The sequence below is a fragment of the Gallinula chloropus genome, assembly GCF_964237585.1.
Source record: "Gallinula chloropus genome assembly, chromosome: 5".
Classification (NCBI taxonomy): Eukaryota; Metazoa; Chordata; class Aves; order Gruiformes; family Rallidae; genus Gallinula; species Gallinula chloropus.
The window spans coordinates 37420043-37640872 of NC_140090.1; the positions used below are offsets into that span (position 1 = coordinate 37420043).

The 220830-nt window shown below is 41.9% G+C and overlaps 4 protein-coding genes across 5 annotated transcripts; 2 read left to right on the plus strand and 2 right to left on the minus strand.

The window, feature by feature from the left end:
• Positions 1-17150: 17150 nt before the first annotated feature.
• Positions 17151-36334, minus strand: FRZB (frizzled related protein; the record flags this gene model as incomplete). The annotated part of the gene is made up of 6 exons (XM_084265381.1): positions 17151-18253; positions 20239-20302; positions 20541-20745; positions 22761-22826; positions 27729-27776; positions 35881-36334. 6 exons carry the CDS (start codon positions 36332-36334, stop codon positions 18143-18145), a joined length of 948 nt encoding a protein of 315 aa, XP_084121507.1. The 3' UTR covers positions 17151-18142.
• Positions 36335-48365: 12031 nt separating this feature from the next.
• NCKAP1 (NCK associated protein 1) lies at positions 48366-106067 on the minus strand (the record flags this gene model as incomplete). 2 transcript variants are annotated; one of them, XM_084264303.1, is made up of 32 exons in its annotated part: positions 48366-49443; positions 49981-50070; positions 52296-52405; positions 56132-56248; positions 56815-56908; positions 60794-60874; positions 61316-61398; positions 62119-62212; positions 65951-66048; positions 66426-66556; positions 66905-67123; positions 69661-69792; positions 70574-70713; positions 71019-71138; positions 72829-72961; positions 73414-73559; positions 74325-74383; positions 74787-74868; positions 76340-76472; positions 77510-77616; positions 77805-77901; positions 78390-78446; positions 79060-79216; positions 79720-79768; positions 80509-80646; positions 82065-82155; positions 82252-82394; positions 83412-83468; positions 83661-83753; positions 93846-93956; positions 95048-95065; positions 105960-106067. In XM_084264303.1, 32 exons carry the CDS (start codon positions 106065-106067, stop codon positions 49327-49329), a joined length of 3405 nt encoding a protein of 1134 aa, XP_084120429.1. In that variant the 3' UTR covers positions 48366-49326. The 2 variants fall into 2 exon arrangements, with proteins under 2 accessions (XP_084120429.1, XP_084120428.1); XM_084264302.1 differs by lacking the exon at positions 95048-95065.
• A 12627-nt stretch (positions 106068-118694) lies between these two features.
• DUSP19 (dual specificity phosphatase 19) lies at positions 118695-124400 on the plus strand. The gene is made up of 4 exons (XM_084264515.1): positions 118695-118951; positions 119179-119225; positions 120217-120369; positions 123746-124400. Exons 1-4 carry the CDS (start codon positions 118729-118731, stop codon positions 123965-123967), a joined length of 645 nt encoding a protein of 214 aa, XP_084120641.1. The 5' UTR covers positions 118695-118728; the 3' UTR covers positions 123968-124400.
• A 1545-nt stretch (positions 124401-125945) lies between these two features.
• NUP35 (nucleoporin 35) lies at positions 125946-134376 on the plus strand. The gene is made up of 9 exons (XM_084264514.1): positions 125946-126020; positions 126906-127076; positions 128325-128452; positions 130096-130156; positions 130763-130904; positions 131090-131159; positions 131248-131376; positions 133240-133407; positions 133762-134376. Exons 1-9 carry the CDS (start codon positions 125987-125989, stop codon positions 133837-133839), a joined length of 981 nt encoding a protein of 326 aa, XP_084120640.1. The 5' UTR covers positions 125946-125986; the 3' UTR covers positions 133840-134376.
• Positions 134377-220830: the final 86454 nt, after the last annotated feature.

Below are 220830 nucleotides of genomic sequence, written 5' to 3' on the forward strand. Positions count from 1 at the left end.
GGAAAAAGGGGAAAAAAAGGGGGGGAAAAGGGAAAAAAAAGGGGGAAAAGGGGGGAAAAAGGGGAAAAGGGGGGAAAAAGGGGAAAAAGGGGGGGAAAAGGGGAAAAAGGGGGGGGAAAAGGGGAAAAAGGGGGGGGAAAGGGGAAAAAGGGGGGGGGAAAGGGGAAAAAGGGGGGGGGAAAGGGGAAAAAGGGGGGGGAAGGGGAAAAAGGGGGGGGAAAGGGGGGAAAAGGGGAAAAAGGGGGGGAAAAGGGGAAAAAGGGGGGGGAAAGGGGAAAAAGGGGGGGGGAAAGGGGAAAAAGGGGGGGAAAAAGGGGAAAAAGGGGGGAAAAAGGGGAAAAAGGGGGGGAAAAGGGGAAAAAGGGGGGGAAAAAGGGGGGAAAAAGGGGAAAAAGGGGGGGAAAAAGGGGAAAAAGGGGGGGAAAAGGGGGAAAAAGGGGGGGAAAAGGGGGAAAAAGGGGGGGAAAAGGGGGAAAAAGGGGGGGAAAAGGGGGAAAAAGGGGGGGAAAAGGGGGAAAAAGGGGGGGAAAAGGGGGAAAAAGGGGGGGAAAAGGGGGAAAAAGGGGGGGAAAAGGGGGAAAAAGGGGGGGAAAAGGGGGAAAAAGGGGGGGAAAAAGGGGAAAAAGGGGGGGAAAAAGGGGAAAAAGGGGGGGAAAAAGGGGAAAAAGGGGGGGAAAAAGGGGAAAAAGGGGGGGAAAAAGGGGAAAAAGGGGGGGAAAAAGGGGAAAAAGGGGGGGAAAAAGGGGAAAAAGGGGGGAAAAAGGGGAAAAAGGGGGGAAAAAGGGGAAAAAGGGGGGGAAAAAGGGGAAAAAGGGGGGGAAAAAGGGGAAAAAGGGGGGGAAAAAGGGGAAAAAGGGGGGGAAAAAGGGGAAAAAGGGGGGGAAAAAGGGGAAAAAGGGGGGAAAATGGGGGGAAAAAAGGGGAAAAAGGGGGGGAAAAAGGGGAAAAAGGGGAAAAAGGGGAAAAAGGGGAAAAAGGGGAAAAAGGGAAAAGGGGAAAAAGGGGAAAAAGGGGAAAAAGGGGAAAAAGGGAAGGGAAAAAGAAAAAAGAAAAAGAAAAAGAAAAAAGAAAAAAGAAGGAAAGGGGGGTAAAGGGGGGAAAAGGGGAGGGAAGGGGGGAAGGGGGGGGGAAGGGGGGGGGAAGGGGAAGAAAAATTTGCTTCCAAATTCGGGCCTTTAATTTGTAGTGTAACCCACAGTCAGTCATCCCCTTGTTATCTAAAGGGCAGAACTTTTAATGAGGTCATTTGGGAATGCATAGTTAGCATTTTTAATCTGTATGTCAAAAAGTAGGTTTGTTTTCTTAACAAATGCTCTCTCATCAACCTGATGTGCTACAGCCACAAAGGCCAGTCTGTTTTCAAAACCACTTTGAGTCCCAGAGAGTGTCTACACAAGCTACATCAAGGCCCTAATAATTTTTCAAAATATAATTAAAAGAAACAAGATAGACAGCATCCCCTAAGCCTTTGTAAAATGTGATGCACTTCTGGTTTATGCGCTTCTTTCTCCTCTGTGGAGATTACAGCACAGAATGGATAGTTTATATGCACTCTTAACCATCAGGCTACTCAACTTGTTTAAAAAGTTGCATTTTATTATGTATTCTGCTGATGAATTTTGAGTAGGTAACATTTGATCAAAATTAGAGACCTTACATTGCCCACTCACTTTCACTAGATAACAAACAGTGCCCATCAGTTCCCATAATAAATATTCACAGTAATTAACCAATTTCAATACTATCTACCCTGCTAATCCACTTTGACTCAGGTTTTCTCTGCAAACAGAGAAGAACATACTATTGTTTGACAGAACCCATGGCTCAAGACCAGATCTTTGCTACAATTATTTTACACTGCCCTGAATTTTTTTGAGGTTGAAGCTTAAAACCACCTGCAATGCTGGGAAACACATCAGTCAGGCATAGCCCTCCCCAGCCTCCTTGACATTAACTTTCCTCACCAGTTTCACTGGGCAGCCAAATTCATCATTGCCCTCTGTGTCATACCTACCTGTCTCTTAGAAAGCATCCAGTTTTCATCAATTCACTCTAACCTAGTGATTGTCTTTCCATCTTGCACCTTAAAACTCATTGCTCCTCTTACAGCAAGACTACACAACCAGGAAATCACTGCATTAAAGTCTTCGTGAGTATATTCTACCATCCACAAACTGCTGTGTGAAAACCTCCAGCATAAGCCTCTATCACCAGCAGATTGCTACTAGAAAAATTTGCATTATCCCTGAGATTCCCACTCAAAACCTGTTTGGAAACAAAGACACACTGTCCCAAAACCATACAAAACACCCCAGTGTTCGGTGCTAACTTAAAACTAAGGGCACTGTGATTTTATGGGCATGTGTTAACGCAGAACCAGGTTTGAAAGTTCCTAAGCCTGTGCCTTAGAGTTCTGCATAGCATTCCTTGAAAAAAATAGTCAATGTTTGCACTGGAGAAGTACAGGTAGAGAAGCTTCTTTTTAAAGGGATGGAAGGAAACTGCTCTTCAGTGGTCTGAAGTTGAGGATAATTGGGGAGATCTGTATCTCCTAGGAAACATCTCCTAGCTCCAACCAGAACTTCTGCTTTATCAACTTGCAGACCCCTACCCTAAGCAAAGATCTGGCCCTGAGGAGGCAGAGGTACCATTTACTATGTGTGAATCCAGCCACAGACACAAAAATAAGCATTGTCGTGAAGTGGCGGCAAGGATCTTCAAGTCACCCCTTAAGGCTGCCTGGCTCCAGTGCTCATCCACAAACCATGCAACCCCAAGCACAGGTCTCACCTCAGAAGATGAGAGTTCCAGAAATAAACCTTTAAAAGACCAACAAAATAATACTGAGGAAGTTACGTAACCATACCTGCTTCCTTCTTACAAGGCTAGAACTAGCATTTATTGCTGGGTAACTTTCAGGAACAACATTTCCAAGGACAATAAAACATTTACTGTCCCTCCAACTGAGGATTCTCACCTACTGATGTAGGCTACTAAAGCACACGGTCCAGACACACACTGAAGAGCAAACAGAATCTAACCAGCATATCCCATTCCAGGGTAAGATGAGACAATACATTACATATTACTGCAGTAGGCAAGCCCCAACCATGCCATACCAGCTACATTTTACCCACCTCCTTTAATTACTCCTTTTCTTTCCCTGACTACTAGGAGCAGCAATGGGCCACAGCTGGCAGCATTTAATGTCCCACTGCTCCCAGCAGCTGCAGCTCTGGCTTCACTTGAGGCACAGCTTTAATTAGCTGTGATACTTTGGGTGTAATTACAGCTTGAAGTAATTTTCCTCTCTTTTTTTTTTTTTTTTTTAGAAAAAAAGACTTATTGACAGTCATATTCTTTGTCTCAGTGTAAAAGAGGATGTGAATATTAAAATGCCAGATTTAAAAGGGTAGATGGGTAACCTAAAAAAAAGCCTATGTTTCAGGAAGGTTCCTATTTTTGATATCTAGGTTTTACGAGAAATTTTATCGCAAGGGAGTTGGCGCGAAGAGTTTGCAGGTTACTGATGAGACGGATCAGTTCTGCTGCTTATCCTTGCGCCAGCGCTGTGCAGGCAAACATCCCCAGTAAGGTCACTGGGGCTTGCCAGGCTACAAATCTAGCACAGGAGTTTTCTGTATCTTCCTGTTTTACAGGCTCGCACAACAGTGGAATGCACAGCACCGACTGTTTGAACTGGTGGGCAGAGCATCGCTTTGTGAAGCCTCTGCACTTGTAATTGTTAAGACAGCCTGAAAATATTGAAAAATAGCATTGGAGTGGCTCCGTTATCATCATGGACCTATGGGAAGCGCTTCCCACGTTGAATAATCCTTCCCAGCTATTGAAATCCAGCAGCTTGCTCTGGAGCCGGTAATTTAAAGCGCGCTCAAGGTATTACAGCTTCCCTTGCGGCAGAGCCGACTGTGACCGACTTCTCCGAGGGCACAACCTTCTGCGACTAAATATATCGGTGTGCAGGAAAATCCACCGCCTTGTTACTGCTCCTGCTTTTGTGTAGGGAGCACAAAACGCTGCTGCCCACACCGAGGTTAAAGGCCTGGTGTGTGGCACAGATATCTGAAGGTCTTGTGGCAATGCCCTTAGCTTCTGTCCATGAGGTTACCTCCTAAAATCAGATTGTGGCCAAACCCCTCATTTCATTAGCAGAAACATCCCAGCAAACTGGTGTCTTGGTGTTTGAAATACTTGTGAGCTTGAAAAAAAAATTTTATCTTTTTTAGGCGAGCTGTTAATTAACAAAGAGCACTCGACACTGAGGCTCCTAAACCATCACCTGGGAAGCCACTGCCTGGAATAGTTATTTCCATGCTGCCAGTCCAGCCCATTTTCCAACTCCTAATGTTCTGCCCTGTGATTCTGTGAAATGCAGGCACTTCTATTGCTGATGCACTGGCATTAATATCTAACAATACTACGAACTTCAGCTTCTATTTTTCACTTTGGGTGCCCTTTAAAGTGATATTACTGACTCTTGAACCAGCACCACCTCCTTTTGACGCTAATAGCTTTGTTATGATAGCTATTTCTTATCACGCCACCTCATTGCAACAGAAACAAATCAAAGATCCCATTTCTGACCTGATAAATCCAGTCTTCACCGGAGTTTACACTTCATCAGATTTACAGTTCTAAATCCCATATTGGAATTGTGCTCAGCTCCCATCGCAATTTAAAGTGGCATTGAGCTAATATTTAATAACTTTTCTACTGAAAACAGAAACTTTTCACTTGCAAACCCATACATATATAAACACTGCATGTATATAGCTTAGAGCTTGATCCCCGTTGCTCCAGTTTTGTCCTTGCTTTCATTCTGCTCAGCCTCCAGAAGCCTCAAAGGAAGCCAAAGAAAATCAGCGACACTTGAATCAAGAAAAGATAAAATAATAAATTTTTTTAAAAAATATATAATTTATGCAACCTTTTAGCTATGAAATGCACAGTTGTACTTGCGGGTAACACACAACCCAAAGCAGTTTACCAGCCTGTAACACGTCGTGGGGGAAGGTAATAACCTTTTTAACTTTCCTAGGTAAGCAATACTGCAGAGATGTAGGTATTTATTTAATATAAGTCCATAATACCTGGCACAGCCCCAGTGAGGGCATCAGGCTCATTCATAGCCCCGTTAGCTTTTTGCCTTGGTTAACTTGGCCGTCAGAGACGAGATGCCTGAGACGAGCCTTCAGTCCACGCGGCAGAAGGCAAGGAGACAGTTTAACACTCTAACCAGTGATTTTCCATTCCTGGCGCCAGCCATTGTTACTGGAATAATTGCGTGGTTTCTCTCCAGAAGCTTTGCAAAGATGTTGTGTGTCTTTGTTGTCGGTTCACAAGCTCTGTTTTCCCCGGATTTTGCTGCCTGCAGGGTTATGGAGGGATTTTCCCAAACTGGTTCTCTGGCATCCTTAGGGCAAACAGCAGGTAGCCTCCTCCGATTAAAGTTTGTGTAGTTTAAGAGGGTGGGTTTAGGGCCTGCTTGGCTTTGATCATCATCCACTGCGCAATGGCCATGCACAGGGAGCCTGTGAGACGGAAATGGCTTAGTGGGATGGATTGGGGATGCCATACAGATAGGACTAGCTAAGCTAAAAATAGAAAACAACCAGAGAAACATTTGTTATCATTTACTGTATTTCTTAAAAATGAAATAAGGGGAAAGAAAAGGCCCTGGCTGGACAGGAGGTGCAAACTTCAGTTGCACCTCTAAGGCAGCTGGAGATGAGGATGCTTGCCAGGTACCAGGTACTTTTTAGAATTTATGTGGGTTTAGTTTTTGTATTTTCATTTATTTTTAGGAAATTCTGTATGAATTTCATTTACAGGTTAAAGAAATAGCTGAGGAAGGGAGAATTCAGGGCAGTGGAATAACATATTCAGAGGGCAAGGTTTAAGACACAAAGCCTAGTCAGACAGGAACTCCGTTTCCAAATTCATTTTACTTATGTCTGGCTTAATGTGCACTTATGTACATTTCATGCCATTCCTGTGGTTCGTGTATCTTGACTGCAGCACCAATCTATGAAAAACACCAAGAAAGAGAGTGGAGTGAGACCTGGGACCGCATCTTCCCATTACAGAGTCAGCTCCAAGAAACAGATACTTCAGATATTTTTAAGAAATGCTGTGTGGTCCCACTAATCGCTGTGTCCTTCTTTAGACATAGCTCTCTCTGCGTTCATTGCTCAAGACAAGCCCACCCCACCGTCAGCTCCAGTCCAAAACTCCCCTAGAATTCATTAAGATCTGCTATTTAAAGCAGTCTAAATGAGCATACTCATTTAAACAAGATAGGCCATGCCATGCTTGTTTGAGTTGTTCAATTAGTTTCCCATAGCACTATAATTACTACAACTAACATCTGAATGTGGGTTGGTATTAGACTATCAAGTCTGTGAGGCTGGAGGTGTCTCTTTAGCCAGGCCTGGTACTATGGGATGTTGTCTGGCCTCCACTGCAAGATGAGTATGAGGTTTGTTAATTCAGTTCTCTATATTGATTCGGCACCTGGATATTGTATGAGGACAAACAGCCCATAATAAAATAGTCTGGAAATACGGAGATCATTTCCCTCTCCTCCCTGCAGCAGCTGTGCTGAGAGTCCTCCCACTTTCCCGTGGAAGCCCCTGTGCTCCTTAGACCCCTGCTAGTGGGCAGATCTCCGCGTTGCAGCGATACGGAGGAAATGCCTGTGCGGCTTATGGAGGATATTAGACTTTCTGGTGGCAGCCCTTGCAGATCCTAAGCACAGCCTGAGGCAGCGAGGTTTGGCTGCGGTGCCAGCGCTGATTACGCTGACTTACTGTTTGCATTCCCGGAAAGGAACAAGATACACCGAGACGCCGACATAACAAATCCCTGCTTTATTCTGAGTTTTTATCCCACCGGGCACTGGCTGCCTTTTGTCCTCAAGTCGCCTGCATCATGTATAACTCACCCCAAGTTATTTTGCTCCTGAGACACACGTCCATCGCCTCCCCAACCTCCCTTAGTCCCTCAGCCCTTAGCATGTGTACAGCTTAAAGTTCAGAAGAGCCATGCTAAACGTTAAACCCAGGCCTTTCCACAAAGCAACACTAAATCCAATGGATTGACTGCACTTGGAAGTCCTTGCAAAACATGCCTGACATACAGCAGCACCATGGCCAATTTCGGACGTGCTTCAGTGTGGAAACTTGGGGTAGGTTTTTTTGTTAGAGGTAGTGAAGAGGAAATCTTTACATTCTGGGCTTTTGTCTTTTTTGAAAAAGGCAACATCAGATCAAGTAACAGACTGCCAGGAGTCAGACTTCCCTTACAGGTCTGCATTTGTGTTTGCTGCAGTTTCGCGCATCCCTGGAATAATATATTTATTTATAATTCCTGCCTCCAGTTTCAGATTGGACTACGGCATTTCAAGCCACAATTATCTTCTCTCTCCACCAAAAAGCCTCACCATATATTCCACAATTAATGAACTCTTCTTCTGAAAAATGTAGGTGCCTCTCGGAGCTCTGTGGCTAACGTACCTTGGCAATCAAGCACAACTGCTTCACTGAGTGATTCAGGGTATTTTTGTTACCTGACTGCAGAAGATGGTCTTTCAAAGCGTCACATGAAACTTATGTGTAAAAAGCTAAAGTCTATATTCAAAAGCATGGAATTTAAGTGGAGATTAGCCCAAACAGCATCATGAATCTACATCAGTTGAGTTTATAGGTGGAAGTGTCGCGTACCTACCTTCCACATACCACTGAAGCATATCGAATAACTCCTGCTACAAAACGGTTTCAGCAGCAGTCACAGTCCAAACAAATGCTCCTAGAAGATGATCAGATTAGGTTGTTTAAAATACGGGGCATGTGGAAGTCATCAAGCATTGACACCAGATGGAAATCAGGCTTCTTGTCTGAAAGGGCTGAACACAGGGCAGGACTTAGCATAGGATCAGCAACTTTCCTGGACTGTTTCCAGGACATGGCTTAGAAAAAACACTTTTAAAAAGTCCAATCAACATTCAAAAGGGTTTTATAAAGTGTTGTCAAAGGAGATCTACTGGTTTAATAGATACTAGGGTGGCTGCTTTTAAAAGCAGAATGCAAATAGAAAAAAAAACCTCACTGCCATTCAGGAATCGGATGTAAAACATACATCAGAGCCAACAGAGTATGTCAGCACAGGGAGCCCACTGCTAGTTTGCTGGCAGACCCAAGAGGACCTGCAGCATTTTGCTGAATCAGACCCCGCTGGAGCTGGTAAAAGCACGTCCTTGACAATGACGCATGTTTCACTTCCTCCAGTTAAGTGGATTCCTTTTCCATAAGTGACAATGTGATAGGTGAAGACATCTGTGAATAGCAATCCCAGAAGAACTGACTGTCGCTTATAGACAAGACCTGCATGCCTTAGATACCATAAGAGAAAGAGATTTAAAACCGCCTAGGAGATAAAAATATTTTTAATGAACTAGTTTAAGATGATTCATGATGACCTCATCTGTAGGATCTGATGCACAAGGAGATAATTCTTTTGATGCCTCTGCAAAGGGTGCGTTGTGGGATGAGTTTGGTTTTTCTTCCCTAATCAGAAAAGTTGAAAGGAACTATTTTTCCATCTTCTTGATGGCAAAACACACTACAAAACTCTTAGCCAAGTTAAAGGGGAATGCATTACATGCTTCCACTCTTCTGGAAGAGAGAGGCTGCTGCCAGGCTTTTGCTCCAAGCCACAGCTGACTTTCCTAGCCCATGGATGTGCCTCCTCCTGCCTCACTGCCACATTTGCTCCCAGCTCTGTTTGGCACAGCGCTGACTGGACCAAGCAGCCTGGGAAAGACAGGATGCCCTGCAGCACAAATGGAGTTATATTTTTGCTCCCAGCTTTACTAGCACTTGCCAGCCTTCCCTCCTGTCCCCCACATGTCCTCCATCACCATGTCTTGCTGACGCGTGCCGGGAGCCTGCTGTACTGGTGAGTGTTACACTGGGGACTGCTAATGGCCATGATGCAGCTGTGACCCGAGCAGAGGAGCAGACACCCAGAGCCACTGGTACCTTGCAGCTGCATGGGGCAGAGGAGGGTTCTTGTGTGTCCTGGGAATAACCACAGATGGAAATGCCCAGGAGGACAAGAGGAGCAATATGGAGAGGCGCATTGCCAAAACATGCCGTGGAGCATGTGGAGCTAAGGGGACAGATGTGAAGCATTGGTGGAAGGTGGAGATGGCAGAAAAGGAGGGGGAAAACTTTTCAAAGCCTGCAAGGTCAGGTCATGAGACAGTCTTTGGTGGATGATCCATTAAGTTAGCCCCGAGGGACTGAATGAGATCTCTGGTCGGGGAGGGAGCACTGTCTGAGAGCAGAGAAGGGGAAAGCTGTTTGTTAAATAGGTTTTCCATGACCATGCTGGCAAAGAAAGAAACGCCCTGACATTTACCTTTTCCTCTCAACCTTCCAGGAACAAAATGCTCTGAAATCCAGCTGAATGCAGAGAGATGTCTCCTGGCGCCTTTGGAAACTGTCTTTGGCAAATTTGTTAGCAACGATGTGTATCCTTCTAGCATGTGGAGGGTATGAATTAATTCCCCATGGCTGATCCAACCCTCTAACTCTGCAAAAAATGTCTCGCACTGAAACTAAGAATTTCCTTGCTCCCAGGCAGAAAAGCTTAACTCCTTCCTTGCTGAGACTGCAACCCACACTGAATTTCAGAAACATTCAGGTCTGTCAGCAGGAAGAAGAAAAAAAAACCCCTTTGGATAGACTTTAGGGTGTGCATTGCGTTTGATTTTTGGATTGGGGGAGTTCTTCAAAGTTAAATGCTGGTTATACAGATTACCGCAGGACTTGGTATCGCTGGTGAACTATTATACAGCAGTAGGGGCAGGCAGCTTTCCTCTATAGCAGAGGGTGATTTACAGACATGCCCGAGTGGTGTTTAGGATGAGCAGCAAATCCCAGCCTTTATTTCCTGTAAATTAAATTCCTGAAAGCATATAGGATCCCCTTGTGTAGCTGGTGCTCAGACTCTTCCCATTATTTTTATTCATCCCTCTCTCTTCTCTTCCCCCTCTCCCACAAGCGATGCCTGAGGAAGACAAATGAACTCAGCATCAGCCAAACATCTGGCTGGTCCAGAGGGACCGGGAATGGTGAGAAAGGTCCTACCTCCAAGCACGTGGGCTGGTACAGTAAAGCCCCGTGAAACCTATTCACCATTGGGTTCATCATGCATATTCCCTGGGAGCCCTCACAAAGCCTTAGTTACAAATGTAAATCAAGCTCCAGAGACATCTAAATTCTCAAAAAGCCAGAGATGCAAATCTCAGGGAAGGACATCAAAAGCGAGAAGGAATTTCAGCTGAAGGGAGTTACACAGTCTTCTGGGAATTAACAGAGACTTTGCAATGGATAAGAGAGGGTTACCAGGGATTCAGCATGAAAATTCAAGGATTAAAGACCTTTGAATTAGCCTGTTTTCAGGATAATGATGACAGGAATGTAGGCATCAGCATTTGCTTCCCATTTACTGTGTGATTTTAAGTAGGGGAAGGACCAAAAGCCTGACTGAGCTTCAGGGCCATTTAAGACAAAACTGTATTTCTCGGGCTTTCATTATTACCCCCAGAGTGCCTGGGACACGTGAGAATATTTTGAGATCCAGTTGACACCAAACACTTGTCACAACAGCCACACACTGGATGGATGGGAGCCTCTTCACAGCAAAACCTGTGGCCCGAAGAGCCTCTCCAGACATGTCCAGAGCCAACCTTCCTGACAGCTGCGGACACATGATGACGTTGCACAAGAATGAACATGCTAAAAAACACAGACTGAAATTCAACTGGCAGACACTATCATCTTGGTTTTCTTTCTTTTTTTCTCCCTGCTTTTATTTCCTTTTTTTTTTTTACCTCAAGTAGTATGTTAAGAACATCTTGGGCTGTGTTTTTGCACTCAAGATGAAGCTGGTCATGCTGGGGCAATGAGCTACTGAGTATTTAGATGTCAGCCACGTGGCTTCTCACAGCACAGTATTTGAGGCTACTCAGTTTAAGGCTGCCCAATACTTCTCCTAATACCACCCAGATCTCCATTGCTGAGCCGTAAGCCCTGAGCCGAAATATTTAGTGACTGAGTAGTTGCGCTGCCTAAAATATGAGGTATCAGCTGTTTGAGGGCTGGGCTTGTTTAGCTTTGCTCTGGTTTCCGACGCAGACATTTCCAGGGACAAAGCTAGGGAAGAACACTTTGTCCACCCACGCAGCCCAGGAGAAGCCAATCCTCTCTCGCAGCAGCTCCAGCACTCCCATTTCTTGGCAATCTGGGGTGGGGGGAGAAATTTGACATCAAGTCCTGAGAGCTGCCACGGGATCAATGATGTACCAAGAGCTCGTGGGTATTTCAGTTCAAAGTCTCCAAAGATTGAGTACATTTCCCTGCAACTGATACCCACAGAGCACCTTGAAAGGGGACACAAGGCAATGGGAGGAAGGAAAAAGTCCTTGGTACCTGGCAGTGGGAGGCTCAGCTCCAGCTGCAGGAATGGGGACAATGAGCGGAAGAAAGGAAGATAAGCAGCCAGGAAACTGGTAGGGGAGAGCGGGGCAGAAAGCCACAAGAAAGCAAAAAGGGAGTGCTGCAAGGGGAAAAGCGAGACCCGTATCCAGCGGTGAACAGGAGGGAAGCCTGTATCACAAAGGAAGCCCTCAGGAAACATCAGATGGGATGTGGAGCAAGGCCACCAGGGTAGAGGCTCCTCAAGGCCCAGGGGAGCAGGAAAACAAGACTGGAAAGTGGGAGCAGAGGGACTAGAAACCTCACTGTAAAGTCCACAGGGAAACAGAGACTGGAGAGAGGGACGGAGGAGCCTGGTTATCCCATGCTGTGGGGAGGAATGGTCACTCGGACAACCTCCCACCCAGAAAAAAAGCTATAACAGGCTCAGATTATGGATGTTAAGACCTGCTGACCAACATCCAGTTACAGATACTCAGTCTGAGACAAAACCAAAAACCAGTGGCCCAGATTTTCCCTATCTCAGCAGCGCAGAGAGAGGGACATAAGCAGACACACCACCTGGGACAGAAATAGGTCCATACGGGGGACAGAGAGGTTCAATCTGCCCAATGGGCCACGTAGAATTATGCAGTCAAAATCCCTTCAGGTCACCTATTTCAAACCCTAGATAGGTGCACACAGATCTTTATTACAGGAAGATCAGGGTTGCTACATCAAGTATTCAACATTCAGGAAGTCCTAAAATTAAAGCTATTGATGACACCTGTGTTCTGTCCCACCATTGGCCCATGATGGTATGATGCTGCCTTTAGTTTTACAGTGACATGTTATTTTATCTCTGGGATCATGATTGTTTTTAACTGCTCAGCACCTCTGGAATCTGCTGAAGAGCCACCAGTCACACAGGAATGAACAAACTTCTTTTCCATGAGAAACTATCACCCTCATTTTCCCCCTCTACTCCGTCCTGGTCAGGCTTCACCTGGAGTATTGTGTCCAGTTCTGGGCTCCCTGGTATAAAAAAGACAGGGATCTCCTGGAGAGAGTCCAGTGAAGGGCCACAGAGATGATTAAAGGACTGGAGCATCTCGCCTCTGAGAAAAGGTTGAAAGAATTGGGGCTGTTCAGCCTTGAGAAAAGAAGACAGAGGGGATCTGATCAGTGTTTATAACTATCTGAAGCGTGGGACACAGAGGGAAATAGCCAGCCTCTTCTCAGTGGTCTGTGGGGACTGGACAAGGGGCGATGGCCTCAAGTTGGAGCACAGGAAGTTCCGCACCAATATACGGAAGAACTTTTTCACAGTGATGGTGACAGAGCCCTGGGACAGGCTGCCCAGGGGGGTGTGGAGTCTCCTTGTCTGGAGATATTCAAGGCCCATCTGGATGCCGACCTGTGCAACCTGTCCTAGGGACCCTGCTTTGTCAGGGGGGTTGGACTCGATCTCTGGAGGTCGCTTCCAACCCTTACAGTGCTGTGAATTTTACAGCCGGAAAGCTAAACCTAACCTGCCAGAAATACATGCTACTTGTCCGGGAACAGGCATCGCTCCCTTTTCACAGTGCATCGCATGAGGAAGGTGCACAAGAGCAGTCACAAACACTTTCTGCTACCTTCACCCTGACACCCTTTTTCCATCATTCCTCCCAGCTCCTTTCGCTACGGCTCATTAAAACTTTCAAACCCTGCCATGGGCAAGGCGGGAGTTGGCTGGTCCGAAGCACGGTATCTGCAAGCATGGGATTACTTCTAAACTAATAATCCCTCTTGCGTGACAAGGTTTATTTAGGCATTCTACAGGCTCTTAGAGCTGCTCTGTGACGGAAGCAGTTACCTGGCTTTTCATGCCCAACTGGGGATCACAACAGTGGGCTCAGGCAGCACTGGTGTGGGCTCTTTCCCGTGTGCTTCCCTGCATAATGTGGGCTCATTCATAGGGAGTTACTGAGGGAACAGTTCATCCTTGGTATTTCCTACATCCTCATAGCCACACACCTCCCACCCCCCCCAATTCATGACTGTAGAGAAACTGCCTGTCAAAACAGCTGTGGCTCCCAATGTGGTGTAGCTAATTCTGCATCCACAGGTGTTTCTCCAGCACAAGCTGAAGACTGAGGTTTGCTGCACGTCTGGGAAGCCTTGTGCAAGGCAGCTCCAGGTTTGGAGCACAGGCTGCTGCCCTCCAGCCGTTGGGAAGCGTGGGAAGAGCCAGGCACTAATTAACCCAGTGCTCAGGGGAGGGGGGTTGCAGCCCCCAGGGTGACAGGTCAGACGGGTGGGCTAATACAGCTTTCCCAAGAATCCTACAGAGAACACAGTTGTTTTGGGTTTTTTTCCCCCTGAAAAAGACAGGAAATAAGAACATTTTGACAAAACAGGTCAAGCCCAAGCAGTTTTGCTGCTGATCTCAGCGCCAGCAGCACCTGGTCAGGGATGCTGCAGATGCTGCAGTTACAGACAGCTGTCTGGGCACGTCGCCTTTCAGTATCATCCTTGTTAACGCCACGGTGCAGCCATCATTCAGAAACACGTCCTGTACATAAGCCCCCTGGTTTATCCTCAGAAAAGGGTGGCTGTATTGCAGGGATGGTTACATTTCTGCTCCCCTTCCTCTGTTTATTCCTTTTTACTGCCGAAGGATTGCAAGGCATGGAAGTGCAAGGAGGATGCTAGCTGGGGTTCTCATGCAGCAAGAGCAATCATCAGAGTCCACACCTACCTGTGCTCCAGCACCACTGCCCAGAGCGAGGGATAACCAAATAACCCGTACTGTGGTATGGAGGGAATGAAAAGCCCCCACCACCACCCCAAGGGGGCTTGCCTGCCCAAATTACGATGTGCAGGCTGCTAAAGGTACGGATTTTGGTGCCTTGCAGAATAGTAGCAACATGCAGGGCAGACCAAAAAGGGCACTGGCAGCTCCTCCCACACAGCTGGGGACCCTCGCAGCCTGCCTCTTCCCAAGGAGGCGCTGTATTCACCCAGGTTGTAACTCAGAGCAGACATATTTCATCCCCTCATCAGTATTACACTCGACTGATGCTTTTTCTCAGGCGCAATACAATTAAATCGTACAAGAAGGGAAAAACCCACCCCAAGCCCAATTGAGCCCTATTTTATAGCCTAGTATCTTATCCTCTCTGTAAAAACTCTGACATCCTCTTCCCCGTTTTCCTCCCCACCCCCCCCCCCCACCCTCCCCCAGTGCTGCACCTTCCAAGGATCCCGATTTTGTATTTTTCTCTGAACAAAGGCTTTCTGAAAGCAGGAGGCCCTCCGGCTGCTGGCTGCCACTGCCACTGGCTCTCCCTGCAACCTTGCTCAACCCAACCACTCTCCTCTCACAAGCATTAATGCCAAAGTTGTTCTCACCGTGTAGACCCTGCGTGTTACCGGCTTTAATGGAAGGAACTGTATGCCAAAACAATACTACCTAGCCTGAAACTGAGCTGTTATTTTAATGTTAATATATCCAGAGTGGATTTAGTAAAAGCACGAGTCAACCCCCGCCAGAAACTAGAGACGTGGCTTGTGAATAAGCAACTTCGGTGTTTATTCCCCCTGCCTTCTCCTCTGCAGAGCTGTGCTAGGAAAGGGTGCCTTCTGATAAGCAACGTGTCAGGCTAATTATCCACGGGGATTTTAAAGCTGCATATTTTCTCTCTGGGCTAATATAACCCAGATGTGGGAAAGGCATGGTTCTAATCAATCCTTCTATACATCCCATGGCACTCGGTCATGTGTACACATGTAGGTATGCGCATCACCCAGTAAAATGCCCGCATTGTACACAATTAATAAGCTGGCTGTCGTCTGCCTTGCTTTAGAAGGATTTTAGACGCCTCCAAACAAACTAGTTCTGAAAACAAAAGTCGCTGCATTTGCAAGTGAAACGAGTAAGTGAATGCTCTTAATGATTATAGAGTGCTCTTTCCATAGCTACAAAGGTTTTCATAAGATTGAGCATGACCCTCAAGCAGCTTCCCTGCAGATAAAAAGGGAAGATTAGAGGCTACCTACTGTCTCTGTACTGATATGCAAGAGTTTAGGAAATAGAGGGAAACCAGCTTCCTCTTCAGCGTGTGCAGAGCCACTTCAAAGGGACATGCCACAGAAGCCCACGCTGGCTAGAAGCTTCGGTGCAGCCAGTGCTCCTCATCTATCTAAGGCTTTTCTCTCCTGAAGCAAGTGAATGAGCCAAGCCACACAGTGAGTAGAGAGCTCTGCACAAACCTCAATGTCACTTGCTAATGCCACACCAAACCACAGGATGCCAACAGCTGATCTTCATCTCTGGTGGCACCGGAGGTCAGATGCTGCAATCACTGCAGTGAGCAGAAGCCCTTTTGCCTCCAGACTGTACTCCATTATGGATATTCTTGATACCAAACTCATCTCTGGAGAGTTAAAGGGAACAGCTGAATACACATAGGTTCACATGCAATCCCAGCCACGCCACTACCTGCTGTATGGGAACCCCCTGCACCGAACAGCCCCAGCCAGAGCAAGATGCTCCTCACCCATTACTGCTCATCCACCTGATGGGTGCTTTTGGGTGACTGCTGCCTCTCAACAGAAGCAAACATATCTTGACACACTCTCCCCTTACCTCTTCAACAGCTCCCTTAGCCAAGGCAAGAGGGATGGGTAACCAATCCTCCTGGCTGGCAAAATGCAAAGAGCAAACCCGCCACTAGCACCTCTACTCTCCTCCAGAGAAAGCCACCACAACCTCACCTCCTCACTGGAAATGCAAATCAGCAGTGGTTAATGAAACCACAGCCAGCTGCCTCACCTTCTGGTCATCAACTTGTTGATCACATGAAAAATGTGCATGAGTTACAGCCTTGCAAATAAAACATCAAGGAAGTGAAGATGATCAGGAACCGGTTCACATCAATTAATGAAATACATCTCTATCCTTTGTCCCTGGACAGCATTGCTTTTCCTTTGATCCTAGCTAAGGGGATTAAGGGGAGATGAAGGAAGAGTATCCGGATTGAAAGGAGGACCATTACAGAATCACAGGGGTTGGAAGAGACCTCGAGAGATCATCGGGTCCAACTCCCCTGCCAAAGCAGCTCCCTAGGACAGGTTGCACAGATAGGCATCCAGATGGGTCTTGAATTCATCTCCAGAGATGGAGACTCCACAACTTCCCTGGGCAGCCTATTCCAGGGCTCTGTCACCCACAGACAATTTAACTGCGCAAAAGACTATGTGTTGCTGACCTGCTTTGAGTGCAGGGCTGGGGTTGCTGGCAAGGGGAAAGCACAAAGCTCAACTGGCTATTAACTGAAATTTTAAACGTAACATTATCGTACATAACCACCAGGTATTTCTGTGTTTACTCATTATCACTGCATTTTAAAACTACCTAACAATTGCAATGCTGTTGTCCTAGCAAAGGGCAGCCCTAACGCACGATACCAACAGCTGAGAATGCCAACAGCCACTGGCTCTGTGTACCACCCCAAAAGGGACTGTTAGTTTGTTTACGCCACTTCAATTCCTTTCGAGCACGTGAGAACAGAAAAACACAGTGATAACTGCAAACACTGGCACTATCTGCAGAGAAATCTATAAAGGCACAAAAATGGACATTTGGCGGTTGGGTTGTTTTTCTTTTTTGCTTTTTATATTCTGAACAGTAATATAAAAACATGACGGAGCTTCAAAAGTCAGGTAAGGTCTGTGTTGACAACTACAATTCTTTTATTGGACATATTTTACTGAGCATTGAACACTTGTTTATGTAGGCACAGATTTAAGAATAACACCACAAAAATCAAAGGGGTAAAGTGCAGACCTGTACTGAGGAGCAGGCCTGGTAAGTCAGTCTATTCCTACAACTCAGCAGACGAAAGAAAAGGGGGGAAAAGATAAAACCCTGCCATTATAAGAGAAGTGTATTATAAATCACACCCTGCATTATCGGGACTGTACAGCCCTTCCCACAAGGTCCGGAGCACCAGAGAACCAGGTCCCATGGATACAAGGACACCGTGTTCATCTCAGGACATGTTTAAAGTTCGGCTCTGGCATACACAAGTGGTTTATTTATGAGTTAAAAAGTTTAACAGAGGTTTACTGATGCACACTGTCTTACCATCCATTTCTTCATATATTTCAGAATTTAAAAAATTAAGCACCTAAAACCAAATCAACAACATGGCCCCCCAACACATCAAATTTCACCAAGCAGTGACCAAGAAAGAAAGGGGGGAAGCCAGCCTGAGCCCTGACTTTAAGTGATGGACTTTGCCTGATCTCATTCCTGCCCGCACCAGAATTTTCTCCCTAAGATGACTGGGGTGACAAAATGGTAAATTCGGTGTGTCCTTTTGTTTCCCCATCTCATAAAGGCAGATTTCTACAGTTCTTAGTAACAGAGAAAAAATAAAATATATTTCCAGAGCTTGGACACATCTGAAGAAGAAAAATAAAATAAAAAAAGGCAGAAAACAAGAGGGAGAATAAAAACTAATATAAGCTAAAACATTATTTTGTAGTAAACAATAGAATATAACGTGCAATAGTGCAATTTCTCCTTTGCTGCTCCAACAATGAAGTCTTGGTAGATAGTCCACTGCATGTCAACGTATGGCATCCCACGTCTAACTACGTGCTTGTCGGGCACTGCTGGGTTTGCCGGGCTTTGGAGCCGAGTCGCTGTGTCCAGGTTCTCCCTTCCCCTTCCCAAGGTGGCGGAGCTTCTGATCCCAGCGCTGCGTATTGAAAGGCAAAAAAAGAAAAGACAAAGGAGGTTACAGAAGAAGAAACAAGCTGTACGTCAAACAACTGCATGTGTTTACAAACAGCAGGGAAATAACCCATATAAAAGCCTTGGCTGTTTCCCCTGCATCACCCTGCGTTTGGGCTCGAATGGTGGGATGTGAGGTCATCGGTAAAGTCACTTTAAATAGAGGAACCACTTCCTGGCTTTCTTGAGGCCTCTGCGAAGGAAGGGGCTGACACAGGGCATAATGGCTTCAGCAGGACAGCATCTCACCTTCTAAACAACAAAATGTAAATGAAGCTATCAGTGCAGTCTTTGGGGCGGGTGGGATGAAAACACAGTCAAGCTCTTTTAATGATTTTTTTAAAAAATCATCGTTATTTATTTACTTTTACTTTTCTAGGTACTAGCAACTGTGGTATGAAACAGATGTCATAATATACAGCTGGTACAACTGATGATGCTTTAGGAAAAGGAGATCGCAATGAGAAGCGGGTGGCAATGTGGTGTGATCCTCAGCAGCCCCAGGCACTGCACGCCAGGAGGATGCTGACAGCAGGCAGGTGGGAGCACATACGTGAGGCAAGTTGAGAGCACAACAGCAGGACAAATGGGAGGACCAATGTTATTTTAAGCCAGTTTTGGGACCCATGCACTAGTAAAGCTCTGGGGGTGGTCGTGCCCTCTGGCCGTGGACAACCTTCTCACCAGCTTCTACATGCTTTCTATATGCTGTGGTGGAATGATGCTCTGAAGCTACTGCAAAACATTCAGCACATTCAAACCAATGCTTGATAGAAAAGCAACTGAATTGAACTGAAACCCATGTCCAATATAAGGAAATAAGTAAGGAAATAAGTGAAGTTTCAAAAAAACCCAACAAATTACACTGACACCCAAGAAGTGGAACGAAGCAGAAGTCACCCCACAGCGATAATGTGGTATTTGCTCTGCAGCACTGGATTTCACAAGGTTCTGCCAAATCAAACTACTATTTGGATTGAAATCCCCTTATCTTTTCACTCATGTACTCTGTGGATGTGACAAACGCGCACAGAAAATCTCGCATGTGTAATCAGAGCAACATTTGCCTGCCAGTCACTGTTAATGCTCTTGAGGTGTTGGGTGGAAGAAGAGACTGGTTTGCACAGGCAAACCACTATCATGTCAAATTAATGACCGAGAAATTCTGTCAAAATAAGGATAACCTCTGTAAAACGATGCTCATTCTGTTTCATGGTATCTGTGACGTTTGGCTTTTAGTGAGTTACACTCTTACCTTCACTTTTTTACTGAGACGATCTTTCCATTTCTCAGCTATGGAGCCTTCTACCAAGAGTAACCTAACAGTGTCAAAATCACCAATACTTTGTGGTGCATCAAAACATGAAAAGGCAATCCTTCTAGAAACTTGGAAGGCATGAGAATACATTTAAATCGGAAAACATCACAACACATTTTCATATATTGCCTGCATTAGAGCTGATGACTCCCAATTTGCTGTGACACGTACCTCCCTCATCTAGGCCAGAAAGGTAAACATAAAATAGCTGCTAATCCACATCCTCTGGTAAGAAAACTGTATTTAAATAATATTAAATCTGACTTAGTCTGGGAAACATTTGTAAAGCCCTCTTCCTTTTCTAATCAGCACCACAACCCCAGTTAAGTAGGTGTGTGTTGCAGAATGCAGTTTGCCTACAGAGTGAAAGCGCTCCTACTGTTTGCTTCTTTGAGACAGAGGTTTTTGATTGCTGCTACACCACTGTACTTTGGGGAAACTCAACGTATCCCTCAGGTCTATTCACCCTGCATTTCTAAGTAATATAGCAAAAAACCCAGCAAGTGAAGTTTTGATACTTGATATTAATTAATTGTGGTCAGCACATGGATTTACTTCTGTTACTCTGAAAAGATGAGGTAGCTGTTTCATGGTATCTGTGACGTTTGGCTTTTGGTGAGTTACACTCTTACCTTCACTTTTTTACCAAGACGATCTTTCCATTTCTCAGCTATGGAGCCTTCCACCAAGAGTAACCTACACAACAGAGACAACTGGTTACTGCATCCACAGCCATGCACAAGCTACACAGCCTAACATATGCAAGACGAAGACCTCTGTGCCTGCAGAGAGCCCTGTCCACCCTGAATACCATTAAGAAGCCGTACAGAGAGTCCCACCAAGTTTTCCTTTCCCAGTGGCTCTGATGTACAGCTTTATGGGCAGGGGAACAACCAACAACAAATATGCTTCAAGGGTAACACAGAAAAGTTACCTGGAGCGCTCCTCGTCTTCGTAGCCCATAATGATGTACTCTTCATTGGCACTGAGTGGTGGACACAAGCAGCCAGAGTTTGTGTGAAGGTTTACAGTGTCCTTTGGGATGTTCACCAGGGAAGATTTTAGGATCTCTTTTACTTCCACTACCACAGTGACGTCATGACATTTGGTCTTCACTTCCTTCACTTTAGCCCGAATGACTGCGGAAAGTCACAAAGAGGATAGTTAGCAGCAGCAGATATTGCAGGACACCCCCACGCTGTTCTTCCTGACCTCTGGGATTAGTCTTTTGCATGGTCCATTATCAAAAGCCTAGCTAAACTCCAGCAACATCCCTGCCCCCCTCCTCACTTCATCACTTCAGCCTCCCCCAGGAGGGTACAAGTAGCTCAGTATCTCTCCTAATAGTATGGCCACAAGCAAGAGCTACATACCACTTGGATTTGTGTCCTATTTGAGTTAGGCTTTATTTTTAGTATCCCCTCTTCTTCATGCATTCCACTTTATATATTTAATTAACTCCTTGTAAGCTCTTCTTCTCCCTCTAGCTGTATCTTCTCCCTCTTTCCCTACTTGCAGTTCAGATGACCAAACTCGCTATGTTCACTCTCAACCTTCCATGAAACACGAATGGGCATTAAAACTTCCCATACCACTACTTCTGCTGGATGACGTCCCCTTACTTTTTTTAACTGTCTCTCCAGTGACCCAGCACCAATCTGCTCTGCTCTTTATGAACTCCAAACACTCCTGATCTTGACCTGGTGACCCACCTAATTGTTTCCTCCCTCACCCTTTCTCTTTGCCTTAAGTTGCACGGGAGGGAAAGTTGCCTTTCAAAGGCAATGCTTTTTTGTTTTTCTCATGGTGGCCAGTGAACTGATCCTGCACGTAAATGCAAAGCCAATCCAGAGGTCATGCTCTGGAGAATGCCACATCTTTCACAGCTTGAAAACAGGAGCCCCTTCCCATTACAGACAGCAGATCCCCTGGATTCCAAATTTCTTCTAACCTACGTGAAGGAAACAAACCATGGATGTAGCACACATCTCTGCTCTTCACAGACATTGCCAGCACGTACTGCAGCTGCTTTATACACAGATCCCAACAGCTAACAGCTGCTATGCATTTAACATAGACAACTCACCCCAAGAGATACACCTCCTTAAAACCTCTTTATGGTTTCAAAACAAAACCTTGCTTCAGTTTGGAGCTATTTCAAATGCATATTGGCACCTCTTCCATTTGAAAAGATGGGCAGCAGCGTGCTCAACCACTCTGCTCCGTGCAGGGGTGGTACCCACCAGAGAAGAGCTGCCCTGTAAAGATTTTCCAAAGAAATCCACCAAAACAACATAAAACTGACTAGTAACCTAAAAAAAAATCCAAATAGGTTTGATTGAATACAATTATAGTTTTTTAGCTTTTAATAGGATCTATTCTTACAAGAAGCTTATCTGACAACAGTCACATAAATACATAATCTTCATAAATTGTATGCAGTTACTGCCATTTAAATGAAGTCTCTGAGTTCAGTGAGCTTAAGGCTCTTTGCAGCGGGAGGATGGGCTCAATCGTTCAGTTCCTGTAAGTGGTACGGATTCACCAGCTTCAACAGCCTAATTTGCTAAAACCAGTGTAAAGACAGGCAGCAGACTGGACCTGTGATGTGACTGAAGGTCAGAACAATATGGACAAGGCATAACAGGCACTTTTACCGGTGTTACTGACAGCGCAGCAAGATGCTCATTGATGGCTTCCCTATGCAAAAAGGAAAGAACCTAGCATGCCTGTTGGATCCCACAGCGAGTTTGCAGGCAGGGAAGTTAGGGAAAACACCCTTCCGTGTGAAAGCAGAGCAGGCTGGAGCTGGAAATCTGGGGCAGTTCAGGCATGGCAGCCCACGTCGGTTTTGTTGCATCACTCCAGCCACTAAAGAAGGGCATAAACCTCAGATGCCTGAGCTGACAATGAAGTAACACCCAATGTCAACAAAGGCACTCTTGTACTAATGTATTAAGCTAACCCCCCACCATCTTTCTACAAACACTCTTGGTTCTGAACTTGGAGATGTTTCAGGCCACGTCATCCTTCTGTAATAAGTACTAATGGATTAGCCATCAGTAATTGGGTCCATGGGCTTTTTAAGGAAAAATTTTCCCTTACTGTAGGCTTAAATAGGTTGGGAGCTGGCCACACAGGCAGCTGTCCTTACCGTAGTTATAATTGTTGCGAAGATAGGTCTTCTGGGTGGCTTTTATAGGCTTGCATTTGCAGCGCTCTATGAAAAAACAGGAACTGTTGTTTAGAAAGAAAAGGGTGAACGTCCAGTGACAATCTCCCCGAACCCCAAACTCACACCTAACAAAAATTTCACTCATTTGATTCATTACAGGCAAGTTAAATATTAAAAACCACTGGGCAATCCTGCTCTGCTGGAAGTTGAGGAACCCTCCATGAGGTCTCAAAGGTTTCTAGGAGAGAGCTTGACATGCTGAAATTAAAACAAAAAAAACCCCAAACCAAATGAAACCACAACAAAGAATCCCACAACAACAAAAATGAAAGGACTAGTCAATTCAAGATTCAATTTTAGTCTCCTCTGTGCTCACAGTGGCGTGGCTCCTTCACATCTCAAGGTGTCTATGAGCTACAGTCAACAGAGGAAGCATGTCAGACGGTGGTAGGACCAAGTGGCACATGGCTCCCTGCTCTGAACTCTTCTGGAATGGTCCTGACAAGTCGCCAGGGATTATCAGGTGTGACTATAATTCAAGCCCATGCTGCTCACATGGAATTCATACACACGTCGATAACAAATACAAGCCACAGAGCCACCATGCCCTCTGGGTTTGCTGGATAAAATTATGACCCAGACCCTCTGGTTTAATTAAAATAGGGAAATTATTAGCTCTGATACCTCCCCTTCCAAGTCAAACAGCAGGTCCCAGTATTACATACATGTGGTCATCTATTTTGACATTTGACTTGACTTAAGGAAGCCTGTTTCAATATACTGCCATTCTAAAATAACAATGCATACGGCTAGTGAATTAGTTAAATCCAATGTGGAGAGCCTGAAAAAGAACTTTTTTATTTGCTATGCAAAATTTCTGCCTATTAAAAAGAGATGGCATCATATGGTTATGGACTTCCCAAATCATTATTTTGTATTAAATGAATTTCTGTAGGTGAAAATACAAAAAAACACCCAAGCACCCACCAAAAAAAAAAACCCTACAGGAAAGAGGAGAACATTTCAAAAGAAGAGGATATTGTTTCCTTGAATTTCAAACACATCCTCAGGAATCTATCTACAGACTTCAGCTTTTGTATGAGACCGTGCTAAAATAATAAAGGCAGAGAAGGGAAGTGATTTTTGGCTTCCCTTCTGCCTGTGGGAGCTCATGCATACTTTAGGCCAAATTATGGCCCATTTTATAACCTGCCTTGAAACAGGCCATAAAAGATGTGCTCCTACGACCCACACTCATGCAGGCATCTCAGCGCTCACATCCAAGTCTTACAATTTAACATTCTCCTGCTCTACAGCACTTTGCTACACAAGTCGAAAAAAACAGCCTGAGTTACAGGACAAGAACACATAACCTACAATTTCCCTCAATTTTAAGATGGAACTGGCTTTTTCTTTTGCTTTTATTAATTTGAAGAATATACTCTGGTGGTCTTGTTTCTAGGAATCAAGAAACATGCCATCTTAAACCTGGCTGCAATACTGACCAGTACCAGCACTGAAACCTGGCCAGTGCTTTCCTGAGAAATAAAGGATTAAAAAAAAAGAAGAAAAAGTCCAAAAAATCCTCTGGAAAAAATTTTCTAAGTGACTTGAAAAGTATCTGGTGAAGCAAACAACAATGAAGTTTACTGCCAAGGGAGGTAAAAATCCTCCCCCACTCCCCAGTGCAGACTCAATTTTGCCAGCAGACACTGCCAAGGACAAAAGGTGCTTTTAAGAGTGATCCATGAGTACTTCTCACAGTGACTGCACACAGCAGCAGAATCACAGAATCACAGAATTGTAGGGGTTGGAAGGTCCAATCCCCCTGCCAAAGCAGCTCCCTAGCTCATATTGCACAGATAGGCGTCCAGATGATGAGAGATGGAGACTCCACCACCTCCCTGGGCAGCCTGTCCCAGGGCTCTGTCGCCCTCACTGTGAAAAAGTTCTTCCGCATGTTGGAGCGGAACTTCCTGTGCTCCAACTTGAGGCCACCACCCCTTGTCCAGTCCCCACAGACCACTTAAAAGGGGCTGGCCAATTCCCCCTGCATCTCATACTTAAGATATTTATAAACATTAATTAGGTACCCCCCTTAGTCTTCTTTTCTCAAGGCTGAACAGTCCCAACTTACTCAGCCTTTCCTCATAGGGGAGATGCTCCAGGCCCTTAATCATCTTTGTAGCCCTTCTTTGGACTCTCTCCAGGAGGTCCCTGTCTTTTTGATACCAGGGAGCCCAGAACTGGACACAATACTCCAGGTGGGGCCTGACCAGGGCAGAGTAGAGGGGGAGGATCACCTCCTTTGACCTGCTGGCCACACTCTTCCTGATGCATCCCAGGATCCCATTGGCTCTCTTAGCCACCAGAGCACACTGCTGGCTCATGGCCAACCTGTCATCTACCAGGACCCCTAGGTCCTTCTCCACAGAGCTCTTCTCCAGCAGGTCATCCCCCAGCCTGTACTGATACAAGCGGTTATTCCTCCCCAGGTGCAAGACTCTACACTTGCTTTTGTTCAATTTCATTAGGATTCTCCCTGCCCAGCTTTCCAGCCTGTCCAGGTCTCTCTGGATGGCAGCGCAGTGTTCCTGCATGTCAGCCACTCCTCCCAGCTTTGTATCATTGGTGTACTTGCTGAGGGTGGATGCTATTCCCTCATCAAGGTCGTCAATGAAGATATTAAACAGGACTGGACCCAACACCGAGCCCTGGGGAACACCGCTAGTCACAGGTGTCCAGTCAGATTCTGCTCCACTGATCACCGCCCTCTGAGCCCAGTCTGACAGCCAATTCTCAACCCACCTCACTGTTCACTCATCTATCCCATGCTCTCTCAGCTTTGCTATCAGGATGTCATGGGAGACAGTATCAAAAGCCTTGCTGAAGTCAAGGTAGATGACATCCAGTGCTCCCCCTCCATCTACCCAGCTGGTGATGACATCATAAAAGGACATGAGATTGGTCGAGCACAATCTCCCGTTGGTGAATCCATGCTGACTACTCCTCATGACCTTCTTCTCTTCCAATTGCTTGGAGATGGCATCCAGAACAAGCTGTTCCATCACCTTTCCAGGGACAGAGGTGAGGCTGACTGGCCTATAGTTGCTGGGATCCTCCTTCTTGCCCTTTTTAAAGACCCGCAAGATGGTCCAGAAACTACAGCCTTGCCCAGGATGATGATGATGATGATTATTATTATTAAAACACACCCGGTTGCCACTTGCAAAACAATTCTATTGACAATGGCAAAGTCATAAATTTACTTTAGTGAACACATAAATAGAGCAATTATAAATAAATAGAGCAAATATACATAAATAGAGCTTTTAGGTGCCTGAGCTGTGCTTGTCAGCTGAAGCAGGTGTAGCACAGTGAACCAGAAACTGTTCGTACAACAAGAGGCAGTAGTAAAAATATAACCTAATGCCTCCTTTTCAGCAGTAATTTTTATATGCATCTTAACTATTTTTTTTAATTATTATTTTTTAGGTCTGGTTTTGTTTTTAACTAGTCAAAAAGTGTCATGAGAGCAACAGTATCACTGAACTTTTTTCAACTGCAGGGTCACTTGCTGGTACTCCATGCTATCTACATCCCTAAAGACAGGAGGTGCTGAAGATACAGTTAGTATTTCTGATATAAGGTGGCGTTGAAGGTATCTGGCTTTCCTTTCATACTCAAAGTGAAGCTTGTCTGTGGTCACCATAGAGCACGAAATCCACACTTTCTCAATGCCACTCCATTGAAAATGGCTTACAACTAGGACTTGATGATCCTTTGGGGTCCCTTTCAACTCAGCACATTCTACAATTCTATAAGAAGTTACTAATATCAGTAATAAAAAAAACTTTCGAGAGTCTTTCAGACATGGTTCCATGCTGAAGGCAAGTGAAACTGCAGCTTGTTAAGGGGCCTGCTCTTACCAAGTTTCCCTAATGGCAGCTGGGTTTCCAAAGGATGCACACCGTGATTTAAGTAACATTTTGCACAGCTACTTCCACATTGGGACCTACTGATCATGTTTTTGCAACCAGGCATTATTAATACCTTTTTACAATTGGGTCACAGATACTAATGCCGAAGTTACCCAATTCCCTGTAGGTATCAGATTTTATGTTCCACAACCATGCTTGGGCTTTTATACTAATAAACTGAGCATCAGCATGCATGCCGTAGTGGCTGAACACCTCTGAAGAAGGAAAGCCACAATGGACAACGTCAGGTTTCCAGGTGTTATCTTTATGACTAAGGCCAAAGAAGAAACCTTCTGAAGGAAAGGGAATAAAACCCAGGAAAACCTACAGTCATTGGCTTGCTGGAGCAACAAATTCACACTTCTATGACCTATTTGCCACCAATCTGGGCGTGCCTGCTTTGCGTGGCATATGACCACGGGTAATGCTCAAGGGGTTTTTAGTCAGTTCCAGAAAAAACAAAACAAAAATAAAAAGCAATAGGAGACCTGCTGGAATAAAACCAGGCTCAGAAGGTCTCAGGCTCAATCCCCTCAGGTTAACGGGAGTTTTGCCATTATCTACAAAGAAGGCAGTTTGCAAACTTTGAGTCAGAATGAACTGAACCGTTACCTTTGCTGGTTTTACCCAGAGAAAATCCATTTAAAGAACTTTCAAGACAAAACTTTTAGGGAAGTCAGCACAGCCCTCTTTACTTGATGGAAATTTTGCCCTGACAAAAGGAGAAGAGACAAGCGCTAAATATAGACTAAAATTGAGTTGTCTGCTGGGAGATCCACAGGCTGACCAGCCCCAAATCCCACCTGCCCACGACAGAAACCCCTTTTTGTGGACACAAAAGCACGATCTACAGGATTACAAGACAAGGCAGAGTCTGTATGTGTCACATCATGTCCCATTAAGTATTAAAAGGATTTGAAAGACCACTTGTTATAGAGTTATTATAGAGTTATAAAAGCGTACTCACCGATGCCAGCACCTCTACAGTTGCCATTATTAGAATCCATAGGAAAATCTGGCACAGAGTCATAAAACACGTAAAGAAATGTTAGTATTTTTAAAACTGGACTATTTCAATGCATCCACATTACAATGTTTTCTCTTTCTCTAATATTTGGTATATTAAAACTGAATAACTTAATCAATAAACAGATCTTGATGTTCTACAGACCAGCCTGTTAAAAAGCTGACACAATTATCCGAACTTCCCACGAATCCAGCACATCATGTTAAATGCTGGAGCAAACAAAATATCCCGTTTCCACCGGCACACAGGCTGGCAGGTTTAGGATTAGGATGGAAATTTATGGCATGAACTTACAAGCACCTACAGAAAGCACACGTAGTGTTTGCTTTTCATTAGATGATGAAAGAGAAATTACTTTTGGTTTGTTTTCTTCGGTTACTGAGGAAATCAAACCAACCAACCATAATCGTATCGTTGAAGCAAATGCCAAACCAAACGTTTCAGGCCTTCCCCTTCCCCTCAGTTTAAAAACATACTGATTAGTCTGAAGGATGGATAAGGAACAGAAGGAAAAGAAAAAGGGACTAGGTCCAGAGAACCGCTTTTAGACACGCCTGTAAGCGGCATGTCCCCCACAACAGCAAAATGTATCCCTTCAAACCTGCTGTTTATCAAAACACACTATTTAATGGATTCATACATACACTTAATCATGAAAAACAGGTATGCTAGTGCATACACCGTTGTGCAAGGTAACGTAAAAAATAAATGCGAGAGAGACAAGACTTGGTTGAGAGGCAGTATATTTATTAGAATGGCACATAAAATGGAAAACCAACTGAGCTTTCAGATAAAGAAACCAAAAACCCTTCTTTAAGTTTGCATACCCAAAATCCTAGTAAGTTTTTTCTACTCTGGATGCTGGTATCACACAAACATCATCATTCTTACATCCTTCTGTTATCACAGATACAACACTGCTTACACAAAACAGAACAAATAAACACAAGACCACATCACAAAAGCTCCTCTCCTGCAGTTGAAGCTGTAAGGATTTGGCTGCAATACAGCCCAGGACACCGAAGGTATTCAGTACAGTGAGGAGTTTAGATGCGTGGACTAAATTTTAAGGGCTGGGGCCATTATTTAAACACAAGTTCTGTAAATAAGTGTTTAAAAGACCTGTTTACAAGAGATCTAATATTACTTAGTTCATCTAATTTTTCCATCCTTATTTAAAAATAAAATTTTAAAATCTGCATCTTAATGCATATTTATGAGGATAAGGCTGAATGACAGTACAAGAATAAATCTAAAAAATATCCTAGTTCCCTAACATAATAGTTAAATTCAAAAATTTATTACTTGAGGCAGATAAAACTTGCAGCAGCAGGTCAAATGTGGACCATCCTCACATCCACAGAGAGAACAAGGAGAAGGAAGCCCTAAAGCATGCTCTCCCTGTCTAAGGGATCCAAGCAGTCATGACTTCATGGTGTTTGAACAGACCAAGTCCAATTCACTCTGGAATTACAACTAAATATAAACCTGAGCCCGGCAAAGCATCCTACCCTACTCAGCAGTACAATGCTTGTGTATTGGTTGAGGAACTGTACTTCAAACTCACACCAATGCAAGGAGGGCTGGTAATCCCTCAGTATGCCCAGTATAATACCTTGTCCTGTAAACAAACATGAACTGAAGTGCTTTCCACCTCCCGCTCCTAGGTACACAACTTATTTTTACCAAATTAAAACACACCACAACCTCAACTCATTTCCTAACTCTCTGCCTGTTCGCCGGATCACTTGCCCTACCCCAAACCAGCAGCTGTGGGTACCTGATGAAGCAGCTGGCTGTGCAAAACAGGAGCAATGCAGATGTTGTGTGTAGAGCAGCTATTAACGGAAACGGGTCCCATTCCCATGCCCGCGTTGTTCTCTGCAATCCTGGCCAGAGTACAGTGTCTGTCAATGAGCAGAAGAGGAGTAAACAGGTACCTTGTGATTCATTTCGCCACTTGCCAGAGGTTGGGCCAAGCAAGTACTGATCTTGCCTTGATGCTTATCTTTCCTGCTGCAGCTGTGCTTATTTAGGGATGAGCAGTTTCTGATGATGGGCGAGGAAGATAGGCCCAGAGACCTCCACCGTGCTACAAGACACCTCGGGAAAAGCTTCACATCTCCCTGAGCCTTTGCCCAGTCAGGCTCATACAGCCTGGTCCTTTCCAGATCCCTCTATCCCATCCCCTGATCCCAGCAGTCTAATGAGCAGAGACCTCTCCATCAGGAGATGCACACTGCCTAGACCTTCAGTTGTAATGCAGACAGGAAAAAGAATAAAAAAAAAAAGTAAGAAAAAGAAAAGAAAAAGAAAGAAAAATATGAAGAGGAAGAAGAGGAAGAAAAAAAGAAAGAGAAACCCCCCTTTTTAAAAATAAACAGCTGACTTCTTATTGTTCCACTTCTCTCCAGAAGAGACCTCTGCCAAGCTTTGTCTATGCAAAACAATATTTCTGAAAGAAATGTCTGTCAGCACTGATTAGCAGGATTTCCAAAGAGGAAATATTAGCCAGAGCTCCCATCCAAAGACTTCCTATTAAATTTTGTTTAAAGAAGAATCCAAACGCAATTTTCAATAAGCCATTTTAATTAATCACTCTAGAGAGGGATGCTATTAAAAAAAAACCAAAACAACCCAACCTCAAACCGCTAACAAAGAGAGAATAAAAGCCACTTGTGTACCAAGTGTACAAAATAACAATGCCTGGACCACAGATTCAGAGGAGACATTTGGAAAAAGGAAGCAACTTGGTGAATCCTAGTGTTGAGCAAGCATCTTACTTACAGCACAGTTTAAATTACAAAAACAATAATTTTTTTTTTAAAAAGCATTAATTCAGACCTTGTAATCTACTTCAGCTCTTAATACAGTGAGGACCTTTGCTAATCCACTTGCAGAAACATGCACAGCAAAGCGAAGTCATATGAAGACGGATCCTAGTTGAAGTTGATCGGGAGCGCTCACACCCCAAGTCACAGAGTGGCCCATGACATGGCAGCACGGCCGCTCCACGTAACGAATTACTCCACATAATGAGTCCTGACAGGTCTTTGATGACATTTAACAGCCTAGGTCTCGACTCAGTGCTTAGACTCCAAAAGCCTTTCTAGGGGACTGCAGAGGCAGACAAACCAAACTGATAAACCACCACCATGGACGCTATCATTATTAACGAGGTTTTAATCCCCTTGTTTACCTTTCTGGTCGTCTTTAAGGCTTGAGACCTGTAACGACTTTGGTTCTTTAACCGAGAAATGAGGCCACTTCCAAGTTTTGAGCAAATGCCTAAAACAATTCACGACTTTGTAAACTACAACCTGGCTGTGACCGTTCATCCTCAGCACAGCCCAAAATGCTCCCCTAGCACCTCTGGGCCCAAAATGCTCCCTCCTAGCACCGCTGGGCATTTCAACTTAAAAGAGCTGTGCAAAGTCTGCGTCATGGCAAATTTGATCTGGAGATTGGAAGCCACTGTTTTGGAAATGAAGTTATTAACTTATGAAAACAAGCATGGAATATGGCTCTTCTGCTTTTCTTTTAAGCAAACGATGCCAAAATCACATACTGGATGACTACGGATTCATCTGGGCAGACAGGCAGGTACAGAGGACTTGGACTACACAGAGATATCATGGGTTCATGCAATATTTAATAAAATACATCTCAGTCACTTGAAAAATCTTTCATTTTCTTTAAAGCTCGAGGTGGTAGTTTTAAGAGATTCAGGTTTCTCCTTGGCCATCTTAATGACAGTCACCCAAAACAGTCTCGACATGAATTACAGGCATATGATGCCTTTGTGACGGTGCTTCCCTTTCCTCCAACATCTCATTAACAACCCAACACACTTTCAAGCTACTTTCTACCTAAATAAGATATGGTTTTATTGCCACTTCCCTCTGCAAAACAGGAATAAACATGTCACTTAAGACATCAACGTTCTGCTAGGCAGCAGCAGTCAAGCACATGCACTGAAGCACTATTCTGGGTTGGCATCCCAGCACCAGCAATGGTCAGGCTGGTCATTTATTAAATGTAAAATTAAAGACCAGTCCTGCTATTGAAACTTTAGATTCCAGGCGGGTTTTGTCTACCTGCACTTCTTGCTGTCTCACAGACTAAAGAAGATTTGATGGGATGATGAACGGCAGAAGTCACCTGACAGATTTGAGAAAGAATCAGCATCTGCAGACGGAGCCTGTGAATGGGACCTCCTGCATACACAAGACAGCCAGTATCCCTGTCTGCGAGCATCCCCAAAAAGCACAGGACTAGGATGTGGGGCAAAAGCTATAGGATACCAAAAACGTTCGTGTGTACTAGTATCACACCTGGAATGGTAAATGTATCTCCAGACCGTTTCATCCTCCGTTCAGGATTGTGATTTGTTGTATCCTCCATAAAAAGCCAAATTACTCTGCATCACAGCTGCTCCAGAACACCGTCGCTGTGCCCTGAGCATCCCACTGCTGCCTGGGAGTAAAGGCACCAAGGTGTTGCCCAAAGATAATGAAAAATCGAGAAACATTTGTGTCGCACAGGACACTCGTTTGAAGGTGGTCTCTTGGGGGACCTCAGACCTCCAAATGAGCAGCTCACACTCAGGTTTTGGAGACCAGCAAAGACCCAGAGGGCCTGCAGAGCTCTTCCTCTAACTGAGCCCTAAACAGGGCACTTCTACTGATCTTACCAGCCTTCTCTATCGCAGCCATAAGCAGGAGCTATTCCAGCAGCTCTGAAGAACTTCAGAAGGACACAAACACTTCCCTTGTTAGATCTTCCTTACCACCTGGGCTGTGCGAGGAAAGAGATGCTAGAAGGTGTTTGTGGAGGACTCTTAACTCGTGCCTCAATAACCAGAAGCAAACTTCCTACCAGGATTTGCCACGGATTTTACCAACCACAGTTTCTCCACAGTCTGCTAGGCATGGGGAATGCAGCTGATGGGAGAGGAGCTTCTCCTCTTTTACTGCGATGGCCAAGGAAAAAAAAGTTAAATAACTTTCAAAGGATCTTCAGCTTGGCATCACTGAAATCAGAGTCAAGACCAGTTATGTTAATGGTGTCAGGGAATTTTCCTGGATGTCCATCCATGCAAACTGTTCCCAGCTGCAGAAGAGCAGGCGATAACTGATCCAGCATGATGTCAACCTGCTGCAGCCTCTTGCAGGCAACTCAACCCAGAGAAAATGAATCCTGATGGTCAGAAGAGCTCTTGCACCACGGCTGAACCGTGCTCTCAGAAAGATGCATGGTCTAATATCGGAAGAGGAATAGAAACTGGGCTTTCCAGACCCTGTCCCTGCTCTGAAAACAGCAAAGGTTTCACCGTGTCACCCCTCAGGCCGCTGCCTTACAGAAGGGAAGAGACAAACGCATGGACCCTCACCAGTAACAATGCAGAGACCTCAAGAAGACAGGAAACAGCAGGTCCCTGTTATTTCACCGGCAGCAAAAATAAAAGAAAAACCAGAACTACGCTCCTGAAGAATAAAGAAATTCCTCTTGAGCAACAGAAGCCAGTGAAGAAATGGGTTCATATGTCTGCCTGCTGTACTGGATGTTCTCTGCAGGCAGCACAAACGGTCAGAGTGCTTAGGAGATAAAATAAGAGCAGGTATTCTGCATGGTCCCCATCAGGCAGCTCGTTATTCGTGTCTTCTACTTGGCTGCAATCCTTTATTTGGAGAATCGAATTTGAAAGTGTTCACCTTACCTCTTCCTAGAACAGGAATCCTTCGCTCTGCTCTCTGAAGGAGCAGTCTTATTCCCTCAAGAAGGATTCTTTCAATCTGGCGCATAATGCATCAGTTCAAAATTTTCAGCCCAGAAATGAGAATGTCATCAGGTTCTCATTCACTGAAAGAGAGTTTTCATGGATCTGGCGCTGGAATCCCTCAAAGAGGTCATTGTGCTGCTGAGGTCCTCAGAAATAGGTAACTCGGGGGCAATTTCAGCCAAACTTCCTCCCTCCAGATTTGAATGCGATTGCTTTCAAACCGCGGCAGACCTGCCAAGCCTCGCTCGGCGCGGAGCCGTTTTTAAGGCGGTTTTGAAAGCGCCTCGATGCTGCAGAGAAAGGCGCTCGGTGTTCAAAACCGCACTTGCCCAAACCACCCCAGCAGGCCCACGGCCCCCAGGGAGCAGCAGCAGCGAGGGATGTGCCGGCAAAAGGAGACAGCTGGGTTCACGGGCCGGGGACAACTGCACAGGGCAGGAAGGAAAGGCGAGAGGGGAGCAATTAAAAGGGTTAGAGGGAAAGAGGAGTAACGCCTGGAGATGGGTATCAAGGCACGGGCATCGGGTTGAGATTTCAAAAGCTGGGGGGGGGGGCAACTCGATGGAGCCCAAGAAGGAGCGGAGTTAGTCTGGCCTAGAAAGAAATGGGGATGAGTGGAGAGGACAGCTTACCTGGGAGGGCTGAGCTGGGGAGCACGGTCAGGAAATCGAATCGTGAGATTGTGTTAGAAGAGGAAAATAGGAGTTACAGAGTTTGGCACTGCAGGTAGCGGGATACATAAAGCGGTTGGTAACGGGATAGAGATGCAATTAAATACTGTGCTGAGCATGGTGTGAAAATAAACCCCTTTCCTTCACAAGGCACTGCCAGGGGAGGATGGAGAGGCAGGATCCACTGCCCAGCAGCAAGACTGTGGGCACCAAAGGAGGCAGCTGGCAGCACAAGGAGCCCGTGGGGCACAGGGGTGCTGCTCTGCCCAGCCTCCAACCCTGCTCAGCTGCTCCCCTGCCCTGGCTCTTGCTGCCCTGCTGCCCTGAGGGGAAGTCTGGCAGACCCACTGGCACTGCAGCTCTGCAGCAAGGTAGTGTAGCTTAGCCCCGCCACCAGCACACGCTTTCCTCAGGTGAGACGAGAACTGTGGTCGCTCTGTAAAGGACAATGCACGCTGATGGCAGCCACTCGCTGGCTTGCTTCAACAGCTCCTTCGATTTCGTGTTTCTGTGGCGCTCATCCCACCACACTGGGCCTGTGCCCTGCTCACTCTTCCAGCCCAAGACAGTCGTGACCACAGCATGCCCTGAACGGAACAGGGTCCCTGAGCAACAGGAGGCTTGCAGCGGCATCATGGTGGCCAAAGCAGTCAGTACTCTTCACCTGACCCCCTGGAGATGCCTCTGCTTCCCTGGTACCCCCAGATGGCAGCCAAGCACCTGCTGCCAGCCACCCTGTGGGACCACGGCAAGCGTGGCTGGTGAAACGGGATGCAGCGAGAAAGCCAAGGGGCTCCAATGGCCCATTGGAGGCCATGGGGGTCAGGTACCATCAGAACTGTGCAGGAGCTGCTGCGGCAGCACTGGAGGCAGCCTTTGGCTTGCTTGGGGACACCGGGAACAAAGCACAGGGGAAGGCTGTACCTTTGCTGCACTCCTCTCCTGACTGTAACTCATGAGCCTGGGTAGCTGATGGGGAACCTGTGCGGTAACTTGGCATTCGATACCGAACAACAGGGACGAGACTGCTTTCTCCCCTTCAGCCGTGCAGCCACAGCCTCCCAGCTCCCACCCAGGGCTCCTCGGGGCCGGGCTCTCGCCTCAAAATCTATTGGCTGTGCCCAGGGGAGCGACGGCCTTGTGCGGGAGGGGAGCAGCTCGTTTCGGGGAGAGCTGGGGATGTGAAGAAGAGCTGGGGATGTGGAGAGCGGCGCTGCGGGAAACAGCAGCCGGGGGACCAGCGCGATCCCCTCTCTCTCGGGTGGCTCTTGCCGTCCCGACGGGCAACCGCTGCCCGCCAAGCACCAAAGCGGGGTACGGATGTCTCTCCCGCCGCCGCTCCCTCACTTTTAAGCGTTTCCCATCGCGACGGGACGGCAGTGCTGTCATTTGTCGCGGCCCCTCCATGCCGAGGGCACAACTTTTCCGGCCGCGCTGCGGCTGATAAAGGCGGGGAAAAGAGAAGGAAAAAACCCCCAAACAACCCAACAAAAAGTAAAGCAAGCGGAGGGGACGCAAAGCGGCTCGGGGAAAGGTCCGGCCGAGCGGAGCAGGGGAAGGGCTGCCCGGGGCGTGCTCCTCTCCCTCCCTCCCCTCCCCGCCCGGCGCCCATTGTCCGGCCCCGGCCCCGCGGACTCACCGGCGCCCTCGGCGGTGACGATGGCCTCGGGGGAGATGCAGACGCCGCGGTCGTAGAGCGGCAGCTCGTCGCAGGCCAGGCTCTCGGGCCAGGCGTGCCGGTACCGGATGAGGACGGGCTCGCAGCCGGCCCGGGCGCGCTCGCAGACGGACTTGCAGGGCTTGATGGGTTCGTGCTGGAAGTCGATGGTGCAGATGGGCGCGTACATGGCGCAGAGAAAGAAGAGGAGGTCGGGGCTGCAGTTGGTGCCCAGCAGCCCCTCGAACTGCTCCATGGCCAGCACGGCGTTGGCCTGCGTGCTGTGGTGCAGGTGGTTCGGCATCTTGGTCATGTTCCAGGGCAGCGGCTTGCACAACGGGATGCGCACCGGCTCGCAGGCCGCCGACCGCCCCGCCGGCGCCCGCCCCAGCACCAGCAGCCCGGCCAGGGCCAGCACCGGCAGCCCCCGCCACATGCCGCCGCCCGCCCGCCCCGACGGCGTGCCCCCGCCGTGTCGAGCCGCGCCGCGCCGAGCCGAGCTGAGGGGGCCGAGCGGCGAGACCTCGGCGCGGGGGGCGGCTCCTCCGGCGGTCCGCGGCCGCGCCGCCCCCCGCCCGCCGACCGGCCCCTCCGCGCCTCCCGCCGCCGGGCGGGACGGGGAGCTCCGCGGGGCCCGCCTCTCCCCTCCCGGCGGGGCGCGGGTGGTGACGGGGGCGCCCCGCTCCGCCCGGAGCTCGGCCCCGAACAAAGGAGAGCCGCGACGGGGGGACAGCCCGGGGACCGGCCGGCGCTCCGCTCTGGAGGGGGGGGACGACGAGGTTTCTCGCTTCAGGAGGAAAAGAGGGCGTAAAGTCTTTTCCTCCCCCCGACAGGCGAACGTCGGCTTCGGGAAGAAGCAAGAGCCCTTGCCGTGAGCGGCGGTCCCGGCTCGGCGTACCGGCGATGGAGCCGGGGATGCGGTGGTAGGAAAGGGCCACTGGTACCCGCGCTGCTCCGCGAGGTGCGGCGCTGGGGAAAGGGGGTGTGTGTGCCTGGAGAGAGGGGGCTACAGTTCACCTTGCGACGGGGAGCGGGACACACACGCACACCAGGTTTTAGTGGAAAGTCTGTAGAAGCGAGAGGCTCAGAGAAGGGGCAGATGCAGCCAGGCTGCCGGGTGCTTTCTCTTAAGAAGGTTACAAAAACCCAACACCCCCTCACACATACACATACACATACACACACAGAGACACAAACCCTCCCCCCGTATTTAAGTAGCTCACAAAACAAGGACACACCAAAGGGTGTCGGGACGCGATCTGCAAAAAAGAGCCCAGATATAAACTAACTAACATACAGCTAATTCCTCCTAGTTACCAAGGTACGGAGTTACTGCTTGAACACGTGTCTGGTTGAGCTGTACTGGGGTAGTACCGGGGTGATTATTTCAGTCTCGGCAGTTAAATCTAACCTGTGAGGAGAAACACACATACCAGCAGCCAGGGCTCAGAAACCAGACCCAAAACGTGGATGGGGTGTGAAAGCAACCACGGCTACAGACTCAGGAGCGCAGGCTCCTATGCCTGAAAAGCTTTTCTGCATTGTTTGGTTGTTGGGTTTTTTTTTTAACTTGATCACTGCAGCTGAAACCTGGATCCCTTTAACTCAGCTGCAAAAGTCCCGTTGGCTCCAGTAAAGGTACATGTCAAGCAGACAGGGAGGCACTGGTGAGGCCGACGGAGCAGAGCAGAGGGACCACGTGTACGTTTTGGCCTCTCTGCACAAGTATTTGGCCTCTTATTTCCCCACCTCTGTGGGCAGGTGCTAGTGTCATGGGCTGGGTTGCTACTCGCCCTCGCAGAAGCAGCAAGAAGCAGAAGCGCGCATACACATGACAGCCTTGGGAACCCCCCAGTCCTGCTGCCTGTGGCCCTGAGCCTGCATCCAGCCTTGCAGACAAGGGCAGGCACAGGGGAGCTGATTCGTGTGCAGTGGAAGGGCTAAAAAGAGATCTGGTGCGACTCACCCTCTTGGCTCGCCAGGTTTAGTTGCAGCAGAGTCTGAGGCTCAAATTTCCTCTTGAGTAAAATGTGTGTTTAGAAAGCACATAGTGTAATAAAACCTGTACCCAGCTGGCTGGGAACTGGATACACTGGCTTTCTCCAGTACTACCTGGCGGCAATGATGGATGTGGGAGTGGTGCATCCCAGGTGATCAGAATGAAGCGAGATCAGCATACTGTGTAAGAGAGTTGAAGCCTGCGACCCCCATTTTGCAGAGGGAGAGGGCAAGAGATTTGCTTGCCCTCCCCAGGCTGCCTGTACTCACAGAGCAGGTGCTCGTTTTTCAGGTGACTGCACAAACCATGCACAGATTTCCACCCAAAGCTCATATGTACTGTCAAAAAAGTTGAGCAGAAGAAAAGTAGCTTCTACTTTGGGTGCCACCACACCGCCCTTGGGAATTCCACCCCCTTTGCTCTTGCCACCTTCTTAGCTTTTAGGGAGAAAAAATATATATAACAAAATAATCTCTTCCTACAGTTTGCATCAACAGGGCCATGTTAAACCTCTGGGGAGTGGGCAGTGACAATAATCGGCTTCCTAATCTTGTACAGCTCCAAATGGGGATCAGTCAAATCGTTGTATTGCAGTTGTAGCAGCTCAATGTTGTGTAGGCCTAGCGGGAATTCCGGGCCGCAGCCTGGGATCAGCACTGCCTGCCTCTGGGTTTCCTGGCAGGCTTGGAGCAGATCTGGAAATTTAAAGAATAACACTGCAGCCCACAATGTCACACACAGCCATTTCCTAAAATAAACAAGCCCTTGGTGGGGCTGAGGCCCAGGGCGAGGAGATTTGCCCCAGGCACAGCTCCTACAGACGTTACAGACCAAGTTTATCACTGTTATTTCAGCCGCAGGAACCACTGTACCCCATGACAGCGCACAGTGGGGCCAAGCTGCCCTCAGCGACTTGGCTGTAAGCCCATGGAAAAATAATGGTGTGGGAGACTTGCAGTGGGAGGCAGCTGGGTGACCCTCACAGCCCAGGGATGGCCCAGTGTCTTCATCCGGATACAGAAACCTGGCAGCACCAGGAGGGCAGCAGAGGACGTGGAAAGGGATGGGAGGCTTTGTTCTTGCGCCCTCCTGAAAAGGAAGCTGAGCAAGGAACTGCTTCACAGAATCACAAGGTTGGAAAAGACCTTTAAGATCATTGAGTCCAACCGTTCCTGTCCTATGCTAAACCATATCCCTAAGTACCTCATCTACCCTTATTTTAAACACACCCAGGGTCAGTGACTCAACCTCCTCCCTGGGCAGCCTGTTCCAGGCCCTGACTACTCTTTCAGGGAAAAATTTTTTCCCAACATTTAATCTGACTCTGCCCTGGCGCAGCTCAGTGCCATTTCCCCTTGTCCCATCTCCTGTCACTTGGGTGATAAGCCCATCGCCCACCAGTTCTACACTTAAGTGCCGCAGTGACCCTTTAGGTACATGAAGCATCCCCCCCATGTGCACATCCCAGCAGCTTTCTGCTGGGGGGGGGGGGGGGGGGTGGTGGGGCACAGAGGGGATGAGAGCCTAGCCCAAACCAGACAGCATCTACCCTGGTTTGGTGCAGAGCTCAGCAGGGCTGTACTTACAGTTCTCTGTACTTACAGAGCAGTGCTGTCGAGGAGGTACCGTGGGTGCAGGTAACTCCATATGTAGTCTGTGATGACCCACTGAGAAACGAGGCCATGCCTAAAGCAAGGAAGGAAGAGGTGGGAGCAAAGGGAAACTTCAAGGTGCAGAACAAGCGTGCCGCTTTTCCCGGTCTGACAGCCGCCCTGACGACGAAGGGCCCGTGTCGCATGGTATGTTTAGATTTTAGATACCACAAAGGGCCCTGGCACAGCAGGGAACAGCTCGTGTTTGGCCCTGAGCTCTAGGCGACGTTGTTACAAGGCCCCTTTTCCCCTTTCCCTTCACACGTTGTGCCAGGCCAGCAGCCTGCAGCAGCGTCCCGAGGAGATGCAGGCTCATCGACTCAGGGGCTGCCCAAAAGTGCCCATGGCTGCTGCCTATAACCCAAGTGCTACGACTCATGCTCTGCTCCCACCTGCTGCGACAGGAAGAGGGGTGCAAGCGTGACCGTAGCTATTTGGGCTGTTGTTAAGAGAAGAACTAGCCGAGAGAAAAATCCCTCTTCAGAGCAGGGTTTTGCTTTCCTGAACCTTTCTACAGCCCATTTAATTTGCCTATATGCACTGCCTTAAACCCCCGCCCCACCCTCCCAAACCCCAAACCAAAACAAATACGAAACCACAAGCCCCAAAACCAAGAAACTCCCCAAACCCAACCCCCTAAAATGCTTCTTACCCAGCTGTTACTAAAACCATAAAATCATTGACTTACAGAGTCATAAAACAGGGATTTATTGTACATTTCCTGTTCCAGCCAGGGTCTTGTTTCAGCTCCCTCAGGTAGACAAAACACAGGGGACTATTAACTTATTTTAATCATCTTTCGAGCCTCTGCGTGGAGGACTTGGAAGTGGCAAGGAAGAAGAAAAGGCTCTTTTAATGCACACAGACCTGTAATTTTGGGGGCTGTGTTTAGTAGGCTGCCCGTTATTGGCCATCCTGTGCCCTCAGGGTCTGCACGCCTCCTAAAATAATTTTTGTTGTGTTAATATCTGCTCCCATTACCTGTCTGCCTGAAGTCTCAGCAGAATAAAACCTATTCGCCCAATGCTTTGCATCCCATGTCCTGGTAAAATTGATACCATGGCTAGGAAAACATACCCCTGTGCCCTTAAGCACTGAGGAGCCCAACTAACACATTTCAAAGACAGAATCACAAGGTTGGAAAAGACCTTTAAGATCATCGAGTCCAACCATTCCTTTCCTATGCTAACCCATATCCTTAAGTACCTCATCTACCCATTTTTTAAACACACCCAGGGATCTGAGCTTGGGAGACCTCAGCAGAAACATAAATGCTCCCCTTTCTTGTTCAGCTGGAATTATGAAGCCCGCAGCTTCCCTCATCCCTCAGTTTGGCACTCCTCATGTGCACCTATAACTAAGGTAGCAAGTGGAACTTCCACCTTCTCCTTCTACCTTCTCAGACGGAAAGCATGTCCGAAATTCACTCAGCTCTGCGCACGGAACAGAAGAGGAGCACCAGAGAACTTTTTATTGTCCCATATCTTTAAAAATTAGGTAAGCTAAATATCACAGCCACTGTAATTCTCTAGTTTGGGGGTTTTTTTTTGGTCAGGAGATTGCCCCAAACCAGCGATCATGTTCAGAACAGTGCTTTCACCTCTCAAAGCACAGAAAGAGCAGAAGCTCTGCTTCTGATGTAGCACCATGGATGTGGCCATTTCCACTGAGGAGTTCATATGAAGATGTTTCTGCAATTGTGCAAGCTGGTCACCAAAAACAGAGGAGGATAGGGCAGAACCACAAGGTCCTTCCAACCAAGAGCTGTGAGAAGCGACTGCTGTTCTAGGAACAGAGACTTTACCCGCAGTTCCACAAACATCCCCCTCCGGGTAACGGTACTGCAGTTGCCATAGGATGACTATGTTGGCCTAACTATTCGCAGAATCAATTTACACCAGGGAAAACATTAAAGAAACAGCAAAAGGGAGCTGAGTTGATCACGTCACCCCCCCCCCATCCCAAGGACAGCCAGTTGAGTGGTATTCAGGCTTGTGGACTTCAGACCAGGAAGGCTTTTGCCAGTGTTTCAGAGCGAGGTAGCTCCCTTTTCACTGAACTCCACTGTTCCTCCTGGGTCTGTGTTAATATAGCAGCTCCCCTGCACAAAGATGAAGAGTGACCATCTACAATCACTTAACTGTACCGATTGAAATGTAATTAAGTGTCCTGAAGGCAGCTTCTGCTGCTGCACCAGGGGAAGATGCTTATCTACCCCACCTCCCAGCATTCAGCTTTATTATTATTTTAAAGAAATATTTCTCAGTAATTTCTGAATATGAAGTAGCTGCTGTGGTAGTATTATGTACAGATGTCCAAGTTTGCTATGCATTCATTCAGTTCATGATTCCAGTTGCTGCTAGATGCTGTTATGATGCCCACGGAGATAATGAACAATGCATCCTTCCCTCCCACTGCAGGCCATCCTAGAGACACGACAGAGTCCTCTGAACCCTTCTGAGTTATAATCACCTCCAGATGGAGCATTTAAGGCAAAAAAACCCCAACCAAATCCCGCAAAGCTCTGTAATACCATATACATTACGCAGCGTTTCTAGTCTGGCCCCTGAAGAAAGAGTTGGAGATGCCTAGCCCAAGGGCCATAACCACTCAGAATTTAATTTCATTAAACCATAAATTTACCAGTTCAGATTTACAGCCTCTCCAGTTGCACAGCCTGAGTTTGCTTCTGCTCCTGCTTACCCAGGTTTCCTAGTAGCACCCAGGAGTATTAGGCACCAAATCACAACCCACCCTGCCTAAAAACAAGCCCTGTGCAAACGGCAGGGTTGGTAATGGCCTGGTATTGCCTGATGCTGGGACTTGCCACTGCTCCTGGTGGGATTGATGTGCTCTGCCCGGGATGCAGTGTTACCTGTAAATAGAAGCCAGCGCTGTTTTGAGTGTGTCTTACTTGTGGCTTTAGGAGTTAGAGGTGGGAGCACAAAGGGCTCTGCATGGGAACCTAGGCAAGTTTAGGGAAAGAAATGCTACATCTCCCCGAGAGCTTTAACTCACACACCTGCGAGCCCACAAGCAGCTGATGCTCTAGAAAACCAAAACCCGTGAAACCTGCCCCTGCAAACCCCTTTCTCATTGTAAGAAGCCGAGTCGGGTGTGCAGAAGTTTTCAGCTATTCCAGGCTGGGGTTCCCAGCTGCCTTGCACGTCTGCCCCGACTGTGCCTCTGCTCCATCAGACCCCTCCATGTGCATGGCTGGGACGCTTTCCAGATGAGCAGCTCCCCAGTGCTGATTTTTAACTTCATGGCTCCATCTCTTGCCCCATTTCTCATGTACTGAAAAGCTTTAAAGTTGGGCATGACCCACAGCCTGTGGCGTGTGCCCAGGCTCTTTGAACCCCTTCCTTGCTTGCTGGATCTTTCATCCCTTTGCAGCACTCCAGGGCGTTCGGTACCTGCAGTGATTTAAAAAGCTCTTTCAGCAGGCCATGCTAAAGCTCTTCCCCCTCCCCCTAAGAAAAAGTGATTTGGGGAATATTATGGGAACTTGAGGACTTTCATAGCTCTTAATCCCACACACACTTTGGTGGTGGCAGAATAAAAATCAGTCCAGGAAATGATTAACATGTTTATTGTCCTGCTGTTCCCTGATGATACTAAGAATGTTTCCTCCGCTAAAAAATAACAATAAAACTTAATTACGGGGGTGACGGTGTTGAGAACTAAGTGTTTCAGAGCCGCTTTGCTTCTCAGCAAACTTCCAGGCTCAACTAATACCCAGAGAAAAGGCCAGTGGCGGTTTTCCAGGAAATATTTATAGTTTTTATAAAGCATGGCCATTCCGCTGTCCCTCCTGAGTCTCACTTTCACAAGGTCCATAAAACTCACCTCCCAACAAGCTCTTTGCAGGCTAGGCTGGTTTGGTCTGATACTTCCCCCCCCTCACATTTATAGACTGTTCGGACAACAATGCAGCTCTTTTCCTCTCCCCTAAGCCGCAGACCCACTTCCTAAAATTGGAAACTCAAACCCTTTTTAAGCAGTGCAGCTCACAAACACACACACAAGTATTTGCCAGTTCAAGGGGACAGGAATAAGACACCATCAGTGGTTTGTGACTTGGAAAAGCTCATTTGTTTTACTCGCTAAGGGCTAATTAAACACGCCATGAGCCTGTCCCGTCCTCTGTTGGCAGGGCTACGAGTCCCCATACTGGAGTCATTACAAGTTTAGGAAAAGCTATTTCCCAATACCTCTGGATTTTTTTTTTCTCCATCGGCATCTTTCCTCAGGAAGACGACAGCAGGAGTTTCGCCTGCTCTGCATCTCATCGGCTCCAGCGCGTCTGCAAACCGGCAAGGCCCCGTCCCCCGAAATTCAAATAGCATGGTTATATGGGGGGTTTACAACGGTCTTTGGGGGGTGATCACTGGCTCCAATTTCATTCTCCCCTTCATGCGAGGGTCACCAAGTGCTTAACAGCACGTAGACCTAGAAGGCCCAGGCACCTTGAGGTTATGCCAGAGGCTGCGGCCTTGCTGCTGCTGTCATCCATCCCCATCATCTACCTGCAAAATTATGACAGTGCTACGCACCCTCTGCTTTTGCCGCTCGGATCTTCTGCAGGTAACGGGGGATTTGGAGCAGCTCCAAGGTGATGCATGTTCAAAATGCACCAGGATCCGTCCTAAAAGACATCCGATACCTACTGCAACTATGCCAAGCATCAGCACGGCCAGCAGAGCCCCCGGGACGATGTCCATTCCCACTGGCTGGAGGCACATACGTAAAACCAAACTGCAACTCCACACACCCCTTTGCAACCGGCTGTGGGCACTTCCAGCTGGTGCCTGCAACACCCCAGGTTAGCTGGCAGACAAGCAGTGCTCCATGATTAAATTTGAGTGCGTGTTAGTGTCTCGTTGCTGCAGGTCCCCTCTGAGCTTTTTCTAGATAAAAGTTTCCGTATTTCCTCGGTGTTTGAAACAAAAATCATTAGGAAACAGCCGTGCAAATTATTTCCCTGATAAAGTTACTTCTGAAATGTCACAGGCTCAGCCCGTTTTCTCAGCTGCTTTCGGGCCCCCTGAAGTGCTTTGGTATCCAAAACAGTAAGCAGCCAAGATGAACTCCTTCACTTACCTTGTCTCACTCTAACACTATACATTGTTCCTGACATCTTCCACTTTAAAAGATGTCAGTGGAACTAAGCCCAAATTGCACAGACCACCTTTGGCATTTCACTGTAACAGGCGCAAGAGATGCTCCTATCCCATCCTGCTGACTTTGTGCTGACAAACACCTGCTCAAACCAAGATGCCTCCACTTTCAAGCATCCTTTTTCACAAAGGATCCCAGTGCTGGAGCAGTCTGCTTCACGTACAGAGTGGAAGAGAGATTGAAATTTTAAAATGTGATTCCGAAGTCTGAGAGACACAATCTAGATTTAATCCCTGAAACGTCAAAGACTCAGGAAACTGCAGAACGTCTGCAAAATGGACTCAGGAACTGCAGAACATCTTTCCTGACTTGGCTGATCTCTCTGTGATCACCACTTTAAACTCCCCTCTTACTTCATCTTTTCACTCTGCCATACCATCACAACCAGCAGCACATTAATTTACTAGTCTTAGTTCTCTTCCCTTTGTGTGCCTATGCAAGGAATGGTTCCCTTGTTGCCACTGTGTCCTTGCTACCATTAAACAGATTGCAATTTGGTTTGTACTTATGATGCCGCTCTTGCCAAACGCAAGTCTTCTGGTCTCTGAGCTGGCCACCCATCGCACTGACCTCAAATTTAGCCAAGCTCAAAGGCTAAGGACCAGGGTAGGGAGCAGAGAGCATGCAGGTAACTGGCCACGCCACCTTCCCCATTTTCCAGCTGCAACCTGAAGGGAGTACTGACAAAGACCTGAAATTATGTTGTTAATAGACTATGAACTGGATTTCCCATCATCTGGGGTTTGGACATCGAGCTGTAGTAGTTCTGCAGCTTACATCTGTGCTCACACAGGCACAGATTACATGTGAGGAGGCACTTTCTGAGACTGCCGTTATCCCCAACACAGCGACAGCCTGAAAGCGTACGCCAGCAGCGACTCAAACCCCCTCGCTTCATGCTAAGCCCAACATATGCTTTTGATTCTCATACCAAGGTGCTCTAGTACCAAATTGTGTAAGGGAGGCTGACACTTCATTCAGGGAGCAGGTCGTTTTGACCCAGTAGCACTAGAAACAGTGTGACTAATAGCAAAGTAGATAAGGCTTTGGACACAGGTCAGGGGGCTGTTTTGATGTCATTACGTGTTAGTACAAATATTTACAAACTTTACAACATGACAAATAGCAAAAGCATAGCCCTCAATTCAAGTAAAAAACAAAAAATTCTGCCATTTCAGGGGAAGACTTAACCTCATCATGAAAACGATTTCAAAAGTGTACTTAAACCATGCCAGTGTTCCAGGGCGAGCTGCAAGGATGGAAATGAAAGCAGTTTCCCTGCATTTGTCCTTAATTTATCAGCCTAGCTTAGTAGTGAACATGATAAATTACTTCTATAGTATCCAAATTGTATTACGGTGTTAAAAGATGCTTGAATTTGAACATAAAAACAGTGAGAAGCCTATGATTAACAGCCTCTTTTATTGATTTAACAGCATAACTGGCTACACCTACAAACCTAGCTTCGTGTTCCGTTCAGCTTTGGATTCCCCTAACAACGTTGCAGCCTTAGTTCAGGCTTACCCGTACTCACAGCAGTTCCATGTTACAGGGAAGTAACTGTGAGTTCACAGAATCACAGCACTGAATCCCAGGACCAGAGAAACTTCTGGCACCACAACACTTCAGAGGCAGGGTGTATTGACCTGTGGTTGCGAATTTGTCAATCTGGAATGAGTAAGCTCTGACGTCTTACAAGCCCACGCTGACCTGCTGAAGAAGGCTCATATCTTCCCTCAAATCACTGGCTTCATTTCAACACTTCCTGGGGGATGCCATTCTCCAGCATATCAGAACTAGTATAGGCCAAGTGTCAGTTTGGTTACCAATTCCTTTTCCTATCTAGAAGACGAATTGCTGGAGCTAAAAAGGTTTAGCAGTAGCCATTACTGTCAGTGGTAAACTTCTGTCCTAATGGACACCATTTTTAAGTTTAAACCAATAGCTTTCTGGGCAGCAACAGGACATTCTTCTTCCATGCTCTCTCTCTCACATGAAGTGGAGCCCTCCTGCACGAATTTGACACTTGATCCAAGCTGACTCCCTATGGGACCAGCTTGGTTGCCTTGTGCTTCATGCTCCGGGAATTAAACACTTGGAGAAACACACAAACAGCCACCTGAAATGACTTAATATATGGTGTCAACAGTTGAGCCTACTAAGCTGCAGACACAGTGTTGCCAGCTCCAGAGGAAGGATTCCTTCTTACCTTCTTCCAAGAAACTCCCTTACAGGCTCACTACAGTCTGTGCAGCACGCGGACACAGGATGCCTTGTGTGCTGTGCTCTGCCTTCCCCAGGCAGACTGAGCCCTGCAGCGCTTTGCGCAGCCAAAACCAGCAGTAACAAACACAAGTACGGACAAAGCAAGGACACCCTCCCACCTCCAGCCAACCCACTCCCCCAAATCTAACCAAGCAATACAGGGATGAGTCTGCTTAATTCTTCCCCAATTTCCCTGTACTTGGGCTCTGAGCTCTGGCAGGAAGGGTGATTAAAAAGGCACCAGCTCAGGTGTGTGTGTACCAGACAGCACAGCACACTCAGGTAAGGGCTCCCCCAGAATCTACCTAGTCTAAAGGGTTCCCCACTAAACCCAAACCCGCTGCATCAGAGGCAGCTTCTCAGAGATCCTGCTCTCGTTATCCGGTTGTCAGAGATCACCTATTCTCTAGGCTTAGTTCAGTAATGCCTCAGGCAGCAGAAAGCTGACAGGGACCTGAGGTAAATGACCAAACATAATCACTTTGTACTTAAAAAACCAAAACGGATTAAAGACACGAAATATGTTATTTCTTAAACTTGAGTTTCTCAAGAGCAAGTCCATTGCTTTGCCAGAAAAGGCTACATTACAATCAAAACCTTCATGTCAAGACATTGAGTAGAAGTATTACAGAACCGAACTCCTGCATCTGGCGCTCACCCTAACTTCTCCATGAACAGACTTTCTCCTTTCAGCACTAAACTCCCCGTTTAAAAACAGTTCCACAGTTGTAGTGTAAAACACATAATTAGGAAAAATATAGATGTACTGTCTTACTTCCTTAAGACAATTTTATTCCAGTACTTCTTCCCCCTGGACAGAGGAAGCTATTGTAACTGAGCACACAACAGCTCTTTCATAATAGAAAAAGTTACCAGCATGCACATAAGTTGCAGGGAGAACAGGGGCTCCATACAATGTCCGGAGCCTGTTAAGGAACACATAGCCTTTATACGCTGTGGATTAAAGAGCACAACCATCTGGTCAGCTTTCAGGCTCAATGAGCCAATGTGATCCCGCCTGCCAATTTGCACGGCTGGGAAGGAAAAAAAAAAAAAAGAGTCCCATTATGTATCTGTCTCAGTAATGTCTGATGTTATGGTTTTAGAAACACTCTCCTGTTCTGGGATTATTTCAAGTTCTATACTTTAACAATACACCTCTTTCTGCAGGTACAACTGGCAACGCTATGTGCTATATAAATACTTTCCTGGCTGTGTGATGTAAACTGAAGATTTAAAGGATAATGGCACTAAACTGACACTTTTTACATTGTTTTTAATTCCTTCTTCCAACTTTTTTTTTTTTTTACAAGATTCACTATCGCAGAAGCCAAAAGGTGAAGGATTAAATGAAGTCTTCACATAAAAGCTCTAAGGATTGATATTTAATGAACTGTGAGATGTAAATCAATGCACAACAGCACAGTTTAAGCTTAAAATACTAGGATAACATTTATATTAAAAATAATTCACCTACAGATAATACAGTCTAGTGTTTATTGTATGTTATGGAAGGTACACTTGAATTTCAAAAATTTAAAACATATAAAAAGTGGTTAAGGGCTAACATTTTATCAACATGTGATAAATGTGTAAGAATGTTTATTATACAGCAGGGTACAATGGTAGTGTTAATGCCAACAGGGCACCACAGAAGTTAGTTTAAAAAAAATTTCCACTATGCTTTATACAAACAACACCACTTGCTGTTGTTTAAGAGTATTGGGAGAGGATCGCTGTCGGAAGGATAAGCAGTCCTATAACATTGGTTTTTTTAATGTTAGATAGTGTCAGAGTACGTAGATTGGTGAATGTTTCAAAATAAAACTAGAAATGCTGTAATTACTTCACAGAAATGCACATCCAATATTTGTTTTCAATAAGAACAATAGGTACAAGATTATAACTCTCCCTATATGAAATAATTTACACACAGATGAAAGCTACACTATCTAAAATAATCACTAAATACATTTTTCTTCTGGGAAATAAACAAGCAATTTTTGTTTTGCATGATCAATATCAAAAACATATAGCTGAAGTAGTATCATTTAAACATAACTGAGGCTCTAAAGTAAAAAATAAAATTTAAAAAAAGGAAGAAATGAGAGAAAAATATTTTTTCCATGAATGTGCAACCTAAAATCAACCAAGCTTATATTGTAGTACAACCATATTAAGAAACCACTGATCAGAAATACAACTTTATGGAAAAAGTTTATAATCCACAAAACTGTTCATCAGGCCATGAAGTAAAATAGCTCCACAGTTTACAGATAAAACTGAGGCCACATAGATGCGTGCTATGTCTTATCTCCAGTAAGTAGATACTTAGGCAGAGGATGTGACACTTTGTTTGTAGACAGCATGGTACGCATTTCTCAGCAAGACATAAGGGAAGCAAGACTCCAAAAGATCCATTGTCAGGAACGGAGACTCCTGCACAATCTGAAAAACACCAGAAACACCAGGTTTTGCAGAACACCTACTACGGCCCGCAGAGCTAATCTGTTCCACGGAGGTACTTCTGGTCTGCACCACCATGACATATTTTGTAACAAAAAGAAGTAACATGAAGTTTAAATGCTGGGGAGAAGCACTCTGGTATGAACTCACTGCTTCTCAAAGCCAGGCATTTAGCTTTCCCTACAAACAGCCACTCCCAAGAGATATGTAACACTAAAGGAAAACCTCTGAGCAGAGGGCATTCCCCCCTACACACTCTGAACTGCACTTCTCTAACGTGAAATTTCATTTTAATATGGCATGTACTGCACTATCAACAGATGAGATCTGAACAATGTGACACAATGTTCTGCAACAAAGGGCAATGGTGAAAAAAGTGCGTATAAATGAAAAGAATTTATTTCTGGCATTAGAACTGATGAGCCACCACACATAAGGTGACACCCAAGATCCCCCTGAGTGATGCAAGGTGGAGCTTATTCCCTAAGTTAGTAGCACGTGAGATAGATGAAAACTTACCATGTCTAGTAGTAAGTAAACAGATTCTCTGTTCCTTGTAGTAGTTTTGTCCGTCTCCTGCCCGATCTTCAGTAGACTAGACGATGCAAGCTACAGGAAAACGAGTATTTGAAAGCAGTAAGTAAAGCAAAGCATCGATTGGCTTGTGCTGTTCTGCTGTGCACACACACAAAACCCTGCTGAAGGAGTCAGACACTGCGGTGCACTACAGAGCTAAGTACGGAATCCTGAACACATGAACCATTGCTGGGCTTTGGTCTCAGTGAGCCACTGTTGTTTCTTTCTAGCAGTATGCACTGCTTCCCCACACTAAATAAATTAATTTATTGCAAAGAACTTTTGGTTGCAGTCGTCAGTTGGCCATTATAAAGTCTACTGAAATTCGTGACAGAACTTCCATGGGATCAAGGTCTCACTTCGCTTGCACCCTCACACCAAGCAATGGCATCTGCCTAAAGCACACGTTTACTGGTAAGGGACTTTAACTTCAAATGTTAACTTTAATATCCAAACCAAGATTCCTCTTGAACAAATTCTGTCATTAATCCATTTGCATTATGAAGTGAATGCGCATAAACTTCAAAGTAACTTTTGCACGTACTCAGTATTAAATAACCCAGTAAGGTTTTTTTCCTGTATTTAACTCTGTCAGGAAAGTAGATCCCCAGCAATACTTTTTCTTCTTAAGAAATGTTTTTCTTTCGGGCTAACAGCAAGTGATACATAAAAGGTGTTCGAAAAGAAAGATTAACAAAACGTCTGAGCCATCAAGTCATGGTCTGGGCAGTAAAAGCAGTGGTCTGAAACCAGTTCGTAAACACTGGAAGAACGCAAACCTCATACCGAAAGTGTTTTTATCACATGAAGCCACACTGGCTTCCTTCACTTGTCAAGCGCACGCAACTTGACACAACCATTTCTCTTTCATCTTTTACAGCCAGCAGTTGCATTAGACAAGGTCAATGACCAAAGGGGTTTTTTTTCTGTTTTACAAAATGCGATGAACTTCCAGAAGTGAAGGATCCTTTTAAGGAAGAAAAAAAAAAAAAACCCCCAAAAAGAAGAAAAAAATGTTCCTGCGGGCTTCCAGTTACGGAAAGTTCCTATTATCCCACTCCCATACATGTCTAAGATACCTAAAATAAGTCAGGACGGGAGGGAAGATATTTTTTTATATTTCAAGGGCAAAGAGCAAAAATTATCACTCAAAACCAGTATTAATTTTTAGAAATTTAAGTAAAAATGCCACTTGAACCTTTAAACTTCCCTTCAAATACTGGCTAGTTAAAAGCCACTTTAAAAATTCTATTTCTGCTTGAGCTGCACACCAAGATGTATTTAAAATGCATCACCACCCCCTAAGGGCTTTAGATTTTTTTTCCCTAAGCATCACTAAGGATTTCAGCAGCTTTGATCTTCAACCTACTCTGAAGCATAAAAATTCCTCTTCCCAAATATTCCTTCAACACAGTGCTATCAGACAGTTGCTGCTTAAGAAGGGCAGGCATGTCAAAAGGCATAACTCAAAAGCCACTCTGGAGTTACCTTCTTTGAAAAGATAAACTGAAGAGTCCAACGTTATCGCGGGAGAAGCCTGCTAGACAGAGCCCTGACTTTATATGCATTGCACATTTATTTTTCCAGTCAGGGGTATGTGCTAAAATACTAAGGATTATACTGGGGGGGGGTGAAGGGAAGACATTTGTACTGATGTACTAGCTACTTTCCAACACCATGTGCAGCTGACTAGTGCTAAAGGACTACTCTTAATCTACATATAGACTCGTATTAACAATCAGATTTTCTCTGTTGCCCACCAAACTCAGAGTTACATGAAATCAACTGCATTGCGTCCCAAATTAATACTGCACTTTCTACCTGAATTTGAAAATATTTCCTGAAGTCAACCAGAATTTTTCTTGTCAAGACATGAATTTTAACCTATTTCTAGAAAGTAACTTCCCCACACCCAAATTTCTCCTAATCAAAATCAACACCACGTTATACAGTAACTTCAGTTCCTCTGCAATCTATAACAACAGGAAAACACTTAAGTAACATCACAAGCATTATAAAGCAATATTGCTATTGGAATAAACATTGGTTCATCAATACTCATCCATACTGCTCTGAATCTTTATAGCATGCCCCAGTGAGTAAGATTACTCTGGCTGGTGGTCACTGTAAAGGTATCTCTTGCAATAACATACACATTGGTTATTTCATGGCGGCACTGTGGAAGATTAAGGGGCATCAGGGGGTGAGAGTTCCCCTCTTTTTAGAGATGCTAGCTCTAGAAATGAAGTTATACTTACGGCCAGAAATTCTTTAAGACGGTCTTCAATGCTTCCCTTGTGGATGGTAAACAAAGCTGCAGCAATCTGGTTGATAGCTTTTGCCAAGCAGTGAATGTTGTTGCAATGCCCTTGAATAAAAACACACAAAGTACCTCAGCATCATCTCTGAAAATGACAGGATTCTTTGGAAAACATCACCGAAGAGCAGAGAGACCTGTCGTAATACAAGATAAACTTCTAGCATGTCACATAAGAGGAGCAAAGCTCTCTTTCACACTGAGCTGAGTATCAGCAAAGCCACCACAAGTACAGATCTCCCTTCTGAACACTGTAACAGGCACAACAACCTGAGAAAGATCCTGGCAACTTTTAGAAATAAAGAGAATATACTGGAGGTCTATTTGGTTTCTACAAGACTTGAGCATATTCCCACTTGACGAGGCTAAAGAGACACATGCAAGCAGGACTTTTTCAAACTATCTGCCTGGTCTTCTGCCCTCTGGACAAGTCATCATGCCCAGACAACATCCACCCAAGGGATCTACTCAAGAACAAAAGTGTCAAATTGCTAACTGCTGTACATTATACCATGCCTAAAGTTCACCTGGGAGGTGATTAAATGACACCAATTTTCCAAGAGAGCAGAAGTAGTGCTCCTCAGTAAGCCTGACCTCTCTTCTGAGCAAATTAAGTCAAATCTAACACTTTAAACCAAAACTAATAGACACCTGGGTAAATATCCTGGGACAGTGCTAGCATATAAAAAGGAGGCAGTCTTTGAAAGCACTGGCAAACATTCCAACATGCAAACGCTAAGGATTCTTAACTATTCTTTTTGATCATTGCCAAGCACTGAGCTCATTTCTTCAGTCATTTATCACAACTTTGAGATCTTGCCTGAAGAGCAAGGTCAGCGACACCCCATCACTTCACAGGAGAAATTATTTTCTTCCCAGTGTATCACTATTCTTACTTAAAATTAATTTCACCTGTCATTTTATTGCCCCATTTATTCAGTGCCACAACATCTACCTGCAGCACTTCACTCCTCTAATACCCTCAATAACTTGGCACAATGTGAACATTTTCTCACCTCACTCTTTGCTTCCCCACCCAGAGGATCTATGAATATGCTGACTAGTAGGTCCCAGCAAAGGTCCCCGTGGATCTCCACTAGCAGGACCCCAGAGTTGATACCCCAACTCCTGCTTTTAAGTAGATACTGCTGCATGAATGTGCTAGTCCAAAAAAAAGAATAGGTCACCACTTTCCTTGAAGATCAGTCAAGAACAGCTCTCCTGCTTAATTCTGCTGATTTAAGTTTATATTTGTTTCTGAAGTGACTTCACTTTTGTCTCAGACAGTAGAGAAAGCATGAGCAAGGGACTTGGGCTGAGGAACTGTTGCCGTCCAACCTGTTTAGAAAACGCTATGTGTCTTACAGACTAGTCTTGTATTCTAGCCTTTGGACAAGAAATGAGTCCTTTTGCCTGATATCTGACTAGCAGCTCAGATTTCTCACTGGGAACAAAAGTACCAGGCTGTTAGAGTCTGAGCCTTTATCTGGAGCTAGTGGAAGAAATTGGCTTGATCTTGAAGCAGGCAGAGAGAACGCAGACACTGCTAAAGCCGTCCAAGAACTGTCTGTATTTGTGAGGTATTACTTGCCAGATTACAAAACTGAAACTCCAAATCTGTGACTTGTTGATGGATAAATTCAGGATTTACTTCATCAAAACCCAGCATTTATTAAGTTCTCACTCTGGAAATAGCATCTATATTAAGTGTTTAAAGCCAGGTGTTCTGCAACAAGGGCAAGACACAAGTAATATTATGCAAGGACTGACAAGGTCTATATTCTGTTTGTTGAGTTATTTTTGTAGAGTGAACATATTTTACGTATTCCTTTTGCCAGGCTCTTTTCCTCTCAATAAAAAAGAGCCCACTCAGTAAAGAGTTACATAATACAGAGGCCACATCTCATAAAATCCGTAGCAATTCCTAATACGGGATTAATTTGAGTTCTAGATGTAACTTCTCTTCAGGCCCAGTTTTAATGAGACTAACTGTACTTTTAGAACCCATTCTGAAACAAGGCTTCACCTGACTTCGTGTTAAGAGTTACTGAATGTAAATGAATTCACAATGGAATATCAAAGCTACAGAATAGGCAGAAGATAAGAATTATCTATTGCTTCAGCCTGCTAAGATTGTAAGGGCTACATGGGGGATCTTGGAAGAGAAGAGAGTCTGAGGAAGGCAAACCTGCATGTGCTTTTAATGTGCTGGAGAACCTCTAGCTAGCCTGACTCATGTTCTTAGAGAGAAGCTTGCAGAGAGATGAATGTGAAAATATAACAACCGTTAAAAATTTTTTAGTTCTGTTTCCTTGTCAAGTTGTGTAAATTTTGAGACTCTACAGTAAAAAAGATGCTTTCAAAGGAGAAAGCACTTTATGGTACATAAAGTTTTTCTTTTACAAAATATAACCAAATAGTATTTAAGAGATGCACTCCTAAACACATGTAAGCAAGTTCATTTGGTCTCAGTTAAAGAGAAGGAACCTGGCTGACCTTGAATGAGCAAGCTCCTACCCGTGCCCCTCACCAACCACACTGGATGTTCCTTGCTCTTGCTTATACTCTCAGTCAGCCATCATGGCTTTGAAAGAGCTCGCAAAGAGCCACAGAAATACTATTAGAGTCCAGTTGACATATAACACCTCTCCAGGTTACAGATTGTTCCCCTTATTCATCAGAACAAGCTGTTACTTTTAAAATTTTTAACTTTTCGAATCAATGTTCAAGTTCTACTCATTGCAGCAGAGATTTATCCTTTTTTTCACATTTTGCAAAAGGTTACACTATCTGTTTAGAATGCACCTCGAGTTAACAAATCCCTAATCTCTCAAAACTGAAGAAAACGTTAATTAACCCAATTTAAAACAACAATCTGCATACTGCACTAGGTAGTACAGAAGGCTTTCAGAATTTTTGGTTTTTTTTCCCAGTACTTTAAGTTTTGGTTAGTGTAGACATTCTTTGTGAGTTAAATTTTGATCAGATTTAAAATAATGCAACTTTAAGAAAAAACGCCACACCAAAACCCCAGTGTACCCAGTAAGTGGACCAGTAAATAGGGGCATAATACACATGGTCTTTTATGCGAGCCATGCTACGCATCACAAAGGAAATAGCTTGAACAGCTGAAAGGTGACTTTCATGTGTGTTGGAAGGATTTTGCCACTTTGTTGGATTTTTTTTTAATTTAATTTTGTCTGAAAGAGAACTTTTCTTTGTGGGTTACATGCAAAGAATAATTTCCTTGAGGCAAAGATTTTTTTTTTTTTAAATAAGAAAGTTCAGCTACTGCATAGGATATAATTCTGACCACAGCTAACACCTTCCAGATTCTGATTTCCAAAATTTTATGCTTAGTAATACGAACAGCATGTTAAATATAGAAAAGACACCTTGTACGAGTGGCCCAAAGCCAACAGAAAGATTACTAAAACATCCATACTATTACATAAGAAGTTTATGGCTAATTAATGTAAATGTATGCTCTAGCAATTGTAGATACTAAGATGAGATTGCCCCCTACAGCATCTGAACTACTCTTAAAATCACAGGTAGAAGACTCGTGTTTCACGTAAAGTTATCATCTCAAAGAAGAGTTAAGTAAATGCTTTTCAAGCGACTTTCAGAAGAGCTTTCCTCAATTAAGACCAACTGACTTTTAAATTTGTCAACTAAAAAATGTAATTAAATATATAAAGTGAAAGTATTCAGGAAATTACCAGGACTATTAGGAAGAAAGCATCCAAAGCAAGTATTTTGCTGACTGTACATTACCTTCAATGGCGGGGCTATACTGAGACATCACATTACTAGCCAAAGTCGGCAAGGAGACTGCCACGAAGACCATGAGAAGGCAAGCAATTTTATATTCTTCCTCTGGACTAATGTTTTCTACAGAAAAAAAAAAAACCAAGAGAAAACAAAACAATAAACCCAAAGTTCTTTAGTAGAAGTCATCCTAAAGTATTTCCTTTCAACTGCAAGAAGTTTAGATTATAATATGTTTGACCAAATTGTGTTACACTGGTAACAGCGCTGTCAAAGCCATGCAGTGCATTATTCAGCTGGAACTTGAGCTCCTTATGCCTACTTAACACGGCACAGATTTGTTACAGACCTACACAACAGATCTGATCAATCCCTAGTCCTTCACAACAGACTCCTATTTTCATTGTCCCTAAATTCCAGCAGCTTTCACCATTCGCTACCAAATTCTACACCTAGTTATACTTTTCTGGAACAAAAAATAATTCATATGTGGTTGAAAAGATTCTCAAGCTAACACATCAGTTGGCATCAGGCACAAGGGTTCTTATGCAATTTGTGAAGTTCACTGAAGGAACAGAAGTTATAAAGTCTCCTAGCATTTTAAAGATTTCCATACACCTAGGTGCATTTTTTCCCCCCTCCATTCTTTTTTTCCCTTTACACTTATATTTTAAGTTGTAACTTCTTACCTGACTTTTGGGAAGACAGTGCTACGACCAAAGCAGGATCAATCTCACAAGGCAATCCAGCAGCTGATGATAGTTCATATACATTCATTGCCACCTGAGGATGAGAAGACAATTACAAGACTAAAAAGACAACACTGGATGCTTTTTGGGTAGACGTGATGAAGCACATTTTTGCTGTCATGTTTAAATTGTTCATATTAGAGCCTGATGCACTAAGGAATTTCAGAGACTTGGCTAGAACAAGATAAAGAATTTATTTCTAACCCCCACTGAACAGCTGGGTGAGTACTTGGTGTGCTACATTATCATTTCTTTTTGTCAAGCCAACCAGAGCTTGTCTGCTTTCCTACATTACCTCCAAGGCAAACATCCTGGCTGCAAATTAGCAGTTTCTACATCTTTCTTTATCGTTCAAAAGAAACTAACAGATTTTCTCTACCAGCTCTGAAGTATGGGCTAACACCTGCAAATACAGCACTTTCAGACACCAGCCAGAGGTCATGATCTGGTGAATTAAGAGTAAGGCAGAAATCTTACAACAGTCAAATTTGATACAGATTCAGTGTCCAGTGATTACCAGTGCCAAGAATTCAACTGTAACAAGTGGAGGGACTATAAACATCCTACAAAAATTTTCCAGGCTGTATTTTTTATTGCCCTTAAAGGTTCTTCTCTCTTTGTGCAGTGTGCTTTTCGGATAAAGTATCTGATGCTGTAGCTCAGAGGGATCTCTGCAAAAGCAGGTTCATGCCAAATACACAGGGCTACGGGAGATGCTAGCAATGCTCCTTCCTGCCATTAACAACTGACAAGTTTTACACTTTGCCTACAGTTCTCATGCATAGTTGGTCGGCTGCACACAGGGGGTATTGTGCAGTTTATCCTTATCTGTGTGCTCCAGACTGGCTACCAGAGGGCAAGTTCTGATACGGAAAGTATAGCTGTGTTTGCACAGTGCTATGCTGTCAGCAGGATGTATGATACTAGCTTCAGTACAGTCCTGCGTTCAAAGAATTACAGAGCATCTGGATGGGAGCTGGTTCCCAACAAACTGGTTGCGGCACAACAGTGGAACAACGCAAGCCTGCTTCTAAAAGCCTGTGTAGACATCCCAAGAAGTTAATGTTAAAAAAGCAACCAACCAACAAACAGACAAAAGGAGAACAAATCTCCATCTTGCTTTTCGTTCCAAACCTGAAGTTTCAGGGATACAAAAATAAAAGTGACATTTCATAACAAGTATTTATTTCACAGCTTTAAAGCTGTTCATGCTTTAATTCAGTATACTTCAAATTCACTATCGAGGAAATGACTATGAAGTTATACCCTAAATTATGCCCAGTTGGACAACTGTCCCAAACCATTGTACAAAGGATTGTACAATGTCTCGACAAGCCTTCATTTAAGAAAAACAACTCTGCCTTATTGTCCCTCTCCTGGTTTTGGCTAAGATAGAATTAACTCTCTTTCTTGTAGCAGGTATAGCACTGTGGTTTGGATTTAGGATGAGAATAATATCGATAACAGATGGTGTTAGTTGTTGCTGGGTAGCTGCAGTGCCTACACTATGCCGAGGACGTTCCAGCTCCTCACACCCAGGGAGCTGGAACACCACAGGGATATTCCCTGCTATAGAGCATCACACTCTGTATGTACCTGGGGAAGCCAGGTGGGAGTCAGGATCGCTGCTCAGAGACAGACTGTGCATTGTGCTTTTTCACATGTGGTGACCAACTGCATTTGTGCATCTATTGTTTTATGTATCTTACACACACATACATATAAATAGTTACTGCATATATATGGTATTATTATTATTTATTTTCTTCCTTTGTTATCCTATTAAAGCATCTGGGGTGAGCAGGCGTCTGTTTGGTGCTCTGTTCCTGGCTGGGGTTAAACCACCACAGTCCCCAGAGAAGTCTCTCTTGCCTACAACTGCACTGATGGCTGTGACAGGGCCAAGAGAAAGCTCAGACAAGAAGCTGCTGATTGTCCACAGGGCTTAATCATTAGCAGACTCACAACACAGCTTGGCCCTTCCAAGACGCTGTTTTCAAGACAAAGCTCTGGCAGAGCTGCAGGGTAGCACGTGCCAGAGTTCCCAATATTCCCAATAGGAACTATGGACAAGACTACACACGTTTGGCTCCTCCTCTGTGCAGCCCTCAAGCATTAGCCACGCTAGCTATACAGTCTAAAACAAGTCTCCACGGCATCAGGCCACAGCAGAAGACGTGACACCTACAGTTGGTACTGTGCACACACCAGCACATTGGCCTGTACTGCAGCACTTGGTATTTATTTCAGACCCTGTGAACCAGGAAAGGCACACACAAACCAGATACGTTTCACAATCACAGCACAACTACAGCAGGCCACAGCCAAGTATTAGGCTAAGCAGAAGCAACAAGGTGATGCTGCATGGCATAAACCAGAGAACAGCCCTCAGCATGGTTTTATTTAGTAACAGATAGCTTTGGGTTTTTGCCCTTAAATTACTCCAATGGTTACATATTACTCCAGTGATTTCCAGATTTTCCTCCTATCTGCTGAGTTTAAGGATGTCTTTAGAGATCCACTGAGAGGTTTTAAATGATCTCTTATCATTGGCTTAAAAAAATCAATGGCAAAACACTCTTTTCAGTGGTTACTGTTGTGGTCTTTATCCTACCCTATTTTTCAACACCCCTTTGATACCAAAGGCTGTAAGATGCCTTCTGAAAACATCAGGCAAAGCAAGTGGTGAACTTCGTCTCTTCTGCGCTCTGATTCTTCAAGTGCAACAATGGAACATGATGCCTTGGTGATCAATTATCTTCCCTGTAACTACTGCTAAGAATTTCAGAAAGCCTTTTCCTGAGAAGCGCAAAGGCAACACACGTAATTTTAACGTAATTTTTAACATGAGCCCGTATCTTTAAGTTAATTTTCTATAACATTTCCACAGAATTCCTCTATTGTGGTTATTAATTTCACTGTTTTCTGGGACATCAAATATTCATGTCTGGTTTCTCAGCATCACAAATTTCACAGAGAATGTGATTATAGTTTGGAGTGAAACAGCTGTATGTATGAAGTATCAGAAACTTACACTCTTCTTACAACCTCTGACACATTTTCAAACTGCTAAACTCTGTCTTCTGAAATCATGAGGTGCAGCAGAACAGGCTCTGAATTGTTCTAGTACTTCTAAAAAGGGGAAGGATGTTTTCACGTATCGAATCTTCATACACAACAGAACTTAAATTTCCTTCCTCAAGAATAAAAGGCAACATATAAAGTTCAAGTTTAGGAATAACAATGTATATTCCAGCCCTCAAAACCCACACTTTGCTCAAGGGCAGATTAATAAAAATTGTTTCTGTAGAAGCGAATCAAGAATTGTGCAATATATATCCCACTACAGAGTTTCTGGAAATCAAACTGCCACAATACCACTTGCCAACCTTCATGGGCCCCCAGCTGCAGTAAGATCTCAAGAACCAGCTAGGCTGCAGCTACTGAGCATACGTGTCCAGAAGCCACATGATGTACCAACAAGGGGGTTTGGATGGAAGCATACTACCATAGAGAAACAAGGCCCTTCAGTTAAGCTGATAACCTTTTTCCAAGCATTTCAGACAGCGGGTTCATAAGATTTCTCAATTTAAGGTCAAATTCAGCCTCGCAGCTATTACATGCATAGAGTTCCAACAGCATACACACAGTCATTAAAACATTTAGTTCTACCAGTTACACTTCTCACACTATAAAGCAGCTTGGTATTCTTTCCTTTATCACTTATTCATGTTTTAAAACTCAATAAAACATCAGGAGGTTGCAGATGCCACAACTACTTAGCTCTTTAGAAAAAAAAAACCCAAACCACAGTGTTCTTTGTTTCTGGATTTTGCACATTGAGCATGAAAACCTTGCCCTTCGCATATTTTCAGTAAAGTCCAAAAATGACTGCATCACCCTCTGGGCCAAACATTACCTTCATGTCAGTCTCTCTTGGAATGTGATCTTTAAAGTCCTCGATGGAACTTACAAGGAAAGGAATGTGGTAGGATAAGACCTAAGGGACACAAACACACACAAAATGAGAAAAAAATGCTTCCCATGTTAATGATAAATTAGACACTACCATTTGCTTTACTGGACTTATAAATGAGTTTTTATGAATTTGTTCACAGATTTAGGACTTTAGAACCTAATAAACTCAAAATCAAGCTGTTTGCAAAGTGAAATGAAAGTATTTAAAATGTGCTAAACACAGAAAACACTGAGTTACGCTCAAAATAAAACCTGTAAGTTTTAATGTAACATCTCTCTGAACAGTACTCAAGAAAAGCAGATACTCCCTAACTTGAAGTTCAAAGTTCAGTTATGACTGAGTATTGCCACTTTACTCATATCAGCCTTTGAAGAGGTAGCATTTCTAAATAGTGACATTTAAAATCATTCCATTAAACTAACACAATGAAAATTATTTGGAAGAAATTCAGTTATTTCTTACATCTCTCAGTGCTTCCTGGGCCAAAGACCGAAAAGACAAGATAACACCAATAATCGTCATTCTCTTCAAAACGCTGTCAACAGCTGAAAAGAAAGAGAGAACAGCAATAATGACCAAGAAGCTGTTTCTATTTACAGGCTCAAGAAGAGAAAGAGAACTTTTAAAAAAATACTGAAAAACAAGGTACCAAAACAATGGCATTCCTTAAAAAAGCCAAGGTAAACAGGGTGTAAGCATGTTTTCATATCTAAGCTGACACTAGGATTTTCAGTAGAAGCAGCATCCTGTTAACCATTTCAGGGAATCAGCTGGCAATACTAGATGCTAATACTAGCACTTTTTTTCCCTTAAGACCAAAAAAATCTCTCTCTGTAATTATTGTTTTTGTTAATCACAAACCCTTACGCTGGTTACATTTAAAAATCCTTCCAAAGAATGCAGTAATTTACACCGTGATAGAATCCAGTCAGAAGCATGTGCCCAAAAAGCCTGTGTCTTCTATTCTATGGCTGCACGCATGGTTTGTAGATTATTGTTGTTATTCCTATGTGTTATCACCCCTGGAGAGGTTTAGAAGCTCATCCCTACTACAGCGCCCGTCCACTCAACACTGAAACCTCCTTCTGTCTGCACACAAGACAACTGGGCAATGTTGAAAAGATGCATCAGTTTGTATGAGCTCACATGTATTTTGCTACTTCTATACAGTTTATATATAAAGAAATTGACTTTTCCTGTTTCTTTACAAAGACAAAGTTAAAACCCAATTCTGTATCTTTAGTAGGACCTTGCTAGTTACCCACATGATAATCTTTTAAAGAGCGCTGCCATCTGGTCTGGCTTGTCGAAGCTGGTCCTCATTTGCGTTAGAACTTCAACGTTCTCCACCACAAGTTTCTAAATAAAGGCAAGGGTTCAGGTCAGCTATAGATTTCAGTATGTTAACAAGATAAATGCGTGGTTTAGGGTATTTCAGTCTGGCAGAGAGGCAATTAAACTCATGGAAGACAGATGTACCCACTGTGTTCTCAATGGGACTACAGTATCAGTATTATTGTCAGGCCGTACTCTAGCCAAAAGCAAGTTCCAAGTCAGAAAGCAGTGGATTAAATACCCCTTGGAACACAGTTTTTATATGGAACATGATTTTTACATTCAGCAATGTGTACAACTTCTTAAAACAAGAGAATGGAACCCAGTAAAACCAAATAGCTCTTCCCGGTATTTAAATTTTTATGAGTAAAGTGTACATATATAAAGACAGATTCACAAAGTAATCCCTTCCTTTGGGATGCTCCTTTCACTAGTCATGCTGTAAGGATCAGAAATTTAAAAGTGGTGAAATGGAACAAAGAGTCTGAGAGTCAGACTGTTAAACCTTGGTGCAGTTCATTTGAAGCTTTCTTCCATTACAGTATAAAACAAAACCGAAAGACATTCACTACAGTCCAAACACCTCAGCCTGAAACAGTTAAACTCAAGTTCCATATTTTTCATGTCAGTTTGACCAAAAGAAAAGAAAATGTGTCTGTTTCTAATTTGTAACAGCTCTCATACATGCAACTTGTAACATTAGAGTAAATGTAATAACTTCCCTACAATCATTCTCCAACTATGTATCAGATGTAAATCATACAGATTGCATAATCACCTCTATAAATGTCAGATTCTAAAAGGGTTTCTTGCTAGCTGAAGAACTTATGCTGTGCCAAGTAGTATTTTTAAAATCTTTTCAATCAAGGAATAGGTACTTTGCCCTTACAAAAAAAAAATACTCCTGCAGTTTGAGTGCAAAGTACTCTACTTCAGAAATCTATTTCAGTTTATGTCTCTTTAGGTAGAGGACAACCAGTAGCTAAGAAAATTTACATTATCTCATACGCTGCTGAAAATGAAATGAAGAAAGTGTTTCTCTTCTTTTAAAGGTGACTTTCTTCATTGCTTTGTATACCAAACAATGTCAAGGCAGAAAGGAACTGAAAGATGGAGGAAAAAAACAAGCCATTCTGGATTGGGGGTGGTCTTCCAAAGCAGTTATTAATAGTTTCATTTTTCAAGTCAATGCATTCCAATCCACCTTAATTACTAGGCAGCACAAACAAAAGCAGCAAGGGGGCAGGGAACAGGAAGAACTACAAGTCAAGCACATGGGTCCTTATAAGCCTGGAATGTAATTTAAGACACAGCATATAAAATCTAAGGGACATACCTGCAGGAATCTACTGCTAAAGATCAGAGAAAATTTGACCTTGGATAGTCCTGATCTAGTTTTTATTTTGCTTCACCCCACACTGAGAACAGGGTAAAACTTAGCAACTGACAAGGAGGGAAATGAAAATTTCAGAGTAAATATCTCTGTGACCACAGGAGGAGAAAAAAACTCAGCACAAACTATAATGCTGCTATGAAATGAATGGTGGTCAGTGTTTACGCACATCTCCTAGTCAAATATCCTGCACAAAACAGATCTGCCCAACAGTTTAGACCTCTCACATCCAATTACATTGTGTCATGGTTCTGCTATTCCCATAACTTCAAGTCTATCCATAATCCACCCAGTCTTCCCACTTCCATTCTTCTTCTCTTCAGTGAGAAGCAAGGATAGAAATAAGCTATACAAGATGTAGCTCACACACAGACACACGAGATGTACTTCCATGCTGAAAGCCAAAGCCAGACTAGTTTGCACTGAAATTGAGATGGGCGATTTTCAACCAACTGATGTATCAGAACTTGGCAGATGTGTGACATTTTCATTTAAATCCCTCAAAGCTCTCCAGAATGCAAGACTGAAGGCTATAACCCACGCACATTGTTACTGAGTCAAGCTTTCAGCTTTATAAAAAAATAACCAACGTATTAGTTTAAGGTTTAAAAGGCACAAGCTGGAATACAGTTCAAATAGTTACTTAAGTGAGGCAAACTTCCCCTCCTCGCCCCAGTCTTAAACTTCAGATATAAAACCAACACCTGGTCCCACTGCGGGAAGCAAAGCAAGCATGTTGAACCCTATGCTTAATAAATTCCCCATTCTATTCCTCTTGTTGCTTCCTTCCCCCAAACACAGATGTTTCTCAGCATTCTCTTGCTATGCCAAGTGCATCTCAGCCAAAGAGACGAACATTTTATTACTTTCTTTTTTTCTTCCAAATATGTGGTCATGTGCATGTGGTTCTACATTATGTTCTGCTTATCCTTAGCAGTATCAGCAAACAACAAAACTCAGAGATAACTTACAGTTGCTTTGTAAAAGAAATACAGAGTTACAATATCAGCAGTGCTGTTTTTGAGAAAGTAAGACAGCTCAACACTAAGTGGGGACCACCGAATATCTGCCCAATGGTTTTGTGGTTTCCTCAAAATGTGACAGATATCACTTTGTGCACAGCCAAAAGTTACAGAATTTCATGTTGAAGACACAGGTTCTCACCTGGAAAGGTTCATCCTAAAGCTCAAGAACTGGAATGGGCATAAGGAATCAATTACCCTGTCCAGCCAGTCACTCAGGTTGTCCTGGGGCAGCTTGGAAAGCAGGAGCACCCCCTCCCTCATGCCTCTAGCTGAGAGACCGAATAAAAGGCTTCACGTCTTTCAGGGCGTCATACAGCCTAGCAGCTCTCCAGCACCAGAGGTCATAGAGAGAATGAGATCTTTCAAACAGTAACACAGGATATATCAAACCCACTTTTCAAGACCTGGTATGTTAATCATTGTTTAAGGAAGACATCTCTGAAGTATGCATGTGCATTTTTAAAAACACTTGGCATGTCACCAGTTACAAATAACTCCTTATTGTAACTAGTGGTTAAATAAATTGAAGATTATGAAATCTATTAACAACCTGGAATTAAATTTGGAAATGACACTGAAAGAGTAAGCCATATGAAAGAGAAACATATGTCAATTAGTGACATTTTAATAGCACGACTATCCTGGGAAAGTAGGGCATGTTATTAACTTCATTAAAACCTCTTTCCAGAAATAGTTAATTACACAGGTACCAAGTGCTTCCCCTGTCATTGTTCACTGATTTGAAGATACATGCAACCAGCTTCCTTCATATGCCTGTGTTTCGATTTTTTTTTCATGGCACCAACTTTATTGTTTGTGCTCCTGTACTTACAAGGTTTATTTATCAGAATACAGACATCTATAAATAAATGGATCCTGTTGAGCTAGAGGGAAATATATGTCTAAAACCAAGGAAAACTATCAAAGGAGAGAGACCTGAGGTCTCCCATCCATATAAACTGAACAACAGATGCTAACACACGGGGTAAATAAAGTCCTTACAGATGAATACTTGAGATTTTCATGCTGTTTTGAGAGTCAACAGATTTGGCTAAACAGCTTGCAAGCATCCAGAGACGTTGAAAAACATTTCTCCTGCCACTGATGATAAAAAGACATTTGACTCCTAACCTAGGCTAACACAGAGCCTGCATAAAGTCCTGCCCATTCAGCTGTTGAAGAACATGGGATACAGACGTACTACATGTGCAAATGTACTACAAAATAAGAGTAAAATTCACAGCTTTATCAGTTTGTTTGATGCAGTCATTTAAAAAAGATGGCATACAGGAAGCTTCAACATAAAACTACCCGCCTTCCCACCCACTCATTTCCCAAGGTTACCTTAAGCTCAGCAACCTGTGAAGAGATGTGCCACATCAGACTTTCACTTAAGAACTTCATACCATATGGTCCCAGTAGTTCAGAAAGGGCTCTCATTTCTGAGAGGGAAAAAGAAAATTAGTAAGTTCTGCTACTTCAAGCATTTCTCCTTCCCTTCTTTGATGCCCATCGTGCATCTAGCAATAGTGTTTTAATTATGAAAATATTTTCTGCAAAAAATAATTTTAGCTATGCGAACCTGCAGTGTAGAGCTGAAGCAGCAGTCACCAACAGCCTGTACTCTTTTGCTCAAGGGTGACCCTACTTTGACCAAAACTAGGAAAAACGAGCCCTCTCGAGGCGCAGGTGCAGCACAAATAAAAAGTACTTAAAATACACGTGCTGTCTATAACAGAGCACTAAGAGTTGTTTTTATTCCAATTACTCAAGCGTATAACAATGGTCCCTCACACTCAGCACAAACGTCAATGCCTACCTGATATGTCAGAGTATTCCTCAGCATTAAATGTCAATTCGTTCTCTGTAGGCAAATTCACAAATGCCTTCATGGCTGGAAAATAGGCTATGTGACCATTGCTGACTTGCCGTAGCAAAGTTTCCAAATACCTTATCAGAAAGGGAAAAGGGTTCAGATGAAAAGACACATGTTTGTAAGTGCTCTGTACAGATAAGTCCACTTGTTTGACAAGGGACAGCAAAGCCTATAATGTTTTGCTTTCATAGTTCAATTATCATCTGTATCTTACTCTGCAGCTCCACCCACCCCCTATAAAAGGAAAATTTCACAACAGGCTTAAAAGTGCACCTTCAAAGTGCTTTTAACAGGCATTGGGAGAAGTAAACTTGTGAAGTCACAAACTTAATGTTTCAAACAACTCCAGTTCTCCTGTTTCAGATTTTTAGTTAAATATGAATAATATTAAAGTCTTGTAACAAGTATTCATAATTACTTACCAATTTGTGTACAGACTGGTAATGGTTGGCTCACCATGGCTATCTAAATGCTGGGTTTGCTGAAGCAAAACATTGTTAAATACTCGTGTGATGTCAATCTGTACATAGTTTTCTATTGACTGGAGGACTGTCATATAGGCTCTTACGCTGGTTAACAGCTCTGAAGGCTTTGCAATCTCTTGTGTTGCTTGATTATACATAGTCATTCCCACAATTGACCTTTTCAAAGAAAAAATTGAAAACAAAGTGCATTTATTAGTAAATCAGAGGTGAACATAAAATACGTTTTACAGCTGCAAAGATCTTATCTGCATACTTCTCTGATCTGCAAATATAAACCTCTACTGCACATGCTACACCAGCACTTTGAAAAATAGTTCGATACCATGGTTCCAGCAAAAATGGAGCATTTTAAAAATAAAGCAATGTGGAAGATTAATTTATTTACCAAAATATAAAAGTTTTAAAATTAAAAACTTCTGGGCAATTCAAGAGCAGTGATTTATTAAAGTGTTCAAAGCATATGAACTAAGGCAAAATTTCTTTGAACAAAGGTGCTGTCGTAATTTCAGTTTGAAATCCGGGTAAAAAAACCACCACATAATTAAGTATGAATCAAAAATATTCAAAGCAACACAACATAAAAGTGTTGCTTTGCTTAAGTATTTGAAGGCATGTCTGATTACACTGGGATATTAACCATTCCTACTGTATTTATTAATTATTTAAGACACAGAACATTCAATTTCATCTCTCTCCTCTCTGCCTCAGCTCATGCAGTATTAAAAAACCACACACCCTAAAAACAGTTATCTTGGAAGATCTCATCTCTTTTGTAATACAGATAGCTTTCCTAGAGAATACATGTTTAAAATGACTTTTAACTGATTAAAATAACTTTTCAAGAAAGTTATCAGAAGCTTTGCTTTTAACAGCTAATGCCTCTCTGCAATTATTAAGTAAATAAAAGGAACAATGTTTATATCATTACCTATATCATAGGTAAGCTTCAGTTATATTTGTATATACAATTTTAAAAAATTTGGGTATATGTTAAGTAAAAATCTTATTAATGAAAAACAAAGCTCCCTTTAGCTGACACAGTGATTCCTATCTTTAATCAAACAGTGAAGAAATTGCAGAACATACTTTGATTTGTTCAAACTCTCACTATAAAGCAAGCCAGTTTTCCAATAATGGATGTCCTATACCTCAGGCTAGCTTTCAAGCTAGATCAGAACTGCACAAAAGACAGTATATTCCCTTTTTACAAACAGACATGGACTTCACTCGGATTCTCACGGACACCAAGCCCTCGAGCAAACTGTATTGGGGTGGGAGGGAGGTGCCCTTAAAGCAAAGTATTCTCTGTAAGCAAATACTTGGAATAGCATTCGAGGCAATAATGGTCTTGGACTTTCAGAGTAAAGCTTTTGAGAGGTCTGTACTTTTCAACAGCATAGCAGCAACAAAAAAACCCAAGAGAGAACTTAATCAGTAGATTACTACCTTCAGAGGTAAACAGGATGAGTTATTCTGGAGAACACCAGCATTTTTAAGTAACATTTTTGCTGCTGCTTGGAATTATGTAAGCAAGCTGATTTTCATCAGTTTACTTCAGAGGTAGCCCCTCCTTTGTTTTAAAACCAATTCAAAACTGGTATTATAACAAGATTAAGTGACACAACAATAAGCTCTAGTCCAATCAGACATGGAGCAGAGGACATTAGAACAATAAGCAAAAACCTCCAAAAACTGAAACATTAACACTTTAAAGGTAAACTGCAAACATCTGGAAGAAATACTACTTAAGTATCTGAAAAATAATTATAAATGGAACATTTCTTCAGTTTGGCTAGCAAATCTCGTTTCTCTGACTTGTGTGAGGCAAGAAAAAGCAAAGCAAACACTGACAGTCATCTGCCTGTGGCTACAGCCCCAATACAAAAGCCAAGTCCTGCAAAATTAAAAAAATTATCTGCAGTGGTCTAGATTCACAGATCTCAAGATTATAGCTGACTTCCTATAAAGCCATGAAGTTATCTTTAGCTTTATTACACCTTGTCTTTAAAGACGGAGGGCTCTGGGGACCTAATATTATGTCTTGATGAGTAAAACTTTTATTAAGTCTTTGTATCTTGTACGGAATAAATAATTAGCGATCCTTAGCACAAAACCCAACCAGCATGGCTGGCTGTTTGAGTATGAAGTCCTCTCCAGATGTTGCCATTTGCCTACTTCTGTAAACAACGACAGGAAGATCAAGGTAGGAACAGACAGGAAAAATCAAGTGGCAATTCTTTTTATTTTAAGAAAAAAAAAGAGAATTAAAACATCATTTCAGTTGGCTTTGTCAGGTCTTGAGTTCTGATTTTTAGATTGCCCTTTCAACAAGCCAGAAAACTCCAACACTTGCAATAATCCACCACTGCGCAAAAGAACGGTGGGAAAACAATCTTTGTAAATGCCTAAAAATAGGTATCACCCACTCCTACAAAACACACAGGACTATGAAGGCAGAATCAGGCTACTGTAGAGGTGATATTCATTCCCAATACATTCTGTTTTAAAGTTGGAACTAGCAGCTGTGTATGTCTGCATGTAACTTGTCATTTGAGCCAGAATATGACTTAAGAGTTTCACAATCCATCCTTTTAAAAACTAGTTCTCCATATTAAGTGTACAATGTTTCCAATGTCAAATCAACAAAGATTTATCTTGTATATGAATACATCAACCTTTAGAGTATTTCTTACTTGGTAAAGCGGATTTCCAGGTGAGACGTTAAATATTCTCTTGGGGTAAACGTGTGTTCCCAAACCACCATGTTTGGTACATAATTGATTGAGAAGCAGAGCTCAGAAAGTGCAGTGTGCAGTTTGTCCAGGCTTTAAGAAGAGGCAACAAGAAATTAAGAACAGTCAACAAGAAATTAAAAGAAATATTTCATGTAACCAAGTATACATTATTATGGAGTGTTCATGCTGCATGGAAGATGTCTCAAGGGCGGCTACAGCTTTAACTCTTCCTTTCATCATCTTTTTCTGCAATCAGACATTTTCTAGCTTATTTCAAAAACAGTATTTTGGGTAAGAACACATCCTACAACTGCATACTGATCCACATCACACACACTGGTGTGACAGATACATCTATTTTTATATGTACATATAGATTTCTTTTTTCCCCCTTGAAAAGAACAGTCTTAAGGAGGTTCTTTCCTAACTGAAACAAGCAATGCAAGTAATGTTTGCTACTAGCCACTACTGAAAAAACAAAAAACACTGGGGGAAGGAAACTGAAGCTACAATAACTTCTTTTGCCTCAACTTCTCTCATGTTTGGTTGTTGCAACTGTAACAAATCCACTTCCCTTTCAGCAGTGACTGTGTTTTGCCACTCCCAGCCATAACATGTTTGTTTCCTTCGCTTAGCTTCCTTCCTGCTCCTCCTTTTATCACTACCATCTCGTTCTGGGATCTTTCCTAACAATTATCTTCTAACTTTTCCTCCCCTATAATCTCTTACACCCTCAAACTGTATTTATTAATCTTTCCTCATATCTCTTTCAGGTGGGTTTTTGCGTTTGATTTTGATTTGCATGCAATACCCAACACATACATGTTTTGACTTGGGATTCAAGGTGAAAAGAACAGAAGAGGCAGCTTACTTTGTCACGACCAATCTGTTTTTCCTCATGCTTTCTACTCCTGGTTTCTCCCTTTCGGGTTCTCCTTTCTTTCCAGTTTGTTTTTTTGACTTTTTGTTCACTGCTTGACTGATAGTTTTGGCACAATGCTTTGGCAGCAACTAGTAAACGAGAAGACATAGCCTCTACAAATTAAAATCCAACTTTTTAGAACCCCTGAGATACAAAAAGAAGCTTATGGTACAGGTGGAGACTTCATCAAACAAGTTACACATTCTTCTTTTAACTACCAACTACGCAAAATTCACTATTCAAAGGTCGTCTTCAAATCACCTTCCATTTTATAAACAGAAAACTCTCCCAAAATAAAGACAAAAAGCAAACAGGAATTAGAACCATAGCACTTCAGGAAGTTGAACAAATAAAAATCTGAGAGGAGAAATAAAAACAACACACCACCACTCACCTGATCACTCAGCGTACATTGTTCTGTGCAAATGTCGGTTATAAGATTTCGAGCTTGCTTAGCCATTTCATCCAAGAACATGTTACACAAGGAAAGACTACGATCTCCAATATGATGCCGCTGTTAAAGAACAAGAAAGCCAAAGACTTACTTGCAGTTTCCCGTTAGTCCTATAATATCCAGACAACAGTTAATGATTCACTGCGTCAGAGAACTGAGGTACAAGAAATAGTAAATTTATAAGGCTTTAATAGTCGCAGTTCCAGAATTTTATTTTTCTTTGGCAGCAACTTGAACCATAAATTGTTCAAATCCAAAAAGGCATATTATCATTAAAAATAGTTTGCAAAGTATTTTCTGTAAAAGGAAGCAAAATAATTTAAAAAAAGTATTTTCAATTCTGCAATAAATCTATGTCAAAGTGTCCAATAGCCAAGGTTGCTGTGAATCACCTCTTCCTTAATTTGTACCAGCACTAAACCTAAGAGAAAGGAGCATGTAACTCAAGCTATAGAGAAAGCACAGTGTCATTCATACCACTGTGAAAGCCAATAATGACACTCCAATGCGTTAATTTCTTGGTTCAGCTCCTCTGTCCCTGGATTTGCACAAGCAGAGCCTTCTCTCTCAATGAAATCCTTCTTCTACCACCACCATTTACTTTCTAACAGACACACTACCACACTCTGTACACAGTCCAGACAAGATGATTTTTCCAAAACGCTAACACTTAACAAGTCACACAATGTGGATGTTGAATTCAAAGTTTTGCTGTCGGGGCAAAATGTGCTTGGTACAGCTGAATTCACACAAGTGGTGTACAGTGGACTTGGGCAACTGATCCCTTACTGTTACTATAATTGTTCTGAAAGACATCTCTTGTCCTGAAGGGAAGCTTTCCTGGAAGCTTTTTAGTGGTTGTCTATTATACACAGAGTTTGCAGCTGTTTAAAGCAAAGTACACAGGCAAAATAATGACACATATATAGTGAAGTTTAGTGTTAGAGGAGTTCATTTTTAAGTAAGGTAAGCCCACATCATGCATATCACAATAGATATTATTCATCTAATTGTTTCAGATGAACATTCCTAGGAATGAAAATGCACTTTCATGAGCACTACACAAAACTGACCAAGTTAACCCCCGGAGTTACTCCAAAGAACAGGAAGTGTATGAAGAGATCTATTTTGTCATAACCAAAACAGAGAGAACTTCCACAGAATCAAACTACCTCCCTTAACAAAAGGCCCATTGCTTTAAGCCACATTCTGCATTTTTTCATTGCTAATTCTAACCAAAGAGGGCTTGCATTACCCAGTTCTGCCCAAAAGGAATGCTTGCATTATCCTGTCTATAACTTCGGGTGGTTTTCTCATTTTTTAAAAGAATCTTTCGGAAGAGGCACCATTTCTATCAAGCCACACAGAACTCCCAACTTCCTATTTCCCTTTTTTTTAACTAGGAGCTCATAAACCATTTCAAAGAAATGCTGTTGCTTGTAAATTTTAATAGCCATACAGGACTTACTAGCATCGAAACCTGAATGACCTCAGACAGGTCATCTAGTCTCGTATCTTCATCTCTCTTTAAAGCAAAGATAATAATAATCACTGCAGAAAAGGATTTTGAGATCTATGGGTGAAGAACCCCATAACAAGGTACCTATTAGTCCTACTCCCCTTTTTACCACTCTCCTCCCTCAAATCTTACATTGATATAACACACACCTTATTGCAGTGTTCAGTTCTAGTCCTCTCTACTTTAAACGAGACACAAAAATGACGTAAGAGTATACATTAAAAAAATTACCTCTTCTGGGCACAGTTCATGGGTGCAGCTCATAAAATGAGTACAGAGCAGTGGGAATGCAATTGAGTATCTTGACTGAGAGGGAAGCTCCAAACACTGCTGAAACATCTTCTCAAAAGCACGACTATAAAAACTGATCAGAAAGAGACATTTTAAATGGAATTAATATATAATTTGCTGCAAATAAAGTCTATTTCACACAAATTAAATATTGTAGTTACAACTTATACGAAAAAAACTGAATCATGCTTCAAACAGAGTTTTCTGTTTTCTTATGTGTTTTATTTGCATCATTACTATAATTACCACCACCATATTTTTATTTTGATGTTTGCCACATAGGCACTGCAATAACTTGCACATTTTGCAAAAATGCATTGAGGAAGATCAATTATGTGACTCCTGGAAGAACCTCTCTGGCAGATCTTCAGAAATACCTTTATCAAAGTAATTCAAATGGAAACACGAAAAATCTAATAGATTCTCACACTGGCCTACCTTCCTACAAAGTTTGCTATTTAAAAACACACTTGCAACAACAAATCAAACAAATAGCAAGCTTCTACAGTCAGGTTAGTAACATACCAAAATATAGAAAGATCTGATGTTTCAACCAACATCTCCACCAAAGAATCTACCATTTTTGTGTGGAAAATGATTGTGTTCATCATTTTTCCCAGTTCTCTATGGTCTGCTAGACCAAGCGAAGCTTTAGAAACACTGGTGTATGCCTGGAAAGATATGAGAAAAAAAAATAGTTGCTGTTATCTACAGCTGCTTTTTTGCAAATTCCATTGCTATTGCCTGACATGAAGATTAAATACTGATTATGATATGTGAAGGACATCTGTGGGCGTGAAGACCATGGACAGACCATTTTATCTTCCCACTATAGCTTAAAAAAGCAAGCAGCCCTTCACTGAATCTCCAAATGTCATTTGAACACAACACCAATTAACAGGTAAATCGCAGAGCAAATGTACTGACTGCACGCAAACACACACTTGCGTTTACAACAAGACCTTTAACACCCAAGCTTTGGGAAGCACAAAAAAGAATGTATACGCTGGTAACACAAAAGGAACATGCGTATCATCTCGAGGCAGGCGATTTATAGCCTGAGCCGCCAACGGAAGACACTATTATTGCAATGCACAGAAGCGACCCCACAGAAAGTGGTTTTCCCACTGACCAGTCCCTCCCTTCCTGTGCTGGGACAGACTGAACCACACTTTGGACAGTGCACAGACCAGCTTCAGCACATGCTATTTCCCAACCGTTACAAACACCATGGAGAACGGTTTGCAGAAAGTGCGCAAAGCAGACACCAAAACGTAGCAAATAGTCTACTTAAGTGTTTGCTTAATTTTAAAAGAGCAATTTATCCTTAGAAAGCCTGTCATCTACTCACAGAGTGAGAGTAATCTAGAATAGGAATTCACTAAGGGCTTTGGTTTTAAGCTAGTGAAGCGTTGCACATATTTACAAAGTCTTACCTGCAATCTAAACCAATCTAATCTCATTCCTCTGAAGTCAAACACCTCTCCATCTTCAACTGCAGCAGGGAAAAATACCAAACAGAAGCTTTAGGAAGACAACTACAAATTCATATATATTGTACCAGACCTTCTAAAAAAATTCCCAAAATAATCAGAAATTACTCAGATACTGAACCTCATGCTTTTAGGTAAGATTTTCAATCCAGCATGGATAATGCGCTAAATTAAAAGGTAGGTTTACTTCCTAACAGTAGTCTTCAAAAGCTCTATCTGTATAGAGCAGCCCTGGAAAAGGGCCACACAAGAAGACGCAGATACCAGAACAAAAGGACAAGGAAGAAATTAATTCAGAGTATGCAAGTTCGCTGCTTCTACTGACTGCATGAAACAAAAGTAAAGCAGTTTTTCCACAGGCATCTGTCATTCTCTTACCATTTTCCCAAGTTGATTCAAACTTACCTTGTTTCACACTTAGTGAAGTCATTGTGTTTACAAAGGATGACATGATGATTGATTCATCCTCTGGGCACACTGAAAGATTCTAAAATAAATATTGCTGCTATTATTATTTCAAACTTGCTTTACGAAACAATGACAATACCCATGCGCACTTAGTGGCTATACTTGGAAACGTACAGAAATTTACAGAAGCAAGCTTAAATCAATGGAAAATTTCAAATACTGCTATTTTTAACAGCTTCCACGTTTTAATTAATCCGTTGGTGAGAGATACCTAGAGAAACTTGCTTCCAAGCCAACATCTGCTCAAAACAGAAAAATCTGTCAGCAAATGTGCCCACACGTTTTCAGGCTGCTGTCATTTACAAAACGGACCCTAAGTATTTGCCTGGAGAATATACAGAAGACAAACATTTTCCTGACCTCTACAGGCATCTGATCTGTCTGCATGGAAAATGTGGCCATGGCAGGATATAATGGAGCCCACATCAGCATCACTTTACTTCCCACAAAAGCTCCCAATGCTTTTTTTACTTCAGTGATTGATACCACCTGGAAGATGGGCTATCAAGTTTTCACACCTTATAAAAACGCATCAGTTCATAAAAAAAGCAGTTTCAGAAAGCAGCAGGATTATATTTCTATTAAGTACAATGCACAAGTTTCTTGTAATTCCAGCTATGATATTTTAACCTAAAGGCTAAAAAAATCCCAATTCTTAATCATCTATTTTTGTGCTTGATACTTGTTATGAGTTATGTTATGAACTATAATTCAAGCTGATTTTTTCCGTCATTCCAGTCTGATCCTAAGGATTATCCTATTTAAACAGAGAACATTTGTGCTGCTTGTATAGCGTGTAAGTAATCTAGAAAGTAATTTCCCAGGAACCAATGACAAACGCCAGATAAATTTAATTCTGCCACTTAAAAAAAAATAAATCTGTTAATATGTAATCATATAGAGTTATAAGCAAAAAAGCCCTTCAACACATGTATTTTGATATTGACAGTAAACCCTAGGATACAATTACACTAAGTGATACAAACTGTTTAAATAGTTCATTCAAACACACAGCGAGTAGGCAAGTTCCAGCTTCTGGGAGCTGATGTAACAAAGCCCGAAGTGTGAAATTAATTTCTTGAGCGCATGCAATGCTTGCGGCACCCACTCGCAAAGCCTGAGCAGCTGCCCTGGGCACAAAATGTGGGCTCCATCTAGTGGTCACTGGACAAGCAACCCAGAGGAGGTCAGGAGACCTCTCCTCTTCCCTTCAGTAGGCTAAGACAAAGGTTCTGTGAGGCTCCCTTTAGTGACAATGCCTGTTTCACTGTCTCTAAATAGCACGTTGCTTAATATACATCTAAGTATTTATACAACCAACCAAAACACAGCTCTAAATCCCAGAGTTCAACAGCAGATTGCGTTCATTTGTCTTATTCTGTAATGGTCATCAAAATCCTCAAACCAGGAGGCATTTCGTAAGGCACTTGGGACAATAAGCCCTTTCTAATGTTTGCATTTGAGAATCCCAAACCACAGTGTTGCCATACCTGAACAAGCTCGTTTAAGACCACAGCATCAAAGCCAGAGAGATACTGTACGTAGTATCTCTGCATCACAGGTCCGTATTTTCGCACGTGTGCTCTGAGCTCCTCCATGTAGAATATTAGCTCGGCTATGTGTCTAGGCAAGACGACAAGGAAAAGCTTGTAAGTAAGAAAACTACTAAAACCAATTTCTACCAGTGGAATGCTTCTCAAGGGGGCTTCCTCCTATATATCACTTTTAAAACTATTATCAATAGGCAATTTCTGTAGTAAAGTATTTGTTCACATTGTAAAAACGAGCTTATGTAGGTAATTTTCTCTGCAAGGTAAAAGCCACTCAACAGGAGACAAATTAGCAGGAATACCCCAGGGTAACCCTCAAAGTTTTGTATAACTAACCTTTTTTTTTTTTAAGAATTCTTTCTATAATGCTCCATTTGGAGAAAAAAAATATCTCAAGAAGTGATTAACTGAAAAACACAATCATAGTAACTGCTTGTTTCAGAGAGGCCATGGGACCTCCACATCCCTAGCACCTGGTCCAGGTTCTCCTACTCCAGCTGTAGAAATAGGTTGTTATTATCACTTCCTGCTTAAACTCTGGCAGTCAATACACAGATACATGAACTTTCACCTCAATCTCGTGTTCAGTAATCTTGAGAACATCAAGACAACTAGTGCCCTTCTGCCTATCCATATTCACAAATCTCTTAATCCCTTTTCTGGGCCTCTGTTAGCTTCTGTTTATGTTGACACTACTGATGTGTTAGATGAACAAAGCTCAGCTGATTTCAAGGACACTGTTGCTGCAATACAGCAGACCTTCTACATGTCAAGAAATCAAGTTTTTTGACAGTTCCCTACCCCCACACTGATTTGTTCAATGCAAATCAGTAACAATGAAGACAGGGCAAAGCTTGTTTGGTTTGCTTTCTCAAAGGAAAACAATGCATAAAACTTGTATAAAATATTTTTATTTATAAACACATTGTCAAGAGAAAACAAACTTTCACTGATGTGCTTCAGTTTCTGGGATTCGCACGTGAAGATTCTTCTGAACAGTTCCAACCCTTTCACACAGCCATCCTTTCCCAAAATTCCCTTCAAATCCATTTAATCTACATATTTTATCTGAAATATTTAAGTTATCACACTAAAAAATTGTTTACATACTTATCTATGAAATCATCTGCACTCTTCTTTGGCATATTATCTGCATGACGAAGAAGCCAAATAATTTCATCACGAGCAAAGGATAATGCCATAAATACAAAAAGTGCCTGAAAAAGAGCAAGTTGTTCACAAGGTTAGAGATACATACAGCTGTTGGACACCTTATGCACACTAAGAGGCAACTAGTCTATCAAGTGTGGGGTTCTTCCCCCGCCCACAACAAGCTAAATGGTGTACTATCACTGAGAAACAGAAAGCGAGATTACATACATGCAAACCTAAGAACTGTATTTACCTTGGGACCCAGCAGGCCTGGCTGATCAGACAGGACAGTAGCCAGTTCTTTGAGTGCAGAACGCAAAAACTTGCGTCTCTCTCTATGCATTGAACCGCTGCATCAAAAGGACAGACCGAAACATCATCAACTCAGTATTTGATTTTTTCAAACACTTAAGTCCAAGCATAGGCAGCTGACATCATACCATATCTCCAAAGACGTGGTTCAGTTAAAATGAGCACCCCTTTCACCAAACCTGTGCATTCCTGAAATAGGGTTCAATTTAAAACCAAAGTTCTCTGCCCCAGTCTGTAATTTGCATTTGACTCCACTAAAACATTCGCATTAAGTAATTAGACAAAAAGAAACTGGAGAGTAAAATAAATGCTTCCACCCTAAAGATGTGAAAAATAATCTAAAACTTGGGAAGTTAAATTGATATCGGCATTAAGTAAATCCAGATGTAAACAAACAATCAGTACACAATCTCATCTGAAAATGCACCACTAATTCAGGATTCAGACAACCCTGTTTATACATTCTTTACAACTTTAAGAAGTACAATGCTAAAATCTGTCAGGAAAAACTTTGCAGGATACTTACGCATGTGAAACAGCAGCTTCTTTGCATTCTCTGATGTCATTAATACGCTTGTTGTAGCTGCAAGCAAAAAGCATTCCAATATAGTAAGAAGCACAGGTAGCAGAGTTTAGCAAGAGCTGAGTGGGACTTGTAAGGAGCTGCCATGCCATAGCAAAGTGACAGCAACAAGCTCACTCAAGACTTACTCCCCTGATCAGAGCTCATGCTACAACTGGATACCCAAACCAAAAATACTCGCTACTGAAGTGCTCCTAGATTTGGCTGGTGAAGGTCTCAACTTTCTTCCTGAGTTTTCCTATGATATATTGCAGAAACAGGGGCGGACAGATGTAACTTTTCAAGTAAACTCTGCATTCATGACATCATTTTTCTTCCCTAGATTAAGATTTGTGGGCGAGATCATTAATTTTCACTTTTGCCATTTTAGAGACTGATTCACCAGACTTTTTCAGAACTGAGATAAAAAAAGGCACGATGGTTATGAAATCAGGCTCCTGGTAATTTTACATTAAAGAAACAGGCAAGATACTAAGCAAAAATGGTTGCATACTGACAATCCTTAAGCAGAACTGACACGAAGTAGAAGTAACACATTTTCAAATCAGTTCTTCAAGAAATTAGATGTTTTTAACAGAGGTTATGAAAGGAGAGAAAGTGAAAGAAAACCTACCCCCGTATGTTTACAAACAAGTCTTCTGCAGCTTTGTGAATATGGAATACTTCATCTCGAAACAGAGCCAAACAAGAGCTGCTTTGAAGTGCGAGTTTCCAAAGGTTCAAAGCCGTAGCATCACTATTGAGGATTCCATGGCACAAAATAAAGCCAACTTCAGAAGTTCACATTGATGTATGTCACCAACCAGATGCACAAAGACAGCAAGGAAACAGTGAGATTATTATGCAGTTCCTCTTAAACAGTTCAAATAGTTAACTGAAAAATTCCTTAATGAATAACATCATTCTATGTATTAAAAAATACCCCACACTGTTCCAATGGAAATATTTTTGTAGTATTTTTGTAACATGAATTACTTAACCCTGATACTACTCCGCTATTTTCATCAGGGTTACTAAAACCCTCACTTCCAGTCAAAGCTTGGAATAAATCGGTGACAAGCTCCAATACACCATATGCTGAATTCTAACTCCACTGCAACCAAAAGCATGATGCATTCAATAGAGATTTAATCAAAGCTCTCTAGGTGCTAACATCTGAATACAACAGTTGTGCAGTAGAGAAAAGCAACTAGTCTTTTGAAGCAAGTATTCTTTTAAAAATTAACTAGTTTAATACAACCAGGAGCTATATTTTTCAGAACATTTTACTCACAAATGATCCATTTTTCCATTGCATCCAGAGAGAGGTATTCACATGGCATCTGTTGGGGAAAAAAAAGATAAGTAATTTGTAGCAAACTAATTATACAGAAGACAATACATTTCATAAGCACTACTTTTTGGAAAAAGGGACAAATAAAGCCTTAAGCGCTGATGACTCATGGAAGACTGCTGCCGATTACTAACAGGGCATTGTTTCATCCCTCTAGAAACTGGGGGTTTGAACACTCAGTGAGCCTCTACACTCTCCAATACCTTGAACAAACGAGCAAACAGATTTTGACCAATGTTTAGATTGAACAAGGATTGTATTTAAGAATTTAGAAGAACTAAAGGCTTTTGGTGTATGCTAATCACAGCCTGACAGCTGTTATCACCTGAACTTTTGCAGAAAGTTGACCATCCATTTCACAACTGAGGGAGGAAATGCAAAGAGTAGGAATTTTAAAGGACGTATCTGTTCTGGTTTTCAGTTTGTGGGCAGCAAACACCTAAGACAGTACATGATTCTTTCCTTCTACACTGCAGAAGTTGATTACTTCCCTTCATCTTCTCATCCTCAAATACTGGATATGAAGGCATGAGCTAACACATTAGAAGCTTTAGTTAACATGAGAAAACTTTCCCTTGTACTAAAGTATTCATCTCTCCCAACAAAATTATTTAGTTCTCCATTTAAAAGCCACATAAAGGTAGTAGAAAAGAGAACAAAACACCCCTAGGTTATTTTATTGAAAACCTTGCCAAACTTTATGTGATAAAGCAAATTAAAAGGCCGTACTGTGTCAGACTGTGCAGGATTAAGCATTGTACTGGGGGCACTGATGAGGCTCAGTAGTTGTGCGTTTCTCCATTGGTCAGCTGAGAGATTTCTTCGAGGATAGACCATCTGGAGTGAAATCAGAGCATCTGAAAGGGACTAAAAAGAAGACCGATCAGTTTGAAGATGTCTTCAAGGCTGAGTCTTGGATTAATACTGGATTTCTTCGTTTTGTGAGCTGCGTATTAACACCGCCATACTCCAAACACAAGAGACACCAAGTACTATTCCATCAGTAGTGCTGTTGTCTCTTACTGCTAAAAAGAATCCATTTTACTTCTGAAATTAAACTTGAGGTTAAAACCCACTGTATCTAGTTTATTTCAAAAGACTATTCCAGGCTAAGGGAGGGATGAAGAGAAACAGATGGTTTGTATTTTCAAAAATTATTTTTTAATTAGAGTTACAAAACTGAGTTCAGAATTGGAGGACATGTAAAAAAAAATCACCAGGGAACAACAAATCTGTTATGTAGAACAGAAAGTTGTTCATTATTTATTCAAGCACCCCAACCATTGCGTTATTCACTTATCTACCACTTCATTTAGTATACCCTTCTTTGTTTGTAGCAAATTACAATTACTTTTAGCAGATATGCCTACAGGAGCATCCTCCTAGCAGATTAAGTTTATCTGAGTTAAGTGCTGTCCCCCACACCTCCGCATCTTTTGCGTCAATGCTGGTGCTTATATGAGTACTCAGGGATTCAGGTCTAAGCATTATGTCAGCAAAGGTGGCCAGTCAAGCAAATGAAAAAAACCAAACAAAACCCCCACAAACTAGAAAAGTCATCTCCTGAAGCTAATTTAAAAACTAAACAACTGTCAGGTCTACTGACCTGTAGTGAGATGATGGGAGAACAACGTAAGCTTGCAGTTCTATGAGAGTGTAACCTAAGTACCTGTTTCTATAGCATGGCGCCTGAAGGGATCCCTGACCCCAATTTATACCTCTAGCACGGAATAAGCAGACTGAAAAAAATGGCTTTACAAAACACACCACTGGAAAGCATCAGTCCACCACTAAAGACAAAGGCATAAAACAGAAGTAATACTGAAAAGTGAAGCATCTTTGCTAAAACGTGTCCAAGAAAGGATGAATTGCAGGGGAGGTCCTTAGTAAGTCTTAACAAGAGAGGAAGTGTGCAGAAGAAAGTGTAACGAAAACACAATTACAGATTATTTAGACAAACAAGAAATATCTCCTTAATTTCAAGCTACAATTCAAGGCAGTACACAGATGTACACACCTACTACCCTCAGATTATCCACAACTGATTTTTAATCCATTTTTAACCCTTTGTGAGGAAAAATGGAACTTCACCAATGGGTCTTAGCATTCCTGTATTTCTACAGGTCCTGTTATCTAACATCAATCCCCAGCCCAGGCATAAGAAAAGTCTCCTGTACAATTTTTATCTAGTGGCTTTTGACAAAACATACTCTTCCATAATTATTTTTTGATCTCTGCTTCTCTCAGTCAAGCTTGCTGTGTGCCTGTGAAAAGTAGTTACGTACTTTACTGTGAGGTACGAATTCCTCCATCATTTTCTTTAAAGGATTTTCATAATCCACAATCATCTGGCCAAGGCGTGGATATTCTCTGTCACTAAAAGCAAAACCAAACAATTGACTCAGGTGTAGTTACATCTTACTACCATCACCACTATTGCTGTGCACATCTCTTATACAAGGGAGTTTTTACCTTGATCCATGTGTCATTTCATGGGCATAGTTATATAACCCAATGATGGCCTTCCTTTCTTCAATTCGAGACAGCAATATCATTAGAGTTGTGTAGGTTATAATCAAATCTAGGTAGTTCTTTGTTAAATCGAAGTTTACAGTCTAGAGTTAAAAAAATCCACAGTAAGTTATTTAAAACTTTTGGAAACAAGTATAAATCATTTTCCTTACTTTTCCATCATTTCTCAGTATTTTTAAAATACATTGGACTGCCCTGATCAAAGTTGTTGTGCTGGGTACATACAGACATGGTACAATCTTTACTTTATTCACTCAGATCCCCAGAATTTTTTTTACATTCATGAAAGTAAGCATGCAAATAAATCTTTCCAGGCTTAAGTGTCACAGGTTAGCTGACAAATAGGAAAACTTCTTTTGGGTGTTACAAAATACCTCACCTGTTAATTGTATTTTAATAAGACTCTATAATGTAAATAATATTACTAGAATGTGAAAATCTAGTACATATCCAACTGGCTTGCTAACATCGTTAGGTAGGATATATACAAGCTCCCCTTTCATATTATGAACCTCTGTCAGTCAAGTTAAATTACAGAACGACTGAAACCAGCCAGATGACATTCTAAGCATTAAGAACAAAAGCTGAAATCAAGAGGGAAAAGCGTTTGGGCTTTGGTTTGGGGGTTTTCAGTGTTTGGTTGAGGGGTTCTGTGGTTTGGTTGTGGGGTTTTTTGTAGTTCTATAACACCTTTGGCTGCTTTTGTACTTGTTTTACCCAATTCCAGAAGTGACAGCCTCACATCTCTCAGGTGTACACCAGTTATATACCTGTTTTGTGAGCATGTGCGACTTACATGTGTAGATAACAGTAAATGTCTAAGAATAAACTTGCAGATGCAATACAGCAGAAGTTACAGTGAGATTTGGATGCCTGGACAACGCTGCTACTGCTGTGCTTAAGTGGTCTGTTAAAAAAAGTCCATCTTTTGATTTCAAGCTATTTGTAAAAGCTAAGGATCTGAGGACTACAATGGTTTTTTTCCTCTTGCATTTGTACCCAGGGACATCATGTTTCTTGGGATAACACAAACATCCATCTAGGACTCTGATTAGAAGCGTTTTTAAGTGGCATTTGAAAGTTTAAAAACAGAAACTTACAATATCAAAGAAGACTTGGCAAACATCAATAGTGTTCAGCAGCTCACAAACATGGTCCTTGAAAAACAAAGGAATCATTTTAGCTTAAAAATATATAAGTAAATCACTTTGTTTAGTGATGGTGATTTATTTATTTATTTTTGAAGAGCAGAGCTACAAATTCAGCTCTTTCATTACACAGCATTGTTTCTTAAATAAAGTCAGAAACCTGATGTGACAAAAATCACAGACATATCTGTAATATCTTACCTTAAATTCCATAACATCAACAAATGTGAAGTAGTACAGTGCCAGGTTCTTCAGAATCTCCGATTTTTCTTTCTGGAGCTGAGCAAGCTGTTGCTAAAAGAGAAACATAAACATGCACAATGTTCTTAGAAGATCTTGAGAAGACTGCTGAAAAAAAAATACCTGTGAAGCGCGGAGTAACCACCGGGCTATGCAGAGAAGCCTTAACATGGTTTTCTAAGACTGAGGTTCTGTGTGTCTCAAATACACAGAGAATTCTCAAAACAGGTAATTTTAACAGCTGCCGACTATACTCGGAAGATAAAATTCAAATTAGTGCCCATTAGTACCAAAGTCTTATTGCTTAGCTCAGCTAGAGATGAAAATGGGTAGTAGTGAGTGAAACAGTGTTATCGTATGTATCATTAGGCAAAGCAGAACAGTATGTGAGCACAAATCAGTATGATAAAAAAATAATGACGTTACTTGGGGTGGGAGAAAAGAAGGTGGCAGATTACAAACTTTACTACAGAAAAACATTATGCTTTTAAATTCTGAACTTACCAAAAAGAATATCCAGGCAAAGCCACGTTAAGCATGCAAAATAAAATGTAGATACAAACATAAAATACAGTAACGGTTCTTTGACCAGTTCCATATAAACACAATAATACATTCAAACAAAAGCAACAAAATAAAGAAACAAAAAAAGAAGCAAAACACTAGCATTAGACACTGGTGGATAAAATGGAAGAGGCAAATGTGATACAAAGGCATAAAATAGTTCACATGGAATTTTTTTTTTAAACTGCCAGTGAAATATAATTTAATTCCTGCATTTTTCAAAATTTCCTGGAGGAACAAGACAGATCACTTAATTACAATTAAGAACACGCAGAAAAAAGCAGCTGCTACTGAACTGCCATTCTGTTTATCTATGTCTTACAGTCTCACAGCACCGCAAGGATCCAATTATTTAACTTGCAATATTCACTTACTCATTAAGTGTCTTTCGCGATATATGAACTGAAATGAGTTAAAGGAGTCATAACACTCAATATGAGAAAGTGCCCTCCAAGAAGCCACAAGATTTTAAATTAAAGACTGATCAAGTTAAATAGGATTTGCTTCTCGGCAGGAGCAATCAATTACACAAAAGATTAAATACATTATTTCAAATTGGTTAGCTTATTTCCATGAGAGGTTAGAACTGAGTATGCTGCTTTATCTCACACTGTTTATAAAGCCGTGCTGCGTTCTCAGGTTTAAGTAAAGAACTAAAACTCCTCTGAATTCCAAAACCAGACTGTCTGGACCAGTACTGCGTGTCACATGTTGGATTTGTTGCTTCTTTCCTCTCAATTTTTAAGGGCGGTTGTGATTTTTAGAAGCCTTGAGCCCTAAGACTCCCAGTACAGCCAAGGAAGACGGGCACATAGAGAGCTAGGAGCAAACCTGGATGACTAAATAAAATATGTCTGCCTACTTTTAAACCAGAGCTAAGGGTTTAACCTTCAAGCACTGAATTTGAATGCCTGCTCTAATTTAAGTTTCTTTCACGTCGTTGTCAGCTGGGACTTAAATGAAAAATGGGTGTAAGTACATGTGTTTATTTTGTAGCTTCTCCTGATGACCTCATACTCTAGGAAACAGAATTTTCCAATTAAAATCCTGCTGTACAAAACAGATTTTCAATTTAAATCCTATGAGGTGCATTTTCACCTTCAGCATAAATTTGCTTTCCTAGTATATAAGTTAAACTGCCCTGTGCTCAGACAACGGTGCATCCGGGATCATCACCTGAAGCTCCTGCCAGGACACAGAGATCCAGCCAACCTTTGGGTCAACCTGTATCCATACTCGGGATCTCCCCAGAGGAAAGACCTCTTTGCACTTTCAGTGCAAAGATCAACCGATGTTACACGATGAAAATTCACTGTGTAAGATGCTTAGTTTTAACCTTCACCCTTGTGGTATCATTAAAGTATTTATTGCAAGTGTATTTTTAAAACACTAAGCAGAAATAGAGGCACAGAAACAAACCCTAACATAAGCATGAACTGGATGAATTTGAGGAGTTTAATGAATTTTCAGGTACAGACCACATGATACCATTCAGAAATAAGACCAATTCTACAGCAGCAGAGAGCAGACAATATAAAAACTCACAATAAAACTGCACACACACCATAACTTTTTCCTACTGCAATCCTAACTCACACTAAGCAAGGTGCAACACTAAGGGAGACTATCAAGACTATAGACACTTAGGTTTCATATAAAAAAATAGCAATGGTGTTCACTTCTGGAGGACATGACAATTTCAAAGCACAATACATGAAGAGAGGACATATGGCAGGAAGGGAGATGATGCTGGGAGCTATGCTTGTAAAAGATAATCTTTTTTATTCTGTGAAGCTGTACACTATGTAAGAGGTTATATGGAGGCATTCATTAGACTCTACGAAGAATTAAGGCATCACTGCTCTCTGCACTGTTAACTATTTACTTGGCTTCTCAGAAATATTTCTACTGAAATTATGCTAAAACTTTTGAACAGAGCTCAGGTGACCGTTCTTTTGAGTGCTACCAAGTTTTTATTTAAAATAGCAATATGAATCAGTATGGTGCAGGCAGTGCCATTCACACAGTCCTGACAGAACAGCGATGGTTTAAGTACATCTTACAGCATGAAGGGGCTTGGATGTTTGTTTGCATTTTTATCACTCAGGAATGTGGGTGTAGCTCTCCCCACACCCACTGCAACATCACTTTCCATTACTAATTTCCCAACAGCTGTTTAGAAGTAGCTGGTGCTCTATCATTTCTTATTTAGCTTGAGGCTATCCTCCTCAGCCTGCAATCCTCAGTTCACGGCAAACATTTTTGTTTCCAATAGTCAACGGAAGTTTTCTGATTGGATAAAGTGAAGAAATAACTCAAAGTATTTCTAGCATCACATGCTTTCACTGTAGCTAACCATGCCTCGTTGATTAGTTGGTTAGACAGTCTTTTATGTATTCTTAAAGGATCTGAAGTACAAATCACACCTAAAAGAACAGTGTTTTTGCTGAACAAGGTGAGCTTAGTCTAAGACATGAAAAGCTGTAGAAATTTTAGCATATTGCAAGACTTAAAAAACCTGATATAATTTATCTTGAATAATTTTGTCTGTTAACAAAAGTCAACATCCCCAAATATATCTGAATACCATAGTTATAACATGATTCTATAAATTAGGATTGTAAATACCTGAAAGTTGACACTTTGTTAAGTAGGTTATCTCTCTACAAGAGAAGGTACTGACCTTTATGAAGTTGTCTTGTTCCTTTCATATTAAATCCCCCCAAATCTTTACACATCTGATAATGTACACAGAGAAAGTACATTAAAAGACGTGGAAAACAAATCAGAAAGTTCTGGACAGCCACATTTAAAGTTTACATGAACACAATGGCTCAGAGACAAGAGAATAAGAACAGACGCTGGGATATTAACAACATTAATAAATACAAGTTTACAATGAAGGCACAGAAAAAAAAAAAAGAGACAACTAGAAAAGGTTGGTGGGAGTTTTACTTGTGGAAAGCCGGACGATAACTGCAGTTCTCTAACTATTTTATATATATTTGACTGGTAGCAGTAGTATGTCAATAAACATCTTATTTCATGATCAAGGAATAGACTGTAGGTAGGGGAATTTTCTCTTCCTTATATCAGCGTGGCATTTTTCCTGCAAGCATTACCATTAAACACTGACACTTGTTTTCTCCAAACCAATGCTGTAGATACTACAGACTTCAAAGAAAATACCACCAACCTAATCTTACTAGATGAAATATAAGCCCCCAAAAGCAGAATTACAAGTTCTGACTGTTAAAATTTTGGGGATGGGGGTAAATAAATACCGACAGTATTCTTCTTGTCATTTATTACACTTGCTATCTGTAGAGTCTTTAGATGAAGATTTTAAAAATTCAACTTGTATAAAGACAGGTCTATGCCTATCATAGAATCATAGAATGGCATGGGTTTGAAGGGACTCCAAGGATCATAGAGCTCCAACCCCCCTGCCACAGGCAGAGCCACCAACCTCCAGCCCTGGATCTGCACAAGGTTGCCCAGGGCCCCATCCAACTTGGCCTTGAACACTTCCAGGGATGGGGAAAATCCATAGCAGAACGGTGGACAGTAAGATCTCATAAAATGAAGAAGGTGAGTTTTAAATTCTGTGAACTAACTACAGAATGATGGATTTGCCCTGGGTTTTCTCATTTCCAACTAAAAGCAGCCTCTGAAATGACACACTGCAAATAAAAAGATGCGATAGAATATTTAACATGTTTACTAACTAATGTTTTTCTACAGTAAGATCTGTTTCATTTGCTTTCAAGTTTCTAGCACCAAGTCACCCCTCCTGAAAAGGAAACGGTCATCCATGAGCTTCGGCAGCTCTGACTCTTCCCAGAATCGATCATATTATGAACAGTGGCAGACATCTACTTTCAGGGCAGTGTGGCTCATCTTTAAAAACTGACCTACAGCCAGCTATAGGGAAAAGCTTCCTCATCCTTTCTCTTGCTTTTACATGAATTCATGCAGATGTTCCTACATCAGGTTCATTATATAATACTGTGTCACCCAAACCTTGGCCACAGGTCTTGCGACACCTCTGGGACAACGATTTACAATGTAAAAGACTGTGCTATTCTGTAAAAGAAAATGTTTTGGATGCATCTCTAGCCACTTGCATACTTACATTTGTGTGTCATGACATAATGAAAGAGCTATTAACTTACAAATGCATGAAAACCGATTTTGAAATGTCATCTCAGTAACCCTTAACAGAAATACCATTTAGGTATTAAGAAGAGCAGGTTCTTTCTCTCTTTGTTTTGGGGTTGGGATTTTTCCTCTCCATTTGTTTTAGGGTTGGGTTTTTGATTTGTTTTAAATTTCCAAGCTCTTACATTGTCAATCATTCCATCAGAAGAGGATTTCTGCTTTAATGGATGAAGCAAACAGGTTAAGTATCACACACATTCACTCCTTCACAGTCACTATGCACACCATTAAGCCACAGGAGCAAGCACGTGACTACTTGGTTTTACCTTGGCAAGTCACTTTGTGGACTGTATTATAGTGCTATTAAGTCAAGTCAATGTTTAATTACAAATCATAGTAAAAATAAAATGGTACTTGAATGCTTCTCCATCTCAAAATCATACACAGTCAAGGGTTAAGCCAGGAGTACAAGCATTGCTGCTGACAGCAGGCATGGTTTTGAAAAAAGCTGTTACATTACGACAGTTCTGTTCAGTGAAACATCTGGAAGGGATTTCAAGATTTCACATTACCTTTTGGAACTGTGATAAAAAATAAAGCCTCTCAATTCCAAATGACTGTTAGGTTTAAAACTTTCATTGATTACTCTCCGATTACATTATAGCACTAGTTGTTTTAAGCTGCCAGGTCAGTCTAACACAGGTAAATCTGAAGACATCAGACCTGCTCCTTCGTACAAAATCCCAACGGTAGGTATGGCTGTGTTGCAGCAAGGCATTAGCAGAGCAATTTCAATTCTGAATGACTTTTAGTAAAAACATAGGTAATTTGTTGCTGTTGCAGGCATTTTGCAGTTTCTTCTGAAAGAAATCATCATTAGTACATCCTATTTGCAAGCACAAGAAATCTCAACTACTCATGAAAAGCTGAACAGAGAGTAGCTACTCTGGCGGCTTTACTCACACAGGGGAACGCTGGTAAATTAAGTTACTGCCTGGGAGAGCTCTGGAAAACCCATCTCATTCACAGTCCTTTCAGCACTCAGTTCCTGGAGCAGTAGTGAGCTGACTGGAACGGGTAGCTGTGCAATGAGAGCACAGCATTTCTGACCTGGAAATTATTTTAGCCTTCATGGCCAGGGACCCAGTTAATTTTGTGGTGGACTTTAGGGAGTTGGGGTTTTATTGCTTAAGCAAGCACTGAGACATCTGAAAAATCCCATCTCCCAGACAAGAAAACTGGGAACTCCAGAAAGCTGGGGAAAAATATGTAAGTTGATTGAATGTGGGTATTAAGTTACTTGGCTGAAGTTAATTTTAAGAAATCTGCTGCTGTGGGTGTTAAGTACTCTATTGTTTCCTCAAAAGTTATTTTAGAGAAAAGGAATTACTAATACACAAGGCAGCATGGCTGAGACCCTGATTTTTCATCATAAGGTAATTTCTATATTATCTTCACTAGCACTGTGCAAACTCCAATAATAAAAGCATCATTAGAAACTAGCAAATGAATGACATTTTCCTTTTGGCACTGTGACCCTTGCAGGGGCTGAAGGAGTACTCTAAAAAGCAAATGATTATTTGCATTTAATGCAAAGTGAACTAATTCGTATCTAATCCAGGTAGGCTGGAAATCCTCTCACTTCTTGTACTCCACTCTCATATGATCTCATTTCCAGCCCTGCTGACATAATACCATAGAAAATTACTACAACTAAACCAGAAGGTTAACTCCCCAAAATAGTATCTCCTAAGAAACTGAATGTGTAGTCAATAAGACACACAACGGAACAGATACAAACAACACTGGAAAGATAGCTAGTAGAAGATGAAGGCTGTCAGCATGCAGAAAACATGGATGTTTCTCCCAGTAACACTTACAAGCTTGCGCAATGTTTCACTGGCCTGCTTACTGCTAAGTGGTGACTAAGCCTCAACTTCTCCAGCAGACATGTAAAAACAGAGGAAGCTTTTCTACAGGGAAATTGCTGAGGAGCAATCCAAGTAAAAGGAAGCCATATGTTCAAGAAAGCAAGCAGATATTAACACTACTTCCTATATGTGGTGGTTTGGAAAGCAGAAAGGAGGCTCGCTCCATCACACAACGACACAGAGCTTTTACCTGTGCAGGCAGATTTTTCAGACCCCACGCACAATCTAAAGAAAATCTGCATCTTTGCTCTCTGCATTGCCAGGTCTCCATCCTGAAGTATTGTATTCTGATTTTACAATGGCATTAAGTGTTAGCATTGACTGAGGAGTGTAACTACTACATTTATTTGGAGCTTGGCATGCTCTCTTCCTATTTCTCTGTGGTGAGAACCTTGCCTGTATCTTCAGAAAAATCAGGCTGCTTCTGCATCCCTTTCTTTGCAGCTTTTGTTCTGATCCTAGTCAAAGAAATTCAGTAAAAATAAATGTTACCCTGTGTCAATACTAGCACGATCAGATCACTGATGTGACCACCAATGTTGGTGCTACAAAGCTTTTTGGAAGCTTTTGTTACAAAGCTTCTCCAACTTAGGCAGCTTTTTCAAAACAAAGCTTTAGACAGTTTAAAATAAATAAAACCACTCACGCTTCCCAAACACAGGAGACTGATACTTTTTGTTATTAAGTATTTTAATTTTCAAATAGGACTCTCAAAACATTTTGTTTCTCACTCTGTTAATCCTTTAACTTTTTGTTTTACACACAATCCTTCCTTTGAAGGAATTTCATACACTACGGGCAATACTGCATTGCTGGCCAACATCATTGACAGTTGATTTAAGAGGTCAGTCTTCAAACTGCACATTTTCAAGGTTATATGGTTCACGATGGCAACCGGAGAAGAAAGAGCAAGTGTAAGAGATCACAGGGACTGCCCTCGGGCAATGGGAAAGTGTGAGTTATGAACTGATGAGGTCCAGAGTAATCTATAATCAATCCCTTGGAAGATTAACTACTCCATTTTATCTTTCAGCCCAGTCAGCAAGGATTCAGCAGGCACTTTGTTGTCTGAGCTGCTCATAAACTTCACTCCTGGTACAATATCGAAAATCAGCGATTGTCAAGACATCGCTCTAATCTGACTCAGCATGTCAAACACTGAAGGAGGAACAAAACCAGGAGCTGTATTTTTTGTGACTGAAGATGTGAAAGCTATCAGTAGCAAAGATAAAAGAATCACTTGTTTCAAAAAAATAAAAACGCAGGCTTTTCCAGATCAGGTACCCATCTGATTACAGCTCAGACTCTTCAACAAAATGTGGTGTTCGCTTCTGAGACACAACACACTATGTAAATAAAGGCACCTGAGAAAAAATAATCTAGCAGCTAAGAATAGGTCCAAAAAGCCAAAAAGCGGGCACTACTAACAACGTAAACTTGTTTGACGCCACCACCTACTGACATGCCAAGCTAAGCAATGGAAATCGCTGTAGCCAAAAGTGCAAAGTCCAACACTCCTCCCTGGAAGGCTGTCCTGTAATTTCCCCTGCCATAATCCCTTCCAAAATTTCATTAATTGATGTGTCCCTGTTCCAATAAGCTTCTTATCCTTTTGAATCTCCAATCACCCATTTCCCTATTGAAGGAACTCACTGGTGTGCCCTCCTAACATGTGACAAGCTGGGTGGTGGCCAGCGGGAGGAGATCAAGACAAGAAAGGAGAGGACCATCTTCCCGACCAAGAGCTAGATGCTTATATCTTTTTAAAGCTAACAGAATTTATCTTGCATCAACCTAGAATTTTCTCTGCACATGGCAGGGATTTTGTCTCATTAGACACTTGAAAGGGGCAAAGGTTTCTTTCGGAAGATACAACAGTCTACAGGAAACCATCTATAACCAAGACTAGAAAACTGCAGTCAGCTCTGACCGCAGGGAGGGAAACCCCAGCTGCCTATTGCTAGAACTCAAAAACCCTCCTTTACACCGCGCTCGTACATAAGGAGGGTAGGCTTTTGATAACTCTGCTTACTAAACACAGGCCTGGCTGGCTCACTGTAAATAAACACTAGGCAATGACAAAACATTATGAGCGTGTCCTATTTTAGAAACCATGATTGTCAAAATATATCAAGTTGGCTTTGATCTCTTTCCATAAACTTCACAGTACCAAATCCTTAAATATCTATCATTAGTTAAGCTCCAAATTCACAGACATCTAAACCATACATGCAATTCTGTATTAAACAAATTCTATGTACATCATCTTTTACTTCAATAGCAGATCTGCAATGAAGGTTTAAAAGAATACAGAAGCATTTATCAAACATGATTTAATAGGTTTATTATTTTCACGGAAAATTTTAAAAAGTTGCCAGATCTGTTACTAACATAACCAAATTCAATACAAAGATGAGCAACAGCACAAAACATCTACATGTTTTAAAGTAAGAAAACACAGTTATTGAAATTGTGTCCTCCATAAAGGAAAGTTTTATCTTTTTTGTCATTGCTATTACTGAAGACATTACAGAAAAATTCTAAAAGGCATTGCCAAAAAAAAAAAATATTATTCCCACTGATATTACCACTACTGTTCTGCAGAGATCTGAATGCTTAAAGCAGGCCTAAACCTCTCAAGCACACATGCAAGTAGTCACATCATGCAGGGAACATGCACGCCCAACACCTACCTCCACTTTCCACCTTCAGAAAGAAATATAAGCAGGTAAAACAAATATCTTTCCCTTGACTTTCAAATTGAAACAGAGAAACAATTGTACATGACCTTTCAAAACACCTACCTATAATCTAACAATCTTAATTATTTCTAAAAGGCTACAAAGTGACCTTCAGCAACATTGGGTGAAAAAACTTCCTATTGCAACTGAACTCATTATATCCGAAGAGGTGGCAATTTTATTTCCGTATTCTTGTACTTCACAAGACTTCTCCTCATGTACTAAAGCATTCCTTGTTCCCCCAGGGACTAATCCCACAAGGCAAGGGCACCTGCAAGGTACAAGCACCTGCAAAGTACAAACGCACTTTCCCATGTTGGAGTCAGGTGCCTTTTATTGATCTGCTGGTCAGGTCTCATCACAAAGTTAAATAACTTCCACCTTGTGCAATCACTCCAGTCACCAAGAATTTATTCTACTGAAGGAAGGCATGGTTTTTTAGGTTTTTTTTTTGAGGATTACTTCCCAGTGATAATTATTTAAATTGGAACAAAGAACGTAGGCAAAAAGAAAACCAGATAGTGTTCTATCCTAACACCACCAATCCAAAATTAGAATAAAATATTCCCCCTTTGGAGATTGTTCTTTCTAAAGCATCCTGTCAGAACTTTGATTCAAAGACTACATTCCAGTTGCAACTGTTGGCATCAGATGCTTTGTATGAACACATAAAACCTCACAGATTTGAGGAACCACTGCCAAAGGGTATTGAGAAAAAATACTTTATACATAGCCATTTAGTTACTTACATTGTTGTTGCGGGTTTCTACTGCTGGAAACTTCCTGACTATGAATTTGACAGCAGATTCCAGGTTTTTGTCAATAAGATAGGATGGTTTCGCTTTGGGGTCACCGCATGCCTATAAGAAATACAATAAAGAAATGACGTAAAAACACAATTACCACCTAAAGCTAAGCGATAGTTGCAAATCTGAAGACAAAACTAGAAAGACTCTTTGTTTGTTTGTTTTTAGTGAGCAGGTGATAAAATGAAAGGCAAAGTGCAGGGACTGTCACAGCTGAAATATGCAATGGGAAACAGTACAGAGATGCTCTTCTACTGAAAAAGATGCATGGAAGTATCAAAGCAGTTAGTGCAGAACAGCAGTGAGGAAAAAAACTCAATCCTAAAAGGAGGAAAAAACCAAAAAAGGTTCCCTTTTAATGCTATTCCTGGTTTGAGGTAGTATTGTATTCATCTGGAGTTAATAAACTGTTAGAGCATTCAATCATGTCATCATCTGTGGAGGACAGTGCTGGGCACATTAAATGATTAAACTATTCTTTGTGAAATGAAACTAAAAGCCCCGCCACCAATCTGCATTTAATTATTCTTTAAAATGTTAACTGCAAGACAATGTTCTATACCACAATAAAACCACCGGTACTTGCCTAAAGTATTCCATTTCCTTAGATTAAGAACTCAAGTTTTGTTCCTTTTCTGTACTCCTACAGTAGCCTAGGCTGGGCTTTAAAAGCAGCAATCAAGAAATGTCAGTCATTTTTGGTCTCTTACATACACATATCGGAACAGCTTCTGTGGACAAGCGACTGGCGAGACTCCTACTTTTGCCAGCTACAGTGCATGCTGTCAGACACACGACTTCTCAACTACTCTGAGTAGCGAGCCATGCTATATACCATTTAGTTTGGAGGAACGTACTAAGAGCAGCGTTACTTACATGACAAAATGTGTACTCGATTTGTATTTTCAGTTTTATGGTCCTCATAGGGGTTTGCAAAGGAGTTTCGTGTCTCATGCAAAACTAAATTACATGCTAGGCATTTCTACGCAACATAGCGAACTCAAATGACAGCTCATTTAAAAAAAACCTTTTCCACATTGATTTCTATGACCAAGTTGTGGACTGTAGAGACAGAAGTCATGGAGTATGAGACCGATTCTGAAAGCGGGCAAGCGGGCAAAGGGAAGGTGAAAAGCTTTGCAAACCTTCCAAACTTGTCCTTGCTGGGAAAGCAGTGTAATAAAAAGAGAGAAAAATTACATATAAACAAATTACTCTTAAATTCTAAAATATGTTACATTTAAGTGAACTAACACACTATCACCTACATCCAAGAGAACATTATGACCATCTGTTACTCTAGGCAGCATACTTTCTACTGGATGGTGATTATTCTAGTACTCACAAACAACTTTGCACAACAGTAAAATTCTAATAAGCACACGTAAAGTGCTGTGTATATACCGAGACATGTAAATTCTAATAGTATTTCCGTACTAAGTTCAGGTAGGGAGAGAAAAATAGGAGTTAACAAACATCACATGCAACTACAGGGGGGAAAAAAAAGGAGAGAAACTCAGTGAAGTTTTACATACCTGAAAAAGAAACGGTAGCCAAGAAAAAAAACAAAAGAGTCATTATTGTAAGTTTCTAAAACTCCTACCAGCAGTACATGACCGTCATTGCTAACGTACTACTCTCACACCAGAACTCTCACATTTGCTAATTTTTCCCACGATTGACTAAATTTTATTAAAATATATATCTATAATGCTACAAGAGGAACTTTTAATGCAAATCAATTCAGCAACATCCATGGTATCAGTTAGATACTAAATAGTTGCTTTGATATTCTCACAGCAGCAAACACCATGTACCACAGAAGATCTACTCCATATGCACTTTAAAGTCTTTTACATGGTTGCAAAAGTAACAATTACACTACAAACAGGCATTGAAAAATTAAACAATGCGTGCTTCAAATTTACGCAGTCTTAATTAGCTAGATGCCATGGTTTTGTCAGAATCCGTGTCAGATTATTTCAATTTGCTGTCCATATATAACTTTCCCTACTAAAAGGAGGATTACAAACTGAAAAAACAGCTTAATAAACAACATATATTTGTGGCTTGTTAAATTCCAGTACGGTTGCTGTTACACAGGAGACAAGAAATCTGCCACTGTTGACTTCCTAAATTTTCCAGTCCGATTTCAAATCCTGCTTACATACACACGCCTTATTTCTCCTAGCAACAGATGTTTTCCCTCCTATACATCAGCTCTCCAAAATGTTTACTAAAAATTATGGTCTACCCAAGCCCCTCTGCACAAATCATTTGCATGGAAACAGGGTCTGAAAACACCAACATGTACATCCTCACGTGGCTTCAGGAACCTGAATCCCAGAGATGACAAATATCCTCTGTCTGACAGGCAATCCCCTTAATACATCTAAAAAGGTGAGTAAGCGCTTTGATCCTTCCCGTTATTTCTTTGTTAACTCCAAGCAACCATGATTCTTCTATAGACTTCCATATACTTCAATTCTAATATGCTACAGAAGATTGAGGCACAGATAAAGCAACCTGCCACAAGATTCAAAAGGTTAAAGGTATCCTTCACACATTTCAAAACTCCAAATTCTCAGCAGCTGTATAACAAGCCTACCTACACAGACTGAAGAGAATGAGGACAACAGACAACATTCAACAAGCAGGTCAGTGCCTTTTCCTTCCCTTGCCCAGGTGCCAGAGCAGCTCAGTTCCTTTCTAGGAACTGGTATTATTTGATTACCACATGTTGTTGTGTGATCCATAGGGTTAGCTGCACTCAGCATCAAATCTAGAGGAGTCTGTGCAGGCTAAACCTCCCCTAAAACAGCAAACAGGCCTATGAAGCTCAGGCTCACTATGGTTCACTCTAGGAAGTGTAGAAGAACCCAACCCTAGCACATCTGCACCAAGTGTGAAAGCGCGGTAAGGCACATAAACCACAATTCTGCACTGCAGAATGAGCAAAGACGTTGAGGTCAATGGTCTTACGATATAGGTAGGAAATGCAGCTTTCACTTTTAACAGTGTGGTCAACACAGAATTGACTTGTCAGTACTGTAATAGGCAGGAACACTGCAGTACAACATACAAAGATCACTCTGCCATATACAGTGCTCTGGCATTCAAATAAAATTCCAAGAATTAGCCAAATGCAGTCGCCCTTTCACAATCAGTCTCACATATCACTCATTCCCCTAAGGGAACTACAACAACCTTTCTTCACTTTTTTTTTTTTAAAAAAAACAACCAAACAGAACGGTTACACTTTTTTAACATTAAAAAGAGATTAAAAGAATTTAAAATGTCCTCACTAGTGCAGCATTCATGGAATACTGCTCTGAGAAACTATGGGATTCCAGCTGCTCCAGCCCCGCAATACTACACTGAAAGAATCTCTCAGCAGCCATCTCCAAGTTCCTTTGTACATTACTAAACAGTTGCCAAGCAGTTACACTGAAGAAAAAAAAAAGAAAGACGATGCAAAGCTATCATTAGAGACTAATCTAAGTAATTAAAAAACTAAAATAAAAAGGACTCGGGTGCTGGGTTTCTATGCAGTTGCACAGCATTTCTTCCCACAGCACTTTAGAACGGCAGCCTGCTATGATCAGCTCTCAACTGCAAGCATATTTTCCCGATCTGATTCTGCGTATCCAACTCTCAACAACGTGATTTCTATAGCTAAGGGATTATTCAGAATACTCATTTGCTATCATATGCACGGATCATCAAAATTCAGACTACACATGTGGTTTAGAGATGCTTCACTATGCTTACATTTTGAATTAAAGCAGCGTTTCCCTGCCTAGCCAAATTAGGTAACTAGATCATCATTATTATCATTGTTATTACACAAAATTGAGATTCTATTATTTAATTGATGCTATTAGGTTCTTCTGTGCTATTTTAACTTTGAAAATGAAGAATGCTACATAGCTTCACTTATCTGGTGGTGCTAATTCAAAAGCGGCCAACAGGAAAACAACCACCATCAAAAACCTTCATAAGGGCTACATGCAATATAAGTAGCCACTAAAGAACACAGAATCCTGTAGAACTGGCTCTGGCCCAGAATATGCCAACATAAAGAGATACAGCAACGAGGCCTTTTGCCCCCGATACAGTTTCAGCTATGACTACAAAAGCCCAAGCCTAACATTTTATCTCCTACTCAAGGGCAGAGGATGTTGGGGAACAAAAACACATCCATCAACAAAGTTACTACATAGAATCCATCTGAAGTGATGTGAGTAAAGAGAAGTTTATGTTTAGGTACAATCTCGGTCAAGAGGCAGTGTACAGGGTGCAAACCTATATTTACGACACCTAAACTTTTACATAGATGTGCCACGTGTCCTTGAGTAAGAACACCGGGAAGTATTACCACAGTCCCACTGTGTAGGATGATGAAAAAAGGAAAAAGTCTAAACATGCTACTGTATTACAGAAATATCATCAATATCTTTTTCTTGCTAAAATCAACCTATTCCAAATTATCAGCAAGGCTGTTTCCCAACAAAAGAAAAACAGGGCCATCTGAATCAATAATTTCCCATTTTCATCCCCCAAACCTCCTACATCAGCAGATGATCATAAAGCAAGTCATATTTCGCAGCATTTTAACATGTTTTTATTACTTAGGGATCTTGATTTACCGTTACTGCAGACCTAAGATAAAACACTGCTAAGCATGGTTCCACTGGACTGTGACAACACACACTGAAATAATCTGAGTCAACAAATCATCTTGCTTTCACATTTCATTTACAAATGACTCTGCACTAAAAAACTGTGAATTTAACCTGCAAATAGATGGAATTTCAACATCAGCAAGATATACGCCATTCCCTGTGTTAGTAACTTCCATTAGTAAATGGAAGTACACTAAGATTTCTCATATTTAAAAAATGGGAAAGGCTCTTGTACGTACCATTTACCGTTTACTACAGCACGTTCTCTTTGAAGAAGCAATGCTACTGAGGAGGAGAGGTGAATAATCAATAAAGGGCTGTTCTGAATGATGAATATGGAAGGAAACAGTTTACGTTTGCCTTGACATTCCTGATGAATCCTACCACAACTGCTTTGTTGTATTTGAGGTTTTGTGGAAGCCCAATTTTAATAATAAACAGGCTGGTCCCAGATAAGCTTTGTGAATGAAGCCTTGCCCACCATAACTATACAAGCAGATGCAAGAATTAGTTGGTCTCGCATGGGCAATGTAACTGTCCTACACCAGTATCACTGGTAATCTCGTGCCAAGTAAGTTACATACTGGTGCTTGCATTTATATGTGATACACAAAACGTAAACCTGTATTTTGATATATAAACTACGCTAGCAGTAGTTGATATATAAACCATGCTAGTAGAGTCAACCAGAACGGTATTGTTCCCGTGACCCAAGCATGATCAGTAATGCAAATAAAGTATCTAGTTTTGGACAATCTGTGTAGACCTTGGACATATTCAACACATGGCTCAAAATTTTTGTCACTTTAACAGCTACTGCATTCTTCATGTATGAAGGTTCAGAAGCCTGGAAGATAACATATTTTCATATTCATTCAAATTACAGGCATTAAAGTCAGCCCAATGTTTCCTAGAGGTAAGCCAGACATCCCCTCTACCTTCCTTCAGTGAGTCTTGAACCCTGAAGTATATCCTTTATCTTAAATCCTAATGTAGCTCTACTCAGAAATCCAACCCATTAAAATGTATGCTCAGATGAAATCAGAGGAAAAGGATAGAAAGGACCTCAAGAAATTGCCTACTCTGTTTTACCATTCCAAAGGAGGCTCAATTGTATCTATGTTGTTCCTGGGAGATGTCTGTCAAATCTTTACTTACAGGCTACATTCAAAAAACATTCTCACAGTCATTTCCAATATTCAGAGATCTTTTTCATTAGGAAGTTCTAAGATCTAGACTTAACTCTTCCCCCTACTATTTAATCCACCACTTCTGTGGCCACACTGAATCATACAAACTGTTTCCCTTCTCTCTACAGCAGTCCTAAATACTTAAAAACTTTTATCACTTACTAATTTACTTCTGCGTGACCGTTTTCTCTTATTATGCTGCTCTGGACATTCTCCATTTTATCGACATCTTTCTTGAAAACTGTGTCGGATCAGATATATTTTGTATGAGTCTCAATGCATGTCACGTAAAGCAAAAAGGATTACTTCCCTTATCTTCAGAGTATCTCGCTCACACATCTATAAAACCTCCTGTCACCTCTGATTTTTTGCAGCGAAACCCAGTTGGCTTACATTTACCCTGGCATGTCCCTAACATCTCCCAGCTATTTTCTACAGACTTTCTATCTCATTATTTTTCATTTTCTATTTTGAATTTCACTAAGTGCCGAATAGCTTACAATCCTGCTTGCTCAGCCACCTCCAAGTTTGTTAGACCACACCTACAATTTAAGCTGTGACTGAATTCCAATTAGGTTCTTCGTTATTTCTGAAGCTTCCCCCTGGTTTCCTACCCACAAATTTATTAAGCACGCCGTAGTCATCATCTAGGTTGTTAGTACAATGACTGGAACCAGTGGTAAGACACACCACAAGGAGACCCTGCTGAACCCCATCTGACAATGAGACCTTCATAACTGCTCCCTAATGTGGCTATCCATCTGTTCTCATCGTTACAACTTCATCCAGACTGCACTTCCTTAGATTGTTTGCTAGAACAATAAGGTGAGGTAATGTCAGCAGCCATCCTAGGGTCAGTGTGTAGAATTCCTATGACGTTCTCCATACTAGAGCAACCCGTCACCTTGACCATTAAAGAAATATGCTTGGTGTGACACTATCTGTACAGCAGTAAGTTCATGTTGTCCTCTTGTGTCTGTAGCACCATTTTAAGCAAGCACTCAGTTCTACTAATCAAATATGGGGCAGGGGAAGAAATTTCACTGCCACAAAACCTCCCCTAAATATAACTTATAAAGGAACAGCTTAATAAAAGATGAAAAAGCAATGGGAATTCCCTGTCTAATCTGCATCTAAAATAAGATCAGCTGTGACTTTTTAGCTCTATCTCCTTTGCACTTGATCTTAAAAATCTCTTGCAGCTAAAATTGCATTTCTTTTTGTGTCAACACATCAGGGCAGCAAAAGAACAGTTATGGTAGGGCAGGCGATGCAGGTTTGTAAACAAAGAAACAAGGTAAGGTAATTCTGGGCATCTATATTTGAAACAAAAGGATGAATCTACCTGGCTTTTTGTTATTTCAGAAGATACAATATATTTTTTTATTGTATTAAAGTTTTTATTGCTGTTGTTGTTTGAGAGTTTTTTTACAAAATTAGTTGTTTTTCTGAGCTAAAATAATGTACAACCTAGTATCATCAGTTTGTGTTTGCTTCTTGAGTAGAGGATTTTAAAATTTATGTTTTTTAATTGCCAGCACTGACTGTTTCATTGGGGCTTCTCTCCTATAGGTAGGACAGTACTCTGAAACACAACTAGACAAACATATACTGTCATTTTAACCTTTAAAGAACTGCTGACATCTATCAAGGACTGAAAGCCTGACTGCCCCACCCTAAGGCACTTCCTGATATTACCTGCTCATTCCAATGCCAACCTTACTATTCAAACCTAGATTACTTGTGAGCTTTTCCTCTCAGCTCAAAGCTCTGCACTCCAGGACTGTGTCAAAAGGGTGATCTAACCCTACACCCCTCCCAACTTCAGAGCTCTGCAGGTTGGATGCTCCTCCATGTTCTCACCTAAAATCCCTCCTGCTTCCCCCCGCAAGAACCACTGTAGTGCCTGAGCAAAACAGCGTGCTTTATCTACTGGTTCTATTAACCAAACAATCAGTTGGCTTTTACAACTGTCCCCTGCAATGTCCCCCTTCAGCAAGTCCTCTCCAGTTCAGCTGTGGAGCCTTTAGGATGTTTTTCTTCATCCCAATCTCAAAGCAGTGTTAAAGGCTGGCCAAGCAAGATCAGAGCTCTATTCAGCCTTGGCTGCACTGATCAACTTGGCATCATTTAACCACAGGAGATTTGATGCAGTCCTCTTCTTTCCCTCACAGCACAGGCCTTCTCTTGCTCTTTTGAAAAGAGTGCGCACTTTAACTGCTGCAGAAGAGAAAATAAATAGGGAAAACAAAAAGTACTGAAGATAACAAATAACATCCTTAATAAAGTCAAGAATCCAATATTCCCACTACTGCATCTTTAAAGAACTAACTGCCAAATGACTTTAAATCGGGCTTCACACTAAGCTATGTGGTGCTCACAAAAGGATTGGAACAACATTTTGAGTCTGGAGTGGTAAAGTCAGCTAAACCCCCTGCAAATATTTATTCTGTTCCTTATCTATAACTTCAGTTTGGTTATGCAGTTCACACCCAAGAACTGGTTGATGATTCTCATTTTTCAGATACTATGCAATCATCAGAGTTGTGAAAGTTAAACGAATTTGTCTGGTTAATGACATTAAGAAAAAAACCCTTGCAGATAAATGCAATACCTGCACCATGAAGAACAACTGAACATTGCCAGCAAAGCAATTAATGCTAAATAACAGATCTGTCATGTTTGAGTAACACATACTCTAATAAACTCAAAACCTTAACTTTTATCCCAGGCACTTCCGTGGACAGTATACTGCTTCAACATTCATCAAAAATCACTCTCTTGATTTCCTCTGGCTAAATCTACACTACAGGGACTTTTAAGATAAAATCTCCTGTTGTAAATACTTCCCAGTATCCAAGGGCTTGATAAACAAAGACAAAACAGGCCCAGAGAACACGAGATTACTCTATTCCTCTGCCACCACTCCTGAATAATACACTTACTTGCCAGTACTGGCAGCACTACGCATACCAACACAGTCTCAGTCTGCCCTGGAAGGTAAAAAGACTCCAAGCTTCACCTGAGCTAGGATGACATGAAAAACCCCTGCCGTCCTTTACGAGTCTCCAATTAAACCTCAGTAAGTTCATGACAGAAGGGTTACATGGAAAGCAGTAATACAACTGCTAGCCTGAATAAGTGAGGCTGAAGTCTTAAAAAAAGTAAACGGAACAAATTAGGAGAGAAACTGCAAGAGCAAGATTTCCCAGTTCAGGACTAACAGTGGTCCCAGTACAAAAGACAACTGAAAGCAGCAAACAAAGGATCCTACTTCAAAATAACAGCCGCAACGAAAGTAAATCCATCTCTATACATGTTGAACGTGAGTTTTGCCTCATCATCCACTACTACATTAGTAATCCCACTTCTCATACATTCCATGCTGCTCTCAGAGACAAACCCACACATTCAGATACCCTTATACTAAAAGCAACACACTTCAAGCTATTTCAGAAGACACCACCACCACAGCAGGTCACTAAACAGGAACTGATGAACAATTAACAGCTATGAGCACAGTGACATCCAAACTGAAATTTACACAGGAAGATGAAGTACAAACAACAAGTTTCTAACTGTTTTCAACATCTTCTGTAACTCCTTGGGAAGTAAGGTTTGCCTGCTTTTTTTCTAATAGTTGAGAAATTTCTGAATTGTTTAAAGCCTCTATGTCCCAGACAACATCTACAGCAATCTGTAGCGCAGCTACAAATACTTCACCTCTCACTTCCTCTTATGAAAAGTCTTAACCATTTCCTTTAACCACAAAAACCACATATTATGTGGTTATCTCTAGTAACTCAACTTTTGATGTCATCTTAAATAGGGGAAGCTACAAGAATTGTATACAGTGGTTTTGGAATCAAGGGTTTTCAGAAAGGGAAATTATTTTAAAAAGGAAATGAAAAAATTAAGCGTTCCGAGCAGCCAGCTAGGCTGCAGCGGCTGAATGGAGATCCGCAATACAATCATCAACCCTGAGACTTCTGGGGCTCACTGTCAGAGCCAGCCTCTGACTGCAGTTTAAAGAAAACTACTATTTGAATCACAAATCACTACATGAATGTACAGCGCCGTGTCTGGGACATCTCCAGATTTGCAAAGCTATACGTCACGCAGTATTCAAGCCGCTTGGTCACACCTCCTCTCTCCCTGCATGGAAGACCTACGCAATTTTGGACTCTGTTCATGGCAATTGCAGGAAAAACTGGTGTCACCTCTAACGCTGATGGTCCCCTACCGAGAACCTATCCACTTGCATCACTTCACTAAGACGAGTAACAGCAGAAGCTGCTACCACCATATGGGCAAACGTGCTCAGGGCTCTGCCATCCAAACACGCCAGCAGAAATGTGTCTGTAGGTGCTGGACCGCTTCACATGAGCAAATGTCCCCAAATCAGAACATGAGTAATGGAAACAGAGTCTGTGCTCGCAAGGGCCAAGGCATAGCTGGATGTCAAGACGAGGTCTGATTTTTCCTGTCTCATTTCCTACCTCGTCCCAGCAAAGCACAGTGATGCTCGGGCAAAATTCCCCTAGCCTGTATTTCACCTGGGGTATTTCTCTCAAAGCGTAACAAGCGCACTCAGAAATGACTTCCCTGTTTTTCAGCTTTTTCCCATAAACAGGGAACTCGTATTTTGCATTACAAGTGTAATTATGTTGTTACCATTATTAGGTTAAAGCAGTTTTTCCAATGTACAGAACTGCAAACTAAAAGGATCCTCACTTACACTTTGTCAAGACAGGAATTTCCGATGGTTGAGTCAGAACACTTTATTTATGTCAGGAAAGACTTTCAGAAACACTCCAGTGCATGTTAACTACCAACACTGCCTTGGATCAACCCTCACTGAAGTTGTTTTGAACACTTCAATCACTGGGTCACCACACTGGAAACACCACCCTAATTAAAATCAACGTTGCACTCGGTACAGCCAAGAGTCCCTTACTACTTCCGGAACACAACTCTCCCATATGAGCAAAACAATTTGACAGGATGCTTTCTTCAACTTGGATCTGCTCAGCAGGGCCACCACTGACAGAAACCTCTGCTCTGAAGTCAGAGCAATCACGTAAGCTCCTAAAAATCTCCAAGTCCCTCCATTATCGCCACAGAGTGGGCCACCTGAACCCAGCATGCAGAAGGGCACAGAAATTTTAACCTGCAAAGGTACACTCCTTGCCTGCCTATAACAACTAGCGTTTTAATCAAAATAAGAAAAAACCTCTCCCAGAAATAATTGTGCTTGAAGCAAAGCATAAAAATCTTAACAAACGCTCGCTACTGGAAGCGGTCTGAATGACGAGGTATCTGTCGCACATGAGGAAAGTATTGCTGATAGGGGCACATGAAGCCCAGAAGCTGGGCACGGCCAGGAACCACGCTCTTCCACCCAGGAAAGCTCAAGGGCTTCCTTCAGGACAGAAATTCCCTACGCAGGGAGGCGGCCTTTCCCTCCGGTCCGGCAGCTGCCGCTCCCCGCACTGCCGAACCACCCACATCCGTGCGAGTACGGATTTGGCCCGCTTCGGGCGGGCGGAGAGCAGGCTTAGCCCCCACGGCAGCTCCACCTGCTCCACCTCACGCCGGGGGCTGCTAAGCAACCACGCGCCTCGGACTTGCTGAGATGAAATTTACTAATTTTACCCCAAACTCCTTCTCTACGGTAGCGGCAGGTTTCGCAACACGGCGTGGGAAAGCCCGTGCGGAGCGGCCCACTCCCGGCACCGTGACTCACGCACGGCGGGGCGGGAGCGGCTCCGGGCAGCACTGCCTGCCGCGGGGGCCGCGCCGGGCCTAGGCCCCGCGGCGGGGGGCGCCGGGCCTGCGGGCACCGCGCAGCACCGCGCCTGGCTCCCCTACTCCCCTCCTTCCAGGTAGGGACGCGGCGGCGGCTGCCCCCCGACAAGCCCCGGCACCCTCCCAGGCCCCGCCGCGCCCGGGTCCGCAGGCGGCGCGGCTGCGAGCCGGGCCGGAGCGGCCGACCGCGGGCGACGCGGCTACCGCCGCCTCCCCGCCCTGCCTCTCGGGCCCCGCAGCTAGGCCGCGGCGCGGCCGGGTGAGCCGCAAGCCGCGCGGCGGAGCGCCGGGCCGGCCGGGGCCCGGTCGAGCGGGCGGCGGGGATCTCGCCGGGGCGGTTCCTCCCCCCCGCCTCCCCGCCGGGGCCCCCGCACCTTCTTGATGTTGTAGAGCCGGGTGAGCATGCCGACGCCCCGGTCGTTCAGGATGGTGAGCTTCTCCGCCAGCTTCTGCTGGCTCGGCTGCAGCACCGACCGCGACATCCTGCCCCGCTGCGCTGCGCGCCCCCGGCCCGGGCCCCGCCACTCGCAGCCCTGCCGTGGCGCGGCCGCCGGCCCGGCGCTGCCTCCCCCCGCCGCCGCCGCCGGCCTCGCTCTGCGCTGCCTCCGCGGGGCGTGGCCACGGCGGCGCGACGCGTCACGTGGCGCGGCTCTCTTCCGCCCCCTGCGGGCGGGCGGGGAACGGGGCGGGGGGAAGCTCTCCCGGCTGCCCGCTGCCCAGTGGAAGCCGCGGGTTGTCAGCGTTAGGTCCGCTCACAGGCGGCGGCCCGCCTGTCTGCTTGTGCCGTCGCTGTACTATCAGAGACCTTGCTCGGGCCCTACGTGAGGTAGAAGCCCGGGGTGGGCCTCAAAACCGCGAAGGGTATCCCGCTCGTCTCGTACATAACCGGCTGAAGTCAAGAGCTGAAGCTCGGCAGAGGGCTGCTGGGTGCATATCGACACACCTACCACCACCCTGGGCCTTCCCAGGGTGCTTGTGCTGGCCCCATAAGCACACACCCATGGTGGCACCCCAAAGCCATGGGGGCACTGGGGAGAGGGGCTGTGAGGGGACAGCCACCCCGGCCTCTTCCAAGGCTCTCGCTATTCCCCAGAGCCACCGCTGCAGGCCAACGTACAGCACACTCAGAGAAACACCATTCCCCTGGCTATGTAAGTCACATCACTGCTATTGCTTATGGGAACAAAAAACATCTGCGTTTTAAGGCACAGCGAAGTATTTCCCCACCCTGGATGTCAATGAGAGCACTCCACAAGAGCTCTCCCATACTGTGACCTGTTCCCTGGGAGGGTTGCACTGCTGGGTGGCTGGCACAGATGCAGGGTTCCGAGCCTATTTACTAAGAGATGGGCTTAAGAATTAAACTTCATACCTCATTTTCTTATAACACCACCATCTGTGCTTTTTTTTTTTTGCATATTAACACTTCTATTTAATTTTCAGTTTGCATTTTTGCATCAGGAATCAGAATCAGATGATCGCAGCCTTCTAGCGGTTTTAAACAAATAGGTTTTAGAAAGAAAAGAAATCAATGTTAGAAGCCTACATGTAATTAAATTGTTACTGACCTCCTGCTTTAGCAGTTACATGATCATTTATGATTCAGAATGAACCAGGAAGTGAGAACTTTGAGTTCCAATCTTAAGTCTGCTATTGACTCATTCTTTGGCCTTTATCAGATTTTCTTTCTGCCTCAGCTTTGTGTCCAAGAGTCAGGAATACCTAGCAACAACGCTGTAATGACTAATTAGGTTCGGCCTGACCTTTCACTTCTGCAGCCTACTGAAAACATCAGTAACATTCAAATCAGTATTTAGATTTGTAACGCATAAAATGCTACATAATCTCAAAGTATCCAACTGATATCTACAGCAATACTTTTACACAAAGCATCTTCCTTCTATTATCAAGTAACTTAAAAATATCAAATGTAGTGTCTCCAGTTGCAATAATGATATTTCCCATGGTGGCGTGCTTCAAAATAAGCAGCAGTGATATTGCTGAGTACAGGATTTTTTTGTTTCTCATACACAGCTAAAAGAGCAGCAGTAACTTCTTAATTCCATATTCAATTCATATTCAGTCTTCTCAAGGTTTCAAACATTAACAATCACAGAAGCTGTAATTTATATGTAGCCAAGCAAGCGGAATGACACCAACATTGTGAAGCAGGATGTTACCAACATTGTGACGGTTCGTTGGGAGTTTTGTGCATCATATTCAATCACCTATGATCTAATTCCTCTGGAATTAGTAGAAAAAACGTGGGTTACAAAGTAGTCAAAGCCACTTGACTTTGATAAAGCTTGCGCTTTCAGAGCCGGCTTGAAAACTTCCAAGCTCTCTGTAACGACTAATGTAGCTTGCAACAGGAAAGCAATCACAGTTCACTTCCACACCGCACAGATAACAGGTTGAGGCACAGAAGGGCAAAATGACTGGCTCTCTCCTTTGTAGTAATGACAGAGCATCCTGTTTTTAAACTCCCACACTATTCCTGAGGCTGTTTACAAGATCCTATTATAAGAAGCACCTCTAGTTGCCCTTTTTTTTAAAATGCAAATGGTGCTGAGTTAGCTGCGTTTCTTGAAAGTGAAAACATCCTGGATAGCAGAATAGGGAAAGGATCAGTACCACTAAACAAGAATTTCTAATACAAGGAATTTTTTCTACCATGCATGCACACTGACCTAATACTTTAATGTATTATTACCTGAATTATCACTGTAGCATGGTTAGGCATAGACTTCTAACAATATTCCTCTAACACACAAGCAGCTACATTAAAGCAAACAAAAAACCAATCTCCCCTTTAGGTAGAGCCTAGGAGACCAGATGTTTTCAAGTACGACCCTTTGCAAAATGACAGTTATTCAGCAAAGGTATCCGCAGGGTGCCAAGACCTGATTAGGAAAAGGAAGTGTACCCTATCTCAACTCAGAGAAAGACTTGAAAGGAGAGCACCAAACTCAGTGACAAAAGACCTTACTGCCCACGCAAACACAATTTGAGCATCAGGACCAGTGTCAGGTTTGGAACTACAAAGCACACGTTTTTTCCTCTGGCTTTTAAGCACTTACTGCTTATTAGAAGGAGAAAACGCACACATCTAGGGGAGATACAGTACAGCCAAAAGTTAGGCTTCACAGGAACCACATCAAAACCACTTGGAAACCTTTGCTATATGTGAAGGGAGAAATCACAGTGACAGAAAGCAGATGTTACCAAGTTCAAACTTGGTTAATGTGAATGCACATACTGAAGCAGTCAACAGTTTGTCATCGCTTTTAATGGCGGCAGGGTAAAGCCCGTGTTGTCATACTCCTTTTGCTGCAACTATGTGGGAAGCACAGGCATACATATGGGTTTTTGACAAGAAGATTTATTGCATTTTAGATTATAAAAATGTCTGCATTGTACAATCTGGGCTCACCAGTCTAGCAGCAAGCATAACAATAAAGTGGAAATACAAGCTTTGTCAGTACCAGCATAACTCCTACAGGTGTGGCAAAATTAAACCAAGGGAAGAGTAAGCCCAACAATTCTTTTTAAAACACACGACTACTATTTACTTCATGACTTATTACTGCCTTAATGTTTAAATGACTTTTGGTATTTATTCCAAAAGTATGAATTTAGGACAAGTTTTAAACGGCAGTTCAGATTTGGCTTAAGCTCACTTCTGCTCCTTTTAAAACTAATTTTCTGCTCGCTTCAGGATTTACCTGTGCTATTCTCTATCCCCACTACACCAAGCTGACAGATTCATTATATTTTAAACTATAGTTTTCTTGATGAAGCCAGTCCTTTTCCATTATCTAATCTGTCATCAAGCCAATGTGTCTGCAATTTCCCAGGTTCTCTTTTATTCCTCTCTTTAAAGGTGTTTGGGCATTAATTTAATCTGTTCTCTCATAAACATACAAGCTCATGTGCGTACCAGCTCTCTGTTCAATTCGATGCACATCTCTACATCCTCCTGGCTGAGGTCATGCACAACACAGCAGTTGCTCAGAGATACCAGACCTTTCAACTTAAAAGGACACGAATGTTGGATAGGAAAGACAAAAGAGGCATGCAAAGCCAGTTTGAAATAGAAGATGAATACTTCAGCAGCTGTTCTCTCATGCGCTGCAGAAACCCGCCAGTTTGAGAGTGCATGAGCACTTCTGCTCCTACTGGAGGGACAAGTATGATGAGCCTGCTCCAGAACATCTTGTCTGGTACTATGCGAATGAGCCTTAATCAGCAGAGAAGCAGATTGTCATTGCCATTTGAGAACTGGCTTTTGCAGGGTGTCTCAGGTCCATGACTAACCAGTTGTGCTTAACAAATGTCAGCCTGGTGGCTATGGAAGTTTGTGGCAGCAGGAAGAAAATCGCTTACATGCGAGCTATCAGCATGGAAAAACACAATGAGCCTAGAAAGCATTGGTGTGCTAGGATTTGTCTTGCTTCAGACTGAAGCACTGATTACATGTAGAACAGTGGTGGAATGAAGATGGAGGGTTAGATCCAATTGTTTATTTTCAGAATTAGGATTATAGGTAACTGTTGCAGAAACCTTTAAGCAAATGGATTAAAGAGATTTCTCGCTGGCTATGGAACAAAGCTTAGGAGGGCTGTCAGAATGAGTCAACCAACTAAAATAAGGTCTTGAACCGATATGGGTGTTGACCTTAAATTAGGTTTCTAGACAGGGGTTACATCACCAGCTTTGAAAACATCCTGGTAAATACTGAAACCAGAAATGGCACTGGATTAGGAGTCCACCTAGATTAGAAAGGGCATTTTATTTGCAGTTTCTTTACAGGCTGAAGAAATGAGCAGAACCAACAGTGATCTCCAAGATGTTTGGTAGGCCACTAACCAGACACAATGCCTGATGGGCTTGCAAATCTTTATCATAAAGAGGAGTTATCCTATGCTAACAGCTCACTAACCAGAATAAAAGACAAGTGATCAGTTTGCAATGACCTCTGTCCTCTTTGAAATTGGGATGTGCTCAGAAAGTTGTGCGTTGATGCTAGAATACCAATGCCAGCTAGCCAAATGGGAGTCATTGAGGTGGTCCTGCACACAGAAGAAACTGTAGGGTTTCTGCTGGGCCCAAATTTGTCAGCATCTTCATCTACATACAGAGCCTCCTTTGGCAAGCACGTTCAAGCTCATGTGCTCTGACCTACTTTCATTAGCCTCTGTTTACACTTCTTCTGTCCTAGATAAACAGGGTAGCACCAGGGACTAATGTGTGGCTACAGTTATAAATGTACAAAAATAACCTATTAGAGGTTTCCTTACTTCCTCTCATGATAATCCAGAATAGCCCATACCTCTAGATGCAATAACTTTTATGCTCCATCCAGCAGAGACTAGGAAGCCCTCTGCCTCAAACTTCTCATGCATTTAGGGGAAGAAAATTTTAGCCAAGGAACACTCAAAGCAAGAAGGGTTGTTGCCCATTGTTTTGGGAGTCACACTTACCAGTCAGTGATCTTGAATGTTGGTTATACTAAATATCGAGTTAGAATGACCCCTTTAAAAGTAAGGTCTGCATATGACAGAATAGTCCAACTGTAGATTTTGACAGATAAAAGTCTGTGGAGAAAAGCAAGCTAGTGGAGAAGGATGACACAAAAATCACCCAAATTGTCACACCAGTGAGCTACAATCAAACTGGGGAAACTGAAAACCTACTACAGTTATGTTCCACATTTCCATCTGTAATGTTTTCTCTATTTGACAAAGAAATGAGTCACTTGAGGGTATACACAGCAGTTGTTTCACACAGCACAGAAATATACAACTTAAAACAGAAATAGAAACAATACTGGGATAGATACAACAAAAGTGTATCCCCAGTATGCAGTGTGAATCTCTGCATGTGGAGATGGGTAGCAGGATAGGGTTTGGCTGGGAACACTGAGCATCGCTCATAGCTTTGCAGCTCAGAACTGAAGTTCAGTGTTTATGATGACAGCTACAGTAAAAATTATATATGGTCATCACTTCAAATTTACATCACTCAAAGAACCCCCAGATGACTCTGCATCTCAGCATTTGCTGTTCACATAACCTAGTTTGGTGAGTTGCTCTCTGAAATAAGATGCAGAAAATTTTGCTCATGGAGAAAACAGGTATGGTAATTTTACTACAGGGCACATAAGTACTTCGAAAGTACTTATTTCCTAATGATTTGAACTCTAGGGAAGCGCTGCCTGATTGCCTTCACTGCAGCAGATCTCCTTAGACAGATTAGTTCTATTGCATTTAGGGCTTTTCACATACATCCCTTCTTTGGTGATAAAATTTTTGGGGTTTTTCTTGGTGTAGTGTTTGAGGTTTTTAAATTTTATTCTTTTTAAAGGATGTTCCCCTAAACGCCTTTTAATGTGTTTGAAAAAATTTGTCTTACATGTATAACTCATTATATGTATCTTCCAGGGTTTGGTTTGTGCTTTATTTTCCCTGCAGTATTTTGTGATAACAAAATCTAGCATATGCTTCTTACAAAAAATTATAATCTCTAATCCAGGAAAATCTTTTCTCTTCATAGTGCTCATGTCAGAAACAGTCTCGTGTTCAACTTGCTAAATTATGCTCCTGTAGCAAAGGATGCCATTAGCAAAGGAGCATCAGAGACTTTGTCTGCTTGAGTTAATGAAGCTCATTGTTTTGAGTTGGACAGAAAACAGCTCTTCCATTTTATGAAAAAACTGTGAAGTTTTGCAATTAAGGTGAAGCCAAGTAAAGGGCATTCAGATGAACCATATTCTCCAATTTTTCTATTTCTTTTTGTTTGTCAGGAAGTGAGGTGTTATGCTTATGACATTCCATTTCACCTTAACCCCCATGTAAAGAAGACATCTCTTCATGTTGAACAGTAAGAATAGGTCCTACTTCCATGTCTGGCTAAAGCAATCTACAAAATAATTCTCCTACTGCATTCAGTTTATGATCCTGACTAGAAGCCATAAGGGTTTCCTGCTCGGTCTCTGTTAAACTAGAAAAACTTGCCATGCATCCTTGTACAATTTGTAATATTAATATTTTATTATGCCTGTGGAAGCTACATTTAAGCAAAAGCTACATATAAAATCCTACATGAAGTCTGAAATAAACTTTGATTTTACCTTCTTTAATTTTAACTTTCCACACTGTAGGCTTGGTCTTTGCTGCAAGTGAAATTTTGTTCTAAAGTAGCTCTCATGTCTTTGACCACTGAAATAAACCTGTAGAGAAACAGGAAGGTTGAGAGACAGATTAGTTGCATTTATGCAGAAGCAGGCTGCTACAAGCTGAAGTGCAGAATGGGAATTGCTCTTTTGAGCGTTCTAAAAAAACAAAAAAACCAAACACAACCACCAAATTGTGAGTAGTCATAATGATCAGCCACTGAAAACACCTAATTCTACCTTCTCCTTCACCCCCACTCCATAAAACGGAGAAAGAAACCATGCTGTGGGTTTCAGAGGAGTTTCAGGGAACCTCACGTATGTTAACATCATTTATCTTGAAAAGCTCAGACTTCCTCTTCTCTCTTTTAGGGTCCTGACCCTTACTGCAATTTTTTTTCAGGCCTTTCTGCAAATTTAACTTCTCTGAGATGAGGATATTCTTGAAATAACACACACACAAACAGTAAAGAACAACTGCCTTGGTGACTCACAGTCTGTGCTAATATACAATTAACCACCCCTCCTTTGCAGAGCAGCTAGCCAGAACAGAAGGTGTTTTATATGTTTTAAAATGGTCATGGTTTTGTAGTCTCTTAACAGACTGTTCCTTTGCCTGATAAACTTCGCTTCTCTACTGCAGAGCTCAATACCTGGTGCTATACCAGGTTTTACACCAAGGTTCACACACACACACACACACAATATAGCTCTAAATATGTATCTTCACTCACACATGATTGAGCTGAAACAAAGTGAAGTGCTCCCAAAGAAGAGAAAACCAGAGTGCAAATGGGAGTAGAATTCAGATCCTACTCATGTGAGAGACACGTGTTGTGACAGATTTTCCTCACACCAACAGCTCCACAGGGATACTCCTATGACTGTTAAACATTTCAGCTTCACATTCTGCCCTGTTCCTCAGTGCTCATTATTCAGCATAATCTGCGACACACTATAGAAATGTGCATGTTTAGATCAGTGAATCAGCCTGCTCATTTGCACGTATTGCTCACAAAGTGTGGTGGGAGCAGAGAGGAATTCCCTGACAAGTGTTTGTAGGGCTGTGCCTTTGGTCACAGGCATGACTCTGCTTCTGAGGAAACTTCCCAGCACCACTGGTTCAGGGTAGTTTGTAAGAACCAGAAAAGAGTGCTACTTGAAATAAATCAATAGAATAAAGAGAAGCTGCCTACCCTTTAAGCCAAGGATAGAAGGTAGTGGCTGAAGAAGGTCCACAGACTTACCAATGCTATTAGGAGCAACCACTGGGTCTGACTGTGCACAGTCTTTTGCAGCATGGATGGGGCTTTCCAAAGCACGTTGTCAGAGCCAGGTCATCAACTCTGTCTCGCAGGCTACAGACTCCAAGACTTGAGGAACTGGCTGTATTTCCAGGCTTTGCCAACACTCATCCTCTGCTCTCACCTGCAGAAACACTACATAGGTAAAGCTAAGTCAAGAATGGCGTAGCATACATTAGAATCACAGCTCTAATAGGTGTTTGGATTTGTATGTTGAAGGGGTATAGAAGAGCAAATATGTAAATGCGTGCTTAGGGTATATACTACCCCTTACAATAGGGAGCCCTCTGCAGCAATAGATAAGCACCACAATTATGCACAACCAAAGCAGATGAAAATTTCAGGATGGCTCCTACCACCTCTAGCCTCACCCCATTCCCATTCCCCAGTCACTGCACATTGTTTACCCAATAACGTCTGGTGCTTCTAATTTTTAAGGTCGTACATTTTACTTCTCAGTCAGGATCCCACTTACATAGATTTTCCAGGCCTGTCACTGGATCCCAGGACAAAAGAGGTAGGGACAAATGTACACAACCAGGCTGGGGAAGAGGACAAATAACTCCACCAACCTCACTCACACTTTGTTGGGACCATAGTTTTTTTCCCCAGAATATTCTTTCCATCCCTACCTTATGTAGAAAAGTCTGAAGGATGGAGAACAAATGGATGAAAACAAACAAGGGGCTGTCTCAGCCAAAACCTCTCTACATAGAGGAAATGGCATGGAGCACAGACATGAGCCAAAGCAAAGGCCTCAGAAGGGAAATGTGATTTCTGTTGTTCCCTCCACCCCCAGCATATCTTGTTCCAGCCATCATCCCATGTGCCATCTTGCCTTGCTGCTTAGGGTGTGAACAATCCTGAGCTTGTGCCTCCAAACCGCCTGCTTCCTCAGAAACAGGAAATAGAGCAGGAGCAGGCATCTTATCGACAACTTGGCAAGGCTGAAACTGAGACTCTGCATCAGGGAGCAGCCTCTGCACTGTGTGAGGCACACGGTGCTGGAGCCTACGAAGCAGATACATTGCTACAAGTCCTTCTATGTGTGTTGGCACAAGTGTTGTTAAACAGTTACTATGCTGAGGGCTACTCCCGCTCAACTCAGTATGGGCAGGAGCTGCCTGTCCCAAGGGATCCGAGTGCCACAGCATGCTTTCATGAGAGCATGACACAGGTGGCACAACTTAAGCTGTAAGCTATTCTTTGCACTTGCAAATACGAGATGGTCTTTCTTGACTACTTTCATCCCCAAATAGCACAACGCATTTCAGAAAAGAATGACTAGAACTTTATAGAATAGCATTATTATTTCCTTCTCCCCGTTTTAAATCCCTCCTGATGCACCCCGCTGGTCATGCTTGCCTTTTTCATCACTACACAACATCCATGATTCACAGTCATCCTGTGAACCAACCGGTATACACAGTTATTTTCAACTAATGAACATACAATCTGCAGCAGAGTTATCACTTAGACCATTAGCTGATTTTGATTTTACCTCATTTCTCTTACTCCTCAAAGTCATCTGGTTATTTCAGTTTGAAATGTGATGTAATTAGCATACTAATTAGGTGGTGATTCTCCGCTTCAGTTAAATTACTGACATAAGCAATAAACTCCTACTTTTTTGTGCATTTTACAATCAAGTGTAATCCTCTAACACATGCATTATTCAGAGTGCAAGGCTGGTTTCTCAAAGTCAGCTATCTGGGATGTGTGGTTATCATTTCTCTGATAGAAGCTAGGTCTTCTGCATCAATAAGTACTGGCAGTACCTAGATCAAAATGAATACTGGAAGGAAACAGATAAAACAGTGAGATGATGTATCACCATATGAGCTTCCTAAATATGTGCAAGCTGCTTTCTGTAATAATTAGTGTCTGTGTTACACTCAGTTTATACCCACTAGAAGAGGTTCTGCTGAATTTCTTTACAGACAAACTAGAACCATCATGAACTTAGAAATGACTTAACATTCTGCTGCATTTGCATTGGTAGGTAGTTTATTCAAAACCTGAAGATTCATCAGTATCACAAATGTGTTCAACCAATAAAGCAGAGAGAGCATCCAGCTCCTGCCCTGTCTTTAGGAAGTCTTCTACCCTCAGCAAAGCACGCAAGAGGAAGTGTTCATCTGTTAACTGAGATCCCAATTGTAATCTTGAACCTCACAATGATCTTCTTGTCTATCTTGTAATGCAAAGTATGTATGAAGAACTTGACAGCAGCATGGAAAGGCCTGCACCACAGAAAATAGCATCTGTGAATATTCAGGCTAGATCTAAGGCTTATGATATGGATATACTGAGTACATAATATTATGTTATTTCTGCATATAAACCTCTACAGAATATTTGGATTTCAAAGATAGAGTGATAGAACTGATTCAACGTCCAGTAGTGACCCCTGGTGTTTACGACGGTTATAACAATTTCAAATCCTAGCAGAGGTTCGATTGCTTTGGAATCAGCTGCCTTTCTATATCCACACATACTGCGAACTCTTCCTCAGAGGTTAAGAAACAACACGTAGTCGTATTAAGTTTAACTGTAAGTATCTCACAGATCTGTCGCTGCTCAGTCTTGCAAACACACCATACACCCCATGTTAGTGTGGGGCAGAGGTTGGTTACTAAGCACATCCTACAGCTTTGCTACTCTAATGGCAGGCTTCTGGGTCAGGACTGCAAGCAAGTTTTGCTTGGCAAATTTCCTGGCACATGAGGCTCTGTGGTCTTGCAGGATACCCTCCTGTTCTTGGTCTTTCATGGGGCAGCTGCAGTGAGCCAACGCAGCTTAAAAAAGCAGCCATGAAATACTGTGCAATTACTGGCTTAACCCACAGACCTAAAGCTCCTCATTGCTTACTTCTGATTAATTGCATTTAAATTATCAATTAGATCTTAACAAAACAAATCAACATCTACAGGATTATTGTTTGTTAGCGACTGTGACCCACATTACACCTTCAGAGAGGCTACCAAAAAAACATCTACCACAGAGAGTGTTACAAAACTTTCTAAAATTGAATTTTTGCTGCAGAAAATGACTGGTGAGAATTCTGTTTTGCCCTGGAGCCCTCTGTTTGGCAACTTTGTTACCTTGATCTCTGATCCAGCCCAGATCTTCTGTTCGCATTCCTGTCCTAAGCATCTTCTTTGCTTTTATTCCTCAGTTTTATTTTATGTCTCTTGCTTTCCCAGACAGCTGTGGTGGTTCAGCCCCAACCAGTGGCTAAGTACCACACACTGCTGGCTCAGTCTCAGAAGAGGAAGAAACAGAGCCTCCATGGGTTGGGATGAGGACAGTTTACCTGCAAAAGCACGGTGAACATAAAACAGTAACAGCCAATTACACTCACACACAGTGGTAACACAGAGTACCTTACTGACCCTAGGATTAGAGAGTGCTGCCCAATGCAAGGACTAACTGACCCAACACCCTGGCCACACTCAGACTATCCTAGAGGCATCAAGCCCCTACTAGCTCCTTTTATGGGGAAGTGATGTCAGAGGGTGTGGAAAACAGCCCAGGCTAACTCAGCTCACCTGTGCTGGCTGCTTGGGGAGGTTGACTCTGGCCTGGCCAGAACCAGGACACTGGTATATGGGGCATTCTGCCTTTTTCAGATGAATTTGGTATTATGTCTAATTCCTATTGGAAGATTGCCTCTGGCATTCCTGGAAACAAGAAAAGACACCACTGCAAAATATGCTCTTGCAATTTCTAATGCTGTTCTCAGTTTCCTGAGCTGCCAAGGCACTGGTGGAGCCCTTTATGTGGAACTAACTTGCTTTTGTTCCCTATGGCACTGGATGGGTCTACCAGGATGATCTTTCCAGAGCCATCACATCCTGCCTGCATAGGTTTGAGGAATATTACAACAGCAGAGGGAAAGCACGGCAGTAACATGTCCCTGTCCGCAAACCAGCGCGGAGGGCTGTTCAAATGCTGGGATGCATCCCTGGCTCAGTTTAACAGTGCTGACGTTTGACTTCGCAAACGGAGACGTCAGGTACTGGCATACTGGCTCTGTAACGCTGCCGGGAGTGTTCTACGGAAAAGGCAGGGAACCCGGGGCTTAGGAACAAGTAAAAGGAGCCTCACCGTGCCTCCCTCTGGCCTCCCGGGTACCAAGCAGCTGCCTTGGCTCTCTTAGCCTTTAGTCGCTCGCCCGATGACTCTGGAAGTAAAAAGGGCACGTAACGCCTGCACGTCCTGTGTAACCGCTTAGAGCGCTTCCCCGTGCTTCCCAAAGCGGGTCGCAACTGCGGCCGGGCAGGCGTGGCGCCCGGTTCGCTACCCCAACCGGCAGCGACTGCCCCGAAACGGGACGCTCCCGACTGGCGGGCTGCTTGGGTTGCACTCGTTCCGGCCTTCAAAAGCCCGACCCAAGAACCCCCCAAACGAACGCCGATGTTACAGACGACCCCAAACCTCTTCCCCAGGCGGCGAAAGAAGGAGCCTCAGAACACCACCCGTTGTTATTGTTACAACAACCACCCCCTCACGGCGTCGGATGACCCTCCCGGCGCACCCCGCGCCTGCGCGCCGAGGCACCGCCCCAGAGGGTCCGTAGCCAATGGCGGGAGGCCGGGCGCGGGGCGCGGCCGCGCGGGCGGTGTGCGTCGGCAGTCGCAGGGCGAGCGGCGGGTTTGGGCCATGCAGTCCCTCACCCAGGAGATCCGCGGCTTCTCCCGGGCCAACCTGCGGAAACAGCGCACACGCGTGACAACGCTGACAGGCAGGAGGATCATCGAGACGTGGCGCGGCGCCTGCTTGCAGGTGGAGGAGGTGGAGGAAGAGGCGGCGCCCGGCGGTGGCTATGTGCACGACCTCAGCGCCGACCTCCAGGTCGGCGTCGTGAAGCCCTGGCTGCTGCTGGGTGCGTGGGGCCGGGGCGGTGGGACTGGGGAGGTGGGAGGCCCTGGGGCGAGCGGTGGGATGCGAGAGGCCCCGCCGTGGCCGTGGGATGCGGGAGGCTAGGCCGCGGTTCGCCCCGCGGAGCAAGCGGTGGCAGCGGGTCCGGGGCCTCCCTAAGCGGCGGAGCTGCCCGCCGGGCTGCCCGCCGGGTAGGCGGTTGGCGCGGCAACCGGCTCGCTTTCCCTTCAGGGTCGCAGGATGCTGCCCACGACCTGGAGACGTTGAGGAAGCACAAGGTAACGTGGTGCGGAAATCACAGTGCCTAGCGCTTGCTTGTGGGTTCCTTTTTGAAGTTAAAAAGCCCAAAGAATTACCAAGTAACTGTCAGAAAAAATATGTCGTGTTTGCCCCTTTAAAAGGCAGCTCCATTTGCAGATGGATGGATGCCTTCGAGCTTCACAAGAAGCCAAAATACTTTGCTGCAGGACTAACGATTGTTTAGAGCTGTTTAACACAACGGATTCGGCATCACCAGATGCGTTTCAGTCTCAGACACTAAGCAGCGTCAGGCCCCCTTGCCTCACGGGGAGCAATGGAACAAGAAAAACAAAGCAACAGCTCTAAGTCTGTCCCAAACTTTGGTCTTTTTTACTCTTCTCTGTTACAGTAATGGGGTGATAAGGCCTTCGGACAGTGGTGCTTCAGCAGGACAGGGAGTGCACCAGGCTGGCATCTGGTGCCATCTAAAAGTCACTTCACTGTAAGTTAAAATAACCCTCGAGAGAGCAAAGATGGCAGGAAGCCAGAGGTGGGCTCGCCTGCCGAGTGCAGGTATAGTCTCCTCTGAAATCCTTCTGCTCCAGTAAATGGCACTGGTAGCCCGGCAGAAGGAACATCATCCTGATGGGTTAGGGCAGGCTTGAAATTTGGGGGATTGTCGCGTGGTCTGTGCTCTCATTCCTGCTGCTTTCGCTTTTACTCTCTCCCTGTGCTCTCACAACTTCCTTTTCTGTTGAAAATCCTGACTTTAGTCTGTGTTTGGCCGAGCACGGATCTTTTCATTTCCTCTTGGGAAAAAGAAGAGAACTGAAAATTTGTCACAGTATATTTTAACCCACAGTACTTGGAGAAAAGCACACCGTAGACAGCATACATATGTAGAACTGAAAAATGCAGTTGTGTAAGTTATAATCTGTGTATACCTAAAGTATAATTCACCTTTGTCACTGCTGGTTTTGCTTGCTCTCTCCAGAAAATGCCTTTTTGTTCTTTTCTTTTTGGACTTAGGTTACTCACATTCTGAATGTGGCATATGGAGTCCAAAATGCCTTCCTTGATGACTTTATATACAAGACCATTTCTATTCTGGACCTCCCAGAAACTGATATTACCTCCTATTTCCCAGAATGTTTTGAGTTTATTGAGAAAGCCAAGATCCAGGTACAGTATATCAATAATTCGTGCTACCAGTTATCCTGTTTGGATTACTTCTTACCCTGTGGTTTACAGAAATGCTTCATTAATACAGTCGGACCAGTGGCTGACTTTAGATAAAGAAATCCCATCCTAAGTCCAAGTTAGTACACCTGACAGATGGAAACTTTCTAGAATTTATCCATCGGGGTGTTGTTTTGGATTAGAAGAAAGCCTACCAGGGCTTTGGCAGATCTCTGTGCGCAGATCTGTCTGCAGCCGTCCACCATCCCAGTGCGTTTCCTCGGTTGTCTGTTGAAGGTACAGCACACTGAGCTACACAGAGTTATGGGAAGTAGGGTGAAGGGACTCCTCCTGGGGTTGATTGCTTGGCAGACTTGTGTTGGAACCAGGACAGTTGGCAATTTCACCCCTGACTCAGATTTGTTAAATTCAGGCATAGTCTGTAATTTATGACAACCATATCAAAACTGTGACTTGACAACCAACTCTTAGTGCACATTATTCTACCATATCTACCATATACATTATTTATGGAGACTGGGATAAAGGAAGGTAATCTTGTCCTAGCTTTCTTTGTGTCACACTGTTCTTTCCTTCTCTCATTTATCATTTACAAGTTATATGATACCCATTCTCACTTAATGGCCGTTTCAAGGTTTCTAGTTACGGTTTCCACTTCATTTCCAAATAAGACTTGCCATTCATAACTGCACGGTGTTGCTTTCTGCCTCGGGTGTTTATGTTTCAGCTACTATTTTGTAAGCTAAGGAGTTTTCCTGGAAACATTCACAGCAATATTAGCAGTTTTCTAATGGGAGAGTCAGGTGAAAGAGCAGGTAATTGATGGAATAGATGTTCTCCAGGATCAGTTCAGGAATCATGTGACAGTAGTATTTGGTGACAGATCTCTGGATGGTTTGAATCACTCTATTGGCTTTGTCAATAGGCTGTGGGCTTTGTCCCAGTTAAAAGGGCTTATGATAAATTGTATCGCGACTTGCTCTTCTGGTTAAGTAATCACAAAGAGATACTACTGCTTCATCTCCTACCCTGGGGGAGGGAGAGCATGATACACGAGAAATTATTGCCAGAAGGTGGTTAACTTACTGAGGGAGTATGAGAGTGCCAGAAAGCAAGAATGGAAGCAGAGCCTGCACTGTGCAGTAAGTCACTGCCAGCTGGGACTTGTAACAGGGCAGGCTTTTCAAAAATTGTAACTACTCCAGCCTGCGGGCACCATGGTACAAATTCTGATACTGATCAGAGCTCACCTTTTCTTCTGGGCTCCAAGTTAGCAGGAGATTTTCCATGACATGTTAGGAGACCCATGTCAGATCATAGTGTTATGAATGAAGGATAATTTTTTGTCTTTCTGTTTAAAAATCTTTCCATTTTATCTTTTCCATTTAAAAATTTTGTCTTTTTAAGGAGGAAATCTTAGTTCATTCAGGAACCCCCTCCTTTTATCTCCCTCCGTCCCTTCTAAAGTGAAAGCCCTGGTACCACTGCTAAGTAAAGTGGATGCCTATGGAAATACGTTACCCTCTGGCTCTTCACCAAAAGTTTTATGCTTTCCTTAAATGTCTTGCTTCAGTCAGGGTTTTTGCCTACTGTGTATAACCACTGTAAAATCAGCGTTTCTCCCTGTATGAAAAATAATTTTAAAACCCCCACCCTTGGTCTTGAGTCTTAAAAGGTTCTTGCAAGACAGCGGATTGTTTCTGGGTAGGCAAAGGTTAGGCTATGAGTATTGTAGCATTGACTTCTTAGTAAATGAAATTAATTTCATACCTGCAGTCTGTATTTCACTTTTATTCCATACTTGCATCTAATATAAATTTATTTAAGAGCTACATGACAAATTCATCTTTGTATGAAGAAACAGCAGGGTTTGGCAAGGAAAGGTAAATGGTCTCAGGAAGAAATTTGGTTTAAATTTTGCCCATGTTCGTTCATGATCAGTAGCTTTTAAGTCTGTTCCATGGATGTCACTACAAGTTTTGGCAATGTACAACAAAGCAGGTTTTTTTTAAAAAAAACAACCCTTAAAATAAATGTGAAAGAGGAAAATAAAGCATGAACTCAAGGGAAATAAAGAAAAAAGGATTGCGTTCAATGCTGGCTTTTTGCCCTCTGCCACTGCTGGATATTGATCTCAATTACGGTATGTTATGTCTGAAAAAATTCCCATTAAACCAGTAAGAGCTACTCCAGATCTATGATGGATAAGCTTCGTTAACCGTGGCATAAATATAATTTTAGTGCTACATTGTAATGTCATTTTTTAAAAAGGAGATAGTGGATTTACAGGTCACGCTGGCACCTCCTTGGTGAGTAGAAACATGTACAAGTCTGCTTTGCACTCTGCTGTAGTCTGTGTGATGAGGAAGCACAGCCCTGTGAATGGGAGAAACGGAACCAATATCACAATTTCCAGCAGCCAGTGCGAAGGGGATGTGACTTCCATCGCAAACCAGGGCGGTATTATGATTCATTGCGCTGGGGTGCGGGAGCTTCAGTTCAGTTCCTAGGTCTGCCATAATCTTGTTGTGTTAACTTGATTGAGTCATTCTTCAAGTCTCAGCTTGGCTTTTCTTCAAGAAGGCTAACAACGCTCAATTTCATACTTCTTTGTCTTATTTAAACTGGAAGGCTTTGGGAGCAAGAACCATTTTCCGCTCTGGGTTTACTAATATACCAGATAATTGCAACTCCCAGGTCTGTAACATAAGTCTTCAAGTTCCTGGAAAGGAATGTGGTGGCAACAAGCCCTTTGTTTCCTCTGGGTAAAGTGCCCCCTGAGTAATTTCTGCCTGTTAAGGGCAGGCAGAGCAGGCTGTTTGTATCTAGAATTTGTTTGTTTAGCCTCAAATATCTAAGCACATTGTGTTATCTTTCAGTATCTTTATTCAGAGATGCCAGGGTATATTTTATTTTTTTTTTTTTTTTTTTTTTTTTTTTTTTTTTTTTTTTTTTTGTGAAAGTGGCATTTGGCAGTTTGGACCTAGATTTTCCAGGTCATAGTCTGACATACAAAGATACGCTATCTTGGTGTCCCAGACGTCTGTGACATTGGTTTTTATGTGAGGGGGCTGCTGCAGGGTCTTGGGGAACGGGGTAGAGGAATGTTTTTTAGGTCTAAGATATGAATTAGATTTCAAGTATTTTAAGTATTTGATAAAGTGGCTTTGGTTAGAAAAATATTTAATTTGGGGCTTATGTGTCTGTGTTTGGAGTTACTTATATATGGAAATACTTGCTTTGAGTCCAACAAGGAGCTTTTAATGACTCTTATTAGATTTGTATATGAAGTTTCTAGTACTTGTTGCTATCTATTTAATGAATATCGCAACTAACACTTCAATTGTTTTTTTTTAAGGATGGTGTGGTGCTGGTCCACTGTAATGCAGGAGTCTCACGTGCAGCAGCAGTAGTCATCGGTTTTCTAATGAATTCAGAAAGACTGAGTTTTGCTAGAGCCTTTTCCTTGGTGAAAAACGCAAGGCCTGTGGCTTGTCCAAATCCTGGCTTCATGGAGCAGCTTCACAAGTACCAGGAACAGAATATAAAGGCAAATGGAAGCATAAATGATCACGACTGATCAAAGGGGAGAAGTGAAACAATCTGTTTTGGCTATACAGTAACAGATGTTGGATGTACTTTAATCTGTTCACTTTGCAGTCCCCTTTCACACATGCCTTTTAAAATCTTTCCATACACGGTGTTTTTTTGTGTGTGTCCTCCCTTTGACTCCCTTTTTTCAGCATGTAGTCTAAAGGCCAAACAGTATTCCACTGGCTTCAGAGACAACTCTGCCCAAGACCAAGCTCTTCCTAGAGCACTAATAAAATGATACAGTTTTATTTTCCTTGGAATAAAAAAATATAAAAATTAATTGATCCATCAGAGAATGTAGGCAATAAAGGAAATAATAACCAAGATAAATTGCCCTGTTTAATACTAAAACAAATCTTTGTGTTCTAGTTGCTTGTAAAAGCTCGATAATAAATGGTTCATGTAATGAAGTACCTTGATACTGGATTTTAAATTTATATTGCAACTAAAGAGGATTTTATTGAGCTAGCCAACCATTAAGTATTTTCAGAAATGAAACCAGACTGTCTTTTCATGGAAGTAAAAAGGTGTAGGATGCTTTAATGCTACATTTCTTTCTCCTGTTTCAAATCAGGTAGTGATTTGAAGCGCACTAACATGCTTTCCAAGTGCTGGAACCAGGCTATTAGGTTTTTTTTGTAGATCATTTTGATGGAGGTATGAAAAAATGTTTATAACAGTCTCTCTCTCACCTGCTGCTACTGCCTTTTCTTGGCATTCAGTCCTCAGTTGCTGTGCCCTTACTCCATCCCACACCGTGTGTGAAGAACAGAGATCATAGGACATGTAACTTTGAGCCTCCTGACAGATCTTGGGCTGGAACAACTTTAATGTGGCCTGTGTGAAAAAAAATTCTAAAATATTTTAATAGTAATTTTTGTGGTCTTCATGCCAGTTCTAGAGGGTTTGATATGGTAATATGCAATTAAAAAAAAAAAAAAAGCGCTGTGTTTGGATGGATTTTGTGCTGAAGTGATTTGAAAGGTTTGGTAAAAGACCATGCATGGTATTGTCTTCTCATACTATTAGTTTGAACTGTAGCATGTTGTAATGTATGAACCATGTCTAATTTTCAATACTACTCATACTAAACACTACTGCAAGGTTGGGGTCACCCTGTTGGGTGTGATTGTTATTCTGTGGTGCTTGTGTCCTTACTCCCATGGGGGAACTGGTCACTGCATTTCTAATTTAGAAGTCCCATCAAGGAGACTTGAGGAGACTGAAAGGTGACCTTATTAATGTTTATGAACACGTAAAGGGTGAGAGTCAGGAGGATGGATTCAGGCTCTTCTCAGTGATGGCCAGTGACAGGACAAGGAACAACGGGTACAAACTGGAGCATAGGAAGTTCCATGTGAATATAAGGAGAAACTTTTTCCCTGGGAGGGTGATGGAGCACTGGAACAGGTTGTGGAATCCCCTTCTCTGGAGACATTCAAACACCATCTGGATGCTTTCCTGTGTGATTTACTCTAGGTGATCCTGCTCTGGCAGGGGGATTGGACTAGACGATCTTTCGAGGTCCCTTCCAACTCCTAATGTCCAGTGATTCAACCCTAGAGATATCGGACAGCCCTTTTCCCTGGCGACTAAGCTTTCCCGCTTCATCTCGATGACGGGTTGATGAGTTCTTTGCCCGCAGAAATAACCCAGCGCAAGCACCTGTGACGGTAACCGGGTTTGAAGTTGGCGGTAGCGGTGCGGCGGGGGCGGTCGCCCGCGGGGGCCGTGAGGCGAGGAAAGCTGCGGGACGCCGGCCCTCGCCCGGCGAGCCTCCTCCACCGCCTCGGCGGACCAACCGCGGCTGAAGATGGACGAGGCGCGGCTGGCGGAGCCCTCCCCTCTGTGAGGCAACAGCCACCGCCCCGCAGCACCACACGCCCTCCCGGGCGGGGCCGCTCACAGGGCGGTGGGTGGGAAGTGACGGCGGGCGGAAGTTCCGCTCCGTTTGAAAGCGCCCGGCGAAGCTGCTGCCGGGCCTCTTCCCGCCGTCCAGGCCTACATGGCCACTTTCGCGATGGAGCTGCCGGCCGCAGGTGAGCCGAGCTGTAGGGCCTCCCCTTTCCCGCTCGTGTCCTGGTGTCGTGTCCCCTTTGGCTTCGTCGGGCGCCGCCTCGCCCCTCGCGCGCTGGGCCGTTGGAGGGCGCAAGGTGCCTCAGCGGTCGGTTCTGTCCGGTCATGGCTGCCCGGCTCCTTTTTCTGGTGCTGTCCGCGTTTTTCTGACTCGGTGGTGGGATTGGGGCTGGGGCCGGGGCCGGTGGCCGTGCCCGGCTCGAGTGGCCGGTGGGACGGACACAGCGTGGGGGCAGCCCGGCCGCCGTCGGGCTGAGTAAGAGGTGGGAGACCGCGCCGCCATGGGCGTCTTCCGTTGAGGGAAAGCGAAAGGGAGCGTGAGGTTAAAGCGGGCAGCCGGCGCTCCGTGGACTGTGTTCCGTAACTGAAACACGGATATCCTAGGGCTCCTCGGGTCTGGCGAGGCCGGCCCTGGCGGCAGGGCCGCGGGGAAACCGTGTTTGGCTCCCGGGAATCCGCGGCGCTCTGCCGGAGCGTGTTCTGGCTAAGGTGGGGATCCGCCCGGCGGGGGAGGAGAGCCCGACCTGGGTGTGATTGTTCTGACGTAGGAAACGCCTTTAAAACAACCAAACTTGCTCTCAAAGCCAGAAATCCACCGGTAACCAAAGCAGTGTACTTAAATCTTAAAGTTTCTGTTCCAAGGATTAAGCATGGCAGTTCTTGCAGTTGTTAAAATTCAATGCTGTAATAAGCTTTGCTTGGAAAATAAATGGTTAGAATGTAGTTGCTTAGTGCATATTGTTTTATTGTGTGTGTTGTTTTCTTAATAGAACCACTATTTAAGCTAAGCACAAAGCGAGATCATTTGTCTTCTTCCATGCTTTAAAATTTTGTTTTTGTTAATGCAGGAGCTGAGCCAATGACTCTTGGTTCCCCGACATCTCCAAAAATGGGAGCTAGTGCTCAGTTTCTTCCTGGGTTCTTGATGGGCGATTTACCTGCACCAGTGACTCCGCAACCGCGTAGCTTAAGTGGTCCTTCAGTTGGTGTAGTGGAAATGAGATCTCCTCTGCTTGCAGGTCAGAAATTGTTAAATGCTGAAAAGTTGTCCTGAAAGTAAAAAATTGGGTTGTGCTATTGCTCTGCATGACTGTTGAAGACTTTGTGTCTTGTAGCTTTATAACTTTCTGTAACCAAACTCAGCCCATAGAATAAATGGAGTTTTCAAGTGTATTCTTTGAAGTTTGGCTAACTTCTTCCAAGTAGGCTTAAATTTAAGAAGTGTTTTAAGCATGGCGATTTGTCTGCTTCTTGCTCTTATCTGCCTTCCCTACCTCCCCCCCCACCCCCAAGGCTCTTGAGGAAAATATATATGAAATATAAGAGTAATGTGAATTTCATGTAATGGTTTTTAAAAGGCTGTATTAGAGCCTTAGAGAGTCAATCCTCAAAAAGGAGGAATAAGTAAGATACTTACATAGGCCTCGCAAAATGAGGGATTAGGTAATCAAACTGAAAACCTTGATGGAAGAAGGCTTTATATAATACACTGTAATAGTTCTTGGATGTGTTAAACAGTTCAGAGTGGAGTCCTGAAGCTCAGAATTTAGGGTTGTAAAGTACTTTGGAAAAACTTATTTTCGAGATGTTTTGCAAGTAAAAAAGTCAAAATCCTTTTTTTTTTTTTTTTTTTTTTTTTTCCCCTGAGGTAAACCCACAGGGTAAATCTGTGCAGTGTAGCGTAGAGATAAGTCTTGATCTTTTGGTCAGTTTAGTTCACAGTTATACTGGAAGTCCTCAAGTTTACAAAATGGGAGCTGGCTTAACTTTATCCTGTCCAAGTGCAAGGTAGTTCCTGCTCTCAAGTTTTTATAATATGAAATTACATGTAGGGGAAGGTAATTTGGACAGTGGAAATGTGGCACAGTATGCAATGTCCGTGTGCATTTTGGTGTGATCCTTTAGTATATAGAATGTCTCACGTCTTACAGACTTTGCTTTTGCATCTTTCTCTCAGGGAGGGTAGTCTCTGAAACAAGGAAATAGGAATAGGTAGCTATGTTCAGAAATTAAAAAAAAAAGAGCAAGTGCCTGGAAGTAATGAATATACTGGATTAAAGAGAGGTTAAAAGTTTTAGATGATGCTTGTCTATGACACCTATGTGATATTCTCATGTGGAACCTGCAAACCCGAACAGTTTGATAGCCCCCAGTGAAGCAATCAACAGTCTTTCATGGCTGAATTTACTCTTGAAATTTCAAGAACAAGTAGCAGTGGAGTAAAATTGTGTTTCCTCGTGTTTTTCTTATGTTCCTTTTGATTGCAGGAGGATCTCCCCCACAACCAGTAGTCCCTACGCATAAAGATAAAAGTGGCGCTCCACCAGTTAGGAGCATTTATGATGAATTATCTAGTCCTGGACTTGGATCGACACCTCTAACCTCAAGAAGACCAGTAAGTGGCTTCTGTGCTGGCCTATTAACACATGATGTGAGGTAGCTTATTGCTTCGGTGAATTCTTTAACTCAGTTGTATAAACTGCTGTGGCAAAATGACTGGTCAGTCTCCACATCATGCTGCTGTTGGATGTTTGGTGTGTCTGTTCCTATGTAGTCTAAATGAGAGCAGCAGTTGTGGAGCTATCTGCAGTTGTTACTGATTTTTTGATTCTGTATAAAATGAAAAATGCAAACTCAAATATGCTTCCTACATGACAAACAAAGGCTTGTTGCAGCTCTTCACCTTCTTGTAAATTTACTGGGCTGCTGATTGCTGGAAGGAAGGCCTCAAATACCTGTTTTATTTTAGCAGGCAGTAGAGGCGCTTACTGAAAAAGGAGTATTTTGCTTAGTAAAATACTTAATCAAAATTTGGGTAGGGATGTGTGGTTAGTTTTCCAAGAGCAGCAGTACAATTTCTAGGAAGGTTATTCTAATAATAAGCTCTTCTACTTAGCTGAGCAGTCAAGAGTTAGTAGGCTTTTTCTCAGTGCACATGATTCTTTTGTTGCAAGAAGGCTTTTTGCTTTCTATTCATTGTTGCCTTCTGAAAAGTTTATTATGAAAGTTCAAGTTCTCTGTGAAGGGCAGAATCCAATACTGTGTTAAAGGAGTAGTTACTCAAAAAAGCACTGTCAGAATGTATGCTGGTAGGTCCACAGATATTTCAGTTTGTTTAATCTTGTATCTAAGAAATACCATGATTTTCAGGCTAAAAATACACTAAAATTGTTTTGGATGTTGAAATCATTCCATGTTTTAAAAAAAACCCCAAAACGCCAAACTTTGGGCAGCCAAAAGCCAAAGTATACTTTCCAAGTAGTTGATAGGGAAAGTAGGTCTAGCAAAGAGCAATACTGGGTGGGTAATGCTCCCATGACTTCTAAGCTCTTTAGACACTGCAAAATCAGATGCTGGTAGCTTATGATACTGGCATCCTTTCCATCAGGATGTATGTGAATGTGTGAATTATACTAAGGCAATAGTAAGATGCCTGCTTCTAAGAAGTTAAAGATTTTGAGTGTCAATACCTAAAGCTACTTGCTGTCACAAAGCATGTGTGATTGGCGTTAGGTAAAGGATTTTTCAGTTACTGTTACCTAAAGGTACCCTAAGCCTAGATAAGCTTTCTTCTCGCATGCTGGTAGCTCTCTCTTGGTAGATAAGAGAACACTATAGACAGAACCCTAACACTGTTGCTTGTGGTGCTTCCATTCTGTAGTTTGCTTTGTATTCCCATACTAGCTCTAATACTTGCATTTAAGCCTCTGATCAGGAAAGTTAACTGCTTTCTCTTCTAAGGCTTAGGAATCAGACGGAGATTCCAGAATGTCATAGTTGAGGTCTACTGGATGTCCAGGCTATCTGCTGATCTAGGTGCTAGAATGTAAAAATATTGTCTAGTAACTTTTTATTAAGAACTTTTAATGAACTTGTGTTAAATATACTCCTGTTTGCTCGTACTCTTAAAAATTAGGAATAACGTAAGGCAAACAGTTAATACTATTTTCTGATGTTTAAGGTACCTGAAAATGATCTCTTCTGATCTTAGAATTGTGCCTGTAAGAACGATTTGTTCCTTTCTGTGTTTTAATGCAGGGCAGCTTTTCTCTAACACAGAGCCCACTGGTTGGAACTATGCCATCAACTCCTGGAACAGGTAGATATCCTGGCAAAATAGATAATCTGTTTTCTTATGGCTTTTCCTTAATATGCAGAAATCATCACTGTTCAAGCTACACGAACTCCTTGTTGCTAATTTAAGGAGTTGTGTCTTTATTAGCTTTTCAAAAGGTATGCGGATGCGAGTAGGAAATAAATTTGCACACTGAGACTGACTGAATTTTAATAAACATTATTCCTTATTTAAAACTTGTTGTTGAGCTGGGCGTGCAAGTGGTTGTACTTGAGTGAAGCAGCTGAGCTTGATGGGTTGCCTTCCAGCTTCATAAGGTTTCCTATCTTGTGTGTGAACCCATGGCTTCTGGCTAAGCTTAATTCTGCTGTCTTGTTCCTATTGGGCTTCTGTATTAAGCTGCTGGTGTGTGGAGGTCAAGGAGAAAGCTAGATTGCTAGTCATAAAACTTCCCATTGTGCTTGCAGATACAAAGTCTGGATTGACTTAATGTTTGTGTGTGCAAGTAAATCTCCATCAAGCTCTTTTATGTACAAGTGAAATGTTTGGTACTGAATTTATTCCATAAACTCTTAGGCTTACCTGTCTTGCAAAAGTATTTTGTTAAACAATGCTTTTTCTATTTAACAGCTTCAAATGTGTTCAGTCCTGCAAGTATTGGGCAGCCTAGGAAGACTACTCTATCTCCTGCTCAGCTAGATCCTTTCTATACTCAGGGTGATTCCCTGACTTCAGAAGATCAACTAGATGACACATGGGTTACTGTATTTGGGTAAGTTGATTTCCTAAGTATTAGAAAAGAGGTGAGTGAAGTCACTGGAAAGAAGTACTTGGACATAAGATTCTTCAAGTCACTGCTTCTAAAATGGCATTAGTGCACTTGTCTTGTGGAGTTCTAGGGTTGTATTTTATCAGCAGAATTCTTAAACTACATGAATTATTTTTTTTGTCTTTCAGATTTCCTCAAGCTTCAGCTTCGTATATTCTTCTGCAGTTTGCTCAGTATGGAAACATATTAAAACATGTGGTATGTCTTTACTTTCAGAAATAAGTCTCAAGCTTTCTGGCTCATTCTTTAAAAAGCTAACTTTTCCAATTTTCACAATCTCATGCAGATGTCCAACACAGGAAACTGGATGCATATTCGATATCAGTCTAAGCTGCAAGCTCGTAAAGCCTTAAGCAAAGATGGAAGAATTTTTGGTGAATCTATCATGATTGGAGTGAAGCCATGTATAGATAAAGTAAGTTAATGCCTGCTTTTATTTAAATAAAAGCCACTCTGCTTTTGGGCTTCATCTTTATTTGTCTAGACCTCTTAAATTTTTCTCGTCTTGAATTGCAAAGCATAGATAGTTCAGTTATGTAGGGATAGTTTATTATAACTTATGTGAGCTTTTGTTTAAGTATTTGATAAAATGTTCTGCTGAGAAGGATCCTTATGAGAAATCTCTGTGCTCCTTGGAAGTTGTAATGCACAGAATTATATTGGTGTACAAGATACAAAGTGAAATCCTGACTGACGAGACAGCTGATAAAAAATAATTTTCCAGACTGGAATTTGTGGTGTTTAGAGGTAGCAATAAATGTGTGATGGCAGATTAAGACTCTTACTGCTTCTAATTGTCCCTTCTTTTTTTTTTTAATGTGACTTAATCTGATTCTGGCTTTTCAGTTTATCTTAGTACATCAGACTGAAAATCTGTTAGCAAAGATGGTCCTGGTCATGTTCTCCCACCTACCCATACAAAATCATGTCCCTCTCTTGTAAGTAGTGGCTGGGGCACAGTGGCATGACTGTATTTCAGTCTGATTTTTATCTCAAGCTAGTAGTTTCTAGGTGTTAACAGTGCTCTGATGGTTAATTCTTGCAGCACTTTGCATTGGGTACTGTGCATTAACTTAAGCAAATGACAGGTTTTCTTTGGTAGTTCAGGTAAGTAATTGTGAGCTTTCAAATGTAAACCATTTGGGGAAGGCAGCTCTAGAAAATGAGCTTGTAATTACTTAAAATTTTATCAGTTAGAAATGTTTCTTACACTGATTACAATTCAGAAACAAATGTATTTTGGTGCCCCTGTCCTCTGTGGGCTTCTTGAGGGTAGGGCTTCTGGCCTTCTCTTAGCTTATTTGTATTTTGGTATCCTGTTTCTATCAATAACTGAATTGCCTATATGCTAAACTCGAGAAGTAATGATTGAAAGCATTTAAATATGCCAGGCATCTGAATTCTCAGGCTTTTGAATTCTTATTATCTTATGGAAAACCATATACGATAGGTTTGACATCAGTGCTTAGGCTTCTAGGTATCAGTTCCATGGGTCCCCCTTATGTTGAGCAGAGTCAGATGCTACCCACATTGGACACCAAACCTATCTTGTGTTTTGGAAAGCTTGTCTCCTTCCAGGTGTGCTTCTGAGTCTTTGCTGTCTTTAGGCTGGTGGTCCACTGAGTCCAAATGCAGCAAATAGCATCTCCACAGGCTGGTTGTCATTTCCCCTCCTGTTTTCTTTAGGTTCTTGTGGAACTTGGGGTTCCCATCAAGTCATTTGCTGCCTCTTCCCTTTTACATGCATTCCTTCCTCAAGCTAGTAAAATGAAGCCTTCTGATTCCTTAATTTGCTGAGGGGACTGAGTGAAAATCCTTGGCAAGTTGAATCTGAGCAAAAATTGCAAGTTGGTAAGGGGTTGGAGATGATCCTGTATGGACAGGGTGATTTCAAAGTACTTGGGGGATGTATGGTACTTAGCTCAAAGGGTCTGAAAGAAGTTACTCCTTTATTGTAGTAACTTAAAAAGTTACTTACTAATTGCAAGTTTGTTGCAAGTTTTACAAACTGTTTCAAACTTGGCTGACACTTAGCACATAGCATGAAAGGGTTACAACCTTCCACTGCTTTGCGGTAGCATAATCAAACACATAATGACTGAAGGGAGGAACAGGCTTGGTGGTGGTGTGTACTCATGTGCTCTGTAATGACAGGCAATTTACCTGTGGTCTTCATGCACTTTGAGATGTGAATGTATTTTATCAAACAATTCTAGATAATAAAGGTTGAAATACTGTTTTTAGTATTTGTTTACATTATATTAAATGTCTTTTTAAGGGTGTAATGGAGAACTCTGAGAGAAACTCTACATCCTCAGCATTTTCAGTTTTCACTCCACCTACAAAATCTGTTGGCACACCAGTACAACCTGCAAATAATACTACAAGGATTTCAACAATGAGACCTCTTGCAACAGCGTACAAAGCTTCCACAAGTGACTATCAGGTATTTTAGGAGAAAGAGAAACATGTGTTTCTTTGGGCTGTCCCCCCATAGTTGTGAAAGGCTATATGCACACATTAACTTCAATGTGACCTTAGCCTTTATCTTCTCCTAGTGTGTCTGTAAAGATGCAGTTCAAGTACAAACTCAGTCTGTTCAGTCTCTAAAATAGTAATTAAAAATAATAAATTAATAGCTTGTTGTTCTTCCAGAGGTTAATGGCTTGTTTTGAAAATCATTCAGACATATTTTCTTAAAATATAGTACCACTTAAACGAACTTGGTTAGTATAAAAAGAATTAACTATATGTTGACTGATTCTCTTAATTTTCTCTCTTCTTTCTCTCTGCCTTCTAGGTGGTTTCTGACAGACAAACTCCTAGGAAAGATGAAAGCATTGTATCTAAGGCAATGGAATATGTGTTTGGCTGGTAATATACAAGAGGAAGTAACACACTAAGTGGGTCAGGGTTTGCTAGTGTCATCCGTGGTTAGTTGTATAACTACTGGTGGCAGTATTTTAACTTGCATCACACCTGTTATGCCTTCAGTTAATTCAGCAGACATGTAGCTTGCACTTTACATGATGGCAACGTACACGTGGTATTAAAAACGGAGCAAATATAAATACAAGTCTGTCTTTCCCATTTGTGCTCTGATTGCTTTATTGTAGAAAAAATATCAGCACTGAGTTTTCCTCTGTAATACCTTTCTGTGAATTACTTCCCAGTAAGTTGGAAAAGTTTAAAATGGCAGTTTTATTTACTGATACCTTCAATGGTGTTATTTGTTTTCTGAAAAGATGGTGGGCTACTTGCAGAAAGAATGTTAGGCACAACTGGCTCCCAGGGACAGGGACTGTTCTTAGTATATGTGATTTTAATTAGGATTCATAGCTGCTTTATAAGTATCTTTGGCATAGTGGTCTCAGTGTCATATCAACCTCTTAACTTCTTTTATTAATAAAGCTAAATAAAGTTAAGTTTTTCTTAGGTTGTTTTTAAAGCAAGTGCGATTTCTGTTAGGAAAACCTTTTTACAGTACTGTTAACGGTTAAATATGATGCTGCCTAATATTTGTGAAAGTGTTATCGACAGAGCAGATGCTACTGATTTTTGGTACCAACTGGTGTTGAAACTAGCAAATGTTTAAATGTCGTCTCCATGGGTATTTTACTGCAGCGTGCACTTAACTGGTAACAGACTACAGCATTTTAAGCTATAAAATGTTCAGCTGAAATAGCTGAATAGAAAAGTGCAATGTGTTAGTGACCAGAGCTGCTTTCATTTCAAGACTCTTCTAAGAAATTTTCTCCAAGGCATTGGCTGAATGGTGTGTTGTGTTTTGGGTTTGGGTATTTTTTTAATTTCTCCCCTTGAAGTTTTATTCTGGGTATGAGCCTCTCAAGTAATTGAGTGTGTCATGTAAGCTCATAGCCCTTAAGGTAATGGTCTCACTCACCTGGGGAGAGTGCAATTTTTTTCTTCAATACTTGGGAAAGTACATGGAACGATTACTTTTTAAATTTTGTGGCCGTGTTAGTTTGGGTCAACATCACTGTTTTAGTTTGGGCCAGTAGTGTTAGGTCGCTATCCAGTCATACTTATTTCTGTGCTTTGCTCCAAACTGCAGCGTGGTCTCAAAGTTCTTTAATTGCATTTCTCTGATGAAATTAGATTGACAGATTAGTTGAGGAGCGTGCCTAATGTTCTTCAGATGCTAACAGGCATCTGGTTTAAAGGATTAAACTGGAGATGGTCCTGAGTAAAATCCCCAAAGCATGTAGTGAGAAGCCAGGTTTCTACCTCAGGGTGCTTTGTGCTTCACTGTGTGCTTTCGAAGTCAGCTACCTGCAGGCAGATTTTTTTTGTTATACACATTTTACTATATTTGCTGGCTGATGTTTTGGGATTATTGCTTGATACTCACCCATTTACTTTTGGTTGAAGGAAGCTGCTCAAAACTCATTAATACCTGAACCACTTTTCTCAGAATATATCTGTCTCTTTCTTGGTGGAAAATGTTATGCAGATTACTTCAGAAACAAAATAAGTAGTTCAGCTGAATTCTTGTTCTGTTAATTGCTTTGCAAAATATGCTTCTAGTGTGCTTCAGACATAATGACATACGTAGGGTTTAGTTTAGTGAAGTGATGAAGAACAGGATTGAACTGAGATAAACTAAGTCTGAAGCTAGATACAAAAGGAAGGAGTTGGAGCCAAAGTCAGTAGATAGGCTGACCTATTTTACCAATAAGTACTGGACTTAGGTTATTGGGCCTTTCCCCAGTTGTTTACCTTAATCTCTTGTTTGTCATTGCTTTAGGAATGATTTTGCTAATAGGACATTGCAGCTACCTGTGAAGTGAAAACCCCTGGGAGCAGTGGAATAGTGTTTACTTTGTTCTGGAGGTAGTAAATTGGAGAAGAAAGTTTAGAACACAGAAATCTGTATTTCTGGACAATACTATTAAGAAGCTTTCTTCTTGTGGCTTCTGCTGGTAAAGACTGATGTCTTAACTTACTGATGGCTTAACATAGTGTCTTAGTCTTGACCATGAGTTAAACCATGGCATTAATGATTTGGGCTTTCTAAATGTGAGACCATTGCAGTCCCACACTGCACAAACTGCTGCACAGCTTTGTTGCAACACGTTGCAGATAATATCATTATTAATTGTATGAGTGTACAGGGGCCATGTGTGAAAAGTCAGGGGATATTGAGAGGTACATGTGTGAAGAGTCTCTGAAACACTTGGGAAGTCTTCAAAAAAACTTTTCCAAGGCTGGCTAGCTACTGGTGTTAGGAAGCATTGCACTTAAAAATCCAATTCTTCCTGTTAGCTCTGTACCTGCTGCTTTGCAGTATGGAAGGTTTCTCTTCTTACTGTGACTAGATGTGCTTTATATTAAACCAAAGTTACTGACTTCAGCTAGTGATGTGTGCCATGCTCATGAAACTCAGTTTTGGTTTCACTTGCATGGGGTTTCTTGTAAGACTGCGAAATACATTTTTCACAAGTGTTATGGCTTTAGTTTTGTATTTTTCTGTTGTCTGCCTCAGTCATAAGCATGTTTCTTGGGGATCTAATTCACTTAGTGAATAAATGCATATGTTTAAGTTCTAGAAGGCTTTGTGATGTTGTCAGTGGTAATTTTAACTGTTTTTTTTTCTTTTTAAAGAATTTTGTAACTTGGAGATAGTGTTTAGTTTTGTCCTTTTTCTTTTCCACCTCTCAGCAATTAAGCTTTCTAGTAACTTTAGAAGTGGGTAATAAATATTTGGCTAATCCGTGGACTGTAACATAAAATGAAGATCGAATGTTAGAGTACATTATGTCTGCCTCCCAAGCTGTAGGCATCTGCCTCCACTGTGTGACAGCTCTTTGGAACTTTAATGAAGTTTCAGTGCTATTGAATGGAGTCTGGTATCCTAATGATACTTTAGTTAGGAAGTGCATAAACAGTACTGTGAGTATAGCAGTGCTCAAATGTTTTAGTTGACGTGTTTTCATAATAAAAGAAAGGACAAAGATGAATTTACTAAATATCTTAATTTGGGAATAGTTCAGACTTTTAAATATTGCTTCAATTAAATACTAAAGCTTTATTTAAAATCTTGCTGGTATTCTCATCTTCATTCTGAGATGGATAAATCGACCAAATGATATTTTAGCAGAATATACCACAAAATCCATTTTGTAAGAACACAGTCACTGTTTTCTAATAGCCTGAGTACACTTGCAAACATACAAGACTTGGATCAGTGTTGTTTAATTTGCCTGTAGGTGACCAGACCCCAGATGAGTCTGTGAAAATGCCCTGGTTAAATGTTTTGAATAGTGATTTATTCAGTTGTTGTTTGTGTGCCAGTTCAGTTTGTTTTCAGACACACAACTTTGAATCAGAAGTTTGTTTATTGAATTTTAGACTGCAGGTGAGAAGGCTCTGGAATAAACATTCTGGATCGTCAGTAAAAACATCAGTCCTCTGGCTCTGTGGTAATGCTGCTCCACCCCCCCCCACCCCCGCTTGGATGAGTAAAAGGTGTTCTTTTGATGTGGTCTATGTCTCTGAAAGTATCAGAGTGTGAACAGTACTGACTGTCGAACTTCTGTTCGTGTTTTTAAATAAGAATTCAGTTGGTGAAGTTACCTTTAAAAATGAATGCATAATTAATAATTTTGTTAAATGTTTTTGGCCTTCTATTAAGGAATCCTTTGATACAAGTATCGTTTTGTGTAATGTGTACAAAGTGCTTCTATGAACAAAGCCACATGTTGCACTTTTCTGCAAGTAAAACTGATATTGAAATTAAATGTCTGAGAAACATAAATTGTTTACAGAAAGCTGTCAATTCTTTTTTTGTATATAATGTCATCAAACATCATGATTCTTCAAGTTCTTTAGTTTTGTAGGTCAACTTTCAGCTTAGGGTTTATTGCTGATTTAAGCAGATGCAGTTAAAGTACCTCCAAAATTCTGATCTCTGTAGCTGAAGTGCTAGTTTTTGTTCGTTATACAGTCATTTTGTGTGAAGTTGGAGACAATCATTAGAAACAGTGTGGAAGTAAGGAGTTGCTCTGAACGCTCAGTTCTATTTTCCTCCGATGTCTATTGCATCAGATTTTGGTGTAACTTACTGTAAAAAATCAATTGATGAACTTATCTTTTATTGAAGGGAGAACTTGAATTTTCAGTATGAAAAGTTGAAAACTTTCCGTGACTTGTTTTGTTTACTTTGTTGTTTATGTCAGCTGCCTAATTAGCATCTTGTTTAATAGCCTGTGGAGCCCTGTGTGTTCTGTGAGAAGAGTTGCTTGCTGCAGAACTAAGTTCCAAAAAGCATTGTTTCTTTTTCAAGGATCTTTCTGGGCTCTGGTGTGAAGAAGGTAACCTTGAGTACCTGAAGCAAGGATAACCTTGGCAAATAGATGTCTGTGGAGAGCTTGGAAATGATACTTCTGTGGTGTGGATTATCCAGTAGTTTATTAATAGACCATTTGGTTTTAAACTTGAAGATGGTCCAAAATTGGTTATTGGATAATGTGCTGTAGTTGAATGTTTTAGTTTAAACCCACACTGAAATTATTCTGAGTGGTAAGATGATAACTGGTTGTGATGATTTTGCCAAAAAAACCTGTATCTTCCTGGCAACTAAATGTTGGCTTGAAAGAACCATGGTTGCAGAACTGGCTGTCCTGACATAAAGCACTGTGAAATAAAATCATTAAGCTGGTTAGATCTTTCAATATGTTAATACTATGCATTATTCATTGGACTGGTCTCAGTTGCCAGACTCTGGCACAAAAATGCTCAGTAATCCAGACTGAACAGAAGTCAGACCTTGCTTCTGTGAAGTCATAAAACTAATGAAACTTCCTCTTCATTGAAAAACAGTCTTCTACAAAGTAGCCAACTTTCCTTTCACATCACACTTTCTCACCTAGCAGGCAGTTTCACTTAATGGGCTTTCTCACTTTGTGCTCTCAGCTTTTTTTAAAGTTTGCAGATTTGATTTGTTTGCTGTGTAGGATTGCACTAGTGGATACAATCACCATGCTGACTTGAGTGAAACTGAGAGGAGGTCTGCAATATTTTCAAAGCATGCAATATGATAGTATGTAGTATCAACGTTTCAGTAGATGAAATACAGCTAAAGTTGTCCATCATAGGATACTATAATGGGCTATTGATTTTTAGGTGCCACAGTTTCTCTTTCCTTGTAATTGAATTGTGCTTGTGAACATATGAAAATGCTCATTTGTGGATTGAGGGTCATAAAGTAAAAATTGCACAGAGCTCAACCTTATGTAGGCTAGAGAGCAGGCTAACATTAATTATGTTACTTTTTCCAGATGACTGCATTATCAGTGGGGCTTGCATGTATATTGAGTAGTATGGGCTTTGTTCTTGCTAACGATAACCTGAAAAGAAGACCTTGTTATTCCTGTGCACTTATTTAGACTTGTCTGCTTTCCAGTTTCTAGCAAATGTGGTGGCTCTTCAGAATAAGTATCAAACTGCTCTCACGCAGGATGAATGTACATCTTGATTTAAAGGCTTCAAGCGTCTCTCTGAAAAATACTGTTGTTCAGACACTTGCATAATTAAAATTTAAATTGTACCTTTAGTTTTGTTATGGAGACAGCTAGCCGAAGAGATAGACCTGCAATATTAGTGTGGTAGTGGAGTGGGTGATGGTAATACCTGTGTTTTCAGCTTTGACCATTTAGTCCTTACTGAGTTATCTTACTCGTTGAGTCTTAAACTTTGTTTTTTCCAGCTCTGTGTAGTCGCCACTGGATGAGGTCCTGAAAGATCTACAGCACAGGAATATCACACAACTGTAACAATGAGGCTGTAATACCTTGCATGAAAAAATGAGGTTACCCCAATTTGTGACTTGAGTTTTCTCAGTACTCTTCCTCTGCCCCTTTTAGTGTAATTAAAGTAGCAAGCTAAAATTTGCTACCTCTCTTTCTGAAAAAGCTGCTATCTCTGCACTGTGTGAAGTGGAAAGCATGTGAAATATGGTTGACGTAACACTGTAAATGCTTGTAGTGGAAGAACTGCTCACTGTTTTCTCTACCTAGCATATTTTTGATTAGCATTCTGTGCCAGGTCTTTATTTGCTGGGTGAAAGGTTTAGTCTTCACAAGTAGAAGTGGTTTTGTGTGTATCATTCTGACTACCTGGAATTGCTGATATTTGAGCCCCTGTAGGATGACCTGGGAACAACTGCACACATAGTTAATAATAATCTTTGGGGTGGAGAAAAATTTTGTGTAGGGATTTGATTCCACAAACTGTGTTATGTTCCGTTTGATACACAGAAAACACAAAATCTATTGTGGATTGGGAGAGGTTGGTTCTGCTTAAAGCTGTGCCAGCTTTGTTACAGAAGTGAAAGAAAAGAGATCATGCTAGTGGTTGTTACAGAAAAGCGCTCTGAGTGAGAGGGATATACTGAAGCTCTACAAGCTTCCTTGCAGCAACATTACTACACCAGTATTTTAGCCTACTGAAATTTGTCTACCGTTGTAAATTACATCTGGCAGTCACTGTGTTAACTCCAGATCAGTTAGTGTTACTGGATGTGAGTGATGCTACTCAGATGATATAACTTAAACTATTTTTTTCATAATGCATGCAAGGCAGGAAAAAAACAAAGATGTAGTGTAGTGACAAGAAGGAGTGAAGAAAAATTATTAAAAACCAAAACTCAAATAAACCCCCAACCCAACACCCAAACCCTGAAACTTTTTTATTGCAAGTAGTGTGTATAGACTTGGACTTTTGGGTAGGACTGATCATTGACTAGATCCTTTACTGTTAACTGAATTTGAAATTTCAACTAGAGTGTATTGTAATTGCTCTCTGAAGCCATTAAGAGCCAAAAAAATCTTTTTACTGCAAATCTCATTTTTAAGCCTCACAACATTTTGTATACTTTGGTTTTAATCATATGAATGCTTTCTCAAACTTTTGTTTCCTAAAGTTAGTGGGAATCTTAAAATTACCATCTTCAGCTATGCAATAACAGGACTTAAACAGTTGGTGATTTTGACAGTGTGTTAAAACAGCTGTGGTTATATCTTATTTTAATAATCTCATACAAACAAATGCACTAATGACATTAGAGAAGACTCAGTAGATGCAGCTTAGGCAGCTCACAAGCTATTGGAGGAAAGTCTCAAGTTTTTGGCAGTACCTCTTAAGTTATTTTAGCTTTCATGTGAAATGGCTTGGTTTGGTTTGTTTTTTTTTTGGTTGTTGGCTCTTTTGTTTTAGCTACAGAAGCCCAGCACCGTTTGAGCTAATGGTGCAGACTTTCTTTGTATTCAGTGATGCAAGGAGAATATAAAACTAGCTCTTTTGAAAGGAAATTAATATGGCTTACTGCAGCGAATTCCCGGTGCAGCCTCACATGGCATATTATGTCAGAATGCTTGTCTAGATTAAGTTCTAGAGTTTCATGTGTATCATGTTGTATATGAACAACTTTTCCTACAGCTAGTTGCAAAATGGAAGAGGATCTGTTACCAACCTGCATGTTATTGTTGTTTGCTCATGATTCCCTCTTGATTGCAATTTTCTATCCTGTCCATCTCTTTTATCCAGTGGTTTTCTTCGCAATTCATTGCGTGCTCAAGTTCAAAGGCAATAGTTTTGCTTTCTGTGGAACACAGTGTATGTTTTACAGCAGAAACTGTAGTCCACCGTTGCGTTGCCTTTATCCCTTTCTGAAGGGGTACTTCAGTGGGCATATAAAGCTTTTGCTTTTTGCGTGGTCTGTCTTCAGAGACTCACAGATCACACCTGTTCTCATTTTTGCCTTGACCTTGGCACAGCAGGAAAAGCCTTCCTCAGTATAAAAAGACATGGATACCTGGCAATTTGTACGATAAACCAGTGAATTCTTATGTTTTAACTGCCTAGGTTCTAGGCAGGGATCAAGTTGCACAATCTTTTACCATGCAGGGAGAAAACATGGGAATAGCAAGTCATATAAACCACGGAGGGCTAGAAGCTTTAGGTTACTATAAAAGTGTATGTTTCCAGAGGTTCACTATTATGTGGTAAGGATCTTCCTCTTGCAGGAGGATCTCTGTCTACGGCCTAAGATCACATCTTCTTTACTGAAGATTGCCTTCAGCAAAAAACCCCGGAATTATCTGGTAACTGAAGTGTCTCAAAGCATGTGTGGAGGTCTGGGACCTCTTGGAACGCAGAGCTATTTGTTCTGGTGGCAGTGCTCTTAGTTTTAGACTCCTGCTTGCTGTAGTGCCTTTTGTAAGTGCTTTGGAACAAGTAGGTGCTGCTCTGCAGGACTTAAAGCCTGGAAATGTGAGACTGGTGGCGATTGGGTTCTTCAGGAAACTGATGAACTGGAAGATGAAATGACTGACTCCAGGATTACACAGTAGATCTGGAGCAGCAGAACAGAACAGGTAGACCCAAGTCTGGTTTAGCACTCTAATACAAAGAATGTTTTACTTCCTGTTGTTACTAATGTCATTAAGGAATCAGCAATTTTTTTCTTTCTAAAGACTTCATCTTTGGGTAGCTTCTGCTGGAAAGCTGAAGTGATTAAGGCTATATTTTTACAGCAAAAGAGAAGGTGCAGTAATATATGATATGGAAGTGCCTGCTCCCCTCTTGCCCACTGCTTTTGTGCTTGCTCTGTATTTGCAAATAGGAAGCCAAGTTTGTGGAAAGAGGAAGAAGCAATACCCTTGTGCTGCTTTGTCACCTTAAACTATAGCATCTCTCAGGTAAATATCAAGAGCTGTACATGAGTGTTGTGACTGCAGTGCAGCTATCTTTGTGGAATAATAGCAAATAAGAAAATAAAAATAGCAAATAAGGGGGCTGGTGTGTCATGGAGCAGTAGCAAATACTCCGTACGTGAAGGTTAAGTTCTACTCTCATGCAGAAATAATAGAAATCTCTCAATAAAAGGGAATGGAGAAATCTTATATTACAGAAAGGAGAAAAGAAAAAATGCTCTCCTACCTGGAGTGCTAGCTGCATAATGCAGCTTTTCTGAGTGTGGGAAAAGCAGGCTTGGGGTGGTTTTCTCCCAGCAGAGGCCCTGCCAGCTTGAGATTTAAATGCCCAAGCTATCCTGCAAAACTGATGTATATCCTGGTATTCACATATAAGTTTTATTGTTTATGAATGAGATTGGTAGGAATATTGTGGTGGGTTTGGATTTCAGTGACAAATAGATGTGATGTAATAACTTTCTTTCCTCCTTTTTTCTAATTTTTAAGTCTCTCTGAATTACTATATATGTATTTTTTTTTTTTTCGCGAAGTAAAGGAGTGTGGCCTTAAAATTGGGGTCTTTCCTACTGCCAAGTTGCATCTTCTGTTTAGCCTGTACAAAAACAAAGTGTGTGTGTATGCAGGCTTTGCAGGCCTTGACCTCAGGAGCGGCTATGTGGATGGGAAAGTTGGCAGAGATGATTGCGAAAAGTAATGAGCTCCTGACCTGGCATCTTGAAGCAATGCAAGAGACTGTCTTGGGTATTGGTCTTAATGTGTGTAATTGGGATCTCTGAAGCGACTGCTGCAGATAAGATCTTTGCTAGATTTCATGTGCTGTCTGTACTGGCAGTTTGGTTTAGAGCAAAGATCTTTTCAAATGATTCCCAGGATGAGAAAAGACTTCGTGAAATGTAAAAAGGATGCTAACGTTTGAGGCACTGGTGCTGTTCGGAGTGGTCTTACCAACTGAGTGCCTGCAGTGGCATTTTTTCGCCTTGGTGTTTCTGGTCAGTCATGTTAGTCTTCTAATCAGTAGATGGAGGGAGAAAAAGATGTCACTTTCTCTGGTAGCAATTTCAATAAAGTCTGATTCACTGTACTCCAAAATGACTGTATTGACTTCAAGCTTTAGGTTAATAGCAGTGATATTAGATGGATTTTTGACCTGTGTCCCCTGTATAATTTAGAAGAGGCAAATAACTGAATCAAATAACTGACATTGTGTTAAACCCCCCAAAAAATAAAAAAGGAAATAGACCCGGGACTGATAATTAGGGGATCTGCTGTTGAAACTAATTTTTTAGAAAATTGAATAATTTAGATTGTGTGTACATCTATCCGTTATAGTGTCATGAGTTTAGTGATGTCATTCAGATTTATATTTTCTTTTATCAGATTTTGGCAGTATAAGGTCTTGTCTTGCTTCTGTATCATCATAAGGGCACAACAGAACCTGGTTCTTCAATGGACTGAGTACTTCCACAGGATCACTCCTTGGGCAAGGTTGTTAAAGTAAATGAAAACAAAAACTTCTGAAACAGCAACAGACAGGTTATCTGATGTTGGTTTACAAATTCTGTGTCAAGCTAATGTCAAAGAAAGAGAAAGGTGGTTTGTTCTGGTGGTCTTATTTTGCAATATAGTCCAATGCCTTTCTTACTAGCGAGATTGAGCAAATGTTCACAGTGTTGGTGTTTGAACTTCAGAAGGGAGCTGGCTTCACATGTCCTGCTGTGCTGAACCTGGTAAATTATCCTGGCACTGGGCTTGTTGGGGAGCAAGGCGTGGAGGCATCTAGTTCTGTGTGGATAATGGGTTACCTAGGTTTGATTTATTCTAGTTGCCTACTACTCAGTGTAATGGAAAACTAAATCATATAGGTAAATACTCTTACGTCTTTTATATCATATTAAAATATATTCTATATCTATATTTGTAATTCATCGGCACGTAGGTATTTTTGCTCTGCTCAATGTCCTAAGAGAACTTAGAGCAAAATAAAACAAACTCAAAGCAAATGAAAGAACAAAGTTACAAAGAAAGAGGAGTAAGGTGGCACAGCTACTTGTATCATTCTCAAGGCAGGTGGTCACAGGGAGACAGCAAACTGACAGCCCAGCACTTTCAGTTATTTTCAAAGGTCCAAAAGATGCAGAGTTCTTGTGTTTTACTGTGTAAGTTCATTATGTAAATTCATTGAGGGTTTTCTTCTAATACATTTCTGTACTAATAAACTCTTTTGGGGTATTTTATACTTTAACACTGTTGCAATGAACACTGCTTGGATTATTATTTGTTTAAACTTACACTATAGAACTGCCTGACAACACTCCTGGATAATTGTGTTTCATGGCAGTGACCAGTTCAGGTTCATGTTCAGCCTGTCTGAGAGTCCCAGTTTGAGGAAGAAATATGTAAGCGTTTATGGTAGCCCCGTTTGGCAAATTATTCAGGGATATGTTCCAACTGTGTGCTTAGGTAGTGTTGACATAACTGTAGGCTTTGCAGGAAGCCTAGCACTTATATTTTCAATTGATACATTGCTGGATAAAAACTAGAATTAAAAATGTTAAAAACTAAAAAATAATTGTTTGGTAACAGGAAGTACCTAAGAATCTCTATTTGATTCTTTGTGCTTACATGCATTTGTGTGAAAATTTTACTTGTTTTCAGGTGTGAAGGTACATTTGTAAAATAACATACACAAAGCAGAGATTCAATTGTAGCTGTTGAAATTCAAGCTTTTTTCCTTCCTGGGAGTCTAAATGTGAGGTGACAAAGGCCAGAACCTGTTTTTATTTGATTACTTAAGCAGTGTTCTGACAATGCCTGACCTGTATAGATCAGGGTACGTTCTCAAGGATATGTTCTTTTTAAAATGCATCCAACATCAGTTTAAACTAAGCAAGGTGAGACTGTAGAGGTAAACTGTATTCTATCATTAGCTCTTTATGGTTTATTAGTTTTAACATTTGGAATTGGAGTGCCACCTGGGTAAGAACGCATTGGATTATTTTCTGCAGTGCTGTCTATCTTGATATAGTGCTGACTCTGTTATTCTTGCATCTAATGTATTCAAGTTGGCATGAACGTGAAAGACATAATTCTCATTACATGTGCTAAGCCAGGCAGCGAGGGAAACAAGCTTGACTAAATACTTGGATTTCAACCAGTGGTGCAGCAAACTAATGTTGGTTCTGAAAATGAAAACTGTTACTGTATATTCATCAGCTGGAAACATTGTGAGCTTTAAGAATCAAAATTTAATAAAAGAAAGTGAGGACACCGTTTGGCAAGTTAACCCTCTTGAGTTTAAAAGCATCAGAATGAGAATTCCTGCGAATAATAAAGGTACTCGGTACTAATAACAATTGCTGATTTTGTGCTTGAAGGACATATTGTGCAGCACTCCTGCTTTGAGTTGATGCAGTCCTTGGCAGTGGCAGCAAATAAAAATGGATAGGCATTTTCAGTACCCGTAGCTGCTTCAAGAACTCTTGGAGGTCAGTTTTTCAGAATAAACCTTAGAGCTCAGAAAGTTGCATCAGCAGACTTCCAGTTGTCCTTGAGAGCTTGCTACCAACTCTGAACTCTGCTTTCCCCGCAGTATGTAATTGTCCTGCTGTGTTTGTGGACTGGCAGCGCTCTTGTGCAGAGCGCTGCCCTGCTCCTGGAAACAAGCTATTCCCACTTATGCAGTTCAGTTTCTTCTATAGCTTAAAAGCATTCTCTTCTATTTTTTTTTTTCTTTTCCAAACGCCTTCGGAGTGCATGGCTGTTTATTAGCATGTGTGACAGCTTAAATGGCTCTTGTCAACAATTACCCGTTTAGAAGAGCGGCCGTCTTCATTTGTGATGCTGTAATGAAAATGATCTCTAAAGAGAAGTTTCTTGTTTCTTGAGATGGAGATACCACTAAAATGTATTCTGTAAGGTTGAAAACAATTCCTGTTTGTGCTCTGTAACAGATGGGTATGGGAATACAATGCTAACTTTGCTTTTTTCAACTTCTCTGTGGAAGACCAAATTTTTCTTGCATTTACCTGCAAAGTTATGGCTCCCTCATAAATCCTAGCGGTTATAACAACACTATTTGACAAAAGCAGTCATCATATAGGGTAAAGGGGGTAGCATTATAAAAAGTACATTGTGATCTGTCAAATGGAAGATGAAGGGGAAGAGAGAAAAAAGAGTTTTCTTTTCCAACAATATTTATTTCCTGGAATGTTGGCTTTTTTCAAACTCTTATGGTGGTGGGTTGTTTTGTTTTGGTTTTTTTTTAATAGAACGTGAAATTCTGCTGCTGAAACTAATAATTGGTAAAATGTTGCTCCTGTGTGATGAGGGTTTGACCCCTGGAATTCTCATACACTGCTCATGGTGCTCTATGGAAAAATCGCATCTGTGACATCTAAAATTAGAGATTGCTATTGTTCTTGCTAAATAGCTTTGTGAATAACTGCTGAAATCCAGGAATGATTCAAGATCCCAAAGTGATCAGTAAAATAGGGTCAGGGGAAGTGAATGGATCTGTTTCCAGAATTTTTGATATAAAGCTTTATCTAGGAAAGATATAGAGAAAACCATGCTGTGTGATAATCGTGCTTCTGCAGTCTGAAAGCACATAAAATAAGTACATGTGACCCAAAGTAGGTGAACAGGCGTTCTTTTAGTGGAGAACATAGTCCCCTCTCTAATAGCAGCCAACTCTCAGCTATGTATGTGTGACTGCGAGCAGCTCAGTAGTATTTCCCGGACATTTTTGGGTTGTAGACATTTAAGCTTGGTGAAAGACTACTTGAACAAACTTTTATCCATCTAATTTAATGTACACCTGTTTGGTCTGTGCAGGTGAAATCAGCCTCGAGCCCATTTAAGTTTTCTCACTCCTTTACCATTCTCTTACTTGGCAGTACAACTTCAAGCTGTTTATAGCTAATTCCAGAGCAGAGGAATACTTTGCTTACATGGAGGGAGAGCATGCATACTTAATAGATGTCTTTTTGAAGCAGATAGAGCAATTAAAATATTTAATCATTATAACTTATGTGCATAATTACATGCATAATATGTGTATAATTTATGTCTAGTTGAGGGGGCAAAAGATCCCTTTACTGGGGAAGTAGGACTTAGAAAATTGAGAGGTGAGCTATCAAGATGTGAGAGACGACTGCAAATTTTAATTTCATGCTTTCCCTTTTCATATTGTTGCTGTTTTATGAGTCTGTTTCTTGTGGAAAGGTTGGTCCTAACCCAAAACTCTGCTTGGAGAAGAAACCTGAAAGCTAGTGTGGAATTATAACAGATTATGTGGGGAAGAGTGTGAAATGTCCTGTGTATATGGTACATCTTACTATATACTGTATCTTCCTAGCACAGTGGGGTTTATTTGTTTTTTCTCTGTTCCAGTTTACTTTTCAAAACTTGGTGATGTCATTCCTGATCATTGTAATAGTGGTTTGGTGTTGACAGTTTGCCAACCAAATGCATAAATCCATGAGATCAAAAGGTCTTATGTCTCTGTAAGGGTGTTGCTATCCTGGAAGCTTCTAGACCCAACTAGAAACACTACTGATATCAAGCTTTCATGGAAATCCATAAATTGTCCTGTAAGCCTTTATTAAACTGGAGTAAAAGGTGACCTACTTCATGAATAAAGAATGGACCATGCTGAGCAGCCTGGAAACAGGTCAAAGCAAGCTATAGCTGTTGTTTTAACCATATTAAAATACTGCCCTTCAGCACTTCACTATGCTAGCCTGTCACCCAGAATTAGAGCAGTCTAATAATCTTCTATCCTGTGTCCCTTTTTCTTTCTTAGGTTTGGTTTCTTTTTCTGAAACCTCCACTAGGGTCTTTCAAACAATGCAAAAACATCATTGTAGGTAAACTAGGAATCCATACTTTATAAACAGAATCTCTGATTTTTGGAAAATATTTAGGGGTTCAGTTTCCAAACTGTCTTCTCTGTAAACTGAGATTATGGACTATGAAGAATGTTATTTATTGTGCTTCTTGGGTTTCAAGTAACTTTGTTTTAAATAGGGTGATTGCTTTTGTTGTAACTGCCTCAAATATATGCGGAGACAACTGGACTGTAGGCATATTTTAGCCTTTATAGTAGTAGTTAATGTGGCATGTGAAGACCTAAATTAGTCTTTCGTGCCACTGGAACGTTTTTTTTTTTGGTTTAATGAAGCCTCGATTCACTTAGCATTTTAATTAATGACCAGTATTTATCTTTATTTGTAATGAAGCAAAATCTTCCAGGGCTGTGCATTACTACCTTTTTTTCCCTACTGCTATGAGGGTCTCAGACTGGCTTTGAAAACTAGCATACTTCATGTGCCATATATACTGCCAGCTTGATTAAAAAGGGCTTGATTATGTACAAAAATATAGTAAATGCACGGGTGAAAAAAAATTCATGTTAAATGGCATGCAGGTAATGGTAGTGAGTGATACAACTGAGCAAGCGGAGCCTGCTATCAGAGCTATTGGAACAGCTGTATTTAGGATCTGTGGTTTTGGTACTTTGTCTTGGGGGTGAAAAAAGTGACTTCTGAGATGAGTAAATACATTATTCTGTCTCCTTGCCCGAATACTCCTGTCAGGGTACTTCCATTTGGAGATGTATTTGATAAGGATGACTTTCAGAACTAGTCACACAAAGGCTGGAGTTTGCATCATTACTCAGTGTGGTACTAACAGTAGTAAGTTATGTGTTTCATAAGTTTCTTGCTCTTACTAGTGAAAGAAACAAACCTGGATGCATTGTAGGCTTGAAAAAGTGAGTAATACAGCTTATTAGAGGAGCTAATTTTCTGCTTTGGTAGAAAAAGGCTTAAGGAAATTATGAAAGACAACTAATCTGTATAATTTTACGTGGCATGCTGAAGTCAAGTCAGTGTAACAGGAAAGTGGACTGGGTGAAACTGAACTTCACTTCTGCCACTCAAGGTGGCTCCATCCCCCTGGATGTAACTATGACAACATGTAACAAATTAGGCTTACCTTTGAGGTGCTTCCTGAATATGTGACAAGCTTGTTAAAAGCTATATGGAGGGCTGTGAAAACTAGGAATGTGATGTGGCTGTTTGCAGGGGCACGGGGCACAACATGGATTTATTGACAATGGAGGAAAGAAGTCCCTTGGGTTTAGCCCCAGGACTTTGCTTTAGGATATGATTCTGTGAAGTTCAGAGTAACTTCTAGAAGTGCTAACAGAACTTACCTCCTGCATGGTCTGTGTCTGAATCAGCTTCTGAGAATTTCCATGAATCAGCAGCTTCTGTTATGGATCCTTAAAATAATCAGCCTCCTTCATCCTTTTGTTTGAGATGGAGTTAAAGGTTTAGCTGGGTTCTTACAAATGGCACTGATTATTGCACTGCACTGCCATGTTGTTTAGTTGCCATGTTTGCCAATGGTGGGATTCTGAAACTTCAGAAATGCAGTGCTAATGACCTTCAGGATGCTTTTCCTTGACTCTGTGGTGAAATAAGCGTTTTCTGTGTAGTGGATGAAAGATATGGAGTGTTGCACAGGACTAAGCTGTGTGCTGTGGAACTTGTCTGATGTGTTTGCCTGTTTTTATGAATAGTGTACCCTGAAGAGCCGTGAACACAAATCAGGTCACCGCAAAGTATGAGCTCAACAGTGGTAAGTGCCCAAGTGTTTGAGAAGACCAAAACCTTGCAGTGATAGATGCCAGGAATGATGAGGTGCTAAACTGATAGAAGTCAAGTCGTGCTTGAGTGACTAATGCTTGTGGAGTACAACTAATATAATTGCAATATCAGCAACAAAATTGAGCTGCTCGGTGTATCTGTGGTGAAGTTCTTTTAATCTTGGATCACTAGTAAAGACCAGAGGACATGGTCCATGTAATCAGTTCAGTCAGTGTTGTGTCAGAGGATATCAAGGGTTAACAAAAAAAGCAAGCTGCGTAGATCTTTTTCACAAAGATGCAGCTCTAGAACTAACTGGACAGAAACTAAGCTGTTTATTTGGAGGATAACAAACTCCAGCTACTGCAGACTTCGAATTTATTTGGAGTGATGGTAGATACAATCCCATTGCCATTCTTTTTGAAGCTCACTTCCCCATCTTAGGCATGTGAGCAAACATCCAAATGCTTGCTCTGCAGAAGCACGAGTGCAGAAAACAGGCAGACAGGTTTTAATTAAACTTTATTAAATTGTCAGAGAGATGAGTACTATGAGGCATTCTTTTTTTGAAGTTTGACCTCAAATGATCTCATGATTTTTCCAGGTTAGGAAAAAATAGTTTGTAATAAGGCCAGGAAAAACAATCAGCTTTAACGTTGAGGGTATCTACTCTTTTGTTCACTGTACTCCCTGCTGTTTGATGAAGATTAATCAATTCGCCCTGTGTTCTGTGCTGCAAATATAAAGGCTATGAAAGCCTGTGGAGGATTCAGTGCAGACTTGGTTGTTGGAGAAGGGACACAGCTGCACAGACCTGCTCGAGATGGCATAAGTAGGGTAAAGGTTGGTTCAAAGTCAGTGTGCCCTTGGGACCAGCTGCAGGCAGTCCTGTTGTCTTAGAAAGAGGTCTTTCTCATAACAAAATGCAACAGAATGTAAGCAAATGTGTAATAGAATGTAAGCAAGGGCAGGACTGCAATTGATTAGCTGGACCAATGATGAGCTCGGCTTTGCAATATTCAATGAGCTAATTAACTACTATATTTAAGCTATGCTTGTGTGATTAAAGTTTGAGACAGCCTGACGAACCACATGGTGTCCGTGTCTTCCTTCTCCGACAAAATGGTGACCCCGACGTGATTCTCGTCAACTCCCAATCCCCCGACGTGAATACTGCGACGCGGCACCACGGTCGAAGAAGCCGAGCTGGGTCCTGTATGCAGGCAGGACGGCGACTTAATCAGGGTGCGCCCCCAAAGATTACAAAGGTAATTTTGGGCCATAGAAGTCTGGAAGCTGCAACAGCGCGCGCTGAGGATTACACGACGGATAGGCAAGTGGCATATGATTTATTTGCAAATACTTTAAGAAAATGGGATATTAAGGGGTTAGATCTAAAAAAGGAATTACCGGGGTTATTGGCTTATGGGTATGCTAAGGGGTGTTTTCAGAACCTGCACACGGTTCACGAGTTAACTGCATAAAGCAATATCAAGCAAAAGCTGCTCAATTAGAAGATCAAAGGGGATAAGACGGAAAGTCAGTCTTGGAAAGTGATTATGTACCTACCACCCCAACTGGACTATTGGTAACAGCTGAACCCTTTAAAACATCAGGGGCTTTTGAGGCAATTCCTCTACAATCTGCTGTCTAAGAGAGTGACTAAGAATTATGAAGTCTTTAAAACCCCTCCTTTTTGAGCAGCGAAGAAAGAAAACTGATAACAAGCCTTGACAGCACATTTGATTTACCTACTTGGGAAGCTATTGGAGCTCAAATCCTTGACGAACCCTCAGTTCGGGCGAAAGAAACTAAATCCTTAATAACTCTCTGGAAATCAAGTAAAAGGACTTTAACCAAAATAGAGACAGAACACATAGCTGCTACTTCAGCCTTTGCAGCTTTAGCACCAGTTCTGGATTCTACAGAACCGATTTAAAAAGGGAAAAATCTACTATAAAGAATGTGGTTTTGTTTCTGGGTGCTCTTTCATCTACCCCAGTTACTATGCCAAGTAGGAATGCCGTGTTATCAGAACAAAGTGATAAATCTGTCAGAACTGACCGGGAAGGGGAGCGAGTAGTGCGTGTAAATCTGCCACCATGGCCTGCGCCCCCCCCCACTACTATACCTTTGGAAGGAAAAATGTGGAAACAAACGTACAACTGACTGCCTTTAATATCTGTTTACCTTTAACTTTTACTGAGCCTAAAAACACGCTATGATGCAGTCGAAAATGTTAACTGGCATCGACAACTTCAGCCTGTTCTTGAAAAGCTGGAAAAAAGCAGAGCGGGCGATGGCATGCTCTGCTGGGAAAGGGTTTGCAGAACTGCCCACCCACCCACCCGAAAATTACTGAGATAAGATCTACCTACATGAAGAATCACCAACTAAGGCACAGAGCAGTGTTGCCCCCATGGACAAAGAACCTAAGCACAGGGACAAGAACCCTACGGAGATGGACACATCACCCACACCTCCCGACGAACTCATCAATACATCACTGTCTCCTGACACCCGAGACACTCTGCAGAGACTGCTCGTCACAGCCTGGACACGTAAGATGCCGTCAGAATGGGATAAAGGGTTACATCAGGATATTTGGATTCCTACTCAGTTGCGGAACTTACTGGGGAAAAGTTTACGTGGGAATGAGCGGGTGGTGCAGAGAGTGAATAGTGGGCCGGTGGGAGGTGGACGGAAAAGGGAGACCGTGCAGCAGGTCCTGGTGTTCCGCCAGGTCCTAGTGCTCACCCAGGGCTCGGCCCCGGTGACCGTCGGGGTCGCGCTGTGGTTCACAGCACCGGTAGAAGGGCACTGCGGGCAGCAGCCGACACCACCGACACCATGCTGCGCAGCCGAGTGCCTTGGCATAATTGCCATAGAAGTGGGAGAAACCCCCCCCACCCCCATGTGGACTGGATGTGACAACTTGCATCTTGCAATGTGGTTTGGTGACTTGCTTTGCAGCGTTTGTTTGTATGTGCTATGGGTTCAGAGATGCGTTTGTCCACTGAGAGCAAGGCTGCCTACTTAGCAAAGGGATTTTTGATAGCAATCATTGAAACTGGGCAGCTTACTTTATAAATTTAACCTGGAAAACAAAAAATCCCTGTTTGGGCTGATAGTACTAACTACTTACTTGGACAAAAAAAAAAAAAAAAAAAAAAAAAAAAAAAAATAAATTGCCCAATTGCAACGTTTAATACAGGAGTAACTGACTACGAGGTGTATAAAGCCTTCCGCAAGTTTGTGGAACATGCAAAGATTTTCAAGGATTGGGTTTTATTTTCCATTATGCATTTGGACATTGAAAGTTTGATTCATGAGTTACCAGTGCAAAGGATTAGAGATTACTGTGTTTTCTGGCAGTGTGAGCTACTACACAAACAGGGGAATCCAGTAAGTGTGCTCTGCTTTAGCAGCACTTGAATACCCCGTGAAATCAAACTGGACAACAGCTCAGAATATATGGCACAAACATCGCCTATGTTACAGGGACACCACATTTGCCTTCAGGCAAAACCATGGTAAAATATATGAATCAAACTCTCACAAAGCTCTTTATGTTTTGACCTAGTTATGTCTCTCACAGAACAGTTTGGTACCTCCAATAGTGAACCATGCAGTAGGTTTAAAAGAAGGCTTGGAAAAAAAAAAAAAAAAAAAAAAAAAAAAAAGAAAGAAAAAAAAGAAAAAAAAAAAGAAAAAAGAAAAAAAGGAAAAAGAAAAAAAAAAAAAAGAGGGGGAAAAGGGGAGAGAAAAGTCAATGTCAAGTGTTATTAAGAACGAAGTTACAGGTACTAACTTGGGAAGGAGATCTGCCTGTGTCATTACAGATACGGGACCCAAGTGCATAAAGCCGTGGATCCAGAAGAACTCAAGCTTGCATGAACCAGGACAAGATCCTGATCCCAGTAACTGAAGTCAAGTGTTCCAACTGCAACCACAGTGGACTATGAACTTTGCTGCGAGATATTTTGAATGATCTGACAGTCTTTGAAAAAATACATGTAATTGTGCTAAATGAAAATTAGGGAAATAGTCATTTCTGAACAGCCTAAGGTCACAGATTGCGATCAGTACCTGCAGGAAAACATGAGACTGATGTTACCTGCACTCCTGACACTCCTGATTGGCAAAACAAACAAATGCAACAACAAAGGTATCAAGGCACTTACAATTGGTTTCATGACTGGAGAATTTCAGGATGGATATTGTCAATGGTCAAATTTGGATTATTGGATTTGGTAATTATGGTACTTGTTTTACATTTACTGTCAGGTTCATTGAGCTTTCTGCAAAGGGCCCTTGCAGAGACCTCAAAAAGCAGTTTTTGTAACACAGATGCTAAAAAGGAAAAATTGGCAAGGAGGACAGTGGGCCTGCTAGCGGCCTGGCTCTCCTCACAGAAGACAATATCCTTGAATTCCCATAAGACAGGAAAATTACTCATGCTGAGAGGTATTTGGTAATTACATTCTCAAACATACTGACCTTGAAGACAGAGGTACGCACTGCCTCAACCCAAGGAGGAGTTTGAAGGCACGTGTTGTATGAACCTCTCTGATCATTCACGATCCATACATTCCCAAATTAATGAACTACAGAGGTTAACTAACAACTTACAAGTGGATTCTGGTTTAGGACTTGATGGATGGTTAAGATCACTGGGACTGGGACCCTGGCTGCTATCCCTAGTAAAGGCAGCCATTATGATAGGAGTAATACTACTAACCTTTACCTTACTCTTACCATGTCTCTGTATGTGTCTGCAGAACATGATGCAAAAAATGGTATTGACAGCCTTCAATCAAAAAGAAAACGGGGGAAATGTGGAGGATTCAGTGCAGACTTGGTTGTTGGAGAAGGGACACAGCTGCACAGACCTGCTCGAGATGGCATAAGTAGGGTAAAGGTTGGTTCAAAGTCAGTGTGCCCTTGGGACCAGCTGCAGGCAGTCCTGTTGTCTTAGAAAGAGGTCTTTCTCATAACAAAATGCAACAGAATGTAAGCAAATGTGTAATAGAATGTAAGCAAGGGCAGGACTGCAATTGATTAGCTGGACCAATGATGAGCTCGGCTTTGCAATATTCAATGAGCTAATTAACTACTATATTTAAGCTATGCTTGTGTGATTAAAGTTTGAGACAGCCTGACGAACCACATGGTGTCCGTGTCTTCCTTCTCCGACAAAAGCCTCTTAATCTAAGTCTAAAATACTCTTGCTATTACTGAAATTGAATCACTGTGATCTGTCACCAAGTAGATGCACTAGACTCATTCTCACTTCTTAACATCTGTAGTTTTCCCATTAGCTAAACTGGCCAAATGTTAATTTGCTTAGCAAGGACTCTGTGGAGTGTGCAAAGATTGAGTGAACTCCTTCCTATGGATACTCGCCCATCAATCTGTGCATGACCTGGAGGGGATGCAAGGGTATTGGGCATGTTTGAGAGAGATTAAAGCACTAAAGTTGGGCATCTGTCTCAGAATTTTTCACTGTAATTATCCACAGCAAAACCTCACTGTTTGGATTTTAAGACTTCCAGTATTTTTGCATAAACAACCCTCGAGAAGGTAGAACCATCCTCAGTTTTAAGCTTTGAGACGACAGTTTCTTCTTCATGTTGTAACTTAACCCATAAATTCTGAAGAACCATCAATTCAAAACCCAGAAGCTTGCTATTTTTTTTCCTTCAGGCAAAATAGATAATGGCTTGGGCGATTGATGCTTGTGTTTTAGTCTCTTGGTTTTTTACATATACGTGTATATGTTGGGGAAAGTATACCAATTGCATCTATCAAAAGTACTCTTCTCCATGAAATGATGTAATGTGGTTCAATTCTTGCTGTTATGAAAACTCTATTCATCACTGGGTCTATAGGTTGCTGTTGTTTTGGGGGTCCTTGGAACTGAGTGACTGAGTAATATCTCAATGTGGAGACAGTTGCTTTCCAAACAGTGTTCAGGAGATGTACAGCACTACCCTCGTCTGTGGCCATGCCATGAGACCAGGAGCTTGCTGGAATCCTGAAGTAAGCAGTGGAGAGTGGGCAATTGATCTGTAGCCTCAGGCGCAAACAGGAGAGGAGAGCCCAGTACAGCACTGCAATCTGGTAAGAGTAATTTATCCAACAGCAATGATGGAGTCTTTGAAAACAAACAAACAAAAGCCAAAACAACACTCAAACAGGAAAAAAAAAAAACAAAAAGACAACAACAACACAAACATTAAAAAAAAAGCTTTGAAAAACCTTTTGCTAGCAGGTTAAACTTAGCACAAATAGTACTGAGAGGTGGGCATGGTGGTGGGGGCAAAAAGGCATTTTGCTGTTCAGTTTCTTTGTGGTCAGAAACAATTACCTGCGAAGGGGAGACTTGCCACCAGGATTTTGTGCGGACAGCCTTTCTGCAATGAAGCCATCAGCTACAGGAAGACCTCAGGAGAGGGTTGGTGATGGTGAAACTCCCCCTTCCTTTTTGGTATTAATCTGAGGTTTCAGGTCTGTCGCTCTGGGAGCGAAGAGCTCATGCTTCACTCCTTCCAAAGAGACTGTAATCAGTAGTAGCCCACTGAGCTAATTGTTTGCTTGTTTGAGTGTTTTAAAAGGACAAGATGAAGAGAGAAATAGAAAGAGGCAGGCTGCTGCCTGAAGAAAATCCCAGAAGTAAGAGTCATTTTCTGTGTGTTGGAAAAGCCTGCAGCCCAAGTCTCTCTTGTCAGAAAGTGACATATTAGTCTTCCAGAGTTCCTTAGAAAGGAGCAAAATTACTGGCCAGTGGGGCCATTTATTTTTGTTTCTGTGTGTTTAAGGGAAAAGAAACACAGTAGCTATTGCCTGGATCAAAATGAGTAGATCACTGTAGATTTATTCCTCACCCCTGCTTCCTGATTCAGAGGCAACATTTTAAGGATGCTGTTCTGAATTTTGTTGCCCTTTGAGTTTGTATTTTAATTTTTCTAACCGCTAAGGAGTTGGGTATTTATGACTCCACGAAAGAACAGATTCATGATTGAATTTCTCTTAGCTACTTCTTTCTTGCGTTCAGGGACTCTGCTGCATACTGAAGAGCAGAAATTCATACATAAGTTGGTTTCTTTTTGCCCAAATTTCTTCCCTTATACAAAGAAACCTACAAGTAAAAATAACAGATACAATTAATGTTGGTTAATGGAACAATGACTAAAAGACGTTAAACTATAAAATTTTATTAACTTAGGACAGTATTTAGGCATACTTTAAAAAAAAAAAGAGAAGCCTGTTCCTGCTCTCAGGAACCTTCTCGCTGTGCTAATTCACTGGCACCAGGAGGTGACCTAAAAAGGGGATCTGTGAGGAGAACTTCATGGCTACTGACTTGCTCAGCAGCAATCCTGGCAGTTAGATCGCAAATAGAAATTCTTTCTGACTTTTTGCTTGTGACCTTTTTATTTCTTCCGTAGTCCTGTTTTACTTAAAAGCCCTAAAACCTAAATGGATGTTCGTATATGGACACTCTTTTTGCTGCCTGCATGTTTGCTTTTGTAATACCCATAATTAAGATTATTTTTTTTGTTTTGTTTTAGTAGAAGCTGCAGGCCCAAACAGATTGAGGGACCCACCGTCCTTCCAGCAATAGCAAAAGTCAAAATGCATCAGAGGAGCAGAAAGGATTGAGAAGCAGGGGTAAGATGTATAGAGGTGAATTACCCTGTTCTAGATAATATAGTGGTGAAATTGAACTTAAACTTGAGATGCAGAGTAAAGATTTGGGGTTTCCGCTCACTGAATGAGCAATCTGAGGTGTTACTACCCTTGGGCAGAGTGTTTCCATCCCCACAACAGACATGATCTAGCTCAGTCCTGTGTTTTGATGTGAACCGCTCTATCAGAGATGAGCAAAAGCTCTGCCCTGTGACAGGGATGGTGCATTCCCTCAGCAGGGTGGGCAGCTGGCGTTAGACCAGCTTGACTTACAGCAGTGTTCTCCACAACTTGCCTTGCTGAAGTCTGTCATTTGACCACATTTTTTTCTTCTCCTGAGTGTATTGCTTACCTTTTCTGATGAGCTGTGGTGATACATGCTGTGCTTTTTAGGGTAAACTGAAGTGGTACATAATTATAAATGAAAAAGGGAAAGGTACTTATGTGCCTTTTATCTCTGTTACACAGAGGTTGAACTGTTACGCTCTATTTACTCTGATTTTAATCTTAAGGGGTCATTTGGGTGATGCTTCAACAGCCATTGTTCTGAAAGAGGTGGCAATTGGGAAAGGCTCAGTTGTGAGCACTGCCCACTTGTCTTGTGATGTTGGTAAGTCAAGGAAGTAGGGTAGAAGACTACAGGAGGGTGGAAGTGTTGGTGTGTGTCGGCTATGAACACGTCCATGAGGCTCACCCTTTCTGCTCTGTGTGTGCTATTTATCTGTATTAAAACTAGCTGGGATCCAGATAGCTGTGAAACTCTCCTTAATAGGAGAACTTTCCTCTGCTCTGACTTGCCCAGTTTCCTGTAATTATTGGAGAAATCCTCAATTCAGTGTATACGTGAGGGTGGAGTGCAGGATTTGTGTTCTTCTATTTGACAACCTGTTCTGAAGTAGCTGAACTTGTTTTACAAATCAGTGGAGCAAAGTGGCTTTTATGGAACTGCTGCAAATAAGAGTATCAAACCTGCTGCATGGAGAATTAAAACTCAGAATAGGTTTTACTATGAACTTGCACTCTTTTTAAAAATCTGGTTTAAACATGGTTAAAAACCCTTGCTGAGGGCTGTTGTTCTCCTAGATATTTATGAAAAGCAGTCAGTGAACAGTGTGTGCATATCTAAAGGCTGATTTAAATCCTTAGGGACGCTGTGTCTATTCTTGGATTTCAGGATGTCCTCAAAGGATTGTTTTCTGTCTTGTAGAAACACTGCAAAAAGAAACCAAAGGAGGAATTTCCTTCTATCTCCTTCCAGGCTTCTCCTTGAATGAATATACTGGCTAGCAAGTTGAGCAATATGCCTAGATGCAAGCATGTAATCTTTTAATGCATTTACCGCACAAAACAAAGTGCTTTTTGCTGCAGTCATGTGCAGGTAAATCCATCCACTTTCCTGTGTTCTGTAAATGCTGTTCTGTTGTGTGAATGCTTGCCATAGCTACACCATTTTTTTTTCTGTTCTTTTTAAATCAAGTTCAAAGGATACATGCACAGACCCTTGCCACCTGTCAGTACCTCGTCTGCACTGGAAGTACTGTCAGCGATCCTTGGGTAGATGAGGGGCATAGTAAGGTGCTGGAGTGAGTTTGGCACGGGCTTGTTTTGGAAGGGAGCCAGTTACCAGAGGTCCCATTCTGTGGTCATGACACTCAGTGTTCAAAGATGAAGGACAAAGCCCAGATACTGCAGGCAGGGTTGTGCTCAGCTGTATTTCTCCATCGGACTTTCCCTGGTGGATTTACATAGCACTACCTCTAGCACTGAGACTCCTCTGCATGTGCAAGGATGTGCTATGGACATCATCAAATTCTCCTGTGCTCGCTGTGTAATTTAAGCTGACTGGTGGGAGTGATAGCTTGCAAGGGGTACTTTCTTTCACTGCTGGAGATGAAGAGCACCATATGCTAGTTGTGCACAGGAGGGTGAGGCAGGCTCTCCTGCTGGTGAAAAACGAGAGTGAAAACCACTCCTGCCATATTGCCTGTGTACTCTGACCTGCCTTTTTGGATGTGTAGCAGCAAAAGCTCCATTTGTTTCTTTGATTACTAAGCCCCTTACTTTCAAGGAGTGCAAAGGGTCTTTTCTGAGCTTCTGTCTCCCTTGGACTTCCTGTTCTTTCTTCTCCCTCTCTGATATGAGAGGAGCAGTAGTCTCCTGGAAACCAAATACAAAACTACTGATGGAGTTGTGGTTGTTACCACTTCTTGATGTCAGTGGTTCTGGTAGAAAAGAGACTTCTGAGAAGTCATTGCCCCTGTATGCGTTGTCTCACTTAGGATGACATGAAATGCTTGGAAAAAATCTCCCCCTCATGTATATTTAACACGAGTTATGTGCAAGCCATGTTGTATATTGTAAAAGGAACAAATTGTGAGCTTCAACAGAAAGGGTTTCTGGGGGAGGGATTACTTCAGGACATTTTTTTAGCATGTTTGTTTCCTGATCTAAATATAAGGAATTCAGACCATGCTAACAATTTTCTGAAATGATTCATAATTCCTTCCCACGCCTCATCAAAACTATAGAAAATGATACTTTCTTAAATCTGTGGGGGGCCTGGATTCTGTTACACCTTTCTCCTTTTTTTTCTTTGTTTTTTTTTTCTTTTTCTTGAATCAACAGCAAGATTCTGTCCTTGTCCTTTGTGTTCATGAGTCTCAGGAGAATGGCACATACCATTTCTGTGCTATTTTTATTTCTTGCTCCTGGTAATCTATTGGTACTTTCAGCCTAAATCGGGTCACCTTGAGGCTTAAATAATGGCAGTATGGAAAGCTGTTTCTGGAAGCAAGTCAGTTGGTTTATTTCATTTTTTTGTTTTGTTGGATGTGAAAAGGGAAGGTTTTGTCCTCTGGAGAGGACTCTCAAGTAGCTTTTTGTCTTTGGCATTCTTAAGCGGTAATATAAAGGTCTGGGACACTGCTTTTCACATTAACAGAATAATTAATCTTAATTGCATTGATTGTTTTGCCATACTTTAGTGGGTAAGTGATTAGAAATGGCTTTATATCACAAGACAGAATAAGGTGTCTTATCCAAATGTCTATGAGTTGGCAAAAAAACCCAGCTACCATTTGGTGCGTGGAAAATGGCACTGCAGCAGCTACGTTACTCTAGCGAGAAGACCTTCTGTCTGCATCATTCTTCAGGCTATTTGTGTGTAGGCATTCCCTCATGAAAACAGTAGATGATTTGTTGCAGTAGCATGTTTATGGCTCTGCTTTTCCTAGGTTAGAGACAACCAAATCATGACTGAAAGGATTCAAACAATGGCTCTGGTTCTTGGCCATCTGTCAAGAGTGTGGCAAGGCACATGCGGCCTGGGGATGAAACAGGGCCCAAACCTGCCGTTCCCTCACCATGACCAAGCACTTGGTATATATACTTCTGTGGAACTGCTTGAGATTTGTCATTACTTCAGTGGTTTTGGGGTGCCTTGGAGTGTTATTTTCGTTTTGAAGAATTCAGCTAATGAGCAGTTTTTCTTTTGCTGTGTGTATGTATATATATGGGTGTGTATATCCTTCATCTGTAAACACTGTGAGTCTCCTCTGCATGTATGGTGACCTGTGGAAGCTGGCTCCCTTCCCAGTCTGTGTTGATTACACTCCAAACACTGTACCAAGTGCACCAAGACACTATATATATATGTATATACATATGCACAAGCTTAGAAATCCATGTGGAAATTGTAAGCAGCCAGAGCAAATGTGAGAGGAAAATGAGGATGTCTTTTCTTTCCAGATAGCTGGGCAGTGTTTGGGACTCTGGTATCTCCTGGGCAGTTAGGGATTCACTTGTGTATGGTAGAGCTTTAATTCTGTGTGTTTCCCCATTGTCCTTAGCTCTAAATTTCTCTTCCAGCAACAGTGCCTCATGCTGAGCGTCAAGTGGGGCTTTTTACACCCATATCCACAATGATGTCTATTTTAATGAAATACATTGTGTACTTAATATTCTTGTTTTAGGGCATGAAGTCATTAGCAGGAGCGGGGATCCCAACTCTCCAGCCTCCCAGCTGAAGTATGTACTTAATAAGCCCGAACGGATGCTTTGTCAGCTCAGAGCAGCCAAAACTACTCTGTATTTAATTCTGTCTGGCTGTGATTCCTACCTGGATCATATTAGTGTTGAAGCTGTATCCATGTATTCTGAAATAGATGTAAGGGATGTCAGGATGAGAGATCCTTGAAATGATAATCACTCATATTTCTATCCAGTTTATTTCCTAGAGGTCCTGCACTTAGTGACTGCTGATTCATTGCTGTACAATTTTGGTTGGATGTCTAAATCCTTTCTGAGTGCCCTCGGTCTTGTAAACCCTGGAAGCTGTTTTGTGCTTGCAACAGCAGTAGAGTCCTTCATCCCCTGGAGACCTCCCCAAGTATGCAGCTGGTGTCAGGACTAAATTATGGAGAAGCCAATTAGGACCCGTACCCAACGAATTCTCCACTGAGATAAAGCAGTCAGCAGAGAGGTCTTGTGGTTTCTGCTTACAGAGGTGTTTCTTAATAAGCTCCAGCACTAGGAACAATTTGATTACTAGGAAGTTTCTCTAGGGGGCACTTGAAAAATTATGGAAACTTGAATTTTCAGGATGATTTTCATGCCTGCCTTGTCGGCACAAGGGAGAGTCTGTTAGGATTTCAGTTTTTCCTCGATCCTTCTCGCTTTAAGTTCTGTCTCTGCCAGTGAACTTGGTGCAGCTGATGGAGGAAGGGAGGAGAGGGCAAAGACGCTCAGCAGAAATTGGTCAACTACATTAAAAATACAGAAGTGTTTTAAAGCTGGTTTTACTGCTGAGATTGGAGGGAGGAAAGGATTTTAAAGGGTCAATAGGGCATAAGAGGTATCACAGAGTCCTGTTGTCCCTGGGTTTTGAATTCCCCAACAGATATTTGAAATAGTGTAGTATTTCATGTTTGACTCCAGCCATTTTAATCCCTAACAAGGAGGAAGAATCCAGGGCAACTGTGGCAGCTGAATTGTAGATGAATAAAATTATAGGCTGGGACTGGAAGAGATCATTTTCAGTGACATATACTAAAATAGCCTGAGAATGCCAGGCAGGATGCTCGCCTGAGTGTTCAGAGCCTCCCTCACCGTGAGCAAAGGAGATGTAGCTTTTGGGTACTACAGTTGCTGAAAACTAGTGTAAGACATTACTTAGCACTGTTCTGTTCAGTTATGTGGCCAGTAATGCACAGAGCTACTGAATTTTATACCTGTGGTTTTGACAGTAGTGTGACTTCTCCATAGCCTGCAAGGGGGATAATGAGGTGCTCAACCTTAAAGTGAACTTCTTTGAGTCACTGACCACTGGGTTAGGGAAGAGGGAGGGATGCAAGAAAGAAATGTTGGATAAAATTCCAAACTTGCCAACCATCGCTGCTTTCTCTGTAGCATCAATTGCTGTGATGCCTAAATCAATTTACAGGGAAATTTAGCCTCTATGGTGTGGTCTTTGGGAGTTCTTAGGCAGGTTTTTCTGCTCATCTTCCTTAATTGTGTTAACTTTTAATACCTGATTCTTAAAGGCCAACATCTATCTGTAAAGCCTGTGACTGTAGTAATTACACTTTCTTTATGTCTGTTCAGCCTTGCTGAGAAAGCATTTGGGGACAGAAGAGGCATAAAATGAGCAAGCAGGTGATAGGCATGCTTTTATGGAATTCAAAGTGTGATTGTTGATTTGGTCAGCTGAAAAGTTGTCTGAGATGAATGCCAGCAAAAATGAAACAGGTGCGTAAACTTAAAAGCAGAAGTTTAATACTTATGCCCCCACCAGTCCTTTTAAAAGCTTGAGTATTCTGGATGGGTTGGTGCAGTGTATCACTGTGTCAGGACTGGGACTTTCAAGCCTTGTAGAGATTTTTCTGTTTAAAAACCCAGGCCAAAATAGAGTAGAAATCAGCTGAACTTCTATTTGGCAAAACCAACACACTCCATGACAGTAGTGGTTTTACTCCTGCAGTCAGACTGTACAGCCAGCCACATAACCCATTTAGGATTCACATTAAGTACCCTGTCTGAAGTCAAGTTACCTACAGGGTTTGAGGATTAATTAAATTTTTGTTTTAGAATGCAGACCTTTTTTGTGACATGATAAAAACAGAGGCTGATATAAATTCTTCTAGACCTGCCAGTGAACTTGTAAAACTAATTTCCTAAACAGCTTTTTGGATTTTAAAACCTGTGTGGAAGTTCTGAGTGCCATCTAGTAGACACACTTCCAGTCGCAATGAGCTGAGTGTACAAATTTTACAAAGAAATGGGGAAATGTTACCCCCCCCCCAGCCCAAATCAAAACCAAATCAAATAAACCCCAAACTAAACAGCCTGCTGCAAGTGTCTTCCACTTTGCTGTTGCAAGGAGAAAAGCAAGTGGAGAGCTTGTTCATCCTTCTTACCGGGCTGTCATATCAAACCTCAAAGCGCTCAGAAGTGTTACCCTCGGTGCTGGTAAACTCCAGCTTCCCTTCTGCCTTTAGCAGAAATCTGGAGTGTCAGGGTGGTTTTACAGGCTTGCAATTCCTGCCGTTCAGCACAGTGGTTCTGCTAGAGGTGGGGGCTTGGGGTCAGCAGCCTGCACCCAAGGCCAGTGGTTCTTTGCCAGAACTCAGCTGTAAGAGTCCAGCAGATGGTGCAATGTCCTCTCTTTTAGCCTCAGCACGGCTTGGCTCTTGAGCCTTCTTTGGGTTGGAGTTAATTGAAGTCCTCTGACTTAAAGGCTTAAAAAAGTGAATTTTAGAAGCAAAAGTATACAGATTCTGTAGTTTTGGGTTTTTTTTTTCTGAAGAAATCAAATCAAATTCAACAAATGGAATTTGTGCATTTCTGTAATACCTTAGCAATGCTTCTGAAAGCAGAACCAGATCTTTAGGGAAACCATGACTCTGCTCAATCTGTAAATGGAGAAGTGGGGTCTTTGTCACCTGTGGTCATCGCAGCATCTGGAGAAATGGGGTTTAACACCTTCGCCTTCTGAAAGGAACAAAGGGTGCTTAAGGCTGCGTCCATAGGAGGTAAGACAGTTCCTAGTATATTAGGTTTGTGGTTTAAAACAAATTGGTACTTCAAAACCAGTTAATTTTGACCCCCCCAAACAGTAATTTCCTAATGTTAAAAACCAGTGCCAGACAAGACATCTCTATTTCCACTTAATAACAATTAATTATAATTAGAGGACTGCTGCTTGCAGAGATAGATTAATGATCTGCCTATTTGTTCTGGATACTGTTGCCTTTCTCATACGAAACTGAAGAGTTAATTTGGTGCTTGAAATTTCAGGCCAAAATGCTGTTGACCAACTTTCTGCAGAACAGCCCGAGATATCCATTCTGGTTATGGGCAATTGATGACATCCCCTTTACAACTCTTACTCAAAAAACAACAACAAAAAATCCCTGTGTATAGGGGTGTGTGTATATGTAGGGATTAAAATTAGCAGAAATAGATATCAGGAAGAATTTCTTTACTGAAACTGTCATCAAGCATTGGGATAGGCTCCTCAGGGAGGCGGTGGAATCACCATCTCTGGAGGTATTTAAAAGATGTGGATGAAATGCTTAAGGATGTGATCTAGAGGTCAGTTAGTCAAGGTTAAGCTGTGGTTGGACTCAAGCTAAAGGGTCCCTTTCAACCCAGGTGACTTTGTGATTCTAAATCACAGCAACAGGAAATCTTAGTAACAGAGCGGTGCAAAGATGTTCTAAATTAGTTTTCCTTCTCTGATTCTCTTAGAACATGCTTACTAATTTGTCAAAACTTCTGAGAGGCTGTGATGTTGAAAAAAATATACACTGAGGAATCAAGAGTAGTTGTAAAGCTTTACAGAGGATTGAATCCCTTGCAGCAGATGCTGCTTCTGTGTTCTCTTTTACTCCATTTCTGAGTAAGCCATGCATATGTAGCTTTAGAGCCAGAAGTGATGAGTAAGGAGAAAATCATATCGTCTTTGGAGGTAAGAGTCAAACTGTATATAGAAGAGCATGCACAAATTCCTTCCAGGGTGTTATGGCCTCGCTTCAACAGTTTGCTCTTAGTGTTTGAAAGAACCATTAAACTACTTGCCAGCCTCCTGTTAATAATGGAAAAATTCTCATAGGGCTGAAGACCTGAGCAATAGTGATGGGTTTTATTGTAATCATGAAACCACAATCCTTAAATATTTTAAATCTCTTAAAATTGTGTTTCCCATTCTCCCTTTTGTGGACTCCTGAATGCAGTGTTAATGTGAGAGATACGTTTCTGGGAAACCCAGGGAAATGCGATCAGATTCAATTTAATACCAACCTACCTACTTTCTTGTGCCTGTTGGATTTTGGTGGTAAATCAGCCATTGTCTTTTTTAGCTACTCGGCCTTTATTTTAGCAGAGGTGAGAGTACTGGGGTCCTGGTTCCCATACACAGTTCAAACATTAACTTTTTAGGCTGCTGTGGGGTGGAAGGATGGAAGAAGCGGTGAGCCCAGTTCTTGTAGGAGGATATACAGCTTGCCATCTTCTAGATATCTTTTAGTTTAGCAGGCACTAATGCAACTCCTCCAATTGAGTGACAAGTCACGGAGTATGATGTGTCTTATCTTCTGTGGCACAGACATGATGGAGTGTAGTAGTACATCTGCCACATCTTGTGGGCTGATACAGAATACGTGATGTTACTGAGTTCTGAGATGTTCTTTAGCCTTTAGTTCCGTGACTGCTTTTGAGTTAGGGAGTTTCTTGCTTGTTATACTGAAGGTTAATTTGCAATATAACATCAACTGGCCTTTCACTCAGAAGCAATGTCAGATTTGCTGACTAATGTGCTTTCTTGAAAGTGCTTCCCCGTTAAACTGATCCTGATTAATAAAATACAAAGGTAAAGGAAAAATTAGTCCTCCATAGTTTTTCTGTACCTAAGACTAATTTACATGTGTAGTACCTCTAAGATCATTATGGTCCTTTTTTTTTTTTCAGCTATACTTAGATTATTCTACTTGCCTTTTAAGCCATGGAGGCTTAAACTGGTAATGCTGTAGTTGCATTAGCACAAGGCTGTAAACTAATAATCCCTGGTGGGTAAAAGAGTGCTACAGCATTACAGTCTAATGACTTTTTGATTGGGGGTGTTGAGGGTCTGATGGGAGGATAAGCTCTTCCACATTTGTGGCCAGGAGGCAGTAGTCTGTAACACTGGAATTCTTTTGAAAGCTATATGAAAATACTTACAAAACCCCACCAATGCACTTCTCAGTGTGTAATTGTTACCAAGTGAAATGCTGAAGCCCAGTGGACTGTGTCTTGTCTGCATAACGGTGGAATCAATACCCAGTGCCCCTAGTAGGCAAAATCTGAGACGTCTGAAGTAAACAGTTCTTTAACAAAAGACAAGTCATGGTCGTCTTTCCTTCTGTTTTGTCTCTAGGCTAAAAGCACCTCTAGAACTTATATCAAAGGGAATAATGTGGGGCTGATCTATGCAGTCTTTGTGAACAGAGAAGCACTCTTCCCCCAGGCATCTGGTTTCTTGTTCCTTGGAAAACCTGCAAATAGATATTCGCGTAGCTGAAGCTTCAGCAGTATTTAAACAGGTGAGCATCTTCCTCTCGTGCAGCGTAAGTGGGTAAAGTAATAAGGAACAATAAGGTGGTGGGCATGCTTGGTGTTCAGTGCAAGGATTAGTAGAGGAATAAAGTACTTAAATGGGCTGTCCAGTGTGGGAATGAGCCTGCCTTTATTTCTTGGCTGCTCCTTGAGAGACACATCCGGTCTCTTCTTGCCGTTTTGCCCCTTGGGCAGCAGTGCCCGTTTCTCTCTCCTGGGTCAGCGTTATGCCTGTGTGGCAGTGAAAGGCAGTTGCTGCAGATGGTCTAGACTTCTCTTTTGTGAGTGGTTATATGAGGAACTGTTTTGTTTTACACTCCTCTTGGACATTTGGGCACAGTATCTTTCTTAGGGGAAGTCAGCACAGACCGATCGGTTACCGTACCCTTTTTCTTCAACTCACCCTGCATGATTGCAGCAGGGTGATTCCCGCCCCTGAAGCCCACTGGATGTTTATGGACTCTTCTCCTGCTCAGGCTCTTTTGCTCTTCCCAAGCTTTGCAGCAAGGCAGAAGGCACTTGCAGTTTTACACATAGGGCAGCCAATGTGGATCAGTGATCACAGCAACTGATTGAGGTTAGTCAGGAAGAGTAAAATGAGTCCAAAGCTTGTAGAGTTGTGCTACTCATTAGATTAATTTCCAATACTCAGAAATCAGGTCTTTTAATCTCACATGTTAAAGTCTCAGTCACTACTAAGTTAACACAGATTATTTACCTATTTGATTTCAAGGCTTAGGACTAGCACTGCTGATTTGTCTGCTCAGCAGAGGAGAGGCAGACATACACAGCCCACTATTTCCTGATACAATTGATGCACTACTTGTATCTAAAGCATTTTAGGCTTATAATTTTAAGTCTGTCATTGTCACTCATACTCAACTTTCTACCACACCCTGGTTATGGTTAGGAAATTGTATCTAAGATTTCACTACAAAAAAGAAGTAACTTAAGAGAAGGGATGGAATTTTAAGTATGTTTTCTATCTGTAGAGCAATGCTGGAAGCAGTGAACAAAAGTAATCTCAGTGCATTATTCTTCATCTTTTTTTTGCATCTAATAGTCAAATTTGAATTTTGAATGCTTTGGCTAACAGCAGTGCTGCAGGACTAAGACACCTTCTATCTCTTTTTAAGGATTTGATTTAGAATACTAATTTTAAATAAATTTCCTGATGGCAACTGAGTTAGCCTGGTAATTACTTTAAATCTAAACTGTTTTTCTAGAGAAATGTTTTAAATGAGAAACTCTTATTTTTTTATTTAACTGATTTTTTTTTTCCAACTGCAACATCAACTATTCACAAAATCCCCATTTCTTTTTCTTCTTTCCCAGGCTACATGAAACTGGCATTTTCCATATATCTTCAAGCAACAAGTTATTAATGATCTCTAGGTGTTTTCACCCTCCGCTCAGGGTCTTTTCTCTTATACAGCCTTCACCTCGAGCAATAATGTAGCTCCTTGACTTCTCTGGAACTGGAACAGGAATGGGATGGGCAAAGTGCTCTCACAGGCTGGGTCTTGCTGGAGACTGTCTTCTGCTGCATGTCCTGATGCCATTACAGAACCTGGCAGAAAAAAAGCAGAAGAGATTTATTGAAGAGGGTTACAGTTAGGGCTACATAGATTATAGCAATCATCATAATGAATTTGGTATAATATGGAATTCAGAGAAAAGGGCAAGTATCTAATCAAAATAGCATTGCGTCCCAAAGGAGAGATAAAATTGGTGAGATAGGAGGTCCGGTTTGATTTTTTTAAAGGATTTATCACCCAATTTATTCACTTTAATTCAGAAAGATTAAAGCATAAAGCTCAGCTATCACCATGCAAATATCAACAGGATTAAATAATGTGATCTTTGGAGACAAGTATTTAAGTCAAGCAATTTAGCCAATCAGTTAAACTTTTCCTTCCCAAACATGTCTTTCAGGTCCCTTATCTGCAATGCAGATCACTTGTGTTCAGCTTGGTCTGCATGAATAATTTCCAGTAGGAGTTCAGGATGTGAAACAAGGCAAGAATGCCTGTAGAGCTCTGCAGTGGGCTGAGGAAACCTGAAATCTGTATTTTGAAAAAGGGCAGTTTTGGACCTGCAGTGGCAGATACGTATATATAAAAAAAATTTAACCTTCTAGAATTGTCTCTTGCTCCACGGAGGAGTTGGTCTTGTCTGTTGCTGGCATTTGTGGATTGGAAGGCAGTCAGCCACTTCTTCCCCAGTTCTGGCCTCTAGCTGTTCCAGCCCGAAGAGATAACTTCCAGAAACATCCTGTCCTAGCGATAGTTTCTTAAAATCCTTGCCAAACTTGGAAAAATGCTAGTGTGGTCACAAGAGGAACCAGGAGACAAAGGAAGCCTTCATGACCATCTGTGGCACATTCAGTCCCTTCCTCTTTGTGACTTTTGCATAAGGGTCAAGTGATCCCGTCTAGCAAGCCAACTGGCTGAGCTCTTGTATTCCTGCTTTACTTATTTATGTATTTCCCCAACAGGTCCCTTTTTAGCAACCCTGCTGCCTGTGAGGCAGCCCCAGGGAATGGGTAAAGGTGGCAGTCTCTGTAGGTGAGATCTTTATTATGGCTGGGCGATGTGATGTGTATGGGGAGCTGCAGGTTTCAAAGAAGTCAAACCAGTTGTGTTTTCTCAGCTCAGAGGTATCATGCGAGGTGACCTTTCTGGCTTCAGCCATTCAGCTTCTCTCTGCCTTCATCCCAGAATAAAAACCTTCCATTTTTCTGAAGAAACCACAGTGTGTTGCGGGTTTTGTTTTTTATTTTTGTTTTTCTCATTGATGCTGCTTGGGTTGGCTTTGTTATTACAACTGTTAATATTGCATGATAAAATGAATTGTTAATTGCTGAACTGCTGAAGAGCAGACAACAGGCTGCTTACTGCCCACAGTAGATGTGGGAGGCTGTCAAGGACTGTTGGGACCTAGTGTCAGATCAATCATGTGCCAGAGGTTTACATCAGAAGGTAGTTTTGAAAGTGAGGAAGCAGCTCTAGTGTTAAGTATATTCCTCAAACTGATCGGTGCCTCCCTGTTGCTGAAAGGGGCTCCTTGAAGTGTCAGTCCAGGTTAGCTATAAATTACTTGCTGGGTAGAACTGGTACTAGCTCCTCTTAGTACTGCCAGAAGCTGCTACACACTGTATTTTTTTCTTGATATGGGAAAAGCTGGAACTGTTTTTCTATCATAGGTTTGTCCTAAAACTGTGTCCTGCATTGTAGAAGCTATTTAGAGACATTTACAATTTACAAAGCAAACCATATTAATGCTCAAGGATGCTGATTTCTGTTTTCCTCTCTTTCCCCTCCTTATTTCAATAAGGACCAGCTGTCACTGCTGACTGCCATTGTATGGCTGCTGTTATTTAAGGAAAGTTGATGCAGATTTGTTGTTTTCACTTATTTTTATGAACATGTGAGGATATTTTGCCTCCTAGGCAACATGCTTCTCCCCTCTTCCCCCCAGCTCATTTTTAGCTCTCCCAACAGTATTGGGGAATGCTCTTTAGAAGTGCAGAAGGTAAAACTGGAGAGCAGCTTGCGGAGTGGGTCCTTTAGTTTGAGACCAGACAAATCATTCCATGTGAATTTATGATGTGATATGACAGCATAAAGAGCAAATGTAATTTCGTGTTGCATTATTATTTATTGGATTTATAACAAAACTGCAATTACAGCAGAGCCTTGCTTATTCAAATGTGCTGAGACATGGTCAGCATGCACATTAGTACAATCTTATACTATTGAAGCATAGTTGCTGCTAGTGCAAAAATGGGTCCTTTAGAGATAGTGGTGAGGTTTTACTTAGAAATAATGAATCTGTGACATAACGTGTGTGTTTAAGTTTAAAAACATCCACCCACCCCCCCCCCCCCCTAAAACTCTTGTGATGGCAGCAGTCCTGGAACAGTGGAGGTGGCAACTGACCTTCAGCACTGTGACATTCCTCTGAATCTCTGTGACTTCTATGAACTGAGGAAAAACTTTGTCTACAGATGGATGTTTCAGGTAATTTTTTGCCTTCTGCTTGTGACTGATTTGGTGATGCTTCAGATCCCTTCCTAACTCAGTCAAAAAAAATAAAATCTACAATATATATCCGAGAATCATAGAAGAGTTAGGGTCTGAAGGGACCTTAAAGCCCACCTAGTTCCATCCCCCTGCCATAGGCAAGGACACCCACCACTAGCCTGTGTTGCCCAAAGTCCCATCCAACCTGGCCTTGAACCTTGGCAGGGAGGGGGCACAGTTCTGCTTACTGTGACTCCAGCTGAAGGTAGAATATTAGTAAGATGAGTACAAAAGTGACACAAATTAGTTTTTCTCCCCAGATTCTCTTAAAATAAGTCTACTTTCAAGAACTGAGAGTCCACAATGTTGGGAAACGCATGGGCAAACAAAATAACTTACTCTTGCAAACAAAATATCTCCACTGCTTTCTGTTTTCCCTTTGATCTTACATCTTAGGCAACACGTAACAACAGAGGAAGGGTGAAGAGAGATGTGGAGAAGGATCCTGGAGAAGATGGGTCTATCAGGCTGCCTGCCTTATAATTTGTGTTGGTTCTATTTCAATTACAATTGTTTCATCTACAGAAATTAAAATTGCACTGGTCAAATACAGCAGTGCTATCTGACAACTGGTGTTTGGGAAGAGAGTCGCTCACGTGCACAATAGTGGCATGACAATAAAGAGAAGTTCTTGCTTGTGCACTTGTCTTACTTCAGAAGGTTAACTAAGGTTATCCAGTTCTCCCTTTTCTATCAAATCACAGTGCTGATGGATAGCTAGAACATGGACAAATGCAGTGGGTAGAGGGTGTGTGGGATTGTTCCCATCTTCAGCTGACAGCTTGCTGCCAGAATAGCAGTGCTGCTGGATGGACCTTGGCAGATCACTGGAGGTGTGGGTATGCCTGATGAAGGTGGGGCCACCAGCACGTGCTGGAAGCCATGGATGGATGGATGCTTCTAGACTGGAATGGGTTTGTATCCTACCAGCTCTGAGCATGGTTTCTTTCTGCAACGAGACCAGGTAATACTCTCTGGGTTTTTGTTCTGGCTGAAAAAAATCAGCCCGATGTATGTAAAGGAAGAGAAGAGCAGCAGTATAAAGGAAGAGTGATTAGGCTCCGCTGAATCCTCTCCATATTTTGTAAGTATAAGTTAATGATCAAATGTGATTGTAGGGAAACTCATTTTCCTAAGAGCATACATTTAAAAAGAGATATTAACACTGTAGTGTGGCAATCAGACACTGCAATATCTGTGGTAAAATGCCAATGTTCCAGAGATCTGACAAATCCAGCATTTGTTATTTACCTATCCAAAATACTTGGCTTTGAAAAAGCAGAGCTGGGTGCCAGCAGAAGGGTGTTCATTACAAATTCAGCACAACATGCAGTCAGCTTCAGCACAGAGCTAACTGTAGGGGGTTTCTCTGGCTCCACTTGTAAGGTAGCAAGGATATTAATTGGGCCATAATTCAAGCTGAAATAAGGAAAGGAGAAAGATAAGATGAGCTGTCAGGGGTAGCAGCTAGATTCTCTGGTGACTTTTAGGTATCAAGTTGAGGGAAAGTAGTACTTACCCTTGAGAACTGCACAAAATCGTTTGCAAAGTCATTAGTCTTATGAATTATTTTGACTGTTATTGTTATTAATTATTTGTACTGAAGTAGCACTTGGAGAAAAGAGTTATGCTGGAAATCTTATTCTACTGACTTCTGCAAAAGCACACAATAGAAAGGCAATCTTTTCCCTGAAGAGCTCTTTATCTTAATGCTGCTCTTTATTCACAATGTTTTGTTTTCTCTTTTTCATCCTTTCATTTGGTATTTCCATCCTCTCTTGTTCAGGTACATGGCACCTGAGCTGTGGGGGGGGTTGGCAAATATGAAGTTCATGCACTTGCGCCATCTCTGACTACCCTTCGGCGTTCCACTTCTCACCATGTGGCTCCTTTTCTCACAGTTGATTTTCCCCCTTCTTCTATTTTCTTGTTTAGTTTTCTGCTCTTTCTTCTATTGTCTCAGTCTCTTTTTTAACCTTTCTTTCACTTCTCTCATCTTGTCCACATGCTCTTTTTTTCTAATTTTCCCTCTTGGTTCTCTTTCCATTTTGTGGGGATGGGGAGATCTGGGAAGAACTAACTCTTCCTTTGCCCTAGCTGCACATTTTTTGGGTGAATTGTTTTAGCCCCTTCCCCACTCTCCTCATACAGCAAGAATCTCCCAACAAGAAAGGTTATTTGGGGAAAGCATACCTTTGGAATTGTGAGGATGATGCTACACCATGACCCAGGGCTGTGCCTGGGTGTCACCCACTACTGGAAGTTCCAGCTGGGGAAGTTCTTGTTCTGGTGGGTCTTCACTATAGGACAACTAAACTAAATTTATCTGGGATATAGCTGGGGTGTTAGAGTTCTTAATAATATGCTTACTTTGTGAGCTCCCTGGCAAAATGCTGTCACTGTCTGTTGGATCACGGGGAAGAAAGGGAAACTAAGCGAAAAGGATGAAGTTAACTGTCAGCAGCTTGTCCTCCTGCTCTGCTATTAATTCTGGTGACTTGCCACAGTTTACGTTTGCAATAATTACAGCTGTATTGCCAGAGTAGCCTTTAAACAGGGATGTTGTTGTTGTTGTCGTAACGCTTATTGTTCAAGAACCGCATTTTTCAATTAGAGTGAATACATGAGATGCATTATCTATAACAATCTCTTTTAATGATAACAATGGGTATGGAAATTAGTCCAGAGTATAAAATTAAAGATATTTGAATAATTATAGTGTAATCAAGTCAGAATTACTGATGCCTTTATTTGAGGCTAGATTATGTGGAAAACAGCACAAGAAAATACGTGCTTTGAAATCTGAAAGGAAACAGTGTTGTTTGGTGCATTTGCATATATTGCACCAAAAAAGTTTGGCTAATGCCTGTCACAGAATTAAAGTGTAAATAGGAGTCACCAGGAGAGTTTTCAGAGGCTTGGGTTTTTCGACTAACTCTTCTGTCATTCACTTTGCTGGCATGTCTGATGTGCTTTGGTATGGTGGCTTTGCAGCATAAAGGTGAATTTAATGGTGCTCAACAAGGTGGCTCAGAAATGTCTGCATTATAAATGACAGTTTACTGGATTTTCTTGGGAAAGTTTTGATTTTTTTTTTTTGTCAGCTGTTTTCTCCCTTTTCTTATCTGATGCTACACCTACTCTTTATTTAAAAGCGAACAAAAGGCCAGGGGGCCCAGGGGAGGTCAGAAACATCAGTTCAAGGGACAAATACTCATTTCTTAGTGGGGTGTGTGTGTGAGTGTGTGTGAGAGAACAACAACCAGCAAAAAACCCAAACCCAGAACAACCCAAACAGCCAAGAAAAGAAAAACCAAAGCTAACCAAGCAAAACCCCACAGCTGCCCCCCACCTTCAGGCTTTGAAGAAAACAATCTCTTCTGTAATTCTTCACCTGTAATCACAAGTGCTGACTCACCAAGGCAGGAGAAGGAACAGTTCACAGCCCTGGCCGATTTCCAGCCGGTAACTCTCAGGCTTTGCCTGTGTCAGCAAAGAACTGGAAACAGAGCTGTGAACTGCAGAGTATTTGAGCAAAAAGGATGAAAAAAGTATTTGTATCACTTGACTTCACTGCAGAAGGGAATGAAGGCTGTATTTACTTTTTTTTTAAATTTGGGATTTAATTCCCACAGGTAATGGGAAAAGTTGACAGCAAAACCTTTATAAGAATTTAAAATCCTTAAATCAAGTAGATTATTGTGGGTTTATATTAGTGTCAAGAAAGGCGTTAGAGTTCAGCTACCTGTGAAGATTTAAAATAGCAGCAGCAAGAAACTTTTAGGACAGTTACTTCTAAAGTTAAAGTGAGCCCTGAGATTTTGTCATGCGAAGGGGAAAGTTCTTGCAACCAATGGGAAGGCAAAACATTTAAATGAGACCCAGTGAGCTGAAAAATACTTTCAATACTGTTACACCTTCTCCTTTTTGGATTTCCCCCCTGCCCTCCCCCTTTAGTTTTCTCAGGACACAAGCATGATATGTATCACAAGAGAACATCCTTAGGAAAGTGTCTAATCAGCAAGAGTATGAAGCATGTGGAAAAGTTATGTTTTCAACGAGGATTTTGAGGAAAAGGAAGCAGAGATTGATTCTGTTAACAAGTATAGATTGGTAATCTAGGGTTATTCAGTTTGTGGCTGTTTTCCATGATGGATTGAAATTAGCAAAAGAATAAAAACAAAAAAACCTGAGAGCACTCCTCCTCACCCATACAACGTTGCTATCAAGAACAGTGTAGCTATGCCCGGTGTCAAGCTTATGAAACTTGTCACAAATTACAACTGTACAATGTAGGAGCAAATACGGCAACTGGTGGTCAAGAGACATTTTACTGCCTCATGATAAACTCTTCCTGTGAGAATTAGGAAGGTATTATTAGGACAGTTTTTAAATAAATAAGACTGGAATAATTTGTAAAAACAAGGATGCTGCTTATAATCCTTATTTAGTTGGAAAGAGTAAAGAAGGATGATTTGATGCTTGGCTGTGGTCCTGAAAGAGTAAGAATAATTTCTTTGGGGATGGCCAAGCAGAAATTCTTGGCAGTCTTGGGTAGTAACGGGAAGAGATCGTAACTGGCAGTTAAAATGACTCTGAACTACAGTTAGACTTCCTATAGTGTTGTCTAATGAATTTTTCAGGAGCCCTGTGCAGTGATCTCCATGCATGGCCTCACGTTGCATGGAGAGTTCTACTGCGGCAACGCTTGCTGGCTCGTAACGTGGGCTCCTCACCTGTGAATCCTGAGTACCGCATAGAAAACGAGCAGGGAAGGTTATGTACTAACAAAATTCATGACCCGTTTTTATAGCAGTCAGAACGGTTGTCCAAAGACTAAGTAGCAAGTTTGGGAAATGGCTAAGGAACTGAATAAAGCCAAGTGGCTCATCTGCCTGGCAGAGGCACCTAATGTTGCGGATGTATTATGGAGCTGAAGTTGATCCAAATGAGGCCCTTGGCATGTGCAACTAACTGAGGGGGGGAAGCAAGTGGCACTTCCAATTTTAAGAACTTGAAGTTCTTACAATATTGTATATATTTAATCTGCTTCTTACTAATTTGAGAAATTACTTGTTAAAAAATTTGTTCTATGCCAGTTAAAGTAATTTACTAATGAACTCAGCAGTGAATCTACATTGGGCTATATGGTCTTTAATCATGTTATTGTTTTAGAGTGTCTGAACTTGTGAATATTTAGCTAATGGCTTTGAAGAGCAAGGAAAAGAAAGGGAGAAAATACTTGATTTTAAAAATTAGGTTTTAGTGATTTTTATTAGAAAAGAGTTTGAAATCTCTCTTTGGATCAAGTATATCAGGTATTCCCATGCAGTAGAACAAAGTTTTTCCTGACATCCAAGGTGGTGATCTTAGTGATTTTACAAGGATCAGAATGGGACTAGTGGATCTTGTAACAAACCTTGAATTCAGCTAAGGTTGATAAAATCAGAATTTCTCGTTGGGAACTAATACTTGGTGTACTGGGACCATACCATTGGAAACTGAATCCATAAATAGCATTTGCTGAATTACATGATAATGTTCCGTAACCATCTGAACAAAATTACAGTTTATTTCTTGGTTCATGCAGTTTAATCTCCCTCTTGCCCAATTCCCTCTGCCCTGAAGCACACCACCTCCCCCAAAGCATTACACCAAAAATATGTTCCTTGAAGTCAAAGGCAAAAATTAACATGGATCAGTGTGAGAAAACATAAACAGACTCAAACATGTTTGTGGTGAGATCCAGGCAAAGCTCTGCAGACCAGGTGAGAAGAGTTCATTCCCCAGTTGACTCAAATGGCTTCAAGTCCTTGTTATGACATCATTTATGTTTCTGTTACTCTGTACTCAGCCTCTTGACAATACGTCACCAAGAGGTTGGGGTTTTGCTGCTTAAAAAGATATTTTATTCTAATGGGGAGGTGTTTCTAGTGTTAAAAATCAAGGAAGAAGGTCCATTGTGATTGTGGTTTTTTCAGGGAGGTTTAGTACCTCACAAAACCTTGTTTTTCTTCTAAAGGAAAGTTGCTATTAACAACAGTTGCCATTAACTGTTCTGGTTGAGTCTTCTAGTATCTGCATGTGTTTATGGGTAGCTGAAAAATGCTTCAAAGTTTTCTCTCTCTTCAGAGTTCAAATTGATCATGTCTGATTACTTTTAAACTGCACCCAACCAGGTTCCCTTAGAAAAGGGAAATGTTGGAAGGGGAAGAAATTCTGTTACAAAGAAAGATTGTTATTGAACCTAATTGCCAGTGAAGGAAAACATTTTTCCAAATAATGCTTCAATAAGCAGTCTATTTCTTTTTTTTTTTTTTTGAGCTTTGTCCTCCTTCAAATCAAAACCCGTTATTAATTTGAAATGCATGGATGATTTTTATTAAATGTTACAGCTAAGTGTCAGGTTATCTTGAGAGCGTTATGTCACTGTCATAGATGTGGAGTTCTGTGGAGAGTAATGTTTAACCTTCTCCTGTGCAGTGCTCTGCCAAATAGTCCTCAAAATCAGCTTCTTCAGCCTGTAACAACCTCTGGTGAGTGTTTCTGAACGGAGCTAATTCAGAATTTACCATTTCCTATTAAAAATGTGGGGTTTTTCCTCATACCAAATTATGCAAATAAGATGTCATTGTTCCTTCCCAGGAAGAAAACAAAACAGATAAATAATGAAACGGACTGAAGAACTTGCTTCTCACAATGTGTGCATGATTGCCAGAGTCAGAAGTGTAATTGACAGAACAATTATACTTTCATTTCCATGAACCGTTCTTCCATGCTGCTTCCAGTCTGACTTTGGCAGGTCAGAGAAGATCGCAGCGTGAGCCTGTGTACTGCAGTCAGGAGTCTGGCCCAACCCTCTACCAAGGAGGCACTTTGCATGGGGGGTTTGTGTTCCACTGCATTTGACAATAGCGTGAATGAATGGGAGCTTAGACTTCCTCCTGGCTTATGCTGGTGAGCCACTTACCTTTTTTTCAGGCAGTCTCCTGTCAACTAAAGATTTGCATTAAAAAAAGCCCCACAACCCACCCACCCTAAAAACCAAACCTACCACTAGGATATAATAAAACTCATGTAAGAAACCTTCCTTCTCTCAGTGGCTAATTGTGTGTCAAACATGAGACTTTTAAAAGCAATACCGAAATAATAAATGAATCTCTTAAAGCTTAAAGCTAGGTCATTTTTATTCATTTTAAGCCAATTTTTACTGCTACAAAATACCTACTTTTTATTGACAGCTGGGAAATAACCAAATGTCAGGTTTGAAGCTTGCAAGCTTGTTTTACATAAATTTTCATATGCCCATGTGTGCTGGCTGAAGGCAGTGGGTCATACACACACCAATGAATCTGGGTCAGCCTATTAAATGACTGAAATCTAAATTCCACTCTCTGCTAGAGCTGAACACGTCTCAAACATTTGAGGGGTACAAAAATCTAATCAGTGCAGGTGAGTAGTGCTACATGTTCCCATCTATAGCAGAGACTGTGGAGTTCTTCCCTCTTTGGGAATTCTTATATCCTCCCTTGGAGACAGTCAGAGTTCAGTCTTCCCCTCCAAGCATAGCAGACTGGTGTTGGTACAGCAGGATACCTAAGGAAGGCAGCGGGCTTCTTACAAAAGGTACTGAGATGCACTGGTACCTATTATAAGAAAAACACAGAGCCAAGGTGTATTGAAATTACTTGGAGACATAGAACAAGCTTTATGTTATCATAATTTGGATGTCTTCAGCAGTGCTATAATTACAACAAAAAGATACTGGTGTGCGGTAAATAAATGTCATTTCTACTTAGACTCGACCAAATCCTGCTGAGCTGTATGCAATGTCAGTGAAATGCAGGTGTGTGTTTTGCTCATCGAAAATGTTTGTCTTCTAAGATTGGGAAAAAATTAATTTTGTTTTTTGTCCTTTGTGACAAATGCTACTTATAGAAGGTATATACATATTTTATGTAAATAAAAAATGAAGCAGCAACTACAAATGACCTTTTTGCTCCTGCATTTGCTCATATATTAACTTTACATATGTGTGGTGGTTTAGCCCTGGCTGGAGGCCAGATGCCCACCAAAGTCAGTCTATTACTGCAAAACAGACTCAGCACAAAGTGAAGAAGAGAAAAGCTACCTACTTTATTATACTACACTACAAAGAACAGTGAAGAAACCAAAGTTGGGAGCACAACCAGATCTTAGAACACTTTCCCCCCACCACTCCTTTCTTAGCAGACTTTAGTCGAGGATTTTGCTCCCTTCTTCCCCCCTGTTTGCAGTATGGGGGGGCAGGGACTGGGAAAATGGGGTTCTTGGTAGCACTTTACCCCCACCCCTCCATTCTAAGCAGACTTCCCTTTAGCCATGTTCTTGCTCCCTTCTTCCCCCTGCTCGCAGTACAGGGGGGCAAGGACTGGGAAAAAATGGGGTTCTCGGTTACTTCTTCATGAGCTGTTTTCCTTTTTCAGATCTTAAAACACCTCCAACCTCCCCTCCACCCGCTCCCTTTTTAGCAGACTTCACTCTAATCATGATTTCACTCCCTTTTTCCCCCCCGATCACAGCACAGGGACTGGGAGATGGGGGCTTCGGTCAGTCCCTTACAATTTGGTTTCCTTCTCAGCTGGGGGGTGGAGGGGGGCATTCATTCCACACCCTCCCCCTGCTGCACTGTGGGGTCTCACCCACGGGAGACAGTCCTCCATGAACTTCTCCAACTTGAATCCTTTCCCACAGGGCTTTATCTCTTTATCACAATGTCTCTCAGTCCCAGTCCTCCACGGGATTCCAAGCCTCCCCCCAGCAAACCTGTTCCAATGCAAATCTTTCTCTCATCTCTGTATCTCTGATTCTCCTCATGGCTGCAAGTGCTGGCAGGGGCTTGTTCCAACATAGGGTCACAGCGTCTTCTCTATGTCTCCACCTGCTCCATCCATCGTGGAGCCCCTCCACGGGCTGCAGGTGGGGTCTTGGCCTTTTCCTTCTCTGGTGGCAAAATGCAGCTGCTTCTGGGTTGTTTTCTCCTATATGTGATTCTCAGAGGTGCTGTGACTATCTCTTGGGCCGCGACTTTGGCCTTGAATTGCTTGTTGTTTATAGTTTAGGCTGGTAGAAGACTCTAACTGCTGCTTAAAACACCCGTCTCAGCAGCACAGCCTCACAAAGTGCAGCAATACGTGATTTTGGTGTACCGTCAAAATTCCTTTCTGGGTTTATTTAAAATATGTTGTATTTATAGATACTCGTATGTATACATACTGTCATTTAAAAAGTAATGCAGTATTGTATTTTTCCTCACTAAAATTGTCAAAATAATAGGCAAAGCACTGCAGTCATGTCCTGAGGCCATGAAAGCTTTAGTGATGATCAACCAATTATTGTTGCCACAGAGAAAAAACAGACCAATCCAGAATTCCTCTCTCAATAGGTTTTGACTTACGCCCTACATAAAGATAGATGTCTTCCACTAGCATTGGTGGTGCTTCTTGTCCTTTAGGTACTGATGCCTGTTTATAAGAGGTCTCAAGTTTTGAAGGTATGTTCTTCCAATTCCCACCTGTTACACCGAATCGCCTGCCATGGGGAGCTGCTTCTGCTGCACAGAGGAAAACAAATGTGGAGGTAGTCCACAGTGTTGTCTGCACTGTCTGAGGAAGGAATGAGCAAGCTACTAATAAGCAAACATACTGTCAGAATAAGCTGTCTTGCTGTGGTTGTGCCCTCCTTGAGCATCGCCCTGAGGCACCTAACCCCTTTCTTCCTTCTCACCTAGCCAGGCTGTAGCTTTTCCCGTCTCAGGATAGTGAAACTGTCAGGTAGGTTACACAAAATTCCTGCTGAGGTGTCTAAAGTTTGGCAATAATGCTGCTTCTCTTCCAGACCCCTTCTGTGGTGGGTGCTGCAGACAAGCCTGCTTGTGGTGGGAACATGGATGTGTCCTGGGTAGCTGTCAGCTGAGCTATTGTGTCTGGTTACGTGAAGAATTCATTTCTTTGTTGTTGAGATCACTGCTTTTCTTCAGCTCAAAAGTGTAGCAATGTGAAGAAATGCATTTAGTGTATACCGAGGTCTCATAAGTCAAACAGAACTTCAAATAATGCCCTTAATGGAGTGTGTGGTTTCTAAATACAGATGGTACCTTTTATACATTGGGGACCTATGGTGTCCAAAGGCCAACTAGCTTTCTGCAGAGTGTATTTTAAGTCTTGGTGTGCGTGCTGGATATTACAGGAGGACTCTGGGGAATGCAAGAACAGCAGGAGAATTTTATTATGAAAGTAAGAACTAGGTGGCTCATTACCTTTGTAATGCATCATTCCCAATAGGATCATCTAATTGTTTGCTGAGTGATTCCAGTTGTTTTGCTCGAACACCCTTGCCTGGGAAGAGATGCTCTCTCTAGATTGATGATTAGTTGCATGAATAGGTTGACTTTTTATTATATTTTCATTCTTGTTGAAATTTTTTTTAGGAGTAGGTTATCACAGATTGTACTCATGTAAGTGACACGTAGTGAATTTAACTCCTATTATTTTACTCCATTTTCCTGTAACTGCTTCCACTTGCAGGCTTGTTCTTTTTTTAAAATAAGTGTAATTCCATTGCCCAGAGTGCTATCGTGCCAGATAATGAGAGTAAATTTTCTGGAGCCTGTGACATTGTGCTGACGTGGCATCTGACCACATTTATTTGGTAACAGCTCATGAACAGGGCATTAATTGGAAGAGCCTGGTAGAGACCTGAGAACAGAAAGAGAAACAGAAACGTTTACTCTTCTCCAGACAGGTGAGGAGGAATCCATGACTTGTGTGGTGAGACACAGTTTCCAGGGCAGTATTTATATACTGCTCCAAAATAATGGAAACAAAAGGAAAATTAAAAGTGAAGCTGAGCAAAGCTTCTTTCTCTCAGTACTTTCCTGATTCTGGGTGTCACTGTGTGCCACTTGAATTCTGCTGTTAAAACAGATGAAATGTTGCTTTAAATGTCATGTGTCCATGTTGGGGATCCTATGGGGCTGTGAGGACAAAAACTGGTTGCCAGGCTTTCACAGAAATCCCAGGAAGGCTGCTGTTGTCTCAGTCACATCCTGATGTCAGCCGTAGAGGTGATGAAATAAAGGTTAAAATACAGCTTGCATGTTGCTGACAATCTTCCTATGCTCATTCCTTCTATGTATCAAAGCAGCTTTCAGGGTTGTTTTCCTAAGCCTAAAGCAATCCTGGTTCAGGGAGAATTTGTGCCAGAATCCCTGTATCTAAAACAGACTTTGCGAAAACAAAGTATTTGAAGATGACATCATGCTGGCAAAATAAGTATCTAGCTGGAAGTTTTTCAGATGAGGAATGTAATGGCCATGAAAGATTGCGTGGCAATGGGAGAAGGTTATCTCTAGGGGAAATCCAAGGACAAAGCTGTGCAAAATTACCTGCACTCACTTCCTCTCAGTGGGCTTCCAGAGTAACTCAGGGGTTGCCTCGCTCACATGAACTCGTACAAAGGTGTCTGCAGCCCGGCCTAATACAAGCAGGATCTTGTATCAACAGTGTATGTGTGGTGAGAGAGAAAAAGATTGTTTTGAAGTATAAATAAAACAAATAATGTTTCAGAGCAATAGGAAGGATGAGGTTCTGTTGCACCCTACTCAGGCTAGATGAACTTGCAGTAAAAGGCAACTTCTGCCTGTAAAATACCACACACTTGCACATTAAAATGTCTGGAGTTATTTCAAATGCATTCCTGACCAGAGATCTTATGTGGACAGTTGAGATGGCAGACAGCAGTAGGGTTGACAGGTTGAAGGGCATGGTCAATGAATGTGGTGAGAAGTGCTCATGGCTCTTGGCTAACTGTGTAGGAGTGGTTCTGAGCTTGTTCTTCCAGGTCTTGAAAACAGGTCTGCCTTGGGAAGCTTGGCTTGGAAAAGCTGTGTCTTCTATTCCCATTAATATCACTTTACCCTTTACTGTGCACGGGGACAGAACGTTGGCTATGAGCCTTCAAAGCTAGTTGTCGGAGTCCAAGAAATGTCTACTGGCAAACCAAGAAAACAGTAGAAGATATGAGTTTTGGACAGATAGCTTTCTCCTGTCCCTGTCAAATGTTTTTAAGGTCAAGCAGTTTGATATTTGTCTTATGAGCAATGACTAAGAACAGGCAAGTGTAACTCTCTTTATAGGAGTATGTTCTGCTATTCCTATGATTGACTGGACATATTTCAGACAGTTTAATTCACTTTAAAGTAATGCTGCTGAGTTGTTTTTCAACCTTTACCTGCCAAGCCGTGGATTTCCTTCTTGCCTTGTCTGTAGGCTGTAGTGGCACGGTCAGAGAAAAGCTCCTAAAAGCCTACCTCTGCTGTGTGTAACCTGCCAAAAGAAAAGCAGCTGCAACCTTGGAAACACTTGGGTATTTGCTTCATTGTATGCACTCAAATTGCTCATTGACCTCACTGAGAACACTCATGTGTTGAGCATGTGCTTAATTGCCTTACTAAGTCAGGGTCCGTATGCATGTAATTAAAGCACATGTTGAAGTGCCCATGTATTCACAGCCCTAGGGGAAACAATAGTAAAATAAAGGGGTGCATTTCACATCAACTGAGCCAAAATCCCATTGAAGTTTTTATAGTTATTTTGCTGTGTAAGGCCAAGAGGCATCTGACCTGTACAGCTCACTGCCCCAGCTGTGACTCTGCATGCGCGAGAGTTAAACACAGTACTGGTGCACCAGGATGCGAGTGAGGAAAGAGGTCTGCCACAGAACCAGGCTTCCACAAGGATCCCACAGCACTCTGCCATGTCTGCGAGAATTTCTAAACCAAGGTTTTAGGATGGAGCAAAATGCACAATTTATTCAATAGAATATGAGAAAGCAATTAAATTCAGGGGTTAATACGAACTTCTCACACATACAGAGCCCAGTGTTGTTTCATTGCAAGCAATGAGGGTCTTGCTTAGGGACAACATGACTGTGACAGAATAAATTAAGCTTATGCATAAATTTAAAAAAGCCCAAATGCATAAAACAATGTGGGACAACATAAAATCCCACCTAGCAAACCTGTTTATGATATAGTCATTCTCTCACTAACAGACACCTAAGGAATGCTCGTGAAGGGAAGAGTTCCAAATGTCATTTTTATATACCTCTCCAGGTTACCCTTAATATGAAAAATCAGTCAAATATGCCTATATCAGTTTCCTAAATCTCTTCTGCATGTTCTGAAAGGCATAGAGCATTTCTGTCTTTTGAATGATGCTTGTGGGAGAGGAAGGCCAAGGACTGATCCTTGAATTGGGGTGGGATGCAGAAGTTGGAGGTTGTAGAGAGGTCTCTTCAGCTAGGTAACAGGAGATAGGACAAGGGGAAATGGCACTAAGCTGCGCCAGGGCAGGTTCAGGATTAGATGTTAGGAAAAAATTCTTCACTGGAAGAGTTGTTGGGATGTGAAACAGACTGCCCAGAGAGGGGGTTGAGTCACCATCCCTGGATGTCTTTAAAAGATGGGTAGATGAGGTACTTAGGGATATGGTTTAGCATAGGACAGGAACAGTTGGACTTGATGATCTGAAAGGTCTTTTCTAACCTAGTGATTTGGTGTAGTGCTTCGTAAATTCATTTTGTACGGAGAAGAGCCCCAATGTCTTAGGTCAATGGGTGACACTTCTTTTTGCCTGGTGGTTAACCCACACCCCCAGGGTGTACTATATTGCCTGAAGATTGGATCAGATCTCTCTGATTTAGGGCTCACACAGTTAGCTGAAAATGCTGTTGATGGCTCTGAAAGATTCAGAGAGATGTGTGTGGTGTTGAGTTCTGGTTTGTTGTTGTGTTCTGCTTTTTTCCTGATCAAGCTGTGCTGTGAGAAAAGTCTCCCTTGAGCCACTAGTCTTTGTGTAGGACAAAGTTAGTTGGTGGCAGTCCTAAAGAGATGGTGGTTTACTTCTGCATGTGGTTGAGGGACAATAGTGTCTTATCTAATTTGAATGGCTCCCTGGTCAGTCTATTGACTTTTGAGAACTGATTCTTAGGTTCTAGTTTCTCTCTAATTTTTGTAAAGTGATCTAACTTGGAAGAGTAGTTTACCTCAATAGGAAGCCAAGGAGTTGGATATTGTGATGCTAAAGCTAAGTCCCCCCTTCTGGACCTTACTCTGCTTCACAAAGACACATAGAGTAGATTTCTCTTGAGGAAAGGAGTGTGTGTTTATGTGTCAGGGTGGGAGGACACTGGGGAGTTGTACATGGTACCGGGTACCACGTAGGATGACATTCTTCCAGAGTCTGGGCTACAGGATAAGATCTACTGTGGCAGGGTCTGGCCAGAGCGACTGCCAATCCAGAGAAAAGTATCCTTAATCTAGGGTTTTATTGTTTAATTGTGTTGCCCTTCAAAATTGCTGTGTTATGTATAGAGTTATCTTGTCACCACTCAGGAGACCTTGTTCAGAGCAAGGTGGCAGCTCCATCCAGTCAGGATAAACATGCAAGCTCCCTCTAAAGTCAAGATAGGCTTATCTAAGGATGCTGTGTGTGATATCAGGACCTTGGGACTGTCTTGTTGCTCCAGGTGGGGTGTGAAGGGAAAACCTGCCTGCGGTGTTAGATATGACTGAGTGGAACTTCCTGTTGCCAGTTGAAAAACAGGATTTTCTGGTAAAATAGTAATTAGGCCTTTGTAGCAGATAAAAAAAGCCCAAACCCAACCAAAACCAAAGAAAAGATGTTTTTTGGTTACAATTCACTGAGAAACTACCTTATCATACAGCAACAAAAGGACTAGGGAGACTATTAAAAGTTTACTCAATTGCACAGTGATGATAAAAAAGGCAAAGGGCAGAACAATGCTGGTTTTGTGCCAAGTCACAAAACAGAGCAAGAATGTGGTGGCTATTGTGCATGTGGAATTAGCACAGCAAAATGGTTTCTGATTTAAAGTAGGGAGTGCTGCCATGTGAGTCATGGCAAAAAGAACAGCTGGAGAAGTAGACTCTGGGGAGACAGATGAGTCGGAGAAACTGTGTCAGAAGTCTGAAGAAAATTCAAGAAATTATAAAAACAGCCTCAACTATTAGTTGAAATCATACAGTAGTATCTTACATAATGTCGTAGAGCTCATATTTTTTATTACTTATGGTCCTCCTAATAATCCTACAAGCATAATGGTTTTAAAAACCACCCTAATTTCAAGGGTACAAAATAGTGTTGAAACAGCAGCTCTAAGAAAACTGAAAGCAAATACCTACTAAATTCAGAGCAGAATGGGACTTTGGACATCAGTTATCTTGCTTATAGTCTTTAATTGGTAAAAGTAATTCCCACATTTTTGAACCAAAGTAATTTCCATAAATTGTGGGACAGGCTGGAGTTTTTACAAGGATCACATTTAACTTTTTTCTTATGTTTTCTAATCCCAGTATTAAAACCTTCATCTAGTTAAGGCAGAAAAGAGCAGTAACTAAAGGGCAAATGAAGTAATTTCCCCCATTCCCTTGTCTGTCAAATGTGTGACACAGACCCTGGTCATAGTCTATGCTTTCAACCTTGGTAAAACACCTGTTACAGTCTAGCATAAGAAAAACCCAACAATTGTGACTCAAATAATTTTCTGTTCCCTGGTCTGGTAAATGGGTGTCCCAGTTTGACCTGAGGTTGGAAAGCTCATTGTCTTTGGGAGTGGAAACTTCAGAATATCTCTGTGTTTTCCCTTCCATTGCAGACAGGAAGGAGTTCCAGCCTGTAAAAAAACTTTGGGTGTTTCAGAGCTGTAAGGAGCACCTCTGAGTGCCCACATTCTCCTAGCAGAAAAAAAAATACTAAATTTGGAAGGGGAGGGGAAGATGGGAGTTATCAATCTGGTAGCTCATGCGTGTTGCAAATGGATGCAGTTGGAGATGGTGGAGGAAGTAGTAAAGCAGAAGAGGTACGGTGAAATGGAATAGAAAGGAACGAGATTACTGCTGGGAGTTAGTCAGCTAGGAGATGGAAACACAGAGGAAAGGCAATGGGAGTCTTCATTAACAGCCTTTCCATTGCAATGTCACTGGGTGCTCTTGTTCCTGGTAATTTCGAGACATCCATTTTGTATCCTTGAACCTCTATCAGTTTCAAATTATTCAAATTATTATACTGTGCCTCTCGAACTTTCTTTCTTCAGCTCCTGATTTCCCCTTAATTTTTTCCCCAGTTTACCCACCTTTGTTTTTCCCTTATCCCTGTGCTATTTCTCCTGTATGCTCAAGGCTGAAAATGCCAACCTTTCACTTATCTATTTGTTACTGTCTCCATCATGTTCCCTACTTAAACTTTCTTGGAAAGCTGTACATCAATTCTCTTCATAAAACAGTTGGTACACAAACAGACTTAAGTAAATATTTCCTTTCACAGCAAAGTAATGCTTACTACAGCTCAGTGTGCCATTCTCCAGGCCTGAGTACGCAGCACTTGTCCATTGTATTTATCATTTCTGTTCTCGCTGACCCTTTCTAGTGGAGTCACGGAGCCTGGTGCATTAATTTGCTGCAAATAGCCCTTATTCAAATGAGGAAGTGGTCCCAAGAATTATGAATTCATATAGCAGTAGCTCTTACAGGATCAGATCTAATAAAAGTTCACCTGATACAATTTCTTACGAAAATGAGTTTTCCAGATCGTTTCTCCCTTTCCAGTTGCACTGTTACCTATGCTGCCAACATACTCCAAAGGAATTCATTATTCTTCCATTTCTTTACTTTACATGAAATGTTTGCTGAACCTAATTGATATTGCAATGTCTCTTCATTTTCTTTTTTTTCAGGGCAAAGAGAATTGTGCAAATGTAATTTGGTCTACAGAGTTATTCACAGCTGCTGTATTTGTACCCTACTGACACGGTGTTTTTTGTTCTGAAAAATATTGGAAATCATTTTCACTGATGGGAAACAATGTGTCAATCACATGAGACAGTGGATTCAGTAAGCTTAATGGAAATTATTGTAGAAAGTTTTTAAAGTGTCTTCGTCCATAAAATATCAGTTTTTCTTTTTCCCCCTTCCTCAAGGTTACTTTGAAAGCAAGCATTTGGAAGCTTCCAGAGCTCCTTGATTATTCTGAGAGCTAGTGAAGAAAGGAAAACCAAAATATCTACAGTGAGAGGCAAGCAGTGGGAGCGATGAGAAAAGTTGAGCAGAGGTGCAGTCCGTTTTCTGGCTTTCAGGTAAGCTGTAGTAGGGTTTTTAAGTCTGCTCCTGTAAAATGCAAACTTGGGTCTTGGAGATCCTAGTGGGCCTTTTAGATAAAAGGGGAAACAGGAGTGTTGACGGTTTCTTGCTCCTTCACCCAAGCAATCCACAAGAGCGAATGCTTCATGCCAGTCAGCAACAATTCCTGTAATGCAATTAAAATGCAAATGTGTAAGTGATCCTGGTGGCTACTCAGACCATCCTGTGAGGTTTCCATTTTGGTTAATGCTGATGTGTGCTGTTAGAATTTGGTCCCATCAGTGTCACCATGCCCATCATTCCATCCTAAACCCATCTTCTGTATGAATGAATGCCTTTCATTTATTTTGGCTAAAGTTTGTCAGTGTGGTCTCAGTCCATGAGCTGCTCTCCTTCCTCTGCTCTTCACCAGTTTGGCTCATTCAGGACATAGAATCTGAACAGATTTCAAGGAATGTTTTTTCCTTGCATTAGTATAGCATAAATTGCTTAAATCTATACTAGCTATTAATTTTAAATGTTAGGTAATTGTACCTTTGTCTTTATTTTACTACTTATTCATAGAATTAATGGAGTACATCCCGATCTTGGTTTAACAGTATATAAAGACCAAGTATTAAATGTAAACTGCGGTGGTAGAGTGAGATTTCTTGATGATAGAATAGTTTTTGTTTTGGTGTAAAGGCTTAGCCCTAAGGAGGTCAATTAAGGAGGAAAAATTAGACATGAGAGAGAGAAATCCTGTTGTTCATTTCTGCCGCACATGTCTACCAGAACAATTTTTGTGGTCGAGATGACTGTAGTAGATTCGTGTGCAAGGTATCTATCTCATGGTGGGAAATTTTTATTTCCTACTGATTACCATTTCTCTTCTCTTTGTAGCCTTAAAAAACCCCTGAAATAAAATTGCAACTGATGAGAATCAAACTAGAGAATACAGGAAAAGCTGAAAATATGCTGCTTTTCTACCAATTTCCTGACAAATGAGATACTGTACTCCCAAGCCTTTATTTTTCAGACAAAGGCTGTGAGAACAGCAAGTGGCACAACGTGAATCTATTCTTGTGTCGATTACTCTAATGAAAATGGAAAATAGTGGTACCGCAGCCCGTGAGTACCCTTGAAATGGTCAAGAGCTGTAAACGTGAGCCGCTCTGCTCAGCACAGCTGGTTTAAGTACGCACACCATCTCCTGAAAACTGCTCTGCCAAGCTCAGTAATTTTCTTCCCACTGTGAGGGGACATTATAGAGGGCTTTTTTATTATAAACTTTAATAGAATTGAAAGCCAAAGTATATAGACACCTTGTATCAGAGATGGCCTTATGATGAAAGTGCACAGTATGCCTTGTTCTTGGAATATCTGAATATAGACACCTGTGTTCAGTGAGGAGTGTAACAAGGCTGAACCACAAGAAATACCACAGCTTTCCACCCCCAAAAAAAACCAACCCCAACTCAAAAAACCAAACCCAAAAGCGGGCTAGTTAACCCCACCTTCTGACTCCAGGCCTTTTGTTACTCCTTTGAAAGAACAGGCTGGATAAGAACAAATGAAATTAACCTGCTGTTAGGTAATCTTTCCCAGCTCACCTTTAAAAATGACACCTGGTATCGACAAGCAGGTGTGAAGCACTGCTACTCCTGCAAGTCTGCAGCCTTATGATTATGTTGCATGACTCTGTAACATCCTGTGGTTGGGGGTCCTCTTGTCCCCTCTCCTGACCAAGGCTGCAGGCACTGCACAAAAAGCTTGCAGAGTTCGTTAGCGATCTTCTCTTTCCGCAGTCTGATCTGTCTCTTTGCAGCCTTGTGAAACTGGGTGTGTTGAGCACAAAGCTCTTGCTGGCCTTTCTGTAGTAAACCCTGTCTCAGTGACAAAGCAATTGGGATTTTCCTGCTTAGATGCTGAAATCGACTCACGTGATGAGCAATAGTCAGTTGAATTAGCACTTGAGCTACTAGGACGTGGAAGTTAATGTTTTATAGAAGGAAAAGTTTCCTTGGCATCATTAAAAAGGCAATTCTGACAATGTTTTCTGGCTTAAGAAGCAGGAAGGCAGATAGATTCTGTTCTCAAAAGAATTTCCAGCACAGATGCAAACCCCACGCTGAAGTTCAAATTAAGTCTGTGGGTGTTTCCAGTGTCTTAGGTACTTTAACAGAGCTATGATTTCAGCTTTTAAGACAATTTTGGAGTTACCCTCACTGGAACCAAAAATTTTCTCATCTTTCAAACCTCAGCCATCTTTGGCCTCAGCTCAGTTCTTTTTTTTTCCCAAAGCCTTTTCTGTCTGCTGCACAAGATGAAAAGCTGTAAAAAGAAAATGCCTAAGGAGAGTGCACAATAGATAAAGCATAGTTACACAGTGGTTGAGTTTGAAAGAGATGCTCAGTCTTTTAATCTGTCTGCTTTCAGCATCACGAAAGACTATCCTCCACAATAATCTCTTAAGTGCTTTATCTAATGCTGACATTCACTGCCCATTGGTACAAACAGTGCTAATATCTCAGCTATCAGAGTTATGCACCCGAGTTCTCTATTGTATAGAGAGCAGTGGGGGCGGGTGTACCTGCCTCAAAAATGCTTATTCACACAAGAAATATTGAGCCAGTCCAAAAAGTTCCTAGTCTTAAAATAAAAATATATATATAAAAAAGTTTTGAACTAAAACCGCATGGTGTGTACGTGTTTTGCTGGATGTAACTCCTGTGTACATCTGTCAGGTCCTGCAGTGGTGCATAGATGTTGTTGCAGACTTCTGGCTAGAAGAATTGATTTTAAGCCTATGATTTCCAATCAGAAAATTCTTACAAGGGCTTAATTTAGGGAAAAGAGGAATATTATAAATGAGAAATGTTTTCTTCTCTAGTAAGACATGTTGACTTGTGTTACTTCAAATAAAGTCCATCAGGAATAAAATACAATCACTTGGATAGGGGTATAGGAAGTCAAACCTTTTTAGAAAGCAAAACCACCTTGGAATGTGATGTATAGGATGTGTTTATAAACTGCCAGCAGTTTATACAATACTGAATACTTCATAGTAAATTCCTCTTTGTGATAACATTAGGCTGAATTCTCAGTTTGTATCAGAGAATAAAGGTTTCCCAAGAGCTTTGGTCCATCATGGATTGTAAAAAACCCAAAAAAAGCCCACCAAAAAAACCAAACCAAAGACCCAAACCAGCTCATATACATATTTATGTATATGTGTTAAACCAGGGATTTTATTAGACCAGTAAGGGTTTTGAAAATAGTGGGGGAAAAAACGTTCCAGAGGGACTAACCCATTCCTTCTTGAGGATATTATGTCAGTGGCACCTCCTGCTGTTTGAAAATAAAATATGGTTTTCATAAGTCATCAGAAATTATGTTCTGAATAGGGAAATGGGGGACACCCCATTGAATAAGAAAATGTCTTTTTGTATAGTCATTTGTCAATGCAGCTGGTTTTGCTGCCGATACTGTGGCAGAGGGACACTGAGTTTAAGAAGTAACGCCCCGATCCCAACATTCCACTGTTTAGGTGAGCTCAGATTTAGACCTTAGACAACCAGTATTGACCAGTACTTTGGCTGAGACCTACACCATACCTATTGTGAGAGGTGGGGTGTTTTTCCATCTGTAGTTGGCTGTATCTTACCGCTGTGTATCTTGAAAGTGCCCACGTGGCTTTAAAATTGTCGTAACTCAGCCATAGCAATGGTGACACGGAGCTGTATGAAACGGAACAGGGAAATCAGATAGCTCGGTTAGGCAGCATTGTACTTCTGGAGCACTTCATCCTTTTTATAACGTTGCATGCTTTCTTTTCTTTCCTTTATAGCTGACACTTAGCTGTCTGCTCTGCTTTAGTCTGTAATACATCTTCTGAGGCATGGTGTTCCAAAGAGCTGCTCCTGCTGTAGAGATTTCAGATCAAAGCCAGTACCTATTAAACATGCTAATGAAAACACCTTAAAGCTGCTCTAGGACACGAGCGCATTTCAGCAAGGAGAATGTGTTAGTAGGCTAACAACAACAGTTTTCACGTAGAATGCAGTGCAAGACAGTTGATAGATCCACAGCACAATTTCATTCGCTTTATGAAGTGTACTAAGGTAAGGGACACGAGAAGAAACGGCTTGTGCTGTTGCTGTGAGCATTGAACTGCATTTGTAGATCTCGTTAGAATATTGGATGTTGGAAATGTTCCGACATCAATTACATTTGACGTGGCAAGCTGGTTCAGGTGAAACACAGCTGTGTCGTTCAGTTCCAAAGTTAACTTTTCATAGAGTGCTGCTAGTAAATCCAGACTACTCAGTCTAATGTATAGTGAAGAGCTGTACTACTATAAACAAATACATTGCTCAAATGTGTACTCTAACTGAAGTATAGCTCATTAGCATCTGGAGAATGTTGTTTATATTAAGACTAACAGCCATCTAAGCAATGTCACAAGCACTAGAAAATCTGAAATATTTTGGAATGAAGACTGAGAAAACATTACAGGGGAAGTGTGTCCTGGATAATCTGCGTGTTGTCTGCAAGACAGAAATGTAGCTTCCTTTAATTTCATCTCCTCCCTGATGTCCCTGTCACCACACCTCGGTGCACTGAGCTGGGCTGCACGCTTCATTGCAGGAGGAAAGCAAAGGATAGTTTATGGGAGGGGAGAAGAGCACCCGGTCTCCTTATGCTGCTCTGTACTTACCATATGTCTGTCAAATACAGAGAAATAAAAACACTCCTCAGAGCTCTTCCTGGATAATCATACATCAATAGTTGGAATTTAGTCTAGAGAAAGAGTTTCTCAAGGGTGTGGAAGGGAGCACGATCATCTCGTCAAAACATGAGAGAAAATTATTAATCTGTATTAAAAAGACTAATGAAATGGAGTACGATACCCTGCCAGCTGTGGCTTAGAATTCTCCCTTCTTTCCTTTGAATTCAGAAGCAGGAAAGGCCACAATCACTGCAGGGCATAGAAGCAAAGGGGAAGGAAGTAATTTAAATGTTTGTTGTGTTTCTCACATCTGAAGGACCTGGGGGACCGGTTCAGTTCTTGGTTTAGATGAGGGCAGCCATCTGACATGCTGTAGCTCTCCAGGAAATGCAAGTCAGAGAAGTCTGGGCTTTGGGAATAGAAAGCATGTTATTACAATATGCACAGTATTTACCTGTGCGACCTGTCCTAGGGACCCTGCTTTGTCAGGGGTGTTGGACCCGATGATGTCTGGAGGTCCTTTCCAACCCCTACAATTCTGAGATTATTTTCTTTTGGTTTGATCTTCAACATGTAGGAGTTTATTGACATGGGTACATGTCTTTCATGCCTTGTAGTAGACCAGTTACACAGGTACATCAAAGGCCTGATCCTCCACCTGTGAATCTGTATATTCAGAAGCAGAGATTTATACACATTTTGGTCACGTCATGTCACACTTGTTGCCATCTTCTGTGGTGGTAAAACAATGGGGGGATTTTAGTGATTCTGGATCTTAACCATGTGCTTTGCAAACAAATAAAAAAGACTTTTGGGAATGGCAGCCAGTATGAAATGTTGATACAGAAACTGTTTCCCACACAAAAAGTCCTAATGCTGCTCTTGAGCATATCTATGTTATGCCTTTTGAAGCACACGGAACAAATATTCCAAAGGTAAAGGGTGTTCATTATTGCAGTCCTGGGGCAATACCAGAGTTATAAGATTTGATTTTATTTGGCATTTATTCAGCTATTTGGGATCAAGTATATCATTGCTCGGAAACACTGTGTTATGCAAAGCCCTGATATCCCATGTTAACTTAACCTATGAAAACATGTGCCAAAAATATGCTTGAGGATTCCTCAACACAGTTTTGTTAGGCTTCGCATTTTATTACTATCAAAGTTTAAAAATGGTGTATTTCTGTTCCGACAGGTCGATATCCACCGAGATACCCGTAAAAGCCTGGTCAATGCAAATCAGTGGAGCTCAGCAGGTTTGGTCAGGAGGTTTGGTCTGGACTACTTATGTGAGAAAGAGCTTTACAAACAGGGCTGCAGAGGTCAACAGCTCCACAGGGTTTATCTAGGTGAGGTAGCTGTGGAGCAAGGGTCTTACCACTTCAGACATTATCACTCCTTCTCTTGAAGTATAATATCCAGGCTTAATTGAAAGGGCAATATAATTTTAGAGCAATAGAATTGTGTGGCAAAATCCCAGGGGGAGTGGTGGGAGGAAAACCTGGAGGTGACCTTGCAAATCTACGTAATGATATTTGCATAAAGGACAGAGTTGATCAAACACATAAACAGCCATTCAGATTCTGATATCCTTCAGATACCAGTTGGTAGCTGAGCCTGTGTGAGGATGCATGACTGTGAGTTTTCAAGCTTGCATAGAAAAACCCTCGTACAAAGATCCCAGAATTAGTATCAGTAAGGGAAGCAAGTACCTTTGTGTGTCTCTTTAAAAAATAAATAACATTCAGATGAGTGTTCCTCTGTCCTAATAAATTGAGCGTCATGTTAATGCTCAGACCTATCAGAATTTATTTCAATTCATTGCAATGAAACACCAAATTAAAAATTTGGATAAATTCTTTATTTTTCCCTTGTAATCCATGACATTTATTACAGTTCAAATGGATAAAATGTATGGGAAAAGACATTTATTTTATGAGATTTTAAAAAAGAGAATGTATTTCACCGAAATGTTGAAACAGAATGTAGGAGCTGATTAGACATGCTCGCCACGTTGCCTATGCATGAATTTGAAGAACTGGAGAATCTTGGGGATATGAAACGCTACTGAAATTATGTGTGGCGATATTGTAATGTGGAAATTAAAACTATACATGCTGCTTGTTCTCACCTTTATCTAGAATATAATTAGGAACCTCCCCCCCCCAGCAACCACCCTCCAAAATCAACCACCCCTCCATCTATATAAACTTAAAGATGTTTATCTTGAGCAAAACATTTTCCCCTGTTACATATCTAGTGTAATCGGTTGTCATATTTTAGCATGTTTCAACTCCACTTAAGTCTGAGCTTCTGATATAAATTACTTAGACCAGGAAATAAACTTATGTTTCTAATGGATTATTTGTGGAACACAGAATACAGCAAAATGAATAATGGAGGGGAATTTTTTAAAATTGCAAACTGACCTTTGAAATGTCAGAATTTGGATGTTTCCTGTAATCAACATTCTGTGATAAATGAGAGCAGTAAATGTAAAGATGCTTGATTCCAAACTGTGTGTAATCGAAATCCAATGAGAGATCGATGGCCTTTTGGTGACCTTTTCAGAAAAGGTCAAATGACAATATTTATGGGAAACTTTTCTTGTGCTTGGAGGACGATTATAAATGGATTTGTTGCGTTTTGGTATTCTAGCTCTAGAGGAAAACTATGCCTGTATGTGCATTTCTATGTATTTATATGCCTACCTATGTAATTTCCAGTCATTGACCCTTGAATGTGTGTAGACTTTATGCCTAAAAGTACATATGGTCATATATTCATGAATGTATATTTGAAAATGTAGGTTTAAATTGCTATTAATGTTCATAAAAGAATGTTTCAGTGACACGTTACTTCAAATGCACGAAATGTTATCCGATTATTTTTAGGTTCTTAGGAAGACAATAGAAGGATCAAACACAGACTCACTGGGAAATTCTTTCCATTCTGCCAACAGTGACGGCGTATTGGAAACGAAATCTTCAACAAAAGTTCATGTTGTGCTGTCAGAATCCACCCAAAGTTTTGTGGGGAGCAAGGGACTCACTTGCAGAGGTACGTTTAGGAGTAAGTTCACCCAAGCGTGTTGGTCTGAGTAACTGCTGGAGAAAGTTTTTGTGCTGATATTACGCAAAGTAGCACTAAAAAGTAAAAAATTATTCCAAATTGTAAATTAGACATACAGTCATTACCAGGATATCAGCCTGTTTATGTCTGGTCTGCAGTTTTGCAGTTGAATTGATAAAAATAAACTGTTTGCTTTCTGAATGATATGGGTTTTTTTTGTGATTAAAATATGCACGTGTGCTCAGCTCTAAGTGAGGACCTGTGGTATTTGATTTTTATTTAAAATTTATTAAAAGTTTATTCTTGAAGAAGGGTTATTTTCCACATTTCTGTGGGAAAGAATGAATTCTGAGCTGTCTTACACTTCATTAAAAAAAGCTTCATGTGCTTGTAGCTTAAACAAATTACTTTAAAAATTAGATTATTATATCAATCTTATAATGAATTCCTAGAAAATCATGTGGATGACATAATCTTTGGCTGGACTGTTTTGCAGTGTGTGAGAATTAAAATTGTATACACTAATTGCAGGAAATTAACATTTGTTGAAATATACAAAGAAATTATCAAAATAATTCTGTTGAATACAAAATAATTCTGTTGAATATTTGACTGTCCAAGGTATAGGCTGTAATTGCATGCTGTTCCACTTTTAGGAAGTCAAAATGTCTTCGCCAAATTCCTAACGGCCAATGAAGGTGTTTGCATTGAAAGTCTCAGGCAAAATGTTATTTTAGGAAAAAAAAAAAAAAGAATGGAGGATTCCACAGTGTATGGACACTTTATTAGAAGCCTGTTCTTTTACATAATATTAGCTGTGAAAAAAAATATCTGTAAGACATTTTATAGCTCTCTTTTGTTGCCTCCGCAAGAGTTTTCATGGTTTCTTCCTGCTAAGCAGAATGTGAAATCTAATATATACATATTTATTCCTATCATTCCAGTTATCATCCTTGGTTTTTTGGCTCCAAGTCAAGAGAGTGACTTGAACTCCTTTCTGAAAGGCACAACAGGTTTGTTCTTGAGTGCTCATACTGTTGGCTTCTCATAGGATTGTTCCCGATTCTTCAGTATGACCTTCGAAATTCTACTGGCTTCCAAGGTTGCCTCAGCTGGTAAATACTCTGTTTTTCCCCTTGTATTTTCAAACCAGTTTCCTGAAGACCATGGTCTTCCTGACTTTGCTCAGTGTCTGCATGTGGATGGCTATTTGTACCTACCCATGCGCTCAGCCCACCTCTGGGAACTTTTTATCTATTTGACCATTTCGACCAGATTTAAAAATGTCTCAGAAATACTAAGCTGCTGCAGGTTAAATGAAAACAGGCATCCAAATAGACAAGGGGGGTTATTGGCAGTTCAGCTCTTGTTACATCCCAGAGCATTGCCACAGAAATACCCTTGGGGTTTTTTTCTCGTGCACTGCAGACGTTCAGTGAGAATTTGGACTTCTGGACAGCTGATAGTTGAACTCATAGTTGAAGACTGAGAAGAGATCTGATCAATGTTTATAAATATCTGAAGTGTGGGACACAAGGGGAAATAGCCAGCCTCTTCTCATTGGTCTGTGGGGACAGGACAAGGGGCAACGGCCTCAAGTTGAAGCACAGGAAGTTCTGCACCAATATGTGGAAGAACTTTTTCACAGTGAGGGTGACAGAGCCCTGGGACAGGCTGCCCAGGGGGGTGTGGAGATATTCAAGCCCTGTCTGGATGCTGACCTGTGTGACCTGTCCTAGGGAACCTGCTTTGTCAGGGGGGTTGGACTTGATGATCTCTGCAGATTCCTTCCAACCCCTATGATTCTGTGAACCTGTGAACCCTGCAGACCCGCATAAATCCCTGCGGACCCACTTACCATGGTTCTACTGTTCACAGAACCGTTTGCTTCCTCAAATGGAGCTGGGAGAGCCAAACTTAATTGTTGTCTTCTTTTGTGTCACATTATTAATGAACTTACCTGGAGAATAATATAATTACTTTAATCACGAAAACAGGTTTGATGGCTCTGCTGACAAATAACCTGACATGTGCTCCTTGCCTTATTGGTTCTGTGTGTGTGTAAAGAGTAAAAATGGGATGAGGAGGGGAAAAGGAAGAGATGTAACAGCGTAAAATAGCAGCTGTAGCTGGACACTGAGATAAATCTGTAGAACGGTAAGCAATTTTTACTGCAGCCCCCTAAGAGTTGAACTGCAGTTCAAATTAAGTGAAAATGACTGTTTTTGTATGAGAAAACAGCAGTACATCTTAGGTGACATATTTCATCGATACCTGACTATATAACGCTGAATTGCAGTGATAAAATGCATGGGTGCTCTGATCTTTAAGTGGCCCATACTATTACTGTTTCTTCACAGTGTGCAGTGCTAAGTATTTTTGGAACTATCCTAAACTTAAACATGTCAGTTGTTATTTCATACCGCTATTCTGCAGGCTGAAGCCTGGGCTACAAGTTGCGATGGGCTGTGATTCCCTTTGTGTTACCAGATGACTTGATATTGCAGACAAATGGGAGCCGGAGTCGGATTTTCCTGGTGTAGCTGATGCAGTTTTATGTTAAATGCAGTCAGCAGGTGCAGGCTGGGGACACTCTACCTCATTGGTGTTACAACCGGTGACTAAAAGATGGGGTACATTAAGGTAGCTTCGCCACAATCTTCCTTGGAGAGACAAGCTGATTGTCCTGATGTTCAGGCGGCATGTGCAGCATGTTCAAGCCAGTGTCTTTCAAAGGAGTGGAGGGACTTGTTTCCTTTCTTAATAGTTCTGGCCTTCACTATGAAGGGAGCCTTCAATAGAGGACTCCTTTAGCATAGTGTGGATGAGAAAAATAAATTAGAACACAAGTCAGCAAATGAGTTAAGAACACAACCATTTAAGTGACTTATTTTTGTACTTGGTGTGAATTTTTAGCACTGCGTGCAGTGTGCCTTTATTATACTAAGGAGAATTGCATTGTAATTCATTGCGTGTGACAAACCTTTATAAACCTTTGTGTTTTGCCAAAAAGAGCAAATGGCAGCACCCTGCACACTGCAGTCTATTGCTTAAACAAGTAGATTAAGACCTTATACCTATCACAAGGCTCCATTCTTTGATATTAATGTGGGAATTAATGTCAGCATTATACATAAGGTGGCATGTTGTCTGCACATTAAATCCTTGGTCTGACCTGTAAGTGTTCAGAAAAGCAATAACTTTCCTCGTGTGAGCTATTGTTTTGTTCCTGTCTCCACAAATCTGAGTTTGTTTCTAAATACCAAAGAGTGCATCAGGCGCTTGGAGATGCAGTTACTGTGTTTTGCTTTCATAATTTAGCTTGTAAATATGTATTATGCTTGCAGATACTGAGGTCAGGCTTTGATTTAGCTTTAAAAATATCTGCTATGGTACAACAGTAGTCCTTCCAACATGAAACAAATTGTTCAGCTGGCAATGGAAAAGAGAAGTTGGAAGACTTTATTTAGCTGGTACACATTACTGATAAAATCAAGATGATGTTTACCTGAGTAGATGCTCCACTGGGGATATATTTTGATGTGAAATGGAAACTCTAAGACTATTTATGAAGTGCTAATGCTGTGAAACAGATTTGAAAATCCTCTTGAAGCTGCCTTCATCAATACATGAGAAATCTTGATCTAATTTACCTAAGTTTCAATGTTTTAATCTCTTATTCTCTCCATTCTCAAAGTTAAAAATTTCATGATGCCCCACAAAAAGCTCATCTGTGCTTATACTAGAATAAGTATCAGCTGCTATGCTAAATGTGCAAGATGGTCTGGGATGTTATGAACAAATCACTTCTGGTTCACTAAGACTGCAATTGGGTTCTTAGCAGCTGCCAGTAAAGGCTGTAGCAATCACGTGCAGAATTATTTTAAAGTTGATGGGTTTTGTTCTGTTTTGTTTTGTTTTAAAGGAAGTGTACATGCCTGGAGTTAAGATTGATCTCATAGATCTGCAGACTTGGAAAGTGTGTGCTTTGTGAAGTCATAGAATCACAGAATTGTAGGGGTTGGAAGGAAACTCGAGAGATCATCAGGTCCAACCCCCCTGCCAAAGCAGGGTCCCTAGGACAGGTCACACAGGTCGGCGTCCAGACGGGTCTTAAATATCTCCAGAGAAGGAGACTCCACCACCTCCCTGGGCAGCCTATTCCAGGGCTCTGTCGCCCTCACTATGAAAAAGTTCTGCTGCATGTTGGTGCGGAACTTCCTGTGCTCCAACTTGCAGCCATTGCCCCTTGTCCTATCCCCACAGACCACTGAAAAGGGGCTGGCTGATTCCCCCTGCATCCCCTGCTTCAGATAATTATAGACTTTAATTAGGTCCCCCCTTAGTCTTCTCTTCTCAAGGCTGAACAGTCCCAACTTACTCAGCCTTTCCTCATAGGGGAGATGCTTCAGGCCCTTAATCATCTTTGTAGCCCTTCTTTGGACTCTCTCCAGGAGATCCCTGTCCTTTTTATACCAAGGGGCCCAGAACTGGACACACTACTCCAGGTGGGGCCTGACCAGGGCAGAGTAGAGGGGGAGGATCACCTCTTTTGACCTGCTGGCCACACTCCTCCTGATGCACCCCAGGATCCCATTGGCTCTCTTAGCCACCAGGGCACACTGCTGGCTCATGGCCAACCTGTCATCTACCAGGACCCCCAGGTCCTTCTCCACTGAGCTCTTCTCCAGCAGGTCATCCCCCAGTCTGTACTGATACAAGCGGTTATTCCTTCCCAGGTGCAAGACTCTACACTTGCTTTTGTTGAACTTCATCCGGTTTCACCCTGCCCAGCTTTCCAGCCTGTCCAGGTCTCGTTGGATGGCAGCGCAGTGTTCCTGCGTGTCAGCCAATCCTCCCAGCTTTTTATCATTGGCGTACTTGCTGAGGGTGGATGCTATTCCCTCATCAAGGTTGTCATCTAAAGAAACAAACCCCACCCACCTGGCTGTTAGAGGAAACATTTCTTAAATATAATCACATGCCCCTGTATTGTCCTCCCGGCATGTACGTGTCCTTTCACTATGTTTGGCCAAAGGTAATTATGATGGTAGTGTAGGAGTTACATTTTTGGGAAGATGGTAGAGGTCTGTGAAGTATACACCAAACTTTTCTGCAGCTTTACCCGATGAAGAAGTTCCAGCAGGGAAAAAAAAAGCTGTGGTGCTTCATGAAGGGAACTTTTTCCTATTATTATATTTTTCAATTGCTGAAGAGATGTGTGGCATTTAGAAATGCCATTTTCAAAAGAGAAAGGTACCTTCAGGTTTTCTTTCTTTTCGGTGGTTCTTTAGATAGTTCCATAAAAAGAATTTGTCATTATCATTTTTCCTTTCATGAACAGAATTCAAAATGCTGATGCTACCAACTTTCAGCTTTGTAGAAATAAACAATTCATGTTCGCAGTGTCGCGGTCCTTGATGTAGAAAGTGTAGACATCTATAGATGTGCACTGGCTTGGTGTTTGAAAGAATGCTTCAAGAAATGTATTCAGGAGATGTGCTGAATTCTCTCAGGATCATACAGTAAGTTTGATCCATTAAAAAAAATAATCACAAAAGACAAAATAAGCACTTCCTGGCTTTTTTGTGCTTTTATCTCTATAGGCACCAGACTCAGTGCAACTTCAGCCTGATGTGGTTTAAACTTTCTATTAGCACAGAATAGTTAAACTGGTAAATAATTTCTTAGAGGTAGGTTAGCATGCAGAGAAAGCATGACCAAGGCAGAAGGAAAATGTCCCGACACACTTATGCCACAAAAACCTTCTGCTGCTTCATAGAAATCTATTTTCAGATCAGGTTAGAAGATACATATGTCCTCGCATGGGTTTTTGCATGAGTGCTGGTCCTCAGAAAGCTTTGGACTCTGTCCAGGGGAAATGGCGAAATGAACTTCTCTGAGAGCTGTTAAAGACACAAGGTTTGTGTTTGGCTAAGAAAAGGCAGCAACTCGCTTCTAACAAAGCAAATACAGGAGAGCACATCCTTCTATAACCGGAATTTAGCATGGGCAACATACTCGAGTGTACTAGGAACTGCAGCTGTTTTTCTAAGTTTTCATCTCCATCCCTGAGCTACTGCTGTTCAAAAAGGCAATAAAAGTGACCTTCCCTAGCTCTCCCTCCTCGTTATTGACAGTGAAAAATGACAAAGCAAACCAGACGGTTAGGAATCATACTGTTGAATCCAATGTAACAGTTTCATTTGACACTCTTACTAGAATTCAGAAGATACAGAGAATGAGGAGATGTGGATGAAGTTAGGACACACTGTGTAGTTTTAGGAGGGGAAAAGTAGGTATCTCAATACTTTTATCCTTCCATGGAAGGTGGCATAAGCTGTGTTTATGCAGGTGGGTGTGTTGCTGGGGTAGGCGGTGGTGGTGCAGGTTAGGCTGTGGATGGGCAGCTGATGGTAGAAGTCCTGAGGATGAAGGCTTGTGGGACTGCGAGCTGCCGCGACACGATCAGTGACTGGTAGATGGTGATGTAACGTGGCAAATGACTGCACGTGAGATTTATGATGGTTTTCTTCAAGTACCTGGCAGTTGAGTGTGCGAAGCAGATGTTTGCTCCTGTGATTCGAGACCAGTATGGTGATAAACAGGCTGGCATAAAACAAGCAGCAGTGGATTCAAACAGGGTTCATGGCACAGATACATATATATACACAGTGGCACATTATATGTGGGATGAGCAATTTACTGAAGATTCGGAGCTCCAGTTCTGACACGAAGGTATCAATCATGTGAGATTTGTATTGAGACGTGTTTGCTTTCTGCCTACAGATAAAAAAATCTCCTGCGAATGACTTGAGATGTGATCCTGCCCAACAGCCTAAAGGTGAGTCATGGCCTTTTCTCTTCTGTTGTGTAATGAGAAGCATGTTTAAAATACACTTGTATGTATTTTTATGTAAAGTACATGCACGTACACCTTCATTTGTTTATATACCCAGAACTGTATTTAAATTTCACCTTGGGTCCCTAAGTAACTACAGTGGTCTCTTTTGTACAAAGCGTGATGAGATTTTTCTTTTTGGCTTAATCTTCTGTTTCACTAAATATTCCATTTCTGAGACATACTGTATCAAAACCCTGTTTTTTCTTCGGAGACTGTACTGTGTTCAGACTGTGTAATGCATTGTGCTTGGTGGACACTGAATCTGAATGGAAAGTCAGTGTTTATTCTCTGTATGTCCATGTAGAAACCCTGGCATCGATATCCTGAAAATATGGTAGGATGAAACTTCTTTTTTTTCTTTTATTCAGGACCATTTCTGCTTAAAACTGGTAAATTATTATTCTTCCATTCTATGTTATTGCAATTCTTAAATTTTCACTTTAAATCATGGATTTTTGTGGTTTATATTTTTATTTTATCTGTGTACACAGAGTAATTGAAGCACAAGTCTTTCTCTTAAGTGTGGAAAACAGAAGCTATTACATGACTAGATTTTCTGTAAGGAGCATTTACATCCATATTGGAGGAAAGATAATAAAAACATTCTATTCTAAACTCTAAGAGATACAGTAGCTTTCAGGGATGTAAACCTTAGCAATCGGCATTGTTCTATAACAGCAATTAAAAAGCACTATAAAGAATAAGCCTTGATTCAAAGACTACTGATGAGGCTAACCGTATGAGAAGAACAAATGTCCTGGGAAAGAAGGATAACCACGTAAATGGAAAGAAGAGAATGTTCCATTATTTGACATATGATCCTGGAGAAGACACGGTGTAAGCAGGGCTTTCTGAAAGCCATGGCAATTTGAAACTGTGCCACGCAGAAATCCGGATGAGTGAGAAAATCTATATACGGATCTGAGAGACGAGGTTGAAAAGTGTATTTACCTCCTGCTCTTCCTCCTAGTTCAACATGATGGATCATGAAAGTCAAAAGCACAGAAGATTGTGGCCTGTTTGATATGAAGATTTCTGTAGGTCTTCTTGATCTTTCTCTCAGTGCACATTTTTTTTTCTCACTGTCCCAGTTCCCCTGCATGCTCCCACACACGATTAAAGGATATAGAACTTTCTTTGAGCTCTCCAACTTTCCTGCCGTTTCGGAGGTCTTTGAACCAGGCCCTTCTAGGCATTCCCGAAGGACTTAGGCCCTCGGAAGTCCTTTTCATACTTTATGGGAAGATGCTTTATCTTCCTTTTGTTGTTGTTCTAATCTGGTCTATTATTCACACAGAACCTTTATCTGCTCTTGTGCCCAGGAGGGGTTGGATGAATTATTTCTCCACCCCTCCACTCCCCCCCTCCCCCCATTATCTCTTTGAGGCCCTAAGGACTTTTCTACTTAATCCCCTTTCACATATCGTGATAATTATCTTGACTTCACACCATTAATTACTACCGTACAACTTTATTAAATGTTATAGTCTGAAAATGAAATGTAGAAAATAATTGTTGGCTTGACAGCATGCTTGGTTCAATGTAATCTTTCCACGTGATTGCCAGTGGATTTAGAATTAGGTGATTTGTTTCTCTTTGAAACTACTTTTCAACTAAAAAAAAAAAAAAAAAAGTAACCAGGCTTCCTGAAAAAGTTATAATGTTATTTTCTGGATCAGTCCTGAGGTTCTTTGTTAGAGCAAATCCCTGGAGGCTGGGTAACTAAAGGAGCTTTGGATTAGCTGCCTGAAACTAATGGCATTAAATCAATTGCTACAAGAATATATTTAGGCTGAGCATGACTAATATGGGAGGCTGGGTGGCATAATGATGGAGCACTGGCCAGGGATTCGAGAGCTCTGGACCGCATTCTTGGCTCAGCCAGTGACTTGCTGGGCGACCTCAGGAAAGTCACTTTACTTACTGTTGCCTTATTAAAAGTTCAGTGTGGAAAAGTGCTTCAAACTCTTCTGATGTCAAGTGTAATATCATTGCCACATAGATCGTAACACGTAGGTGAAATCTATTAAATGTCAAGCAGAGTGAAAGTGGTGAGTACCTGTGGTTAAAGAACCTTTTGTGGAAACTGCTTGAGATGCCCATCAAATTTGTATTTCTGTAACAGTCTCATACAAGACATTGAAGGAATACAAAGATGCTCAAAGTTTGGGATGGCTTGGTTTGTTTTTTTTTTGCCTTAGGAATAGCCTTTTGTTTTGATAAAGAGAGGTTTAGTACTGATATATATAGAGAGAGTACGATGTAAGACAAAGCTAGAAGGATGTACCAAGTAGGATCCTGCAGAAGTTTATTCTGGTTATTATAGTGGTCAGCCTCTTCATTGGGATGCAAAATAAGATACACCAGGAAGGAGTATAAAAAGCATCAATGGTCTATTGTTTTAGATACCAGTAAAATTGGAGGTACCTATCGACAAGATGGTTGAAAGCCTCTGAGAAAGCTAATGTACTTGATACCTTTCTTTTCTGGTTCAGAATTCAGCTGTCAGTAAGAAGATCAGCTGCCCGTTACTGGTTGCGATAAGGCAAGATTTGGTGTTACAGCAGGGGAAGAATTCATCAGCAAGAACTAAACAAGGTCTGATTTTTTTTGAACTTGGCTGGACTTGGTGTCTCTTCACAGGGAAGCAAAGAATGAGGTGCATCAAATGGAGCCATTAAAGGTTATCTTTGAGAAAGAGTGGAGGATTTATCTAGACCCAGCACCTGGGAAAGGGTAAATGTAAACCTTGTCTTTAAATGGGGGAAGAAGGAGTACCGGAGAAATTCAGAAAGTCAACATGCGAAGAAAAAAAATATTGATGTAACAATCAAATAATTTGTAAGGGGGGGACGGACGGACAGACCCCAAACTAATCAAACTCAAACCAAAAACAACCCAGGAAAGTGTGAAACAACAAAGACCTGTCAAAAGGGAATTATCCAAGTCTCAAAGCAATTTTTTTTTTCTTTGAAAGAAGAGAGTGGTTCTAGCAGGAGCAGCCAGTGTTGTGGCCTTTGGCCTTTGTAAGCAGAACATGGCAGCTTCAGAAGGAACCTGGGCAGAGTGTGCCTATAATTAAACTGCCATACGGTTGGTACAAGTCTGTCTGTAAAGCCATGGTCACGAAGGGGTTATTAATGATTCACTGTCAAATGACCAAGCAGGATCTAATGTACTCTGGTGCAGCAGCACTGAACACTCTCATCAATAATTCGGATAATGAAATAGGCTATGCTTAGTGAATATGCAGACAATGCCACCCTAGGCAGCTTCTGACTTGTAAGATTAAAACAAAAATATTCAGAGAACTTGGTAAGTTAGAGAAATGGTCTGAAAAACAGGAGAATTTAGTAGGGACAAGTATGAGGCACTGAACCTGTGCCATGACAACTGGCTGTGTCAGTTCAGAGGAAGGCGGGTGGTGGGTCTGCAGGGGAAGGTCTGCCTCTTACTGAGCATCGCTAGTGGAAATGCTTAAAGGGTGTCAAGCAGTTGTGCAAAGCACAAGCAGCTGCTGGCTGCACAAGAAGCAGCGTGCGCTGCAGGGCAAGTGTGGGCACCCTGGTGAAACCCTGTATCTGTTTGCAATGCTACACCTGATGGAGGGCAGGACTAGGCAACAGCAAGTGTAAGGCAAAGAGAGCGCCTGCTAGTGAAGACTTAATGAGCTGGTGTTACTCTGTCTGAAGAGACAAGAGGACAAAGGTGTTACATGGTAATTGCCTTCAACAGGCAGAAGAGATTGCTGTGGAAAGGGAATAATTTTTCTGCGTGTCTCAGTGAATGAGACATGAAGGAATGAGCTGGACCCGAAGCAACCAATTTAGATTAGCCATTAGGAAAAAGTTTCTGATGGTACAGGTAGTTCAGTGCGAGAACAGAATCTCTGCTGCTCCCAGACATCTCTAGCTGGGAACCTCAAAGAGCAGGCCAGACAGATGCCTAAGTGACTGCTATATAGCCCTACAGCATCCCTACTGTCGGCAATCCTGCTTCTCTGCGGAGAGGGCAGGCTGGAATTTGGAAAATGCCACCAGGACACAGGACTTGGGGCTTTTGTTCCTTTCAGGCCTTAATTTTTTTATTTCCTGGTGCGTGTTCTGCCTCCTCCTTCTGTTGCTACCTCAGTGTAATTTATACACAGCTAGTCTATGAGAGTTTCATTAGAAGGGCAGTGTAAATAAAAGTGGTGAGGAAAAAATATATTAACGTTTGTAAAGTACTTTATGATCCTCCGCTGAAAGGCAATATATAAGCAAAACCATTATTATGGGAAATCAATGAATAAAGTAATAAACCCAATTGAATAAAAAAATGGAACAAAACACAAAAAAGTGCTACACTCTGCACATAAAAAAACATAAAATATATATTAACCTTAAATAACAACAGCCCATTTTCAGGATTTGGTTTTTTTTTTTTAAACTAATTAAGTCTTTTTCATTTACCAAAGTTCAAACAATTAATCATGGACCTATGTAATCATAAGTAAAGTTTATTTCCCATTACCTATTCATATTGCAATCCTAGCATTTGAGATGATTACATACTATATATAAACACATACCTACTATGTAATCATTTAAAGTGCCGTGAGCAGCGTGTAGGTAGTTGAAGACAAGCACCGTGCGCACAGCACAAGGCGTTAACAGCCTTCCAGAATGTGTCACATCATGCGAAAGTCTAATCTGCCCCTGAAATGAATCTGACTTACTCATTAGCGAGACGAAGAAAACTGATTACAGTGAACCATTTTCTTTTACATCAGATAAGGAATAATCTTACCCTCGAGATGTTTCCCTGAAGAAACAAACACGTTTTGAAGAAGAACGTGTATTCAAAGCAGCTGCCGCCCATCGATCACGCTTGAATGCTATAGCACTATTTTTGTTGGCTTTACTTAATCAGCTAATTTTCAGGTGACCTGTTCTGAGTCATAGTAAACAAATGCAAATTTCCTGTTTCTGAGATGGGAGATGTTTCTCTGGTACATGTCCGGCAAACTCTGGATAGCTAAAGCAGCAATAAAGATACAGAAGGTTTAGCTGAAGAATCTTTTTTTTAGTTGGAAAATTAATGAATATTTCAGGCAAGAGGGTTTGAAGGAAAAAGTAAAATAAGAGCTTAAAATGAGCAAATTGATTCATGGGAAAAAAGGTAGACCAGGAGTCAACACTTTTTTTGTTCATTAATGTTTACAGGATATATAAAGATACATGATAACACAAATAAAAATCCTGTGAACAGCTTGTTCCTTTCTTTTTATAGCCAGGTTATTCAGATTTGCACTTTGTTTAACACAAATCCCAGCTGCAGCTGGAGACAGTTCCAGATGCAGCAGCCGCTGAAGAAGGACATCAGGAGAGGGTCAGAGTGGTAGCTTATCAAATGAATTAATGAGAGTTAATAATGTATTCTGCTTTTACAAGTCCTTTCATCCAAGGCTCTTGGAGCAGTCTATAAACATCACTGCACTGCTGCAACACAAGACTTATTGCATAAAACTCTCCACAGTATGTAATCCCTACTGATGGGGTGTAGTAACTAGGCATCTAAGGACCAAGTCACCTTAGAAAAGAAGGCTTCAGTGCCTGAATCGTGATGAATTTATAATCAGATAGATGCTTTTAATGCCTCCAAATTTTATATACATATATATGTACACTTCAATAAAGAAGATACAAGCACAGAAAATGCAGGGATCTTTCCTCAATTGGGAGCTGTTGGCACTGATAAATCTTAAATTCATAATTTGCCGAATGTCTTCATGAAACAATGAGTAAGAAATGGAGAGGTCTTGTACCTGCAATATCTTGAAGGATTTATATAGTCAAAATCAGGCCCGGAAAATGTAACGTGTGAAGTCACATCCTTGTGATGGAGACTCAAGCCTATAACCATGTCTGTACTTCTACAGGAAGACTATCTTCCCACAGTCCCAGATTAATAAAATCTAGGGTTGGGTTTGGAGAAAAACATCAAACCTTTTAAGCTTTTAAGCATAAGAGAAGAAATCAAATATAAAACTTGGGCTATCTAGGATTTTTCACTATTCATTAGTTGGAATAGCTGAGCCCATAAAAAGCCAAAAGTATTGAAGCAGAAGTACTGTCAAGAAATAATGCTGTTTGCAGCAGTGGTGCTAAAGGAAGTGAAATAGGAGAAAAATCAGAGTTATTTACTTCATTTTCTTATCTTAATTTCAATATAAATAAATTACAAAATGTAAGAGGACTTGCATTATTTTGGTTGAGAGAGGATAAAATTTCAAAACATTTTACTTTCTTCTGTTTTCTTGTCTCTTAGATACTTCCAGGACGATTTAGGGAACTGTCAGAACTGTCATGAAATGGCCTTTTGCCCTCCTGCGTGGGAAGAAGCAGGTCAGTTGAATGCATTCATCAAGGAAAGTGTAAAGATTTTTCTTTTAAACGAAAATTCTTCTGTAAACCGGGGGGCTGTGGCCTAAACCAAAAGTGATGCCCTCTCCACAGTGAATGCCAAGGGAGGGTGAGATATTTGGTGAAGGGAAAACAGGTGTGAGTGAGAAGATTGGTAAACAGATGTGGAACAAGGATCTTTTATGTACCTGCGGAAGCAATGACCAACCATAAGCTGGTTACAAAGCTGTCGGGACTAGATTTAAGAGCCAAGAGGGGCTGGTGGAGCGAAGAAGACTGAAGTACAGGCAGTGGATGCTCTTTGCAGCACAAGCTCTGTAGCAGTTTAAATTGTTTTACAGCTGGAGTCTCAATATCTAAGCATGGCTCTCACTGATGTTCGGGTCTCAGCAGTTAGGGCTCTGTATGTGTGTTTGGGCAATGGCACAGATATCTGCTCTGTGCATAAAGCAAAGGACAGGAGGCTTTACGTCCTTAGGTCTGAGTGGTCTTTTCATCACAGCTCCTAAACCAATAGCTGTTTTAACTATTGGGTTTCTTCAATGACTATTACATCACTTGAGGGAAGAAAAGGAGAATTAACTCAGTAATGAAGCAGAATGATGATTCAAGGGGCTGTTTCTTGACACTGCACAGATCCATGGACTGGATCACCACTTTTGGTTAAAATTTCTTCAAAGTATCCTACTTTGAAGTGACAGGATGTGATGGCTGGTAGGAGCACAGTTGGGTTCTCAGCTAACAGAAACAGGCAGAGTGGGTCCACACTCCCTGGAGAAGCTTCCCAAACATCTGAGTTACTGAAAGTGAAATATAGTATGGCTTCTTGGCAGTATTTGGTGTTGGGCACAGATGTAGAGTACAGCTTCTTGGAACTGATGAGTTTATGGTTTCAAATAGTTCGCTGGGATGCAATTTGGCTGGTTTGACTGATCTTGGCTCAGGACTTTACTGCGTTACATCATATTTGTACCAGTTCTTGCTTTTTGGCATTTAGCTGTAGTCTCTGCCCTCTATCTGGTAAAGGGTAACAGGAAATTGCAAACACTTAAGTGGTAATCAATCTGCGTCTTTGTCTGGAAGCTTGAAAGCTGCTGGCCACTGCCTCAAACAGGATAGTCTCTTCAAACAAGTGACCTGTTGTCAGACATCTCCACGTTTAGGCAGAAGACTGGATACAGGGTGTCATCTGTCGAGTGGGTCAGAGTGGAGATGTTCAGGAAGAAATGTGGGACAGGGGCTTTGGGACTTCAGAAGTTTCCCATTTCTCTGGCTGTGAGTCTGAATGCTTTATCCCGACTGTGACAGAGGTGTTGGTGGATTTCTTTATGATGCCCTCTGATGATCTATAAATGAGCATAAAATCATCTCGATCTGACTCTGTTTTCACTCTCAAGAGAAAGGATCGGTATTAAATGACTTAGCTGAGGCCTCTTCTGGACTTGATTTATACATAGAACAGAACCAAAATTGACTGAATGTGACAGCGTTAATCTATTCTTCTGATGTTAGAACCTAGTCCAAGACCCACAATTACCCTTTAATGGGTATGAAAGAAGAATGGAGGAATACACTGTGATTTCTTAAACTAAGATGCTATTTGTCTGCACGTTCCTTTTGACCCAAATAATATCCAAGCTCAAAACCACCAGCAACCCAGGAGACGTGCTTAATATGTCTAAGTCAACTGCACCACCATCCCTCTGGGGAAAGACAGTTTTACAGTTAGATCAGAAAAGTTCATAGGAAGTATCAGCCTTCCCTGTCAGTACACTTTGCCTCATGCTTGCTGTAATTCACAACAGACTAAGATAAAGTGTTACTGTTTGATAATGTTTGGACCAGACTTAGGAGGTAATCACAATACTACAGTGCAGTCTCTTCTTGTTTTTATTTTTAAATTCTTTGGTGACGTTGACATCCTCTGATAGGCACATCCTCTGTCAGGGCTTGGCACTTCCAGCACTCACAGATGAATCATGGAATTGTAGGGGTTGGAAGGGACCTCCAGAGATTGAGTCCAACTCCCTGCCAAAGCAGATTCCCTAGGACAGGGCACACAGGTAACACACTGGTATTCTGCGGCACCGCACCCTAACATGGTATTCTCAGGAAAACTGCTGCAGAGAGCAGAACAGCTGTGCTTCCTCCTACTGCAAGGCAGAACTGAAAAGTAAAATATCCTCTGTGGCCTGGAGGAAACAAATAGGCTTTGCCTTGTAGTTTGTTCTTCAGGCTCCTTCCCTACCAATGTGACTGGGAGAGCCGCTAATGTATACCTTCTTTTTGGGTTGGTTTGGGTTTTTTTTTTTCCTTTTGGGATCTACTCTAAGGAAATAAAGACCCCCTCTTGCTGTTTTCACCTCAGTGCGTTATCAGTAGATGGTGCTGGTAATTGCTCCGTCCACAGTGATGCCACATGGCACCGACATATGAAAAAAGCAATGTTTTATGACAGCAGCAAGAATTACTTCTCTTTGTGAATCTATATTCTGTCAAAGAATTTATGTTGGGCCTTGCTGAAGTGCTGTCATCTCTGCTTAAGCAAAAGGTCCTCTGCAGCAGTCAGCTCCACAAAGGGTCTCACCTCGTCAACAACGATTTCACACAAGTGTGAGATTAGCAGAGAGGCTGCTGAAACAAAAGATACGTGTTAAATACAGCAAGGGTCAGCTGCAGTAGGTTGATGCTAGATGCTTCAAAAACAAGGCTTGGCGGCGCGCAGGAGAAGTGCAAACTGATTAGGAGTGACTGCTGCCTGTGCTAACTTGCATGCTTCAAAAACCAGGAGCTGGGGAAGGGTGCTTGGCAGCTCCCACACTGCCCTTCAGAGGAGGGGGATACGCTTAAATCAAAGTGGTAGGGCAGGAGCCTGCTGGTGGTTGAGCTTCCTGTTAGTAGACGGCACTTTTGGGAGGTGAGTGAAGAAGCCTGTCTGAGACAGGGCCTTTCTGTGGTGCTCAGCCAGATCCTCATCTTAAATTCTCCTCCATTTTTCAGGTCCTAACCCAATGGAACCACAGCCAGCCTGTCACCAAAAATCACAGAGCCGCATGAGAGGGAAGGTTAAGGGTTTCAGAGGTCAAGTTTCAAAGCTTAGGTTGGGAGTTAGGTGGGAAGTGAGATTTTCCGGACCTCAATTTTAGCACCTAAATCTAAATTACCCATTTTGTTCTAATTCCTGTAAGATAACCACAGCTCTGTTCTCTGACTAATCAGAGAATTTTCAATAACTACGTCTTCATGAAAACCTGCAAATGTAGTATCTACAGTTTGCTGGCTGGATTTTTCCAGCTGCATAGCATTCAGCAGTTCTCTGGCTTTCTGGGATTACTGGCTGCTCAGCATTACATCGAGCTGCTTATATAAGTTTCTGAAGCAAGAGGCTAGGATCCTAGTTTCAGACTCAAATCTGGAGTTGTGGGCTCACTTTGAAACTTGTGAACAGCAGCTGTATAGACTTTAAAAAAAGAAAAAAGAATTATTTTTCCAAGGGACCTCTCCTCTTGAGCTTTAACCCTGTCAAGTTTGTAATTTTTCTTTCCTCCCTCTCAGGGAAAGGATTCCAGTACCTAAAGGGAGCATACAAACAGGAGGGGAATCAACTTTTTAAAAGGGAAGACAACGGCAGGACAAGGGGGAATGGGCTGAAGCTGAAAACAGGAAAGGTTTAGATTAGGTATTAGGGGGAAGTTTTTTAGAGAGTGGTGAGGTGCTGGAACAGGCTGCCCGAAGAGGTGGTGGCTGCCCATCCCTGGAGGTGTTCAAGGCCAGGTTGGATGGGGCCCTGGGCAACCTTGAGTAGATCCAGGCCTGGAGGTTGGTGTCCCTGCCTGTGGCAGGGGGGGTGGAGCTCTATGATCCTTGTAGTCCCTTCCAACCCAGTCCATTCTACAATTCTATGATTCACCGAAAATATCAAGCACTCTAAAGCTGTGAGATCAGATGGGTGATATCAATAATTAATAGCATGGAACAAAGCAACTAACCCCACGCTGGAAAACCCAATTTTTTTATTTAAGTTGCTGCCTGCTTTCACCCTTCTGCTTCCTGGAGGACCGTATGACACAGCTTGGATGAAATCAGTTACTTCAAGGCAAGAAAGCAGTGCCAATGTTTCAGTTTTTATCTGAATAGAAGCATTTTGGACCCTGCGAAGGACCCCCTCTGAGCTCATGGCTGTCCTTTGGAGCGGGCGTTTGGTTTCCTCCTCACAAATCCTACTTGCTTGAGATGCATCAAACTCTATGGGTGTCTGCTGTACCATGTCAGAAAGGTCACACCATGCTGTGTCCCCGCACTGTCACATGATGAAGGCAATCGGAAGCAAGGGGCTCGTATCCGCAGCGCATCTGGCAGGTGCAGCAGCAAACGTGGACGTTATGTTTTCTTGAAGGATTGCTGAGAAAGCAAATCATGTTTCCATTGCCTGCCTGAAAAGACACGTTATGAGCCTTTCATCTCTAATTAGCAGGTATTCATATAGAGAATCAAGATATATACTTTGATTATGACAATGTAGACTTTTTTTTTTTTTTAATTGGTTTGGAAGTCCTTGTTCCACAAGTGGCTTTGGTAGGCAAGGGGAGGAGGGTTGTTGATTCTTCTGGAGAGCTAGAAAAGATCCCATTTAAAGATCAGATAGCCCATAATCAGCTCCCGTAATTGTACATGTGGGTACCACTGGACCTTTTCCTTGCTTAGCAACTTCCACTAAAATACTGTAAATAAAGGGGAAATCACACATAGAAAATTTATCTCAAAGACACCTGAAGAATATTATTGGAATAATTACTTTGAAATTCCCACCCAAGGAGTCAAGGTACTAAGCTCCATACAGGGAATCTGAAATTCGCAATAGTCTTATAATCTGCTGAGTAGTTTAATTCAAACAACTCAAATGTGCCTTGCAGGCAACCTGGGTGCAATGATGGAGATTCAGAGGCAGACCAGAGACCCGGGTTAAGGCCTGACAAATGAAGAGACATAAAACCTACAGGGGAAAAACCCAGTAGAAATTACTTCATGTAGTGTACTGAAGCCTGTTAATCTTTTAATAAGTATTATTATACTGTGGGTCCTCTCCAGATCACAGAATGGTTGAGGCTGAAAAGGACTTGTAGACCATCTTGTCCAACTCCTTTGTTTGAGCAGGGCCACCTAGAGCAGGCCACCCAGGACCATGTTCAGGTGGTGTTTGAGTGTCTCCACGGATGGAGGCTCCACAACGGTTGCACTACAGTGGAACTTGCTGAATGAGGTACCAAATGCATGTTCTGTCCTGAGGTGGGAGCTGCTGACATGTGGTTAGCAGTGTGCAAGGGCAGGGGCTGAGCATGGCTCCCTGGCACAGTGCTGCACCTCTGTCTTTGGGTGTTCATGTTCTGTTTGAAATTACTTTTAAAACTTGTCAGATGGCAATTGTTTAGAGGAATAAAAAAAAGAAATCACAATAATGCTCTTGATCTCCTTCAGGCAATAGAATGTTTTGGCTGGCATCTCTGAGGGAAAATTGGGAAGTTTAAGAACTAAATTTTCAAATTAATAGTTTGGGATTTTTTTTCTTCTTTTGGCATAGATGCTTATACATGCACTCTGTGTGCACCAAGTGAAGTGTTCTGCATGTCAGAATGTCATCACTTCTCTGAGAAAGAGGACTCCTTTTTAGAGAAGGGTGCTGGGGAGTTGTCCTTTGAAAATTCTCTGTATTTCAGCAGTGCTGGGTATCACGGAATCACAAGACTGGAAAAGACCTTTAAGTCCAACCATTCCTGTCCTATGCTAAACCGTATCTCTAAGTACCTCATCTACCTGCCTTATAAACATATCCAGGGATGGTGACTCAACCCCCTCCCTGGGCAACCTGTTCCAGGTCCTGACAACTCTTTCAGTGAAAAATTTGTTGGTATCACCAGTTTCATATATTTTTGCTATAAAAGTCCTATTATTGTTACTTCTCTCTCTGCTGTCCTAGTAAACTGCCCTTATCCCAACCCACAAGGTTCGCCTTTGTTTTTTTTTCCTTTTTCCCTTCCCCTTCTGCCCCTCCCTCAGAGTGAGCAGCTGCGTGGTGCTCAGTTCCAGGCTGGGGGCAGAACAATGGCATGGAGAAAGTCCACTCTTACTCTTAAAATCTCAGTTCATGCTCTATCCTCTTGAAATCCAAGCAGGTTTCACTAACCTGCTGCATTTAAATCTCAGTATCTATTCTGTCATTAAAGCACGGATTTGTTTCTTTTGTGTTGAACATTACACTGCTCTCATGGAGACTGCAGTCACTTCAGGAGAAGACTCTAGCCTTCTAAACCTTTGTAAGTGGACATTAATGGCATTATATGTCTTAAGAGTAAAATAAATAGAGAAATGCCTCAGTTTGGCACAGGAAATGAACTGAGGCTTACAATTACTTAGTTCCCAGAAGTTTGCTCGGGGAATTTGACTTTTATGTTGTCTATTTTTGGTGCTTGTTTTGAGAGAGAAGGATAATAAGTATTTTGGTCCGGAATGCTTGGAAAAAAAAAAACCCACCTGTTTTCACAGACTTTTATTGGAGCTGGTATACCGGGAGCCTGGATTTGTGTGGCTGTGGAGATACGTTTTCCCTATGTTGGGATATGTTTTTCTTATGTTACCTGGGGCAAGTGTGCAAGATAATTTTATTTCTCCCAGGTTGTGTGTTAATAATTTATGGAAACTAAAAGCAGAGTGAGATCTGGAAAAGCAGTTTTTTAATGGCTGTAATTCAGGCATGTAAAAATAACAGATCCAGGCTCTTTCTATCACCTTTTGTTTGTTTGTTTTCTTTTTAGTTCTTTCTAGAATGAGCTCTTTTTTCTTTTTTCTTTCTGTGTTGGGCACAACCACTATTTTGCTATATCTCTGTACATGAAAAGGTACTTGAATCTGCTCTGAATATTTTTTTTTTAAATAAACAGGTAAATGTTACTTTATTTTTTTTTCTGCAGTGGACACAACACCTTGAATTGACCTCACTTATATTATTCAAAAATGTAAGTGATTTAATCTCACCACTGCCGCCCTCCTCAGATCATTTTAAGCTGATGTAATTTATATGGTCTCTCCTCATCTTGCAAATACTTTTGATCTGAGGTTCCAGCTTATTAACATTGGTACTGCTTTAGAGAGCTTCAGGAGGCTGTCAGGTTACAAGGGCAGAATTCAGCAGACAGACTGAAATTTCCTTACCCTTAGAAACAGAGCTCCAGGTATGAGGGAAATATAATCCTCATTGGTCCTCTGGACTCTTAAGTCATCAATATTTGGTACTTTGTTTTTATTCCAGACACCGGTATAGCAGATGACTAAAGTATTTGTAAGCTCTTTTCATGCAGGTCATCCCTCCTTGATGTCTGCAGTTTGTATCACACATCAATTTGAGGTCACAATTGTATAAAGTTTCCTGCTGAAAGAAAATCAAGATCTTGGCTTGGTTCTGGGCAGGGCTGGAGCCACACCTCCGTAAGATATAGGCACCCCCTGCCCCATAGGACTTGGTTTTGCCCTTTCTGCCTCATGGGGGAAGGGGACTGTGCAATGTACCAAAGAGAAGAAGGGGCTGGTATGTCCCCACATCACAGCAACACTGATCCGCTTGTGCACTGTCAGAGCCCGCAGGGTCACAGCCATCCACCACAGCAACCTGGCAGTGAAGCCCAGCCACCATACGTCCCCTTGTCCCAGCCACTGTGTTCACAGCAAGTTCATCAAGAAGAGATTAAGTTCCTTCATGATCCTCACCCCAGTATGCTCAGCAATTTAAACAAGCAGTTTCACATCTTGTAGGAGATTAATAGCATGAACTATCATGCTCCTAAGAAGGAAGAGCTGATAGTTCTTCCTCCTGCTATTTTGTGAAGTCTAATCTTACACTTCGGTCTTCAAGAGCAGTCTGGTTTGGTCCAGATCAACCAAAATGTCTTGTGTGTGCATGGGCTTTTTGCATAAAGCAAGGAAAACGGATCCAGTATATTTGTTTCAGTTGAACTGGTTTAATTTTTGGTTCAGTTGTTGAACTAAGCTTGGGGTAATGAGGACAAAATACTGAGCAGAGAGGTAAGGAAGGCTATTCTGTAGTTACAATTCATGCCACACACACGTGAATTGCTATCAAGTACGGGCACTGCAAATGAAGCGTTAGCGACTGGGCACCTCTCTGGTGCCTTTCTGAGCCATTAATTCTGCACACTGTGGAGTTCATGTGTGTGTTTCACAATGTGTAAGGACCTGGCTTGGCTTGCTCTCCCATGTTTTTTAGGAGCATGATGAAATTAGAGATGTAACAAAAGAGCATGAGAATATGGGTTTGGGTCTCAGAAAATACAGCTGAAGCAGCAAGCCCTTCTGGGACTGTTTACATACAGATAAGGTCTGCACCCTGGCTTTGTTATGCCACAAAGGAAAAATGTTGGGCTTTTTTTACAGAATGCAGTAGTGCAGAGTTGGTACAAGCAGACAAGCTGGGAATTAAACTATTGAAGGATTTCTGTACGCCATTCTCAGTGGCATGCTGGCAACATACTGTTAGCCACGTTATACCTGAGCATCTCCGGTACGTACGTTATTAGATGCTTCACGCAGAACTTCGCAGCCTGTGTGAAAACCCGGGGGGTATTATTACAAACACAGCTTCAGTGAACCATTTAAAAAACCCCATAGCTTTATGTTGCATTATCTTAAATTTATTTTCAGGTTTTAGTATAAGTAATAATAAAGAAAACAATGTTTTCTTTAATAGCACTTTACTTTCATTAGCTTCCTTGTTCATGCAACCAATGAACCCAGCTCATGGGAACAGGAGTAACCAAATAATAATAAAAAAACCCCAACAAACTCTTTCCTTGTGAGCACACTAGTTAGCTGGGTACAATACCTTCAGCAGGCTTCAACACATTTATCTGCAGTAGATGAGTTTCAGAAAACATTTCATTTCTATTCTTTTGCCTGGTTTGGATTTAAGAAGATAAAGTCTTGTTACAAAATTAATGCACGTGGCTGATATCCCAATAATGCTGCCAAAGAACTAAGGTGTTAGTTATCAAGTGATAAACACAGAAGGATTTTTTTTTTCCCTTTCTCTCCCAGTCCCCCCACCCCTCTCGCCACAGCTAAGTAGATACAGAGCTGCCAGACTGACAGCCCTGGCGACAAGATGCAACCCCGTGGAGGCCGCAGCAGGGCTGGGTGCCTGCCTGTTGAGATGCTTCAGCTAGGAACAGAAGCCATTGCCTTGGAAGTTTGTCACCTCGAATCACCCACTCGGCCCGTGACTTCCTGTCTGAGCTGCCCAACAACACCACCTTCCTGTCAGTGGCTACATCTGCTTCACAGCTTATTTGACAGACTATTTAATCATAGTTTATATGTGAATGTGCCCATGTGGAAGCGATCCCTTTCTCCCAGTAATGGGACCATTAATTTAGTGTACAGCCTCTCACAGACTTTTACATCAGCATGTCACACACACACCACCAAGTTAACCACACATGCGACATGCTGGGAGTTTTCCACTCGTCCTTCACTTGGTTTTGCTTCCAGTGATGGCTTCTTCCACTGACACGGGCTGTTGGGCATTGGCAGTACCATGTTTCAAGGGCTCTGTGATCAGAGCTACAACGAGCCATCCTGATTCGCAGACCGGACAGCCGTCCTTCATTGCAGCTGAAGTCTACGGGGGCTACCGAAACCTGCACGAGCTTGGAAGAGAAACAGCAAAGTGCTGCCTGCCCGTAGCTTTCACTTCTTCTTGAGCAGCTGGGTGGATTCTATGACTTGGGTCAATGCCACCTTTCCTACCATCTTTTTTTGCTTCTCCTTAAAACCAGCCTTTTTAGACCAGTGGGCTTTTTCCTGAGAAAACAGCTGCCTTCATTCCATATACCTGTTTGCAGAGCCACCACTGCTGTGCCGGGCTGGGTACAGAAAGGTTCATGGTTCAGCGAAAAGCTGTTTTAAATATCAGTCCTGACCCCATGGATGCTACAAACATTCATTTTGATCAGTTAAAAAGCAGGGCTGCTTTTACTAAAAGCAGTGTGTCGGGATGGTTTTGTTTTGATCATTCAATACTGTTGGTGTAGCAAATGGGTATGTCAGCGTTCGAAAGATGGTCCTAAGGCATTCAAGAGTTTTTTCAACAGCAAACAAAATTCTCATTAACTGGCAATTTTAAAAAGCAGTAACATTCATTTTTTGGACTATTAAGCATATAGAGTGTTTATATTTCCAGCAAAGAATGAATTAATGGAAAATAAAATTCTGTCATGCACTAGTGCCACAGCATTGCAACATAATGTACGTGAGGCTGATTACAATTCAGCCTTTCCACGGGATTATGCATGATCAAAGCTTCTGGAGTGAGAACTATGTAACTTAAATGATTGAAAGCAATTTAATGTTTGTCTTCTCTCTTTTTTCTTTCAAATCAAAGCTTGTTTCTTGTTAATGATGTGTTAAACTAAACTAAACTAAACTAAAACAACTGTCAGTCTCTATCCCTTCCTTGTTACAGGCAGGTGTGTTCAGCCTCACATCCCTTGCACCCACAGCCAACTCGTGTCCTCAGTGTATGTCGCTGGTGGGATTATAGGCATCAGTTGAAACGTACCGACCCTTCCTGATGCCAAAGTAATGGATCAGCACCAGGTTGCGGAAAGGCAAAATACTGGTTTTTGGAAGGAAAGGTAGGACAGGACTTGCTGCTCCCCAACAGCGGCTCTACTCCTCCCGAGGAGGAGGTATGAACTTGTCCACAGGCTTTCCACACTCACCTTCCACTAACTGTGGGTTCTCTGAGAGTGGTAATTC

Excerpts from the sequence above, each read along its gene's own strand:
- DUSP19 (XM_084264515.1), top strand. The coding sequence starts at position 118,729 with ATGCAGTCCCTCACCCAGGAGATCCGCGGCTTCTCCCGGGCCAACCTG. Across the intron at positions 119,226-120,216 it reads AGACGTTGAGGAAGCACAAG|GTTACTCACATTCTGAATGT; the intron begins GTAACGTGGTGC and ends TTTTGGACTTAG. Across the intron at positions 120,370-123,745 it reads TTGAGAAAGCCAAGATCCAG|GATGGTGTGGTGCTGGTCCA; the intron begins GTACAGTATATC and ends TTTTTTTTTAAG.
- NUP35 (XM_084264514.1), top strand. The coding sequence starts at position 125,987 with ATGGCCACTTTCGCGATGGAGCTGCCGGCCGCAG. Across the intron at positions 128,453-130,095 it reads CTCTAACCTCAAGAAGACCA|GGCAGCTTTTCTCTAACACA; the intron begins GTAAGTGGCTTC and ends GTTTTAATGCAG. Across the intron at positions 130,905-131,089 it reads ACATGGGTTACTGTATTTGG|ATTTCCTCAAGCTTCAGCTT; the intron begins GTAAGTTGATTT and ends TTTGTCTTTCAG.